Source organism: Lepisma saccharinum, chromosome 24, assembly GCF_977018435.1.
Source record: "Lepisma saccharinum chromosome 24, izLepSacc3.1, whole genome shotgun sequence".
Taxonomy (NCBI): Eukaryota; Metazoa; Arthropoda; class Insecta; order Zygentoma; family Lepismatidae; genus Lepisma; species Lepisma saccharinum.
Window position 1 is genome coordinate 42,477,857 of NC_139252.1, and position 234,995 is coordinate 42,712,851.

Consider the following 234,995-nt stretch of genomic DNA (forward strand, 5'->3'; position numbering starts at 1 on the left):
CATGTGTGAGTAGCGTGTGTGTTGGTTTTTCGTTCCTTGCTCGGAAGAAAACTTGCACTTAGATAGAAATTAATGTTTAATCTTTTTTTGGACATGGCAGTTATTTGCTGAAACATACAACCTGTAAATCACAAAAAATAATATTTGTAATAAAACATCGTTACAATTTCGCCATTCGAATTACATCGACTTATTCCAGATATCTCAGGAGGGCAAGTGCGCAAAATGCTACTCCCCCACCCCCTTGTGGGTGGGTACCCTTGGGTGTGTTCATTTCTGGCGAATACATATCATGCAATCAGCCAAAAGAAGAAACCACTATGGATTTGTTTTACTTGTGATCAAAAATTTCTGCCTATTTCCTTTGAGATAGAGAGCCTATAGTCCCGGCGCTCTTAGGGAGAATTCACACCGAAGAGACACGTGACATGAGAGTTTCACACCGAAGAGACAAGATGCAAGCGACACTGTTTTCTTTGCTCAGTTTGCATGATGGTACCGATATAATTGCATTAATCAGTTTATTTGTCACCCGAAAAAAAAAAGAAAAAAAGAAACGTAACAAGAGACATTGTTACATGTAAATTGCGTTGTAAAATTTGTTCAAGATATTGAAACTCGAGAGAGACATGTGCGTGAGAAAACTGAGAATAATATGCACTGACATGAAACTGTATACGCTAGACTTTTCAGCCTGAATAAAGCAAATACCTAAACACTAGAGAAATGGTTCTAAACTTTCGTGAAACCATGTCCCGGTATTTTTTTTAGCCCAAGAATTTTCCTCGTAAATAACTTACAGTATTTAAGATTTTATGCATGAATTAACATGCACCTATAAAATTAAATATTGATAAATAAATTCTAGCATAACCATAAAGAGTACCTAATAATAGTTTGATTACATGTGTAGGATTGTTGACAAATATAAAACTATGGAAGACAAAGTGGTAACGTCGTCTCCTTGTAATGAAAGTGATCCCGGGTTCGATAACCGGTGGAGGCACCGGGAAGATCCAGTTCTGATTAATCTATTTGTGCATAAAATGGACTTAAAAAACGAAAACTCACAACTCAAATAGCTATGATATTGGGATTATGATAGTGGTCAACCACTTTCAGCAGAACCTTTCGGTGCTCAGTATAGTTGATACGAAGGCACGGTATCGGGTCGCGGCCCGGCGTTGAGAAACAATGCACTAGAGTACTTTACCATGTTAACTAATATGTTTTGGACTTAAGTGCCTCCATATGCTGGCCTTTTCAAATAAAAGCAGTCAGGTAAATGGCCAACACACTGCCTCTTTACACGATGTTGAAAGCAAATTACAACCGATAACTGCATCAAAAAACTTGATAAAGCGAAAAGAACGTTGTGTTTAAATCTTAAAACATTGTGCATATCGATATATTATTATATCAGCAAATTAGAGGTTCAAATATGATCCCGGCTGGCCTATCTTCCCTACTTACGAAAGAACTCGCGGTCAAACAACCAATTAGTCCTAGTGCTTAGGCAAGATCCGACAACGTTAAACACAGATTAGAAATTGGTTAGGGGAAACAGGATTTGCATAACCGTTCTGTGCTGTGATTGCACACCAGTTCCTACGCCACTCGGACCTTTCCACTTACAGCACCTTGTAGTAGTACAGCCAGCGAGTTATAGAGGTCTCCATACCCTTTGAGTTCAGCCAACGGCGATCGCACTGCCATCTGTGATTTCATCATTCTCGGGAACTATCCCAAACTCCCACTGGGGAACTGAACGAACTGAACTGAAAACTTCACATGTAAGTGTTTTGGAGGCGCCATTGTTCCAGATGCATCCACTTACAGACTGGAAAATGTTATCGTAGAAGTCAAAATATAATAAATAATGCCAGTAACTAGGAGAGGAACCTACATATTTAGTTGTTATTTGTAAATAATGGTTTATGGTTTACATCAATTCCAAATATGCATCAGTTTAATCATTTCCATCACAAGATTAATCATTCATATCATGATCGGACCTGTGACACTTTCGTCTTCCTCTTCTTTAGAGCCAGAGGCTAATAAGCAGCGTTGCCAACCCCTCAGCAACGAAAAGTGCTCTTCGAACTGTGAAATTAGGTTGAATGCCACCCAATTGTGCTAGGGCAGTATTTTTATTATTATTATTAACAATATATTTTATTACCATTTTCATATGTTATATTTTATCCCACCCTAAGATCTATTTATTTTAAGTCGCTTTTTTGTGCCTTAGGGTCTCTGCGTGTAAGTACGACAATGAGGGTGAATGAAGAACTGATGAATTGGTCTGTGGACTATGGGATGGAAAAAAATATAATTACATGTCCATACCTTACCAAGGGTCGAACTAGGGCATGTGGTTCAGTAAATTTGTAAACATACTTCACATATTTTTCCTAGCAGGTGGGGAGAGGGAAGATGACATGACACCGTTAAGCGTCAATTACTACCGGGGCGAGGGGGGGGGGGGAGGTCGGTGTATAATCCACAAATATATCTCATATACTACTGCATATTTTTGCGTTATATGGAAGGATTTATTAACCCATTTCCACCTCCAACAACACCTTGCTAGAGACGCACACTTTTGTGCTAGTTCTTTACAACTTTCAAATGCTCATGCAATGCATTTCTATGTAAAATAACAATTTATCCAAATAAAAAAAAGGATAGGAAAAAAGGTACTCACCAAACGAAAAAATAAAAACTGCCTCTTTCCCACTCCTTTCTATATTTCTGAGCATACGACTCCCATTTCTGGTTTAAATCCCCACGAAGTATTTTTCTTTTCTTTTCTTTTCGGGAGTTTCACAGTTACTTCTTTTGCTATTAGTACTCATTTTTCGAAATTGTTCCAAATATATTTTTATATTGGCCGCGGTGGCTCAGTCGGTAACGCGTCTGACTACCATGCTCAAGGTCCCGGGTTCGATCCCCGGCCGGTTCAAATCCGGGAACTTTTCTAAGGTTGGAAGCGGCCCCGGCGCCCACCCAGCGTCGAATAACATTGGGAACCTGGGGGAAACCCTGGGGGGTAAAGGCGGTCAGGGGCGTGATGCTGATCACATCACCCCCACTCATGACCGGATCAAGAAAGTGTGGGGCGTTACCCCCACACCCCCTATACGCCTTCATGGCGTGGTGCTATGCACAGGGGAGCACTTTACCTTTTTTATATTTTTATATATAAAAAAATTAGAAAGCCGGAAAAACACTCACAGGTACACTGAAACACACGCTCAAAAATACACTGAAAGACGCACGCACGAAGAATTAAAATAATGCACAGGAACAACGCTTTTTTCGCCGCGAGAGACGGCTTCCGAAATGGTAAGATGTGGAGTCGACTGAACCGAACCGAACCGAACCGAACACAAGCTGAAGACAAAGATGGTCAAATTTGTCGACAAAGGAGGGAAGAGATGAAAGGCGTTGGTGGGGGACGGGATCCCTGGGCGGGTTTACTCTCTTTTGTTGGAAACATGTCCACTCCTGAAATAGAAACGTGCAGTTACTTTTATTTTTACTTCCTCAGAGCACACTATTCTTTGAGTTCAATATCTATCGACGGTTGCAGATTATGCTAGATTTGGCTGTTATGCCAAACATAGGGTGCTAGGTGCCAAAGACGGTTAAATTATGCTAGGTTTAGCACCATTATGCTAGGGTTGGCATCGCTGCTAATAAGCATCTTTCTTAACAGAAATCACCATGGACGTCCGCAGGATTTCTTCCAGGGAGGGGCAAGCAAGGTAATTTTTTTCCAGGTGGGGGCAAAGTCTGAAATTATCATGTTTCTTCAACGAATTTATAATAATTAACATAAATTACTGTGATTGAAATGAAAGTATGTGTGAATTATATATTTTTTTTAGGTACATTCATTTTCCATGTGTGGCGTGGCCCCCTTTGCCCCCCTTCCGGACGCCCATGGAAATCACTACTCCTGTGTTTTACATAGCATATGTAATACAATTATTTCGACTATCGTCAAAATCTTTTGTATTTCTGCAGGCACAAGCAATATATTTGGATAGAGAGAATGTTTTTTTGTCAACCAGGGAATCCCCATATAGGAATTGTCTATAGTCTGTGAATTGACAGCTGACTAATCAAATGATGAAGAGAAATGTTTTTGTAACAAATTTGTGTCGTTAGTACGTACGCAGGTAGTCCACGACAGTGAGTAGAAATATTAATACACTTTATATTATCAGTGTATTTATTACTTTCATTGGAAGTAGCTTGTAGCCTTATTTGCAATATTCTACGTCATCCAACTTTTGAAATAACTTTCTCAAGAATGAAAGAACTAACTACATCAGGTCGTATGTTATTAGCAAAAAGAAAAATTGTAAACTCTTGCAAACTAATCGCCGAATGCACCCAAGAACTGTGTGTACATGTTTCACATTCCGTGTTTCTAGATTATCATCCATATCGACAATATTCATAGCATATTAAAAATAATAAATGAGGTAAAATACACTAAGGCCTTTTTGTATATGAATGAGGAGCAGTTCGAAAGAAAATATGCAAGGGCGACGCAATGTTCATTTGGGTTAGGTGTGTGTTTGTGTGGGCTAGGGTATCTCATCTCTATTGCTAAAAGTGATGGGGGGAATTGGTAATTATGCGATATCGCCCGAACACCTCTCAATCGTTTGTTTCGTTAATTTTTGCATTGATACTTACCTATTTTGCATTGTGGAAGATTCTTTAAGGTGAAGTTATGCCTTTTTCCATAAAATAGTGTCAACTTTTCTATATAATTCTGTGGGCCTTCCCGATGGTGCGTAGCATCATCACCTTAAATCAAAGGGTCCCAGGTTCGATACCGGTGGAGGCACATATTGGTTCAGATCCCACTTCAAGCTGTAGGACCAGTCCTGATAAGCCTTTCTCTTCATAAAGGGGACTTTAAACAACAATTTAATTCAACTATATAATTCTGTACTTGCCAACAGCCATTTCTTTCCTATTGTCTTAGGTGTGCCCCTTATCGCACAATGTGAGGACAACCTTGCGTTCGGACATGAGACGAAGAATGCCTACGTTGTTAGTTTTGGTTCTTATAGCATAAATAGACTGTAAATGTATTACTTATGCTAAGAGAACGAAACCTAACAATCCTAACCTAACTATGAAAGTATTCATTCCCCAGTGAAGTCAGAACACAAGGTTGTCTTCACATTGTGCGATAAGGAAGACCCTCCAGGAATCAGGGAATAGGCATGCAAAACGGGGAGTTTTGTGCAAGGTACCTCGAACATCTTATTTTTGCCCATAAATTGAACTTTTTCAACATGAAAACTGTGCTGATTAGTTTCAGAAAGATTCCAATTTACTTCTACATTCATTCCCACTAGTTTACGATACTTACTGTCGCTTCTATCAAGGGATAGTGTGCATGTTTGCGGAAGGTACTTTTAAGCTGTTTTTTCCAACATAAATATATTTTTTTAAAATCCAAACAGTGTTCATTACTTTAAGGAAGGTTCGAATTTAGTGTGACAATGATTTCCAGAATTCTATGATAATTCGTCTTTTTGCTTGCAGAATTTGAAAAAAATCATAAAACAATCAGAACTGTTACCGCAATATTTATTGGAAGAAGAAATTTGGGGTGTGATTTTTATGATAGTGTTCTTCAGTAGGCTAGTATATATTATCAAGTATTCTAATAGTGTTCTTCAGTAGTAGGCTATATATCTTATCACAATGACTGGAATGGACTGGACTGAGTAATGTTTTGTAATGTTCCTACTATAATTGTGGTATAATGTGTGTTCTGGAGTAAATACAATATGGCATATTATTACTACAGGGGACTCTTTTTAATTCAAACTCCAAAGAGACACGAAGAAAGTTTGAATTATTCAAAATTCAAAGTAACAAAAACATTTATTATTAAAGATGATTTAAAGGGCAATATACTTCTGTTTGAATTATGGAGTAAGAGTCCACTGTATCATAATCTCTCTTGTATCTGAACTTATCTATAGAAAAGTCCAATTAATATTGCTATAAATATTGTGTATTAACAGGGATGGCGCTACAGGGGAACTACGGGGAGCTGAAGCCCCCCAAAACAGGTCTCAGCCCCCTGTAGTCCCCTAGGTTTTTTGTAGTACGGTATACGCATTTCGAGCGAAAAATTAAAAAGTAGAAGTTTACATTTTAAAAAGGTAAAAAAAAAAAAAGGTAAAATGTTCCCCTGTGCATAGCACCACGCCATGAAGGCAGTATAGGGGGTGTGGGGGTAACGCCCCACACTTTCTTGATCCGGTCGTGAGTGGGGGTGATGTGATCAGCATCACGCCCCTGACCGCCTTTACCCCCCAGGGTTTCCCCCAGGTACCCATGTTATTCGACGCTGGGTACCTGGGGGAAGTTTACATTTTACATTATAAAACTTCTATCGGGGAAAATGCAATGTTCAAGTATATTTTCTAGTTAGGTTAGATTGCAAGGTTACTTTATTAAGATGTGTTCTAAAATCAAGGGGGGAGGGGATTAGCTGCAGATATGCCTGGACAACAGTGGCCACTGATCATTTGATACTAAGTAATTGTCCAATCATGAGTCGCCATAGTTGCTACGAAATCTTCTGGTGTGGGTGTGCAGCTAAATGTGTACAGTTATGAGCCTCTATAAATCGTGTCACTATATTTTGGAATAGGTCTAACAGCTGTGACAAATTAATTTTTATAAGTAGGATGACATTAAAAATTTAAAGAAACTGTTAAGTTTCTTTTCTGTTTGTTAGTTTCTCATTCGAGTATCGACAATAGCATGAGTATGACCGATGGTCTTTCTTTGGTTTCATCGTTATATCTATCCTTATCGCTTCAAATATTTTAGAGGGAGAAATACAATGTTAAAGAAACAAAAGAGTAATAGCCCGACCCTGGGGCCGAGTGGTTAGCACATCGCGCTGCGACGCCAAGGGTCCCGGTCGGGCTTGGTTGTTTGTGAATGTCCATTCATCAATTTCATCATTTCATCACTCATCCCCATCTTCGCAAATTAGCCAAGAGGCACAAAACGCGAAGTAAAATAAACTAAATCAATCAATCAATCAACAAAAGAGTAATATTTTTTTCTTGGAAGTACACATTGTTTGCATTATATAATTATTTCTCTTGTAGTCTACGGTTATTAATTACAAGCACAACAACACAGTTTTTCGTTGTGAGTGTGTGTTCTCCTGAAACGTCACAACGAAAAACTGTGTTGTGCTTGTAATAACCGTAGACTACAAGAGAAATAACAAAAGAGTACACACTTACCTAATTCTTAAATGCCAAAAATTGTAAAGCCCTGTTAGTCTAGCAATAAAACTGCTACCTTGATATCAAGCGGTCCTGGGTTCGATCCCCGGTGGAGATAATATATTATTAAGTGGTTCAGATTCTACTAGAAGCTGTAGCCGGATTATCCTCTGTGCACTGAACCTTAATACAAATCCAATCCACTAATCATTGCAACACAGAGCGAAAATCAGGAATTGCTTGCACTCCTAGTCCTACATGTTAATTATCATTTGTGGGGTTCAAAAATAATTCTACAGTATCTTAATAGTGGCAAGTTTTAATTCCGTGCAGGAGAATTAATCTTTAATGCACATCTAAAGCTATTGATCCAATTCTGAGCAGCATTTATGCATACTATATTCTGAAATAAAATTATAATCTTCAGCAGTCATTTTCTCCAATCAAAATACCCAGTTCAAGAGTTGCAACTATATTCGTTGCTTTATGTCAATGTATTATTTGTCTCCTTGTGGAGGTGATTTTGCAGTGAAAATAGGTTTGTTCCCTGAGAGTGGCACCTCCTATGTGGACGGTATTTCTCGCATCCTCCCCATTTATAGTCCAAAGCTCTGAATTCCAGTCGTTGAACAACAAAACGTAATATATTTCATGCCAGAGAAATTGGTATGATTAACACACTTTCTATTCAAGGGTGGTATTGTTTATTTGATGTCTACTTTAATGTTATTGTCGCTTTTCTAAAGCATAAGAAACTACAATCTTTCGCCCCTCCCAACTGTTGTGATTTGGACAGTTTAGAGGTATGTCACACTATGAGACAGAAAGATCCTTCAGCAGCTGCTTGCAATGGTTGAAACGTTTAAATTTGGCTTTTACGAGCTTTATAGTATTGAAATTTGCATACCCAATCAACTGTTGCTTACAGCAAATCAAGTGTTGCCTTCGTAATCGAATTGGTAACAGGAGGTTGAGTGCTCTATCTATTCTGTCCTCTGAGCTTGCAAAACCTTTGGATTTAAATAAGGTTGTAGCTGCCCATAAATACAGACGTATCTTGTCTCAGTTTCTTGCCGTTGTTCATTTTCTCATTTTAGCAAAAAGGTACTCACACTCTTCACATAGAAATCGTGTTATGTGTATTATTTATACATAGAGCTATATCCATCGAGTTGATAATGAGTAGTTTTATGGGGTATTTTGTACTGTCCATATGAAAGTAAATCCACTCAATAATGGCTTAGGAAAGAAAGCAATATAATTAAGGCATTTTATTTGACATGAAAGATTCTTGCCTAAAAGTTCTTTTGTATATGATGGGACAAATGCAACATCTCAGTATTTTATCTTTGAATCTGATTGTAAAATATGTAACTGGTGCAGTAGCTAGATTGTGAAACATCTATGATGTTATTATATCTTTGACTATAGATGTTCAATTGTTTTGTTGATTTGGATTGTCAAGCATGGAGTTAGCCATGTTGTATGTATATTCTTAGTTATGGATTAAATTATAATTTTGTATAAAATCGAACCCACTTGATTTATTATATCATATTACCGTGGTTGGTAATACAACAATTTGGCAACTATGTATGGGATTCAAGGACAAATTCTGGAACCTTTCGATGTGGATAAAGGTAAATGTTGGATCGAGAAATAAAAGACTCGCTGCTAATATCCTTTGGCTATATTCTCAAGAACATGTACAGAACACAGTAAAAAACATGACAATCTTCATACTTTTTCTGCGCGGGATGACAGTAATATAACACAGCATAGAACAAGGAAAATACTACACAGGCTATTGCCCGGAAAACAGAGTAAACAATATTGCCAGGTGCCAACTCACATAATATCTAACATCCTCCCACCTGAGTTGGCATATCAAACAATAATAGTTTCTTAGGTAATTTTATCTCTCTCCCACTACGTGTGGTACAAGGTTTGGTTTCAGTGGGAGGGAGAATGTCTTTCTGATGTTTCTTTTTGGTTTGTGGTTTAGGTAATGAACTCTTCATTGCTTCACCCTCCACTGCAGTCACCTCCAATGGATACAATCTCTGGACAGGACGAAGTAGTTCACCATGGCAAGTTTTCAGACGTACCAATCTTGTCACTTGATCCTTACCTGGAAGAATCTCAGTTACACAACCCAATGGCCAATTATATCTTTTCATATTGTCAAAACCAATCAACACAATATCTCCTACCCTGACAGACCCACATGCTCTGTTTATGGCCTTTTGCGTTAACTGTCCAAGATACTCATTCCTGAAACGATGCCTGATATCTTGTCTCAACTTCTGACAGTAACGGAGACGATTGTTGAGCATTGAAGAATCCACATGGTCACAATCAGGTACACCCGTCTCCCTGATTTCTTGTAAAAACATAGCAGGTGTTAGAGGAACTAATTCTGTCTCACTTTCATACATGTAGGTAAGTGGACGTGAATTAATTATGGCTTCACAGTCACAGAGGATTGTTGTCATTTCTTCGTAGTACAAAACTGATTTTCCGAGTGTTCTTTTCAACAGACCCTTCAGGACACGAACCAATCTCTCCCAAAAACCACCCCACCAGGCTGCACTGGGTGGAATGAACTTCCACTGGATTCGCTGAGCTGTGGAATATTCTTCAACTTTCTTCCAATCGAGTGTCATAAATGCATTCTCAGTTCCTCTGAAATTGGTACCATTATCACTGTAGATTACAGAGGGTCTGCCTCTCCTTGACACGAATCGTCTAAAAGCCTGGATAAAAATCCCAGTTGATAGAGAAGTAACTAACTCTAAGTGAATGGCTCTATATACTGCACATGTAAAAAGGCATATCCATGCCTTTTTGCCATCTTTAAGATAAACAGGTCCTGCAAAGTCCACACCTGTTACTTCAAATACATTAGCATCTCTAACTCGATCAGCTGGCAATGGTGCTGGAAGAGCTTGGATTGGTTTGGCTGCGTGTCTCCTGCAAGTAACACATTTCGAGAGCACTGAACGTACAGCTCTTCTACCACGAAGGATCCAGAAGTTCTCTCTTAAAATACTTAGTAATATGTTTACACCTGCATGACATGCTTTCTTGTGCCAATACATTATCAGCAATTTAACAACTGGATGTTGTGCTGGAAGAACTATGGGAAGCCTGAAATTTTCAGTATCTTCTCTGGCAATAATTTTGGTTTTCAAGCGAATAATCTTGTCCTTGCCCTCATATGTGCACAAAGAGGAAAGGGATTTGTCATCTTTTGCTCGGAATGCTTCTTGTTGTATTAGTCTTAATACTGCATTTTCTGCTTCCTGAAGTTCGCGAACACCAAGATCTCCAGATCTATGAGTCTGCGAATTTCTACTATTATACAAAAATCTTTTGATCCATCCAATGAGTCTAATCACTTGGTTATAGTTAGAGAAATATCTGTAATACCATCTAGACTCAGCATCTTGAGCTTTCATACTAAGCATCGTTGATGAAGGTAGCACGTTCCTTCTTTCTCTGTCAACTTCCTCCTTGTTGATAAGAAACTCCATCGGTGGCCACTCACACGGATCCCCTTTCAACCAATGAGGTCCCTCCCACCATAAGGATCTCAACAACTGCCTTGCATCACAACCTCTTGAAGGAAAATCAGCTGGATTCATTTCACTGGGTACATATTTCCATGCACTGGGATCAGACAGTTTTCTAATTTCTTTAACTCTGTTCCCAACAAATACTCCCCAAACTCCTTCTCGTCGAATCCAAGTCAGCACCGTAGAAGAATCAGTCCAAAAGATAATGGAGTTATCTTTTAAATTCAAATGTTCTCGAATCCTGGTTGCTAGCCTTGCCCCCACCATTGCGGCAAGCAATTCTAGCCGAGGAATTGTACTATTCTTTGGAGCCACTCGTGCCTTTGCCTCAATCAATTGTACGCTAACACCTCTCCTTGTGTCTACCCTCATGAAAACTGCTGATGCATATGCCACTTTGCTAGCATCACAGAACACGTGAATGCTCATAGAGTTAAGTTCATTGGATTCATAATCCCAGCCCATGAAACTTCTGGGTATCCTTACCTCTTTCAACATCGGCAATTCTCGTACCCAGTTTAAGAACTGTGTTCTTATTTCTTCACTAACTTGCTCATCCCATTCGAGCCCCTCTGCCCAAGTCTGCTGAAGTAACAATTTTGGTAGAAGAGTCACGGGACAAGTAAAACCTATAGGATCAAATATACGGTGTGCTACAGATAATATCACACGTTTCGAAACTGTCTTGAGCTCAACATCTTCAATGTCAAAATTAACTGTAAATGTATCGGCTTGAGGATTCCAACTGAGTCCTAACACTGAAGTAGGGCTAATGTCCTCATTAACCCTTTGAGGGACTGAATACTCCCACCCTCTAAGGTCAAAACCTGCTTCAGCCATAACTGCACGTGATTCTCTTATAAATTTATGGAGATTTTTGTGATTGTCTACACTGGTGGCACAATTGTCCACATAAAAGGAACCTCGTAATTTTAAAATAGTATCTTCTGTATAAGCTAAGTCTTCCTTCCCAAAATGACAACTCTGCAATGCTTGATCCAAATGATGTTCAATAACAGCACCCAACAGAAATGGACTGCTCGTAACACCAAACACTAGACGAGTATGTCTGAATTCTTGAACCGTTCCAGTATTAATATCATGCCACCAGAGAAATCTCAGGTAGTCTCTATCTTTAGGGTGTACAGCAATTTGTAAAAAAGCTCGTTTAATATCTGCTATAACTCCAATTTTTCCTTTCCGAAAATGTAGTAAAATATCAGCAATAAGAGCAATCAAGTTGGGTCCAGGTTCTAAACATTGGTTCAAAGACTGTTGTCCTTTTACTTTAGCAGAAGCGTCAAACACTGGTCTAATTTTTGTCGTGTTACTGCTCTCTTTCACTACATGTCGATGGGGTAAGTAATGGCCAAAATTCTCTGTTTCATCCTCTGGAACCACCTCAATAACTCCCTCGGACAACCATTCTTGTAGCACTCCATCGTAACTCTGCAACAGATGTTCTTGTTTCAACTTCTGTGTAGTTGACCAAAGTCGTTTTTCTGCTAGATCTTTATTGGTGGGGAGAGGCGAACAATCTTCCTTCCATGGTAACTGTACTTCATATCTTCCTTCAGCATTGAATGTCAATGTCTGCAAAAATTGTTCTTTGACAGCCAGTGTGTGTTCTTCCGCAGACTTCTTGGCAATGGGATCCTTGATTCCTATGGTATCCAGTTCCCACAGATCAGCTACGGCTTCACCAACATATAAATTCGATACCAACAAAGCTGTATCTGATTTTCTGTTTTCACCTGGAACTTTACCCATAAGTGTCCATCCCAGCTGAGTTTCCACAGCCACTAAACCACACTTTAATTTCACAACATGGCCAGTCAGTAATTTACCACAAACATCCGCACCAATAAGAATTTCAACTGGACCTTTCATCTTACCAGTATCTGTTAACCTTATTTGACTTTTGTTCAGCTCATTTAACCAAACACCTGGTGTTACATAAGGAATCTCACCACATATTGTATCTTCATCAAGAACATCAAATGTGCACGAATATTCTCTCTCAATGCTACATACCTTAACATTATAAACATTATGATTACAAGGACTAGACATGGTACCACCAAATAGTGAATGTATCAAACTTTGTTTGCCAATGGAGCTATAACCCATACCTGTTACAAGAGATTTGCATATATACGATTTTTGTGAACCTGTGTCAATAAGAACTCTCACATTCCTGCTCCTATTGTAGTTACCTTTCAAATCTACTACCAATGTCTGCATGAATACATGCGGATTTTCAAGTTGGTTTATCAGTGTATTGTTTACCTCAGCATTTGATTCTTTGCCTTCAGAATAATGGTCAGAATCATTATCTTTGTCTGAAATATTAGGACACATCAATACAACATGCTTTTTCTTGCAAACAATACATTTCAAATTGGCCTTGCACTTCTTCGAAAAATGACCAAATTTTAAACATGCAAAACAATGCTTTTTATCTTTTAGAACCTTCTGTCTTTCAGAGAGAGACATTTTCTGGGCTTTAAAGCAATCATATGAACTGTGCTTACCACCACAGAACACACAACTTTTCTCCCTACCACCACTGACACTCAACAAATCTGTCGCACTGGGGATAATAGGCTGACGCGGTGGAGAACACCTTTTCTTCCGAACTTTCACTGCTGCACCATCCAATTCAAACCCAGCTGCTGCAAGGTTGATTCGTTCTTCTCCTTCCACTTCAGATCGCAGGAATGACATCAAGGACTGCAGTCTTCCGGTCGGTGTTGTCTCATTATTTTCCTCAGCAGCAGACAATGTTCTTCTCTGCCACACACGCATCAAATCCTCTGGGAGACTGGACTCCACCAATGGAAACAGCATTGCTGCATATTTGTCGCTGGTAACACCCATCGATTCTAATGCTCGAAGTTGGGACTCCAGTGTGTCATACAAAGTGCTCAAACAATTTTTTTCTTGACGGTTCAACACCTTTTGTAACACCAATTTTAGCAGTTCACGCACGTACACTTCCACGAGCATATCATCGCGACCAAAACGTGATTTCATGGACTGCACAACTTTCGGGTAATTTTCTTTTGTTGGTGGAAAACTGTTCACAAGCTGGCGTGCACGAGAACCTTCAATTGTCTCTTGTATCAAATACTGAAACTTGTCCTCTGCAGGAATTGTATCATCTTCATCGATCTTCTTGAACTGTCCCCAAAAATGTAACCACTCTTTCAAGTCCCCTCCAAACTTCTTCAGTTCGATTTTAGGTAACTTGAATCTTCGATTCTTTACTTCCGAAAACGACTCGCCTTGACAGCAGTTTCCTTCCGACAACTTCAAAAAGTTCGACACTTCAATACGTCGCTTGTTGAACGAACACTGATAATCATCCGACACTGACTGTTCTTTCCCTAACTCATTTTCACTAGCACCAGATTCCAACATCAAATCAAAAACAGTTATGTCAGCAGCATGCAGATCACTTGCCTTATTTTCAAGCAACTGGATATTTGCTTGAATAACATTCCTGTCCGGAGTTTGCATCGCTAACTCATTTGCAATCTTCTCCGAAACACGTGTAAAAGCTGACCTAGCCACTGCACGGCTTTTCTTGAGACGATCAATGTCCGTTGACATTTTTCCGATATTTGCACTTACTTCTTCTCCGGTCCAACACAGAAAGAAAAGACAGGTCCTGTCACGGTCGCCAATAAATGTTGGATCGAGAAATAAAAGACTCGCTGCTAATATCCTTTGGCTATATTCTCAAGAACATGTACAGAACACAGTAAAAAACATGACAATCTTCATACTTTTTCTGCGCGGGATGACAGTAATATAACACAGCATAGAACAAGGAAAATACTACACAGGCTATTGCCCGGAAAACAGAGTAAACAATATTGCCAGGTGCCAACTCACATAATATCTAACAGTAACATTGATTCGTATTTGGAGCGGTTTGAACAGATTTGTGTTGCTAATGGCATTCCAAAGGAAAAGCAAATTAGTCATTTTATTGCATTCTGTGGAGGAAATTTATATGATGTTTTAAGGGATTTAGTTACTCCAGATTCTGTTGCTAGTAAAACATATGAAGTAATAAAAGATGTATTGTTGAATCATTTTCAACCGAAGCATAATGTTGTTGCAGAAATATACCGTTTTCATCTTCTGAAGCAAGAGTTAGGTCAACCTGTGTCTGAATATATAGTTTCTCTTAAACATGCAGCTACTAAGTGTAACTTTGGAGCATTCTTAAATGACATGCTAAGAGATCAGATGGTGTTTGGAGTTAACAGTCAAGTTACAAGAAAGAAATTGTTATCAGAAGGCGACGTTTCCTTTCTTAAAGCTTGCGACATTGCCGTGAATATGGAAATGGTTGAGAAAGATGTACAGCTATTCCATCAAAAAGAAGGTTTTGCTACTGATTATAATGTAACATAAGCTTCATGAAAGCAAGTCTAAACGTTTCCAAGCTTTCTCCAATAGGAAAACTATCTTTAATAATCAGACTGAAAAGAGCATAGTTAATGAGAAACCTGGAACTTCAAGACAATGGATTTGTTATAAGTGTGGAAAGACGCATAAAAAATGTAAATGTTATTTAAAGCAAATTAGATGTAATTATTGTGGATTCTTTGGACATATTCAGAAATTTTGTAAATTTCGTAATAAACCGACAGATAAAAACTTATCAAGTTTACAATTTAAATCCACTGAATCTAACAGTTGCTTAAGTAATGTGTCTCTTGATGTAATTTCGAAAGAATGTAAAGATGCTATTGAGTCTAATACAGAAAAGGAACATCAAGAATTGTTAATATCACGCGAGCCCTTGCACACTTTTCAGTTACCGTTGTACAAGTATGGTTCTACTAAAGAACGGCAATTTGAATTCAACTCTGTAGTTGGAACTTTGCATAATGCTGACAAATGTACAATTGATTTGAATTGTGATGGTAAATTAGTTAATTTTGAGATCGATACTGGAGCTTCTGTAAGTGTGTTTGATAAAAGATTTCTCGATCAATCTTTTCCGTATTTAAAGATTCAACCTGCAAATATCAATCTGAAAAATGCTGATGGAAGACCATTAGCATTAGAAGGTCAGGTTATGTTGGATGTATTGTGGAAAGATAAGAAATATAATATGAATGTTTTTGTTTGTAAGCAAAATCTGCCACAACCGATTGTAGGAAGAACTTGGCTGGACATTTTATGCCCTAACTGGAGGCAAAATTTTATGTTACAGCAGATAGAAGTTCAGAGTTGTTATAATAAGGAAGTACTGATGAATAAGTTGTTGTCTGAGTACAAGGCAGTATTTTCAGATTATCTTAGGGAGCCTATTAAATGTTTTAAAGCTGTGATTCCGGTTAACCTAACAGTACACCAATCTTTAGGAAAGCTTATGAAGTACCTTATAGTTTAAGTGAACAGGTTAAAAAGGATATAAGTAAATTGGTTTCCGATGGTATACTGTCAGAAGTAACTTATTCTAACTGGGCATCACCACTGGTAGTAGTTGTCAAGAAGTCAAATGATCTTAGGTTATGTGCTGATTTTAAGACAGGACTGAATACTTTACTTGAGAAAGTAACTTATCCATTACGAAAAATAGATGATATTTTGAACACATTAGGTGATTCTGATACATATGTGGTTCTTGACATGAAGAATGCATTTCTACAGTTGGAAGTAGATGAAGATTCGAAGAAATATTTGGTAATAAATACTAATTTTGGTTTATTTGGTTACAACAGATTACCTTTTGGTTTGCAGTGTAGTCCTTTGATATTTCAACATGTAATGGATCAGATATTAACAGGAATTCCATTCGCTAAATGTTACTTAGATGACATAATTATCTGTGGTAAAGGACTGGAACAGTGTTATAATAACGTGAGGAATGTACTAGATCATCTTCAGAAATATAATGTGAAGGTAAATGCTAAGAAGTGTCAATTTTTTGCTACGGAAGTTGAGTATTTAGGATTTTGCATTTCTGGTGAAGGAATTAGACCATCTGTGAAGAACTTAGAAGCAATATTAAAATGTGCTGTACCTAGTAATGTCAGTCAACTAAAGTCATTTTTGGGAGGTATTTCATTTTACCATAGGCATATACCCAACTTGTCAATGCATATACCTCATTTGCATGAATTGCTGAAGAAAGGACATAAATGGGAATGGACTGATATTCATCAACAGGAATATGAATTAGTAAAGGAAATGGTGAAGAAAGCAGATGTCATTTTTCCTTTCGATCAGAATTTGGAAGTTTTGCTAATTACAGATGCAAGTCCTGTAGGAATAGGTTGCCAATTATGTAATGTGTACAAAAGTAATTTACGCACAGTATCTTGTTCATCAGCAACGTTAACTGACGCTCAGAAGAATTATTGTCAGTTTGAACGGGAAGCTTTAGCTCTTATACATGGCGTGAAGAAATTTCACAAATACTTGTATGGTAGAACCTTTACTGTAAATAGCGATTCTCTTCCTGTGAAATATATTTTTGGAGAAAAAGCTAAAATTCCTTCTACGGGTAACAGTAGACTTCAAAGATGGGCTTTGCTTTTATCAACCTATGATTTTAAAATTGAGTACACTAAGCATGTGGAAGTGGCAGATCTGTTATCAAGATTACCCTTAATGGAAGTACCTGAAGATGATGTTTCTAGCGATGAGTACGTATTTCACTTAGAATGTGAACCAGTCTTGTTACAATGTATTAAGGAAGAAACAGCCAAAGACTTGTTATTGCAGCAGATAAAGTTGTATGTTACTGAAGGATGACCAGCAAAGCTAAATAAAGATCAACAAGCTTCACCATTTGCACATTTTTTTCGGAGAAGACATGAAATAGTGATTGTAAAAGAATGTTTTATATGGGGCAACAGGTTAATTATTCCAAGATCGTTGCATAATGCAGTCTTGAAAAAACTGCACTATAATCATCTAGGCTTGTGGAAGTTACAACAATTAGCGAGATCTATGTATTGGTGGCCGCAAATTGATATTGACTTAGAAAGAGAAGTTGTTAACTGTCCACAGTGTCTAGCACTTCAAAACAATGCTCCGCAAAATAAATATGTACCTTGGGAGCAAACAGATAAGCCATTTCAAAGAGTTCATTTGGATTTCTTTCATTTCGCTGGTCGCACATGTTTATTGTTAGTTGATTCATGCACACGATGGATAGAGGTTTGGAAAGTTAAGTCCACATCTAGTGAAGAAACAATTAATTGTCTCAAAGAATGTTTTGAAAGATATGGATATCCTAGTGTAATCGCATGTGATAATGGACCTCCATTTTCGGGAAGGAATCTTAAAGAATTTTGCACTAAGTTATGAATACGAATTATTCATTCACCACCATATTCACCCAGTAATGGTTTAGCCGAAAAGTGGGTCCAAAACGTAAAAAGTACTCTGAAGAAGAGGTGGTTAGAAGATTGCCATCTAGGAAAAAGTTTCGATTTCAGAGAAGCTGTGGAAGGTGCGTTAAGAGTAGCCAGGTTTACACCTTGCCATGCTACGGGAAAGACTCCTGCAGAGTTGTTGTTGGCATATCAACCTCGTAATATCTATAATTGGTCCTGGTCGCAAATAATGGAGAAGGAGGTGGTGAGAAGTGAGACCAATAAGAACGAAGAATTACCATCAATCGGAAGTACAGTGTGGACAAGAAATTATACATCCAGATTTCCAAAATACGTACGAGCTACAGTTATGGGTCATTTAGGAAGACGCTTGTTATTGGTCAATGCCGGTGGAACAACGAGAAGGGTACACCTGCATCAAGTGAAGTTTAAATCTAACAGGTCGGATACAGACAGTGGAGAAGATAACTTTTGGATCTTTTTTGGTTCCGTGTCAGCGCAGGACAGGGCGTGTGAGGAGAGACCACAGACTGGGCGAGAGGAAGCTGTTACTGCCTCCGCAGTGAACAGTCCACGACGATCTTTTAGAAGGAGGAAACCACCTGTCAGGTTGCAACTGTCATTTGGAAGAAGGGGAAAGTTGCAGTAGCTAGATTGTGAAACATTATGATGTTATTATATCTTTGAATATAGATGTTTTGTTGATTTGGATTGTCAAGCATGGAGTTAGCCATGTTGTATGTATATTCTTAGTTATGGATTAAATTATAATTTTGTATAAAATCGAACCCACCTGATTTATTATATCATATTACCGTGGTAATATGGTAAAATTATTCCGTGGTAAAGTATTAAGTAAATACCTTTTAGCCGGTATTACTTAGCCCCTGAGAATTTGACTCAGAAATCTGTAGCCCCCCACTTATTTCAGGCTAGCGTCGTCACTGTGTATTAGTCCAACTGCAGTCTGTAGTGTAACTATTCTAAAAGCTATTTATGTGTTTTGTTTAATAAATCCAAAAAAAACATGATATGAAGAAAGTAATATGAAAATGTCATTAATATAAAGTAATATGAAAAAGGCATGAGTTGGTCTGCTAAAGGGTAAGGTGGACATCAATTAGAAAATAATGATAATCAAATTTAGCATCTCTTGGAGCACTCCAAGTCAATAAAAACCTTATTGACTAAATGAGTTTTTTTAAAAAATCAATGCAATTATGTGATCATGGCACATTAATTGAATAACTAAAAAATTTGGTAACGATCAGATATACCGGAAACACATTTCTTGAAATTTACAGGAGAAAAGATGCGAAAGTACTTACGGAATTTAGTTCTTGTGGACTTTCTGAAGCTGGGAAAAGTGTTTTTTTCGAATTGTGCAAGTTATTCGGCCTGTAAATAAGGTATTTTTCGACATTCATGTATCTCCGTGGCACGAGATCGTGCCACCATTACCGTCGATTACATGAATCAAATGTTCCGTGTGTTCGATTTCGTAACCCCCTGTCAGTGTAGCAACCACGCGGTAGTTTTACAAGATGACGTGTGAGCGGGATTTTTTTTCCAATTTAATTTTCTATGTTTGCCTAACCTAACCTTCCGTGAATGGTTTGTGGATTAAAAACAACATTTTTCGGTTAATAAGTGTTAGTGTAACAACCACGCGGTAGATTTACAAGATGACGTGTGAGCATTTTTTTTTTTTCAATTCAATTTTCTGTTTGCCTAACCTAACTGAACCTAACCTAACCTTCCGTGAATGGTTTGTGGATCAATTTTCACTTAAAAACCTTTTGTGAATAGTTTGTGCGGCATTTATCGGTTCATAAGTTTGGAAAACTGCATATCAGCTGACGATATACAACGTGAGTCAAAATTTGGCCGCCAATTAGCAACGACCAATAAATACTTATAATGTTAAAAATAAAGCTTGTTTCATTGAAAAAAAAGTAATCCCTAGTTGAAAAATGTTCCGCTATGCATATGAGGTAAGTAGAAATGAATTTTATTTCAAAATAAACAAGTTAAATCTGTTTCCGGTATATCTAACTGGTACCAAAAATTTAAACTAGTCTGTATGTTCCATCCTTTATTTTTTGTGGTTGAACTATTATTCATTCGTAAAACCCAAGAACACGTAATATTTAACCTCTTTCTTTTGGAATGAATTTTTGTGCATGTTTTATTACTTATGAACAACTTACAAACATACCTCAAACTTTAATTCACACTCACTCATTTCAAAACTTTCAAACTCATCTGTACTTCAGGAAATCCTATCACTACTGCTTTTCATGTTACCTATAATGTAAAATATTAGTGTTAAATAACCAGGAATATCTATCTATATGAGAAGAAATCTCACCAGATACAAGAATAGTTCAACTTCTGCAAGCCATACCCTTAGTTGTTGATAAAAGATGACAAAAACAGATATATGTATGTGTGTGTATCAGTAAGTGTCTTTTAATTTTGAAGTCATGAATTTGATTTATTTTCTGTTTGTGTGCCCCCACAATAAACTGATTTTATACTTTCAGTTTATTGTTGCATCACAATGGATGATGAAAGGAGAGGTTCTCTGCAAACAATGCAAGCAACAAAGCAGCCCAGAGACATTGAAGAGGCGATTGGTGCACATTATGCATTGCAAGTGGCTTTGCAGACGATGAAGGAACGATGTCAGCGTCTACAGCAGCAACTGCAGATTGTAGAAGAAGAGAATCACAGATTAAGATTGATGAAAGGTGGAGATGCGTGTGATGGAAGTAGTAGTGATATTCTAAATGGTGATTCAAACGAGCAGAGTGAAGTGCAGAAACTGAGAGACAAAGTCGTTTTATTGACTCGGCAAAAGGTATACCTTTCGGAGCAGATCAACATGGTGGCATTGGAGAACAAACAGTTGTGGCATCGTCTCTCATCCCTCACGCAAGTGAACCAGTCACTCGGTAGCCACTTGACTAAAATTTCAGACACTCTTCGCAAGCATCGTTCTGAACAGGACGAATCCGTGTTACAGTGCAGCACAAATTTTGGTTCACCAAAAAAAATGGTGGAGAAGGATGTGTCGTTATTACACAAATCCGTCAGAAGTTCTTCAGTATTAAAAGATATCAGGGATAGCTCATCACCCAAAGGTATGTATGTAGTTATTTTGAAATTTTATATTTTACCTAAGTTGTACCCTAGGCAACATAGCTCAATATGTCACATTATCTTTCTGTAGTTGTAAATTTATGTCCATATTTATCCAACCTTTGTAAATTTAGGTCCATATTTATCCAACCTTCACACACACACACACACACTTACACAACCTTCTCACACTCTCTCTCTCCTCACCTCTTTGTCTCTCATATACTAGGCCTATTTATTTACCTTTGCTAGCAGAATGAGTGTTTGCAAATTTTTGAGCACAGCTTCTGATGACTATTCTGTTTCCAGCTTTAAAACGAAGTAGGTGTGGCCAATAAGTTACCGAAATTTGTATTAATGCGCGCGGTGCCCACTTTCTATTCGCCAGCACTTGCCCCTCCCTCCCAGCGCACGTGTTAGCTTCAGTGTCAGTATTTTCCACAACGTTTCGAAACTAGAGTGACTTTTAAAAATGTGCAAATATTAGTTTTTAAAATGAACACTGTCGTAAATGTGAGAGATGAAGAAAATATATTAAAATAGAGGTAAACACTTACCAACGATGTCAGTTCTCGTCAGTGGTAATATACCATGTAAGAAGAATTCACACAGCTGGACGTTGTAGCGGAGTGGTTATCACTGTGCGCTACGACGCCAGGAGTCCCGAGTTTGAATCTTGGCCTGGGCATAGATGTTCTTTGTGAGTGTTATTTCATCAATTTCACCATATCATCACTTATCCTCATCCTCGCGATTAGCCAAGTGTGGCAGAAATGCGAAGTAAAATAAATCAAATGAATCATTCAATAATTTAACCAGCGTAGACAAACTCATATCCATGAAAAAAAAACATCCACTTTCCTGCTGACGGCAGCAAGTACAAAATTGGCTAAAATGTGCCATCCGCATTTTTGTTCGGCTGAATTTCCTTGCGGCCCGCATAAATGCTTCTTTTTAAGACACCTGTTCAGAAGTTAACGATTCAACACAATACTTGGGATTCACCGCAATTTTGGTATCGCCACTTGTTCAAGGTTTCAAATGTAGATGTTTTGTAACACTTGCTGTTGAAGCCACATCAACATTCAATGATACTCACAACCTATAAACACTACGCAAAATCTCGAGAACCATCACACAGCAAGGGAGAGGAGGGCAGGTTTTCCAGGGTCGAGGGGAGGAAAGCTATAAATAGCCGTGTGCTTGAGGGTTTCGGAAGATTCTTGACCACGAGAAGTAGTGTCTGCAACTATGTTATTTTTTCCCTTATGAATTAGATACAAGAAATGTAAAGGTCTTATTACGTACACGCGTCTTGGAACATTAATAAAACTTTGTAGTTGCGAAGTTGGCTATATAGCAATTAGATATGATAACAGCTTTGGAATATTACCGAATTGTAACGATGTTTCTATAAAGGTCGGGTAGCAACACTGAATGGAACAGTTTGCCCATCTGTAACTCCAAAAGCTTGTGTCCCCGCCCTCTACAAATTCCTTCTTGCAAGCAGTTGCCAGTGTATGCATCTGGCATTTTTCTTTGACAAACTGGGGGAATTCGGGTTTTTGAAATCTGAGCATGTTTTATGTGGGAAGTAAAGGAAAGGAAGCGTAGGTGGATCATTTAATAAATGCTAAACTAACATTCCGTATGATTTTAAGCATCACTGGTTGTATTTGGACCAAGCACTTTGGCTCTTCTCAAAGGTTTCCCTACAATCTTTTGCAGTGCGTTGATTTTACCATTCTAGATAAAACGCATGAAGTTGAAATCTCATGTCAGTCACTGTCAGTCTAAATCATGTTTTCTGATTCTGTCTAGTCCGGTGTTTCAAGATTATAGACTTTACTTAATATTGCGAATTTGCAACACTGCACAACATGGAGTGACGGACAAGTAGCGGGAATTTCGATAATTTGAATGAGTGAATGTCACCGTAGGTGCTTTACTAAAGAATGGTTATGAATTCATGAGCAAGGATAAGGCTAGTAAATGCTTTGAACAGCATACAATGCTGTATTACTCTAGTTTCAAGACGGCATTGAATGGTCTATCTATCAGGGTGCAAAAGGTCTGCGGAGGGAGTACTGCCAGAATCCACCAATAGGGCTGCACTGGCTTTCTCTAGAACATGTGCTTTTGTTTACATCCACTTCGTAGTGAAAAAAAATGGACTTTAGATGCTTGTGTGAAAAAGTTAGGCAAGTTAGGTTCAAGAAAAGTTCAGCTTTTAATGCAATTTTTGACATACTTCATGCATAAAATTGTATTCCAACCAAAACTGGTGAATCTCTAGTTACAAAAGCATAAATATTTCTTTTTTGGGGGAGAGAAATGAGAGGAATGACAGGAAAATTGCATATCAAGTACCCTATATAAAAAAGCATGGCTCTGAAGGCAAGTGTTAACCCCCCATCCACTCTTTTCTGTGTACAAATATTTCAAATTTTCTCTGAGAAATGAACCTGCTGTGTTTTTCACTACAGTATAAAGATAATTCAAATTAGGGTAACGGTTCCGATTGTTTTATGATTTGCTATTTCAGATTCTCCTAGCAGAAAGACTAATCATCATTGAATTTTCGCAATCATTGCCACACAAAATTTGAACCTTCCTTAAAGTAATGAGGACTGTTTGGATTTTTTTAAAAAAGTTACTTATGTTGGAAAAGAATTACCTTACGCAAGCTTGCATCTCCCCATTCTCCATTGATAGAAGCAACAGTAAGTATCACAGACTAGTGGGAATGAATGTAGAAGTAATTTGGACATGCCCTGAAACTAATCAACACAGTTTTCTTTTCAAAAAAGTCCAATTTATGAGTAAAATGAGATGTTAGAGGTACCTTTCACAAAACTTCCCATTTCGCACACTTGATGCATTACACAGACTACTACCGCTTTTCCCCTCTTACTGAATGTTCGCAGGAGGCTTCATATTTGAGATCACCAGTAGTGCGATCAGTTGTAAAAAGCATTTAGGGATCTTATTTTAATGCTAACAGAACTAAACCTGACCTGCCTAACCTTACCAAAAAATAACGAGTTATTATTAAAATGCTAAGCGAACTGAACCTGACCTGCCTAACTTAACCACGAAAGCATTTAGGGATATTATTTTAATGATTAGAGAAGTAAACGTGACCCACCTAACCTAACAACAATATCATTTAGGGTTTATGGAACTAAACCTATCCTGCTTAACATAACTATGAAAGCATTTATTGAACAAAATTGTCAAACCTTTTGGCCACGTTCAGTAGTACAAAGCATTTAGTGATTTTATTTTAATGCTAAGAGAACGAAATCTGACCTGCCTAACCTAACCACGAAAGCATTTAGGGTTATTTTTAAAATGCTAAAGGAATTAAACCTACCCACCTTACCTAACCAACAAAGTATGTATTGAAAAAATCTTCAAACAGTTTGGCAGCACGAAGAAAGTACACATCTGGAGACTGCACAGTAAACAAACAGATTTTGTGAACTGATATCGGAAACCCGTACCTCACACATGGAACCTAGGTAGGAGGGGCCGTTCGTAATCAAGACGATAGTAAACAAATAGCTGTTGGCAAGTACAGAATTATGTAGAAAACCATCGTCAAGGAAACATGCAATAAGTTATCGCTAAAACTCCGCAGTTTGTGTTAACAGATGTAAATTGAAATTGAACCATGTAAAAAATGCATATGTACAGTGTTGAGATCGCAATAAAACAAAAGGAATTTGGGCCCAAATGAGCATTCCCTTGATGATTATAAACACTTTGTTTTTAGTTGTAAATAATACACATGTCCAACAGTAAAATTTATTCACCATATCACCAGTGCTCAAAGTGGAAGTTCCTAGTTTGAAGGGGATAAGTGTGGAGATGCTTGTACGGATCAACATGGAGACAGTGCAGTAGTTAGGGGATGCCTATGCAAAATGTCCCAGCTGGGATAATGCTTCATGAAAATTTTCCTAATTGGGGGAATAGCATCCCCCTCTCCCCACTTACAGCCCTACACATCACAGTACAGTATGAAATTTCATAGAGTTCTTTTTGAAAATGTGTCTCAAAACATTTTCCAGCACCATTTTTTGCTTTAACGCAACATTTTGAGGTTAGGACATTGTTGACCATCGTCCATCACCAGTTTCATCTCTATACATGAAAGCAAGAAAAACCAGCTATCTACATATTTTTGTACTACACTTTCAGTAACCATCTTAAAATTATTGTGATATAACCCTTTGTGGGTTGCTTGAGAAAAATTACGTTGATGGTCGCACATGGTGTCAGAGACAGTGTTCTTAAAATATGTTCAATTAAAGGTCTAAAATGCCAAACCCTCAATCATTATTACACCAACTGTTCAATTATTGCACAAATATCACTGTTCTATAAATGCAAATAATAATAATAATAAAAAGAAACATTTCTTCGTGGGTCACACATGGAACAACAGACCGGGTTTTCAGAAAAATTAGATACGCTGTTAGTCATGCACGACTCAAAACCAACAAATCCCCACTAGTGGCTCAAAGATCTGACTGACACTGAAAACAAACTCATGGTGTAAAAGAGGAAGGTCAGAAACTCAGAGGGAGGGTGTTGACAAAAGAATCATTGATGAGTAGATTCTCTCGCACTATCACCTGGTGGATAGCCCGAGAACATCTATTCATCATTCGCCACCAAGAAAGCTTCAAGTCTTACTACTAAAACAATCATTGATAAATGGCGATGTTAAAACCACACACCCAGAACTAGAGACCTTGGGTGGATGCCCGTAGCACTTTGGTGTGAAGACATGCGGTACATGTACAGACATTGTGTGATATACAGGGTGGCTCAATAAGTCACTTAACACCCCCAGTACAAGGCCACTGCGGCGCGCAACATGGAAATGGTGATGACCAATCGTTATCAGGCCAAGGGGGAACCACATTGACGCCACCCACACGGTCGGTGGCCATCTTGAATTCAACTTCAGAATTTAAAATGGGAAGGGGGTCGTGCGACATATCAAAATGGGCTAGAATTTCACGAGAAATACAATGGTGAAGGTTTTTTCAACGTATCTTTAACCAGTAAAGAGTTATGACTGAATTCTTGTACCAATTTGCTCCTTTTCGAGGTGTTAGAAAAATGCCTTAAAATTTGTTTAGCGCTTCGGTAATGCATCAAGATCAAAGTGACGTCTATGGAGAGACGTTCGCATGCCATTGCACATTATTTTAATCGGATACATCCATGAAGAGCTGTGCATTATGAATGGTTGTCGCGAACAATTTACAGTGTGACGCTTCCATTGAATTAAAAGTCCTTCACAGTGACAAGGCTAATGTTTATGTTCATAAGGAAGAATATTCAATGATTTTTATCTGATAACCCATTTTCGACAGATCAAAGCTGAATGGTTAATGTTGGTAAGTTAATGGTGTGGCGTGCTGTGTGGAACACGATTGGTTAGTCAATTTTCCATCAATGGAACCTTAAATGCTTAGGGCTACTTGGATTTGTTAAATAAACAGTTTTTTTCATCCTTGCTTATGGAAGAAGGTACTTTTTACAGAGTTTTTTCAATAGGGAAGAACACCAGAACACTTATGGGAACGTTATGAACCAGTTTTCGTCCAAAGTTAGTTATCAGATGACAAGGGTCACATATTCTGTTTATGAACTTCCTTATGAACATAAACATTAGCCTTGTCACTGTGAAGGACTTTCAATTCAATGGAAGCGTCACACTGTAAATTGTTCGCGACAACCATTCATAATGCACAGCTCTTCATGGATGTATCCGATTAAAATAATGTGCAATGGCATGCGAACGTCTCCCCATAGACGTCACTTTGATCTCGACGCATTACCGAATCACTAAACAAATTTTAAGGCATTTTTCTAACACCTCGAAAAGGAGCAAATTGGTACAAGAATTCAGTCATAACGTTTTACTGGTTAAAGATACATCGAAAAATCCTTCACCATTGCATTTCTCGTGAAATTCTAGCCCATTTTGATATGTCGCACGACCCCCTTCCCATTTAAAATTCTGAAGTTGAATTCAAGATGGCCGCCGACCATGTGGGTGGCGTCAATGTGGTTCCCCCTTGGCCAGATAACGATTGGTCATCGCCAATTTCAAATTCCATGCTGCAGTGGCCTTGTACTGAGGGTGTTAAGTGACTTATTGAGCCACCCTGTATAATGCTGGATACTCAAAGCACTGAGAATTAGATAAATACATTCATAATACCAATGTGATAAGTCTATTTATGAAAAATTACATTTTTCTTTATTTGTTTTCTTTGAGCATTGACATGTGACTTACACACCCAGTGAAAACACCACTGCCAAGTTCATATCCTATAATCATGTTACTGCATGTTTTGAGTACAATAATTTTTCTGTCCCACCTTAATGCGTACATGAGTAGGTTAGGTGGGCCTGGTGTGCTCTTACATCACAATTCTAGGCTGTTCGGGGAAAAAGAACTAAAGTCAAAATGTGAAACTTTACAGCAGACAGTTATTTATATTTAAGGCCTTCTCGATGGTGCAGTGGTAGCATCGTTGCCTTGTAATCAAGGAGTCCCGGGTTCGATACCCGGTGGAGGCACATAGTGGTTCGGATCCCACTTTAAACTGTAGGTCCAGTCCCAATTAGCCTTACTGCGCATAAAGTGGACTTAAAACACCAAATCATTCCAAGTTATTTATGTTCATTGTTTTAATAAGAAAAAATGTTGGATCATCACTGTTTAGAATCTTTACACATGCCAATTATTATTAATTATATTTTTATGTGTTTACAGTGTCACTGTTTATACTTTTTAAGGTTTGATTGCCTTAGTAGTTTCACTTGTTTTTTCCCGTCACCCGCACATGGGTCATTCCACGCAAAATCACCCAGAGCAGGTTGCTTCATAGTCATGGATTTGTTTCAATTTTTTTTATATTATACATACTTGGTCCAATATGACAGCTATATGAAATATTACACTTGTCCAACAAATATTTTGAAAGTTACGAATTTTTGAAAATTTGAAGATTTTCAGAAATTGGGTGGACCAACGAACGCACCATGTGACACAAAACATGTCTATTTCGGAAACCATGTGGAGTATTTTGATGATTTAGGTATTGTTGGAGAGAAGAAGGACAGTCCTAACAGAAAAAGACTATATTACCACTCTTACCTACTCAGAAAGTAGAAAATCTTTAAATAAAGTAAAATGTTGTGATGAAAAAAACAGTCCACTTTGGGTAATTGTTTGATAGGGAGTCCTAGGTTTTACAACAATGAAAATTGTTACACAGCATAATCAATACATGTCAAACATAATTTTAAAAAATATAGGTAATATAGGTAATATTTTTATAGTAACAATATAACATGTTTCAGTTGTCACGGTATTCAGTGACATGTAAATCACAGTTCAATATTTTTCATTATGTATCCTTAGACATAATATGACTTATGTAAGGCGTGAGATTTGGTTTTGTTATTTGAATAGTTCGTAAGTATCTGTTGTGAAAATGACATTCGAGCAAGACAACGAGAGTTGGGGGACAGATTTTCTGAGTCACGACAATGATCGTCAACAAGGTTCATTCCTTACATTGCACCTGTACGAATATCGACCTTATGAAATATCTCCGTTTCCCGATGGCGGATCTACATGGAATTTGGACAACCGAAGCGGCACGTTATAAATGATATCTGGATTTAATTTCAAGGAGATCAACTGAGCATCCACAACGTAAGGGCGAATGGGATTTTTATAGGCGATTCATGGGCCAACTACGGATTCATATATGGGAGGACTTCATCCGCTGCACCTATCTGAAGACACACCCTTGACCACATTGAAACACAATAGAACCAAGATTCATGTACCCCGCTGGAACACAAGCGATCCTTTTAGCATCTTCCCAACTGACATTTTTGAATCTGGTATAAAACTGCGAGGCTTCGAGTTTTCAATGCAGTTTGTCAGAATTTTTGTAGCGAGAGCACCCGTGCGCTAGACCTCCGTATACTTATTGTTTTCGTGGACTTAATTATTTTTTTTGCAAACCAGCAGCGAGTAATTCCAGCGAGCTGATTCGCATTTGCTTGATTCTGTGAGATCATACGCAGTGTATTGTTTTGCAAAACAAGGACAATCAAGAACTATGGCAGGATAAGATGGGAGAGGGATGTCGGGTTCCTGAGTTCTGCAATGACGCTGCCACTACCATCTGGCGCAAAGCTACAGCCGAGCCAGCCGACACCAACATCATCGACGTACCATGCCGTGGAAATCTTTGTTAAAAATGTTTGGAACAGCTACACACCCCGGAAAGCAAGCAGCAACTCCATTAGTCGATGAGCGGTATGACAGGATGAATCACTGGCCAGTGAAAATACCTAAAGTCAGGAGATGTTCAAATGAAAAGTGTTCAAGGAGAGCTAAATACGTATGTAACAAATGTAACGTGGGACTCCATCATGAGTGTTTCCTACAATACCACGTGAAAACTGATAACCAGTTATAATATATGATTATAATTATTGTTATTATTCAAAAAATGTTAAAGTGTGCAAATGTAGTATTAAGTAAAGTCATAGGTTTCAGTAAAAAAATGTTCTGAGTTGAAACCAAGTTCTTAATTGTGATGTGAATAAACAATACACATGTTAACTATGCATAGCATGCAATATATTGCACACCCCGTAGTTCCATTGTTACCAACAATAAAACTGAAATTATGGTATTTGTTTCATATTTGCACCCCATGAGTACCAAAATTATGAAAAAAAATACAAAAAACATTATTAGTAAACTTTATGCACTAATGGGTTAATATTATGTTTGATATGTATTGATTATGCTGTGTAACAATTTTCATTGTTGTAAAACCTAGGACTCCCTATCAAACAATTACCCGAAGTGGACTGTTTTTTTTCATCACAACATTTTACTTTATATAAAGATTTTTTACTTTCTGAGTAGGTAAGAGTGGTAATATAGTCTTTTTCTGTTAGGACTGTCCTTCTTCTCTCCAACAATACCTAAATCATCAAAATACTCCACATGGTTTCCGAGATAGACATGTTTTGTGTCACATGGTGCGTTCGTTGGTCCACCCAATTTCTGAAAATCTTCTAATTTTCAAAAATTCGTAACTTTCAAAATATTTGTTGGACGAGTGTAATATTACATATTTGTCATATTAGACCAAGTAACTATCAGTAAAAAAGATTTGAAACAAATCCATGACTATGAAGCAACGTTTTGTCTTTCAATTGGGTGATTTCATATGGAATGACCTACATGTATTTACTTTCCATGTACCTTGACATTGATGATCACTTTCTGACATTAGAAATTGGTATATTATGAGCTGGTCATGCTCATCCATCTGTGTCAACTACTGACAACCCTTTAACTGCGAGAGCTATAAGATAAACTTTGGTGGAGTAATAGACTTAACACATAAGTAGCTCAATGTAACAAAAATTAACTGGATCAACTGGATCTCTGACTTAGATCGTTAAATAACAAAAGTAAAGACGGATTAATAAAGTTATAGTGGCTTCACTACATTGTAAAAAATCAATGATGTAATTGTTGTGATGTGTATATTACAAGTTTTTTGTTGTTCTTATATGTTCATTTTTCATTTTACACAGCAGGTGTTGGAATTGAAGAAGAAACGCTGGAAGAAATCTCCTTAAAATTAATTAACAATATCCTGTTAGAGAAATCGGAACTGGAACAGCAATATGCACAGGTAAGGAATTTGATGTATAGTATATAAGCAATGTATAATTTGCATACTTACTGCATTGATCTTATTCACAGTGTTGAGAGTTTTGATAAAGACACTCATTAAATGAATCTCTTTTTACATTATTTAATGCATTAGTGTGTGCTGTGAGTTTGTAAATTTCAGAGCTGCTTTTTATACTAACGCACACTTTGTGACATTAAAAATTTGGATAATATCAATTTTTATTCTATTATAATTTGTACAATAATATTACTATTTTTCTGTTACAGATGGTTGAAATACAAAATGCTTCTTCACTGAGCTTTCATAATGCAGGCTTTGGGTACCTAGAGGATGACGACAGTTCCTCCATTGAAGATATGAAGCAGCATTGCGAGAAACTGCAAGAGATGAAGGAGACACTACTGAAGCAGCAGGCAGCCATGAGGAGTGCCATCACCAATCTGTCGCAATCAAAAAATTGTAAGAATTAAATTTTGAAGAGTTGTATTGAGGATATGCTGTAAGAGCCTGCACCTCCCTGTTTTTGTGTGAAACAGCATGCTTAATAATGTTGTAGGGAGAATTCAGACATACAACAGCGGGTGCTCACATTGAAGTGACAAGCTACTCTGGCCCAGTGGCGACTTGTGGCTTTTTTGAAGTGTAGGAAGAAGTTATGGTAAACTGAGGAAGGTTTGAAAAATGCGTTCAATTCCAGTCGCACAAATCGCTCGTACTATCCATTGCATTTAGAATGTTACCTGCAGGCCCACGCACAAGGTAGGGCAAGGGGCCCCTGCCCCCTTGAACTATGATTTTTTTTAATGTGAACCTATAAAAAAAACAACGAAAATACATGACGATATTTCAGATTTTGCAAAAATTTCGATTTTGTCCCCTCTCCCTGTCGTGTGGATTGAGGATAATAAAAAGTTCTGCTTAAACTGAAATTATGATAAATGCTTCTAAATTGTGCTAGGATTTATTATTAATTACTTTTTTCGGATAACTATAGTTTTAAGTTCAATTATGCATATATTTTTCGAGTTGTGAACTTGCGTTACTTATTATTCACTACACAAAATTGTGTAGAATGGCTCAATAAACAAGATGGGTTGAGCATAGAACTTGAAACGGTTTGAGAAAATGGTTTGTTTACCACCAACCTTCTATAGATTTATTGCCGTAAAATTTCCTCAGGAACAAAATCGACAGGATAAAGAAAAAATAGAGGATGATGGATCGTTGCATGGTTGTAAGAAAAGCGTGTCGCTGTGTGTGGATACTCCCTTTTATTTGAAACCAGTCCGCTGGTGAAGTATAAATAAGATTTTAACGTAATTTTATTTCAATTTTTTGAAAACTATTCCTTCGATTTCCCTCTCCCAGGGACTCGCGTTTGCAGATTATACTAGATTTGATCATTATGCCAAAAGCAGGATGCTAGGGCCAACGAAGATCAAACTGTGCTACGTTAGTACCATTTTGATGGGGTTGGCACCACTGATGTAGGAACCCCTCGATGATTCCTCGCTGGATGCTTTAAAACCGCAACCTTCCCCCTGCCCCTTTTCCACTCCTCACCCATCTGTTTGTAGTGATACCAGCGTGATTCCTCAGGCGGGCAGCAAAGTGTGTGTGCCCATTGTTTTTTGGCTCCATCTGGGAGGAGCGCCACCAGTCAACTCTTGACATTAGCTAACCTAGTCAATTGCACTTACATTGAGCTCATAATTTTATAACGTGCATTATTATTAAACTCCTAAAAAGTAGAGTAATTTTTTTTTTTGATATTTGAATTTAAAATTTTGGGTGCGTCAGCACTAAGGCTATTTTGCACCCGTCACATTATACGTTGTCCAGCCCCTTACCATTACACATAACAACTCTAACGTTGTATAACTAAAATCATAAAATATTCTGACTTTCGTTAAAAGCTGAGGCTGTAAAGGGGCACTCAGCACACATAAGGACAAAAGAACAGGACAACGCAAACAAAATTATACTGGCCATCGGGCCAGTCGCCAGAGCCTCGTTAGTCTGCAGTCCAGGGTGTACTAACGTGGAAGTGAGGTTGACGTTTGGGTGTACTATGTGGAAGGTCACCCCTTACACCCCGTAGAGTAATGGAAGCAAGTATAAATGAACTGTAGGAAGTTCCTCAACACGATGCACACCATTGAGAAAATGGTCCAGTACGATTGACGTAGTATCACCTCTCGATCTTCATATGCATGGGAGATACATGCCAAAACCTAATATGGAAATGATCATCATTACTTATTAGGGGAGGCAGGGCAGGCTGTATAATACATCAACATCTTACATATGCACAATATATTTTTCCACATTATTGGAGGGAGGCGCTTCTCCCTTTCCTCCCCCTCATGTTATCGATGCCTGTGGTAGGAAACCCTGTAGATATGTCATATTTCATATATGTGCATCCCTATGTTACAAACGATAACATTTTTAAATGCTTTACAATTATTTCTTAAAAAGTCTCACAACTCTTGCATTTTGTTGCTATCGTTAAACAAATTTGAGGGTTGTTTTTGCAACACTGCATCAATGAATTTGAACAGCTAGAATATCAGAAAACAAGTCCAATAGAATAGTACTAGACCACACTGATTTATCATATCACTAAAAACTTAATAATCTGACAGTTTTATAAATAGCTTAGAACTGAGTATAAATTTATATGATTACGTTTTAATTTTATAACTTTTTTTTTTTTTTAAGTAAACTCATACCTATGCAACATCATTCTTCAAGACATGGTCACTTGATTATATTTTAATTAATGAAGTTCTGAGACCTTGCGGAACCATTCAGGATCCTCCATGTAAAATAGAATATGTAGTGATGTGACGAAGCTGAAAATTTACCGATGCTGCTGTACTCACCTATAATTTTTGGAACCGATACCGATGTCGATATTTAACCGGTTCCGATACATAAGATAATCATCAGAAATAGAACGTTATTTTCAGCATGACAAAACTAAATGTGCTATGTACATTTCCATTGCATATTATAAATACATATATATACATTCTCAAAGTGGCCGGGGTGGCTCAGTCGGTAACGCATCTGACTACCATTCTAAAGGTCCCGGGTTCGATCCCTGGCCGGTTCAAATCCGGGAACTTTTCTAACGGAAGCAGCCCTGTCGCCCACCCAGCATCGAATAACATGGGTACCTGGGGGAAACCCTGGGGGGTAAAGGTGGTCAGGCGCATGATGCTGATCACATCACCCCCACTCACGACCGGATCAAGAAAGTGTGGGGCATTACCCCCACACCCCCTATACGGCTTCATGGCATGGTGCTATGCACAGGGGAGCACTTTACATTTACTTTACATTACATTCTCAAAGATTTAACATTAGTACACAAGCAGTTCTTTGAAATGCAAAATGAATTCTTGTTCTTAATATTGTAAATTTTCTGGAAGTAACCTACTTCTCTTATCGCAAATATGTCCAGCAACACTGAACACTCATTCACTAATATTGATGCAGCAGGTATGCCCAAGTATTTTCTCATCACTTGCTTCAGGTTTGGATACTCATTTTTTAATTTCCAATACAACAGCAGATTCTGGTCACGTGGAATACTCGGTTCAGCAATGTACTGTTCTGTTTCTGATTTTGAGGTAGGTTGATCCTCTGAATGAGAGTTTGCAATAATTTTATCACAAGAACTCCACAGTGATGATGATCCATAACCTAATTTTCAATAAAATATAATCTTCTTCCTCTTTCCCCTTTTGCCTCATAGTGTCGGGGTTGCCTTTATTCACTCCTTCCATCTCTCCCATTCCTTTGCCATCCTCTTCAATTCTCTTATTCCTTTTCCTTTCTTTTGTCCTATTTCTTCTATTCCTTTTTTGAATGTCTTCCGGGTCTACCTCTTGTTCTCCTTCCCTCTGTTCTTGCTTTTCTATCTTCGTCCATTCTTACCACATGTCCGAACCATTTTTAATTGTCTTTGTGTCAGTTTTTCTTCTATTGGCTTCTGATTCAAAATTAAAATGTACATCGGTAATCTGCTTCGGCACATCCCTAAGAATATGGTTATTAGTGTTAATTAATTTATGCTGATATTTTATTGACATCTGTTAATGGTCCTTTGCTAAAAATATTTTTAGAAAACCCTGCTGTTGTTGTATTCTGACATTTTACACTTGTACAGGGGTCGTTATTCGTGTGAGTAAATGAGAAGATCGAAAAAAGGTTATGAGATTTGATAGCAATAGAAAAATGCAGTATTTCAAATCCATACAAGAGAATGGTGCAAGACTGTACAGCAATGGTTCTCAAACTGTGGTACATGTACCCCCAGGGGTACTACTTGAAGGGGGTTCGTGATCAGGTGGGGGAGGAAGGGAGAGAGAGAAGGAGATGGGACAGACAGACAGACAGACAGGCACGCACACACACACACTCCCCCCCCCTCTCTCTCTAAAAAATTGGACCCAAATCTCCACTTGAAAGTTTCAAGTGCACAACCAGACATGAAGAAACTGTGTCAGGCTTTCTCACTCGAAACTCTGAGGATTTACAATAAAAAACATCAAAATTGTGCTTCAGAGTTTGTGTACAAACTTATTTTTGTTCTTTCTTTCCTTTTTTCAAATAACTATGCAAAAATATATGAACATTGTTTTTTATATACTTCTTAGCATACATGTGTTCCTCATTTTTATTTTTGTAATTAATCATAAAACATTATAAACATAGGAACACCTAATAATTTTTATTTGTTTACCATCATTTCACATACAGCCCGAATGACATTTTGCTCAACTACAGATACAAGCCTTCAACATATCAAACAGCCAAAAAAATTCCCCAAAACCCACTATTCGAGCTAAAGGGTACAATGAGAAAAAAAAGTTTCAGAACCACTGCTGTACAGTGTTAAGCATGCCAATATTAAAACTGCACGCCGCCATGATCAAACTTTTAAAGGTACGAAGTTGAATGGTAGAATCGGTTTACATATGGATTTCTATCAATTTTAGCATTGGCTATATGTCCTTTTCAGTCGACAACTATACATTGCAAATTGTCATGACCACTTCTCTATGGCCATGTGGGAAACCTAGATCTGGGATTTTTCAGTTAATGTCCTGCATAAGCACTCGCTCAATCTTTCAGTGGTGGGGACCTGGGAAGTAAAGGGTGCTGTTCACACCACCTGTACTATGATCGAGAACAAGACTCTCTGTACTCTTACCTTCACATCCACTGTGTGCCTTTAAGGAATGTCACTGCAATTGGAGCGCTTTATTTGTATGTCTCTAATGAATGAATTAATAACTATGTTAGCATTTGTGATGTACAATTTTACAAGTACTAAATTAGCCAGCAGCTGGCCCAGAGGCTGAGCATGTTAAATTGTAAATTTTCGATGTTGCCACTGAAGTTCCCGGATTTTAGTCCCAGCTTGGGCATGGGTATACTTCGTGAGTGCCCCTTTCATCAGTGTCATCTAATTATCACTTATCGTCATTTCCACAATTTTCCTAAAGTAGCAGAAAAGCGACGCTAGGTAACAAATACAAACAAAGGCTAAATTTGCAGTATGGGATGTTAATTTTCATTGTAGCACAATAAAAACACATGCTGTAAATGATCACCTATCGGGAATGATGTGAAAAGACACCAAGCTTGGACATTTTTCATGTGATGCCTGAAGAATTAAAAAAACAAATTAATAAATATGGAAATTGTAGGTATGAACTGGAATATAGGTGTAACTTGGTGTGGGTTGCCCCCAATTTTTAGGTTTGTAAAAATTTACAATTTAATGGTACTTTGGTTAACCTCCTGGAACTTGAGAAGCAAAGTATTGAGTAATATTTGCTATGTTGCAAATGTAACAGTTATTTATCAAAACAGTCCTGTGTGATATTTTTATGGGCTTCAATTTTTTTTTATTCTGCTCCACCAAAGTTAATCTCCAAGTTCAATTCTACCCAACCCTCACCCTCAAAGTAAGGATCCAAGTTACACCTATGGAACTGGTAGTTGTGGTTGTATATATTTTTTGACAGCTCAAATTAACCAAGTTGTATGTCGATTGCATAAATTTGATTTCTTGTTACATTCAAAACTACCTGTTGTATTCTGTTCAATAAATTGAAATTCAATTTTTTCTCCGACCCTGCTTTTCAGTCCAAGGAACCGAGTGCTTGAAATGTATGCACAGGGAAGCCCGAGTGTCGGATGGAGAACTGAAGGAGCTGGAGACATTGAAACACTGGGGATCATCCGGCCATTCGTATTCCAGCACTGGTGACAATGATGTGATGGAGAAGTTGAAAGATGTGGCCGAACCACCTGCATCATCATACGAGGTAAGCGAGCAAGATCATGCCAACGATTCGTCGTTTCCCAGACTTGATTTGTTAGGCTCGGACGAGAAGGTGTGCCCTCTCTGCTCCAAAGTATATGCAGAAGGTGTGGAATACAAAATTTTCGAGAGACACGTCATTGGTCATTTCGAAGATGAAGAAGTAGGTGAACAGTTTGAGATGATACCGTAGTGTTGCTAATATTGTATGCTTTTTGGTACCGATTCAGTGACTGTTCCTGGTGGACATTGTTCGGTTTTATACTGCTGGTATGTGTGTGTACAGTCATTTAACATCACAACAAACAACAAGAATGGTTCAAGCTATTTTATGAAGTGTGTGTGTGTAAATATTTGTTAGGTTTCATTTCTTATTGTCAGTGGCATGTTACTTTTCATGAGGTTATTCTCATGTAAGAGAAAAGTTTGTGATAAATAGACGAAGATGTCTTTTAATACTCACCAGTTTTTATATGCTGGCATTTTCTCTGCTGAGTGTATTTTATGAAGAATATTTGCATTGGTTTATTATGAGTGCAAGTGAAGAAGTAACAATTTGGCATTGGTTTACTATGAGTGCGAGTGAAGAAGTAACAGTTTCCATCTATGATAGAATGAATGATTAGAAGTATTAACAATAATGATGTTATTATACTGTCAGTAGCCAATTGTGCACATAAAATTGTGAAGAAAATCTTAATCAAATCATACAAGGGAAATGATGGTTTTGTGAATAAAATGGTGGGAATGTGCTCACGTAGGGAGTGCTCCCTCCCTCAGTGAGTGCCCTTGTTTTCAGTGCTGAGCATGGTATGACTTAGAAAATATCACGTTCTCAGAAATTGAACAGGTGCTTAGACATACATATATATATGAAGCTGTTGAATTGGAAACTGTGCCCACTTCTTCAGTACCTATTTCTCAACATTTTGTGGGTGTATAACCTGTTTTTCAGCTTGCAGATAAAAGGTAGAAGGTAGAAGGCAGATTGCAGAGTACCCTGATGAGAAACAGCTCTGTAGTTTATCTGGCTGACCAGCAGCCTCATGCTAAAGTTTTTTTTTTTTTTTGTCTTATGAGTACTCTGTCCTTTATATTTTTTTATGTCTTTTTAGCCCTTTCACCTCCTTCTCCCATCCTTATTTACATTTTCCTCGACATTTCAACTTATTTCCAATGTTGGATCAACTGGGGGTTTGTGGTAGAATGCTGCATGCAGAACACAAGGACAACGTGCACACACCGCCTCATTGAGAAAGTAACGAAATGATTAGAGTAGTGGTATTTCACCAGCAGACATCATGTCCCCTCACAGCGCTATATGGTGGAGACACGTAGTGGTTCAGATCACACTTTAAACTGTAAGTCCAGTCTCAATTAGCCTATCTGTGCATAAAGTGTACTTAAAATAAAAACTGAAGCTCTTTCCCCACTAATCCCTGCAAGCCTTTTTTCCCTAGCCTGTGGCTTCCTTAGTCAGTAGATAGGGACAGTATAAATCTTGTTAATCCATTTAATGTGTGTGTGATCAGTAGACCCTGGATTTTTATGTAATATCAAAGTTCAAAATATGTACATAAATATGTAACAATATTGATAAAATATGTACCTAAATATGTATTATCAAAGCATATGTAGTATCAAAGAATATGTAATATTAATAATAATAGAGTGTCAAGCAATTTCAAGAATTTTGCTAGATATTTATTTTATTTGAACATATTCAACATAATTTTAAGGACATACGTTGTTCAAATTAAAATTGTATCAAATTTGTAAACTCAAAAAAGCACAGCAACATGTACCAATTTTGTCAACTATTAATTACTTTTCACATCACAAATTATTGTAGAATATGTAAATGTGTAAGAGAGCTCTTTGTAACTTTCGAAATGAAACAAAAAAGAAAAAACAGTGAGAGAACAATCGAATGAAAATACATAGCTACTTTTGTACTTTTTTGTACAAGGGAACATATTGTGTAACTCACTACGTACAGGAAAGTAGCTTTCTTGACCGCTGATGCCAAGTTTCTAGGTGCTTTGCCTAAACCTAAAAAGCAGGCCTTCCCGATGGCGCAGTGGTAGCGTCGTCACCTTGTAATCAATGGGTCCCGGCTTCGATACTCTGTGGAGGAACATAGTGGTTCGGATCCCACTTTAATCTGTAGGTTCAGTCCCGATTAGACATAAAGTGGACTTAAAACAAACTGTAAGCCTAAACCTACAGCAAAATGAAAATATGTAACCAGCATCTTTCGATAAATAACAGTTTCCGTATTTTTTTGTCTTCAGCCTATCTTTTGACTTGGCACTATGAATCTCATTGATTAGAAAATATGACATCACATGAGCTACAAATTTTCTTCATATTCAGAGATCGAAAATAAAGGAAAAAAGTACCAAAATATGTTGTTTCATGTAAAGTAAATTAGCAAATATGTAAAAATATGCAACATAAAACTTTTGCAAAGTTATGTCTGTTATATAAATTGTCGACATTTTCCTGTTCAAGGTATGTATCTAGGGAGGAATATAATATGTAATTACATACAAATCCAGGCTCTACTGAAGATCAAGGATGGTTGAGGCTGATGAAGATTGTGATCGTGTATCGCAATTGGTAACTGTAGGCGAGACAAGGGTTCACCACTTTCAGCCCTAATACAAATAACAATGGAAACATCACGGCTCTTGCATGCCAATAAAGGCAAGGAAAGTTGAAAAGATGATGGCATCCATATTCTGAGATTCAAAAGATGTGTGATTGATTTTCTGCGCAGGGTGAAACTGTAACGGGGACATACTGTGTCTCACTTTTGAATGTAATCAAGGAGAAAGGCTAGGAATGTTGATGAAAGTAGAGTTGCTCTGTACTGATAATGCACCAGCTGATGTCTCCGCTATTGACATAGCCAAAGTACATGTGTGAGTCTTTCAATTTGGTCTACACCCACCTTTCTCTTTTGATATCACTCCCTATGACTATTATATTTTTCCTATACTAAAGGAAAAAAAAACTAGCTGAAACCAAATTTGCCACAGATAATGATGTCATGGAAGCTGTGGAGCTCTGTTTACACATACAGGAGAAAACATTCTATTCAGAACAAAGAAGAGGTGACTGATGGACATGTAGTTTGTGGTACTGTTTGACCAGCGATCGGAGAGCTCCAGTTGGCAAAGTGCCAACAAAAAGGGGAAGGCAGGTGGGAAAACACTATTTGCGGTTGCACATTGAAGAGTGTTACCAATCTGCAAGGATGCTTATCCACCAGAATGTAACTAACGAAAACTGAAGGACATGCACAGGAGTAAAGGATTGTGACAAGGACTTGTTTTTTTATCACAACCATGCAGTTTGTCCTTTGTCCAATTTAAAATAGAAGGATAGTAGGGTAAAGAATTGTAGTCTAACTTATAGGGCATCGTTAGAATGGAGGGTGGCATTCTAATGCTTCTTTGTCGCAGAATGCAAGCACATTGTGCAACATCTGTTTGCACGTGCTGGGCATTGGTTTAACACCAGAACGTTTTGACGGTCCTGCCTCCAATCATTACAAAAGCATGTACAGAACTCCGCACAAACACACTACACACACACACACGAACAAACTTCACGTCTTTTGCGTTTTGTTACAAATGCGTCCCCCCCCCCTTGGCCAGAGCACTTCCAACATCTTAGTGTCAATATTATCCGGTTGGCAACATTGCTATCTTTCCCCACGTGACTCGCACTTCAGAGAAGCTGCTCCGTGAATTCCCCCAATTTACGAATGGACTTGGCTACTTCAGTCAAGGCCAGAAAACTTGAGAGCGCTCTGATCGCTGGTCAAACAGTATATTGATATGAAGGATTAGTATCAAATTTCATCCCTCATGTCATCCCTCATGCCACCCCTACTTCATGGTCAAGTTCAAAATTTTTCAGTCAGCCCCTTGTAATGGAATGGGGTAAAGCTGAACTTACTGCTACTTGGGGTCATTCACTCTTGTTGAAATATTTAAGTGAGGTATTACTGGGCTATGAGGTTACTCCAGTTTCTATACTTGGAGAAATACACAAAGATAATTTAACTTAGAACCAAATTTCCCCCATATAGTTCAACAATGAGTTATAGTGAATGCCAAAAATTGAAGACTGCTTGATAGCACCAGGGATGAACATTATGAAAAATTATACTTAAATGTAGAGGACTTGTTATTCATAAATATGTCTTTGCAAATTTTGTTCCTTAGATTAAAAATTTGAATTTACAGAGTAAACTTTGACGACAATGCACACACACAGTGTTCTTTTAACATGCCTGTGATGTCCAGGTTCCTGCACATGTATGAAACAAATTAAGCATGATAACTCCAGTCTTTCAGATATTCTTTATTTTCAGTTCCTTAATGCATTTTAGTGCATGAAGAGAAGTATAGTTTGTATTTGTCTGTAGATTGAAGTGACAACCATTCTGCATTGCACTTATGTAACTTTTAAATGTGTGTTCTTTGTGTCAGTAAGTACCTGGTTTAGTAATCATTACGGATGGCTTTGGTATGTATTTGTTTTTTTATATTATGACAACACGATGCACCCTTGCAATTTATAGTAGTATTGTTTTCAATGGTGTTTTATAGATGGTTTATTTATGTAATTTTAGAAAAAATAATTGGTACGAAATTATTAATATATGCAATTTTTTTCATGAAACTTATGAAAGTCAGTCTCTCAGGAAAAAGTTCGTAATTCGCTTAGTCAGAAAAATATGATAGGGTTTTATTTTGCCAATGTACTTTTTTTAATATTTTGATAAAAAGTTTGACATATTGTATGCATGCAAGTCATCTTTGTGGAATGCATGTACACTGTGATCTGCTTATGGTAGAATTCATGTTTTCAGCTTGCTGACACTATTGTTTATGAGAGCCAGTTCTGATCAAGCCTGTTAACTGGTCAACTTTCGATCTTGCCAGGTACAAGTCCTGGCCTGGTTATGGTTGTGTATGAAGAAGGAAAAAGCTGCCCTGAAAAAAAGGGGGCTGGGGTCTGAATTATTTTTAGTTTTGTCTACCTTTGTTCATGTGTATGTAATGAACAAAGAAGACTGAACTGAAATGTGTTAATTGGTACCACATGGTGCTAGTTTCATTTGAAACAAGTCATCTTGAAAATGTTAAAGGGTCTGATGGAGGAAAAAAATGTAGCTATGGATATAACATTATCCTTAAATTTCCATGAGAGCTTTAACCTGCCTGCAATAATATTTTCAAAAATATCAACTCTTTAATTTTTATTCACCAGTCGCATTTCTTCATTATGCCGTTATGTAAATTGTCGATTTATTTCACTTTGCTTTTCTGCCACTTTCGGCTAATCGCGAAAATGAGGATGAGCGATGAAATTGATGAAGGGACACTTATAAACACCCATGCCTGGGCCAGGATTCGAACCTGGGACCCTTGGAGTCGTAGGATACTGTACTAACCACTCCCACCTTGGGGGCCGGCATTATTTAAATTGTGTTGTAGTGAAATATTTAGTACTTTTCAGTAAGACAAACAATTTTTGGCTACCAACACTTGCATTTTTTGTGATAACGCCTAAATTCTGATTCGTAGGCTAACTAAATTATTGGAAATATATTCAACAGAAAACAAACTTTGCGGAAGTTGTACATACAACATTAATAAGTTAAATTAGAACAGAAACGAAAGTTACGGAAAAATACCAAGCTGAGAGTGTAAATCTTAAGTAATTGCAATTCAGATGTCAAAAATATTAAGGTGTCCTGTTTTTTTTTTGTCCAGCAGTATACTATACAGTTTCCAAAATGTAATAACAGTTGAAAGAATTTTGATCACATAAGCTCCTAAATAGTAGCACATTTGCAGTACTACATTTATCTTCCAATCCTGCCCACCAAATTTTCAACACCATCTGCCTCAAAAATTGTGCATAAAGACGTATTTTGTGTTGGTGCTATATTTACCAATTTTTTCTGTAATATCTTGCTATAGTGTTATTTTTAATGTTCTTATTTGAAAGCCCCTGAAGGAACCTGTTAACTGTTGAGGTAATATTGTATCTAAAGATATCTGTTTGGCGGTTACTCATAATGTATATATTTTTGAACGAGAAGTTACAATTTTATAAAAATAGCATGTATGTTATAATATGAACATGAAACCAGTTCTTTTGTCATTTTGGGATTTACTCCAGTCAGCAGTTTCATTTGTAGAAAGTTTCCACACAATGGGCAACAAGAGAGGTGTTTTTGATTGCTAGTAGTAAAATTACATCACACTTTCTGAAATTTTTTGAAATCATTGTATTACACATGGTCAATTATAGTAGCAAGCTATTTTCATGGAACAAATCATCTTCCCAGTCAATGTGTTTCTTGCAGAAATGTTCATAGACTGTGGTTTTTGATCCACCTTACTGAATCTACAATCTTCGAAAGATGATTTTTTGCTGTCAGGTTGAGCAATAAAAACTATAGTCATTACAAAGAAAAAGTAGTTTTAATTAGTGTTACTATGAATGTGACTACATAGATAATTTAAGGTTACTCCTGTGTTGCCTTTATCACATCTGAATTATATATGTATGCTTAGTTCCTTAAGAATCAATCAAGCTTCGTGTGTGTGTGTGTTTTCGAGTAAACTTGTTATGATATTGCAGGAAACCACTTTCATTGTTACTAAATGCAACTTAAGAGTTCTCGTTAATTTAATGGCACGAGGTTTTAAATGTATTTTCAGTGCACTTTGATAGATTTCTGAGGACGCAAAGAACCAACCCCAGTGTCATATATAACTTGTATTCATATGCAGTAAGAATAATAAGAATTAGGAAATCAATCCTATGATTATCTACCTGTTATGAAAGCACAATAATTATTTTCGAATGCAAACATAAATCATGTATACTTCAGTGAAGACTGTTGGCATGAGAAATGTGTACAGTGTTAAATTATGTGAAAACAACAGTTTATTGTTATGTAAATTATTAGTAAATATGAATATTTTTAAATAAAGAAATTTTTATTATAATGCATGTACTTCAATCATCAGCATTCTTGAGACCATAAAAATTAGCTTTAAAAAAAAAAAAATTATAATAGTCAAAAACCATAATGCCAAATACTATTTTGAAAGTAAGGAAAAAGAAAGATAGAAAACAAATTTTTATTTTCCAATAACTTTCATACTATCTTACAAAAAACTTATCACTAGCATACACTCATGGAAATATTGGAGAAAGTGCCGTTTTATCCTAGTTCTGAACGTTTGACCTCGCTACTTGAAGGCAAACTGACTGTTGACTTTTCAAGAAGATTCTTGCTGAACCACTGTGGCCTCTCTCTCTTGACTTCCACTACACGTTTACCCTGCAGGCACAAACAAATTACACTATTAAAATTGTATACATACATGCAGTGAAAGGAAGGAAGGAAGAGCCAAGTAACAAATGAGGTACGTAAAGTTCCCCGTGCATATAGCACCCTGCCATGAAGACACATTTAGGGGATGTGATTGGCACTACGGCCACTTTTACCCCCCAGGTCTCCATTGATTCGAGGCTGGGTGAGCCCCAGAGTCACTTTATTCGGGGACAAGACAGGAAAAATTCCAATAAATCACCCACCCCAGTCTGCTGCGTGGCAGTCGAGATGCCCCACCGACTATAGTGTAAATCACTAACCCTGAGACCTTCTGTAAACAAACAGTCTTACCGATTCGATGCATCACTCCGCGGGCCTTCTGTAAACAAACAGTCTTACCGATTCGATGCATCACTCCGCGTCAGCTGATTCATAACCGCCTACTACCGCAATCATCTGCTGTTACATGCATAGAACTCGCCATGTTGAAAATGGCACTACTTCCTTGCTGTTCACATGATTATTTTTAGAAAATAACCAATGTTATAAAATATCAGTATGTACACAAATCTCTTAAGCTCATTGAAAGTTACAATACATATTCCTACAAAATGTTCAAACTTATCTTGCCTTTCCATGTCACAAAGTTAATTTACGAAGTGCACTGTATTTGGCGGAACAAAAATCGTTATTAGGATGCTCAAAGTTTCCAACTGCAATAAATTTACGAACTTTCTTTGTCTTGTTTTGATCATCATCATCATCAATATATTTATTGGACTTACAGCATTGCATATGGCTGTTTATGCCCATTATATATTTTATATACATAAAATCTACAAACAAATTTCAAATACACTCCTATCTATATCAAACCTTAGAAATATACATTACCATGTTATATCATTTTGTCTAAAAAAAAATACAAGTAAAATATATTAAATTTGCATGCAAGAAAGAAGCCAAATTTATGGGGAATGATTACTGGTGCAAAGAGTTAACCATAAAGGTGAAGCAATAAGTACAAAAGAAAGAGCATTGGGTTTAAAGTGAGACGTCATTTGCGGCAGCGTATCCCATACTACAAATTGGCCATTGTTTTACCTTACGTAATGAATCCTGTAACAATGCTGGATTTTCGTGTGGATTATTTTACAATGAGTTTGCAATGCTTTCTGCATGCACGTGGTTTTGTTTGCAGAAGGTCTCAGGGTTGGTGTTTTGAACTTTATATGAATGCAACCACATCCCCTGGCCTGAATAAGTCCACTCAGTAACTTTCCCAAATAACCCATCTCCACATGTCACCACACCCCAGAAGACATGTGGGGCGTTGCAGATATTATGGGCAAACTTGACAAAAGTTGATTTTTCTTTTATTGTTGTATCATATACATTGAAGCCTGTAGGAACTTGTGCAACATCTGACAAGTCTACTTCACCTCTAATCTCTGAAATTTGCTTTAGAATAGGACTGCACGAACTTTAGAATAGCTCAGATGTTTTGGAAAAATGCTGATTCCTGCAACTTGTATTTTGCGAGTTCGCCCTTAACATCCACAATGCCTTATATGTCCTTCACTCAAACTATAGCCTGACAAGTTAAGTCCCGATATGCGCAGTTCGCTGCGGAGCACTTCCTATTATGTCATCCTCCCCACCACTCTTCTATGTACTGGTCTGGCCTTGAGACTACGAGTGGTGCCAACTCAGCAAAATTAAGCTAAAACAAATATGACAAACAATTTTTACTGTGTAGATTGTCGGTGCCGGCTCATATCAGTTTATCAGTGGTTCATTTGATTTAATCCGGTCTTTGAAAATGCATGAGGTGCGCGGATCGTAAACTGTAGTATTACGCATGCATGTTAACGTCTATAACGAAGAGAAACTACTGGGCGAATGACTTCATTTTCTGAATGTGACATCGAGCAGTGGCCTGTTTTTTATAAAAAAAAAAGCCGAGTGAGGTGGGGGTTATTTTGTTTATCGTACAACAATCACTACGTGAAGGCAATCTGATAAAGTGCACTGAAATGTTCTTGCTCTTTACTCTTGGCTGCATATTTTTGAAATGCAAAAATCAAGTCATGCCGGTTCCAACGAAATCCACAATCTGCTCTGGAAAGCCCCTTAGAGGACAGGCCAGATAAATTGTTTACAATGTTGCAACATATTTGCGAAATCAGAAGGAGTTACATAAACTTAAGTATAATGTTGTCGAGTCCACAAGCACCACCACGGGAGTATCTAAATGGATGGTTCTCAAGTTTTACAAGGATTGGATTGATTTGTTGTTTTAAGTCCACTTTATGCACAGTAAGGCTAATCAGGACTGGACCTACACTTAAAAGTGGGATCCGAACCACCATGTGCCTCCACCAGGAAACGAACCCGGGATCCCTTGATTACAAGGCGACGACGCTACCACTGTGCCATCGGGGAGTTCAAGTTGGCAAAAGGTGAGGTGAAGTTCTGTACTCCGACAGGTAGAAAACAGCCCAGGAAAAAGGGAATACAAATTTCGTTGAAAATCTTCAGACCATTCTTTTCCCTCCAGGTTGCAACACTGCGAACCAACGTCGCTGCGGAGAATAGAGTGGAGAAATGTGGTGTGAGCTGCGCAACAGCTATTTGCAGCATCTTGTTTTTAAACTCGTCAAATTATAACAACATCTCTCAGTATGCCACAGGGACAGGACAGATTTACGTGGTTGATCTGTCTGAGGGAGCTACCTAGGGTTTTACATCAAGGTGCACAAAACAAGAAAATTTATGTGGGTTTATCAATTCATTCCCTTATTTTTCAACATAGGTCATAAACTTTATTTCAGAAAGTATTCTTATCAGATTAACTTACTGAACTTAGAAAAAGTAAATAGCAATCATAATATTTAAATATCCATCAGCCAGATATTGTGGCCATCCCTGCTTCTAATGGTGTAACAGAAACTATATTCTGCTCCCAGGCATGTGCCAGGGAGCTGAACCCCCCCCCCCTCAAATACAAAAAAAAAGTGCATAGTGGAAATTAATTTTAGTTCCTTAGCATGATTAATCATATTTTTGTAATATAATAATAATATACTGAGAAATTCATCTTCAGGGCTTCTACCCCTCACTTTTTCATCTTTAGATGGTGCCTGCTGATAAGGTATGAGCTCCCTTGAAATAAAATTCTGGCTACAGTCCTGGTAAGGCCGTTTTTTTTGTCTATATCATCATTGCCGTCCGTTAACTTAGCTAGGTAGACCTGCAACATAAAATATCAAACAATGGTATAACTTGGATATGTATAATGTTTAAATGCAATTCTACATTTCAAAAGTTTTTGGCTCACATTTGCGAAACATAGTTAACATGTGTATTAATGAAATACTGTAGGCTGAGGTACTGCTGTTGGAGCAAACTTATGATCTTTCCACTCAAGGGTGGGTTTAAATCCAGGCTAGAGGATCAGAATTAGCCTAAAAATATATAAAACAACTTAAAATAAGAAAAAAAATCCACAAATGCTCCTGTAATGAACTGAACTCGCCTCCCAAAATTCCTCTGGTTTCTCCTTTCGTTCCCCTTCATACAGCACGACCACCTCCTTGTCGACAGGCGAGAGCCCCAGCTCCTGTTGGACTGCTTCCTTAAGTGCTTCAGTCTCTTGCGTCACTTTTTGATAGCAGTTGCCTGCAATACAAGGAAATAAAACTTATTTTACCATATATGATTTCACGATTTGTAACAAAATATTGTAGTACTCTTCTTTGTAAATATGACTTTAGAACACAACAGAAAATAATGTTTTGTTGTATTTCATGAGACCTCATGCACTTTTATCTTTTCAAAGCCAGAAATATACTGGAAAATAAGAAAGAACATTTACATAATTCATTACTTAATAGTTTCTTTTAGTAGGATTGTCATATCTTACATTGTTACAACTTAAATTTTTAAAATATATAACTGCAGTAGTTATTAGAGATAAAATACAACTTTTACTTATGCGTGGCTTATAAGATTCTGGGCCATTCCACAAAAAGTGAGCCTACATTGTCTTGACTGTAATGGTGCATAAAACACAATTATCTCTTCATAAATACAGCATGATAGAAAGTAATCAAGCATATCATGTAGTACTAACGGTTAGTAGTCTGGAATGTGCTCTTACCAATTTCTATTTGAAATGGTAACCAACAGAGAAAGCTTGAAAGCACCATTACGATCGGGACATCTAGGCTAACTTTCGTGAAATGTGTCTTCTTTCTAAAACCAATGTTTTGGGTCTGTTGCCAGATCCTTCTTCCTAGTGCTTCAATGAAATCACTTTAAAAAGGTTAAAGTAAGAAGCAGAAAGAAAAAAATATTAAAGGGATAAAAGTCACTTGATCAAAAACAAACTGCTTCATAGTCATCAGCTGTCAAGCATGAACAACGTGCATCACTGCTCACCTGCGAGCAACGACTATGAAGCAGTTATTTTCCTATTAATGTGATTTTATTGGAGCAATCTGAAGAAGAATCTCATAATGGAAACATTAGTTTTAGAAAACTTATAAGCCATGCATAAGTAAAAACTTTACTTTACCTCTAATAATAATCATCAACTGTGATTAGGTGAAGATTTAAAAAATTACTATAACTAAATAGAAGCTTAACTTAGCATAACTTCTGTATTTCCCTGTCAATCTCCCTACTAAAAATAATATTTTCGTTATATCTTAAAAGCTTTTAGAATCAAGAAATTATCATAAAAAATTCAATCCACCCATCGATTCAAATTGAAAAGTAGTTCCATATACTTGCAGTTGGCAATGTCTGCACAGAGAACAGAATATGATAGTTCATCATGACCAAGTATGTGTGGGTGTGTGTAAACTGAAAGAGTAAGGACTCAAACTGATATGTCAAACCAAAGTAAATACAGTGGAACCTCGATTTTACGTTTTTCAAGGGACCAAGCTGAAAAAAAAAAAAAAATTAGATTGCAGGAAAATGTAAAATCTAGGATTTTTTTTTTTAACATTTTGCTATGTTCGACCTTCAAGATTGAATGTATAATGCCTGAACGTAATCAGAGTTCTACTGTAAATATACCTGCCGAAAACAAATATACCATCAAAATATTGGCACATTAACAATGTTTTTAAGTGACCTTTTCTTATTTCATAGGCAAAGATGGGCACAAAACAAAAATCCTGTTACGTCTTGCAGCTTGATAAAGAGTTAATTTTTAACCCTAGCATAAATGTGTTTTTCCAGTCATTAACTGACCCATTCTAGTTTTTTCCGTGACAAAGTTAGCTTTGTACAACTCACATGATTACTAAACGCAAGTTAAAAAATCATTACTAGGTTCACTGTAACATGACCACAAGTTGACCTTGGGCAGCTGTAACTATTGTGACATTAACAAAGAAAACTAACAACATAGATCAGTACATGTGACATTATAATATTCAATATTTTACATACCACACAAAACTCCTGCTTCATGATAATGCCCGCAAGCATTGCAAACTAATAGATTTTGCTTTGGAAGCAGCATCTTGTACACTTTATCTTTTAAACCCATTTTTCGAACCCATCTCTTCTCCACTGATCGACGATTCCGAGGTACGGCCCACAAAAATCCATCGTTGAGCAAATCCTGGAGGGTGGAAAGTGGCGAGTTTCTAGCTTGCTGCGTAGATAAAATAGGTAGGCCATCAGCAAGTGCAAAACTGTACAAATCTGCAAGTAATAACAAAAATCAATAATATGGGCTCTTTCAATTAATTTTCAGATGTGACAACAGCCATTCCAATTGCACTCCTCCTTTTTTGCAACAGCTTCAAAGCGTGGAATTTTTTGTAACAGGGGGGCTAGTCCATTGATAAAACTTAAATAGTAGAAATCATAATCATGGTTGTGATTATTAAAGTAAAGTTTTACAGTACTATTATAGTATAAGGGAAACAACTATAAATCATATATTTCGCACTTTTTTACATTGCTAACGTACTATTTTGGAATGCGGAACATTTCCTAAGTTGAAATAATGCATTTCTAACTAAGATAATGTCTATTTCTTACATTTCCGAGTACTTACTGTTACTTGTTATTTCGATTCTGTAACACATTATGGCAGGCGATAGCGTACTGGTTCAGGGCACGTTGTGCGAGTGTTTGTCGATTTATGCAGTGTTGCAACCTCGTTCACCGGAAAATACCTACTTTCGTGCCCGGATTTAAAATTAGGTAAAAATTTACTATCCTTCGGACACCTCTAATTTTTTCGTTTCGTCAATTTTTGACATTCGTACTTATGTATCGGAACATTCCTGAAGGTGTATCAACGTAGTTTTGATGAAATTTTAACTATGTTTCCTAACCTAACAGAACTAACCTAACCACGCGCCAATGGTTTGTGGGGCTAACGCCAATGTTTCGTGGGGCTAGCGCCAATGGTTCGCAATCATTTCCAATTTCTAGATCCTGATACTAACACGACACCAAATTTTAACTGTTTCCTAACCTAACAGAACTAACCTATCCACGCGCCAATGGTTCGTGGGGCTAGCTATTCTCCGTCGGAGAATTAATTTTCAACGAACAACATGAATTTCAGCTATGAAACATTCCCATATCACACAAAACACTTTCCCGATGTTCAACAATGCTACAGGAACTTATTACGGTAAGTAGTTTCTTCTGTAAAAATAAATAAATGTGTCTGAAGGATAGTAAACTAGTACCTAAAATGATGCTAATACATCGCAAACTATTGACGTTAGCCTCACAAACCATTGATGTTAGCCCCAAAAACCATTTTCCATAAGGTTAGGTTAGGCAAGCATAGTTAAAAAAAAAAAAAATACTCGACAAGTCATGTTCAAGTGAAAACAGGGTGATGATGAAACACTGACTATGGGGTTGCATCATCTTAACACACGGAACATTGTACTCTCGCGCAGAAAGCAAATGGCGGCAGCAGAAACAGCATGTCGGACAGAGATTTTCGCAAAAAACGATATGTTTTCGCATTACAATGGATCAAAACTACATTCATGAACGTCCACAACACTACAGAAAATGATTTCCATAAGTACTTTCTCCTGTAAATTTGAAGAAATCCTTTTCCCTTATATTATGTTACCATTATTACTGTGTAATAACAAACAAATAAAAATTAAATTTCCAATTATCACTATTATTATATTCTTGGAGAGGCTTTTCTACTCTATCCACCAGCTGAGTGAATATACAGCACAACTGTTTTCATTATATTTTTACATTTCCTACAGTTAATCTCCTGAAATGCATAGTTATTCTATCTGTTATTAACTTTTACATACTTCATTCACTAACAACCCTTGAAAGTCAAGGGGAAATTTAGTCCTTCAGTTTAGGCTATGTTGTTTGACTTCTAACATCTTTGGAATTTTGGAAACTTTAATCTTTTGGTAACACTTTACTATACCTGAGACGGATTCCTTCAAATTTATAGGAGAAAGTACTTACGGAATTCATTTTCTGGAGTGTTGTTGATGTTCCGGAATGTAGTTTTGGTCCATTTTAATGCGAATCCATGTGGTTTTATACGAAAATCTCTCTCCAACGTGCTATTTCTGCTCCCACCATTTGCTTTTTACGAGAGCGCGATATTGCTGCTGCTACAAGCCGATGTTGTCCGTATATGCTAAATTGAACGAAAGGAGTGCTAATGGAACCTAACCTAACAGGCCTAACCTAACCTAGTAGGCATACCTTGTAAGTAAAAAAGTCAATTTAAAATTCCTAAAGTGTTTTTAATGTTAAAAAAATTATTTCCGACGCGCTATTGCGATCAACGGTAAGCTACCGCCATGTTGTGTGTGGAAATAAACAAGAACAGTAAGTACTCGTAAATGTAAGAAATATACATTATTTTCGTTACGAATTCCATTATTTCACCTAAATAAGTGTTCCGGAATGCAGAATAGTACGTTAGCAATGTAAAAAAGTGCGAAAGGAATCATTTCCAGGTGTCTCAGGTATAGTAAAGTAGTACCAATCTTTTTTTTAAATGGCATAAATGTGAAAGCTTGACCTGGTTCCTGTATTTTACACTCAATTTTTCAATCTAGCGGAGTTTGATAATCTATTCGAATGCTAACTAAATGAACTTGTTACTAATTAAAGTAACCAGCTTTTTTGTAATTCGCAATGAACGATGCCAATTATCGGAGGGGGGCGCTGATGCGTATCATATAATTACAGGCAAAACAAAATCATGCAAATAAATATGGTCAAGCGTAACTGTCACGACTCAGAATATAGTTTATTACGATTAAATAGGGATTCCTTTAGCTCCTACGTAAACTATGTCCGTCCATTGATGTGTACGCATACAAGTATAATAATTTTCCGTAATTAGTTTGATTTCTGTACTGTAAAAGAAGAAACAAAGATACGAAATATGTGTTCACCTGGTGGATTTCTTCCATGCAAAATTACTGAAAGAATCTGATCCAACTTCTGAAGAGTTGATCTTGTAAACTTTACGACGGCAGCCATTACGTCGAGTGATGTTCATTTGTTTAAAATATAACTCAATACAATAGAGCAACAGAACATTTTCAATTATTAATTACACATGTGAGGGAAATCCACCGCCGACGTCGTCAACTAAAGACACTACCGAACACGAAGGCTGGGAGGTAATGAAGAAATGAGGGAAGAATAATTTGTCAGACATTTACATAACTAAAAATAAATTTTATAGGTGACTGACTTACAGAAACAACATTTTGCAAGCTTCTTGTGAATCTGATGAGCAGAGGATTATCCAGAATTTTCTATGGGAATGTATGTGTGAGAAGGGTATATTTAGAGCCAAAATGACTATAAATGTGTCCGTTGTGAACAATTTTAGGAGGTGTTGAGAACATTTTGGAAAAGTGTTAGGACTCGCCGTGTCACGAATATTTGATTAATTAAGAACTAAGTTATCGCGCCATAATTACATCTACATTCAAGTAAAGCATACGGGAACTATCATCACGGTTTCCAATAATTTACCCAACGGGAGATGCAACAAAAACATGGCACGCCGTTACTTATGTGCAATTGCTCATTACTGACATCTGGTTGCTACATCGTACTGAAATTTAGATCTCCCCTCTTTCTCGCCGGTTTCACTCTCGGTGGGCCGCGCTATGTTAGGCTTTGGAGATCAAAGCCTTTCAACAGTCTTAACTATGGCGTGTCTAGGGTCGGGTCGGCTCTGTTTACGGCTGGAGAAGTTGTGCCAGCTTGGTCACACTATCCAAGCGAAGAGAAAGGCATCAACATCTGTGAAAACTTTACAATGGAGACTACAACCAGCCACTCGGACTACACCACTTCACTGCATTCAGGTAGGTTCTAAAATTATGTTACCGATTCTTTCAATGCAATAAAATGAGATTTCCTAAAGGAAATAAATGTACTTACACCAGGTAATTATTAAGTGCTTATGTACGATGCCTTGTTGTGTTCGTTTCATACACCATATTATGCTGCTATTGACGAAATGTTCTCTTTACACAGGCTACTGCTTCGTATCTAAATAAATCATGCATTGATAAAGTGCGTGTACATAAAATAATAAAGAAAGAGGATAGATCGAAAGTATGTGACCAATTTCTAATCAATATGATACAAACAGTACTACACGGAATGTGGTCTGGATATGGCATCTAAGAAAATTATTTTATACGTTTCTCCTCAAAAGCAGACGCTTCGAACTATTATGCTTCTTGTGTGGCCTCGAAGTGTACAAGAGATGTTTTGTGCAAATATGTGCAAAATTAATATATATCACTATCTGCATGTATTAAAGTATATTTTAAATGAACTTCACAAGCGTCCTGTACAATCGGTTTTCATGTTTCGTGCTTGCTTATGTAACAGCGGAACAAAATTATCTAATTTTCGTCTGCAAAGTGTTCTGCTAGTTGTCTCATGACTGAGCCCCGAAGCAGAACAGCAATATGACTATCGGTTTGCGCAGCACGTGGTTTGCGAAAAAAAAAGTTCGTATAAAGATGAGCCGAATTGGACTTAATGTCATTCGAGTTTTCAGGTTTCCAAAAAAGTATCTGATGCAAAGAAAATAAGACAGCTATTTTACATGTTTTTTTTTTTCTCAAAGTCGCCAAGGGTGATCGTTTTGCAAGTACTAATATTTTGGTGCAGCGTCTTAAGCACAATACCCTGCGATAATTTTTTTGTGTTGGATACAGTGCTCGATATGTGGACTATGGGTGGAGGGGTGGTGGTATCCACCCCACTAGCAAAATTTTCGCAATGTTTCTATTTCAAGTACTGGTTAGATATATCATAGTTATTGGGAGCAGGTTTTCCTTAGATTCGAATCTCTCTTTTGGTATGAGTGTTTGTTCCTTCATTCAAAAATCCATTCTCGTCATCACAATTAACTGGACCTGCAGTTTGGAGTGGAATCCGAGCCACTGTGTGTGTCCACTGGTATCGAACCCGGGATCCTTAGATTACAAGACGTTGCCGATACGCACACACAGGAGGCAGTGGCGGCGATTGGGTTCCTAATACTGGAGGGGGGGCCGGCAAGGACAGTTCACTTCTCCTTGTTAGATAAGGTTTGGCATAATGCGGGAGCATAAGTTGCAAAAACCGGGGGGGATGCAACTGTCCCCCTCGCCGACACTTGCAGGCCATGGTCACTATAAATGAAACTCGAAAGGTGAATTGTGAATAGTTCAAGAATTATTCAAACCTTGGTCCTCGCTTGTGCTTTCATTTGTTTAAAAATAAATATTCTGAAAGTAATAGCGATGCACATATACTTCAAAGCATATTACGAATTCTTTAAGAATTATGGCCCAAAGTTAATAGACGGGTTTCGGGGAAAACAGGAATACCCGTCAGTGTCAATATTTGTCTTGTGCGCTTGTTTCTGGCTCGAGTGATTTCATAGCATTAACTTCAAAAGCACGTTCGAGTAGAAAGTGAAATTGTTCCCCGTTTCGAACGCCGTGCTATGAAAACAGATGTGTTGGAAATGCGATATTTTAATGTTTCCCAGCATCATCTTACGGTTCAGTAGATTCATCCATGAAACCTTATTGATGTTAAATAAATAACAAACAATGTCCTGTTACAAAACACATTCTGGACTCGCGGGATAAGGTAAACTTCAACTTTTTTTCAACCCTGAAGCACCTTGTTTCGTTCATTTTCTTCTCTAATGTGTTTTCCAATCACTCTCTCGTGTCCTTTTAACAGATTCACAAACTTTATGATGCATGATGTGTATAATGTCGCTAAGAATGACCAAGCAAAATTGAAATTTAGACAAACTTGTAAGTTACAACTCTGGATCTGTAATGATCTCAGCTGTCCGAACAGTGAACTACATTGCACAATTTGTTTTTTTTTTAACAAAGTCATTTTGTAGCTTTGAACACAAACGTTATTTAGGAGTTGAGCCTTTACATTTGATCTTCAGGACAAGGCTAGGAGAAAATTTTACTGCGTTTGGGTGACATGCAGTACGTAGTCACTTTCTCCAAAAGAATTTTCTCCCTACGTGCTTGGTAAGAAGCAATGACCGTTGGTATGTTCGTTGTTTACGTTAACATAATTTCTCGGTAGCAATGACGAGGAATTGAATAACGGTTATTTCATGTGCTGATTGATACATCCGTGGTAATTGTGGTATATAGCACCCACCAGTGGTCTTTGCAGATTGATTGATTTACTTTATTTTACTTCGCTTTTTGTGCCACTTGTGGCTAATTTGCGAAGATGGGGATGAGTGATATGATGAAATTGATGAATGGATTCTCACAAACATCCAGGCTCAGGGGTGTCCGTCCATTCCCCCCAAGGCCAATGGCGCATCCCCCCAAAAATCATGTCATGCGTCCCCACAAAATTCATGTATTGCCCCAAAATCATCATTCGCGCCCTCAAACCATATCGTAATCCGCACAAAATATTTAATTACGACAGCGTGTCTATAGAAAGTAACTTTTTCTTAGCTGTTCTGAACACTATACTTGATCTGCCCCTCCTCCCTAAACAGGAAGCCCATTACTCAAGACAAACCCCTAAAATCGTCCATCATAATCCAGAATATCGCTTGTCTTGTAATGCAGCTATAGTATAAAAGCTTCTCATTCACCTCATTAAAGCGCCAAACTCGCATCCTAGCAATACATTGCGAGCAAAGCGAGCAAAAAAAATTTGCATCAATTTCTTTGCGGGTTTTCAAGAATATTAATTTAATAGGATGTCAATACTTTCTTAGTCTTTTTCAGCTTCTCCTTTGGCACATTCGGGGTCGAAAACGTGTGGATACCATATCGCTAAATACAGTCTCCATAATTTAATGTTCAAACTCTCTCTCCCCTACAGAAATCCCTAAGATTTAACACTTTACCAAAAGTCTTTCTATCTCCCCCTTTAAATTTAATACTCAATTAATTTTAGACTTACTGTTGATATTGAAGAGTGGTTATTTCCGCCGCAACAATCTCTAAGACAATAGCAATACAAAAGAATTGGATATCCCCTCAATTTAATGCTCAATCCCCCTCTAACTAAAATACACGCCATAATCTAAGACCTAGAGTTGGATACTGTCCCCCAAAATTTAATATGTAAAAGTTGAATGTTTTCCCCCTTCACCTTCGATAATACCCTTAAACACTTTCTTTTCTTCATCTAATGGATTAAATATGGTGCATTTAAGGTGTACAATGTTTACATATATTTTGGAAAAGATATAAATGTTGAATTTTGTAAGAATGGAACCCCCCCCCCCAAATCTCAATAGCGCAACCTACATCATAATCCCCCCTGTGGGCACCCCTGCCCAGGCCAGGATTCGAACCCGGGACCCATGGCGTCGTAGCGCGATGTGCTAACCACTCCGAATGCAAATGAAGGGCTCGTGTGTAAACCATGGTAAGTGACATTTTGGTCATTTTTGAGTTACAAAGTAAAATGTGACATCCTTCAATTTTTGAGTGAAATTGCTATGTCATACAATTTGGATTGGACTCAATGAAGCCTTTTGAAATTTGTAAACACAACAGGACAACAAGTTATCTACAGTGTAGCTTCTAGTAACCTTTTTTTCTTAATGAACTATGACCAAAATATCACCCGAGCCCTTCAAATAATAATAAGTGGGGTGTAAGGGATGCCCTTCCACGTAGTACACCCTGGACTGCATTTTGCGGACTAACGAGGTTCTGGCGTCTTGGGCCAGTATAATCCTCTGTAGAGTTTTGTGTGTGTGGTCCTGTGTTTTGTCCTTGTGTGCTGAGTGCCCCTATAGCCTCAGCTTTTAACACAAGTAAGAATATTTTAACTCTCCAACATTACAGTTATGTTATATTAGGTATATTTTAGTTATGCTAAGGGGTGCAAAATTGCCTAATTGCCGACGCGCACAACATTTCAAATTCAATCAATAATAGGTAAATGTAGTTTAGCTACAGCTACTTTTAGAGGAAAGTATCTCGCATCAACTTCTCAGTATCGAGCGTTAAGTCGACTTAAATCTCACCACCCGGGTTTGAGTCCCGACACGGACGTTCTTTGTCAGTATACATTTATCAATTCCTCTTATCACTCATGTTCGCGATTAGCCAAAAGTGGCAGAAATGCGACGCTAAATAAAGAATACAGCAGCTCTTCCAGCTGTTGTGAAAAACATCGAATACCATTTCCCCCTTTATATGTTCGATAATGAACTTATATGGGAGTAGTTCGTATAGTTATCATCATCAATGTGGAATTTAAAAAAAATCCAACTAATCTTGAAACACTAGAATATTATATAACTTATACGTATAGTTTCTCCTCCAAGAGTAGGAAATCTCCCTCATCCCCCTTTTAAATACTACCCTATTTATTATTATTGTTGTTGTTAGTGTGAAGATGCACCATGTGACCTTCCTTTGATGTATCTCAAAATTACACTTGCTCCTATAAAAAAATGTAGCTGTAAGTATTTTCCCGCTTCGAGCGACAATTCTAGAGAATCTACAGCTACAAATTTTAAAATGCAACTTCACTTGTCAACCTTGGGACCAAAGTGAAAAGGGTTAATATTTGTGATTTCGCAAATGTAACAGTTATCTAGCAAATAATCCTGGATGGAAAACTTTTCGTTCGAGTCTGCCCCCACCACCCTCAAAGTTAATTCTCCCCCTGAAAACTATGACTACGGCTACAAATTATGTAACTAGTTACAGTAGCGCGCCACTTCCGAACACTGGTTATTGGCAACTGCAACATTCTAATTTATCAGGTTGATCTGTTTGTGGGTGGGGCAAATGTAAGATTTTTCCATCAAAGAAAAACCAACCCTATCGTATGTTGGCGGTGGTCGCGTTTGACTGCCACGCAGGAGACCCGCGCTCGATTCCCAGAGTGGTTGATTTCAATTGAGAATTTTTCCAGCAGTGTCCCTCCATGATGGAGCGGCTGTGGGGATCACCCATCCTCTAATCAATGCTATTCGGTGAAGGCGGTCGGAGCGCGATACTGATTGCATCACCTCCACAAACGGCCGAGATTGTGAATGTGTGGGACTATACCTCCACACCCCCTCATATTGCCTTCACGTCATGTTGGTATGCGTATCGGTTAGCTTCGCATCTGTTAGTGTATTAATTGAAAGCGGCATAAAATGTCTCCTTTAGTCCCTCAAGCGGTCTATGGGGAAAATATAGCAATTTGGTGAACCGATAGATCTCTGAAATGGCGAACGTATTCGACACGTACATTCCCAATTGACCCATCAATTTATATGTTTGAGTCAACAATGGACCTATCTGATACCTGCCGATTGCTCAGAAACGGTTTCAGATATAAAATAAACTATACTTCCATGTCTGATTCGGGATTTATCAGTCGACAGTAACAATGAAGATAAAAATACGAATTTTTATGGACACAATCAATACAGAGCCATGCACAGGAAAGCAGGGTCAGGACCGCAGTTAGGGGTGTGCGATGTGTCACCACCAGTGACGTTTCCAGGATTTTCAAAAGGGGGGGGGGTGGTATATTTCTTGTGGAAGCACAATCGCATTAGAACAAATGGAACTATTGTTGTGAAAAGATAATGTCCATCATAAGAAAGTTGAATTTCTTGTTATGGACAACTTGTCAAGTATACACTTCACGCCACCAGTCAAAATTTGCCGACAATGAACAGCAGCAGATTTGTCCCATTTGTAACGCAGATTTTCTGTCATAAACTATTTCTCGAGAGAGACGAGCATGCTTCTTTGTGATAAAGCCGAGAGTCGCCTGCCTTTTCGTTGTAGCCAAATCCAGAGAAGATAAAAAAGAGGACAGACCGCGGCATAAGGCCCTGAAGCTCCTCTGGGCTCTCTTCCAGTTCCCTTGTTTACAACTGCGGCAGGATATCTCTGACGTCGAGATGAAACTGCATTCCAAGTGTCTTGATACTCCAGTAGCGCAAGTACGTGTTATGTAATCATGTTTCGAGACACCCTGTATTGCAAGCTGATCTTGTCAGCCATTGCGCTTCTGGGAGTCTCTTTTAGTATCTGTCTGCACTTGAAGAATGATAGTTCTGGAGAAGTAATTTTATACACATTTATGGTATAATTTCTTTACAATGATCTTATTTGTGTCAGCAGAACCAAATGGCTCTGGATGTAACAGAACTTCCGCGCGGTTAGTATTAATAGTTAGCGCTCCCAGGTTCGATCTCTGGTGCAACCTCCAAAATTTCGGTTGTTGGCCCAGCAAGTACAACTGGGGATCTACTGGAGAGCAACATAGTAGCGGTCCTCGATCTCGAAAGCGAGTTGGGACTCGATTCGCTGGCCACGCGTCACCCAGTGAAAAACCACCTCTCAGGTCCTGGCCCTCAAGAGCTGTTACCCCACGGAATGTAATTTTAATTTTACTGACTAATTTTAGTTCCTTAGAGAACCGAACGCGGCTATTTTTATTTTGCCCCTTATCATACCACTCAGTTTAGTTTGAGTTTTTTTTTTTTTACTTTTTGCAAAGAATTCCGCTCCCGACGTTTGAAAGAAAAGTGCTACTATAGCTCTCGCCACGAAAACAGTCCAATCAAGGTCGGAGCTTCCCCTTACCTCCTCCACACCCCTGGTCCTCCAGGGATGCCACACTTCTTCTAAGCTGCTCAGTCGGCACTTCGCGCGTTGTACTTATGCGGTTGATTTCGTCGGTTGAAACTCATTGGCAACACTGTAGGTGGGTGGCGTGACCTTGACTGGGCTGTTTTCGTGGCGAGAGCTCTAAACCAAACACCCTCTAGATTCGGACTCTGGTCAGGCATGGCAAGGGTTCCCGCAGGATTTTCTCTCAGGGGTTAGAGTAAGATTTCACATCTTGTCCTTCGTTATAGAAACTTATATTTTATTGTTGTCGTTATTATTATTATTATTTTACAGATAATACAATTGAAATTGAACTGAAAATTCTTCGGCATTGTTAACAAGTTCAGACTTGAGTCCATTATTTAAGAAGGAACTGGATTCGCCTTCTTTTCGATAAACATCTGTCACTTTACTTTGCATTTTTGTACTTCTTCACGATGCACCGATATCTGTTCTCCTTCATAATAAGCCGGCCCCTGTGGTGAAGTGGTTAGCACATCGGGCTACGACGCTAGAGGTCCCGGGTTCGAATCCTGGGCTGGGCATGGATATTTGTCAGTGTCCATTCATCAATTTCATCATATGATCACTCATCCCCATCTTGAAGAAATTAGCCAAAAGTGGCACAAAAAGCGAGGTAAAATAAATCAAATCAAATCCTTCATAATACGTCTGATCCATGTTTTTATGAGACGAAGGGTACTGTAAAAAGAAAGTAACGGAGCGTGAATTGTCAAGATCAGATTTCGACTTCGGAAAATGAGTTGTTGACTTTTATGGATCGTGAACAATCTAGAAATTCCAAAGAACTGTATTTGAAAATTATTAATTCTTGGTATTTTCTGCACTATAAGTGTCTGAAACTTCTTGAAATTGACAGTTTTTAATTCCAAAAGTGCAAAGCAACCACTTGAGGTGGAAGTAGTGTCTAGAATTCTATATTTTCATCGCGTCATCATATTTCGAAAATTTGACAAATTATTCAGTACCGAACGTCGGGATTATAAAAAATTTTCTTCCCGATCCTATCCTGACTACACATATTCCGTCCCGGACACCTACGGCAGCCAACATTATTCTAATCTCTCGTGAAACGTTCTATCGTCATTTTGTTGGATATGACTGTTAATTGCTGTAACTGGCAGCCAGTAAATCACAGGAAAGAATATTATTTGTAATAAAATACCACTACAGTTTCACCATTCCAATGACATGATCTTTTTCCAGATATCTCAGGGGGGGGCCTGGTCCCCCTGCCCCTTCTTGCAGGTTCCCTTGGGCATGAATGTATCATGCTTGTCCCATGGCCTTTCCTTCAGTTCGTCGTTCATCCTCATCGTTGCGATTAATCCATGAGGTAAGCAACGTAAAATAAACACATGGAAATTAGAAAATATCCTCTTGACGTTGCATCTCATGGCGCAGTGGTAGCGTTGTCGCCTTGTAATCAAGGGGTCCCGGGTTCGATTCCCGGTAGAAGCACATAGTGGTTCGGATCCTACTTTAAACTGTAGGTCCAGTCCCGATTAGCCTTACTGTTCATAAAGTGAACTTAAAACAACAAATCAATCCAATCCAATCCAAATCTAAATGATAGATGTGCAACTGTCTCTCCTAAGGAGCATTCCCTGCTGGAAATGAAAAACATTAGAAAAACTCAGAGCATATGCAGAATTTTGAAAACTAATATTCCTAAAAGCTAGAACATGTAGATTGTTGTGAGAACGTTTTCTTCCTTAAATGAGGACTGAACCTTTCTTTATTATAGCAAATGTGTTAGCGGCAGTCCTCCACACTTACAATCCGTAATCCGCATAAACTGAGACAGGAATCGAAGGTTCCCGGTCCCTATCCGGGCCTGAACATTGGTGCTCTCTTTGTGAGTGTCCACTCACCCAATTTCATCACTCGTCCTCATCGTCGCGATTGCCAAAAGAAAAGCGACGGTAAGTAATAAAACAAGAAGATTCAGCGAAGCTTTTTTTTAATAATAATGACTTACCGATAGGAAAACAAGGGTTGCAAGTAACGTCATAATCAGGCGCGGATCCACGGGGAGGGTAATCCCCCCCCCCAACTGCCACGTTTCTGGACGTATGCCTAATATTTTGATGAAACATTAAAATGCTGACAAAGGCAAACTTGTATAGTATAAAAAATTTACATAAAAACGTAACGTTTCCACCCTCTAACAGGGTCTTCTTCAAACGAAGCTTCACAATAAAAAGTTTGCCTTGATCAGTATTTTAATGTTTTATTAACATGGAAACAAGGCTTAACAGTGTTACTAATACGTTGAAGGCTCAAATGTTCAATCTTTTATCACCAAGCACAGACAAGAAATGAAATTAACGGGTTCGAGAACATTTTTAAAGTTTTAATTAAGTCCACTTTATACTCGCGATAAGCTATTCGGAACTGGACTTAAGAGTTTAAATTTGATCTGAACTGCTGTGCAATAAGCCTCAAAAAGGGATCGAACCCGAGACCCCTTGAGTTCTTCATCTTTGTTTATTCACTTTACTCCTTATATCTTATCGTGCAAAGGTGAGAATAATGATACGATTCCATCCCAGGATCTCTATTTTTGCAATATGTACTCTAATCTGTAGAACATGAAAGTCAGCTTGGTTCCTATTTGCAGCACGGTATATTGTTCATATAAAATATTACAGCTGTAGGTTGTAATTGAGATTAGGTACCCGCCTCTCCCAACGGTAAATTTTGGATCCGCCACTGGTCATAATGTAAATGTGTTTATGTTGTGGAGTGAAATAGCAATAGAACAAGAATTTGATGGAACGATATTAATCTCGATTGGGCTAGTTAGGAAACAGCGATAAATACGAAGATGAGCATGCATTCTGCTGTACTCCCCCGGTAACTTTCCATTGTTGTACTGCTTGCCATAAAAACAGAAAGATTTTTTTATTGTTAACATCAGAAATAAAGTTCAATTACTATAAGTATTGGAACACAATGCCCAAAGTGAAAACTACGTTGGATCGAAAAAAAAGTAAAATACATGAATCAGTTTATATTTTTCACATTGTATCATTTAATCCAAACAATAAATATTCCAGTTTTAAAAATTCGAGTTTTTTGTCAAAGTACAAAATTTAAAAGCAAAATTGCAAAATTCCCCCACACTTTTTTAAAGCCTTTTCACAAACGAGGTGTGTAAAGTTAATAACTATGCTTTTGAGTAGGTCTACACGAGCTGTATGAAGTGTAAAGAGACAATGAAAGACAGTTGTGCTGGATATTCGCTCATTTGGTGTATATACTAATAATAATAATTATAATAATAAATTTGGAATGAAATTAGATTATTTTTATTAGTTTATAATACTCATTAATGTATTAAAAGAATGAAACCAATGAAATTAATAATAATTATAATCAGGCAGCTGGCGCCTGCATTTTGAAATTCAGTCCTAAAACAAATATATTTTAAATATTTTGAGTTCCCTTATGGAGATTTCCATTGCCGTATTTTTAAATAACTAGTAGAGTTTGTGTTTATTAATGTTTGTATTTTCTGTATCATATGTATTATTAAATGAGAATTAAAAAAAATATGTTGATTTTTGCACCGTTGCTAGTCGCATTTTAAAATGTCTAGCGATATGGTAGAGTTGGTAATATATTAGAATATATTACAGAGTTATTAATGATGTTCTTTAGGTAGGCCACTCTAGCGCAAGAATTAATTGGTTTTAATCCAATCTTGTATTAATTAATAAACTGAATGTTTTAAGATCACATTTCATAACTTATCTTAGTTAGGTTCATGTCTTTCTTTCCGGTATTTGAAAAAAAACTGAGAAAATTGGTCTTGTGCCCGAATTATTTTTAGTTTTGTCTACCCTTGATAAGAATATTTTTTCTAATATTCGAGTTTAATAAATTGTCTGAACCCCCCTACAAGTATTTCTGTCGACGCCCATGACTGATGCAGATATGGCTCAACCAAGCCCGCCCTCTTTGCAGCAGGAGTGTTCTTCAGGCTCTCTTCCTTCTGTCTACGTGTTCCAAATTTTCTGAAGGCATAGAAGGTAGGCGGTCGTGAAGATCCATTATCTATTGACGGTCACTCTTTGCCTTGGTTCTGCTAAACACTTGCACCAGGACACCTAGGGGTGGTCAATGACCTGTGTATTCCAGAAACTCTCCAAGTCTGAATGCTCATCCCTTGAGAAAGTACAGCAGTATAAGCAAAAATAGCGACGTGAATAACCACAACGCCCGTTTTAAAAAAAAAAACCTCCACTTTGGTTGTCGATGGCTCGTCTGGAATCCGTCTTTGGTTTTTACTAATACTAGTCGGAAACGAAAAAGTGAAAGGCTATAAGAAAAATATAATTTACGGTTGTTACAAGTAAGTAAACCGGGTTTACGCAACGGTGTAATGTAATGATCCAGTTATAACTGTAACATTGATCAAATTACAAAATATCTGATGAAAGGAGCATGCTTTCTCTCCGAAAGCATTATGCAGGGTGTGCAAGAATTAATGGTCGATTTTGTTCCGAATCAAGTGTCTCAAATAATAATAATAACAGTGTTTAAATTAATACTTTACTATAATTTATAGGTCTATTTACAATAATAAGTAAATTAATTAATATTGTATTGCTATTATTATACAAGTAGGTAAAATACTGTAGGTATAAGAATAGACAAACGTATGACACAACGTAATAATTATCTGGCTTACGGTATAGTTAAGATGGCTAAACTTTTGGGAAAAAAAACGGATTTTCCTTTCCTTCGAGTAAGATCGGCGGGAATAAATAGCACTTGATTCTTTGGTAAGTTTTTCGGGGGGCGGTTAGGGCTTCCTGGATCACCCCTAAATTCGTCCTTGTTCACAACAGTAAAAAAAATATATATATCATATCTAGCGAGCGGAAGTTGATGACCTAAAAATATAGGTATATGACCTATAGAATGTCCTAAAAAATGGGAAAAATGCAAAAAATGACCATTAAATTTGTGACTTTCAGGTTAAAAATTGAAATGAAAAGGAAATTAAACAAAATGCAGTCTTGCTTTAAAAAGAAAAGGCACCAAATGATACCATATGCACATTCAATTAAATATGCAACGAGGATTTCCAATGGAGACAACCGAATAATTTTAAAACAATTTAATGAAAAGGTCGTATACACTGAATAAATTGGTGTAAAATGCATTAATTTCCCAGTTTGCCCCAGACGGACACCTGCTGGTTTCCCTCGACACAACAAAGACTGTCACCAGTTCAGCATTTCTTTTGCTTGTAAATTGCAATCCTGCGAGATATATATAGGCCTATGTTCACCTTGGTGAAAAGACTCAAGAATATTACCAAAATGAAAGAAGTGACAAAATATGACGAAACAATACACCGAATATTGCGAAAAATGACGGGAAAATGCCGAAAATCGGAGGAAATGACCTAAAACCTGAAAATTGGCAACAAAAAAAAATGCAATTTAAAATTACCTTTTTTGGGTTCTAGACGAAGTGTAATATTGTCTATATTTAATGGGCATCGTGTCCGAGATGTCAGGAAAAAGATGACATTTCATCAACTTCCGCTCCCTAATCATATCACTAGGTATTTGAAACGAGGTAAATATTCGAAAAACCAGTTGCTGTCGAAACATGCCCAAGGTCCAACCATGATGCTAGGGGAAGTTTTTTTTTTGTTATTGTTATTAAATATTGCTCCATGGCATTCTTTCGTCTCATTTGATAAGATGGGAAGCCTAATCCCTTCTGATTTTAAGGTTTTCGGATGGTGGAGGGTTGAGCCCCGAGGCTGATGATCACTTTTCTACCTGTCTGTTCCAGAATCCCTTGGGACGGAAGAAAGTGAGGGAAGGAATTTTTTGGAAAACCCCGCGTGGAATGTTGATGCCACGAACACCGTCTATTTTAAGTAGGTCATTGTCTCGAAAACAGAGAAAGCGATGGAGATCCGGCTTGGGCGAGGGGGGAAAAGTTATTCCGCAATTGATTACAGGGTGTCGCGAAAGGAATTTGCCTTTTGGGAGAAAGAGTGAAGCTGGTTCAAGAAGTTACAGGACTAATTGTTGTAGCGCGACAGTGTTGCCTTGAATCGTCCTAACGTGGCGATATTTACCTAGACGATATTTCTCACAGGTTCATCTCGTCCTCTGTTTTGTTTGACGTCGCTTTTTTTCTGACGATTTTGGCTAATCACGACGCTGATTGATCGATCGAAAAGATACTCCACCTGAAATCGAACCCGGGTCTTGCACGAGACGGTCAGACGCTATACTGACTGTGTCACAGCAGCTCCCATGAGTCATGATATCACAATTATACAGCTATAACTAATTGAAACGTTAGTTTCTCCCATTAAACATCTTTTGTAAGTAAATTGAACAATGACCCATTGATATCATTAACAAAGACGCATACTAAAGCCTAAAGCTGCCATATCTGTACATAAGGTGAACTTTACACTATAATTCAAACAAGTATAGTAAACGGTCCCCGTGTACCCACATGGTTAGTACTCTCGCCTTTGAAGCGAACGGTCCTGGGGTCGATTCCCGGTGGGAGCCCCCAAAATTTCGGCGTTCACCCAGTGTCGTGAGGACAATTGGGAAGGTACTTGAAAAAGGAAGTAGCGGGCTCCGGTCTCGAAAGCCAGAAAACAGCGGCGATGGGACTCGATGCCCTTACCATGCGTTACTCGAAAAGTCGATCTAGCAGGTCCTGGCCCTTAGATGGCTGTTGCGCCAGGAGCGTATATTCCAGGCTAGTTAGGCTATCTGCGAAGCCTGAAGCCTAGGAAGTAAAATACTGAAGAAAAATCTCTTAGAAACTGTGTGAATTAAGCTGATTTCAAAAAGAAGATTATGGCGATTCTGAAGTTTGCAACCTGAATTCTTGGGGGTTTGCAACCTGAATTCTTGGGGGTTTGCAACCTGAATTCTTGGGGGTTTGCAACCTGAATTCTTGGGGGTTTGCAACCTGAATTCTTGGGGGTTTGCAACCTGAATTCTTGGGGGTTTGCAACCTGAATTCTTGGGGGTTTGCAACCTGAATTCTTGGGGGTTTGCAACCTGAATTGTTGGGAGTTGGCAACCTGAATTGTTGGGAGTTGGCAACCTGAATTGTTGGGGGTTGGCAACCTGAATTGTTGGGGGTTGGCAACCTGAATTGTTGGGGGTTTGCAACCTGAATTGTTGGGGGTTTGCAACCTGAATTGTTGGGGGTTTGCAACCTGAATTGTTGGGGGTTTGCAACCTGAATTGTTAGGAGTTGGCAACCTGAATTGTTAGGAGCTGGCAACCTGAATTTTTATAAGTTGGCAACCTGAATTTTTATAAGTTTGCAACCCGACTACCGTTGGGATGGCAACGTGGTATCCTTGATGAGTCTAGTCTTCTCCCTTCCTCCATAGCCTAGGACCAGGTGTCATAGTGAGATAGCCCAGGTCTTACACTCAGCATACGCCACTGTGTTGCGCCATGGAGTTTAGTTCAGTAAAGCAAACAATTTGGGAGAAATTTTCATGTACCTAATCAAATTGACTAAGTTCGGAAGTAGTTGAGATTCGAAAGGTCAAGATTCGTTTCGGTTAACATCTTGTCAAGTGTTGAAGGGTCTTGTCTTGGCCGTCATCCTTAACAGTTTTTGCTCACGGGTGATTCGAAGCGTCTGAAACTGTCAGCAGGCGACAGCACGACACTTCAATGGAGGAGAAAAAGAGCTACTAAATAGCAGTGAAAGTCTCCATTGTTGAAAGCAAATTGTTACATCACAGCTGTAACTCCAGGAGGACGCGCGAATAAGGGTTTCCTGTATTTGCAGGTGAGGCACTTAGCGTGTTTTATGCGAACTAAAGAAGAAGAAAAACTGCAAGTTCATCTCCATATGCGTCGGGCACCTTCTGTGTATCTTGATCCCTGCGAGGTGTTTGAATGAAGCACGCTGTGGGTGTTATGTAACTGTATTTTTAGGAGATTCCTGCAGTGGACACTGCGGTGTCAAGTTCTGTCAATATTAGCCGGTCCCGTGAGAGTGGGAAGACGGATAGTTAGAAGCAAGAATATTACATTCCTAAATACATGAAAGGTTGCGTGCGGAAATATGTTTATTATTATTATTAATGTAATACACTCCTGCAGTGAAGTGCTGGGAGCGACATATGTAAGCAAATCCTGAAAACGTTGACATTCAGTTACTGTAAATTAAGGTGCAGAGATCAAAGTATTGAAATGGTTTCATACCTCGACCAAGACTACAAGTATACAAAATTTCACGAAATCAGTTTCGGTGAATGGCATTTCAATACATAATTTGGTGTACGTTTCTTTCCGTGTTTTCGACATTGTCCTTACTAGAGTACATCTCAAGTGAAAACTAATTATATCGATTATCGACCTCGGAGTCGTTATCGATGCGAGGGGTATGTTCCCATGTAGCACACAAAGGTTGGGCCAACGTTGGTAAATGGTTACAAATTTTTTGTGCCAACGGTTGGCGAACTGTTGGTGATGTCCGTCTTGCCATCAATCTCCCAACCAACTATTTCCCAACGTTGGCCCAACTACAATGGAAAAACTTTGCCAACCATCTCCCAACCAAATCAATTTCCCAACGTTGGCCCAACTACAATGGAAAAACTTTGCCAACCATCTCCCAACCAAACCTATTTCCCAACGTTGGCCCAACTACAATGGAAAAACTTTGCCAACAATCTTCCAACCAAATCTATTTCCCAGCATTGGGCTAATACAGGAAAAAACTTCCCAACCATTAATACTCAAACCAAAAACCAACATGCCAATGTTAATACTTTTGGCAAGTTTCTTCATAATATTAATAAATATTTTACAAACAATTGCATTATTTCTTGTATGTATAAAAATTTATTAAGATTATATTATCAAGACATTTTCAAACACTGGAGAAGAATACAAGGATTGATAAAAAAACTTATGTATTTATCATTATAAAAGTAAAACATTTCTTAGCGGAGGCAATAAGCAAAACTAATTTTACATATACTATAATTACCGTCATACATTACAAAAAAAGTAGCAAGATGCTATTGTATTTATTGAAGGAAAAAAGGTGCAAGAGTTTGACAATTTAGGTGTCAAAGAACACAATGTCATTTCAATAGAATAGCTTATTATTACAAAATGGAATACATCCAAATGCTGATGTGTCAGCGAAATCTGCTGTAAGAATATACGAATATACTTTTTATGTAAATAACTTGAGGATACAATAACTCTGTTCTTACATTCTTTTAACTTAAACATAAACAATCTACTGCTTGGAAGAGGTGAAGTGAAAATGTCTAATTTGTTTATGAAAATGTTCAATTTAAATTATATGTACAAACCATCATTACTACGATCCTTTTCAATGGAGTTTACAACAACAACATCACCCACCATCTTTCATTAAGAAGCAATCATCAGGTGAGGTTGTTCCCACAATGCAATTCTCATTTTCATTCAAAAGTATAGATTTGATACAGTCAAATGAACTTGTAGTCTGAACAACAGAACCACTTTGAATTATGTCTGTAGATCCTAAAACAGAAGGGACTTCATGAAATTCACTCATTATAATTTCTGCAGCTTTAGAAATGACTCGTCTCTCATATCTTGCTGAAAAAGTATCACCAGTCTTTACTTGTTTACTTATTTCTTGATGTTCCTGCAGTTGCCTTTTCCTTTCTACGTTGCTCCCGGCTGCCATTTCTATCATTGACAAAGTGGAACCAGCTTTGTATCACTGAGTGTATTTCATAATCTGATGCATTTGTTGTACATGCATTCCTTCGAACTGAAACTAGAAACAATTCAAACTGTTAGATCCATGGATGAACTCAAATGTAACATACCATATGATATGTGTACTTGGGCCTATCTTTAGTATGAGGATTAAACTTCCCATGAAAGGAAACTAATATTCACATATTATCCATGTGGGGTGACATTAATCCTTCACATCTAGACAGTTACTTATACTATATGCATGGACGTCCGCAGGTTTTTTTCCAGGGAGGGGCAAGCAAGCTTTGTTTCCCAGGGTAGGGGGCAAACAAGGCACATTTTCCCCCCAAAATAGTGTTGTTTCCTAAAAACAAATTGCTCAAATTTGAATTTATGGTGTTCATGCAACAATTAACAGATATTATTGTGGCTAAAATGAAATTACATGTGTGAAATACATAATTTTTGGTTGACTTTCATTTTCCGGGGGGGGGATGCACCCCATCCGGAAGCCCATGACTATATGGTAGGGAAAGGATGAGAAAGGAATTACAGAGATTTGCCACAATATTCATTTCGTGTGAGTCATGTAAAACTGCAGGGAAGAAACTGCATGGCTAGCCTGGCCTCATCTGAGATCTAACTCACTACCTTCTGAATATAAAGTGAAAGCTCAGCTAACTGAGCCAGGCTTGCTGAAATGTGACAAATGAGTTTGCACTTATGAACACTGTTCTAGTAAAAGCAGAATACTTCAGTGTTACATGAAATAATATTAGTTTTTCCTATTAAGTAAATAAGACAGCTGAAGTAAAAAAATATATATACCAAAAACAATGGTAAAATTAAACAACAAATAAGTTTTTTTTTTAAATAAAAATGTTTTTTCTTAGAATACATTTTTGAAATGTCCTTATTAGAGGATTTTTAATGACTTATGTAAAAGAATGCTTACTGTTAATACTAAATGTTCCAAAACTTTCCATCATGTACATTATTTGGATTTTACATCAACAAGTAATGGCCCTACAGCCAAATTTAGTTACAAATTGAAAAAAGAAAAAAAGAACAGCCTTCTATCTTACTTGGTACAAGTTCCAATAATTTCAAATGTCGGAGAGGTATTTTGTTGTGTTCTCCAGTCCAGTTATGACTTGCTGCCAATGCATTAGAAAATATTTTATCCAGAATTCTTCACTCAATTTGCTGTAGGTTTTTGCCTCCAATGAAACTCATGTATGATTCCTACAACGAAACATTAATTCAATCAAGAAGCACTGACTGCACTGTGGCGATACAAGGTACACATTTTATCATAAAATTTCAATCTCCGGGAAACGTATTTCTTCAATTTTACAGAACGGAACTGAGTTTCTGTACACTTTTGAAAGGTCATGGAAGTGTTTTCTTCCATCGTTCAATTTATTTGGCTGGTAAATCATGTATTTTTCTAGATTAATGTTTGTCTCTCTGATGCACAAAAGCTGTTGCCTCTATTTCCTTCCACTACATAAAACCGATGTTGTGAGCATTTCATGACGTAACCCCCGGTCAGTGTTTCCAACCACACATGTTTGTAACTATGTTAACGTTACATAACCTATGTAAATCTGCATCTTAATGTGCATGATTTTTGAGTATGTTAACCTAACAAAGTTAATGTAACGTAACTAATGTAACCCTTTTTTTAACTATGTTAACCTAACCTACCGTAACTAAGATAACCCTTCTTTTAACTAGGGAAGTAGTTATTTTTTGGTTAGGAAGGTTGGAAACACTGCATACCCACTGACGATAGACAACGTTAGTCAAGATTTGCCCACCAGATTGTGTGTAACGCAAGCGAAAAAGGAACGAACAATAATTACTCGATATGTGCAAAATTGAAATTATTTTAGCCAAAAAAGCGAAATCCCACCTTAAAGAATCTTTAGCAATGCATAATAGGTAAGTACAAATGTGAAAAATAACAAAATAAACGAATTTGAGACGTCTCCCGGAGATCAAAATTTTTATGAAAACTGAAATACTTCAATTTGCATGATTTGTTCAGTGAAACTTATATTGAAGTAAAAGAAGCACATGGAGTTTAGAATGTAATTGATCTCTCTTAAATTACATACCACTTTGAGCTACAGTCAATTATGCTGAAAATGTTAACTGCTCGATTAACACAAAAAAAAAGTTTGACATTAATGATTTCACTCACAGAAATATGTCAACTTACCATCTGCTTCATGTGCTCAGGAGAAGAAAGTAACCACTCTTCCACCCTCTGAATGTCATCCTCTGTTTGACAAGGAAGCTTTAGATTTTCAGGCAAGGGCTGATTTGAGGATATCAATGTTGGATTCAAATTTTCCAAAATAAGCTTCTGATTTTCATGTATTCCTAACAGTCTATTCTCAATTTTTGCCCGATGACGTGAAATAACAGATAAACTACTCCCATGAAACTGTCAATTTGCAATTCTCTTGTCTGACCCAGATGTAGATTGTAGAGCCGAAGTTGCTTTGCCTTCACCTAGAATGAAGATGCCAGTAAAAGTAAAAGATCAATCTCTTGCAATCAGTACAATATACATATTACAAATTGAAACAGGAAAATAGCTACAGTGTGTCGTTGTACAGTTACAAACATGTTAGTGTACCTTCCGGTACTAGTTTACTATCCTTCGGACAGATTTCTTCATTTCTACAGAAGAAACTACTTACCGTAATAAGTTCCTGTAGTATTGTCTAACATCTGGAAGGTGTTTTGTGTGATGTGGGAATGTTTCATAGCGGAAATTCAACCATTGATGCAAAGCCCCACAAACCATTTCCGGTAAGGTTAGGTTAGGTAGGGTCACAATAGTTAAAAATTGGTTTCGAAAAAATATGCGTAGCCCCACACAACATTCTCGCATAGCCCCACACACCATTCCCGCATAGCCCCACAAACCATTTGCGGAAACGTACGTTCTTCAGTTACAAAAACACTTTTTTAAAAAAAAAAATGATCAAAAAAACGTGAATACACGTTAAGAAATGATCCGCGAAGCAGATAGGTAAGTAGAAATGTCAATAATTGACGAAACTCAGAAGTTATAGGTGTCCGAAGGATAGTAAACATTTACCACAAAGGCACATATTGAACAATATCTCAAGCAATCGCTACAACTCTGCAATAGGTGTTAGCAGAAGTAAATCGAAATCAAACCATGTAAAAATTGCATTCATAACATGATGAAATCACAATAAAACAAAAGGAACTTGAGCAACTGGCAACTGGAAAGAAACGTTCTTCGTTGAGGTTGAGGTTGTGTGATTCAGAGTCTCTCTCGAAAAAATCGTCGATGTTTCTCATAATGCATAACAAGGAAATAATTTATAATTTCAATTGCAATTAAAGAGACCCACAAAATTGAATTTTTGGTCCCCAAGAAAAGGAAACTGGCACATGTTCGATCTATTACATCCCGATTTCATGGTGATACTCTCACCAATTTTTGGTCGTAGGTTCCTAGACATGCTTAATAATGAAAATGTTGATACATACAATGTTATTTTGTAAATTCTTAAAAATCTAACCGTTACCAAAAACTGCCTTGGAATGCATAACTTTTATAACTATGTAAATATGAATAACTCTGCAAGTAAATTATAACATTATTTTTCATTCTCTGTACTATTATCGAACTAAATCAGTGTGTCACTTACCTTTCTCAACGTCGTCTTCAGTAAAAAAAAACATTTAACTCGTCAGTCGTCACATATCCGTATCCACTTTGCCCGCCATCACAAAGTCACAATCGACTTTCAAACACACATCGATTATATGTATTTCGATATAAATCGTTATGTGAAATTATTATTTTAAAAAAATTCTCCGGAGGATGAACAAATCAAAGAGTACACCATCGTTTTTACGTCTATATTTAACTAAATTCATTGAGAATGTTCTTTGCTATACTTTCCGGCAACAGCCCGAGGTTCGTTTTGTCCTGAAAGAATTTCGTTCTTCATTTGGTTGCCCTAAGCTTTACATTGTAGCGCAATAGAAATTGAATTCGCACTATTCGTTCACATTAGGTAAGTGCGGGACAGAAAATTTCTGGTCGGGACGGGTAAAATTCACCATTTTCCTAGTAAATCGGAAAATTTTCGGGACGAGAAATATTTTATTTTTCCCGACACTTCATAAAACTCGAATTTTACACGCTATTTCCAGTGATTGTTTTTAGAGGTGTGTGCGGGACAGCATTTTTTGGGTCGGAAATTTTTTAAATTCCGACATTCTCGACGGGAAGTCGGGAAATTTTCGGGACGGAAAATGTTCAAGCTCTGGAAATATCTAATTCTACACGTCATTTTCACTTTAAGTGATTGCTTTTGCACATTTTTTAACGTTAAACAGAATTTATTTCCCACTGTAGGGTCTTGCTGATCGACAGGGGGAATTTTACTCCCTCTTTCTCGTTTGGCATAACGTCACTGGCCACTGTACCAAACCTTGAATGCAATGTTGGGCCAACCTACAATATGGGCGTAATTGACAACCATGTCTGCCAACAATGTGAATCATTGGCCCAACGTAAGATATTCGTTGGCTAGAACTACCAACCACTTCCCAACCATGCCGACAATCACCCAACGTTGGCCCAACAATGTGTGCTACATGGGTTCTTTGTGTTACTTCATCAATTTCATCACATCATCACTCATCCTCACCAATCAATCATCATCATCAACGACTACAGTAAAACCAATATTATTAACTCAGCTGCTGTTGCACGCAGTTTGGAAATTTGTTTGGAGAGATGGAAGCTTGGAAGACCATTTAATGGATTGTAAAGGAATTGTAGTTCACAAGGAAGTGACCTTTGTTAACCTTGGCGGTTTTGTGTAAAATAAGATGTGGCATTTGCTTGGTACGTGGGAATCGAATAATGATTGTTGATTGGTTTTCTTTATTTTACTTCGCTTTTGTTGCAACGTTTGGCTAATTTGCGAAAATGGGAATGAATGATGATATGAAATTGGTCAATGGACACACAAGTTGTTCATTCATGATTCTGAAAAGAGATCTGAAACCTGGAATTCGACTGTGAAAAGAAAGGCCAAGTGTTTGACAAGATATGTGGAGGGAACCGCCCCATGATTTCGCAACCAGGGAGTAAAGGCATTTTATTTGAGATTCTCATGGGAATAGAATGACGAGTGAAAGTGTTTAGCGTTCTTTGTTTTCCACGTCTCATTAATAACGGGAGGGAGGAAACTGCACATTTCCCGCGCAAAACTGGCGAAAAGGAAAGCCGGCATGGGAGGTATTTACACCAAAAGAAACATCCATGTGTTGATGGGTCTTTTTCCTCTGTTGGACATCAGTGACGTTCAATCTACGTCATTTCCGCCATGTCACATCAGAGGATGTGTAGTCAAGGGCGTACCGGGAAGGTTGTTATCGATTCATTTGAGACATTCCGACAGGATGTGAGCGTCATAATGATTGCGTGAAAGCTGTGAGCTACCTTACCCAACTGTCAAGTTGCATGTAATACTTGCAAAGTTAATGCTGTGTCTTTATATTCAGCGATGGACAAGTTACTCAATTACAGAAGCAGCTGTTACCGCAGGATACTAATTAACGTGGGGGGCGGGGGGTGACAGTTATTTTCTCTGCATTATATTCATGATTCCATGGTAGCATTTGAACCCCTTCCAGGAATGATGGTCGCACCACACACAAAAGCAGAATTTAATGTAGGTCAAAGCATGAATACCTTGTATCTGAGAATATTATTTGGCATAAGGCTAATTCTGGTACAGTTCCCGCCACCGAGTGATCAGTCTTCTGCAGACTGCTGTTGCCAGGGGTCTCACTTATCACACAAGCGTCAACCAACCTCTCCGCTTTTCGCCTTCTCCGCAGATTTTAGGGGTTTAAGCAATAATGTATTATTTATGCTAAGAGAACTAAACCTAAGGATTTCTAGGTTCGTGAATTGAGCATGTATTTGCAAATTATTATTACAGGCAGAACAAGACAACCACATGTTTAACAAAGAACACGTTTGTATAAAAAACAAACCAGAATGGATTGATTTGGTGTTTTAAGTCCACTTTATGCACAGTATGGCTAATCGGGACTGGACCTACAGTTTAAAGTAGGATCCGAACCACTATGTAACTCCACCGGGACGAACCCGGGACCCCTTGATTACAAGGCGACAACGCTACCACTGCGCGATCGGGGAGGCCACAAAACAAACCAGAAACATTGACCGACATATATTTTCTAACTCCACACTTAGTAGAGGAAGAATACGATTTCACCCGGAAATAATTGCAACGCAAATGTTTTTGTGCCAGATTGTGCGGAATGGTATAGTGAATAATATACTAAAAATTCACCATCCGAATGTTTGGAGAAAATCCGCCATTTTGGAAAATGTCGGCAAAAATTAACCTTAAAAATTTAAAAAAAAAAAAAAAGTAATATCTCGAACACGGTGCATTGTACACAAAAAAGTGAAGATAACCAAAATGAGAGAGCAGAAAATTTGCTAAATTGTAGTTTTTGTTTGATAGAGATACCATAAATCTTCACTAAACTAGTTGGTTTCCGACACACAAACACAGAAAATACGTAACTATGTAATTTACGACCTAAAGTCACTAGACCAAATTCATAGATCATGATTTCCTCTAGGTTGTTTTTTGTTTCGTGTCTTTATCGAGTTTGGGGTTGAGGAGATATGTAGTTTAATGCAGAGCCATGTGTTTTCCTAAATTTACGTGTTCCATTTCTTATGATATTGGTGAGAACGTAACAAATTGTTTTCTGCAGTGTTTCGTTCACTTGCGTTTGTTACATGTTGTTACTGAAATGTAAGAACAGAATATGTCTATCTGTCGCTTCTCTTCTTTCCCAGAGGTTAACCCAGCAGCAATGTACGCTCCTGTTCACATAAAGTGGTACCCTTTATAGGGCTGAACAGTTTGAGTGTGTGCGAATCGTACTCTACATCACAATTAACCTAAGGAGGCAGAAAAGTGGCGCGAATTTGCTACAAGTACAAATGGAAATTCGACACCAAGTAATGTGCATAATTTATAAAACAGAATTTAATTTACGTTGTCTTATAAACAGATCTAATATTTAGGCTTTAGAATGTCAGGCTGTTCCTTCTCACAACGATGTGTCAAACAATATATTATGAACTTTGCAGAGATGTTTATCTCAAACAGTTAGAGTCAAAAAGGAGATAGAACACTGCTTCTCTCTCATCTCTCTAAGAATTTCGTATCCTGGTGTAAGAATAGGGATTATTCACCTCGTTAATTTTTGTAGCACACCCCTAAAGTTTTCGCAATATGACGATTTGCAGTAATTTTGCTTAAAATTTGCTCTAAGAAATACCATAACCATCCTCAAGACTGAAAATCCTGAATAAGCCTCAATGTAAGGCTATTTTTTCATGTACCGACACCATTGTCATTCACCTTTATTCCTGAAGGAAAAACATGTTAAGAAACCTGAAAGTGAGATTTCACTAATACAGATATCTCTCGCACTGTAGGAATAGATAGCTTCTCTCACCTACTTTAATTCTGCATTGTTCTGGAGATACCTTGCAGAGAAAGTTTGGGAATGCTCTCCTTTGGATATTTTTGGACAGTTCAGTGTGTCACAATGGCTATTGTTAAGTTACTGGATCTCCTGACCGCTCTCCATTGAAGGCGCTGTGCATTCTCTGTTTTAAGTTTTCTAAACTATACTGTACTTCAGAATCGTTACTAATTCGTACTTGCTCTCACATCTGTTCCAACTCACTCATTGCCTCTTGAAATTTTCACTTCTTCCAAAATTTTATTGAAAGAAAGAGGTATTGAAGCTTAATTATAAATAAACTACGTGACACTAAGTTGTAAGACACTAACGTTTGTATTCTATGGTGGGGATGCATAATATTACGAGAAATAATTGTTTCCATTCCTTTTCTCTTGCATCGTACGTGCAATTAAGGAATGAAATTGTTCTGATTTTGGCCAGATCATCAGCTTCGTTGGCTTTTTTGAACCTCGCATTGCGTAAAACAACGTGAATATACAAGACTATGAAAATTGGACTGGTATCACAGTCACAAGTAAAGTAGGATTGAATTTGTGGAGTAAATCATTATAGAAAAGTAACTTTGAGTTACTCCGAAGGGGATTCCTGACGGCGTAAGCTACTCCGAAGGGAATTCCTGACGGCGTAAGCTACTCCGAAGGGAATTCCTGACGGCGTAAGCTACTCCGAAGGGAATTCCTGACGGCGTAAGCTACTCCGAAGGGAATTCCTGACGGCGTAAGCTACTCCGAAGGGAATTCCTGACGGCGTAAGCTACTCCGAAGGGAATTCCTGACGGCGTAAGCTACTCCGAAGGGAATTCCTGACGGCGTAAGCTACTCCGAAGGGAATTCCTGACGGCGTAAGCTACTCCGAAGGGAATTCCTGACGGCGTAAGCTACTCCGAAGGGAATTCCTGACGGCGTAGGCTACTCCGAAGGGAATTCCTGACGGCGTAGGCTACTCCGAAGGGAATTCCTGACGGCGTAGGCTACTCCGAATGGAATTCCTGACGGCGTAGGCTACTCCGAAGGGAATTCCTGACGGCGTAGGCTACTCCGAAGGGAATTCCTGACGGCGTAGGCTACTCCGAAGGGAATTCCCGACGGCGTAGGCTACTGCGAAGGGAATTCCCGACGGCGTAGGCTACTGCGAAGGGAATTTCTGACGGCGTAAGATACTCCTAAAGGAATTCTTGACCGCACAAACAATTGGGATGTTAAATAAGCGGAAATACAATAGAAGCAAGCAAGGCGAGAAGTTCGTCTGCTCTCTTTACCCTGTTAACCATTTTATGTCCCGACTCACATTGGCTCCTTGTTGAAGTTTAAGTCCACGGGATCCTTTGAATACAAGTCATCGTTATCCACGACCCTATCGGAGAGGAAAAGTGAAAGGTATCATTCGACGTAGCCGCGGTAGGATGCTCGCCAAGCACTGAACCATGGTCTTCGTCTGGAACCCTGGGAAGCGCTCATCCTCAATGAAGACCAGCTTTTTCTCACCCCAGTCTCTCCTGACATTTACTTTCATTTTTTAATAGGAACGAGCTCAACTCGAATCCGCGGTCTCGGTGTTACCATGCTGATTTGTATCCTTTCCCGCGAAAAACATTTAATCACTGTTGAAGTAATAACGGGTCGCATAAATCATCCCACTTCAAGGTAAATGCAGTACTTACACTCTGAAAAAGGGAAGGAAAAGGAAGACATGTGAGTTGTGATGTGGAGGTGAAGCTTAACTTACTCTTGGCCTCAAATGTGGTAATCGCCATGTTGCATAAGCGTCGTTACTTTTGAGTTATCGGGGAGACATGTTGTAAAACAACCAATATATTGCATATGCAACATATTTTCCAGATTATTGGCAGGAAAACGGAACGTTGCGGACGTCTTGACCTTAGATTGTCCATAGGGTGCAGTCTCGCCTCATTGCAAATTCATAATCTCGTACTCTTCCCGGACTGATTTGATAGAAACGTGCAAAAATAACTGAATACATAATCTTTTGAGAACTGTATAAGTTGCTAAAAAGAAAGTAAACCGTTACCGTTGACACACAATAGGGATAATGTGTTCAGCTGTTATTTCTTACTTTCATGTTTCAAATCGAACACATGAGTATATTTTATGGAATGGAACCAAACATATGACAGTCGGAGACTCCACATGTTGCACAGTTTCGTCCCTCGCGCGATTGTAGACACCATGGTTGCTAAAGAAACGTTAGTATACTATTCGCAAAATTTATCTATACTAAATTTACTATGCGACCTATTCAGACATACAATTTACAGCAAAGTCATACATTTTTGTTTATAATAATTGAAAAGTCTAACCGTTCTGACAGTGGGTCAGAATTTAGACAAAAATCAAAATGCCTTTTTGCATTTCGCAACCTATGGGGCGCGACCCACAGCTGGGCCCCATAGGTGGGAGGGGTCGCGAATTCTGGCTCGAAAATGTATTTACCGTGTCTTATAAGAATAGACGTATTCATTATCTAGCTTACATATAGTTTAGATCACCAAAATTAAGTAAATTAATGTAAAATACAAAAAGAATTTAATATTTATTCAATAACAAAAACTAATGTTAGATCCAGTTGACGAAAAGTAAAGTTCATGATTAATATTTTTGGCATATTATTATAAGTAGTAATGTGCATAAATCTTCTTTGGTACTGTGATTTCAAAGCCTATAAGTTCGGCGCAAATAACCATCGACTAAACAACGAGTGTATTTTCACTATTTAATTTTAGTATTTCTTAAATCTTTCGGGGTTCCGGACCCGCTGGACTCCTCCCTAAATACGTCCTTGAGTTTCCCGTACACCGTATCATGAAGGCATAGAGGAGATGTGGAGGCTCCATACGTTCAGGATCTCGGCCATTTGTGGAGGTAATGTGGTCAACACCATGCTCCACCTCAACTTCTTTCACCTTAGTAACCAGAGAAGATGCACAGGTGAAACAGAGTTGCCAAATTTATTGTTTACTCCACGCTATACATTTTGAAGGTAACGAAACTTAAGTATCGTTGATAATGTTACTCCCATTTGTTACAGCTACTTACTTTCAGTTTGAATTTACCATAAAAAAATAACTACTTCCAAACACTAGTCTCAACAACCAATTAAACACAGAAGACATCCGCTGTCGTGGGTGCAGCTCCAACACGTTTCTTTTATTTCTTCGGCGTCGAAAGTGAAAGGTTTTTCAATGTGAACGATAAAGTAATCCTTTTCACGTAACGTGGAAATTATGAGACCGTTATGCACTGCCTATGGAGACTCCGACCTTTGTTGTGTGGGTAACGACTGGAATCGTGGAAGAACTCTGATGTCTCCCTGGGAGCGTGTGGGGACAACTGGAGCATGAAGTAAGAGCGGGAAAGAGAGGCAAGGTTAGAACGTGGCAGGAGAAAGTCCGAGGTTGTTGACTGCTCATGTTTCGGATTCATAACATTGCCATTTTCTCTGGGTGGCTTTGGTTTCTGGAGGCAGGCAGCATTTTTACTACTCTCTGTCCGCCGTGGGAATGAAGTCGGTGTAAACAAATGCACGTGGTTTCTCAGATCCTATTGGCTATTCGAGTGACACCTGTACAGCAATCTTGCGCGCAGGAATACATATGGTAAACCCACACCACTCAGTTTAGCTGCTATTGGATGTATTTGGTTCGAAGGGTGCAGAAATTTTGCTACTCTGTTCGCTGTGAGAACAAAGTTAAACAAAAACACGTGACTTCAGATAATTCCTATTCGTTGTTGGAATAACAGCTGTGCATGAATCTTGCGCTTGGTAAGCCATACCATTCAACGTAGCTGCTATGTTAAAAGTTGTCTAAGGATGTTTCATTTGCAGGAAGTTGCAGGAATCTTATTACTCTCTGTCCACTGTGAGAACGAAATAACGTGGCTTCTGGGAAATCCTATTGGGACAGCTATGCAAGAATCCGACCGCCTCTTCCACGTAGTACACCCTGAACTGCACTCTTGCAGACTAAAGAGTCTCTGGCGTCTAGACTCACAGCCAGTATGATCCTCTGTGGGCTTGTGCTGTGTCCATGTGTGTTTGTGAATGTCTCTTTAGCCATCTCATCGTATCACCATTCATCCTCATGATCGCGGAAGACGGGACTGGCTCGAGAGGACGAATCTATTCTACACGTGAAAGGGGAGATGGCCACTTTTTTTCGAAAAATCATTTTCTCGAAAACGAAAAAAAGGAAGTACGAATTTTTTTTGAGAAACGAAAAAAAGTTTTTTTCGAAAATTGCCATCGCAGCTCGCTTTGTTTTCTTTGTGATTTTCGATGACTGTTGCAACTCATAACACACCTTCCTAACGTACCTTGCCGGGGACGTTGCCATGTGTGAAACGTCAATGTTATTTCAGCAGCAAACAATTTTAAGGTAATTCGTTTCACCCCTATTTTGCCATTAGACTCGTCCAGTTAGCGCATGCGCACTAGCGTCGATGATCGCGATTAACGTAGACGGACCTTAAGTAGTAAGGCGGGCCATATTAAGAAAATTGAATTATGCTGCTCAATATTCTGAAAAAAATATATCTTTACGATCAAGTAGAGCAGATAGAATATGCTTCATTTAACGTGCTTTTGCATAATTATTTATAATTAAGGTGCAGATTTATAGACACTAAAATCTTTGAAAATAGACGTTTAAAACAAACAAACAACTACAACAACAACAAAAGGTATGAAAGTAGGCAGTAAATGTGAACTTCTTTCTATTTTTCCTCAATTGCACACGTATTGACTTGAATTTTGTACGCTATGATAATTTTTATCATAGCTTTTCTGTTACTTCCCGTTAAAAAATACCCTGGAAAAATTATAGGAATATGATATAGATGTATACCAAATACGAGATATATTGACTTTGAGCAGGCATACAACAGTGTAAACCGACAAGTCTACAGTCTGCAATAATCTATAGAACGGTACAAACTTTAGGGTATGCAGATGACATTAGTATAATAGGAAAAACAGAACAAGCAGTAAGAAGAACATATAACAACATTAATTAAGCTGCAAAACAAATAGGATTATACGTAGATACAAATAAATCAAAAGTGATGCTACAATCTAGGAAAGGAACGGAAAGAGAATTCCAATTAAATTTGGAGGAAGTGGACCACTTTATATACCTGGGCACATTAATAACAAATAAAAACTAAGAAGATAAAGAAATACAAAAAAGAATGGAATCTGCAAACAAAGCATATTATAGCATACTGGACGTAATGAAAAACAAAGATGTGCACAGGAATATAAAGTTGAGATTGTACAAAACAATGGTGAAGCCAGTATTGATGTATGGATGCGAAACGTGGACACTGAGACAAAATAATGGAAACAAATTAAATGCGTTTGAGAGAAGAATACTGAAAAAAATGTTTGGATCAGTAAGAGAAGGAAATAAATGGAGAATAAGATACAACACGGAACTCTATGAAAAGTACAAAGTCGCAGATGTAGAATCAGACATTACAATTAGGAAACTACAATGGGCAGGACATGTAATCCGAATGGATTAATCAAGGATTCCAAGGAAAGTCTTAGAGGGGAAGATGTTTAACAACAAACCCGTCGGAAGGACACTGAACAGATGGGAAGACAGCATAGTAGATGCTGCAAGAGAGATTCTAAGAGTGGACAAGTGGAAAAAAGAATGGAGAGGAAGACTGAGAGAGGCCAAGGCCCATGGATGATGATGATTATGATTTTCTGTTACTTTTGGCTTTTGGTGAATAATAAAGGGACACTCACAAAACTCAAAATATTATTTTCTACTTCGCTTTCTGACACTTTTGGCGAAGATGGCGATCAGTGATGACTGACGAAATTGATGGCACATTCAAGAAAGAACACCCATCCCCAGGACGGGATTTGAACCCTCGTAGCGCGCTGTGCTAACCACTACGCCACGGAGGTCGGCTAAAGCAGCGAAAGAAAAGCAGGAGTAAGCAGACAACACACACAAAAGCAGTTCACGCATTCTTTTGCACAATAGGCATCCATCGGCAGTATAATAATGCGTTATCAGGCTCGAAGCAAGATACAGTCAATCCTCAAACGCCGACATAGCGACATGTGGGAAGTGGTGAACTTGTTTCCTCCAGGCAGGCCACGTGCGGCTAACCAACTCTTTCGCTCCTGAGGTAGGTCTAATTGATGTTGCCAACTCCGACGGTGGGGGGATAAACGTAACAGTGATCTGGATTCTGTTGCACACGGTCGCGTTTAGCAAGAACTTGTTGAGGTACGAAGGACGACCACTTTTCCTTTCTAGATGCTTTTGTTGTTCCACGTCTCAGTTCGAAGACTTCCGTAGCTCTGGAAGTGGAACATTTTACCACTTCCTTTCCACGACACGTTTTCCGTATCAACACCGTCGTGTAGAGTACAGCAGTTTGTATACTTCGTTGTGGGTAGTGGCGTGCCGAAGGGACCATTCGTGGGGTCTAACCCCTCTCTTTGGCCCAGTATTTCTTGACAAGATGAACGTCAAAGGCAGGAAAATATGGCAAAATGAAAACTGACTACTGAAAAGTATACGGAACTACGTTACTTCAATAGCTACTTTTTGCTGGAATTATCAGCCTGGTTGTCAGTAACCTGAGAACACTTGTTCGAATCACGTCGCCAGAAAAGCTACAATTCCTATTTTTGCTGGAAATTTTCTTGTAAACTGCACACAATCAAATTATTAATAATATATATATATATATGTAGTATATATATATATATGAGGACTTACATGTGTTTATTATTAATACTCCTGGTACAGTGTGATCCACGAGTATTACCGTGCAAATTGTCCATGACTATTTTCATTAATTTTTCTCTTACATTCTAATGGTTTGTAAGCGATGGATTTTTATGTATGCTGGTGCAGAAGTTGTCAACAGCTTGTTTTGAGTTTGCTTTTAATTCTTGAATCTCGTATTGGGTCAAATATACTTCACGAACATAGTGATGGACAATTTGCACGTTAATACTCATGGATCCCATTGTACGTAAGTCTTCATACATTTATATTATTACAGCATACTATGATTGAACAAGGAGTCACCTTACGATTTGGCACATACACTATGTAGAACAAATCAAGGAGTCCCGGTTTCGATACCCGGTGGAGGCACATTGATTGCACAGTGGTAACGCGTTGTTCTAACCACTCCGCCGGCTTGAACTGTATTCGAAAGTCCAAATATAGGCTACATACGAACACACTTGAAAAATGTTTTGTGATAATAATGTGTATTGTGTAGTTATTAATTGTTATGTTTCCTATTTAATAACAATAATTTGCATTTATTAGCTGTAAACGTTTAACGTGTAATAGCAATAATACTTCATGATATGTTGCGTGAAGTAAGTAGAATTTGTTTCCTCCCTTTATTTTTCAAAGCTACTCAGTAATGATTAGGTTACGTCATTACTCTCCAGCCAATGAGATATCACTACCCGTCATTGACTTGCATGTTACGATTACTTGATGGCGAAATCTATCGTGTCTTTTTGATTTATTAGAACTAAGATCGTGGTTTTTATCTACTTCTAATTTCCGAAGCATTTAATTACAAGCGTATTTAATGAGAAAGTATAATGACAATCCTTGTAATTTTCATTGCCGTGATATGTCAATAATAATGGCACGATTTAGATTTGCTTTCTCTTTACGTAAGACTTATTGCAATAATAAAACAACCACTGCATCAAGACAATGTAATAACATGTTTTAAAAAAAACAGCTACATGTAACACACTAGAAGATATTAATTTTTTTAAAAAATCCAATTTCTCCCCAAAAAATCCAAAAATAAGATTTTCATGAAAGACGTAACTAAACTCTCCTTCCTACTACAAAATAAACGTTAGTAACATTATAAAATAACTATGCATTTAGGTATTAAAAGTAAGAAATATAAGAATGAATGAAAACGGCAGTGTCTGATTCGTGTAGTGGCTTGAGTAGAAGTCTGTCCCAAGGGTATTATTATTTTTATAAATTAGCACTAAAACTATAGCTTATATTCAATTTTAAAGTTTGACCACCCCTACAATGGCGACACCAATGTTCCATCCGTCATTACCTGGCAGCACTCTATACTGCCTCTGGTATAGTTTAGCGGTTGTTTCGAGAAATGATAGTCTGGTCCGTTTCTCCCGCAATTACCACATTAGATGCCGCTTCGGTGGTCGACTCACGTTCTCGCTACCTTAGGTTTCGGGTTCGAGTCCTGCTCTGGGCAGTGTCCCTTCATCAGTTTAATCTAATCAATCATCCTCGCCGTCATACTTGGCCAAAAAGTGGCAGAAAGACTAAGAAACTTAATTTTTGTGCAAGAAAATTCTACCTTTTTTACATTTGCTCTTTACGTGCGGTCCATATGCTGAGTACGCCTTTTGTAACCTCGTACATGTACCCGTTAAAATGCTTGTCAGGCATGGTTCATTTTTGCTTCTGGCACTAAGAGGTGGCCACTGTTTTTGTTTTTTCTCTTACAGCACACCCTGCCTCTTGTGTTAAATTTATTGCCAGTTGTAGAGTGCGGGTACTTTAATAACATCCCTGATTATTCTGCATTTGGAGCTTAAGAGGGAGTTACACCTATCATCAGCGTGAATTCCGACGAGTCGCTGACGTCATCCGAACTCAGCACCAAACCCTTTCTCTTTTGCTCATCCTCTCCACCGTCAGTAGTCTCGATGGTCAGGCTAGTCAGGTGGAGACGTTGCGAAAATAATCTGACAACATTACGTGCCCTGCACATGTGACTAATGGACATTTGATCACTCGCACATAAAATTGTTAAGAACGCCACTGGACACCTGCCGCTTCCATAGTGGCCAGGAAGGAAAGGAAAAATCCAGTCCGAAGCGAACCAAGGATTTCCGGAATGAACCGAGGATTGCCCCCCGGGAACACTTTCCCTGCTTATCCCCGCCCCGGTGAAAGCTCGGCTAATTTCTCCTCGTCGCTGCCTTCAAAAGGATGCCCGGCGTGTGATCACGTCATCATTCGGTCTCCCTGTCCTATGATTCAATGTTTCGCTACCGTCTTTGCCCAGGGATCCCGGTTGGGAATGAATGGGAATTCGGTGTGGAGCTTCTTGTCCATCGTTCCTGCTCTGCCTTTCATATATTCCCACCTTTTTTATGGAAGGGGGGGGGTGTTGGGGAAATCGCTTCCTCGTTGATTGCTGGCAAGGAACACCTGCAGCAGACGTCCGGTTACCTGATTTGCAAAAGAGATTTCCTGCCTAGAAGCAGTTTTCACAGACTACTGCCCACTTGTTGGACACCTCATGTGGATACCATCTTCTGACATCGTAGTTCATTTAGTTCTATCTGGCAGAGACGCATCGTGGTTCGGATCGAACTTTAAACTGAATGTCCAGTCTCAATTAGCCTATCTGTGCATAAAAGTGAACTTAAAGCAAGACTCAAATATAACTAACTCCATTCACCATCATCATATTTTCTCTGTCCTTCTGTCATGTTTTCCTCCCACTTGGTTTTCTTCATTCTTACCTCTCCTCATTTCAGTTAAGTCATTATCTTGCTAGGCTTTTCCTATTTTTCGCGTTTCATTATTCTTCATCGGTCCTCCTCTCTCTGTCCTTTGATACTTAAACCTCTAAATTCTTCGACATCTTCCTGTCATGCTCAACTTACTCCGTTCATCTACTATCCTTCATGAATGTCCCTGACCGCTCATTCTTCCACCCTTCTCTCAATTAATTTGAGTCGTGATCCACATTGTCAGCCATCTCTTCCTCACCACATCTTTTTTTCTACCATGAATTCTCATATTTGGGTTCATTCCACTAGCTTTCCTCTCGTTTTATTGCTTAACAATCCTTCCTCCTTGCTCTTAAGCGTAGCTCTTTCAAATTCTTGTTCTGCACCCTTGTTTATATCTTGCTTTCCTTACACTTCGTTTTCGTTGAGGAATTCTCGTATTTACTGTATGATTCATTTTCTTATTTCTAATTCAAATCCTCCTCAGCATTATGATGTCGTCGTTTCTTTCCAGAGGCTTGCTTTACAGTCCCCTGTCCTTCATCTGATTCCTAGTTTCCTCATATTTTCATGATGTCTCGTTTTCCTTTCATTCTCGCCGGCCCCCGTGGCGGAGTGGTAGCACATCGCGCTACGACGCCAGAGGTCCCGGGTTCGAATCCTGGCCTGGGCATGGATATTTCTGAGTGTCCATTCATCAATTTCATCATGTCATCACTCATCCCCATCTTCGCAAATTAGCCAAAAGTGGCACAAAAAGCGAAGTAAAATAAATCAATCCTTTCATTCTCTTGCAACCTGCTTTTCCATTTGATTTCTACTTCCAAGGGCACTTTCGCTGTCCTTGCTGCAAATATTACTTGCTATGTATTTGTTATTATGCTCATCTCTCTGTAATATGCATTATACAGTCTTTTATCTTTACTTTCAGGTGAGTCTGCTTGTAACCATGGTCCACTGCTGTGGTATGTACCCATTTAGAAAATATATGTATCTCTGTTAAATGCTTTGTTTCGGGACTGGAAATTATACGGGTGATTGTGTATAATGTAACAGTTGTGCGGTTTGCGTCGAGTCATGAAATAGTGTAATTGAAGCTTCAGGTATGAAATCGTGATGATTAGGATTGAAGAGAAGCTAAAGCTCCTTCTGTCAATTGAAACTGAGAGGTTTGGAGAGGAGTGATGAGCAAGACTCGGATGTGGAGGTGAATGGAGAATTGAAAGGCAGAGGAGAGTGTGATGGGAAAATATCCTGATGCTTGTTTTTACGGTGGACCAAGTGTCGAACTAAATCTATTTTGATGTGCCTTCAGCATTGTTCTTTTTAATTATTATTTTAGAAGTGATGTATATTCAAGTTAACACTTTCATGGTTGGCTTTAATAAATAAGTGCAACGACTTCCCCATGGGAAAGTTGATCAAATACACATCAACTTCCCCATCATTTACTCAATCTTCTCCAAAATATCAAACCGGTTGGATGTCTGTGTGGGAATTGAGATGAAGATAGTCGTTACGTAATAGCCCTTAAACTTCCGCACCCTGGCAGTTACCAACCTCCGTGATAGGTTAACGTAACGGGATACGAACCCAGGGGTCCTAGGTTTGAATCCTAAATAGGGCATGGACTTGTCATTGTGTAGGATTTCTCGGCTATTTCATCCTCGTCGTCGCTGTTAATTTCTAGATCTGTAGAAAAGAGACGTAACCTAAACTAAAACTCCGCGAGCCTGCTCCTGCCACATCGGCTTTCTAATTGGGTGACGCGTGGTCAGCACATCGGGTCCCATCGCCGCTGTTTTCTAGCCTTGGAAACCGGAGCCCGCTACTTCAAATAGTTCCCAAATTGTCCTCATGACCCTGGATCAACGCTGAGGAGCCCACACCGAGAATCGAACCAAGGGACGGCTCGCACCAAAGGCGAGAGCGACACAGGCAACCTGTTTGTACGGGCCAAGGAAACTGGGATAGGTAACAGAGAAGCGGTAAAACCTCGTAAGTGGAGAAACCTTTATTTCTGGGCTTCCGCTTCGCTCAAGTTTGGTCTGAGTTTGATCGATCTATTTTGTTTTTACTTTGCTTTCCTGCCACTTTTGTCTAATCGCGATGAGATGAGTGATGATATGATGAAGGAACTCTCACAAAGAACAACCATGCCCAGGCCGGGATTCGAACCCGGAACCCTGGCGCCTAGCGTTCCATGGAGGCCGAACTGAATGAGTTTGAGAGTAGATGAAGGACTCAACAGAAACGAACGGAACAGGATCCACAATAGTTTTGACCCATCGAATCTGTACATGGTGATCAGCACACACCCTTTCCCTCTCATCCAGACTCTAAAGCTTGTCGTCTGCCTCGGGGGAAATTCTAGCCCCCAAGAAGATCAATATTTATGAAGATTTTTTTTGGTAACCCCTCCCCCTAAAGATCATGCGAATTTATTTTCCATCTCTGCTTTTCCCGCACGCAAGTAGCTCTCCTCTGCATCGGGAGAAAGTATTCATTCGCGAGAGAAATTTGTAAGTCTCTCGCTTGCATGCTTTCGTGTTGGCTCGCAATAAAATGCAAACGGTACTTTGGCTAACGGGTCAGCTACTGCACAAGGTGCACTCCTCTCTCTCTCTTTAATGTTCCAAAATTGCCGTGGCACTTATTTCTTCATATTACTAACACCATCGAGTTTTCTGTAGCGATAACGTTAGTCATAGAAAAGGATGGAGCCGTAAGTCAAACAGGGAAGCTGCCTCTACGAGAGAAGGTTATTAGTCCACCACTGGATGATAAATGAGTCAATGTGATGCAGATGGATAACCAGGACAGAGGAAGGTAGATAAATCAGCAAGGAAAATTACTCTAATGCATATTGTTATTTATTGTAATAGACCAATAATATATATGGATATCAGTGTTATAAAACATATATTCGTATATGCTGTAGCAAGGCCGATCTTATTTCTAGTCTCCAGTGTGCAGCGAGAGGATTTCGCTCGGGCACCAAATAGTTCGCACCGACCACGCTAGATAGCGTGCGGAATCGAGAGCTTGTTCGCTCGAGTGAATAACGCTCGAACAGGCAAAACCAGCTTTGTTCACTCGAAGCCCAGTAGTACACGTATAACCGTAATTTGTCTGTGGTAGTGGGCCCTCAAATATGGTATGGATCGTGAAACCTAAGTAAACATAGGCATTATCTTCGTGTTAATATGTAGTACAGCTGGATCCATGAGTATTACCGTGCAAATTGTCCATCACGATGTTCGTGCACTTTATTTGACCCAATGAGAGCTTCAAGAATTAAAAGAAAACTCAAAACAAGCTGTTGACAACTTCTGCACCAACGTACATAAAAATCAATCGCTTAACATACATAGGATGTACGAAAAAAAATATTGAATATAGTCAAGGACAATTTGCACGGTAATACTCATGGATTCCACTGTACAGCCTATCTTAGTAATACAGTGATATATGAAAATTAAATAGAGGATTGTGGGCTGAATTTGCCAGCACGGATATTTTACGTGTGTGTGTCTAGGATTTTTATCACATTAAAATTATATTCCATTGTATACGCTCGAGAGTCAGAGGCAACAATACCCAGACTCTCTATATAAAAACTTACAACATGCACAGGTACCATTTCCGATATCCTTATCTACACTAATATCTTAACGTCGCACTGTAGTTATTTGGATTCTTTATAGTTTCGCTAGAAAACAGGTTTACTATTTAATCAACCACGATGATTCACACTACAATTTAAATTAATAACCTCACAAAACTGTTATACCATAAGAACAGGAAGACATTAGTGTTTTGAAGGAAGTGAATGATATTCAACAACAGTTTGGAACATATATATTAACAACCTGAACTCAGCAACTTTGGCTAGAAACTGCAAACGCGGTGTGAGCCATAAAGTAAAGAAGAAGAAAAAGATTCGAACGAGCGAAAGTGGTTCCGCTTGAGTTCCGCTTGAGTTCGAACCCTGTCCCGCTTAGGGACGGCGCGAGGGGTGGGCAAGCGCCCACCCAAAAGTTCCTCTGTCCACTCGAACAAAATCAAGACATAAGTGTTTAGGAAAATGTTAATGCTTCAATAAAAAAAGGATATTCTTGTATTGACTCCGTACACTAGAAAGGCTCACCAATTCTTCTCCAAGAAGATTCGCTGTTTTTGGATTTACATTAGTTTACTAAGATATAGAAATTAGGTAGAAAATACGTTCATGAATAATACCTGTCAATTATTATCTTATCTAAAACTTTATGATCCGGTTAACATTTCTGTGGCTTTCACGTTTTCCGAGGCGAGGAGTTCAAAATCGTACAGGATAAAATAAATATCTAAAAACAACCAAACACGTAAATAAAAATACTATTTTCGCGTTATTTCCATGCGGTATGAAAATCACTTCGATTCATGACAAGGCTTCCTTATCCGACCGATTTCGATAGTGCGATAATCCGTGGGTGCCAACTTCACATCAGTGGCGCAACCACAAGGGGGTAGGGGGAGCATTGTCCCCCTAACCTTGGACGGAAATCAATTCTAGGGGACAAGGGAGGGGGGCAAACATTTAAGTAAAAAGAGCAAGACTAGCAGAACCTAAGAGTAGCAGGACTAAAGGATACTCAAGATGGAATTAGTTTTCACCTATTTCTTGCATTTTTCTTCCAGATGGCCAAGGGCACGTGCTGGGGGGGGGGGGCACAGAGGGCCAATGCCTCCACCTTAATAATTCCTCACATTGTTATGGGATTGCAATGAAACTTCATACACATATAATGCGATATGTTACTGATGCACACATTTTTGCACATGCGGGTAACTTAATAAACATGAATAGCAGAGAAAAAGAGCTGTAATCGAGTTCTTGCAAATAGAGAGTTGTCGGGCACCGGAGATCCATAGCAGGCTGCAGGCGGCATATGGAGAGGACGCAATTGACATTAGCAATGTTAGAAGATGGATGAAGAAGTTCCGAGAGGGGGGAATCTCGGTGGCGGATAAAGATCGATGTGGCAGACCTGCAACCTCAATGATGGATGATTGGTTGGTTGATTTATGGTTTAAGTCCACTTTATGCACAGTAAGGCTAATCGGGACTGGATCTACAGTTTAAAGTGGGATCCGAACCACTATGAGCCTCCACCGGGTATCGAACCCGGGACCCCTTGATTACAGTGACGGATGAAAACCGAGAAAGAGTAACGATGTTCTGAGAGGGTGTCATCGGCACGGACTTCTCGGAACGTTGTGCAACAATGAACAGTGCTCGCTATGTGCAGGCTTTAAAAAAAGTTAAGGACCCAAAAAGAAAGCACGTTCCACTGGACAGTGTTGTTTTGCACCACGATAACGCCCGTCCCCACGTGTCAATGGAAATGTCACACGCCATTGCCAAAATTAGGTGGTCAGTAATGCCCCTACCCCCTTACAGTCCTGATTTAGCCCCACCGGACTTCCATTTGTTTGCACCTCTCAAAACAACCATCGCGTTAACAGCATTTCCATGACGTGGAAGACATTAAAATCGCTGTTAATAATTGGGTCAAAGAAAGAACCTCGGACCTTTTTCTAGAGCGGATTTCTGCATTGGGTTGAATGGTGGCAGAAATGTATCGAAAGCAAAGGACAGTATTTTGAATAGCCTTAACAGGTACTTTCACACAAACTTTCCAATTGTTCCTGCTTCACTCAAAATTTTTACAACAGAGGAAGCATTAATTTCGGTATGACCTTTGTAAATTGTAAAAGAGAATGCCATGGCGCCCCGTGGAGTTATGAATTAAACAGTTCAGCCCTCCTGTTATTTGCTGGGTTCAACTAACAAAGTATATACTTGCATAAAGTGGACTTAAAACACAAACTTAATCAAACCTAGTAGAGTAGTATGTGGGAAATGCCTTCTTAACTTGAAGGATTAAGACAATATAGCCACTAAACTTACTAAGGTAAGTAGAGAGTGAGCAGTTGAAAGCATTGACAAGGAGATACAATGAGAGGAAGGGCGACTTAAATGAGAGAGAAATAGGGAGATTATATCAAGACTGACACAGGAAAGACAAGAAATGATAGAGGGAAGAAAATCCTGAGCATCAAGAGATCTTTGAAGGGTCAAGGCCGGCCAAATGTTGTTTCAATATAGTCTCTTCGCCACCTTTTTTCTAGAATTGAGTGGATAGAGAGAATACAGATGAGTAATTTGATTCGAAGAATTGGCAAAGGATTACGCATGTGCGTGTGTGTGAGAGACACAAAGGGGCAAAGGGGGGACACAGAGGAAGAGATGAAATGAGTATGCAAAGGACAAATATGAAAACGTACACCAGCAAAAAGAAATGGGTAAAGAAATACAAACGAAATTTGGAGAGAGAGAGAAAGAGAGAATGCATGACTGTGAAACTATATCCTATATACACGTATTTGTATATTAATGTGTAGTGTGTGTACTTTATATATCTGCCCACCCTAATTTAACAATATGTGGATCTTGCCCACCCGGTCAAAGTTTTCTGGCGCCGCCGGCTTCATCTATTCATCATTCGTCCCGATTACCTTGGAGAGGCACAAGAGTGACGTGAACTAAATACAGTAGAGTGCATGACGATGTAAGAGGATTTCACTTTTGTTGGTAACGTGAGGTCAATTGCACTGCCAAGACTATTCCGATTGACCATCAACTTGCAACCTTCGAAAATTGTTTGAAGAAAGTACAAGTGTGTGGAGAGTGTTACGTGTAATAGACGTATCTAGGGATATTCAACTAGTGAAAACCCATTTGGAATCTAGTTATGAATAGGATGGAGCAAATTAAAGAGTCCCCTATGCATTACTAGACAATGGGGAGTATAACAATGGAACGAACGTCTTGCATATATATTGCCTTTAGCATACCCAAGTTTTTAAAAATGAAGAAGGAATTCTTTTTTGTATGGTGCATGGCAATAAATGCAAATTCTTCCTATCCATTAAAGAGATGAAGCTCTCCTGTACATATTACACCGCGAAAGCACATGGAAGTGCTCCAGACATTCTCTATCTAGGTTATAGTGGAGGTGATGTGATCAGCACCACGATTCAGCCACGTTTACCCCCGGGTACCCACTGGAAATCTCGCAGATCCCTAGTTCCCAGTATACGTGAGAAGCAAAATAATTTCAAAATATATCTTAAGTTCCTCTCTGATTTTCTTAAATAAAAACATTTTCTTAATGGAAATTATATATCTAAAATATAGGACAAGTCGAGGGTGCTAAATCAAGAGGAACAGAATTTGTTATTCGCTGTAATATAATTATTATTATTATTTCTCATATTGTAACTCGTAAGCATTTACATTTTTTTCAGTTTGAAGAGATCCACCGCAAGCACAGACTATTTGTCACGATTCGGTTCCAGTCTATAAACACGACTTCAGTTTCTCTTTTGATCCAATAAAAAGTGCATTTATATACTATCGCTCTTTGTAATTGCATTTCCATCTGGCTGTAACAAATTCTCTTCATATGCTAATAATTGAGTAACAGTTGCATATTAACGTTCTATCTGCATAAGAATTTAAAGTGCTCATAACGCGGAAATGTTAAGACGACGATACCGTTTTGTCTGGAGTCGCGTCTGTAATGGTATCTGGCATTAATGAAAGTACTTGTGGAATTACACACATACAGGGTGAATCAAAAGTCTCTTGACATTTTAATCAAAGGGCATTTTATTGACACAATTGACAAACTGCTGAAAAGTACTCTAGAATAGAAGACAAAATCAGTACATTTCAATGTGATTGCCCTGTAAGTCTAGGCATAGCACCCACCTCACATGCTCCAACATAGCTGGTGTGATCCCCCTTGTTGCTGCAGCTGTTCGCTGTGTCAGCTGCTCTATGGTATTGATCTTTACTTGGTAATCCCTAGATTTAATGGAACCCCATACAAAAAAGTATGGGGAGTCAGGTCTGACAGCGAGCTGCCCAAAGTCTTGGTGAGCCACGGCCTATCCGCCTATCTGGAAAGGTGTTAGCGAGGTAGTTCCGAACGATTCTGGCGAAATGGAGTGGTGCACCATCTTGCTGTGTATCTTATCCCATCCTGAAAACCATTCATTAGTTATATAAGAAAAATGTCAATAGTCTTTTGAATCACCCTGTATGTCCATACTCATGTGATACTCAATGAATACAAAAGACCCCTCTATGCCCGAGCGCATTGAATGCTGGACTCGCATTCTCAACACAGACGGTTCCAGGTTCGAATTATGAACCGACCTCCGTAGCGTTAGCACAGAACGTAGAACACCAGAGGTCCCGGATTCAAATCCAGGCCTGGGAATGTGTGTTCTGTGTGTGTCCCTTCATCATATCAACGCCCATCCTCGTCGTTGCCGTTGGCCAAAAGTGGCAGTAAAGCAGCGTTACATATCAAATATCAGAATATAGTCACTCGGGGGAATACGCCCAACTTTTTTTTTTTTTTTGGCGGTTTATAGCTTCGCTAAATGAAGGAGTGTCGCAATGAAAAGGACGTCAAATGAAAGGTACATGTTTTGTTATTGTTACCTATAAGTTTTATTACTGTAAGACTTATAGCAAAAGAGCCATAGATAAATAATCAGATGAACGTCAAATTGGGCAAATCACCCCGTGTTCAGGGTAAAATACCCACCCATTAGGGGTAAAATGCCCAATACAAGAAACAATTGTTGTAATATTTGACATGACATATTTAAAGGAAAATAATACACAGCATTAACTGGAAGATCATTAACGTTTGTTTCGTAAACAGAACATCATTTGTACAGACAAGCATAGCGTTTCTAACAACATTTATTTTAAATTTACCATAGCCTCTTTTACTGTTTACATTTGTGAGAAATTGCTTTGCACTTTGGACACAAGGACATGAATTTGATACATATTACATTCATCCACACACTACAACGAATACACTGGATCCAGTTACATTATGGTCCTTTCTTATCATAGTAATGCCCATGGGCATATTGTACTTAATTTCTGTGGGCATATCACCCCACAGCTACAAGCAGAAAATTGAATCACTTGGTTGGCAACTATGAGCACCGTGCGGCAGTTTCACTCTGCAGATATGTTTCCCTGACTCTTGATCTTTACACCAAATATAATTCAGTTTCTTTCTCTCTTGGGAATATTATTACACACTGTTAATACAGCAACGTCCAAAAAATTATAACCTCAAAAATTGTCATCTTACCACATGAAATTAACCCTGGATGGCTTCAGATTCTTCTCAGAAGCTCCAAACCTGCTGCCTTGTCTCATCACGGAGGGCGCTTTCAAACAAGAGTCGCAGAGTTGCCATAACATTAACGTTGCGCGAGATACGAGGAGGTGGGCATTTAACCCCGATGGGCATATTCCCCCGAGTGAGTCTATTTATGGCGTGGTTATGATTGATTTATTGATTGAATTGTTGTTTTAAGTTCACTTTATGCACAGATAGGCTAATCGGAACTGAACCTACGGTTTAAAGTGGGATACGAACCACTGTGTGTCTACCGGATATCGAAACCGGGATCCCTTGATTACAAGGCGAGGGCGTTACCACTTCGTCATCGGGGAGGCCCTGCTTTTCAGTCTAATCATTCATTCTTGTTGTCTTAATCAGACCAAAAGGGCAGTAAAGCAACGTAGAGAAGAAATCCAAAACATGGCCCTACCAGGCAAAAAATTAAAAAATTCTCGCGACGTATCCGTTTACTGAGTGAGTTATGGCTGTGTGGCAAGGATCAACTTTTACTATACTGTTTGCCCGCTGGGCATTCTCATGGAGTACATTTCTTCATGCTCCCGAGAGTAACCGCATTGTTCCTCCCGTCGTGTCTCCAGGGACCTTGGGCGGATGCAGTGAATGCATCCCTCTGCTCGAGTTACCGAAAGAGCAGTTTTGCAACGGCCCTTCAACCTGAAGAAGGGCTTCAGAGGCGGATCCGCACCTCGACACACATTCGTGCCACTCTAACTTGTATTAATAGCGAAATCGAAATGAGAACAAAAGTGAAACTCTCTCACTTGTAGCTACTTTTTCTGTCCCCCTGTTGAAATCACCGCGAGTGTACTCGGAATCTTATTTGTGGAGTATTTGGATACGGACGAATTCGTAGATTTGCTTTCACGGCTTATTAAGAGAACGGCCAGGTTTTTAATAGCCTTTCCCTTCCCCTTCTTGTGTGTTGACATTGTTTCGAGTGCCCCCTGGTCAACCGAATTGGGATGGCCGTTACACGAGGCGTTGCGTAAGGCCCTATCACGTGCACCCATACAGGTCAACGCAATCTCTTGCTGGCTGGACGTAATGTTAAAGGTCGTGTCTCTTTATTATTATGCAACCGTTCGCAGATGACAAGGAGTTGTTGTCTTCATGGAATTGGACGGACAAAATGGCTTGTATTCAGTTCTTTAGTCCCAAACTTTCACAGGGTTTCGTGAAACCTTAAGTGGAGACCATGTTTTCATTAAATATTTGGATGAAGACAATTCATTTCTAAAAGAAATCCATTCATAGTAGATACTAACTGATGACAATGATATACCCAAAATTGGCATAAAAGAGTCATATTGCAATAGAAAAGACGGTTTTAATAAAAAAACAATCATGAACGCCTTATTTTAATGATTACATTCAAACATAAAGGCTACATACAGTAGTATTTTACAGTACAGCGTGTTATTGTATTATATTGCCGGTCGTTGCGGAGTGGTTCGCATATCGCTTTACGACACCTGGGGTCCCGGGTTCGATTCCCGGGCTGGGCATGGATGTTTGTGAGTGTCCATTCATCAATTTCATCATGTCATCACTCATCCCCATCTTCACAAGTTAGCCAAAAGTGGTAAAAAAAAAAAGAAGAGCGAAGTAAAATAAAGCAAATCAATCAATTTGAATGTAATTTCTTGTTGATATTATTTTTATGCATTATCAGTTTGTATACGTCTGATTACACTAAAACTGAAAATCTTGGGAAAATGCTTATGTATAGAGAAAAAGCAACAGTTCTCTTTTCTTTCGTTCTCTTCGTGTTTAAAACTGAAATACAAGAGACCTCAGTTGTCGTCTTAAACGGTAAGTGCCGTTATAGTGCGCCAACCATTGTTTCGGGATAAAGAAATAACATTCATTATTTAGGGAGATTTCACACCGAAGCGACACACAACACATGTCGCTTGAGTATTATAACCTCACTGGAGTAAATGGCCAAACTACATACATAAATTTAAACAAATGAAAGTAGAAGGTTGTTGAATGCGGGGATACGGACGAAGTGACGTGACAAGTAATATTGTGTAAGAGCACCATTAACGTGATTGAGTATTAAAATTATATTTGCACCCGTTCCTTGAAAGGCTTTGGATAACAGAATTTGTCGGGATAGTATCGTGACTCGAGAATTCCTCGTCTTATGTCTCGAAATACTAAACGCAGAATGACGCCAAGCAAACCTTATATAGTTATGGACGTCAGTCAGGTAAACAACTTGTTAATGTTTTTTAGAACTACTTTCGACGCTATACAGAGCTTTGAAAACTGCACTTTATGCTGAATCGCTTGGGACAGGTACACGGTAAATATCAGTGAATTAATTTTGCGACTACGATAAACAAAATACATATTTTTAATATCTAGTTAACCAACCGGGCGTGTAAGAGGTGACTTGGTATGGCACCAGGGTTGCCAAGTGCCACCGGAGAAACTCGCTAGATTCAAGCTTAAAAATCACCAGAAAAGCGCTAGGCAAAGCGAAATAAACACCAGAAATAGTGCTACATCATAAAAAGGAGGTTAATTTTAGCATAAAATAGTATATTTTCGTTTATAAAGGATCATCAACATCTGACAAAGAAAAAGTATTCTTTATGAGAATATTGGGCCGTGGATAGTTCGTTCATTAATTCTGAAACTTGTGCATTCCGATAGTATTCACAACTTCCCGTAGTAAAGTGGAATTTAGGAAAAGTGAGGAAGGCGGGAATTTGAAATACGTAGCTCCAAATTAATTACATTGCATTAATGTATATTTTTAATTCCCCAGTGAAGCTATTATAACTAATTACAAATTGAATATATAACTGTGAGATTCCTCGCACCAGAATTTACACGAGAAATTCTAAACAATTAAAAAAATATAAACACCAGAACTGCGCCTTTGCACAAATATTAAAAAGTTGGCATCAGTCCCACGTCTCAAAACACCAGGTCTGGTGTAAAATGCTCCAAATTGGCAACCCTGTATGGCACCCAAAAGTCAACCTCGCTTCCACATAGTACACCCCGTTCATTGCAGTGTTGAAGGCCAACGAGGCCCTGGCGTCTAGACCTACAAAGTAAAAAGTAAAGTGTTCCCCTGTGCATAGCACCACGCCATGAAGGTGTATAGGGGGTGTGGGGGTAACGCCCCACACTTTCTTGATCCGGTCGTGAGTGGGAGTGATGTGATCAGCATCACGCCCCTGACCGCCTTTACCCCCCAGGGTTTCCCCCACCGTTAGAAAAGTTCCCGGATTTGAACCGGCCGGAGATCGAACCCGGGACCTTGAGCATGGTAGTCAGACGCGTTACCGACTGAGCCACCACGTCTAGACCTACGGCTAGTATAATCCTCCATAGGGCTGTGTTTGTCCTTGTGTGTGCTGAGTGCCCTTTTACAGCCTCAGCTTTTAATACTTTTAATAGGTAAGGGTATTTTAGTCCTCGGAGTCAGCTTGAATGAATGAATTAGTTTTAAAACTTGACGAAGGAAGTTTTCAAGATATAGATATAGTATATATACACTATCTACCAAAAAGTAATTGGGCACGTGTACAAAATGGTTGTCTGGTGGTGCGAACCCTGTTAGAACCTCGTGGAGACACACCTTGCTGCTATAACAGCAGCCACTCTGCCAGGCATGCTCTCGACTAGTTTGTGGAGGACGTCCATTGGAATGTGTCGCCATTCCTCTTGCAAGATCTCACTCAGTTGGACTATGGAATTTGGCCGTATCTCCCGAGACCTCATTCGCCAGTCCAATGCCTCCCAAAGGTGTTCTATATGATTGAGATGAGGACTCCGTGCAAGCCAGACCAATCGGTGAACATTGTTGTCGGCATACCACTGCATAGTAGCCTCCGAAACATGCCACCTAACATTGTCATCCTGGAAGTAACAGGGGTCCATTCCGTAAAAACGCCACAAGGTTGGGAGCATTTCTTTGTCTAGTATTGTACAGTATGCCTGTGAGTTCATTGTGCCACCAGTGGTCCCACTTACTAAATGATTCAAATTAGATACTAAATTAACCACCATCATAGGTGCCCAATTACTTTTTTGGTAGATAGTGTGTATATATATATATATATATATATATTGTTGTAGGTGTGTTCTCAATGATGCTTTACTTAAGGGGCATATCCCCGTACTGAGTGACGGGCAAATATAGCCTATGTGCTGCAGCGCTCGTATTATCAAAATTAATCAATCGACCAGTTAGCCACCAAACTTGTGCATCTGATTAACACAATTCTGGTTTATGGGAAAATTTCATTTTTTTTTTTTTTTTTTTTTTTTTTACCAAAGTTGCAAATGAGACAATAGTCTCGGACACTAAGTGTTGTCTCCTTTCACATTTCGAAAGAGTCTAGTGTCTATTTACAGCCCATACGATTTCCATTTTAAATGGCCTAGGCCAGTCTAAACTTTTAGAAATAGATACAGCGTTGTGTACGAAGAAACTGAGCAATGTGAGGGAAGGTGAAATACCTCTGCTGTATTAGCCTACGTATAGAGGAAACATGAAGTGGGCTGCCACTTCCCATATTGTCAGTGGTAGTATTGTCGATGCTTCTTCAGAAAGGTCTGGCACTGCAGTTAGAAGTATTGCAATGACAGTTTCATGTATACAATATTACATTTTCTTTACAATAATGCCATTGACACAATGTAAACAGCCTGCCCGTAGCTTCTTATCAGTTCTAAGCTCAACAACTCGAGTAAGTGTTTAACTTCTTCTGCTCTCCATCTTGTATTAACTTACTTTGTCGCCGTTTCAAGCGTTTCTCAGCCTCACTTGATGAGCAAGGACTTTCAGATAATTGCTTTATTTTACTTTGCTTTTCTGCCACTTTTGGCTAATCGCGAAGATGAAGATGAGAGGTGATACGATAAAATCGGTGAAAGGGCAATCACATACATACACGGACAGGACAACACAATTCCACAGAGAATTATACTGACTGTGACGCGCCAGTCTCTCGTTAGTCTGCAAAATGCATTTCATGGTATACTATGTGGAAGAGTGGTTGGATTTGATTGTCTTCATCCTTACACCAAACAACAGTACGAGTGTGTTTTAATATTCTTCCGTTGACACTTGTAACAATTAAACAACATTCATTGCTAGTAATATTACTACTGCTTTGATTTGATTTATTTTACTTCGCTTCTTGTGCCACTTTTGGCTAATTTGCGAAGACGGGGATGAGTGATGATATGTTGAAATTGATGAATAGACATCACAAACGTCCATCCCCACGCCAGGTATCGAACCCGAGACCCCTGGCGTCGCAGCGCGATGTTATTACTACTGCTATTTATTATTATCGTTGATAGTAATTACAGGTATCTAACAATAATATAGTGTTAAATGGTCATCAGGCAACAAACTTTCGCTGTACACTCCCCATGATTGATTCGTTTCTTGTAAATTTAAGGCCAAAACAAACACATGCAATTGTCAAATTAAGGATGAGCGCTTACCTTAAAATATTTGTTTGAAACACTTTCTTCTCAGGTTTTGATAAATTCATGATAAACATAAAATTATTAGTAACATTTACGTTTTTTTTTCTAATCCATGATTTACTAAAATCTAATATAACCTTAAATATAGGTCACATTTTAAGATTTTATTAATAAAGAACATTGCTTTTAGAAATATTGTGTTTATTTCAAATATCAACATCTTCCATCTCGGATGACCGACATTTGTGTTAGCTACCACTTTCACATGGTAGTCATGGTTTTATGCTATCTTCATACCCCTATAACTGTGGCATAAAGGAAAGTTAGTACCTCCAAATTATGCCGATGTCTTGTTTTTGGCTAATTGGTCCATAGACTATTGTGGACTAAAGATGAACAGTACTGACTATCTAATGTAGACAAATCCATCAACAATTAACTATAGTTGAAGATCGAAAGAAGATGGCGCGTACCCCTCGGCATTTGCCAGCAAAGAGCTGCGGAACAATCAGGTCGTTTTCACTTGCAGACGTCGCAGATCCGTATCACCACTGTTCAGGTATTGTTCGCATTCTTCTGCTGGTTATCGGACAGGAACTTTGCCAACGGGTTTTCCACGCTCTCTGTACACACTCCTGTAAACAGTCCCGTTCTTCGCACGCCGATCATGCTTCGCCTTTCACATTCCTTCATCATCATCTCCTGGATGATTAACGTGATGATTCGGAGCCCAGGGTGCGATGATTGTTCGCCGAGACGGCTGAATGGGATGTAGGTTAGCGGGACCAACACACCCGGCAACGGTGAAAGCTATTTTTGTTCTTTCCTTTGGAATTCTTCTTGGGGACAACCTGTTCCTTGGCTGCCTGCAGGGAGTGGTGTTTCATGGGACATTTTCCCTCGCTCTCGACAGCCATTTATCTCCAGTGCTACTGAGGCAAATCCCACAACTAACAGATTCATCTGGAAATTAGCAGCCCAGAGTTCCAATGCCAAACAGTGCAGGGATGTCATTGTTTTTCTCAGCAGTCTTGAGGATGTTACTATTGTTGTACATTGTAAACATCTGAGATATTTCAATTGAACTATAAGGGTATAGACGTGCTCCAACACACACTTGTGAATGTGTTCAGTTCATTGTCAGCTACAAAGCTAATGGAGTCTCATGTGTTAAACATGAGTAGGACTTCGGTTCTGTGATGAACAAATAAATGAATGAATGAAAAATACACACCCTATCTTCATTTATGAGATATCAGATCAGCAACATGTAAGTAAACCACATTCTCCCAACACATATCTTCACCCCCCACTTAAGGGCTGTGCCTCCTTAGGTAGGCTTTGAACACAAAGTTTTTGTGAAACTCTCTCTCTCTCTCTCTCTCTCTCTCTCTCTCTCTCTCTCTTCTAAAATAAGCGTACTTTTACAACACTTTTAACCTCACAATATGGGATAAACCCATTCGTTGGATCAACCATGAGTTGAGGTGTAATGCCGATTAGCTGTGTAATCGAAGAGAGGTTTATTAGGACAAGGGGCTGGGAATGTTGACTTCGGTGACTAGTCTTTGCTTAAACGATGAACCATATCCGTATTGATAAAGACACAGCAGATGCAGTCTCCAGTGCCGGATCTACAAATCTTGGGCCCCCCGCAAAATATTACCTACCCATTTCAGAGCAGAATCCTGTTTAATTTCCCACCTGTTGTGTGCGAAGTTTCTGTGTGCAAAGGTTATGTAATATGTTGAAAGTTATACATTTGGCCCCCTATGGGGGGGGGGGCAAACGAGAACTGGAGGGGCCCGGGCCCACCTGGACCCCTGATTTTGACGCCCGTGATGATGTGATATATACAGAGCATTCCCTGACATTCGCTACGAGACTCGGCGGCAAGCGGCCCGGCATCAGCGCTTGTCTTTCCCGGTGAACGGGGCCGCGACAGTCGGTAGAGTCGGCTATTAAAATTACTGTTTTCATTTTGTGTACTAACCTTGACTACAAAAGGTGTTGAAAATGATGTCCCCCGGCTGCAACACATTCCTGGCATCTCCCAAGGAAATTGGCATTTACACGTGCAAGTTCGTCTACTGTAATTCTCCCGATTTCTCGTACAATACTCTCTTTTAACTCACGGATGGTGTGCGGATTGTCTTTGTATACTTTCTTTTTTGGATTTCCCCATTTTTCTTTCCACTTTTATTCAGAACTGACCCTGTTACTCTAAACTTTTTTACGAGGTTTAATATGGTGGTCCTATGTGGAATGGGAACACTGGAAAATTTCGTTGAAAAACGTCGTCGCACTTCTCCACAATTCCTCTTTCCGAAGTAACACTCGACAAGATAAATCCTTTGTTGTAATGTAAACTTTTGTGGTGCCATATTAAGTCACAATCTTCAACACAACTTGCGAGGGAAGATTATACTGGCGTCAGTCTGTAACGTCAACAGAAAGGGAAAGAGAGCGAAGGCAGGGAGAGCGAGAAAAACAGACTATAGCGTGCGACTGTCGCGGACCCGTTCACCGGGAAAGACAAGCGCTGATTCTGGGCCGCTTGCTGCCGAGTCTCGTAGCGAATGTCAGGGAATGCTCTGTATATGACACTGTTTTCTCATACCTGGAAAATGATACACATGTAACAATCATGCAGTCATTACATTTTCCCGATTAAAGATAGATTGAAGAAACCTTCACCACTGCATTTCTCGTGAAATTCTAGCCTGATTTGATTCTAGTCTCACTGCCACGCGGGAGACCCGGGTGGGTGATATAAGGTCGGAATTTTTCCTGCTTTGTCCCCGTATAAGGCTGCTCCAGGGCCCATCCAGCCATGGTACGGTGCTATATGCATAGGGAACTTTAACTTTACCTGTATATATTAGATTCGTTTCTGTACCCCTGAGTAACTACGTTTATTTTTTACGTACGCATATACGAACCCTCTACTATATCAATGGCTGAGGGCCCCCATAAGGCTTACTTGTCCCCGCCCCCCCCCCCCCCCCGCACTGCGGGGTTTTGCGGCTTGTAGATCCGGCACTGAGTCTAACGTTTAACATTGTCGAAGGCTTTAGAAAAGTCGTATGTCGCCAAACCTCATAAGCCAAGGACCTTCATGGTACAGCGACTGCAAGTGTAAAGGCAGTGTACAATTTGCAAGTTTCAGTTTTTCTTATTGTGTCTAGGACAACAACGGAATATAGCTGACATGTTGGTCGGTCACCAAGTAATTCGCGCCACTTTCTACATCCACTTACAGCATTAGTATTCCGTTCCAGTGGAACATTTGCGACACGTTGACATGTTTTCTCGCGACAATGGTGCGTGAAATAACCCACAAACTGGTAGCCTTGTTGTCGGTTTTTTTCTCATTGTTCTCCTACTCGGGCCTTACAAAAAGAGCCGAGGAGAAGAGCCGCAGGCGAGAGGATCGTTGAGGAGATTGAACCTACGACATATTATATCTGGAGCTTGTGTCTCGTACCTTCAAAGGGTTTCTGCACTTCTACATGTCCACCAATCTGGAAGCCGTTCCTAGGCAGACTTTTTTTCTTTCTTTCTGTTTCTTTTCTTGGTCTCTCCTCGAATCATTAATGGTTTATTGTTACCTTTAAAGTCGTCTCCTGGGGTTATCGTCCACTCCTGTCAATGTATCTGGATTGAATAGTTACTCTGTTGTTACCGGTAGGACCCTGATTTTTATGTAAATAAATACTTTTTCTTGCATGTAAATACGAGTTTGCAACCGACTTACAAATTATGATATAGATAACTATAGCCTAAATACCGACTTTGAAAACAGATATTTTCCATTTTTTACATACACACTTGCGTGCAAAGAAATAGACCCACATCACACTTTTGATATAATATTGTTTTCGAGTCATGGAGTGGCCAGCATGCAGTCCCGACCTAAACCACATCGAACATTTGTAAGACGAGCTAAAAAAAAAAAAGAGTTCGCGCCAGAGTTCCTGCCCCTACTTCGATCCCAGAACTTCGTGTTGCGGTAGAAGACGAGTGGCGTAATATCCCACAGGAAATAATATTAAATTTGATTTAGTCTGTGCCTAATCGTATGCAGGTTTTTATTAGAGCAAGGGGAGGCCATACACGTGATTAGAAATTAAGAATTGTTACCATATGTTATTGTTTAAGTTCTTGAAAACTCAGTTTTCTATCATTCCGAAATGGTGTTTCTTTTCTTCAAAGCAGTACATTTTGAAAATTTTCACTTATCAGAATAAAGCAATATTAATAAATTTAGGTTCACTTTAAACGTTATTAAATGATATTTCAAAGAACATACTTCATACTTCTTCTTTTGTCTTATTTTCTTAATATTTCTTTTCTGAAAAACATTTTGTCAAAAGTGTGAGGTGGGTCTATTTCTTTGCACGCAAGTATTTCCTTCTAAGTGCATAAAACTGCATAAAACATAGATTTTGTCTAGAAACTTCCAAGCATATTTGAATATTTTGCAAAATTGTCTTAGATTGTCTCAAGATTTACCAGAAGGGAAAGGAATTATTACAATTTTAATCGTTGTAACCTTGTAATCAAAGTATTCCGTGTTCGCTACCCTGTGGAGGCACATAGTGGTTCTGACACCATTTTAAGCCGCAACCCCAAACCCGGTTAGCTTGTCTGAGCGGGTTCACACTGATCTGGATGTCATAGAATTTTTTATAAATATTTAAAAACCTGGAAACAGTTTTTCTTAATTGGATATATTTTGTTCTCCCATTTTATTTTTGAATCTATTGTCAGCATTGTTGACTAAACTTAATTTGTTTGATGGATATGCATAGTTACAGCAATGTAGTAGAATGACAGGAAATTTTTTTCAAATAAGCTGGTGCATTTGGTTTGGCAAAATGTTGTGGACTCTGGTGTGTGTTTCGGAAGTTCCGAAGCGATTGCAGCAGACAAGGCTCGAAGAGGCCGTCGTTTTGGAAGTCTACACGCGTAAGCACTTTCTCTCTTACGCCTCCGTCACGTGGTGGAGGCCTGTTTTTGGAGGTGAAAAATCTGGTCGTGTACTCACGCGGCCCTAAAGGGATACCGATATATCGCGACATACGCAGCAATGCATGGCCACGTTTTCTGCGAACCGTTGCCGACACTCCTGGGGGCTGTGTAATATGTGATGCAATCTCTTGCATCCTATTCGGCCCACTTCCACAGCGTGAAAGAAAGAGTCGTATGTTGGATTACGGAGGTCACAAGTCAGTAATATACAGGGGTTGGACAAAATTATATTAACACCGCTTAATGGTAACGGGTTAAATTGACTCACGTATGCCTCCTGAAATTGGACATGGAGCAACATGTGTTGTTTTTCCCTGTGAGATATAAACCCTGTTGAATCAGTAGGGTCTGCTCTACAGACAACGTTCTGGGCAGTTGATGGTGAATCATATCCAAGCTGACAGTCTCGAAAGAAGGTAAATGTTTGTACCCGCCTAGTTGATGCATCTGTAACCAAAGTAGCCGGCTAAGTTGTATCAAGAGGTACTGTATACAAGGTCGATGTTTCTTGAAAAACATTACAGAAGAAACACAATTGGGGAAGAAAGTGTAAACCGAGTGACAGAGCTCGACGAACATTGAAAAGGAGTTTTGACTACTGTGAAAGTGACGTTGGAGCTGGATGTCTGTCGAACCCTGTGTTTGCAAACACATTGAGGAGGGAATTCCATAAGCACAATATTCATGACCAAGCCGTAATTGCCAAACCACTGATAAACCAGATGAATACCAAGAGGAGACAGCGGTGCAACACACACACAAATTGTGGACTTTCAAGCAATGTAAGACTTCATCTGGTCCGATGAATCATCCTTTACGCTGTTCCCAACCACAGGACGAGTTTACGTTTGGAGAAGTACAAATCAAGTGCACGACCAAGACTGTCTCATGCCATCGGTGAAGCATGGTGGAGGGTTGGTCATGGTGATGGTCACCATATCATGATATTCTGCAGACCCCATTCTCACCTTGAAAGGTAGAATCACTGCCAAGGACTAGGTCTATCCCATGGTCCACACATTGTTCCTGCAGGAGACGACTTTTACTTGCATGACAATGGCCCGTTTCAAACCGCTGGAACTGACCAATCGTGGTTTGAAGAGCACGGAGACTAGGTTTCGTGCCTTCCCTGACCACCACAGTCGCCGGACCTCAATATCATAGAGGTCCTGAAACAAGTTCTGCATGAAAAAGGGTATAGGGCCCGGGTTTGATTCCCGGAGGTGGGTGATCTCAGGTGGGAAATCTCCGTATCAAGCGGCTTTGGGGGTCACCTAGCCTCTTATAAATGGCTACTTGGGGGGTGACCTCCAGTATGGCCGAGATCGAGAATGAGTGGGGCTATACTTCTGCACACCTCCCCATGCACCTTCATTGCACGGTGCAATGTTTACATCTTGAATTTTTGTATTTATTTCAAATTATTTTCCTTCGCAGAGTAACCATTGTTGGACAAATTTTAATGATCTTAACTAAATAAGCTAAGTAATAGTCAGCTGTTACAATTATATTTGTAAGACTTTTTTTTACCCCTTTCTGGAATAATGACTGATCTATTATTATTATTATTATTATTATTATTATTGATAATGGATTTATAGTATTGCTGTTATATTAGTGAACAGAGAATTTTAACGTGTGAAAGGGAAATTTTTGGCATATTTGGCATATGTAAATAATTTCATTCCGAACCACGAACATTCCTACTCGTCTTTGCAAAATTTGCCGGCGGGGACTGCGGAGGCGTCGTCCACGTTACTGGAAATCCCCTCCGTGTGAAGAGACGAGCATTCCATAAGGTCTGGGCGGCGCGTCAGATATTGTACGCAACTGCGTGTGATCCCTCACGTCTCGGATACGCGAGATGGTTGCGATGGAGGGAAGAGGATCCGATAACCTTGGCAGTCTCGAGACTTCCGGAGTAGCAGGGCCATTCATTCCGCGAAGTGCGAAAAGGAGCGGCCTTGGATTCGGATTTGAATGGAATTTCTGTTCGTTCGGCATCGCTGGTCGTAGAGCAGGTTGCCAGTTAACCAGGAGAAAGGGAGTCTGAGATTTCCACCTCTACGCAAGTATCCTCTGTAGGTATGGGCAGAAAATCAGGATAACTGATATCAGGATTTCAAATTATCCGATATCCGTTTCGTATGCAACGGATAATCCGGATAATTCTGATGGATATCCGGATAATCCGGATAGAACAGATTTAATGAAGGATTTGTACGAAATCCATACAGTGAAATACGAAAGTAACCAATCAAGGAATATGTGAACAGCCCGTAAAACGGATAAACGGCAAAACTGTCTGGATAATGCACACATTCAAATATCCGGACATTTCGGATAATTAGGATAATCCGAATATCGGATATATCCGATAATTGGAATATCCGGATAATTTGGATATCAGAATATCCGGATAATTTGGATATCAGAATATCCGAGATACGGATATATGAAATCCGTAAGACTTTTCTATTCTATTGGCTAACACAGAATTTATCGGGATAGTATCATGACTCATATCCGGATAAAATTTTATCAGGATGTGGCCATCCCTAATTCCCGGCAATAAAACCGCGATGGTCCATTCGGTTGGGTGTCTGACTGTCACGGGGGAGATCCGGATTCAATTCCCAGGGTCGGTTATCGAAGAACGGGATCTTCACCCAGCCTCTAATAAATGCCTACCTCGGGGCAACCCTGGGGAGTAAAAGTGGCCGGAGTGTGGTGCTGATCACAGCACTTAAAAATATAGGCGATATCGTGAATGTGTGGAGCCCTAACTCCATCATCCCTTCATATGCAGGTGCAGTGAGGACTGAGAACTAAAAATACAGGATATAATAATAATAAAATATAATAATTCTTGTTTATTTTAGTATATTGAAAATTATAGTGAGTGCGTCGGCACTGAGGCGATTTTCACCCTTCTTTTAACCTCTTCAGCAATAAAGGGGTTATTTAAAACAAGTGAATTACAAGAACTAATGTTTCGAACAAGAACAATTTCAAACGCTGCGACAAACAATCAGTAGCCCATTGATGAAAACTGAAATCAAGAACAATGATCACTACGCCACTGATAGAAACGGGTTGTGAAATAGCAGCCGGCACACAAGTGGAAAAAACAAAGAATAGCACTCAAACCCACGGAGAATTATACAGTACTGGTTGTCTGTGGGTTCAGGCGCAAGTCTCTGGAGCATGGAGTTTTGGTTCCCTTCGGAGGTCACTTCTTATGCTCCACAATGAAACGGAGAAACTCAAACGTTAAAACTACCGCTAATCGCGACAATGATGATGCTAGATGATGAGATGAAATTGATGAAGAGACATAAAGATGAGATCCACCAGTTAACGCGCTCGGTCACTGAACTGTTTCTAAAAATTTGGCCTTGGACAAGAAAACTACCCATACACGTGTTGAGAAATGCAATAACAGTTTGTGATAAATAATAAGAGGACATTTAGTAAAGACCAGCAATGGCACAATGTAGTGTGGATAAACATAATAAGTCATATATCTTCTCGATATAGAGAGTGAATTTCCATGTATATATATATTTGTTGTGTACATGGAATTTATCAATGTACAAAAAGAAAAGTTTAATTCACCCACTGTAAGGATACATAGGCCTGGTATTAGGGTGAACTTCGGGCTCATAAGGGGAAATTATTTTGAAAAGGGGGACAAAATGGAAGAGGGAATATATGAATTGCTATGATAATTGTAACAATTATAGTACTTGACGTGCCACGTGCAGGAGATGTATAGACAGACGCTTTCATCTCCGCTGTACCAATCGTGATTCGGACGACGGGCCTGTCCTTAACCAGCCTTGAAATGTATGGCTCAACCTTACACTGGAAAGTCATGGAAATTTTTAAAATATTCAAAACAATGTCAGTGAACCTGCCAATGCCAGAAAAGTAAAAAAAGTATTTTGAAAATTGGCTGTGTCAGGGGATTTCTTTGAAGAAACTAGATAGTGTCGTCGGAGTAGTATTACATGAGCGTTGCACACATTACATGTTCTGAATATGGATTTTTACAACTTGGGAAACACCAATTTGCCACAATAAATGTTCCTATGCAAAGGGAAAGTAAAAAAAAACAATGTGTTTCCTTGCAGAAGCGGATAGTGGTGGCTTATCGCTTTCGCCTTGTTTAATCAAAGGTTCCCGGATTAGTTTTCCGATGGAGGTAGACAGTTTGGGGATTCCACTTTATATTGTGAGTCTTCCGATTTAGCCTATCTGAACATCAGGGGCGTGCCGTGACCTTTCGTGATAGGCAAGCGATGGGTGAATTTTTCGTTTCGGTTAATTATAACAATTTCAAATATAATATAGGCCTACACACATCCCTACTTACAATAATGTGCATAATGGTGACGTATCGGGCTTGAGTGTGTGAAGTGCATACATACCGTAAAATCAAATCTTCGCTGCACGATTTTTAAAGAAGGAAAACAGCCTTTCGATATAACTTTTAAATTCCAACTATGAAGAAAATTATGATTTACCTGATATTTGAGGGCAACTGTAAATTAAATTACGTTCTTCTTTAACCCTGAAAATAAGAAACATCCTATTAGCATAAAGTTTCGATCTTAAATAAAAGGACGGGTTTCGGTTTCTTACTTGGCTAGAATTGTGAATCACGACTTGTGTTCAGTTGGATGCAAGCGCAGATGTGATTCTGCGAACGTTCATGTCTTTGCACTGCATTATAAAAATTGCTCAAGTCACTCACCGTAGCCTGTATAGTTCCATCAGTGGCGTGCTCAGGATTTTTGAAAGGGAGGGGTTATGTATACTTTTTCTTGGTAGCCAGCCCTCATTTTGTCATATTTTCCTACCTTTGACATTCTTTTTTAGTTGGCGAAAGGGGGGTTATAACCCACATCAACCCCCCCCTTGGGCACGCCACTGAGTTCCATGGTCCTAAATTTGTATTGAATAAAACGCATGGCCAACAAAATAATTTATTAAGATCATTGCTGCCACATAACCACATAATATTGTTGTACCGAGATGTTTTAAACTACCTAATGAAAACTTTCCCATCTTTCTTAGCTGGTTTGGTTTAGGGATGGCCAGGTCCGGATACTGGCGGATCCGAAATCCGGATCCGAAAATTTTTCGGATCCGGATCCAGAACTTTCGGATCCGGATCCAGAACTTGCGGATCCGGATCCGGAATTTTTGGATCCGGATCCGTTTTGCCATCCCACATGCGCTTCTTTGGAAAGTAAGAATGTGTTTATAACATATTGTTACCTGCTAATATACATATATATATATATAATATACATACATACACACACACATATATATAGTGTGTGTGCACGCGTGCGCGATTTGTAATTAATTAATACACTTACAAGGGAGCTCTAAGTCTCCCCCTCCAATTTCCATGAAACTTGGCAGGTGTATGACGGGGCCCAAAGGAAGAAATACGTGTTTTTGTGTTTCATCTAAAAAAAATTGTTTTAGGGGGCAAAACCCCCTCAAAGGTCAAGATGAAGACAAATTGACGTGGGGATCTGACCCCTGTGTGCCACTCCGATATCCATGAAATTTGGCAGGTGTATGGAGGGGCCCAAAGGAAGAAGTACATGTTTTTGTGTTTCAGCTAAAAAACGCTTTTAGGGGGAAACCCCGCTCCTCAAATGTCAAGATGACAAGGTTTCATCCTGGGATGGAATGTCTCACATTTATGTGTGTTTCCATTTCCAATACATTCGAATGAATACATATTCGTTTCAATGGCATTTACAAAATCACCTCTGACATTTTATGTTAAACAAGTAAGATTATTTTTGTGCACGAGTGTGTTAGCCGATGCGTAGCAAAGTATTTTAGGAACAACACTTGAAAAAAATTATTGTAGGACTAACTAATGAAAATTTCTTTGTAATCGAATATCATAATACCTTTTAAGGTGTGGTAATATTATAATGGGATTGAGATACGAAACTCTGGGATCCGGATCCTGAACGTACGGATCCGGATCCGGAATTTTCGGTCGCTCATGGTTCACAAGCTCCAACCTTTCACGTTATGTTCTCGAACTGAATGGATTTGAAAGAAGGCCCCTAATAATCAAGTCCTTGCCTGCAACACTGCAAATCGATGGCTCGTCTGGTATGTCAACCATGGCGAAATTTGCAATGTAAAGTCATACCTTTACATCAGGTACAAAAAAATTACACAAAGAAAAGAAAAACACAGCACAATATCACAGTAAAAAACAACACGCATCCGCAGCACCCACGCTTCTTCCGTTTCTCCCTACCTGCAGTGTTACATACCCTCCATATTTCCGAGTAACTGACTACGTGACGTTTATGTTCAAGTACCGGCTGTGATTTCATTTCTTATAAATAGCATACGACTGGTGATCACTGGCTAACTTCATAATGTAATTTGTTAATTACTATAGAGTTTCAAACATGAAAATCGTACCGCGTGAGGTGGTGCTACGGACGCACAGAAAATTCTGGAAGTTAGCAACCTTGTGGCCAGTGTGGACGAAATCTTTCCAACACCCTTGCCAAAGACAGATGCGGTCTTGGGGTTGCTTGCCCTCGGTCTTTTTTCTTCGTGAACGGGGATCGACAGTGACCATGCAAGAACTGCATAAGTCACTCGAAAAGCGTGGAGAAAGGCGAGCAGTCGTCTTCCTCTAACGCGTTCAATCGTGCCGCCTCGCCCAGCGTCGTCAAGGATGCAGCCGGTTTATGTTTCAAGCCAATAGAACAGGAAATAGGGGAAATGAAAATTCTGTAATGTAAATATCTTATAGTAAATAAATTCCATTCTAAGGTGTATAAAGGCATTGAAAAACACGTACTTAAGATATCAAAAGTGTTTTAAAAAACAACGCAAGCGGCGCTTGCGCCGCCTTTCCCTACCGCACGCTTCTGCTGAACATAAAACTGACATTCATGCAACGAACCCGCGGTTCTTGCATTTCTTGCTGTGTTTCTCAGTTCCTATTGTTGTTTTATAACTTAGCCAAAATGATTTTCGTTTTCCAGCATGTACATTTGGTTAATTTTTTGGTTTGGTGTTTTCTACAGCACTAAAAAGGGTAATTTACATATGCTTAGTAGGAAACGTGTAAATGTTGGAGGTTTGCTACGCGTACCCGATAGTTCCAATTTCGGCCACCATGTTACAGCGACACTTTCATATAAGTAGCGTACCAGGGTCGCGGAGCTCAGTTGATGCGGGATGCCAACTGCAAAGCACGTGGTTCCTGGGGTGCAAGCACCAGATGAACTTCCTCAACCAGGTTCTTAATATGGATGTGTCCTCCCTCAAGGCCTGGTTCCCGGGTTCAAATCCTGGATGAATTCCTCCAGCCAGATCTTCCCGTACGTTCCCAACTATGGGCGCTACAACGGACCTCCCCCCTTTTCTTTCTCCGTCCGTTCCTGAATACAGGCGCACCAACGGGCCAAACCCATTCCCCCGTCCGTTCCTGAAAACAGGCGAACCCATGCTCACCTTTTCTCTTTGTAGATAAAGCAGTACCTTTGTTTGAGGTTTTTCCTTTATTTATAGTGGCCTCTTGGTTCGAGTCCCTTGGCATGTGTTTGGGTAGTTATATTAGAAAAATGATTATAATAATTATTTAACTCATTTGAAGAGTAGAAATAATTATTAAATGCAGAGCATAGTTTCTTTGAGATTAAACAAATGTACAATGGGAAGTGCTGACATTGGAAATGTTCATACACTGTTCAGTGTTCTGTAATAGTCCTGTACTTATTTTGTAAAAGTAGTTATTTTTTATTAAGCATTGTAAAGAATTTACACCTAAATACTTCGCACTATTTCTTGTAAACAGTTATTAGTTCGCTATTGTAATAAACATGTTAAATCGAGCTGCAGTTTCTTTGAATCTCACTGTTTTACTGTTTTCGTAGCTTTACACTGTTTCCACCCAGCAAACCCTGAGGTATATATCAGAGATCTCATGTCTAAGACTGTACAACGCTAGCATTAATGGGTAAACTATGCTACGTCGCCCCCCGCCCCTTGTTAAAGTTTTCACATTTCTCTTAAAAAATGTTGTAAACGGCTCTGCGCAGCCAATATATATACTTAAAGGTCTTTGTAACTTTACTTATACACTTTTAAAAAAAGTTAAATACCCTAAAGTCAAATTAAGTCAGGTGGAATGTTGCATTCACAAAATGAAGACCGAAAGCGACTGTAGCCACTGTTTTCATATTCCCTGTAAACCATGGAAAAGTCACGTAAGTGTTTTTATAATGACAGTAATAATAATAAACACTTTATTTGGCGGAAGAGCTTCAACCGTAGGCTGCCTTTCCATCTGGTGTCGTGTCGTTTGCGCCGAGTCATTTGGGCTGATGCTTCTTATCGGTTCATTTCCGCCGTGACATATGTCAAGACCTTCCTCGGCTGGTTTTCCCACAATCCAGAGTGTCATCAGCGCCGCGCGCACGTGTCTTTATGGCCACATGGTGCATAGTGCATAAAGTGGACTTAAAACATAAAATCAAACGTGTGTTTATGACGTTGCACAGCTATGTTTACACTGAAATGTTAAACCTATCCACAGAGTCAAATATGGCTTTTCTTTACTTATTTCAAAAGACGGTACACAGGATTACTTGTATCAATTTTATTCCACAACACAAAATACATAAATCAGCGTAAGCCTATTAACTATTAATCATTTATCGTTAATCGTCAAAAAAACATTGTAAATACAGTGTTATTTTTTGCAAACATTATATAAGTAATAGCTACGTATATATAAACACAATATTTTGATACACTTGCACAAGAACAGTACAAACGTTATTTGAATTCTTGTAGGTATGCAAATGCTCGAAGGCATCCTCGAAGATCGCCTGAGCTTCTGTACTTCGAAAGAACACAATCAACACATTTGTCCATTTCGATGTATTGATATTTTCATACTCTCAGCCATCTTGTCGTCTCTTACAAGTCTCAGTTTTACATAAATAAACACAGATCCAGCTGGGCAACGTCATAGACACACGTGCGCGCGGCGGTAATGACACTCCGGATTGTGGGGAAACCCACCAAGGAAGGTCTTGACATTATGTCGCGGCGGAAATGAACCGATAAGAACCCTCGGCGCAAATGACTCGGCGCTAGCGACACGGACTCTTCCATCTACCCTTTGTGATTAGCTACATGGTTGAGAGCATAATATAAGGGTATATAAGTACAGAAAAAGACGAGGAATTTCACTTAAAATCACATTTAAGTACAGGTGAGTTTCATGTGATGTCAGGATTCGCACAGCCGCCATGTTCGCGGCCAATTTTGTTTATCGTGTGCAAGAAAATATCATGAAATAACGTGAGCTTCAGCTTGAACAACCGAATGCTGAACAATGTAGCATCGTAAACAAGGATCAAATCTCCCGCCCGCCCGCTTGAAATTCGTATGTTTACAAGAACTGGTCTCCATCATGGCTGCTCGAAGGCACAATGCAAGTATGTGACGTAGATGCAACACATCTATAGTGTAAAAGTAGAATGGAGAAATACTGTTTAAGATCAATTCCGGCTGTCATCCAATTACTGTAAAAATAACTATTGCCGTTTTTAAAGTATTAAAAGGCCATTGCACAGTTGTCCTTATTAATGTAATTTTAGTGATTTATTTATTTATGGTGTATGCAATTGTAATTTATAATCATTATCTTTATTCATGATAACATATTCAAATTTGTTCTCACAGACGCAAATATTTCGTTTCAATTTTTCAAACTATTGTTACTTATTGTTAATTTGACATCGCGGAGTATAACGATAAAGATGCACTATATAATGCAGTTTAATGGTGGAGAACCTTGCAGTTGGTCAAATTGGACAAAAACCATTGTCGAAAAAAGCCGAGGCAAAGAAGGTCAAATACTTTAGCGTACGATTGGATAATGGCTTTACGTAACTCTCGTCGATGCCGTGAAAGTTGGCAGAAAGTATATTTCTGTGTCAAACTGCTCTGGCCAATATTCATCAGGATAGTCTCAAAGTTTCTGTAAATTTGCACAAGACCCTGTGAATAATTGTGACAGGGCAACTGCCGCCCAGAAAGTGACCTTTGAGTGTAATGTTTATTTATATTGCGTGTCTCGTTTCCTTCAGGTAGCCAACATACTTGCACTTTTTTAGTGCATTTGTTGCAAGTTTTCTCAGGTGCAGGGCCGTCGACACTGGCTCTAGTCCACCCCTGACCACCTAAATAGCCTGAAGAAATTTCAGATTAATTTTTAATACGAGGGTGTATCAAAAAATAATGGGCTAATCGTATTACTTTGAGACTGTTTGCTCTTTTTATTGAATCTGAAGTGATCCACTGATTCAAACGTTAAATGCACTTTTGACAGCATTTGTTGAAGCCGTTCAATTCAGAATCTGTATAGCACACCAGAAAGAGAGTTGCTAAGTTTGTCTGATTGAAAATGGTGTCCACGAAGTTCTTCTTTTGTCACATGCCTCTTTCAGTGGTATTAGAGAAGTGTTGTGGAGTGAGAATAGATTGTATAGGAACTACATAATCATAATCATAAACAATTACAATGTTGCCATCCACTGTTGAGCTTCAAATCCAAGCTGAGTACTAGAGCCAACGACTCTGAAATACTGAGCAGTGGCGCTTATCTCACAACGTCATTCAAGGTCAAGCCTCTCTGTGACAACTGACGATCGCTAGCTCGTGCACATTTAAACAATAAAATCAGTCCCGTTGTTATTGATGTATCCTCGTAGAGAAATATTCACACATGCACAAAGTGGAATAGAAATGTGAAGGAGACTTTAGCGTAACTAACACTGTCTGCGCCCCCCGCAACTTACAGTTGTACACCCCTACTATTTAAAAAAAAAATCCTAATATATCAATTCACTCATGAATTTCTATTAGGTAAATATGAAAATACATGCATGTAATTTGAATATATTTAAAATCTGGTACAAAAAGTTTCAAAAGACAAACTGTAAACAATTATATGTAACAATTATAAATGAAAATGCACTGTTACTACAAATAATACGATATTGTTAAATGCCCATTACCAGTCCTCTGCGTTTTTTGATGGAAGCAAATTCTTGTGTTGGTCTGGTCAAGTCCAGTTTTCAAGCACGATAGTTTTCAATGCTTGACAGCGTTCGTCTTGTGATTTCTGTTGACACTGCATTCCGAAATGAAACAATTCTGCAGCTATAGTGCAAAATCTTGTTTATATTTCTCACAGAAATTTGTAGCGGATTCCACTACAACAAATACAAAAGAAACTTAACAGCACAGTTTCACCAAACTTTGCTGAAAGGCAGGCTGTAAGTAGGGGTGTTGCAGGGGTTATTTACGCCACTGGAAGGAAAGTTGATAGAAATTGCTGGAAAGAGAAAGGGAGGCAATGGAAGAGTGAGAAACAGGCAGAAAGACAGTGAAAACAGGAAAATTGTAAGAAAGGGTGGACGAAAACCGTGAGATGCAACAGAACAGGAACGAAGTTTGATAGAAGCTTACAGGGAAATAGAGGAAGAAAAAGAGGGATGGAATGAAAGTAAGAATAAAAGAGGACAGATTAACTGATTTCGTTCATGTTATATCTCTTTACTGCCATTTTTGGATAATCACAAACATGTGTGGACGACACAACACGGAGGATTATACTGACTGAGTCCAGACGCTTCGTTATCTGCAACAGTGCATGCAGTCCAGGTATCTCAGCAGACCCAACCCGAATTCTCTTGTGACACCACTGCTGAAGTGTGACCTATTTTTTGCATTTTTGTAGCTAAGGCAGAGAACTTGTGCTATACATATCCTGCAAGATAGTTATTACTGTTGAATTACAGTAGCCTTTTCCTACTAATCACTACATTCCTTACTGACTAATTGGTCGATGGTGTTCGTAAATGATGTACTGCTTATTACCCGCAACCTACTAATCGTATGTTCTATTATAGTTTGCATAATCTACGTATGCAACGTAAATGGGCATGCCTGGTGCCTTAGTGGTAACGTCTTCTCCTTGTAATGAAGGGGTCTCAGGTTGGATATCCGGTGGAGACACAGTGGTTCTGATCGCACTTTAAACTCTAGGTAGAGCCACGATTATCTTATTTGTGCCTAAAGTGGACTTTTGCACAACATGTTCTAATACATTGACTCACATCATACTAAAAGGATTTTCATTTATTCCAATACTTTCCCTGTCAGGCCGGAAACTTATCGAAACACACTCGTATATTCGAATGAAAGAAATACGTCTCCTATCACCAGAAGTGTACTTGTCTATAGAATAATGAGCATTTGCCTCCTGTTCCTCCCCTTTGGGGCCCCCGTTGAACTTGGTACCATTCAAGAAAGAGAAACATTTTAATAACATATTGTATAACTGTTGTTATGAAACTGACACATCTATTAATCAAAAATGTATACTAACGCAAAAAAAAAGTTTGTCATTGGTTTCAGTAGCACACCATAGTTTAATTGGAAATTGTATCTAATGGTATTCTGAAGACAACAGTATCTTAACTGTAAAATGTATAAAAAATTACTAAAATGTAACTGGTCTGTCTGATAGGGTAGTGGCTAACACTGTCTCCTAGTAATCAATTCGATTCCCAACGACCTTCGTGGCAGTGCGATTAGCACAGCGCGCTACGACGGCAGGGGTTCCGGTTTCAGATCCTGGCCTCGGCATGGGTGTTCTTTGTGAGTGCCCTTCATCAATTTAATCATACAATCACTCATCCTCGCGATTAGCCAAAACTGACAGAAAAGCGTCGCTAAATATGAAGAATTAAAATTTAACAAAATGAAATCAATTCGATTTCCGGTGCTAATTTAGGATAAATTACTACAGCTACACAACACGCCTTCGAGATGTCTTGTAATTTTTTTATGGTCGATGTCTAATTTAGCATAAATTAGGCTTGGACAAAAACTTTATGGCCAAAAGTCTTCAAGACGTGCTGTGTAGCTGTGGTATAAATTTATAAAGAAGAGCTTTAAATTCGGGAGACTTGTGTGAGTTGAAAAGTAACGCTGGAAAGCTTAAGTAAATCGACAAATGTTCATAATACCAGGTGTTTAGTATTCGTCCGTTCATCACAAATTTATTCGGCGAGTAACTTTCTTTTTCCCATGGGTGAAACCTGTGTTTCCAGCAAGTATTGGCCAGCGAGGATCAGGTGGAATGGAATCCCACGCTTCGGCCCAAAACAACCGAGCGATTCCGCCGGTGCACGTCTTCGCAGCACGAGAACAGTGTTGCCTCGGGGGATTCACGTACTTGGAAATTTTACTTTCTTCTGTTAACAGTTATCGTGAAAGTGGTTTCGCTTTGATGCCATTCCATCGGATCTTCTCTCGCAATGATTTTTTCCTCCTATCGGCTGCAAAATATAGGTGTTACGTTAGTAATTACTGCTATTAGCTCATCAAATTTTGGATTGGTTTGCTGCAGCTCTGCAACTATTCTCTATTTCTTCCCTAATTTGTCTTTCTACGTCTACCTTCAACTCGTTTAACAAGTCGTAGTGTTTGGCCAGTCATCTTGTCTTCTCTTCTGCAAAGCATGCCGCTCTTTGCAACATCCACTTCTTCCGAATTTGTAACTTGAGCAATTCGTGATGTTCTTAGCTACCACATCTAGAATTTTTCATTTTCTTGGCTGCCAATGTAATGGCTCATGTCTCTCAACTATATGAAATATTTAATAAACCTTTTCGTGGTACGTTTTTGTCTATTGGACCACTATGAAAAATTCACGACACTTGTGGAATACATTTGAGTGTCGCTCTTTGGAAATGCCACTGCTTTTGTATTCACTTTCAACCAGTATCATTTTTAATTGTAATGTGTGTGAAGAAAGGTCTTCTTAGGCTTTCTGCTACATTAACGTCCGTAAGAATTTCGCCATTATTACCTTGTCTTCATTTTCGAAAGATCAAAAAGAAATTGTGAGATGTAGACAATGTTGAGCTAGTTTTAAGTCCACTTTATACACAAGAAAGGCTAATCGGTACTTGGCCTACAGTTTAAAGTGGGACCATAATCACTATGTGCCTCCACCGGGTATCGAATCCAGAGGCTTTTGATTATAAGGCGACGACGTTACCACTGCTCCCTCGGGGAGGCAAATATTTAGGCAAACTGTGATGTTCTGTAGATTCTAATATGTATTGAAAAACTATTTATGTCTATCAGTGACGGCACCAGAAGAATATGAGGGGTGAAAAAGAGGCAGGAGCCGACAGTCGCATTTAACATGCCGCAAGAGACATATTTGGGCTGAAACAGTCACCGGTGCCTATGATCTCATAGCTCTTCGTTTTTATTTGTTGGCTGTTAGAAAATGCTTTCTGTTTCTCTTCATTGTTGTTTCAGATATTTTATATGATGACCTTCGCTCTTCATTGTTGAATAAGACATTTTCTTCTTTGTTGCTTGTAAGAAGAATATACGTTCCGTTGCTCTTCATTGTTGATTAAGTTATTTTCTTCTTCATTGCTTGTTGGAATATGTTTCGTTGCTCTGATTGTTGATTAAGTTATTTTCTTCTTTGTTGCTTGTTAGAATATGCTTTCCGTTGTTCTTCATATTTGATTAACTTCTTTTCTTTGTTGCTTGTTTTCATCGGACGTCTTGAAGAACAGCGCATGTCACAATACATAACTGGGAGTTTCAGCGAAAAATCTGGACTTCCTTTGAGGAAGAAGGTGGAAGTGGGATAACCTACATCCCCCGTATGAAATCAGACACTTATTGGTAAGGAACCAGACGACTTTCACTACCACTCCGGTTCAAGATTCAGGTTTTGTTGTGCGTCCGTTGCTGAAGGTGACGTCCATTATTGGTTCTGGTCTCCCTCCTTCTGTTTTTTTCTTTCTTTTGCTCTCCTTCGGACTCCTCGCCGGAAAGCGAGAGTAGTTTCCGTGTTAGAGAGCCAGGATGTTACGTTGTTACCAGATCGTGTGTTGTGTACTCATGGCAACAGGGATTTATTTTCAGTCAACTGCACGGGTGATTCTGAAAGTGTGCGCTGCGGGAGTTTTATAAAAATAGCTCCATAAGGAAATTTATATACAGAGTGACCGTAAGACACTAGTAATTTTTGTTGTTGACATCATCAATGATGTTTGTAATGATTTGTATTCTGTTGCTCATCATTGTTGATTAGGACGCCGCGTTCCCCAGACCTGTCCCGTACGGGCTTGTTCTTGTGAATGTTCATAAAACGGATGGTGAAGATGCGTGACGAAAATTATCATCTCCAACGCATCCAGCCACTAGCTTGCGCAGGATTTTTTCGGAGGGGACTGGAATTGTAAATGTGGATATATTACATATCTGCCTTCTAGGAAACACAATACTTATTTCGTAATTATAACCTTTGTTTTAAAAGTTGCTCAAGGATAAAAAATTATAATCGGGGGTCATTTTAAAACGGTTTTACAACAACTTCGGTTTTTCCCAAGTACTTTGTTGCTTTCATTTGAAATTTTTGCTTTGTTCCCAAATTTCGGGAGGCCTCTAGCCCATCAGCTCCCCACTGCAAACGTCTGTGCATCCAGGAGAATGCGCCAAAATGGATGTTGTTATTCCATGGGAAGAAGTCTTCTACCCTGAAGATGAGAGTGGCGTTAGCTCTCGAAAGCTTGTAATCTTTTCCACAACTCATCTGATAGATAGCTCGAGAGAATCTTCTCATCATTCGTCGCCAGGAAAGCTTGAAGACTTACTTTGCATCAATTTCATTGTATCACCATTCATCCACATCTTCGCGATTAGTCAAAAGTGGCATAAAAAACAAAGTAAAATAAAGCAATTCAAGTAAACCTTCCACCAGATGAGTTCAACTGTTGTCCATCACAACTGAACTGATTTTTCCTATTGTTTATATTTGATACCTCAAATGCATAGTTATTCTGTCATGTTAAACTTTTTGCACACCTCGTTCAAGAAAAGGGGTGTAAGGGGGCGACCTTCCACGTAGTACACCCAATTGTCAACCTCACACCCTGGACTGCATTTTGCAGACGAACGAGGCTCTGGCGACTGGCACTATGGCCAGTATAATTTTGTGTGTGTTGTCCTGTTTTTTTGTCCTTGTGTGTGCTGAGCAGGGACTGCGAACCGAATTTGAACTCGAACTGAATCATGCTCCAGTTCGACTTATAGTTCGCACCCGAACCTGAACTGAAAGGTTTCGCTACATTCTGGTGCACCATAACCCTCCGTGTACTTTCAGTTTTAGTTCAGTTCCGGAATGAAACCTCATTGTGAACACATTTGGTTCGCACCCGAACCTGAACTGAAATGTTTCGCTACATTCTGGTGCACCATAACCCTCCGTGCACTTTCAGTTTAAGTTTTGTTTCGGAAAAAAGTTCGTAGTGAACAATTTTGGTATTTTGTGGGCTGCCAGGTCCGAATATTTGGAAATAGATAAGATCCGAAATGCCATTAAGGCAGTGTTTCTCAAACATGTTGCCTGAGAGTCCCCCTCGACATAACTGAATATTTCTGTGTACCCCTTGAATTCTCAATATTTTATATACCTAAAAATTGTATGAAATAAGTGTAAAAAGTGACACCAAACACGAACTCATTGCTTCCAATACGCTACATAATAATATGGATACGTAGTTATTACTTCTGACTGGCAATATGTTTGTAATTCGTATATTTTGGTCGTGTTTGGTGACTCACTAGTCACTACGTCCGCCCGGTCCAGTTTCTATTGCGTCACTACTTGTAGGAAGGGAACAGGAAGTATGTAAGATTTTCCAACAGTGCCTTACATCGCATTGCATTCCCGTTCCCAACCAATCACCTGGCCTCCTACCCGACTACCATGCCATCAAACTGTTTAAATCCAGGTACTGTAAATAACCCTTTTCATACAAGATATTAATCAAATCCACATTGTAAGTCAAGAAACAATTCTCATATCGACATTGTCCAAGAGTGGTGGTCATTGGTTGTGCGGTCACGAAAGAAGTTTGGTCGACACACTGTCGACTTAAACCACAATACATTTTCTTTTATTGCAGATATGACCGAACAGCTAAGGACGCTCACCGTTAAGGACATACTTGTATCTCACACAGGTGAGAATATTAGGCGACTCATAAATGGTGTGTCACATGATTATCACATTGATGTGTCACAGATATACTCCCTCACCTGTGATAATGGCAGTAATATGGTGAAAGCAGCCACTCTGCTCCATGATGATCAGTTGCAAGGAGGGGAAATAGTAATGGAATTTGAAGAAGGAAAACTCAAAGGGCCAAGACCTAGATGAGGAAAACATCAACAATGAGTCAGTCCTTGACGAAAATGAAACTCAGGAGGAAATCATTATGTCGGGATTGGAGGAATATGCCACAAGTGGCTTCACCCTGAATATGCATTCGTTGTGCTGCTCATAGTACGTTACATCTTGCTGTGGCTGACACCTTGAAATCAACCGACGTGTCAGGACTAATACAAAAGTGAGGGTCCTCTGCAAACGACTGCGCACATCAAAAAAAATATCAAATTGATTCACGCGTACAAACTCAATATTTCTGCACTTGACTGCCCCACAAGATGGAACTCATACATCTCAATGCGGTCCCGGGTTCGAATCCCGGTCGGGTTTGGTTGTTTGTGAATGTCCATTCATCAATTTCATCATTTTATCACTCATCCACATCTTCGCAAATTAGCCAAGAGGCACAAAACGCGAAGTAAAATAAACTAAATCAAATCAAATCAAATACATCTCAATGCTCGAGTTTTTGCTGCCACATGCAGAATTTTTGTCTGGACAACTGGAATCCACATGAGATAGACATATCCAAGGATGATTTCTGTGCCACAAAAACACTCGTTGACTCTTTACAACCAGTCCAGGTGGCTATGGCTTCCTTACAGCGTGAACAGCTCCTCATAGGAGACCGTTTGGGAACTTGGGTACAATGCAAACTCCGTACAAAGCACGTTGGTTCCCAAATCGCCAAACAGCTTGTGCTGCACATGGAAGAAAGGGAAGTAAAGCTGTTCCAGAATCCTGCTTTTGTGGCGTCTGTTTATATGGACCCAAGATATCTCTGTCTTCGTTCCGAATCAGCCTGTCTTACTGCAGAAAAACAAATAATGAAATTGTGGCTGCAATTAGAGAAATGCAATACTAAAGGTAATACTCTAGAAGCTGATACTAGAGACACTAAAGATGTGACGGCAGATCTGGACGAGGAGGATGAACTGGAGTTTCTTTTAAAGAAAAAGATTAGAGTCGAATTACTGCAGACGGAGGTCAGTCGAAGAAGAATATTCTTCCCTTGTTGAAGGTTTTTCGAGCTACGACGCCACGATTGCCAAGAAACAACAACGTATTAGAATTCTGGAATAGGAGAAAGCATTCCATGCCAGAACTTTATTCTGTTGCCATGGTGGTTTTGACTGCACCAGCCACCCAGGTAAGCGAGGAGAGGTTGTTCTCAGGTGTGAAATTTGTAATGTCAGATTTGAGGTACAACCTTTCCTCTCCAACACTTGATGATCTCATGGTCTTGCGGACGAATGCTTTATTCCAAAAGCGTTCTGATCATCACTTGCCAGCCTTAAACCAAGATGAAAATTCCTTCAGTTCCTCTATTAGCTCCAGTAGTGTTTACGAGTTTGTCGAGGAGGTAGGTGAATAGTCGTTGTCTTTCATACTCACATGTTTGCTGTCGTTTATCATAATTCTCGTTTGGAAAGACATTTAAAAGATTAACATTATAAGATTTATGTATGACCTAATTTCCTTTTTTATTCAAAATTTAAATAATAGCTGTTAAAGTGCAAATACTACGTTACATACGAGGAGGAGCTCGTACTACAAAATTATGACATGTATCATTTACAATCAACCAAAGTTTGTAAAGCATATTTCTAAGTGCTTTTTCTTTAATCCATGGTTATTTGTAGGTGTGAAAATATCCATCGAGGATAGATCCTTATTGCGTTTTTCATAAATTAATAGTTCATTCACTATTTCATTTTAATTTTCTATTTTCAGGAATTCAGAAAACCAAACAAAATTATGTAATTTCATACAAAAGAGTAAATGCCAGTTTCCATGAATTGGAAAATTTGCTGCCGTTGGAAAATCTAATGTGTATTAATCTTATTGATGGTGTAGTTTTGCGGGAAAATGGGACGTAAAACATCAGATCATTCCAGTTCCGGTTCGGATAGATATATTCTGGGTTCATTCCAGTTTCAGTTTTATGAACTGAAAGTGAACCGAAAGGTTTTATTCCGGGCCGAACTGAAACTACAACCCCAGACCATTCATTTATTCTGGACCGAACTGAAACTATAACCTCAGATCATTCCAGTTACGGTTCGGATAGATACATTCTGGGTTCATTCCAGTTTCAGTTCGAGAACTGACAGTGAACCGCAATGTTTCATTCCGGGTCGAACTGAAACTGAAAGTAGGTTTCAACTGCAGTCCCTGGTGCTGAGTGCCCCTTTACAGCCTCAGCTTTTAACGAAAGGCAGAAAATTTTAATGTTTTAGTAACACCACACTGCGTTTATTCTATTTTAGTTAAGGTAAGGGGCTGGACCCCGTATAATGTGGCGGGTGCAAAAACCCAAAATTTTAAATTCAAAATTCGTTCAAGAAAATATTTAAAAATTGGAGTAAAGTTGTGTGACCTCTCTCATAATGATCTCATTATGGGGGATTTTGAGAATTCATGGAACCATTTATTCTTTGGGTTAAGTAGAAGGATGGGCTCCTGCGCACCCAAATGGTGTCGACCTCCGTGGCGGAGTGATGTGCGCATGGTGCTACGACGTCAAGGGTTCCGTGTTCGAATCCCGATTAAGACATGGATATATGCGTTTGTCTGTCCTGAATTAAAAATTTGTAGAGTATTGAGTTTAACTGATATGAAGTTGATGTGTGGTAAAACGCCCCTTGGGGTTTTCCTTTTGTAAAAAGTGGTTAGTGGTCTCGCCTTTGGTGCGATCGGTCCTGGGTTCGTTTCGCGATGGGAGCCCCCAGAATTACGGTGTTGACCCAGCGTTGTGAGGACAATCGGGGAGCTACTTGAAGAAGAAGTAACGGGCTCCGGTCTCGAAAGCCAGAAAACAGCGGCGATGGGACTCGATTCGCTGACCACGTGTCAACCAATGAAATAGACTGCTGTTCCACCACGGAGTTGAGTTTAAATGGAAATATGAAAACATGTTTTGACCTGATTCCTATCTTTTACACTCAATTTTTACACCCTAACGCATATTTTCTTTTTGTTATTCCACTGGATGAATTAAATGATCCGAAAATACTCACGATCGTGTTTTATTTTAAAATATTGTGTGAACGATCTAATTTATAGCGGGGAGGGGGAGGAGCGACGCACATGAATATTGTTTCTCACCCTGCTGGGTGAGAAATTTCAACTACCTGGGAATAATAGAGAGTCTTTTGTCAATTGAACATTGAGACTTCTCAGGAATGATGGGAAGGCAGCGAGAGCAATCGCTCCAGGAGAAAGTCAGTAGAAGTCAAAAGTAAAAAAAAACAAGTAACAAAGCTATGCATTCCAGCAGGCCTTGAAAATATTATTGTTTATTGTTGGGCGGGAATTCACTGTACCGACCCGTAAAACCAGTGGCTACGCTCCTATAGAAAATTTGCACCGCAGCTGGTTAGTTTTTTTCCGAATCGCAACTTGCAAATACACACGCTTCAACTGGATTTCGCCTTGTTATTTTGCTGTTCCAGTCACGCATTTGCTGTCGGGGAAATTTTTTTCGCAGTGAAAGTGCCGCGTGCAAATTGATTTCAAACTAGGCTCGTGAACGCACATGTGATTAAAGTTATGAATGGAAGTGATGTGTCGTTGCAGTGACGTCATCGAATCTGTGACGTTTATACTACGCTTACCATGTATATATCCTAGCATTCCGCTGAACCTAGACTCAGCAGGAACTCGGGCACGTTAATATTGAAATTCGAGAAGTTAATCGGCTTAGGATTTCTCTTGGAACATTCAAGAGTCATTAGAGCGCTGAGTACCTCTACTTAGATTTCGTGTACAGTACATCCACCTTCAACTGACTTCATCACTAATTAGCCAATGCCTGTTCTCCGTCCTTCCACGACTCACCTATATTACACTAATCTCGATTAAGTTCATATACTGCCAAGAATTAACTTACCATCCCAAACTACCCATTTAGTACATTTTCATAAACTCATTTTCCAGTATTGTGCGTTAATTTAAGTTGAATGGATGTTTATTAGGAGAAGAGCTCTCCATAATTGTCGTGTTGTACAAGTTTGTAAGGATTGGACAACCTACATCACACAAGGATTCTCAAACATACAAAAAATGTGTCGAGATTTAACTAACGAACTCTCGAACCTTGTTGCGTAGGTTTCTTATTGCAACTTGTCATAAAATCATATCTAACCTCAATATTTTCTTTCTAGTCATGTTATTTATTTCAATCTTGTATATTTCACTCAAAAATATCATTACTGGATTACAACAAATCCATTATATTACGATAAGTTTAATCGATCTGCCCTGCCACCTAGCGGAGCGTTCGAAAGAGACTTTTAGTATGCCCGATGGCTTCTAGTTTTTCCACCCGTCCACCCATGGCGCTGTCTGATTCACACTCGGCTTCGCCAGACATTGAGTCTTTGGCCACCGACGTAGGCCTAGGGCCAGTTACTGTAGCAGCGCCACGTTATGCAACGCTTTTGTGGAAGTGGGCCAAAGGCTTCAAGTGCCCGACAAATGATGTGCTCGCCTCTTATTCAAACATGTACACCAGTGACGTCATCCTATCATCGTTCTCGGCCATTCCAAACAAACTTGTCTCATCCCCTCTCCCGTTTTTCTGTGTGTCTCATCTTCAAGCTGCTTTCTCTTTCAGCGTCTTCCTACGATTGGTCACTGTTTGGAACCAAAAATACCGGGTGTCCGAGAAGTCTTTGTATGAAAACAAAAATTAACTGTATCCGTTATATGCAACATAGACATGAAAAAATGGTACCAAAATGTTCGGAAACTATTCAAGTTTTATTGGCAATAGGAAAGAAATCAATAAATCTCCACGTGAGCTCCCTTGGTAGAACGGAGTACATCTAGTCGAAATTCAACTTCTCGCCATGCATTAGCCAACATCACAGGAGGGATTGATGTGATGACTTGGGTTATCCGTTGTCGCAGAGTTGCAAGATCGGATACAGGAGTTCTGTAGACATTGTCTTTCACATAACCCCATAGAAAAAAATCTAAAGGGGTTATGTCTGGAGATCGTGCAGGCCACGCTGTCGGTCCATCTCGACCAATCCATTTTCCAGGAAATGTCTGATCAAGGTAGGAACGAACGTCCAGACTCCAATGTGGCGGTGCACCGTCTTGTTGAAAGATAACATCTGGGTGATATTCTAGCAATTGAGGAACAGCAAACAATTGCAACATATCGAGATACACTCCAGATGTTACGGTGTCCTCACAGAAAAAAGAATGGTCCGATTATTCTGTCATGCAGCAGCGCGCACCAAACATTCACCTTCGGGCTGCCCATGGTCGACTCCCTCACCTCATGAGGGGGCTCTTTACCCCAGATACGCACGTTGTGTCTATTCACTAAACCACTGACATGAAAGACCGCCTCGTCTGAAAAAGCAACATGTTCCAGATAGCCATTATCAGCGTCAATGCGTGATAACATTTTCACCGCAAAGTTATACCGACGTTTGCCGTCATTGGGCAACAAAGCCTGCAGGATTTGCACTTTGTACGCACGAAACAGTAAACGTTTGTGTAACACATCATGAACAGAACTTTTTGGCATCTGTAATTCATGTGGGGCCGTACGCACGGATTTCTTCGGACTGCGCACAAAAGCCACTCTGACATCTTCCACCCTTTCGTCTGAGGTTGATGGTCGGCCACTTCTCGGTCCGTCAGCAACAGATCCTGTGGTCTTGAATTTGTCATACCACGACTTAATGCTCCTACCATCGGGCGGCACCTTTCCGTACGATGTTTGAAACTGTCTCTGCACTGTTTTTTGTGACCTGCTCTCGTGAAACCACAGGACACACTCAGCTTTTTCCTGATTTGTGTACATTTCCGGTTTGCTGGACACTGGCACTGCTACACTACCGCAACGTTACAGAAACCTGAAACAAAATAAACTTAAATAGTTTCCGAACATTTTGGTACCTTTTTTTCATGTCTATGTTGCATATAGCGGATACAGTTAATTTTTGTTTTCATACAAAGACTTCTCGGACACCCGGTACAATGGAAGCCGCGTGTGTAATTTGTATCCATAAACACTAGCAAAATAAGCCATAAAGAGTTTTTCCAGTCTACATAAAAGTCCAGTAATGAAATTATAATTGGAACAATAAAACTTAATGGTGAAATACGATTTGAAACTGTCTTGCAGATGTATGATGAATAACTCTTGGTTAATCAGTTAGATATCCCTTGGATTCTGTAACGTCAGCTCTAGAAAGTTTGGAGTTTGTTCCAGAAATAATTTGGATAGCATAAGGGAACTTTATATGTATAAAGTTACAATCCTTTTTTTTTCAACACTCGACGTAATTTTGTGAATACTTTTCATCACTTGCTGAAACTTTGTGAACATTTTTTAACTCGATTGAACTTTGCCGCTTACTGTTTAACACTCGACGAAAGTTTGGTATATACTTTTCAACATTCGACGAATCGTTGCTGCTTTACTTGTCAATACTCGACGAAACTTTGCGACTTACTTTTCATCATTCGGCGAAACTTTGCGACTTACTTTTCATCACTCGGCGGAACTTTGCGACTTACTTTTCATCACTCGGCGGAACTTTGCGACTTACTTTTCATCACTCGGCGAAACTTTGCGACTTACTTTTCATCACTCGGCGAAACTTTGCGACTTACTTTTCATCACTCGGCGAAACGTTGCGACTTACTTTTCATCACTCGGCGAAACTTCGCGACTTACTTTTCATCACTCGGCGAAACTTCGCGACTTACTCTTCAAGTCTCGGCGAAACGTTGCGACTTACTCTTCAAGTCTCGACGAAACTTTGCGACTTACTCTTCAAGTCTCGACGAAACTTTGCGACTTACTCTTCAAGTCTCGACGAAACTTTGCGACTTACTCTTCAAGTCTCGACGAAACTTTGCGACTTACTCTTCAAGTCTCGACGAAACTTTGCGACTTACTCTTCAAGTCTCGACGAAACTTTGCGACTTACTCTTCAAGTCTCGACGAAACTTTGCGACTTACTCTTCAAGTCTCGACGAAACTTTGCGACTTACTCTTCAAGTCTCGACGAAACTTTGCGACTTACTCTTCAAGACTCGACGAAACTTTGCGACTTACTCTTCAAGACTCGACGAAACTTTGCGACTTACTCTTCAAGACTCGACGAAACTTTGCGACTTACTCTTCAAGACTCGACGAAACTTTGCGACTTACTCTTCAAGACTCGACGAAACTTTGCGACTTACTCTTCAAGACTCGACGAAACTTTGCGACTTACTCTTCAACACTCGACGAAACTTTGCGACTTACTCTTCAAGACTCGACGAAACTTTGCGACTTACTCTTCAAGACTCGACGAAACTTTGCGACTTACTCTTCAACACTCGACGAAACTTTGCGACTTACTCTTCAACACTCGACGAAACTTTCCGACTTACTCTTCAACACTCGACGAAACTTTCCGACTTACTCTTCAACACTCGACGAAACTTTCCGACTTACTCTTCAACACTCGACGAAACTTTCCGACTTACTCTTCAACACTCGACGAAACTTTCCGACTTACTTTTGAATACTCTATGACTTTCTGCGACTTCTTCACTCGCTTCCTCCATGTTCTATCTTCATCAGCCGTTGAATAGTATAATGGACACGAGTCTCCAATCTTCAAGGTAGAAATACTAGTAAAAAAATAGTATCAAGAGAATTATATAATTACTAGCTGATTACCCGGCGTTGCCCGGGTGTTTATTTATCCCAATCTTGTATTAGACATGAAAATATTGAATTCTAACTATAGTGTAATATGTAACTAATTTTAAATGCGATCGTGAGTGTCACCAATTAGCTTAGCGACTCCGAAAACTATGGATTCGACACTAAACTAGGTCATTTGTGGCATTTTATTTTTCACCCCCTCTCACCCCCATGCCGATAGGTGATGAACTTGGAGTTGAACCGCATTCGGAGTGTCACGAAAACAATGGATTCCATTCGAAACACAGCCTGAATGTTAGACAACATGAGAAACACTATCGTTGTGCGGATTGCATAGAGTCACGGATGTCTGTCTGTCCGGAATTTAGAATCGATGGTTCTCGATTATTTTCACATTTCACCCCTTCCCACCCCCACCTCTAGGGGTGTCTTACCCCAAAATATTATTTCCAGATTGCAAGTGATACGTGTACCAAGTTTGGTTGAAATTGCTCCAGGCGTTCGAGAGTTATGCCGGAACAAACAAACACACACACACACACACACACACACACACACAACCATTTTTATATAGGTAGATAGATGAAGAACAAGAGGATCTCCTAGTTTGAGGAACACGGTTAATTTTTAAAACTGGTTATATTGTATGCAAACCATTCGTTTCCATGAGCATTCTGTGCTAGATATAACCAACAATGGTTTAGAACTCCTTTTTCGTCAAGAAAATGTGGAAAAACCTAACTACAGGCATTATTGTGGTGATAATCAGCTTACGTGTGTCTTATTTGCAACAGTTCTACTTTGAAACTCGAGCTTCTACTTTCTCAGCAACAGGTCGTGCTTTGGTCGTTTCGGTTGTCAGCTTGTCGCCCACTTAGCACCTTCACTTAGTGACTTAGCTTACGGCATCTCATTGTGTAATGTGATGCGCACCGTTCACTAATAGGTAAAAGTTGCGGACTTCACAATTCCCTGGAGAAGATTTGATGCGTGTCATGACGTGAGGAAATTAGCTATCATTTAATATTAACTAAATTCCTAACAGTAATGTGCAATGTTAGCAGTCTCCAAGGAATTTCCTGCCAAAAACTTCACTTTAACACTGTAGGGTGTACTATGTCGTTATAAGCCTTTTGAAATTTCCAACTACTTGTGTTTTAATGTTTTAATATGTTTTCTGTTTTGTTTTTTTTATTCATCAATTGACACAGTTCCCTTTTCTTCCACGAACCCTGGACTGCATTTTGCAGACTTCCGAGGCTCTGGCGTCTCGACTCACAACCAGTATAATCCTCTGGGGGTCTTGCTGTGTCGTCCCTATATGTTTGTTATTGTTCTTTCATCCATGTTTTATCACACTCATTCCAATGTTCGCAAATTAGCCAAAAGTGGCACAAGAAGCGAAGTAAAATAAAGCATCACTCAATCAATCTTGAAATTTTGGTTTCTTTGAGATTTCCATGTCTGATCTTCTCAGTTGATGCATTTTTAGTGCGGCACATCAAAGTTCAGAGAACTGTAAATACATCAGATCGAGATTGATTGGTTGAACAGAACAGAACAATTTCTTTTTGAGATGCATTTGTCTCTGTATTTTAATGCGCAATTAGCATTATAGCCTGTGTACGTCAACATGTTACTGGAGTCAACACATTCGTGTCAATTAACACATTTTTTCTATTTCGTCGACTGTGGAGGAAATGTCCGCTTGGTTAACGATAATGAATACATCTCGTTTGGACTTGCGGGGGAGGGGGATCACCTGCCAAACCTCCCTCTTTTCTTGGCAGAGCCCATGGTCACAGAAAATGATCAATTATCTTATCTACTAATTAAGACTTTCCTTCAGGAGTAATGCAAAGCGTGAAGTTGTTCTCTAAAGTGTGGAGAACCAAAATAAATTTACGCATATAGGGACCAATTTGAAGACAAGTATAGTCACCGGCAGTATAAATGGGACATGTAGATCCTAAAATTCTCGCTTCCCTGCATAGCAAGGCGTTATGTGTGTTGCCTAACTCTACGGCGGTGGCAGAAGTTGCCATTTAAATTTTGCTATTAAAATCCACTTATCGCCGTATAGTTAGGCGACACACATGACGCCATTGAGGAAATCGAGTATTTCACGGTAATGGTGTCCCTAGCGCGGGTGATTATTTATACACTCACACACACACACACACGCACGAAATGTAATTGTAATACGAGGGATGATCGAAAAAAAAGGTTACAAAGCCTATTATGGCGTATGTGTTAGACATAGATGGAAGATCAATACACCTCATGATGGAGGGCACTTAACACTAGTCCTCGATGTAATCACCTTTTTTGTTCAAGCACTTGTCACAACGGTAGATGAGGTTTTCCATACACAGAAATCCGCGTCAAGTTCTCGTAGCCACCGTGAGGCAGCTCTTTTGACATCATCACATGCCAGATAATGGTAGCCAGCCAACCAAATGGTAGTCCCAGCTCAGCTGATATTGAGCGTAATGTTCTTCTTCTGTCCTCACGAATACACTCATCCACAAGAGCACAGTCACGTCAGTGGTTTAGGTACTGGGCCTACCGCTGTGTCCAGGGTTGTCATTAACAATACTGGTCCGTCCTTCTTTGAAGGCACGACACCACTTCGCTACATGTTGCCTTGAAATTGTCATTTCCACATACACCTCCACAATCTGCCTATGAATGTCAGCAGGTGTAGTGTTTTTGGCCCGCAGGAACCGCACCACTGCCCTCACTTCTACTCTTGACCAATTTTCTAGACGAGTCACCATTTTAAATGTCCGCTTCTCGGGTATACCTGGTCAGAATCTGAAGTCCTCAAACTCGCAACAAGACAAACATGTTATTAATTTACACATAAATTTTCGTTACGTTACAGTGAATAAAACAAAAGTTATATGCTTTGTAACCTTTTTTTCCGATCATCTCTCGTACCATCGCAATATTTCGCTAACACTCTTAATACTGGACTATTGGTATTGCAACTACATGGAAATACATGAAGCAACATCACCAGTCCTCGTCGCCTTGTAACCAAAGGGTCCCAGGTTCGATACCTGGTGGAGGCGCATGGCATAGTGGTTCGGATTCCACTTTAAACTGTAGGTCAAGTCCCGATTAGCCTTTCTGTGCATAAAGTGGACTTAAGACAACAATTCAACAACATCACCAGTCGGAGTTGGGCGGACATGAAGCCACACACGTTTGTATAATGGCGGACAACGGATGGTTTTACTTCGGAAGGATTTTTGGCGGGAAGAAACACTGTAGCAGGGATCGAGGAAGTTTCCATGGTTACTTTGGAACATGCTACTAGGCTCACTGCGCATAGGCGTAACGGGTGCAAGGAGGGCACTTGCCCGCCAAATCTTCCGAGTTTATTACTTTTTTTTTTTTTTTTTACCTTCTGAGAAGGGTATTCCAAAGACATGAAAGGAATGTTCTAAGCTGAGCAGTAGCGGCGATTGGGTGCCAAAACTGCTCAAGAGGTGTAAAGGACAGTTTACTTCCTCTTGGTAGACAAGGCTTAGCATTAAGAGCCCGTAGTGCAGGGGCAAATGCGCCAAAACTGGGGCGCAAATGCCTCTAATCGCCACCACTCACGCCGAGGAAAACGCGAGCACACGTCACTAGCCTTTTTTACATGAGAACTATTAAGATTGACGAGCATCAGACTTGAATTCCGCCCAAAATGAAATTCAAGCTAAGCTTACGCTACTGCTACCGGCTCTATTGCTGATGTGCAACTCGCTTATGCTCCTGACTGTACCTGGGCCAAAAATCTCGCCTGGGGACAAATTCGAAGACAATAACAGGTTACTCTCGAATCTGTTGTGAATTGAGACGATATGAAAGGCCGGATCTACAGGTCTGGATTGGAAGGATTGGGGGGGGGGGGGGGTTGCCGAAAGAAGGTCGGAAACAGGAGAAAGAAATGCCTGGGGTCAGTGGTGAAAGGCTGCCACCGAGTGAAAGAAAATGTGGAATGTGTCGTAACATTGCACAACGGTTTCCGGCACTTTATGCCGTATTCCATCACGTCCATGTGGAAGTTGTTTTTCCCAGTTTTTGTCACTTTCCAGCGCGTTGAGGGGTTTTCGTAAGCCCGTTCGCTTCGTATGCACTTTTTTTTCCTTAACTTGCGAATGAATCGTTCGTTTTTTAAACCGTCTGGACGCTATAGCCTAAATGCACCTTCATTTAACACTCGGACATATCCTCACGCACCGCCCTCTGGAGTAGTACTTCTAGTTCTGGACATCAAGAGTGTCCTTCGTTATCTCCCTCCAAATCTTCACGCGTCCAGCGATCGATTGATTTATTTTGCTTCCCTTTTCTGCTAGTTTTTGCTAATCGCGAAGATGGACGTGATTGGTGATAAGTAGGGACATGATTTTGATGACTTGTATATTCTTTCTGGTAATCCAGAAACGTACAGTGGGATCCATGAGTATTACCGTGCAAATTGTCCATCACCATATTCGTGCACTTTATTTGACCCAATAAGAGCTTGAAGAATTAAAAGAAAACTTGAAACGAGATGTTGACAACTTCTGCGCCAGCATACATAAAAATGCAGTGCTTAAAAACACACAGGATGTAAGAGAGAAATTAATGAAAATAGTCATGGACAATTTGCACGGTAATACTCATGGATCCCACTGTACCTGCCTTAGTATTTACTTGTTTTGTTACAAATTAAGGCTTTTGTGATAGATTTAATGCAGCATTTTTATACATTTTTTAAGCAGTTTTGGTCCAATGAGGCATTTTTTGGTAACGTTCCTACTTATCGAGCTTAAATGTTATATATTTAATGGTTTATTAAATATTATTTATTCCATTGTATTTAGCCTAATGGACCGACCTTTCTAGAAATTATAATCCACCATTATTTTTTCCTCACTATCCCGTAGAAGTTTTGTAACATTCTACATCTCAAATTTAATCAGTGAAGTCAGATAAGCCTAGTTGCAACTTATTGTATCTGGAGTGATAAAAGAAGACAATAATTTTGATTTTTTAGCTCATAAATTAATGAGTTTCTTGGTTCAAGTTCTTTATTTCTAGCATATTTAATATAAGGGGATTTTCTGTAATTTTTTAGAGATCATAAATGCATTATTTTTTGGCAATTTATTGGTCAACAACAAAGTCATAGCGCTAGTGATAAGAGGAAACGAATCAAAGGACAATCACAAATCCACATGAACAGGACAACACAAGCCCCACAATACCTGCTTCGGGTCTACAAAATGCAGTTCAGGGTGCGCTACGTGGAAGAGAGGTTGACATTTTGGCACCCTCCGAAAAGACCACCACTCCATCATTCGAGACACCAATGCTCCGGATTCCTGTAAGGTGAGCGTCTCACGCAGTGTTCTCTTCGTGTGTGTTTGTAATTGTCCCTTCAGGCATTTCATCGCATCACAATTCATCCCCATCTTCGATAGTGGCAGAAAAGCGAAGCTAAATAAAACAGATCAATCAAATCAATCAATTCGTTACATATCCCTCATTTTCATATTCGAGTTACGTTTAGCTAGGTAGCCTGGCAGGAAATATAAGGAATGTGTTAACTTCAGCGCCAGCTAAGCGAAAAGCATTCGCCAGTATTTGCAGAGGAAAATGGGATGAGAGGGAAAAAGGGGGGGGGGGGCAGTTGATCAGGGTGGATGCAAGTTGCATCTTGCTCGAGACAGTTGGTCTTGGAGTTAGGAAAGGAAGAGAACAGGAGAGTGGTTCGGGAGTAAGAAAAGGGTTTTTTGAGTTTTGGAGAGAGGAGAGTGAGTTTGATTTTGAAGGAGATTCCGTCTGGCTTATGAACAGTGAACGTGAGTTTTAGAAACTTATTTAAGAGTGAAGTGCTGCGAAGCTGAGAGACAATTTAAGAGACGAACTTCAGCAAGCGAGTGAGAGTTAATTTAGAAACTCTTAAATCCACGCTTCAAGAGCGAGACAGGTAATATGCTTTTCTAATGCCATCCTTGCCTTTAGGTCATTATAGCCCAAATACAAGAAAGTTGCCATGCTTTAAAGGGTTCTGTAAATTTAAGCTTATTTAGGTACCTCCCGCAGTTAGCAGATGCAGCCAAGCTAGAGCTTACGGGCTACCGCTATCCCCAAATGGTAAGAATTGCATTCATCTAAAGGGCTCCAGGTTCGATCCCCGAACCTTTCGAGGTTCACACGCTTAGTAAAAGTGTGTCTCAATACGAATTAAAGGTTTTGTTTTCATGTACACTTATGCTCACTGAACCCTCATTTTAAAGTGGAACCCAAGCCGTTGTACAATGTACCTGAACCGAGGATCGAACACGGGACACCATGATTTTATTCTGACAGACTTGCCACTATGTCATCATGAAGTGGACTTCGGCATATGACACGAATGAAATTAGCTTTTTGTCCCCGGTGAAGTGGAAGTGGAAATTCATAGCTGGGGGCGGATTGCCTGATCGAGTTTGGGCCTAGACGAGGGGATTCTTGTATGGATCAACATGGAGACAACGCAGTAAGTGGGAGGATTTTTCCAAGGCAAATTATCCTAACTGGGGAGATGCTTTATGAAAATGTTCTTATCAAGAGAGATGACACTTCCGCTTCCCCTGTCCTCCCTGTTTTCGAGCACTGCAAGGGCCTCCCCGATGGCGCAGTGGTAGCGTAATCTATGGTCCCGGGTTCGATACCCGGCGGAGGCACACAGTGGATCGGATCCCACTTTAAACTGTAGGTCCAGTCCCGATTATCCTTTCTGTGCATAAAGTGGACTTAAAACACCAAATCAAATCAATCAAATCTTCGAACACTGCGCCAGTATGAAAAATTAATCTAATGGCAAATAATTATTAATACTCACAACTGAACCAAAATGTATCATCCCTAACACTTTCAAATCAAAAGTACTTGCAGTGCTGGTTTGTACATTTTGACATTGACGAGGATTTCCACCAGTTGGGCCTCTCTGTCTGAATGTCGTTTGTGGGAATTTTCCAGCGCTCGTGTGAAAAATGTCTCCCTGCGCGTGTACGAAAGCTTCTTCTGGAAAGTTTGTCGTAAAAGACTAAGACTGTTCTCTCCAAAACTCTGTGAGTCCGCGACTGGATATCAGGCCCTGGCGACGAAGTAAGAGTTCACTCTCTCCTGGTGACGCGAGGAGATAATTACATGGTGTAAACCTTAAAATGTCACCACTTCTACAAGTCAAGGAAATATACCTGTTCTATGGGTTTTAGCCCATATTTGAGGGGAAAAATGAGAATAACGGGCTGGCGCCTGAATTATTATTAGTTTTGTCTACTCCTGGATATGTCTTCTCCTAATGACGAGGAATTAGGGATGAACACGTGAAATCCATGATGGGACAAACACCACGATACATTCAAGTCTTGATCAGGGTTTGATGCTGACAACTCTTACACGGTGGCCGTTTGTCTCGTCTCTAATCTCGAAATATATTGTACATATAACAACATATTCATCGTGACACTGCTCCCGGGTTCGATCCCGGTGGAAGCACATAGTCGTTCGGATCCCACTTTAAACTGTATGTCCAGTCTCGATTAGCCTTACTGTGCATAAAGTGGACTTAAAACACAAACTTACTCATCGTGACACTGCAATGTTTATCAAGGTAAGCACGCTTCTTTCGGCGCCCTCAACAACCGAAACTTTATCCTGAATAGATTTGCAATACCAGGCTCACAATTGACACTAATGAATTGACTTCGTGCTTATCCATCAATAACGAGGTAGAAACCCGCTTGGTATGTCTGAAATAGTCCCATAGCAATGTAAATTTGGTTTAGGCAAACTTTTCAAATAACCTATCAAAGGCTCGGTCTAGGTCTCTGTGGAATCTCTACATGCATAGAAGTTAGCTTATTGTGATTTAGTCAGTTTAGCATTGTAAAAAGCATTGTTATAATTTGCAATAGTTAAATTTCAGCTTACACGTTCGCTTTTGCACCTTGTATGATGATGCATAGCCTCTTTTTGGCAACGTAAATGAATTGCAGTGTCAATACTTATCTAACATTATATCCTAATATAACAAAAAATATATACGAGGGTTGGGGAGTAAGTCATGGCAACCCAGTAATAATTGGACAATCGAAGGATGTATTAAAAATGTGTTATATACAACTGACAGAGTATCCATTATGGATATTTTGTCTGTAGGAATCATGAAAGAAAACCCAAGGAACCCTGTGACATACACATGTGGACATGTTACAAAAACTTGTCTGATTATGACAAACTTTCGAAATAATCTTGCACATTGTCCACAGCACGCTGCCATCGATGTGGAAGACGATATGCGACCCGCATGGACATTGCAAATGCTGTGCGACGACAGATCACCTGCTTCAGGCATGGTGAAGAGGGTGGTGCTGCCGATGATATTCGACGTCTTCCACATCGATGTCAGCGTGCTGTGGACAATGCGGGAGATTATTTCGAAGGTTTGTCATAATCAGACAAGTTTTTGTAACATTTGCACATTCGTATGTCACAGGGTCAGACAGGTTTTTGTAACTTGTACATTTGTATGTCACAGGGTTGCTTGGGTTTTCTTTCATGATTCCTACCGACAAAATATCCATAATTGATACTCTTTCAGTTGTATATAACACATTTTTAATACATCCTTCGATTGTCGAATTATTACTGGGTTGCCAAGACTTACTCCCCAACCCTCGTAGAATTTGAAATGAGACAATAAGAAATAAACCTTCGGGCTGCGGAAGCAAAGTAGACACTAAATAATGCCAGATGTTCATTTTGTACGGTTTTGCCAGTGAATATTTGTTTTAGGTTCACCTTATGTGCATATAGGCTAACCGAGACTAGACCTACAGTTTAATGTGTGATCCGAACCATGTTCTCCACCTGGTATTAAACCCCGGGACCCCTTTATTACCAGAACCTTTTGTCATGCTTGTCTTTTTATCCATTTCATGCAACCTTCTTTCATTTTTATCGTTGCAATTAACCTTAAGCAGGTAGAAAAATGTTAAAAGTAAACACAAGAGACGACCTTGGCTCTATTGTAAGTGCAGCAACACGACTTTCTCTGTTGTAGTGCAACTCAAATTAAGGTAAAGTGTCGTGCGTTATGCTCTCGTTTAATCCTTTGATCCTTTTTTTTTCTGATGCAACAATTACCGCAGACCTTGCGCAATGTTGTAAGAGCTAATTTACCGGACAATTAAGTCGAGAGTGAAAACAAACAGTTCTTTCCTTTAGAACAGTGTGCTTGTTTCTTTGGATTTAACTAAACCAGCAATGCAAATAATACACTTGTGGAAACCTCCGGAGCTCCAGGTCGCGCTTTATGCATAAATCATGAGATATAAAACATGAATATATGCCGTTTAGTATCGTAGTAACAGTTTCCACCTTTCCTCATTTCTCAAGTTTTGTACACTACATTGTCGCAAAACTCATAAGACCGTTAGGGCATGCAACATTTCTGCTTAGGAGGACGAGACAGACTTGATCCTCTCTTCTATATTTAAGTCCACTTTATGCTCAGAAAGGCTAATCGCGACTAGATTTACAGTGTAAAGTGCAGGCACATATCTAGAACTATATTTCAGGAGAGATCCGAACCATGACAATAAATAATATAATAGGTTAGTCCCGGGGTCGAATCCCAGCCTGCACATGTGAATTCTTCGTGACTGTACCTTCATCAGTTACATATCATGACTCATCCTCATCGTCGCGATTAGCAGGAAAGTGAAGTTAAATAAACTACATTAAAAACCATAGTCGATCCTATACGTAACAGTATTATGTACGCACAACAAAGTCCCGTAGAGAATTATACTGGGTCATGGGTCCAGATGTCAAGCCTCGCTATTTTGCAAAATGCAGTCCAGGGTGTACTACATGGAAGTGTGGTTGACATTTGCGTTGGAAAGGTCACCAACGTTTTCAAGATAAATACAATTTACAAACAACTCGGTTTGATTCTAAAACAAAGAAGGTAATGAAATCTACATGATATTAAATTCCTTTTTTTATTATTATTTGAAAGTCATTTTACACCATACAAGCATGTGTTTTATGGGACCGAGTATATGTAAAATCTATACAGGGTGTCTCATAAGTAATAGCGCAAACTGACACAGATGAAAGTACACGATAATAGAAGCAAAAAAGCCTCAGTAAACATGGGTCCGCAAACGAGCCGTTTTCGAGATAATTGCGAATGTGTGGTTACAAGCCGCCACTGACCTCATTGTTTGTAAACGTCGTCCTAGTTTGGTAAAAGGCTGATAATGTGTGCGAATGTGTGGTTAGAAGCCGTCACTGATTGCATTTTGTAAACACCGAGTGCTATACTCCTTGCACGTTTCTGGGTTTGCTCTTTGTTTACAAAACAGAACATTTCCGAGAGGTGGCGTTGTAATCAAACAGGATGGATACAATCAGTACACATAATTGTACATGCTTGTGACAAATTCCGAAATGAACCGGGGATGTTCGAAAGCATTTTACCAACTAGGACATCGTTTACAAACAATGAAGTCAGAGGTGGCTTGTAATCGCACATTCGCGATTATATTTGCAGACCCATGTTTACTGAGACTTTTTTGCTTCTATTATCGTGTACTTTCACCTGTGTCAGTTTGCGCTATTACTTTTGAGACACCCTGTATACTACGCCGACCAGTATAGGGGAGCGTATCACGCTACGAAGCCAAATGTCCTGGGTTTGAACTCTGTCAAGGGGGTATTAAAACACCTTATCATACAACACAAGGAATTGAAAGATGGGAAAGGAAATTTTAGGTCAACTCCTGTAATGGATTGGGATAAAGAAGGTTCGAATATCGGCTATAATCGCGCTAGATTAGACTTCAAATGAATTCGAATGTATGTAAAGAAGAAGCATTGCATGCAACTGTACGTGAATCCTTGTGATGAAATTCGGTCAGTAGCATTATATTGCACAATGGAGCATAATTGGAAGAGGTGCAGTAGACGGTTTGGGCACTTTTTTTTTGTCCATCGCTGTTTCCAACACCTCTCTCTCTCTTTCCACTGCAAACCACTATAACAACTGGCGGCGATTTTTGGTATCTTACAACACAGTGAAAGTCGTGTTCCAGTTACGGCGCTTAAATTTAGTTGAAGTCTGGCAAATTATATATTAATTTTTCAGAACGGAACTTCTAGTTTGGTTTGACTGAATGGTTCTCTCTCTCTCTCTCTCTCTCTCTCTCTTATATATATATATATATATATATATATATATATATATATATATATATATATATATCGCTCTCTTCTCTCTCTCTCTCTCTCACACACACACACACACACACACACACACACACACACGCATGTGTTATATGAGAGAGGAAAAGAGACTGTTTGCATATGTGTCTTACCACTATTGGACTCTTTCCTTACACGCACACAGAGTCCAAAATGTGGCAGTCGACACATATATTTATGCCGAGGGCTGTAAGGGGTGACCCTTTCTAAAGACCACTGTCCTGTCATCCTCTCTTCCACGTAGTACATCCTGGACTGCATTTTGCAGACTAACAATGCTCTGGCGTGTGGACTCACATTGTTGTGGGACTTGTGTTGTTTCCTGTCCATGTGTTTGTGAATATCTTTTCATGTATTTCATTTTATCACTATTTATTTTCATCTTCCTGAATAACGAAAAGTGGTAGAAATGTGAAGCAATATAAAGCAAATCAATCATACATTTATGTTGACTTCAGTAACATATTAAAGTGCATAAACTGCTAAGGATGCGTTTTTGGTGCTTCCATTGCTCGAAAATGGGGACGCAGGGTGATGCTATCCCCAACTTAGATAATTTGCGTTAAGCATCCTCCACCTGTTTCATATATTCCATGTTGAGCCATACAAGCATCCACCAAGCATCCCTCAGCTAGGAATTTCCACTTCCAGCGTTAGGTGCATAAAAGTAATGCATCAAAGCTACTTTTATCAGCTGCTATCCTTGTGATGCACTAAAATTCTTCAGTTTAGATCAGCCACCATGATTTCAGAGAAACCAAATTCTATCTTTATCTTGTCACATGATGCATAAATCTTGATTTGATACATTTAGAGCTCTCTCTCTCTCTCTCTCTCTCTCTCTCTCTCTCTCTCTCTCTCTCTCTCTCTCTCTGTGTGTGTGTGTGTGTGTGTGTGTGTGTGTGTGTGTGTGTGTGTGCGCGCGCGCGCGCGCAGAGAGACAGAAAAAGATATGAGCACTATCCCCATGACAAACCTCATCCTTAGTGTTTGGAACACATGAGGGTGAGATACATTTATCGCTCAAGGCCCTGTTTCAACCCACCACCACACCGTCCCCCGCGCCTTTCAAGGGACATTCACCAGATGGAACATTTTCAGGGAGGACAAGATAAACACCGTCTGAAACTAGAGTTTAGTGGGATCCGAACCAGTATACCTATGCCTCGGCGGCTATCGAACCCGGCCTTGATTACAAGGCAATGATTGATTGATTCGATTTATTTTACTTCGCTTTTCTGCCACTTTTGGGTAATCGCTGAAATGGATGAAAGCACAGAAAGACAGCATATAACACGAGCTCCATAGAGGATTATACTGACCGTGAATCCAGACGCCAGAGCCTCATTAGCATGCAGTTCAAGGTGTACTACGTGGAAGGGAGGTTGACATTTGGGTTTCTTCGCAAAGGGTCATCCTCAGCCAGGGGCTGAAGCCCCCCGAAATACTCCAAATGTCTAATTTAAATATTATTTTTATTGTTAACAACAGAAATAAAGATAATAACCACAGTAAAAACTGCATTACATCCAGGCCCGGATTTCCCAATAGGCCTCATAGGCCCGGGCCTAGAGCGGCATTTTGGTTGGTTTAAATTTATAAGGAATACGTAATTCTCGGATTACCTCTTTTTCTCTCCGGACACGAATGGAATGACTTAATGTAGTAGTTGTATTGTAAATATAAGTTAACGAAGAATATTTCTTAACAGAGGTAGGCTAACAGGGCTCAGAACTATTTACTAATTTGTTGTTTTAATTACCGACGTTGTTGTTTCGAATGTGCTGAGCCGGGCAAGAATAAAAGTATTTTCTGGAAAACAAGGTAAATGTTAAAATGTAATTTATATAATTTATGTCATATCGCTTTGTTACATTTTTTGTATGTAAGTATCATGTAATTAATACTGCATTCAGTTAATAGTAAAAATAGTAATACAGAAAATAATGATTTTTTTTAATTCTTGATAAACGTTATGGGGGGCGGCAGAGCTTGTTTGATCTAGGGGCGGCAAAGAGGTAAATCCGCCCCTGATTACATCGACAACAGTTTAGTGTATAATAGAGAAACCGGGTTACATTTTAAAATTCTACCATTTAATCCAAAGAATAATAAACTTATAATTTTCTTTCTGAGAGATCACAGAATATAATCCTTAGAAGTAAAATTTACCACTAACTGTTAAAAGCCTTTTTTGAACGATTGTGTAAAAGTTAATAACGACATGCAATAACTATGGTTTTCAGCACACTAACTGTACAAAATATAAGAAAAATAATGGACAACAATTGTGTTAGATATTCACTGATACGGTGAATCGAGTAGCAAGGACTGTCCATTTATGTAATAACAACAATAAATTTGGATTGAAATTGGTATATTTTTAATAACGTATAGGCTACTAGTTATTATTGTAAAATAACAAGAATTATTATTGTCATTATTATTTGTACTAATCAAGTTTTATCTATGGCCTTGACCCCTCTCTACAAGTATTTCTGGCGACGTCCGTTCTGATAAGGGATGACCCCCCCCCCCTCCGAAATAATATTCTGGCTACGGGCCTGGTCACCCTCTTACACCCCTAGTTGACAACAACGTTATCATTACACCATAGGGAGGTAAATAGTGTTAACCATCAATGTAGAATAACTGAACTGTGACATCATACATCAACGTGACAGACTGCAAAGTCTCGTCTCGATATCGCATGTCACTACTCCTCAAAGAGGAAAGAGACTTCGTTTACAACCAAGGCATAATTGTAAGCGTAAATACATATCTTGGATACAACTTTCTTTATATAACTCATCTCCGGTGACTCCAACACGTACAAATGTTGGTTTACCTGTCGTTGTCCAGAGCAGGAAATATGTATGCAAGGACCACCCACGATGCTCGTGAGCACTTCCCCATACGAACTCCCTTCCTCGCATCGACCTAATCGCACACTGCACGCAAATGCAATTAATGCACTCATCAATCACCAATGACGCTGCTAACACACATGGTTTCGCGCCTTAACCCCAACGGTCGGCGGTGTTGTTTGCGGTTCAAGAGAAGTCATCAAGGGCTGTAACCTCTCTCTGGTAGTCGGTGCTTGCTTTGTTTATTGGGCTCTTCGGGGCCTTTCAAAGCCGCAAACACGCCTCTGGGTTCATTGGATATTGCTTTCTAATGGTCGTTTTTACCGTGTTATTTTGATTACTTCTTTTGCACCTCTGCATCCCACAATGCCACTTTTACTTCCTGGCTACAGCGAGTCTACAAAGATCCGCCACTATACGGTTCTAATTTGACCTCGTTCTCGAATATCTTGTAAAATATAACCGGGGTAACATAGTTCAAATATTCAGTTAAGATTCGTCCTTTCTAATCAATTATCATAAAGATTAAATTACGTCGAGTGGTTTTTTCTTGAAATCGTGTTCCGATGGCGGAGCTGCTCAAATTATGGCCCGCTATATTTTTTAGGTACCCTGGCTTAGTGTAGTCATAGCATAAATATTACCAGGAAAATTGTGTCTAATTGCATTCACCCGGATTTTTCCGCCTGTTCAAGCAGCTCCGGCGCCTAACCAGCGTCGTATAAAGTGGGTACCTGGAGGAAACTCTGGTAAAGGCGGCCAGGGCAGTGTTTCCACAATATGAGGGCACAATTTCCCTTTTTGGACCAATTTTTCCCTTCACCTAAGCAAATCATACAATAATAATAATAAGTATTAGTAGTAGTAGTAGTAGCATTAGCTGTAATTATTATTAGTAGTAGTGGTGGTGGTGGAAGCAGTAATCGTATTTCCGTTAGTCCATGTCCGTGTGAATAAAAGATGTTAAATTTTTCACATACATGTCAGTTTCATCGCTTCCTGACCAGATGTCGCAGGTTTGAATCCTGGTCAGGAATATATTTAACCGTTAATCCTCATCGTTACTATTATCGGAAGGTGCAGAAAAGCGATATACTTAACAGAAATATAAATAGATACAGGCTATATTCAAGGGAGCAGAAAAAAGAACAGAAAAAATGAAAATGTGAATATGAAACTTAACATAAACTGTAATAATGTAGTCAGATGTCTTAAAATTTCTCTGGAATTGTGGTATTTTTCATCGAAATTCCCTTTTGGCTAAAATTTCGGTCCGAATTTCCCTGCAAGAGGGAAATTTCCCTACATGTTGCAACACTGGGCCAGGGTCGTGGTGCTGATCACAACCCCACCTTCGGCCGTGATCAAGAAAGTGTGGAGCCCTAACTCCACACCCCTTCATGGCATGGTGCAAAGCACAGGGGAGCACTTTACTGTCCCTTTTTTTTACTTCCATTCATCTTTTGCATCCAAAATGCTTTACCCCTGATGTTCATCTCCTCAAGCTGTATATTCGCTATTCGAAAACTTTACTCCCCTCCCCCATTATTTACCTACTCAATTTATATTTCCTTTGTTTACAGTGCCTTCGTATATTTACCGTAGGGCCTGTGTTGTTTATGTTATGTTGTTCTTAATTTGTTTCATTTTTCCATTTGTTCCTCTCTTCCACTAATTTCTTCATTTCTCAGTTCACATCTTGAGCGATTTGTTTGACATACTCTACCCTGGGCCTCCCAATGTGTTTTTACCTTACTATTCTATCTTAAAGTACAGTTTTCAGTATTTCTTTATGTCTCAGGATATGGCCTACAGGCTTCTCTTGTTATGTGCGCATCTCAAACCATCCATTTGATCTTCAACATTCTCTTGTAGCACCACAGTTCGAAGTCTCCCAGTCTTTTTCTTCCAGTTTCAGCCACTGACCATGTCTCGCATCTATATGGCGCTGTGTTCCACAAAAAAGTCATTAGGAATCCCTTCCTTGTAGCAACATCTATGTTCCTAGAGGTTAATATTGGTTTCCTCTGGTAAAAGCTCGTCTTTGCCTGTGCTATCCTACTTATGATCTCGATAACTTAAGAATTACTGGGCTGTACTTTCTACGTACACCAACTGCAGGTGGCCACTCTGGGATCAGCTAAAGCCCTGCTTTAAGCGGTAAGACTTATACAATCTGTGTCGTGTCAACTTCCACATATTATTCTACTTTTCTCCCTTAATGAAGTTTCAGCACATGTGTTACCATTATGCGAGCGCTATAAACAATATTTTAATTACCTTATTGTTTGTTTTCATTGTTATATTCTACATATTGTTATATTCCAAAAGCTTATAATCCTAATGATATTCGGTCAACCATCTTCATGTTAATCCCCCCTTCACACTCGAGTGACTAGACGAGAAGTCGAATTGTCTGTTCATCCAGCATACACTGCTGTCTGGTCATCTATAACATGTTTAAGATCTTTCGTTTCGATTGATTGATTTTCATTTATTTTACTTCGCTTCTGTGCCACTTTGGGTTAATCGTGATGATGAATTTGAGTTTTAAATTCTGGGTGCGTCAGCACTTGGGCTATTTTCCACCCGTCACATTATACGGGGTCCATCCCCTTACCATATCTAAAATAGCATAATTGCAAGGTCTTGTTACTAAAATATTAAAATTGTGTGACTTTCGTTAAAAGCTGAGGCTGTAAAAGACCACTCAGCACACATAAGGACAAAAAACAGGACACACACAGAATTATACTGGCCATAAGCCCAGACGCCAGAGCCTCGTTAGTCTGCAAAATGCAGTCCAGGGTGTACTACGTGGATGTGAGGTTGTTAATTGGGTGTACTACGTGGAAGGTCACCCCTTACACCCCTCGTCATTATGAGAATAAATAGTGATAAATGGATGAAAGTGACGAAAGCACAAATGAACAGTACACAACACAAGCACCGGAGAGCTTTATACTGGTTTTGGGTCAAGAGGCCAGAGCCTCGTTAGCCTAAAAGTGTAATACAGGTTGGAAATGAGGTTGACTCTTCAGGTCAGCCCTTGCATAAGATCTTTGGGTATTCACAAACTCTCATTTGTGATAACCTTAGTTGTATGTTAGCCGGTTCGGTGGTCGATATACGAACGCGCCACCGAAATTCCCGGGTTCGATCCCGGCATGGGAGTGTCCCTTAATCAATGTTATCAAATCATCACTCATCCTCATTGTGTCAAAGGTTGCAGAATTTCGACGTAAAGTAACAAGTATAGAATACAATAAGAATTCCAAAGCTATATACGCAGCTTCACCCCAATTGTCCATAATAATAACACGGCACAACCCTTTCACAAGCCACTTATATCTGCGACGGTCTCCTTGGTCCTCCAAAGTGCCTCGCTCAGAATGAAATGCGCATTCATCGTTGAATGGGTGATTAGGATGATCCAGCGTGTAATTATCACCCGCGTCCAACTACCTGGGTTTCTTCAGGGTCAGGTTTCAACGACCCTGACCCACTGCGACTCTTCTCCCTTCCGAGGAAATTCATTTCCTCCCCTTCCTCTACCCCGAGCTAGAATGGAATGCAAATAATTGCCCCTGTTATAAGTAATGCGATTCAGAATTGATTGCTGTCAGGTCCTGACTGATATGCATTTACACGAAATGTAATTGAAAATGTTGCATTTAATATCGTCCCGACTTCACACAGAAAATTAAAGTTTATTACTGATTTATTATCGAAACTCATTACTACCAATACACATTTTTGAGTGTGTATTTTTAAGTCCACTTTATGAACAAATAGGTTAATCGGGACTGGGCCTATAGTTTAAAGTGGAATCTGCCGGGTATCGAATCCGCGTCCCCTTGATTGTAATTCGATGACGTTGCCACTACACCATCGGGGAGACACGCCAGTTTCTGGTCAAATGTTTCCACTTAAGGAGTGTATCGCAAGGTTTGACTTTTAGAATTGGAAATTCTGTATTGATCGGTAAAGTTCACCCTGTGTCAACCACAAAACTTGTACAAAGAAAAATCTACTGTGATAGATACAGGTTTTCAATTGCATATAGGCGGATTAAAAAAATATATATAAAATGCAAATGGGCGTGTCCCTAGTCAGCCATGTGCTGAGACTCAAGTCCACTGTACCGGCTTGATTTTGCAAAATATTGTGAACAATCGTTTTTCTCCTCCTCTTTAAATTTTTGGCAGTGCATTGAATTGAAATGAATATGTTTGAATTGTTAAGTCCACTTTATGCACAGAGAGGTTAATCGGGACTACATTTTTGGCAACGAACCTAGCTGTTTTTTTCGTAACCTTTCTCCTGAGAGCAATTGCATGATCGTGGGTGCGCATTTGCATACCTCCGATTGTTATCCTTGCAGAAGGTATTTTTCCCTCGGGTTGTCGAAGGTGCTTCCCCTCTGTCCCCGAAGGCCGCCTGGTGGTATCTGTCGCATTGAGAAATTGGCAGAGTGCAGCTCTCGCATTGTTGATGGGCGTTTGGAGGTTGCAGAGGCGATGGGAAAATCCCGTAAACAAAAGAACTTCCTCTACTCTAAATCTAGTTCAGCTCTTGTTGCGCAACATTTTGATGGGTGTGCACGGCAGTGGACATTTTCACCCCGTAAACGTTTCTCACAACGTGTGGGTTGCCCCCACGCCCCCCAAAAATGTAGAAAGGGTACTGCAAGGTTGTCTATCCGTCCTTGGAATTTGAATAACTTTTGAAATTCAACGGATAGTGCTGCAAAGCTCTATAAGGCTTGTGAATTTCTATGACTTATACCCTATCCCAGCTAACTGTAGAGCAGGGCCGCGCAGAGAAGGAGGAGGAAAATCGAGTGGTGAAAGCGCAGCGTTACCAACCGTAGGGTCCAGACCTTAATCCGTACGCTAAATACACAGGTTGTCAAAATTTGTTCTTGCAGTTTTATCCCTAATATTTCCCTAAGAAGTTCTAAAACCAATCGTACGGACCTGGAGATAAAAATACGGTCCGTTTGGCATGTGCGTTCGGTATTATCGTTTTCAAAAGTTTGCAACGCTTACAGTAAGAATTAGGAAATCGGCTAACTCCCGTCGCCCATTACACAATCCCGTTTCTCTCACTGTTCATCGGTGGAGCCGTCTCGCGTCACTACTTGCACAGGGACTTGTTCTCGTTCGCCTAGTCTACAGTTAGCTGGTACGGAGTTTAGTTTTGGATTTTGGAACCGAATCCGCCACTGGTAGGTACTGCTGCTACAATTACCTGCAAAGAAAGAGAAAAATAGATCGTGAAACACTAAACTGTGTTTGGTCTAACCTGTTACCGTTCCCGCGCTAGCGATTTCGCGACTGTTTCTGTGCCAATCGGAAACGAGGAAAATGTCCGCTGGACATAGAGGAGCGAATGAGAAGCAGCACTTACGCTTGCTCAGTTGCCACTTCCAGTTTAATTCCCACATTTTAATGCCTTATGAAAACTTGTTTTGCTCAGTTTTCGCGGTAGTATGCTGTGTGTATATTTGTGCATTATGGTCTGGCTTGTCCGTAGCGTGACTTGCCCACAACCTGGAGTTTGCAGTACATAGCGACAACGCTGCGTGGTTGCAACGTAAAAGGTCAACGTTCGGCGAGCGCGGGAACAGCAACAGCTTAGGCCAAAAGCTGTTTAACTGCGCCAAAATCGCCGTAGAGTTAGGCAACACACACAACAGCATTCAGGGAAACTAACATTTCAGGATATGGTAATTTCGTTTTTCGCTAAAATGTCTTTCCACTTAACCAGAAAATCACTCTTTTATGTACGGTCACCGGCAATAAAAATGGGACCACCTAGATCCTGAAATATTCGCTTCCTTGCAAGGCGTTATGTGTATTGCAATTGAAATCTACTCATCGCCGTAAATATCGGAAACACACATAAAGCCTTGCAAGGAAGCGAATATTTCAGGGTCTAGGTGATCCCACTTTTATTGCCGGTGTTTGTACATAAAGAAAACTATTTTCTTGTTAAGTGGAAAGACAGTTTATCCAATTTTGTCCTCCCTTAGTTATTCAAGAAGTGATTCATATATTATTGGAAGCCTCAGGGATGGAGTGGTCAGCATAACGCGCTTCGAAGCCAGACATCTCAGATTCGAACCTGCGTGACGCATTGTGTTTATAATTTCAGCATTCGCTCTCATTGTTGCGATTAACTCAAAGCGATAGAAAAGCGACGTAAAACAACCAAAATAGAAACAAGGACAGAAACGAACCAAGTGTCAAACGCAATATTTGAATATATTCTCGTGATTCATGGGAAAATATGCTACGTTTGTCTCACGATTGTCACGTGTTAATTGCCTACTTTTTACAACAGTTTATTCTTAAAAGAGGATACGTGATTTTTGTTCTAAATAGAATTGTTTCAGCTCGAAACGAATCCTTATTATTGAAAATGTCACTTTCCCTTCAAAACAGCTTGCAGATTAATGAAGAGTGTAGTTTATATTTGCATTGTCTACGTGAATCATATAAACTACAAACTGTAATAGTGTGAACTCGGCGTAGACAACGAATGTGGACGTAGAATTACCCCTCCCCCATCCCCGTTTGGGTGTGTCCTGTCGTATCCCACCGTGTTATTACTCTTGATTCTCACGGTTGCATCCATCTCTTTCTCGTCCTGTGCCTTGAATTCGCACATATAACACTTTTTTTCAATCATGCGTTTTACATACCTAGTCAGGACAATCGTCGTGACTTCACAAACCTTGCAACGTCTTCTCCTTCATTTTCAGTTGTAGTTGATTATATCTTACATTTATACTATTTATATTTTCGTTAGTTTGTTTCTAACTCTTGGTTTAATCGCTACCATAAAGATGAATTTGACGAAATTACGAAACGAAACCAGGATTCGAACATACAACCTCTAACCATTCCGCCACTGAAGCTGATACATCGATCCTTCTCATCAGTTTTGTCTTGAGAAAGTACCTTATGGGTTCTCGGTCCAAATTAATCTAAGCCTAGGTTATATTATAGAACTAATTATTTCATCAGAAGAAGTAGTTGTTAAATTACTATTTATTGGTTTAAGAGACCATTACTACATTTCAGTCATCTGATGAATCTTGTACACTTTTTGCTTTAATGAAGGATTTGTATGTGACAGCTTTAGTTACGATTGGTATAAATCTATGAGATTAGCTTCCAAAGAATATGCCTGTTGAGTTAATATTTACTCCTGCTTGATTTAGTCGTCTGGGAACAGTCTGGACTGGACCTAAGTTTAAAGTGAAGCCCGAACCCATGACCTATTGAATATGGTTGTAGTTATTAGTGGGATTCTATGTATTATCGTGTATGTATAAGGATGCCTATATTACATTAAATATTTTCATCTGGATCGATTGCTGGTATACTGTCGGCGGCGAACATGATACTAGGTAAATTGTTCTAGTGGATTTTCGTCTTTTTTCTTCCACGTTCTAAGAAACGGAATTATGTTGATGCTGTATGTTTCAATTCTTCAACCTCAATTTGCGGAAAACGCGGTAAATTGGCATGGTAGCGTACAGTTTACGTGTCATTTCTCTTCTGTCGGCGGTACAATACAACTTGTGGCCGTGCCCGAATCGAAAGGCTTCAGAGTAGTGCAGTTGCCACTTTTCCCGCCAGGTGTCATTTCGAACGTCACTCACCGCGCTCTTGGACGGAGGCGCACAATTCGGAAAGCAGGCGCCAACTAAACATCATAATGTTTTGTACCTATTTACGAATTAAATTAAAAATGTAACGTGTGATTTCTTCTGTACATTTTTTTCTAAATGCAGTGTCACCAATAAAAATGTCCAAGTAGCACTGAGTATTAGACTATTTATTCAATAAACGCCTCTAGAAAGTGAAAGTTGCAGTGTGGCTTCCAAAGATAACGCTACAGCATGCACTTGTCGCTACTTCCACCTCTACCCTCCAGCTCCACCTATGCTGTTCATTCGGGCTACAGGAGTACGGTGTTTTCGTGGATGGAACGGTTCTCTAGGCAGGTGGCAGCGGCTGCTGATTCGGATATGGCCTGTGATTGGTTCATTTTGACTGAAAATCTTAACTATGGTGCAGGGGCGACGCCAGAAATTTTCGACCGGATGGGCAGAAGCTCCACATTGATAGATTAGGGTGGGCAGTATAAATGTAAGACCATATATAGTATATATGTGTATGTAAGATGTATGTATCCCCCTTTCTCTTACACTCCCGATTTTTCTCTTACTTCTTTTCGCTTTCCTTTTCTTGTTTTCCTCTTTATCTTTTCTAATCTATTGTCGCATTTTTTTCCATTTCCTTTCGCTCTGTCTCTGATGGACACAATTATTTCAAAGACATGTTTACCCTTGTGCAGCCATACATTCTAGTCACATTCATTCATGCATGTTAATAGAGTAAAATAAATGTGAATTAGGTTTATTTAAGCTTGTGTTGCAAATACAAGACACATACTTGATTTTATGTATTCGGCGACAGTGATAGAAAGTGCGATGGTAGACAATCGTGAAGTTTCTCGTAATTTAAATGCATGTTCCTGAACATAGTATTTTCATGGTATGAGTTTTTGACTGAAAGAGTTTTCTTACTCTTTAGGGGTCACAATTTTAGCTTATAAGGTTTTTACAACTGAGAAATCTATATGAATGTTTGTAGTAGCGGCGAATGGGTGCCAACGTTTGAGGGGCAAGGACAATATACTTTTTGTTGGTAGAAAAGGCTTAGCATAATGAGGTCATAGTGCGGGGGCAAAAAAGTGGCAAAATGTGGCGGGGGAACTGCATCCCCCACTTCCCGACCCTCCTAATCGCCGCCACTGAATGTTTGGATTATAATGAACGTCTTATTAGGAATGATTTAAAACACACACGGGTAACCAATTGTTTGTTCATTGTCCATGAAGTATTCCTAGGCTAATGAAAGGCTATTTTGACAAAATATCACTCATAAGTAATAAACAAGTAAGATTGAAAAATCTGTTCAGAATTGAAGAGATTATTAGCTAAGTTGCTATTCGTTTTCTTAAGTTTCATGTTACTAATGCGGGAGAAGCAATACACGTATGGTTACATGAATATATTTTATGAGATAACAAAATGATTTAGGACACAAGGAATTCATCAAAGTTGATTACCGTACCAGTAATAATTCATCTATTTTCATAGATGACTTGGGTTGTATGGTGTAACCATTTCGAACACATTAGAATGTCAACCTTTATCCTGTGCAGCATACCCTGGAAACTTTATTCTTTCAGGGCAACGAGTCCCTAGCACCTGGAACCACTGTCAAAGTAATAATTTGTGAGGGTTTGTATTTTGAGCGTCAGCATGTGTTTGTTTTCGCCCCTTCGTTACTTTCATCTAATTACCATTGAACCTTATCGTCGTCATTATAAAAATTAGCAGAAAAATGACTTAAAATAAAACAAATCAACCCCAACTTACTCTTGCAAAAATGGAGTTTCATTAGTTCATACCTCTTAGAAAGTTGAGGTGGTAGTTTCAATCGCACAGCGTTTCATTAGTGGATCAAGGCAGCTAAGTCCATGAACAATGATGTTGTTTTTCGAAAGTCTCAAATATTTGTCTCAGTCAATCACCCTCTAAAAGTAGACGCATCTTCTGTGGTGATAAAATGATACGTTTGGTGCGAGATCTTTCTATATATTTTTTTCCCAATGGCATAACGCTGCCGCATTATAATGAAGAGGTCATGTGTTCGACTTCCCCCTCCTCTGGTGGAAGCATAATGCACACTGGTTCGGACTACTCGTTAAACTGTATGTTTAGTCCCGATTAGCCTATATGCGCCTAAAAGTGGGCTTAAAATCAAACTAACAAAATCGTCTTCTGGATATTTCTGACAAAACTTTTCCTTCTTTACTTCAGTTGCATCTAGAGATTCTGTTGACATTTTCGGCTGATTCAGGTGACAAAATATATGTGTGGAACGAGGATTTCTAAATAGAATAAGCCACTCATTAAGAAATGAATAATTCTGTAGCTTTTTCCATACTTAAAATTTATTCAGTTCGGTATTGTAGTGATTATTGTGATTCCTTCTTATTATTAGAACGAATATAAAGCTGATATTCCACATACCATATTGATATTTGAAGATGAAAGGTAGCTATATAAAAATTGTAATGAAATAAAAAGGGACACTTCTGGAATTTCAAGGCAGAGTTAATCAAAATTATACTATACTATCTAGCATACTTAAACCCGAAGGTTTATGGCTGCATCAACACAAGCTTTCCATTGTCCCTATCCTGGGCAAGATCAATCCAATCTTTTCCATTCTTACCGATTTCCTTTAGGTCCATCTCAAAATCATCCCTCCATCTTCGTCTTGGCCTTCCTACAGGTCTCTCACGATCAAGTTTCACAACGAGAATCCTGTAAACTATTCTTTCCTCTGCCATTCGTGTCGCATGGTCTTCCCATCTAAGTCTTCTTGATTAAATTATTGTAATAAAAATTAAAAAGTCGAATTAATGTTTGGTTTTGCCGGAGGAAGTAACGCTAAGATGATGTTTTATTTGTTTATTTGGAGATTATTTTAACCATACTCAGGCCGCGATTTATATACCAAAACCTCATTCCAATCCAGAGGCACAATCACGAATTTTTGCCTGGGGGGCGGAAGTACCAGGATAAACGTACCACTAATAATAATAATAATAATAATAATAGTCGTAGTAGTAGTAATAATGATAATAAAAATTTAATAATGATAATATTATTATAACATTATTATTATTGATTTGCTTTATTTTACTTCGCTTCTTGTGCCACTTTTGGTTAAGTTGCGAAGATGGGGATGAGTGATGATATGATGAAATTGATGAATGGACACTCACAAACATCCATGCATAAGCCGGGATTCGCACCCGGGACCAACATTATTATTAGTAGTAGTAATAGTAGTAGCAGCGGCAGTATCAAAGACGTTATTACCCTCGTAAACTATGCAAAAAGGGGGTAGACGTTGGTGCTAAAGCATTTGTGTTCGAACAAACAATTTGAATTATTTTTCCAACACTTTCAATTTCACATTAATAATGGAAAACAAGCACGCAAAATATTTTTGAAAGACAGAAAATGCTTGATAAATGAATTCCAAATATAATTGTTTTTTACATTAACATGTATAACTTTCATGCCCGATATATGTTTCACATATATGCAAGATGGAAATCTGGAATTCATTACAGAGAAGAATGATAAAATGCAAGCGAAGCGAGCAAGAAGATTTTTGGATACAATTTTTTTGCAGGCTATAATGAATATTGATTTAATAGGGTGGAAATAATTTCACGAGGCGCCAATGGATTCACTCTTTTACAACTTTTGTGCCTCGCCGATGGTGTAGTGGTAAGATCGTCGTCTTGTAATGAAGGGGTCCCGGGCTAGATAACCGGTGGAGGCACATGGTACAGTGGTTCGGATCCCACTTTAAACTGTAGGTCCAGTCCCGATTAGCCTTTCAGTTCTTAAAGTGGACTTAAAACAGAAAATCAATCTTACAACTTATTTTTATTTAGATCGTTCGGTGCCCAGGACCGACTCCATCCACCCCCTGGCTGTGGTTCTGAACTTGATAAGACTAAGAAAAGCAGGCATTGCGAGCGAAGCGATCAAGAAAATTTTACGAAAAGTATTTTTTATTTGCATAAAATTTGAAGTTGCGGGTGGTAATTGCCACTAATTTCTCGCTAAGTTACATGGTGTGGTTTGTTATTATATTTTTCCCAAAATCCGAAGTACCTAACTTTTTTTTTTCATTATGTGGTACTTTTCAAAGCAGTCTTTCCCAGTGAAGACCCGGAGCTGCTGTCCTCAAGTTCACCCTAAATTCTGATCTAATCTTGATCATACCCTGAATAATTTTGAGCCTCCTAAGCCTACTAGCTGCTTTTAATTATGGAAGTGTTCATTTTTGATCACAGTTTTTGTTTCAATAGCTCTAGTAATTACTTTCACTTTCTAATGACAAAATTGGCTTTTTATGGGTTGATAATATGTGAACATTTCTAGCATAGATACTATTCAGAAGTTAAAAATACATGTTATGTACACCAGAATACACTTATTTATTGAATCATTCATATATCCCCAAGTATATGTACATATTGAATTTGATTGGGTGGGCAATCGGGTGGGCACAGGAATTTTTGGGTGGGCGCTTGCCCACCCGTGCCCACCCCTGTCGCCGTCCCTGCTATGGTGAGTGGCATTTTGTTTTGCAGGCAGAGTTTCCTATCAACTCTGAAGTGACTCTCGATCTGGGAAATTTTGTAGGAAATGTCTGATCGCAATCAAACATGGGACGAGTGTGTTTTCTCATTGCTGTTGTTTACTTTCCTGCTTCTTGACTTAATTTACTTTCATCTTTCACACTCGAGAACTGCGTAGGCATCAACCGTGTTAATCTAACAAATCTGTTTTTCTCTTGTATTTGATCATGTGCTCTGAGTCCATACTGAGGAATAGCTTACTTTCCTTATTCTGTGGAAACTTTTTAGGAGAAAGGTTTTTGCTCCACAAGACTACTCTTGTGGTGTTTGCAGTGACGGCTCCCTCGAAATACCCTCGACCTAAAAATACTTGCCACTAGGAGGCAGAATCATGTGAAACAAAATAGTGGAATTTATGATGTTCCTAGTGATCAAGACCCTACCACGTTCACATGTTGCAGTTGTGGAAGCGATATCACTTGAAGGCCTGCGACAAACATGGCTGTTGCCTGCATCTCTGTTATCACCTCAATAATTCTGGCACAAGTGACGTATCGATAGGTCTTTAAAATGTAGTTAATTTATTTTGAAAGACCGATTTCAAGAATGGTAAGAAGGGGCTCTTTACATCTTCTACTACATGCTGCACGTATTCTCTATTTAGAACTTCTAGTAAAGGCTTTCCAAGGAAACTACACACTAGACTTTCAAGACATACTGTCGACCAATAAGCAGGGGGTCCTTCGGAACACTTTTTTTCGAAAACCATTTTAGGTATTTGAATCAGTTTTGTGGTAAATTGATTAGGAAGGATGAATCTTAACAGTAAATCTTGTAAATTTGTCGTCACTTCTATATTTTAAAACATATTAGCTCTCAAATATATCAATATTTGAATCGTCGTATAGAGCCTGATTCTAAGTTAATGGAAAAATTTAACCTCACAAGCCTTTCTTGCATCCTTCCTGAGTAAATTGTTTTTTTTATTTTATTCAAATTGAGTCGAAGAAAAGTATCGAGGCTTAGAATGCTATTCTAGTTCGCTGCACTTTTTCACTCTCTGCACTCGCGCGTCTAAACCGGGTTTGTTACAACCTGTCCCGCTTCCCGCGCTAGCTGATCGCTGGCTTTTCTAGCATAAACCACACAGTGTTGCTGCTGCAGACCGCGTGAACTCTGTGCTGGGGAAAGCCAAAGCCAGGCAGCAAATTAAAATACGCAACGTGGCAACAACGTCTACGTAAGCGCCTTTCTTCTGGCTTCCATTGGCTCCTCGCTGCCCAGCAGACGACTTTTTTCTCGTTTCTCATTGGCACCGAAACTGTCGAGCGATTGCTAGCGCGGGAAACGGGACAGGTTCTAACACACGTGGTATAGTTGGTTACACGGTGCAACACCGACTCGTCTACCTCGTTGATTTGGTATCTGCACCGTTTGCACTGTGTTCTAGAGCGGTGTGGTGTATGGTTACGTGCTGCGTGCTAACTAATCAAATGAACGTTTAAAGCAGCAGACAGGCATTTGTAGAATCTTCTGAACTTGAACAAAGCTATTCGTCTTATTGGTTGAACTAAGGCTAGGATTTTCATGACTTAGCATATATTTTTTTGCCAAGAATGGTGTGTTCCCCAAACATATAGAAATTCATATTATGAAGAAACAAATTAAGTTAAGGCGCTTTTTAAGGGAATATTTTGGCGCATTTGGCCATTTTTGCGTGATATAGCATATTTTGATGGATTTTCGGTCATATTCAGCATATTTTTGCATTTTCAATAAATATACAGTCATTTTCCAAGTGGATTCGTTTTTACTCCCATGTTTACTCGAGAGTTTTTTTTTTTTACTGTACCAAAATCTTTTTCATATTTTGGTGATTTTTACTTCATAGAAGTCCTAGCCCTAGTAATTTCCTTGCACCAGTCTGACACCGGGATACACCTGTACAGCAACTGGTGTCAAAAGTGCATTCAACTAGACGGAGATTCTGTCTATGGAACCTCTGGAGCAAGCGAACGAAAACAAGTCCTCTGCGCAATAGGACTCTAGAAGGCTCGATTAATGAACGCGTTAGAGGGGGAAGTGAATGCATGGAGGTGAAAACGCGGCTGAAGCTATCAGCCGTTTCTACCGACCGATCCCGAATGGACGCACATAGTGCTTCGGATCCCACTTTAAACTGTAGGTCCAAGCCCGATTACCCTTCCTGTGCATAATATACAAGATCTCAAACAAACCAGCTACAGGTCGTTAGCAGCAGCGCGCAATCTAGTGTTTAATTACAAGATATTTTGTGTTGCTTTATTTATTGCATTGTCTCTGTGCATACGTGTATACTAACGCTATTGTTTTGTTTTTCGCAGGTCGGGCCCAGCTTGAGCAGCAGTGCCCGATGCCTGAGCAGTATGCACACGCAACAGCCCGGATCGCTACCCGAGTATGTTGTGGATCCTTATCGATTGCTGGACGACGACCTCAAGGACATTTATCTAGATATTCGACAGGTAGGTGGCGTCGCCAGAAATTTTTATAGGGGGTCAGGCCATGATAAAACTTAAACAACAATAATTATTATTATCTTATTAGGATTGCTATTATACAATAATAACTATTATAAACTAAAAAATAAACCAATTTATTCCAAATTTGTTATTATTAATAGTAGTAGTCATTGCATGTTTACATTTCATTCAGTTAGTGTACTGAAATGCATAGTCACTTTATTTTGTTATTAACTTTTATACATCTCGTTCAAGAATATACTTTAAAAGTTAAGGGGACTTTTAGTTATATAGTTTATATCGTACGACATCTCGCATAAAACTTAATTTTTAGAATTTTGAAAACTGTGCAATCATTTTTTCTTTGCATTAAATGGTAGAATATGAAAATATAACCTAGTTTCTATATTTTACACTCAATTTTTCCATCTGACACAATTTTTACTTGTCCTCTATACATCCTAGCCATCGTATTTTTTGCGCCTTTTGTATGTTACCCAATTATAATCTTTAATGATTTCAGTGTATCTTCTTTAGTATATTCAAATTATTTGTCAAGAGTCGTTAAGTACTAATTATTCTGTCTCTCTGCATATACATATTTTAAGCTTAGGGTTGTGTTTTGTGGGATGAAAGTCAGCATAAACTTTGTTAATTGTTTAATCAATTGTTACTGATCATTAGGTGTAACTAACTTTACTGTTCATTCTTTAAACTACTCTTGAGAAAAGCACATGTAATGTGATGGAACGCTGAGCACCTAAAAGGTTAGCTACTTTAAGCAAGAATTCGTTTTTCTAGTTATCCAGAACTTAGACAACCTCTTTTCCTGCTTTCTTGCAGGAGATTTGCAGAAACACGACCCAACCCGAACTCGAGACAATCGCCAACTACTACTTCGACGGCCAGGGCAAGGCGTTGAGGCCGATGATCACCGTCCTCATGGCGAGGGCCATCAACCACCATCTGTACAAGGAGCAGGGGTGAGTGCTTTCCTCACGGCCAGGGTGAGGTTTCTGGTTTGTGTTGGTGGGAAAATATATAATTTTAGTATAATGGATGTATTACACGTGACAACTTACCCATGTGCTTCTTAACATTGGAAGCTGAAGGAGTCCTGTAGCATCCATCAACTTCTATATAATTTCATCCATCATTGTGCTAAGTCTTGTGTACACATTTGATTTCCATTTCGCATGTGCATAGTCTGGGATGTGGGTTTAGCCCTCGTACATACGCTGCTTCCATTTTTCTCCAGGGCCTCCCCAATGGCGCACTGGTATCGCTGTCGCCTTGTAATCAAGAGGTCCCTGGTTCGATCCCCAGTTGTCGCAATTTAAACATAATGTCGAACAAGGTTCTTAGTTCCAAGTACTGAAGCTGGATTTTAATGGTTTTATATATTTAAAGAAAACTAATTTTTATACATTATCAATTTTGTATTACACTTTACTCCGCAGGAATTATACATGTAAAGTTTATGTACGTATTTTTTCCAAATTTCCAAATGTAGTAAAATGTCGAGAACTAGAGACTCCTTGTAATCCATGTAATCCCTGGATCCCGCCACCTTTCCACCGAAATCCCGGAATTACAAGATTCATTTTCCCGGATATTAGAGACTATTTGCATTCCAAATATGTTTCCCGTCTATATTCAACCATGCTTAGAGTAAGCGACATATCTTTTCCTGATGTTATATTCTTTAGCATTATGCATCTTATCTTACTCTGTTCTCTCGGCAAAATTCGACTTGTTACTACCACTGTGGCCAATACAAGAAATATAGGAATAAAATCATCTCAGAAGAAAATTATGATAAACTATGAGCTCATCCTTTTTCCCGGTATCACGAGAGAAATGTAATACGATTATTTTCATTTGCCAATTTCTGTTTACTACAATTTGTTTTGTAAGGCATAATGATGTGTTTGTAATAACATTGGTTCATTAACCTGGTTTATTTTACTTCACTTTTCTGCCACTTTTGGCTTTGGTTGAGTGATGATGTGATGGAATTGATGAATGGACATTCACAAAGCACACCCATACGCGGATTGGGATTCGAACCCATTCAGTTCAGCGCATGTTGAATAGTGTGAAGACTGTTGACCCTCTACGGAACTTGCTTTCTTTTCTTTCTTTACATTATGTTTTATGGACGCCTATATATCCGTAATTAATTGGTTCTGTCGTTACATATCAACTCTTTTGCAGATACGTGGAATGATCGAAACGGAAGGAGGAGATAGGTGATATACGATTTGTCAACATGAAAGATGGTTTCAGTTTTGGCCCACTTTATGCACAGAAAGGCTAATTGGGCTGGATCTGCATTTTAAAGTGGAATCCGAACCACTTGTGCCTCAATCGGGTATCGAACCCGGGACCCCTTGATTAGAAGGCAACGACGTTACCACTACGCCATCGGGGATACCAACATGAAAAATAGGGATTCCTGAATTAGTCCAGAAATCCCGAGAATATTGAATCCATTCTGGATTTCATTCCTTATCAAGAAGATATACACGGAATAAGAAATCAGAATGTTACAACTCCGGCATGTAATTCTGCAGATATGTACCATTTGTAACCGCGTATAAACCAGTGCCGTGGTCATGACACTTGTTATGCATTGATGGAACGCAAATGGTGGGAAATAACGGCACGCGCTCCTCTTTTTCGCACGGCTTCGCGGAGGAGTGGGAACGCGGGGAGGCCTTGACCCAGACCGTGTTGCCCCCTGACCGAGATCCACATCGCAAGGGCCACGCCCCGCCTATATGCCGATGACACTGCGTTCTTCAGTTCCGTATATCAAACACTTCAAATATTTGTTGGGCGTGAGCGTCTCCGGCTTCGTTCTCCACTACATCTCTACTTTCTTTTCGGATGCGGGATTTCATATCTCCCCCCCCCCCCTCCCCGTTCTAACTCAAAGTCCAATCTAGCTCCAAGGTCTTTGCATTAGTAAGAAGACAGCCTTTTCGGGGCATCAGTATTCACGCTCTGTAGCGTTGGCAAGATTTCCTTCTCTAAAGTCTTTATTGGTCTCGTAGATAATCTGAGATAGATTACCAACAGGGTTCCGAGTGTTCTTTGTGAGTGTCCCTTAATCAATTTCATCTTGTCGTCGTGATTAGCCAAAAGTGGCAGAAAAGCGACGCTAAATAACTCGGATCATATTGGCCCTATCGTTCCAGTCATCTGCTCTCCTCCGACAAGCCGTGGAGATTTATATGCATGGTGTCACCCGATAGACCAGGAGGTATTTATAGATTTCACGCCGATCACAACACCATTGTATCACCTGATGGTATCTCTTGTATGGGAAGGATGGGTTCGGCCGCTGAGATTTATGGGGGAGTAGTCCCATAGCCACGGCGCAAGTGTCTCCCTCGGAAGAAGGCGAGAGATAGCATCTGGCGGCTTCCTTTGGAAGGGACTTTCGCCCGGTCGCCGAGTGCCATCCTCCTCCTTCAGGGATGCAGAGGAATTCTGTGGTCAGAGAACGTTCTCTTGTTTTCTCCTCAGGCATTGTTCCCCGCTTCGTTCCTCAAGAACAAAACCTTTTGTTTTTGTTTACCTACTTAGCTTGTTTATATTTTGAGCTTACTTAATCCAGACTTATTCGACTTGTTTCGGCAGATTTTTAGGAAGTATGTAAATGTTAGGATTGCAATAGCCAAGGAGAAATGAAGACATTATCAGAAGAACGGGACAAATAGAGTAACGGAACAAAAACATTTCCTCTCCTTTGGAAAAACCACTATGATATTCCAATTTCTGAAAAATATCATCTGCTTAGAATTCCTTCTACGTAGATCTAGAACGTTCACGTTAATCTTCGTGTGGCTTGCCTTCGGTGTTACCTATATATCTGTTCTTTAAAATAGGTTTACGTTCACAGCAAAAAACTGATTTCTTTGAATTATAGAAACACGTTTGGATATGCTTTTTAGTAACCGTGAACCAAAAATGTGACACCCTCTACTAAATATGGTTATTTTGATAAGCAGATATACACGATTACTGAAAGTTTGGTTCTGTTTCATCTTTCGCCTATGTAAGAAATATATAAATTAGGAACAAACTTTTTTTCTCTGCGTAGCCACGAAATTATTGCGAATATCTAGACAACAGCGAAAGCAAACCACACAAAGATGAAAGATGTAAGTGACTGCTCTGGAATTAATTCTAAGCCAATTTTTTTTTTTAGAATTTGAAATATCATAGCTGTTTTTCGAGAGGGAAGATATTTTCGAAAGCTGCTTTGCTCGCGTAGTCCAAAGGTCCAACCTGGCCTTAAATAATAAAAAAAGAAAATTTAAAAATAATAAAAATTCAAAATGGAAAGAAAAAATGAACTACTCTCACAAGTAATCAAATACCCCAAACTACAAATAAATTTTACCCCACCTCTTAAATATTTTTTACTGTTCATCCACTTTATTTCACCCATACATGCAACCATTTACAGTAATTTATATTACAGGATACTCTAAATTCCAATTATGAAGTTTTATCCGTTAAACGGAACACCAATTTCCAATTTTTCATTTTCTAATAACCATAAATAAACCTAAATAAACAATTTCTAGAACTGAAACAAAACTAACCAACATACTTTTTTCATAATATTTAATTCCAATTTGCAATTAGAGTTAAGATCAAAATAAGTTCAAAACTGAGTGTGTAACCGACCTGTTCTGGATCCCAGAATACGCCAGGGATAAAATTACGCTTTGTAACATTGTATTCACTTACATGTAAACACAAATAAAGTTTGTGAATAGATAAACGGGCGAACCGCAACTCAGAGAAAACTGACGCCCTGTTTTTTATTTAAAGGCAAAAAGTTCATATCCCTGAATGTATGCTGGCGGAGGAGGGACCGTCAGGGGGTCCCCCCCTTTTTTTAAAATCACATCATAATTTCCTTGTTCACGAGTTTAATGTTCAAAAATTCTAAGTTGGGGACTTTTCTAAACAAAGCCTTTCAAGACACATGAATTCAACGTGTTGTTCAAGATACATTTGATCGTGTACTGAGGGCTTTATACTAAGTCTCGTTCCGATTTTGCAGACGTCTGTCTTGATTCGGTATCATCCTAAAAAAAATTATTGACAGAGAGAAATTGCATTTGCCTATTGGACTGTTTGCCACGCACAAGCGTGTTCAACAACCTAAGACTGCATGCAATTAACCACATGTCACGATACAAGGTCCCGTATTCACAGGTGAAGGAATGCTGTATCTAAATTCCTTTGACGAACTGTGTTGGAAATTTGTATACTGTCAGTCCACACTTGCTCGGTGCCAAGGGTCAATGCATAGAACGGTGTATGAATCGTAAATCGTGGTAATATTCCCTGAGATCGGGGAAGAAATTCTCATCTCGTTTCGTGGAGCCTTGGATGGTTCTGACATTATTTGAGGAGCGGTCATCAGACAGAAATTGAATTCAGGCCCGCTCAATGCTAACCGTCACGTGCTTTGCAGTCTGGACATGATACTCTTGTGGATTTCAAGAGGGGATGTCATCTCAAGGCCAATCTTCAGGGCGAACTGAAATCTATCAGAAGCAGAATTGAACCCAGTAGGTGCGCGTATAGGTTTTTAAGGTACATCTGTTCGGAATTTCTTCTTAGAGCTTGCATGGGCTGGGTCGTGTTGAAACAATGGATGCAACTGCATTGCTCAAAAGTGTACTGAAAGCAAGAATACATTTATCTAGAACAGTGATTCCCAACCGGGGTGCGCGAGATATTTTAGGGATAAACGAAAAAAAAATATTATTAGGAAGTAGGCAAAAGAAATATTAAGTCGAATAAATTACTCTCATGCCCAAAAGATGGTGACCCTGATCGACGCACTCGTTCTGAACTGAACTGGTGCTGTATAATACCTTTGAAGATATTATAATACCTTTGTTCTGAACTGTATTTTATTCTATTGTTCCTTATATTATCTTTCAATAAATCAATAACATTAGTACTAAAGTAGGTATTCATTTGACAATAAATTGAACTTGTTCCTGATAACATATTCCACTTCCATTTAAGATTATTTTTTTTTAAAAAAAAATCTAACAAGGGTGCCCCAAGATTTTAATCTCATTCCCAAGGATGCCACAAACGTAAAAGTGTTAGGAATCCATGATCTAGAAGAGGAAGATCCAGATTCAGATGGCCGGTTGACAGAGTAGAAAAATCTGAAGATCAAGAATGAAGTTGAAAGTATGGAGTGAGACAGCAAAGTCGTTTTTGAATTTTTTTACTTTTAAAAAACCTCCATATTATTCCAAAATCAGAAAATTGGCATCTGCTTAGAATTCCTTCTAGAGCATTTTGTGATTCTTCGTGTGGTTTGCTTTCGTTGTTGTCTATATATTCACAATAATTGAATAGGCTTACGTAGCCTATTGAATAACTATTGAACTTTATCATAAACTAATAGTCTCATAATACTCTAAAGTTATTATTATTATATCATCTACTCGAACCACCAGATGAATGAATATTCAGCGCAACTGTATCATTATGTTATTTATATTTCGTACAGTTAGTGTACTGAGATGCATAGTTATTAAATTTTGTATTGACAAGCTTTCTGCTTTTTTCTAACTTGAAATGAACTATGTCAATTTCCATGCACGACGGTTTGACCCCCTCTCCCGACGCACATGCACTAGTACATCTTTTACACTATTAAAACACAATTCATAACATGCATTGAATTCAATACATACCCCAAAGCCAATGGCGCACCCCCCCAAATCATATCATGCGCTCTCCCTCCCAAAATCATATAATTCGCTCCCTCAAACCATATCGTAACCCCAACAAAGTATTTAATTACGACAGCGTGTCTACCGAAATTAACGTTTTTCTTAGCTTTACTGAGCATTGTACTTAATCTGACCCTCCTCCCTAAACAGGGGTGCCCATCACTCATGACCGCCCCTATAATCGTTTATCCCTCCAAAATAGTTTGGATGTATACATAATAATATATGTCTATTTGAATGAGAGATCCATATTTTTTAATTGTTCGATTTTCGAAAAAAATTAAAGCTAGCACACTGAAGAGTGGATATTGCCTCCGTCAAAAATATAATTCTCAATCTGCACACCAGAATTTCCACAACAGTCTAACACAATAGTAATACACAACAATTGGATGCCCTCCTCAATTTAATGCTCAATCTCCCTCTAACTAAAATATCCGCCATAATGTAAGACCTAGAGTTGGATACTGCCCCCCCAAGGTATAATTCAGAATCCCCCCACTCTTCGATAATACCCTTAAACACTGTCTTTTCTTCATCTAATGGATTAAATATGGTGCATTTAAGGTGTAAAATGTTTACATATATTCTGTAAAATATATATAAATGTTGAAATTTATATTATTTGAAGGTAAAAATCCCCCCAAAAAAATTTCGATGGCGCACCCTGCGCCATAATACCTCCTTGTGGGCACCCGTGCATTCAATTCAATTGAAGGGCGAGTTCACCCTGTGGCTGTTCTCCCATCTGCCCTGTTGCTTTCATTTCTTCAGAAATACCACTGGATTTCTGTCGTCAACGAGTACAGCAGTGGTGATGCTGATGGAGTGCTGAGATGAGTTACGACCCCCAGAGGAGTGACTGCTCCCCCGTCTGTCTCTAGTTCAGATTCCCTTTCTAAAAAATTTCTGACGTTTCTACTGAATAACAGTGAGCCGCCATATCAAAAACGTTTCTGCGTCACAGGTGACCTTTCACTATCTCTGACTTACAGGACAACATGTCGCTTGTCTTTCCAGTCAGGATCCTTTTATGAACCCAGAGAGCGGGAAGAAATGAAAGTCAAAATCTGAATCTTGTCCACAGAAGCGTCTGAGACAGAGTGTGGCCTTGCCGTAACACTACAACCTTTCCCCCTTTGAATCTCCGCCATGCATACAAATGCTTGGGCTTATTTCCCAGTAACCCAGCGTCTCATCAATAATTCGTTTAATTCGTCACTCACTCATTAAGTCTGGTGGATTGGGAAGAGGGTGGCAGCAGCGTCGTTATTGAAATAGGCAAAAGTAACAGGTCTTGTCATCGTGAATGATTTGTGTTTCATTAACCCATCGCCCCTTCCTCTCCCAAAAGGTGGTCCAAAGATCAAGCATCCTCTCGCTTTCGTCTGGAGAAAACCTGGCGAGAGCTAACGAGCCCAAAGGTCAGATGGCAACAATGCCAGTGCTAAAAGGATTGTCGTTGTTTTACAGAGAAAGTGTAGGAAAATCTTAGAAAGGTCAATAATTTTAGGGATCCTCACGATACCGTCATCTGTATAATCGGAACTTGATTGATTTATTGATTTTACTTAGCTTCTCTGCAACTTTTGGCTAATCGCCAAGATATGGGTAGGTGATGAATGATGATATTGATGAAGGGACACTCACAAAGAACACCCTGGCGTCGTAGCGCGTTGTGGTAACCACTAGCGTATAATTGAGACGATACCGTCGCTTACTGTTCAACGGTCTCGTCTCTTTCGGGACTTGAGTAAATTATTTGAAAATTTCGGTCAAATCAAGATTGCTTTGTTGTGCCACTGATTTAAGAATGCAGAATGCACGAGTGTGGCCAGCCATCGAGCCTACCAACCTTGTGGAGCGTGAGCGGGAAGGTTAGCGATAGGTGCTGGGTTGAGATGACGTCATCGGCTCGCTTGCTGGTTGGTTGCTACTGGAGTTATGACTCGCTCTCAAGCTGCAAATGCATAACAGCCAGAGATGCTGTGGAATCAATCTCACCCTTCCAAAGGATGATTCCCTATGTTAGCTTGTTTTGTATATTCTTATATGGATTTCGAGATTTGAGATGAGAAAGAAAGTGGCATTTGAAACTCGTGACGAAACTAAGAACGAGCTGTGCCGAGTCTTGTCTCGTCTCGGTACGTGCCGACCTCCGGGGCGAAATGGTTAGTATACACCACGCTACGACGCCTGGAGTCCCAGGTTCGAATTCAGGCTTGGGCATTGCTGTTCTTTGCGAGTGCTCCTTCATCAAATAATCTCTCTTCATCATCGTCGCGATTAGCCAAAAGTAGCAAAACTGGAAATAAAAATCAGATGACATTGTCTTGGTACGAGTGCTGATAAATATTTCAATGTCAAATTACGTCAATTGCTTAATGATATTCTTAAAGTCAACAGACGATGCCAGTGGTATATGACATCCTACCAGCGGTCATCTAACTCAATACTGATGGTCGCTGTTACCTTGCAATCAAGGGATCTAGGTTCGATCCCCGAGGCAGCCACATTGCACAGGCGTTAAGATCCCACGTTAAGGTATAGCTCCAATCCAGAATAGCCTATTTGGACATGAAGTGGATTTATAAAAATACCTTTCATTATCTTAATTCGTGTTTCTGTATCTGCAGGGCAGAAGTTGCGTATGTAAGTATGCATTTATGTGGTGTTGACAATAAATGTGTCATTTCTCATCCGCAGGGGTCTTCTGACGTCACAGAGGCAGGTCGCCATGATCTCCGAAATGCTCCACTCCGCGTCCCTAATCCACGATGACGTCATAGATCAGTCGGATTTCAGACGAGGAAAGCCCAGCGTCAACGTCTTGTTTGAACAGAAAAGGGTAAGTTCCCTCTCAGTTCCCCATTCATCTGAATTGATCCATTGAAAATATCATTGTCGATGCCTGTACTTGCAGAAAAAAATACTTCGATTCGTTATTATTGGAGTTAAATAAATTTATCTCCTAGTAAGATCAACGCACTACATTTTTGGAAGAAATAAATCTGTACAAAAGGGGGCGTGAGGGGCTTCAGCCTCCACCTACAAAGGTGTGTGCACTGGAGAGATCTGTGATATGGGAAAAGAAGATATCTCGATGTGACTACTGAAACGTCCGACGTTAAGCACAGGGTTGTTAAATGTCCAGGAATTTTAAATAAATTCAATTCCGGTCCAGTAGAGAGAATCACCAAGCGTAAATGGGTTCTGGACCATAAGTAACTTTTTAATCTGTAAAGTATTTCAATTTGGTCCAGGAACCTTTTTTTCGGAATAAATTTAAATACGGTCCAGAAATATTTTTCCGGATCAATTTAAATCCGGTCCAAGTTCCGTATTAAATTGAAACAATACGCAACTTTGACCGAATTTAAATTGTGCGAGAAAAAGGTTTCAATCCTGTTGCGGAACCCATTATAACTTATGGGTTGCTGGACCTTTAACAATCCTGGTTAAACATGGTGTTGCGATGTAGTTGACATGCAGGGCTTGAAATCAACAGTTTGTACCTTCTAAACAGGGTGAATAAAAATCATGATTTTTATTTTAAAAAAATATTTTTGATGATTCTTTTTATTTAAATCTGATTTTTTTTTATTTAAATCCATTTTTTTTAAAAAAACACTCTTTAAATTGCTTGTATGGTTTTTGGCACCATACATATAGATGTACGTATGTTTCATTACAGAAAGACTTTAATGATAATGACACTATTAGCGGTTTAACATGATTAGTATTTTGTATATTTTTCTACACAAAAGGTTTGCTATTTTTAAACATAAAAATTATTTAATTTTAAATCGAGAGAAATTTAAATGTGTTTCCTTTCGTATGAGTTTCACCCCATCAGTACATATATTTTGTTTCCTTTCTTAGAGCCTAGTAAACACCAATAAAGGATTACAAGATTAATGAACTTTCACCAAAAGTGATTTTAATGTCTACAAAATCCTAATGTACATTATTCTATAAATTATTTCTTTAAAGTGATTTAAATCAGTGATTTTTTTTTTAAATCACCTGATTTAAATCTTGATTTGAACGGCGATTTAAATCACCACCTTGGTTCTAAAAGTGCCATTGTCAAATGGTACGTCTAGTTGAAGAACGCTTTCTGCATTGAATCCTTACTCTTGAGTTCTGTTTCCGTATTCTCGCAGAATCGTGTTAGGCACAGTCTGTAGAGAGCGTGCGTGAGTTTTGGTCATTCCCACGCTAGATGTTTACCAGCATGTTCAAGGTAGAACGAGCGCCTGAACGCGATATTTTGGTTTTTGGAAAGGATGTTTAGCACGTTGATGTCATGCGGCAGATATCAGTAAAGTTTTCCACTAAGGACCGTGCAAATTAGGGGAGTTGTTAAGTGGCACACCTGCATTGAGACTGTACGAACATGACATCTCATTCCTAGAACAAAGACAGGACCGTTTTCATTTATTTATTTTCTGATATAGTGTTACTCTTGTACACTTATGTACATTTTTCAAGTTTAATCTCATAATCGAAATAAAGAAATAGATTCTTGAATCTATATTGGAGAATATGTTCTGAGTTTTGTTCGACTGCAAGTCATTATACATTCCCGTGCTCTGAGAGGTGTCATACTCTCTCACGGTATGTATTGATGCTATTATTGTATTATTATTGCTACTAATACATATATTGCACCTCGTCCCGCATAACATAATAGATATATTTGTTGTTGCTTCCGTTTGCAAACGATAACTCTAAATATCAACCTTCAGTTTCGTAGATTCGAATTCTAGGAGTGACAGAGCTGTGCCTGATTCCTACGCAGTGCGTAATCGTGTTTAAAATTTCCTCATGATTCATGATCTTCATAAACGTGGAAATAAGCTCCCTCTGTCCCTTCTGGGTAAACGGATTTCTCAAAGAATACAGAAACTGAAATGTCCTTTAGAAAGCATGCGGAAATGCTCCTGTAGAAAGTGCAGGAGCGACGACGGCACGTGGTCTCAAATTGCAACTCATCTTTGAAGCAAGATGGTCCTCAATCCGTGGCCCTCCGCTTCCAGTTTTGCAGCCCTGTTGAAGAAGGTGTGTTTCCTTCCCTTTTGTTGTATTGGATTTCTTCCATGCTCATTTTTTGTATTCATTGATTTCGTAACTCCCCCTCCCCCTCCACTTTCAAAAGTAGACAAATTTATATTCGTTAAATTTTACGTCGCCTATTACCTCTCTGGGGTAATCGCGACGGTGTGGATGAATGGTGACCTGATGATGGAACTAGCACAATGATACGCCTTACCCACGGTTCGAATATGGTACCCAGGATAGAGGACAGAGGTACTTCCTTCCAATAATCTAAAGGTATAAATATATGTATGATAATGGTACCCTCCAAATGTTCAACATGCGTGCAATTGATGTGCGAGGTAGAATCATGTTTTTTTTTAGCTTGTAAATAATGAAATTTCTAATTCAGTCGCTTTTCCGTTGTTTCTAGAATTCTAGAAATAATTGCAATTTGTAGCGCTCTACGAATAAATGAAAAATCCTCTGACAGTGTGGTCGAAATTTCAATCGCGCTACCGCCTCTTCTTTCATTAAAGGAAAAAGTTGAAGCTTTTTTTCCCGTCATTCTTTCCTTTCTTGCATGAATTTTTACTCAATTCTCTCCTTCAGAGCAAACACAAACATCCATGTCTTACCCGGAATTAAAACTCCCAACCCTGGCGTCGTAGCGCGCTGTGCTAAGCTAACCACTCTGCCACGGTTCGATACCCGGTGGACTGTAGGTCTAGTCACAATTAGTCACATAAAAGTGGACTTAAAAAACAGAACTCAACCAAACCAAAACAAGCGACACGTGCAACTTGTCGTGTCCCTTGATTTCGAAAAGTTGCATTGATTACTGATGGTTCGCTTCCAAGCATGTTAGCGAAACTCTTCAAGATTATCAATGGTACTGGTACTTCACCTCTTCGCGTTATCGCTTTATCCTGTAAGTACGGGCGTAACCGCATTCAAGATTTCATAGTTAATGCAACCGCTGAGAGGAAGATTGCAGTAGAAATCTGTCGCAGCGTCACGACTGTCACCTTGATGCCCCAGATCTTTCATCAGGATCCTTGCAGATTTGGCGATTGATGTCGTTCCTGACGCACCAACCACAGGGTGTGATCCTCGCTGCTACTTCCTGGTGCAGGAGATTATGGTGAAACAATGCACCCATGGGAGATCTCTGCCCCCAATACAACCTCTTCTCTGTATCTGATCAGGGAAAGTTTCCTGCAGATTTTTTTTTCTATACGCTAGAATGCTGTTGAGGGGTGTAGTCGGAATACGTAGAAACCAGATACGCATCTACATTGTAGAAAATTGACTCAAGAAATGAAGGTCTATAGACTGTTAATTTCTGATGCAGTAAAGAATTACCGTAGTCGTTTTAAAAGTATTACCGGCTACTACATATTAACGACAATTATGTAATTTCAATGGCACAGTTTTTATAAATACGTTTAATGTGCACTCGTGGGTGTCCCTTCATTATATCGACACTAATCCTCATCGTCGCGATTAGCCAAAAGTGGGAGACAAGCTACGCTAAATAACTACAAATACAGAAATAAATAACAATAGGACTTGCTCCATGTGAATACTTTTTTTTTTGCTGATGATGGGGATCGAACCTGTCATAAGCAACTACTCCACGGTTAGTCGTATCAAATTGTAAGAAGTAGAAACACTAGACAAAGGATAATGTCTAATTAACATCGCATGCTAATAACGAACGAGAGCCATTAACATTCAGAGAAGTAAGAGAAAAAATTCTGACCTGGATCAGAGTGAGGTCAGTTATGTTATTCCTATTTGAGACATTTGTAATAATTGTTTTCTTCAAGCCATTTTCACTACCTTAATTCATTAGAAAATTTTACAAGACAGAAACTACAAAACATTTTGGCTGGATATTTCTTAACTACTGTTACCTGAGGTTATATATACATGACCCCACCATGGTCTCAAGTGCCTCGTATTGAGTCTAAGGCGCGGTTTAGACGGAAGCATTTCCTTTAACATTTTCGTTAGCACACGCAGCACACACATGTCCAAAATATATCCACTGGATACCTTTTGGATAATATTTGTGTCGGAAGTTGTGGATATCCAATAGATATCCAGGAATGTCCAATTGACATCCACTGGACATCCATTTGCCCGCATACGTGATATCCAGAAAGGATATGTTTTGGATATTTTCGGATCACTTTTGGACATCAAGTGGGACGTAATCTGGACATTATGCTTTGATTTAGACTTTTTGTACGTACTTTGGATATTGTATGAACACGAAAAGTCCAGTTTTTGATCTCGTCTGGATATTATTTCGATATGAAAGGATGCATGCAACACGAACATTGGATGCACGCGAACTGAAAATGATGTGTATAGCTACTGTCCATGCTAAATATATATAAGGAACGGGTTTTCCCGGTTGAGCTAAGTAGGATGTACTCGATTTTTATCTCGAGTGTATTGTAGCCTTTAGTAAGACTAAATCGAAATTTTCTGATTCTAAGAAAAAAATATTAAATCACTAAATATAACAAGTAAATAAGTTTAGAAACGCTAATGCTTCAATGCAATTATTGTTTCAATTGCAAGATCAAGTATAAAAAAGTATACACAACGGGAATAATATGACAATTTTCTAGGGGTGTGCGGGACAGAATTTCTTGGGTCGGGACGGGAAATTTTTTAAATTCCGACATTCGGGACGGGAAAAATTAGCTTTGTCGGGAAATTTTCGGGATGGGAAATGTTGACTTCCTTGTTTCATCACTGAAATTTCCAGCTTACTTTCTCGTCCATACGTTGTAGTCTCCAAGCCACAGTTTCATCCTTGCGTTGAAGTCTCCGAATTTCGCCTCCTTAATTCCCATTTTCCGGTATCTCGGGGGAGAATCTTTCACGGTAACAATGAGATCTTTGCAGCGAGACATTGTTATGCTGCGGGTTACATTGTTCACCAGTGTAAGGCAAGCGTGATAGTTACGGCAGGGGAAAGTTGACATTAAATTCATATTGTTACAAAAGGGGGAAGAAGAGCCTCATATTCTCAAACAATCGCCTTCGTCACTGTGGAAACCTTTCCAAATTTACGGTTCGTGGCTCGGATCGTGAATAAAAGAGTTACGAAATGTTAATTTCCCATTTCAACTGTGGGTTTTAAGAAGCCAGGCACTTAGAACTAATTTCGAGAGAAGGGTAGGAACCAAGTGTCTCACATGTAATAATGATAATATAGTATATAATTAATAGGTTAATAAGATTAATATGCCCATTGTTAATAATATTAAAATAAGTATTAATAATAATAATTATTATTGTTACTACATTTAGAGGTAAAAATATAAGAATTGAGGTATTCATTATCCAGTTTTTGCCTAGTTTACGTCACTCAAATTTGTATAAACACAGCTGTACTACAAAAGAAATTGTCAGCATTTGCAGCGGGGCCGAAACCTTTTTTCTAGCACAATTTAAATTTGGTCATTTAAATTTATCCGGAAAAAAGTTTCCTGGACCGAATTGAAATACTTTACAGATAAAAACGCTCTTTACGGTCCAAAACCAATTTACGCTTGCTGATTTTATTGTAATGCGCATTATTATTGTTAATGGTACACATAAATTTTCCCAGGCACTGTCAACACAAAGCTGTATAATCACACACTAATCCTTATATTTATGTAAGTTCGGTGGAAATAAATCAACTTTATTGTTTCCTCCTTCCCTTATTTGTTATTTTATTACCGGGATCTAAGTATAGGGTGAAGAAAAGGGGCTAGCGAGAGGTTGTGTAAATAGGCTCAGACCTTGTTCGGAGTGACGCCTCCGTCCTCCAGGTACATAACATACCTGCGCTCTTTCTTCCACGATGTTTACTCACTCAAACCAAATCCAAAACTGATCTCGAAATTTCCTTCCGATCTTCTCAGATCGGTTCGGTTGCTTTGCTTCCAATATCTGTCGATTCAGGTCCGTCTGTCAGGCTGGTACCTTTCCATGGATGAGGCAAGTAATGGAATTTGTAAGGTCTGCATTCCAAACCGACGAGAACATCCTGTCTCCGTAATGTTTCGTTTTCAAGTACACCTAATTTTTACCTACAAGTCAACATTATATTACACAACGATAGACATACTTTGCTTATTTAATTTTGGACTTGGGACTTTGGGGTCTTTGGGGTCTTTTGGGACGGGTCCGTCCGTTCCCCCTGGGCTCCCGTCCAAATACGCCATTGTTAGAAGCCAAAGCTAGAATTTCGGGGTGGGGTGTGTTTCATGTGGCCAAATATTTGGAGAATGATCATGTATTATCTTTTTTGGTTCTTGAAAGACAACATGCAACTTTGTCTTAAAATAAAAAAACGTAATTGTCGTGAGACAGACACGTCATGAAGGAAAGAACGAGTTCTGAATATCAATTGCTTCACTTAAGGGGGCGCTCTTCATTTGCGTGTAGTGGTAACACTGCAAGTGGTTTAGTGCTCTTGCCCTTGGTACGAGCGGACCTGGGTTCGATTCTGGTGGGTGGCTCCAAAATTTCGGTGTTGACCCACCATCAGGAGGACAATTTGAGAGCTACTTGAAAAAACGTAGCGGGTTCCTGTATCGAAAGTCAGGAAACAGCGGCGATGGAACTCAGTGCGCTGATCACTCGTCACCCAGTGAAAAATCTGCGTGGTCGGAGGGTTGTGGGGAGGCCTGTCGGGGGATCAAAAGTTAGAACTAGTACATTCTTTAACAGACAGCATGTACCGAGCTTCCCTTCATTGATTTCATCATATCATTCATCCTCATCTTCCCTATGGCATAGAAACGAAGAAAACTAAGAATAATAATCATTATAAATATAATTAAACACATGAGGAAGAAATTTAGTACATTCAGTTATTCTTTTGTACGCCGCTTTTATGCCTGATTAAACGCGACGATGAGGTGCAACTGAAGACATGACGTAATACCCAGACCAGGACTCTAAGCCAGAACCTTTGGTGGAGACCTCAACTTGCTCGGCCACTTAGGCGGCAATTATTCGTCGATCTGTCTTAGAAATAATGCAAATATCCTCCAAAGATGAGGAAGTAATGCAGAACGGGGCAACCTTAGTCAAAAGTAGAAAATTAAGCGTGTGCTTCTGTTAAAGGCGTAAGATAGTGGCGAAGTTTGAACAAAATAATTCAGAACTCCACGAACTTTGTTTCTAATGCCTTTTTGACCAATGAGCGTACAGATTTTAATCCGCACGCAGGTCACAAGACGATTCACGTTTCACTTTTGTAAAAGTGGTCACGTACTTCTGTAGTAGACGAAACCGTGCGAGGTTCCATCTCTCTACGCAAGTCTACTCTTTAAGTTCGCTCTTGGACAACATGTGGACTGAGGGTTGCGCACGATTTTCGAGCCACTGGAAATTGAGAAAGGGAGCCCCCTCGCGGTGACATCTGAGAACTGACATTGCCTTTTTATGAGCTCTTCGTTCCTTTCTGTATTTGCCAGCGACGCCATGATAATTTACAGTGCCAGAAAATTCAGAGCTGTAACTTTTCTCGAATCCTTTGTGGACTTCCTCCACCCCTTTTTAGGAGAGATCGTTTTCTGAAGAGGATCTGACAAGGGTGAAGGTAACCGATTCAACCCTGGAATTTCCCAGTTGTCTGGTTTCCACACCTGACGCTCACGCAACCAACGCATCAGGAACTCTGGCACTTTCTCTGAATACCCTTGGCCTTAGAGGAACCTTGTCTTCCAGAGTTGAAGAAAACTTTCTCTTTATCTTATTTCGAGAAAATTTTAAGTGTTATGATTAGAAACCAGAGTTCCATGTACTAATGGGTGCAATGAGTATGCAATCGAGTATGGTGCCACAAGCATATGTGTGTGTGTATATGTAATAATTATTATATACAGGACACGACAGTGAATCGGGCGATTTTAAATACTCCAAACTTAAGACAAAATAATACATAAGAAAACATGCATAATTAAGACAAAATGAACTTATTTTTTCATTGAAGAAGAAATACCAAAATATTTTGATCTGTTTGAAAATAGCATTACTCCATTTCGTTCTACACATAGTCTGTTAGGTAGGTAGATTACACATAACATTGCGCAACATGACCAAAGGAATTTGAGCCACCTCTTCTCGGATCTGATCTTTAAGTTCATTGAGGGTGCGTGGGGGGGGGGGGGGGTTGGAAGACTTTTGCTTTCAGATATCCCTGTTTCCGAAATGCACGCTGCACGTACACGTAACTATCATTGTTTTGTAATACGCCTGTACACTAAGCTAATGCGCGCTGTGTCCCGTTCCACGAGTACATCATAAATGAATGGTAAAACAGGGCTCAAGATGGCGGTAGTCACGTGTTACCTCTGACGCAACAACTAGCCGTATCAAATGTTGCAAAATTGCCCGATTCATTGCCGCATCTTGTATTACGTAAACAAGCATTTTATTCCATATATTGACAAGGATCCAAGTTTCATTTCTTCAACAGTAATGTTATCAGGCCATGTACTTGATATTGCTTATCTTTTACACAAGTTAACAATGCCCAGTAACAATAGCCATTGATAACAAAGAACGGCTGTGTTTCAGAATTCGAAACAATGAAAGACAATATAACGTTAATTAAAGTCTATTACATAAAGTCCAGTGTCCTTCATACAATTAGACCATATCGACGAATTTTTTAAAAGTTCAAGACCGAAAAATGTGTAATGTGTATTAATAAATTTATTCAGACACAGACATTTTCTAGGGAATTGTATCACGAATCACGATAGGAGGCAATCCTACTTTGTGCCACAAGAGTTGGTCTGAAATCGCGATACGTCTGCAGAAACGGTCATGGAGCAAATAAAATTGTCTGTTCACTTATTCTTCCCTTTTCCCCTTTATTTGTGCCTTTTTCTTTTATTGTATTTTTTTCGGTCTTTTATTCTCAGTTTTAACAGTATCCTTGTTCCTTTTTACTTTTTCTTTCATGTTGTTTTTGTTTTCTGTCCTGTTTTCTTTTTTTTTTTGTTCCTTGTCTCTTCCTCTGTCTCGTTTATTTCTCCCCTTCTCTCTTTCTTTCTCTCCTCCTCTCTTTCTACATTTTTCTTGTTTCTCGCTTCTACATTCCTTTCTCTCTCTCTGGGTATTTTTCAATTTCTATATTTCGCTCTTCGTTTCTATCCTCTCCTTTTCTTTCTATATTTTCTATTTGTTCCTATATTTTATTTCATTGTATCTATATTTTTCTTCTTTGTTTCTATGTTTTCTATGTTCCTTACTATTATTTTCTTTTTGTTCCTTACTAACGTTTTCTTTGTTTTCATCCTTTTCTCTGTTTTATCCTTAACACTTCGTTTTATTCTATCCTGTATTCATTTTGTTTATCTATCCTTTTCTCTTTGTTTCTGTCTACCCTTTACTCTTTTATCCTTTCCTCTTTGTTTTCTATCCTTTCCTCTTTGTTTTCTATCCTTTCCTCTTTGTTTTTCTGTCCTTTCCTCTTTGTTTTTCTGTCCTTTCCTCTTTGTTTTTCTGTCCTTTCCTCTTTGTTTTTCTATCCTTTCCTCTGTTTCTTTGTATCCTTTCCTGTTTCTTCGTATCGTTTCCTTTGTTTCTTCGTATCGTTTCCTCTGTTTCTTTGTATCGTTTCCTCTGTTTATCCTTTCCTCTGTTTCTTTTTATCATTTCCTCTGTTTCTTTTTATCATTTCCTCTGTTTCTTTTTATCATTTCCTCTGTTTCTTTTAATCATTTCCTCTGTTTCTTTTTATCATTTCCTCTGTTTCTTTTTATCATTTCCTCTGTTTTTCATTATCCTTTTCTCTGTTTGTTTTTATCCTTTTTTCTGTTTCGTTTTGTCTTTTTATCCTTTCCTCTGTTTGTTTCTTTTTATCCTTTTTCTGTTTGTTTCTTTTTATCTTCTTTTTATCCTTACCTCTGCTTCTTTTTATCCTTACCTCTGCTTCTTTTTATCCTTTTCTCTGTTTCTTTTTAATTTTTATCCTTTTCTCTGTTTCTTTCTATCCTTTTCTCTGTTTTTTATCCTTTTCTCTGTTTCTTTTTATCCTTTCCTCTGTTTCTTTTTTATCCTTTCCTACGTTTCCTTTTATCCTTTCCTATTTTTGTTTCTTTCTATCCTTTTCTTTGTCTCCTCTATATCGCTTCTTATCCCTCCAATGATATTTTAAAATCTCTCTAGTCGTGTGTCTCTTTGGGTAGGGCGAGGGTGAGATAGAGCCCATCCTTTGGCAGAACCTCTGCTGAGTACTTCCCAATAGTGCCTTAATTCCGTTTTCTCTGCCAAAGCTCTTCTCTTTTTTTCCTATCTCCCGGCGGACTTTCCCTCTGCCGTGGGTTTGCGAATATTATTATTTGAGGTGTCCGGGCGGGGCTCGGTGGGAAGGGACGAGGAAGTAGGTGTGATCGCTCATTGTTCCCTCGGGTGCCGCCTCGCCAATAACAGGGTCACGGATGGAACTTGCTTCTCGCATGCCGCGGCAGGAACTCCCTCGGCGTTTGATGGCATTCGGGGCACTGGAGGCGAAAACTTTGTCGCCAAAATTTGTTCTCAGTTTTCAATCTCTTTTGCGATGAATTGCTAGGTGAAGAAACGAAGGTGCAGACTGTGCCTTATCCAGGATTCGAACCTGTGACCACTGCGCAACGGAGCGGGCAATTCAAGTTCGAAAAGAAGTAGCTTAATGCAACTGCGTCAAAAGTAATGGGACTGGTTCGGCAAAGCTAATTGTAGATGGCAGCACGATAGTTGTCGTTGAGCTTTGGACAGGCTTTCTCCTATTTAAATATATGGGGAATTCGATTTTGGACGTGCTAATATTACATTACTATGCAAGTTTAAACCTGATAATTTTTTTCGGAACAGATAGATAAACAATAAGTGCTGTGAAACTAGATTTTTTTAGAAAATATGATCGTCGACAATAGAAAAGATATGGAAACTAAAAAAACTTAAAATTTGCATAGTATTTTTTACCTCACAATTTACGTATTTTATTATTGTGAATTGGTCCGTTTAGAGAATAAAACATAATAAATCCCTACGACTGTGCTTTTGTTTTAATAGTTGTTTTAATAACTGGCTTTTCTTTGCGTGATATCACTTACTAAAAGTGGTCCTCTACTTTATGTATACATGTATCGAGAAGAAATAAGGCGAAAGTGCAAGAGGCCTGCTTAATCCAAAGAAAACATACGTGAACATTAAATTATTTGAGGAGAGGGCATAGTGTATAGTAATAAATATGTGCATACAACACTTAATATATATTTTTTTGGAGTATTTAGATAGTTTGTCAGATTCCAACACTCGCCGTTGAATTACGCATACTCCCAACCAGAAAACCTAAAGCGTGGTTGTAATTTACCTTTTGTATTGTGAACCCACGGCAAATTACACAAAATTAGTGCCCTTTGTGCATAAACACACACTACTTGGTCCGTTTGAGCTACCCATTGCGCATTAATATTAATTCTTAGTTTCACATGAATGCAATTTTTGGAAACTTATGACTTGATACATTATCTAAAAGATTTATGGTGTTTTTTTAATATGTACGAGAAACGTTTCAGTAGTTTAGGGGTCTCCCAGATGGCGCAGTGGTAGCGTCGTCGCCTTGTAATCAAGGGGTCCCGGGTTCGATACCCGGTGGAGGCACAAGTGGTTCGGATCCCACTTTAAACTGTAGGTCCAGTCCCGATTAGCCTTACTGTGCATAAAGTGGACTTAAAAAAACACCAACACCAGTAGTTTAGGGCAACCAAATGACGAACGAAATTCTGTACGATGCTGGCGCCACCGGAAAAGTTTGGCGATGAGCAGCAGGGTGCGAAATTACTGCAGAATGGTGGGGAGGAGCAGACACAGACACACACACTATATATACAAGAATTAAGACATTAGGAAGATAATAGTTTCCTACATAAAAATCACATCTAAATGCTATTACGTGTTTTATTAATATATTTAAATACATTGCGGTAGCTGACGAAAGGCGATGGGAAATGGAGAAGAAATAACAAGTCGGACTTATTCCTGTATTCTGGGGATTGCGGAGTTCAGTGTCCTTAGATATGAGGCTCTTTGTTGTCCGTTCTTTGTGTATGTTTTCGATATTATTCCAGTAAAGTACTATATTAGACTCCTAAACTAATTGTTTATGTTTGTTGTTAGAAGAAAAAGTCTCCCCCTCGGAAAAGTTTGGTGGGGAGGAAATGTCAGGACAAGATCGTTGGTGGGGGAATTTCCCCCGTCCCCCCTCCACACGGGATTTCGCACCCTGAAGCAGTCCCATTCTCTACTTCCAAACTCGAAAGGTCCAAGGTTCGATTCCTGACCTGACTGAAGTCACAGTCTCGTCTACCCTGCGTGGACTTTGGTGCAACTCGGACGTTCGTTGTTTGCGGCACCTGATCGCAAGGCCACGTGCCAGTCACGTCCGAGCGCCTTGTTGACGTCAGCGACAACAATCGGAGACGTCGCTTTGAATGGCGATCGGAAGGGGACGTACGGATCTGATGGAATCGCGCGAGGTCAAGACGTGTGTGGTTATCTTGTCATCCCTCACGTTTGGCTTCTGAGAGAAGAAAGAGTCTCGTCGATTGTCTGCCAAGCGGAACTGCAGTCATTGTCGTCTTTTTCTTCTTGTGCTCTTCGACGTGAAATTATCTCGCGCTGAGGTCATTGTTCATCCTGCACTTGTTTGCAAAGTACAGGCCAATCCAGTACCAGACTGTCAATTTGTAAATACATGGACGGATGCGCCAGAGCGAGAATTTCTTCGGGAACGAATCAAGGGATGAAGAAACGTTTTCAAGCTAGTTCTGCTTCAGCGGTCGCAACTACTTTGGTTCTTTCTTATGTGTTAATCTTTCTTCATTCTTCTCTCTTTTATTCCTCTTCTGTACTTTATTTTCCTTTCGTTCTCCCTGTTGCCATTTACTTGGCTCTTCCTCTTTCCTCTGTTTATGTTATCTTGATCAATTTCTCTGTCACTTTCTATATTTCCTTATCGTTTCTCTATTACCTTTTTTATTTCTCTTACTACTTTGATTTACCATTTAACTCCTTTCTTCTTCGGGTTTCCTTTCTTTTTCTCTTTTCCTTTATCTGCTTTTCTACATTTGTTCCTCTGCTTTTCCGCATTTGTCCCTTGGCTTTTTCATATTTCTTCGTCGTCTGCTTTTTCACATTTCTCAGTCTGTTTCACTGCCTCCTTTTCTTTGTCAATTTTCCTCCCTTCCCCTCCTCTCTGTCTGTCTGTGTTTGCAATTCTTGCTCTACCATAGCTTATTCTAGAAATCTCTGACGTAAGCTATTTGAGTGGGTATTTCACGGTGGGATCCACTTGGACTGGTTGGAGACACTGAACGAATACGAGGGATTGGTGAAATCATGGGAATAAACTGTGGAAAATATGAATATTCTTCGGTTAGGTCATAACACTTAAAAAAATATATATTCTCACGTAGAAAACCATTTCTGAATTTACTTCTCTCCACTTTCTAAGGAACGCTTGGGATTTTTCGAGGTAAGGGAAGATCTCTGGCATTTTCCCTTCCCCTCCATATAGATTTCCACCACTGCATCCAGTCATATTTCTAGGTGGTTTAGGAGGACAATAGGCGAAACAGTAAAAACAACGTCAACTAAATGTTATGATGTTGCTGACGGTGCACTTGTGTCCCAACATATAAGCAGCCAGCCTACATTCCTCGTCATGTTTGTTAACGTTTGTCGTTTGTTGACTAACGTCATAAAGAAACCAATACGCTGCCGCCTTGAATGCTGAGCAGGAGGTGATGTTATTGTGCGTGTAACAGTGGTGGTTGACATTGTGGTGATGCTTGCGTCGTTCTCCGTGGATAGAAAGTCGGTCGTGCAAACGCCACACCTCGCAGAGAAAGCTTCGATTCTCCACAGATTTTGGGGCCTCTTCCCCCCCCCCCCCCGACCTCTCGTCCCACCAAACAGGATCCGGTGTAGTTATGTGTAATGCCTGATCCGAGAGGCCCCTACGCACGTTTTTTTCTTCTCTTGTATGACCATTTATATACACAATCAGGAAACGGATTTGTATGTAAATACATATTTATGTATGAAACTGAAATCAGTTATATTTTATATTATCTTTGCGCATCATGGCCCGTAGACTAAAAAAAATTCCGTTTTTATTTTCCATATTTGTACATATATTCGTTTTTTGCTCATATTTTACATATTTGTTATTTTTACACATTATTTCCATATTTCACATCATTTCTGAACATATACTCCATATTCGCGCAATAACTACATGTCTCCGTGTGACCGAATGAGTTGGGTGAATTTCTTGCGAATAACGTGATAAAGTACGAAGTGACGTTAAACAAACTTAAGTTTACAACCTCTTTTTTATTCTCTCCAATTGCGTTAACTACCAGTTCTCTGTCATCCGAACAATAATATTTTTTATTTTTCAATTTTACGCCTCCTAGCTGTTTGTTTTTGCTATTGTAAAACACTTGAAATTCCTCTTTATTTACAATTGTTGTCACAATAGAGAATGACGGCTCAAGTATCTGCTCCTGATTGTTACAAACGTTATTTTGACACCACCTCGCATTTTTACTACATGTAAATCCTTTCCCTGCACATAACAAGCTGAGGTTTGTGAAACGTGGACATTGTCCCCAAAATATATTATTCAGGAGATCGTGGGTTCGAGTAAGTTTTTTTCGTGAGCTTCAGGTGAATGATGGGATGGTAACTTTAACGAAACCCACCTCTGTGTTACGTTTTATTTCACATGATACGAATAAGTGGCATTCGTTGGATCGAATAACCAATAACAAACAACAAGGAAAATGATCGTCGTTAGCAGGCTTTGGAAATTGGCATCTTTCATTTCAAGTTACAAGAAAGCAGAAAGGTTGTTATTTTATTGTTAACAGCAGAACTAAGTTTCAATTAGTATTCGGACAAAATAACTAAAGTAAAAACTGCGTTAGATCGAAACCTTGAGTGCAAAATAGAAGGACCACGTTTTGTTTTCATGTTTTGCCACTCAATTCAAAGAATAAGATTGCACCATTTTCAAAATTCCAAGGCAACAGGATATAAACTTTATATTGAACGAACTTTTTCTTTAATGAGGTGTGTAAAAGTTAATCACAAAATAAAATAACTATATATTTCAATAGGTAAATGTATGAAACGCAAAGAAGAAAAATCGAAACATGCATATGCTGCACTTGCACTCATCTTGTGGATGGACCCAAGGATATAGTACTAATAATAATACATTTGGAATATTTTTATATATATGTAATAGTTATTGTATAATCATCATAAACATAATAATTATTATTACTTATACTATTTAAGTTTTATCAATGTTCTACTCCTCCCCTTATACATAAATTTCTGGTGACACCATGCACACATCGCACACGCTTGCATGAATTTTTACAAGTCCCGGAAATTATTTTAATGTTTTGGAAAAACATACTTTTCTGGGGGATTCGCCCTATCGCCCAGTCAGAGAACAGAGAATGTTACAATTTGTCTCCTGTGACGAGGAAATTAAAACAATATAATGTGGAAAGAGATTGGAAAGATGCTGGGTTTCGATCCCGACCAGTCGGTATGGGGCTTTAAGTGACAAAACTTCGAGTATCTGCCGTTTTTGTTTTCACATTACACGTGTAATGATAGGTAATACCGTGTGTTCGTTGTAAAAGGGTGTCCATATGGAAAATTGGAAACGAGTTATCTCCCCTTCAAAAGATGAGGATAAGTAATGTAATGTGACCAACTTTATAGTGATGAGTAGACCTCGGATAGGATTTTAGGTTTTTAACCTATTTTTTTCTTTACAGGTATGTAGAAATAGAGTTATGTCAGCGTTTCGTTAAAAAAACGCAACAGCTGATGAAGTTTTATAGTGCCTAAAAAAACTATTTTGCTTGTTAGAACCTATTTTATGCTCCTAAATCAAGCCTTTTTGAACGTTTTTATATATTTTTTAAGGTTTTAAAGGATTTTTATGTCACACAGAGGCATTTGCTTTCTTTGATCACGAAAAAATTCAATGACGAACGTGTTTGAAACGTACTCTCCGTCGATTTCCCTTGGCTCGAAGTCCATGGTGATTTTTCAAAGCTCTAAACCAGTGGTTTCCAACTTCAAAAGGTCCGAGGGCCAAAATTATATCCAGCAGTTGATTGGCGGGCCGCATTTTTTTTTTTGGGGGGGGGGGTGTTAAAAATTACAAAAATTGTAAGTACTGAACTGAAAATGTAGTACTTTCGAATGACCTAAATTTCTAAAATGAGGCAATAAAAACAATGGAATCACAAAATCAAAATGGTATAATTACAATTTATTTCACAAAAACCCGATACCTATGGATGAATTGAAAGAAATGAAAAACACACCTGACAAATAAGAGTCCTTCATAGTAAGTGTTCAATGTGAGAATTGAGGCCGATCTGCTTCTTTTATTAAAGTTGGAATGTCCACTTCAATTTCTGTATTTGAAAGTCTCAGAAGGTGAAGCAGTGAAGAATCTGCCAGTCGGCTTCTGTAACGGTTCTTGATGAACTTCATTGAAGAAAAAACACTTTCACACGTGTAAGTGCTGCCGAACATCGATGTCATTCTTTGCCCAAAACTACGAAGGTTTGGAAAGCGTTCCTTTGAAAGGTATTTGAAAAACTCTGGCCCCTTTTCTTGCCTAGTTTGAAGGAACACATCGCCTTGCAAATCACACAATTCAAGTTGGAGAGAAGCTTCTTGTTCTTCGATGTTAACGCCAAGAGGATTGCTAAATAGCTGGATGCTGCTTTTAAGTTCTTCAAAATCTTTAAATCTGGTGTCAAACTCATCCATTATTTCTTTAATATTTGCACTGAATTCAGAAAAGTCCAGTGTTTCTTCATCTTCTGCTAGCCGCCGACAGCTTGGAAAATGGACCAGGTTATTCCTCTCCAAAGTAACGTTGAAAATCTTCAGTTTATTACGAAACCCATTTATGTTTCCCATTAAATCTGACACCAGCTGGTTTCTTCCCTGCATTTTCAAGTTCAGTTCGTTCAGATGGCCTGTGATATCTGTTAGAAACGCCAGTTGTTTAAGGAAGTCCATACTCTGAAACTGTTCCAGTTGTCTTGCGTCCGATGAGGCAAACTGTTCAAGGAACGCAAGGATTTCATTTCTTATTGCAAAAAATCTCTGAAGGCACTTTCCTGCACTCAACCACCTCACATGGTTAAAAAGAAGTAAGTCGTCATATTCTGCCTCCTTATCCTCCAAAAACTCTCGTAACTTTCTATGTAGAAGGGCTCTGTTCCCCCCTCGAATCTTGTTTATTATTTGTATAACTGTTTTAAATACTTCATTTAGTTTCACTGATTTCCCACACAGAGCCATTTGGTGAAGGATGCAATGAAACGCTGGACAATTTACTCCACTTTCCTTAAGCATTCCTACAAATCCAGATTTATCTCCTGTCATCGATTTTGCTCCATCTGTTACAATGCATGAACACTTATCAAAACCTCCGATCTTATCTACCGACATTTTTACCGCATCATATATGTCCTTCCCTTTAGTGGTTCCGTGAAGAGAGCAGAGGTCAAATAATTCTTCGTTTGTTGAAAAATCGTCTTGCGTTATACGTATAAATATCAAGAGCTGACTCACATCTGTCTGATCTGTACTTTCATCCAGACACAACGAAAAATAGGAACTACTTTTAACCATGTTATACATTTTTTCTGTTACTTGTTCTCCCATATCCATAACCCGTCTTTGTACAGTCTGGTTAGAAAGTGAAACTGATTCAAATTTGCTAGCAACGCTAGAGTCCCCGAAAGCCTTTGCCATTTCAATTGCGCACCTTTTCACTATGTTTCCATCAGAAAAAGGTTTCTTTGCCTTAGCAAGTTCAAGTGAAACTGCATAAGAAGCATGCAGAGCTGACGTCTGCCCCTTTGTAAAACTGCTAAACATACCTGTCTGCTGTTTGACTTTCTTCTTCAGGTCCACAATTAACAAATCCCTAGACTCTTCTTCATATTTTCCGTATCTTTCTTCATGCTTAGTTGTATAATGTCTCTTCACGTTATATTCCTTGAGCACTGATATAATTTGCAAACACACCAAACACTGCAGCTTTCCATTTTTGTTCGTAACGAGGTAGTCCTTTTCCCAACGTTCTTGGTAGGTTCTATTTTCATTTTCAATCTTACGTTTTTTGGAGATATTGCTCATTTCGATATTTGCACAAACTTTAACAATTAGTTACAGTACAATCGGAATTGGAACACTCGAACTCACTTCGTACTTCGTGCGTAGTAAAACAGATCTCTTTAGCGCCGCTCTGCAGTTTGTTTCTAAACACACAGAGTGAAGCCTTCGCGGAAGCGGACGAGTTCATTCCGCATAGCGAAGGGGTGAACTGCATGATGTGAAGAGAAAGTTACGTCACTTTAGATTCTTCTGATGATCATTATTGACTGCAAAATAAATTCTATCTGTGATATTGTCTTTCTTCACAGAGCTTCCGTTCCTTCAGTAAAAATACAACGTATTTTAATAAAAATACATAAAATTAATGTATTTTGCAAACTGACTTCGCGGGCCGCAAAAAAGGGCACCGCGGGCCGCATGCGGCCCGCGGGCCGCCAGTTGGAAACCCCTGCTCTAAACAAAGCAAAACGTCTGGTGTCACGGTTACCTGTACGATCCAAAGTCGTCTGATCTGTGTGGTCTCGCTCACTTTCGCGTCACTTCGGTGCTTTGTGGTCTTCACGCCTTGCAAACTAACATTTCAGCATTGAAGTTTACACCAATGACTAGGTTTTTGTTGAAATATTATTTTTAGCATATAAGATGATCTTCACAGACAAAATTGCTGAGTTTGACGGTTTGTCTGTGGATAACATAAAAAATGTTGCCTAACTATACGGCGAAGAGTGGATTTTAATAGCAAATTTCCAATGGTAAGTTATGTCATCGCCGTAGGGTTAGGCAACACACATAACGTTATGCAAGATAGTGTGTATTTCAGGATATAGGTGGCCCATTTTCATTGCCGGTGACTATACCTAATCAGCATTTTTCAGGAATTTTGAAGTATTTTAAGTTTTTTTTAACCTACTTCAGAATTTTTCGAGCCTAACTTAAGATTTTTAGGACCTATTTTAGGATTTTTAGAACCTATTTTAAGGTTTTTAGAAGCGATTTTAGGAAGCTAAAAGCACACTTTTTAGAACCTAAAAATCCGAGGTTTAGTGATGAGGAACCAAAGCTATTATCAGAATGAGCGGACGTTTAAATGCATTTTACGTGTACCGTAACGAATGCAGATTACCCACTGATGGTTCTAAGGTTGAGTTCACATGTCCAGGAAAACGTTTCATTCGCGATAAACATGTGGAGCGTTTCTGGAGTAATCTAGCCAACTATGTTCAGCGGACATTGAGTTTTAATGCTTTTTAGTGTGGCGTTCGCACCTTAAAACTTTCCTACCTTGTCACTCGCTGAAGAACACGACCATTGCCCTCTTTTCTTGACATTATTCGGTTCAAGTGATTGTCATTTTCCTTTGTTAAATCGGAAGCTTCATTTGTATACGAGGAAGTATCATTTTTTGTGCGAGGTTTGCAGATTGCATGGTGACACTAGCTAACATAGGAGTGTCGCAAACCCCAAAAAAGTAATTAATGGGAGAAATGATGAATCTAGCATTTTTGTTAAATGTTTAGGAAGTCATCAAAAGTAAAGTTAGAGTTTATCATAAAGAGGGTTTTTTTGTCGTGAAATGGCTTATGGGAGTTCTTCGGATAGCAACAGACTGGAGCGATTGAGATATGGACATGGCAGAAAATGGAAAGAGTTGAATGGATCGATAGGATATGAATTGAACAAGTAGAACCTGAAAGAATTTATGAAGATGTTAGGTTATAAGGAAAAGGACATGTTTCGAGCAGAGCTTGAGATGAAACATGTTAGCTAGGGGCTGCTCCTATTCTTTAACATGGTGACAGTGAGACAGCTGGGGGGGCTGCTTTGCAAACATTTTGCTGATCGGTGGATGGCATCCCCCTCACTTCGAGCACTGCTTTTGAGAGAGAAGGATAGCCAAACTGGAGCTGTGTGAAAGGAAGAAGTGCAGCAGAGGGCAATGTGGAAGGAAAATGAGCAATATTTTTTACGATTTGGTGGGAAGAAATGGAGACGGAGTGATGAAGATATTAGGCATAAATAAGGCTGGAGACTGTATAGTCTTGCTTGCGATTAGAATACCAGATGATTATGGTTACAACCGCAGGACTTGGAAGAAATAGGATAGATATGTCACTGGTGAAGCTACCGAAAGGAATAAAGATTGATAATGGTGCTAGACCAACAGGGAAAAGTGTACGAGCAGGATTTGTTAGATTGTTGCACGAAAGAAGAAAGCGTTATGGATAGGGAGATAAATTTATGGTAAATGAAAACTGAGGAGAGCGGTAAATAAAATGTTAGATCAGCGGTATATACCAGCGGTGGAAAAAAAAAATTGGCACACACTTTTTCATTATGAGAGGCAACAACATACAAAAGGGCTATAAATTTATAAACAACTTCATTTTTATATACTGTACACCTATACAAGTACTTAGCTGTCCAACCAAAAAGAAAACATCAACACAAAATCACTTCATATCTCAAGTGCATTGTATGTATTTAAAGGATATCCTTGCTGTCCAACAAATAAAATAATCACAACTGCACATACACAAACACATGTTGAAAATCACATGATGATAAACAAAATTGATTCATGACTGAACACAAATTACACCATTGTTTACCTTGATGTGCGGGAACAGACTAATCTTATCGCTGCTACAGCTAGCAAGTTCAATGAAACTGGAAGTTGAGTAGACATTCGGGGGAAGAAAGGAATGCAGCTTGACAGGGAGCAAAGTTTTCGAACTGAGATTATGTGCATGGGAAATCCCAGTGTGCAGCGTCTTCCTGATGTGATCGAAAATAAAACGTTCTTCAGTTGCAAGTGGTAGGAAACTTTAGGCAAACGTTTCGTTACAAATCGACAGTTTGCGCGCACAACCTCGATTGCTTGTTTTTGCGTGTTTTCTACTTAATTTGATGATATTTCACGGTGATTTCGCGAAAAAGTGTTCATTTCGTGGAAAAGCACACATGTCGCATTACTTCGCGAATAAAACTCATGCATATTTCATCATGGGGGGTGTAGTTACGTGCAGAATGTTCATAATTGCATCTTTTTTTCACGTTTCGCGATTTCGCGCATCGCGAAAATTCAATGTCCCTAGTTATGGATATGAAACCAAGGTTAGTACTGGAGACAGAAGCAGAAAGGAAGTGGAGAAGCCATAATTGATCAAGTCAGGGCAAGATGGAGAAAAATAATAATAATAGTACGTTACAAACCAATTCTCGAGATACTTGATGTGGAGAGATCTGGACGAGAAGGATCATAGGAAAGGATATTACACAAGAATAAAAGCACTGAACAAAAGTCTTGGAAATGATTGAATGGCCTCGACATTTAATAGGGGAAGAATACTAATTGGATAGTTGAACTATGATCCAGAGAAGTTGTAGGCGTTCATATAAAACTGATAAGTGGAGACGTAAGAACAGAAGGCGTGTTTTAAGATACACTCCAAGCTATAAGGAACAAAATTAGCCTTTGTTGTCCCCATGTTATGTCCAAAGCACTAAATCATTACAGATTCTATATGTTTATTTCTTCCGCGGTGACCCCTTGCCCAACTGACAACCATAGCAGGTGAAGGTTCAGATGCTTACGTGGTTCTCGTAACGTCTTTATTGCTCATCGGGATCTGCAACCTTGATGGAGCAGCCTTAGCCGCTTCTGGTTTCTTTCAAGATCGCGGCGATGTGGTTTCGTAGTTTGGATGGGTGAGGAGGCGAAGCAGTACGGTTGCTAAACCACAGAAACGTAAATCAGAACAGATGCAATTTCCTGCTTGTCAAACATGTGTCCACGACCGACACCAACAGATTCCTTTACAAGGTTACAACTGACTTAGAAATCTTTGAAAAAAATTCTGGCAATATTAAAAATACAGTGCGTTTCAGAAAGTTACGCAACCCTAACTTTGATCGCTTAGAACTTGTGCAACCCCAAGATTAAATGCCACTAAAATGTTACTTTTTCATTTCGTCCATAAAATCGCTATTCCTACAATCATTAGGTGTTGCACATAACCTTTACTGGCAAAGCGGCCTTGCTTCTCATTGTTTACATAAATATACACCATACCTGATTATTTATTCATACGTAGGAACTGGGCCAGATTAAGGTGGGTGCTATTGATGCTGCAGCATTAGGCCCATTCCTGAAATAGGCCCAGATGAAAACAGACGAGAATTTTCCGAAAGCTGAACAGTTTTCTTTTGCTATATTAATCTGAAAATAAATCTTAGAATGAAATTTGGAGCCCCAATTTCGGACGCCTAGAGACAGGCAGTAAAATTTTCACCTTGAAAGTTAGTTGTATACAAAGAAATCGATGATGTGCAGCATCAGGCCCAATTTCGTCTTAATCCGGCCCTACTGAACCTTGATTTCTCTTCGCAAATAATATAACCCCGAAAAAAGTTGTGTTGGAAAAAAAAGTGTTTATATATGTGCAGTGCCATGTTGACGTGTTCTGAACATATTTTTCATGCATTCGAAATCTAGAAATAACGCAAATTGATGCGGCATTTTTTGCGAATTTCAACACACTTTGTGATTTAAATATGAAAAATACTGCAAAAATCCATAATTCTTGTGTTTTTAGTCTTATAAAATTGTGTTCCATATTAAGATTAAGCATACTCTATATAACGCGCACGTTTTCCAAAATTTTTTATGGTGCGTGTTATACACGAAATAATTCCATCAGCTACATGAAACCACATGTAAGTTCTCACGATTTTTCACCACCTTCTGTGGAAGAATTTTGCGTTCCCGAGCGAAGTGGCGCGGTACTGGCGGAGATTGGGTTCACACCTAGTGCCGCACGGGAGCCGTAACATCGTGCGAGAAACATTTTGCATTACCAATGAAAGTGGCGCGATTTTGACCAAGATCGAGTGGTCACCCAATGTCACACTGGAACATAGCAACAGTATTTGTTGCACGGGAAGTAGTGGAAAGTAATATCCTCAAAAATCGTATGAAATTGTTACAAGCAGACGCAGGTCATGTGGCCTGCAACTTAAAATAATTTAAAAACACAGTGAAGGTATAATTTTAGCTATATTTGGCAGAAAAGTGTGCTAAAATGCGAATTTGGGGGAAATAAGATCGAAAAATGAAACAAATTAATTTGAGCGTCCCTCTACCAGTTTCATGATATCACTGGTCCTCATCTTCACAATTAGCCAAATGTACCTAAAATAAACCAAATCAATCAAGCGAACAGAAAAACCGTAGAAGTTTGCCTTAGTGACCTCTATATGCTGTAAAAATTTGTACGACGAGACGGTGTAAATATTTATAGCTAGGGACCTGAAGTTTTCGTTTTATTTTTCCCTAAATTTCGATGTTATTTTTTACTGCAATTCGATGATATTTTTCGTGGTTTAGGGCAAAATTCTTGTTATTAATTTAGTCAGTGTTATTTTTACATGCGTTTTTTTCTGTTCCTTCTATGCTTAAAATTTTCACTTGCTTTAGTTCTGGAAAAATGAGACAAATTTTAGTTTTAATGACCAAAAAAAATATATGGCTTACCATTGTGAGAAATGAACAAATTTCTTCCATTTTAAAAACTATTTCATCTCCCTGCCACTAAATAAGAAATGTTTATTGAATGATAACACCCAAATCTTAGAACACAATCTTACACATCACATTCCCCTAACAATGGCAAAAAATCCCTCTGCGACCTCAAAATGCCCTTTTGTGTACACACACATGTCCCTCCGAAACACAACAGCTGCTTCTCCCTGAAAATTTTCCCATTCCCACGGAATTTCCCTTCTGGAAGATCCCCCCGAGCAAATTCTATTTCAGGATCAGGAGGAGGTTAAACACTGTTAGTCATGTCTGCGCCAAACTGTAATAACAATCTCTTTTGAATCGAACTATCACGAGCTAGACTACACGCTTCAGATAGTTGTTGTTGTTTTAGAACAGAAGAAGTGTTATTTCCAGTTTATATTGCATATTTCGTTGCGTTTTTCGCGTTGAAGTGCAACATTCGGCGTTATTCTGAAAAATGGCATAATTCGCTTTATTTCGCGATTCCGAAACACCGAAAACTTGTCTCCTTTACCTACCCAAATACATTTTAAATACTTTATTTTGCTTTCCTCAACTTTTTGGTGTTATCGTTAAAACGAAAACTTCACGTCCCTATTTATAGCATATATGTATACCCAGGTATATACATATATCGAAACCCTGTACAAAGCTAAGACGAGACCGAGAACGAGGCATGCATTTACAACTTTAGGCGAGATCGAGAAACTGCCATGTGTCGTTTTGTATCTATACCATCTGTAACAAGTTCGTTGCAGATTATCGGCCAATCAAAAATTCTGATCAGAAAGTAATTTCGCCCCGCTGATGCCTGCATCTTGTCCTTGCAGGAAAGAAAGGAATATTATAAGAGTTAGTCAAATGCAAGACAGAACTTGTGCACCTCAGTGCAAGCATCTTAATTGGTAATGTCTTTGGTGTACGATCTGTAAAATGTTCTTCCTGGTTTGAGTCATGTTATTGGGTGATTTTTTTTTTTAATCAGAATTAAGGAAGGTGCATTGTCGCGACTGCACGCTGACCAGATTTCAGGGGGGAAAGCTAACAAACAGGGAAACATTGTCTCTGTGTTATGTTTACTTGTCTTCTTAGCAATTCTCGAGAGTTTGGTTTGTTTCCGAGATTTTGTTATATAACAGCCATTACTCCCTGCATACATGATGCAGATTTTGTCTTAGTTTCTCCCATATTCGTGCGTGACTATGTAACTGTAGCCAGTGATTGTAATCTGAGCTCCAGGCCCGGAATTACAAGGAGGCCCCTGGTCTTCCATCTACAAACGGCCACGAAATGGGGAAATGAATTTGAAATGTGGTAAAAAAAATAGAACTAACCATTTAACATAATTTGGACTAAAGGTTAAAACTGAAATTGTATGTAGGAGGAACCTCACGACAATGTCAGCTCCGGGCTTCCACATGCACTAGGCCTGCTGAGCATGTGTGTTCTTTGTGAGTGACTCTTACCAGTATCATCGAATCATTCACCTTCATCGTCGCGATTATCCGAAATGCAAATAAGAAAAATAAATGCTAAATAAGAAAAATCCAAATGCAGTGGAAATGTTAAAATTCGCCTCTGGGCTTTATAACAATCAAGAGTGAAAAATTGTCAGTGATGTCAGAAAGTCAGTATATTTTTTGTTTGTTACTGCAATTTGTTTCTCTTTCGTTAGTTTTTTTGGGGGGGGATATACATGACATCTTCCCGGTGAGAGAACACATTGTTTTTCAATTAACACATTTTTCTTTTTCCCTAACTTAGTAGTAATACGATAAAGTACAGATGAATCAGTCCGATTATAAGAACATTTCGTGCGCATTGGCTTTCTGCAAATACTGAAGAAATTGAATATTTCGGTTTGAGGGTTATGCATTTTCCCTGCTTCGTGTTAAGCTTACTTTACCACTTTTTTTTAGTACAAAATGAGGGGCAACATATCTGAAAACACCAAAGTGCCACCTCTCTTCCACGTAGTACACCCCTCCCCGGGACTGCAGTTTGCAGACTAACGAGGTTCTGGCGTCTTCACTCACACCAGCATAATCTTCTGCGGGGCTCTTGTTGTGTCCAGTTCATGTATGTTTGCGATTGTCCTTATCATCATTCATCCTAATCTTCACGATTAGCGAAAAGTGGCAGAAAAGCTAATCAAAATCAAGCAAATCAATCTAAGTATAAAATGATTTCATTTGATTTTTTGTTACTTAGCGTCACTTGCATGCCACAGTTGGCTAATCGCAACGATGAGGGATGATGGAATTGATGAAGGGACATTGACAAAGAATGTTCATGCCAGCGAAAGAATAAAGTTAAAATCTGTGAAATGCAAGTAATAAAATTTAATAATGAAAACCTTGTCCTATCTTCATAAAAATATAAGTTTTGTTTAAAAATGCCATGACTATAAATAATTTATTATTGTTATTGTTAAAGATGAAATTCACCAGTTTCAAAGGATGAAAATTGAAACTGGCCAATTTCATTAGAGCCTTTACTTCAATTTGTGCTTTGGAGGATACATAATAATTGATCTACCAATGAGATTACACATTTTTTTCAGTCTAGTTAAAGTTAAAACATACTTTAGCATTTTTCCTAGTATAATAAGTGTTTAAAATGCCATCACTATGGAGGATGTATTATTCTCATAATTAAAATGAAATCCTCAGTTTAATTTTAAAACCGCGATTAGTTTTTTTCGTGTACTTATAAAGGACTTATAAAGGAATCAACGGCAGTAAGGTTCTGCAGAGAGTGTGGAGTCTGACGTCCTGGCGAGGATATCTACCATACTGAGCCATTGTCCATCGATGGCTTCACTTTCTCTGGCAGCGACGATGGTGCTTCAACAACCGTGAAAGCGATAGCGACTCACGCCGAGGCCCGTGCTGGTCGGGCTGGAAAGCTGCTGTGTTATTGAGGCCACTAAAGTTTCTCCAAGCGCATTTCTACGTCGGCCACGAGAGTCCGTTTACCTCAAGGGCAAATCCACCAAAACTACGCACTGAGCGATCCAGCAGTCGAGGCAAGGTAGACAGACATGTCTCCCATCGAAAGGGTTGAGTGAAGTCCAGCAGTGCTGGAGGTATGAAGACAGAGACTTGTCCTTTCATCCACTGAAACAATAAAGTTAATGTAAACAAAACCATGTGATTGCTGATAAGTCATTCCTTTCCTACGTGTCAGTTCTGGTGTTCATAGCTCATCATTAGGGCTCTAAAGTTGATGAAAAGTAATATTTTTTTCTGGGCCTTCAAGACTATGCTAAAAATGATAGTAGACAATTTCCCTTTAGTTAGAACCAGAAAACATTGTTTTTATGTTGCATTTTTAAAATCACTTTTAAGGTTTTCTCTTTGCTCCTTCCCAGTTTCGTGAATTTTAAAAGCATTTGCTAGCATGACGTACATATTGAAATTTCATAAGTACGCCATTAAAAATATGATCAATGCAAAAACCCAATATTATTTTTAACTGGAATCTTTGGCAATTGATAAAATAATTAAGAGTGATAAATTTATTTTTCCTCCAGCAAACTTAAAATATTTTGGGTGAAATCGACTTTGAGGTTCCCTTGCTGGCCACAATTATTGCTTGAATCTGTGGTTTTACAGTAAAATTAGTCACAACATTAAATAAAATTATAATCTGATTCACGCGAAACACAATTGTATTCTCATATGCTGCCCGACGTACTGTATCGTGTAAGATCCACTCTGAAAGGAGGCAAATGACTTATTCAGAAAATCCGTGCGGTATATTTTATGTAACCTTGAAGTAAAAAAATAACATGAAAACTATATTATAAAATATTGTCCCCCCCCCTCCCCTTTGCTTCGGTATTTTAAACCACCAAACTGGGTTTTATCGCATTAATTAACTACTCTCTCATAATTTATGAAAAGATCAAGCGTTCATTTTTGGAGCAATAAATATTTGTCATCTTTTAATAATTTTAAGGGTAGACTATATACTCATAATATAGGGTCCTACAACTTCAATGTAGCAGCTACGCTGAGTGGCGTGGCATTCTCTCGTGCACTATGTTCGTACGCTCATGCTTCGTGCGCAGCTGTCCAACAACCAATAGGATTTCTTAGAAGCCACGTGTATTTGTTGACTTAGTTCTTACAGCTGACAGAGAATAAATAACATGTATTAGAATCTAAAGTACATGGAAATTTATATATTACTTGGATACTCTCTCTCGCAAAACAGCCGGAATGAGCAGTTTTGTGCGTTACCCCCACACCCCTATACGCCTTCATGGCGTGGTGCTAAGCACAGGGGAGCACTTTACTTTTTTTTTACCTTTATGAGCAGTTTTGTTGTAATAACAATATGCTTTCTCCATACTAAAAATATTCCCTATACCAGCAAAAAATTTCTATTCGTATGATTTGTTTAACACTATATTAGGATTATTCAAGTTATCGTTCGTAAGCGATTGTGGTGAGATATTTGGGTCCATCTGGGTCTATCAGGGTCAGAAGTGTCATTACCACTTTTCAATTTTTCAATTTGTCAGTTTTTTTTTAAAAAAAATTGTCAGTATTTGCATTATTTACTTCAATTTGTTTTCGGTATTGTATTTTGAAGGATACCTATTGATCTACCGTGAGGTCAGTTCTGTTAAAGATGAAGCATTCGTTTTAGCATTTTTTCCTTGTGTAATAAATTTTATTTTACGCCAGCCCAATAATGAGCGTTTCGTGAGTGCAGAAAAAATTAAACACTACAGTTCTAAAGCCAATTCTGTTTTATTCTCTACTTCGTACTATGTTATTCATGTTATGTTACTAAAGTCCCTTTGTTTTGCAGAACATCAATATTGATTGCTTTTAGTCCAACAATGAAAATATCATGTTCATAAAGTGGTAGTTTTGGTCAAGAAAAATGTCATTACTGGCTATGGTTATGTAAGTTTTCTTTTAAAATGAATTCTCATTTTCACGTTTAGAATGCTAATTTATTAGTAAAGCGTAATTGAATTAATCAGTAATTAGTGTTTTGATACTTTTGGTCAGTTAAATAGGTTAATTTTTAACTTTTTTAACCGTTTTCCACCCCTGCCCCAACATTTGAGTCCCGCTTCACCATTGTGTTCAAGCCTTGCTCTATTTTCTTCATACAGTACAATCTTTAAGGAAACATTCCGTCCTGTTTATGTTTTCGGAGTCGCAAACAGCTCTTGGGAAAGTTTCTGTGAGAATGTAACTGGACAACCCACATTTCAGCGTATCAATAGTCAACGAGCAATGTCAAAAACAATTCCACGCTCTTGATATTCCCTTCAACGAAATTCACAGAGGAAAGCCTGAGTGAGAATTGATCACGCGATAAGATACAGGAAAGCACATTTTTAGGCATTTATTTTCCAAGTTTTAATGATAAGTAATTGTTAAATATTGCATTGTTGATGCGGTAACAACCTGAAGCTAGGTCAGCCTGCCAAATGTTCGAAAAATAAGAAATTTCAGTAACTTTGAAATAAACTTTTGACATTGCTAGTAACATTTCATCACAAACGGTTTTATTTTTTCAAATGTTTACTGCTGACAAATCTAGAATTTTTGTCATTTTGACAGCCAAAAGTTCGAAAATTAGATATAATCTGTGTTTTGCATTACTATAGTCGGTGAAACAATTGTAAGTTAAATAAGTTGTGTAGGGGCTAATAACTATGAAGCAGACACACTGTTTAAGAGAATTTAATTTGTTTATGTTAAAATTTCCGTTTACAAATTCATTCTAGTTACCAGCACTTCAGTGTAATTAAGCACGAGTGATAACAAAAGACTTGCTTGTGAATTAATTGGTGGTAATTTTGCTTCGCTTAAGCTGTGTTGAACATAACTCGTTAAATTTCCTTCTATACAGAACTCACTATGACGAATTGGGACCTTTCAGAAATTTTGAAACGACATGCCTTTTAATATTAAATATTTTTAAAAAAAATAGCATATGGGCAGACAGGATCACAATCTTCACAAATGGTGTGTTTTTCTGTATTTGATGCCATTTTCAAAAAAAACTTAGAAATGCTTGCACATAGAAATGAACAGAATTGTTTTTATCTTTCAAGTATATGTTCCTAGAAACATAGATATGTCAAGAGGAGGGAGAATAAATATGCAAATTAAATATGGCTAATTTCTCATAATAGAAATTATATTATCAGACTCTAATTCTGGTTTCTCGAATTTGTCATAAGGCTTTCTATTTATTTGTATTTACTTATAATTATATACGATATACAGCTTTAAATATATTTTGGTGGCAAATTGCCCTGCCCGTTCCTGGTAAAATCTTTGCGTTGTGGCACTACGCGCTAAGTCAGGTTCGAATCCCTGGCAAGACAGAAATGTGTTGTCGTCTCATCATCTACTTCATCATCGTCGCAGCTAACCCAAGTGTAGAATTACTAAAATAGGAACAGAATATAACTTTCAGCGTTTCTATTGTTGAGTACATCTCATTCATGAAGACGAGTGAAGTCGCATCGTCTGAGAGGGATCTGGGTCAAACCGGTTTTTATCGTGAGATGCGTGTTGTCCATTGAGCGTGGATTTTCATTCAATCCTCCACGCACCTGCGTTGATCGTCTGGAAGTAGTGGGGGAGTTTTTTGTTCGTCTGACCAAAGTAACCCCTTGTTTTTGTTCCTTTTTCCCATGCTTCCTGGTGCGTAGGGCGGGCCCTTTGAAGTGGCACCCTCAGAAGAATTACGTCAAGAATGAAGATGGCTGAGCCTCAGCGGTTACAGGTGCCTCTCCGACAGGGTTGCAAGGTAGAGCGAATAAAAATTCTCTGCACGAACTTCTCAACTTTCACTTTTTCCTTCGGAATTCACCCCCCCCCCCTCCTTCGCGACGAAACTTGTTTAAATTCATGATTAATTGGAATAGAGGTTGTTTTCACGCAGATATTTTTATATAATACTTGCGTTATTGAATGAACTAAAATCTCATCAAATGAGAAATTCCAAATCTATTTCTGTTGTCCAAAGCGAACTGTCCGTTGAATTTATCATAAAATAAGTTTTCAACTAAACGCTGTCCCGGGAATCCGTAGAGCGAGCGAACGAAATCAAGTCTCTGCGCAAGTAGTGACTCGAGATGGCTCGGCCAATAAACACGTGCGAGAGAATGGGATTGCGCAGAAGGGGGAAAGCGACTGTAGTTGCTAGCCTTTGCAGCGGCGTTTACTGCTTCGCTCAGCGCACTTGCTTTCTCCCCTTCTCTACCTTTATGCGCGGTCTTGCTCCAGAGATTACGGGGATAGAGTATACACACGCACAAAGTGACGTGGAGTTATGAGAGGGGACAAGAATATTTTCTGATAGCGGCAATCATGTTTAATATACTCCTAAATATCATACGAAAATGCTCATTGGGTCCAAAAGCATTTGCTAATCTAGTTTTTATCTTCTGCGTCGTATGCATTGGCGGGAGGGTGGGGGGATAGGCATCCCTGGATTGACACGCGCTACAACTGCGGCGGCAGACTTCACTTGCGTAAGGATATTTCATATCTACGGATGAGTCAAAAGTCAGGTTACATTACGAGTTAATTGTACGTGAATGGTTGAATGAAGTTTCCAGGTGCATGGATCAGTCCCGTCGAGTGGCCAGCGTGGTCTCCAGACCTAACACCAATGGACCCCCCCCCCCTTTGTGTAATTTAAAATTAAGATTCAGAACATCCATCATCTGAAGGAACACATTGTGACATGTGCAGACATGATTATGCCGGACGGTCTGCAAAGGGTTGTAGAGGACTGGAAACGTCGCGTGCACAAATGCATTAATGTTCAAGCTGCACACATTGAGGCCTCCCCCATGGCGCAGTGGTAGCGTCATTGCCTTGTAATCAAGGGGTCCCGGGTTCGATACCCGGTGGAGGCACAAGTGGTTCGGATCCCACTTTAAACTGTAGGTCCAGTCCCGATTAGCCATACTGTGCATAAAGTGGACTTAAAACACCACCTCAATGCACACATTGAAGACATATACTATAAATCTCTATGTAACCTGACTTTTTACTCACCCTGTATATCTGCGATTCATACCAAGAAGCTATATTCAATGGTCTTTATTTTTGGGCGAGGTTCAGCAAATGCTGATATACCACCTAAACATGAATATTTGTAGCAACCAATTTACAGTTTCTCTTACATGTAAACCGAAGAGAGAATTCCACGCTTGAAGATTTTGTCGAAGTTATCGCAGCCATTTACCGAAACAAATTTCCAACGTTACAAGTTAATATTTTGTCAGCTAGCAACCCTGACTCGGCATGTCTAGTTAGACAACACCCCAATCATTCTGTTGATGGCGATAACTACCACAGGCTCATAAAACCAACCCTCGGGAGACAACCGCACAGCACAAGTTAATATTTCTTCATGTGCAACTCAATAATTGCAGGATACTATCAACAGGCCGTCAAAAACCGAGAGCCCTGGCCATAAACAAATCTCAACCCCGAAGAATAACACAGATGAGACAAAACTCTTAACATCCTCGCACGGTAAGGAATGTCCACTGCTTAGCATTTTACGAGTCGCTCGAAGAATGCACCAACGCCATCTGGACCTGGCCTGAAACTCCAGAAAACTTTCTTCGGCAAATAAAATGAAGGTGCTCATCTAGTAGACAAGACCTGTATTAGGTTTCTGTATAAAGAGACATAGTGGTGTTTGTAAGAGAGGCTGATGGGGGAATTTCTTCCCTCTGGTTGCAGAATTTTAGCTGTTGGTTGAAAGAATATTTTATAATTTATATAATAATCCGATTCTGGAAATATATTATCGGAATTTCACCCTATCGTAAATTTTTCAAATACCACACTGTTGCATATAAGTGATGTCAATTGTGATGAACGTAAACCTAGATAAATATAGTACTTAAAACTTTAACTAATAACCAAATTTTACTATAAAAACTCATTTGAATCATACTTAAGAGTACAGTTGATAATACCAAGAAATAAAAATATTAAAGTAATTCAAAACTGGCTTAATTCAGTTAATGTACATGTCTTTTCTTTCCATAAAATGTGATCCTCTCGTCTAATACAAGATTAAAATTACAATAAAGTAAATTTGTCTTTCTTATATGCCTGTGAATCATGGCCCTTTACACTAAAAGAGAAAAATGAATTGTGAGTTTTGGAAAATAAAGTCCAGAGAAAAATACTTGGACCTAGGAGAGGGCGAGAAACAGATTGAGATACTATGAACTCCATAGTCTGATAATTCTAATATTATTAGAAATTAAGAATAATTGAATCAAGCAGGCTTCGGTGAACAATTATTTTCAATGTGCTATGCATGCGAAAGAGAAAATATTTGTTTAGACTACTTATTGGGAAACCTGATGGTAAGAGACCACGGTATGACTGAGATGAAAGTACAATTTTAAGATGGACCTGAAGGAAATTGGTAAGGACGGCCAGTATTGGATCGATCTTGTCAGGGGGAAGGACATGTGGATAGATTGTCTTGCTGCAGCAATTAACCTTCGGGTTTAGGAGTACAATACCAGGACGTTCGAAATCAATGGATGATATTCAACTTGACGTCATCATGCAGTACATTTTGGGAAGAAACAGCCTGAAGTCGGGCAAACGGATCGCGAGTGTTAAGGAAAGCATATGGGAAGCCTTCCTAGAGCGAGAAATTTGCTATATTTTTATACGTACACATGAACATGATAATCATACCTTGAATCACTTCGGCAAGGATCATACGCATAATGCTTACCCGGCATGTTTTCAATGCAGGATCTGATCTGTTTGCCCGAAATATGGCGGAGGAGCGTGATTTCGCGCAATGAATTGTGGGGGACGTTGTTCGCTGAAAACCTGGATTGATTGCAATCATTTGTGATTAAGAACACATGTTGGTGATGTCAAGTGTATGTGGCACTCTTCTTAAAAACACAGAGGTGAGAAGTGTTGAGGTGTGTAGTTAGTCACAAATTAGAAGAACATTGGTTGTGTAAAAGACAACAAACAAGAACAGCTTTTTGAAGAAGATGGATCCGTCGATAACACTGAAAGATAAATATTTCAAAGTGTACAATGTGAGACACTTTTATTACCCTGGGGAAATTCCAAAATGTTGCCCTCGACTAGGGTGCAGTAGGGTAAAGAAGAAGAACAGGGTTTTCCAACATGGTTATTCAATTGGTAGGAATCTGTATTCGACGGGTGAATAACCAGAGAATGTATTAAGGGTCCATTCCCCCTCAGAACACCACGAAAAAAAAAAGCCACACACGTGTTGAAAGTCACCCTGGCCCATGTGTTTCCCATGAGACATGGACGGAACGTTTTTCCCGCCAGGTCCAGTCGAGCAAGAAGAAGAATTTAGGACAACCAAGGCTCACCCTGGGGCCACGAGGAATAAAGGGTTGGTTCGCTGTAACCTTGAAACGCATCTGATTTATCTTCATGATGGAATTTCTACAGTCTGGAAACATAAACGATAACACGCTATAGGAGGGCACAATGCAACAAGGTCAGTAGGAAAAGGTCGGTTTGATGGCGCAACAGTGGTGTCACCTTTTCGACTTTCTTCGTATAGTTTTGTGTGCCTTTTTTTCTTGTGTCCATCACAAAACGTTTGTACTTGTTGCGTTTTGATAGGACGGGATTTTGCTTTCAAAGGCTCTGGAAATTGCATCATAGTAGACTGACGAGGCCGCGGCGACTGGAATAAACTTCGGCTTCAGTATATTAATCATATGATGAAGTTGTAGCGTTGTTTTGTTGTAAATTTCCAGCGTCATAGTGGTACAGTGGGATCCATGAGTATTACCGTGCAAATTGTCCATCACCATGTTCGTGCACTTTATTTGACCCAATAAGAGCTTCAAGAATTAAATGAAAACTTAAAACAAACTGTTTACAACTTCTGCACCAACGTACATAAAAATCCATCGCTTAAAAAACAAAGGATGTAAGAGAAAAAATAATGAAAATAGTCATGGACAATTTGCACAGTATTACTCATGGATCCCACTGTACAATTTGATACCAAAAATCTAAGTTAAAGTTGTGTTGAAATTGGTAGTAGCAAGTAGCGAACACTTCCTTCAAAAGAGGGGTACCTACAAAACACCCACTTTTTCATATTTCCGTGCATATGTATGCTACTTTATCATTCTTTTCACACTCACAATGTTGACAAAAATGTTCAATGCAAACTGATCAGCCATCCCCCGAGACAAGGGTAGCGCGCGCTACCCCTGGCTTTATTGACCACTGGAAATGGACACAGATAGTCAGCAGGCTGACACATCCTGCAGAATTATGAGCAACAAGGAATTTGAAACTACAGTGTACTCATAATGTTAAAAAAAAATAATAATAATTTAGTTGTATGTACGCATTGCTTGCATTGCACAACGAAAAACTGTTTTCTTATGCTTGTAATAAAACGTAAACTACAGCAAAATAATAATAATTTAGATGAAAGCATTATCAGATCATGAATTTCAAGAATTATGTTTTTTGTACTTCTGTACTGTCGTTGAATACTAATACCTGTGTAAGCATCTTCATTCCTCGCTTTGTATTTGTTACCGTGAAACAAATATGGTGGTTTACGTTTTTCTTGAAGTATTATATTAAATATTCAAATGGTCTTGAAGCCCAATTGAGCATAGGTTTTCCCAAGATTTCGAACTAATATATTTACATGAACATTTTCATGTAATTTTTCACATACTAGCATATAAGGTTTCCTTATTCAGAATGTTTATTTATAAGGCTGTGGTCGAAAGTTTTTTAGGACGAAGTTGCATTTATATAGTATTAAAAGCAACACCATATCACACAAGTTAACAAGAAAATGTGCAAGAAAAGTTAAAATTGATTGTAACCAGTTGATATAAATCTCATCTTTTTTTCACGGGAAATATAAGTTCATTTCTCGGATTCTCTTTAAGGCAAGTACGTACAGACTAACCTGCCCTTGCACTCGTAACATCATCATAATAATGCACCCAAATTGCTGAGACTTGTGGTCTACGTGGCGGAAGTCATGTGGTCTACAGTCCGTGTGCATTCTTCTTTTTGTCCTATTTTAAATTTGTTTCGTCATACATAATATCTATCATAATACCTTTATCTCGTACCTCTGTAAAGCTTTTTTTTAAACTTACTTCTAAATAAAAGATAAAGTTCCGAAAACATATTTTATATGTATTATAAAGAGTTAAATTTCTAAAATGTGAGTGAAATGTTATAGAAGTTCAGAGGCCTTATAAGCTAGTTGCAATATACATGCTAACATGTACATAATTTTGCTTTTTCTGTCTTTTTTTGACCAATGTCAAAACTGCCCACTGTATCTACATCCATCAAAAATACTCTTCGTCTGCTTCTTCCTGTCCTTCAGTTTCACCTCCACCTATTCCTATTTCTTGGTATTGCACATACTCTTCAATTATTTCCGTTACGTTTAGTTCTGATTCTATAAACTCGTCCTCACACATGCCTTCACCTATGTACCAATGCAAGAACGCTTTCCTCTTCAGCATGGTAGAAAATTGCTCGGTGACACGTTTCAAGGACTCGACAACAGCAGTAGAGTTCCCTATGAAAGTTGCAGACATCTTGAGGCCTCTTGGTGGAATGTCACATACCGCAGTTTTCACATTATTTGGAATCCATTCCGCGAAATAACTGTTATTCTTGTTGTGAACGTTAAGCATTTGCTCTTCTACTTCCTTCATGGACACCCTTCCGCGGAAAATAACGCCAACTGTTAAGTATCGACCATGTCGAGGATCGCAGGCAGCCATCATGTTCTTGGCATCAAACATTTGTTGCGTTAGTTCAGAAACTGACAAGGAACGATACTGCTGACTACCACGAGAAGTCAGAGGAGCAAAACCAGGTATGAAGAAGTGCAGCCGTGTAAATGGTACTAAATTCACAGCAAGTTTACGAAGATCTGAATTTAGCTGTCCAGGAAACCTCAAGCATGTGGTTATACCTGTCATGGTAGCAGAAACCAAATGATTCAAGTCACCATAGGTCGGAGATTCTAGTTTCAGTGTTCTAAAACAGATATCGTAGAGTGCCTCGTTATCCATGCAGTAAGTCATGTCTGTATTGTTCACAAGCTGGTCGAATGCTAGTGTGGCATTGTACGGCTCGACTACCACATCTGATACTTTCGGAGATGGTAGGACACTAAAAGAACTAATGATTCGGTCGGGGTATTCTTCTTTGATCTTTGATAGAAGAAGAGTTCCCAGTCCGGAACCCGATCCCCCACCAAGGGAATGTGTTAACTGGAATCCTTGCATGCAGTCGCAACTTTCTGCTTCTCTCCTAACCACGTCCATCACAGCAGAAACTAAATCTGCACCTTCAGTGTAGTAGCCCTTTGCCCAGTTGTTGCCGGCACCAGAACTGCCATTTATGAAGTTGTCAGGGCGAAAAAGTTGTCCAAAAGGTCCTGATCTAACTGAATCCATCGTTCCAGGTTCCAAATCCACTAGAACAGCTCGAGGCACATACTTACTTTCTGCTGCTTCATTGTAATATACGTTGATCCGCTCCAATTGCAAATCTGAATCCCCGTGGTATGATCCAGTAGGGTCGATGCCATGTTCATCGGATATAACTTCCCAGAATTTAGCACCAATTTGATTTCCACACTGCCCAACTTGAAGGTGAACTATTTCCCTCATTTTGTCACTATTCACGGTCAAATCATTTCAAGAACTTTACGTTAACACAGAAGGAAGTTTTGTAGTCTGTTGTCTCCTTAGTACCACACTCTTCTTCTATAACAAGATTTTTAGACGTTTTGTTAAGAATTACATTTTCTCACATTTAACCGTGTGAAGATGTTACTTACGTCTGATAATAAATAAACTCTACGGACTACAAAAAAGTGAACAGCATGATATAAATATATTTATATTTCTGTATGTAACATGAAAGGTAGATGTTTTGTTTTGTTTAATTATAAAGATGCATCCACAGTGTAGAAAACGCGTTAGGTGATTAAACTTGAGCCAATCATTTATTTATAATGGTAGATGTCGCTAGAGTCAAACAGGCTACATTCAGTTGTTTAAGTACTTATATATGCGATTTTCCACGTAAAGTAACCGCACATAAACTATTCAGAGAAGCACGTTTAGAAATTTGCTTAACGAAACATTTTTGCAAGAAACAATGAAAGCGAACAAATAATACATATCTAATAAAATCTCAACCTGACGTTTTAGTGAAATATATACAGTAGACATGGAATTATCTTTAACATACTATTTTATTCATATTTTCGCAATAATAAACTCTCTTTATATTTTAAATATTCTATAACACCTTACCATTCAGGTTCGTTTGTCTTGTCTACTAGTGAGAGTGAATTCTCTCAAATCCGTTTGTATATATTGCGGTAGTCTAGTTTGAAGCGAGGGCGAGGGGAAGGGGGAGGGGTCTGACTACCCACAGGAAGACTCATAAGATTCTGTAGGTGGATTATCTATACTCAGTTCAGGGAATATGTGGAGCAAGGTCGCGCATAACGGAAGACAAGGGGAGAAAGCGGGTTGGTGGACCAAAGCAGTGCACGCTGCACTCACTTCCCCCTCACGAGTTTATTGGCCGAGTCCTCCGGAATCGCCACTTTCGTAGAGACTTGTTTTCGTTCGCTAGCTCCAGAGATTCCCGGTATAGAGTATAGTGTAGAGATTTTCCCGTCGATATCCTTGCATATGCGACTCTGAGGCTTACCCAGCCTCCTTACTGGTACTTACTGATAAAAGCGGTCGGATCGTGATGCTGGTCATATCGCTTATACTCAATCGCCAGGAACATTCCAGAAATTACGTAACAAAACCAGGTACTTCGTTTAAGCCAAGAAAAATGCGAGCTTAGGAAAAACTTGTATCCAAAAGAAGGGCGCAGTAGAAAGGAGAAGTCGACATCTGCGTCTCGAATATCCCCTTGCACACTATTAAGACATTCGATTTGACCTGGCACCATTGGTTTTACTTTCACTGTCCACAGCAGAAAGACACATTTAATCTAGAAGTACTGTTTGGACTCGCACGTTTTATGTAGCCTCAAGCTATCGTTCAAATCTCTATATTTCTTGCACTTCAGTTATTTCACAACCAGATTGCCTTTTGTTCGAGTTAAAAGAATCGGGACTTGGTCTTATGTAAACTCTTATCCTTCGTTATTTATGGAGTCGCTACCTTGAAGAAAAGGTATCACCTGCGGTTGAACGCATGTTTTTAATCTGTATTCTGTTCGAATATTAACTGGGTCTCGGGTTCGAATCCCGCTCGGGCTTGATTGTTTGTGAATGTCCATTCATCAATTTCATCACTCATCCCAATCTTCGCAAATTAGCCAAGAGGCACAAAACGCGAAGTAAAATAAATAAAATCAATCAATCGAATATTAACTCTCTGAACATTATTTATATTATTAACAATAAAAATAACTAGCTTTCTGACTCGATCAAGGATGACAATTTTGACGGGGTGGGGTGGGGCGTCAACTGACTAGTTCGACCCCCCCCCCTTCCCGAGGCTCAAGCATGGGGTGTAGAGAGGGAGTGAAAGATGTAGGACAGCTTATTAGGCCAATTAAAAAAATGGACTTCATTGGAATACTACTGTAACTAACTATCAGCCATCACTGATGTATTAAAAATGTGCGCACTCTATTAAGAATTTCTGACTTACTGCCCTGAATGAGGGAGAGGTGACTGTAATTAGAAGATCCCAGGCAGTGTCGCACCAGAAAGTCACATTGTGTCCCACTCATGATCTTGGCTCGACAGGAGGTTAGGTTCGAGTGAATAGGACATTAATGTTTCATCAATTTCATAATTTATTCACATTGTCGCGATTAACCTAATTAACGATATTAGATATCCAAAAATATTTTTGGGTTGAGCAGATACCGATACCTGTTTGAATCGAATCGCCATACTTTTGGATATCTCGCAGGGTGTGCAAAATGTCGCAAGAGACACTTAAAGTTTCGACTCAGTTTCTTGTAGATTATACCGTGTAATTTTACAGTAATTTTATACCAAATAGTGAGTAGGATATGCGGATTTCATGATTAAAGGAGAATAATATGGTATCGGCATTTGCATCTGTATCGGTTTAAAGGTTATCAGCACAAAACTAAAATATGTACATTTTACCTTTCTTATGTACATTCACCGGCCATAAAAATGGGATACCTAGATCCTGAAATACTCGCTTCCCTGCAACGTGTGTTGCCTAACTCTACGGCGGTGGTAGAAGTTGCCATTGAAAATTTGCTATTAAGATCTACTTATCGCCATAGAGTTGGGAAACACACACAATACCTTGCAGGGAAGCGAGTTTTACAGGATCTAGTTGCCCCATTTTTATTGCCGGTGAGTGTACATATTTCTTTGCGTTAATTGCGATGACGAGGATGAGTGATGATTATATGAAATTAATGAGAGGACAACCATTACCCTCGTTACCATATCAGGACTCAAATCCAAAACCTTCACTGGCAAAATCATGACTTGGCACTCCACATGCTCGACCAATGATCTTATATCACCGATAAATTAAAGAAGTTGAAAATAGGCAGGAATAATACAACTCTTAATTTTTTTTTTAAAAAAAATACAATTTCTGTAAATATCGACTAACTTCACGAAAATTATGTAGTGCATTTAAGATTTGATAAGGAGTAGATATGTAGAATAAGCAATTTGACAAAGTTGAATTCCTGTTTGCATGCAAGAATTACTATTGAAAAAAGTGAATGTACTCATAATTTGATATCGAGAGTAAAGCTGTTTTGCTTGTAGTTGTCAAAGATTAATATAAAATATTGTTCAGTCTTCCATTGCGTTTAGTGTATATATGGTGCCATTAATATTGTTGCCTATATTATATGGAGTAAACATTATCATTATTTGTATGTTTTAATGAGCTGTCAATAAATATTTAATCTGGGAGAAGGGATCAGTGAACACCATAATCCATTTATTTATGATACTGAAACACTATTTATCTTTACAATGATATAATATAACAAATATGAATTAATCTGTATGTTTTTCAATGATAAATTTAAATTTCAGGTGGCCATGGCTGGAGATTTCATATTGTCTGTGGCTTCCATGATGATTGCTCGCCTTAGAAATAATGACGTTACACAAACTTTAACACAGGTGAGATATATCAACTTGCTTAATATAAGTTTTTCACAATTTCACACCCTTTAACCAAGGACGTATTTAGGGGGGTTCAGGGGGTCCGGACCCCCCCCCCCAAAGATTTATCAAGTTCTAAAATTAAATAATGAAAAATATATTCATTTAGCCTTTGTTGTATAATTTCCTGTGGACTTATTGGAAGACAAGGATTATATTGGGATCATGGGGCTTTGAAGGACAGGAAGGACGTATTTAGGGGGGTCCAGGCGTGCAGACCCCCCTTCCCCAAGACTTACGAAGTACTAAAATTAAGTAATGAAAATATTAGCATTTGTTGCATAATCGATGGTTATTAATTTCATTTGAACTTTTTAGAAGGCAAGGATTATATTGGGATCACACGGCTTTGAATGACATTACAAGATTTATGTACACTACTACTCAATATATGCATAAAATATTAATCAGAAACTTAATTTTCTCCAACTACATGTAACATCATTTTTGTTATAAAAAAAAGGTAAAGTGCTCCCCTGTGCATAGCACCACGCCATGAAGGCGTATAGGGGGTGTGGGGGTAACGCCTCACACTTTCTTGATCCGATCGTGAGTGGGGGTGATGTGATCAGCAACACGCCCCTCACCGCCTTTACCCCCCAGGGTTTCCCCCAGGTACCCATGTTATTCGACGCTGGGTGGGCGCCAGGGCCGCTTCCATCGTTAGAAAAGTTCCCGGATTTGAACCGGCCGGGGATCGAACCCGGGACCTTTAGCATGGTAGTCAGATGCGTTACCGACTGAGCCACCGCGGCCACGGTTGTTATTCGATAAATATTCAATTCTTAATCTATTTGACATTAATTTCATTGCCAGGGCACTTGTTTTTATATAAATTATTCTGATCTTAACTACAGGTAAGCTACATAATGAATTAGCGCTGTTATATCTCTATTCTTATACAGTCATTTTAGCTATTTGTGTAATAATATAATATTAATTTATGTATTGTAATTAGTATTAATTTTATTTAATATAATTATTTTAATTTAAACATTATTATTATTCCTGAGACACTTCGTTTGCCCCCCCCCTTTTCCTCAAAACATATTTCTAGATACATGCCTGCTTTCAACATTAATAGTGGATAGTATATTGTTCAAACAAATAAATCAAGGCACCAGAAACAATCTTGATAAGTGACTGTGAAAGAAAAATACAAAAAATTCATAAGAGGTCAGATTATTTATTCTTTTGTAAATTGAAGATTTGTTATTTTTACACATTTCCAGTAGGCGATCACTTAATTCTAGAAGTCAGTGTTTAGTCCAACCCAGCACTATTTACTCCATTAATTGACAATTCATTATCAAGAAATATCTTGAGGGAAATGGGGGAGGGGGGCACCCTTAAAGTTACCCATGGATAAGATGCATGTTAAGTTTTGGTCAATCACAAGCATGTGGCTCGGGGGTGCTAAAGCTCCTGGAAATCCTACACCTATCTAATTTAAATAGTGTATAGTGGTAATTAATTGTACTTCATTAGCAGGCTTAAACATCTTTATAATAAGTTGTAATATACTGAAAAATTCATCTTCAAGGCTTCTACCCCCTACTTTTTCATCTTTAGATGGTGGCTGCTGATAAGGGTTGAGCCCCTTCCCCAAATAAAATTATGAATATGGGCCTGGCCATCCATCATTATACACAGCGCTTGAATTGGAAAATGTTAGCTTGTTGATGATTGGTCGAGCCTCAGGGTTTCCTGTAGATGATGCTCCTAAGGTTTAACATGGTGACAATAGGACAGCTGGGGGATACCATCCCCCCTTCCACTTTGAGCACTGATTATACATCATGTTTTACAAGTCACGCAACCCTAACTTGGACCACGTATAGCATGAAAACTAGAGAGATATTACACCAAGTCCATTAAACTATTTTTAAATGTCGAGTGATATTTTTTTCTTAAATATATTTTTTGGGAGGAGCACAATAAGAGATAATAAATTATTCCAGGATAATGATTTTCAGTTTTGTAAATGATGGCATGCTAATATGTGGTTTTGCAAACAATATGCACCATGGGCAGCTCTTACTGGATTTAGGAATAGCGATTTTATGGGGGAATTGAAATGGTAACAATAGCAGTCCAACTTTTGTCACCGGATGCATGCAGATGTAGTTCCATAGTGTGCGTCATTTGGATTTTCTGCGTTAGATTGTTGTTGTAGTGGTTAATTGATGTTATTTTTTCAGGTTGTAACTGACTTGATTCAAGGGGAATTCATGCAGTTGGGATCCAAAGAGACTGAGAATGAGAGATTCACTCATTACCTCACAAAAACATACAGGAAGACAGCTAGCCTTATTGCCAATGCTGTTAAAGCGGTAAGTAAATTTGGTGAATTGGCTACAATTGTTCTCTCTCATCCATATTAGCCACATTCCTCATAGTTAAAATATAAAGTGTATGTGGAATGTCTTTGACTCCTAACTCAAGTTCTTCCCAATAGCATAGTGTTTAACAGTGACGTGCACTGAGGAGTAGCTAGTCTAGCAGAGATAGATCAACCAATCTCACGTCTCTAATTATTTTCAAATAACAATATTTATTATCTTGAAGCCTCAGTTCATATGCAACATTTCTTTCCACGCGCTTCTCGTCCCTCGATGTGATCAGCTGGAAAGGCTGGATACCCTAGCTGGCTCTTCTTCTGCCTTACCAGATCCAGGTATAGACAACTGCCCGAAGCGAAAGGGAAGATTTTTTTGCCTGTACCTCCCTTGCCGCCTCGCACCCCGCTCCCATGGTTGAAAGCCCGTGGTTTCAGGTCCTCCAGTCTATCTCCTATAGGACAGATAGGGGATAGGTTTCCTTTCGATTCCTTTGTAAATCCTCTAAAGAACTCAGGGGGAAATTTTCTGCAGTACTTATGTTCTCTGTATTTACACAACCTTTTAAACGTTGTACAATATGTATGTATAATATGGGATGTAGTTTTATTTGTATATGAATGGGAACGTACTTGTATTATGTGCAGACAAAAATGTTATGGTTTCTTTTCTTTTTCAAATATGGAATATATAATGATTAAATAACAAATATTTGCTCACGCTCTCTCTCTCGCTCTCGTTTTAGTAGTGTTTTATTTAAATATACTAATAATTTGGCCTCCAATAAAAAATGGGTAAGCTAAACAGTCATAAATACGGATGTATTAATTTGGGCAAGAAAACTAATTGTTGTTGTTGGTTTGGTTTATTTTACTTCACCTTTCTGCCACATTTGGTTATCACGAAAATGAGGATGAGTGATGATATAATGAAATTGATGAAGGGACCTCACAAAGAACAATTCAGGCCGGGATTCGAACCCGTGACGAGCGCACATTCTTGTTTCTATGTGTTGTACTCTGCAGTGAATAACGAAATAATTTGGAATGAAAAATGTATCCCAGAACTAAAAAAGCCAAATGAATATTTTTGAAGAAACTACAAGAAAGTGAATTTTGTTACCTGTTCATCCCCTCTAATATATTTAATTTTTGCCACCTTCCATCACTTTTTCTAGCTGTATAGATTTAATCGCGATAAGTAGCTAATGAGCTTATGGAAGTCACAAGGGACAATCATAAACAGAGAACTCTGGACTCCTGATTTCACAGTACCCTGCAGATGCACTGGGAGGAAATTATTTGTATTTTCCTTCCTTTCTTTAGCGATGCTATTCCATCACTTTACCTAAATTCTGCCATGACGGTGAACGTTGATTAAATTAAACGGATGAAAAGTTGTTACAAAGGAACACTCATGCACAGGCCAGGGCTCGAACCCGGATCCTTCAGTAACGAGATCGTGAGATGAAGAAATTAGGGAAATCAAGCAATGCAATTTTTTTTTGGAAAAACGTTAATCATATGCAAATATGGTGTTTCAAAAATCCAATTGAAATTTACGTTCCACTGAGTAAATACGCAGTTTGCTTTACCTATACCCAAGTATCCGAATAATTACAGATTTCCACTCATCTTTGTTGTCGGCTGACCTCCGTGGGGGAGTGCAAGTGGCCCCGGATCGGTACCAGGTGGACGCACATAGTGGTTTGGATCCCACTTTAAACTGTGGGCCCAGTCCCAATTAGCTTTTATGTACAGTCACGGACACTTCTGGGTTGTATTAATACCACTGATTCTCAATGGAATCGTTACAACCCAGAAGTGTCCGTGACTGTACATAAAGTGGACTTAAACACCAAATCAACCAACCGTGGGGGAGTGGTTATCACTGCATGCTATGACACCAGGAGTTCCGGGTTCGAACCCCGACCTCGGCATGGGTGGTTTTTTTTGTGTTTGTATCTTCATTAATTGTATTGTACCATCTTCGCGATTAACCAAATGTGACAGCGATGCTAAGTAGCATAAATCAAATCATTGATTGATTGTTTCATTTGGTTTGTTTTACTTCGGTTTTCTTACACTTTTGGCTAATCGTCAAGATGGTACGATAAAATTGATGAAGGGACAAACACAAATAACACCCATGCCCAGGTCGGGGTTCGAACCCGGGATCTCTGGCTTAATAGTCAAATCAACATGTTTTGGATTTTCGAAAGTGGGTGGAATTAACATGTGCTTCTTTTCAGTAGTTCTTCCTCATTTTGCAATCCTTTCCTTTCTTTGATGTTCTATTTTTAGAAATACTGGGCCCTAAAAGGGGGAGGGAGATTATGACCCACACCAACCTCCCTTGGGCACGCCACTGATTGCTACCCCAACTGTCGACATCACCACACGTCACTGGTGTTTAATGAAACTGCCTTGTAAACATTTAGGCCATGGATTCCATTTCCATGAGAACATATTTAGTTATAATCCAGCTCCAGATTCCACTTAAACTTTAGCCATAGTTCTAATTACCCCCTGTAAACTTCATGTGCACTATTTCACCCAAAACACTTATTTCCCTCAGTCTCCTACCAAAGATTTGCAAAGCTTAAGATGACATACTGTTCAATGCCATATGTTCTTCAATAGATGGTATTCAACTTGACATCATCATGCAGTGCACTTTGTGGAGAAACATCATGTGCTGAGGAAAGTGTACGAGAAGCCTTCTTACAGTGAGAAATTTGCGATATTTTATACGTACACATTCATCATATTATCATGATAATCATACATTGAATAGGGTTACCAGATTCCCTGTTTTTCCTGGCCATATCCTACATTTTCGCCTTATGTCGGGCATCCAGGAGGAGTTTGGAAAAATTTCAATAATGTCCTACATTTTGAGCATCACATAATATTAATTAGGAAAATACATGTTTCAGTTGAACAAAGAGAAATCATGCCAGTGACAAGTCTATGGCGTTCGCTCCCAAACTCAATAGTGAAATTTATTTTGATTCAATCATTGCCCAAATATATAAAAAGTTTGTCCTACTACATGAAAAACGGGAGCAATTAATGAACAAAGTTTTGGGGCCACATTCTGATGTCACTGTTCAATGCCTGAGCGGAATTTCTTGCCTTGGGGTTTTTACTGATGGAACAAAGTGTTTCCCATTCTTATTCAATATGTTGATTGTAAAACACTGGGTATAGAGAACAAAGTTATTCAGGTTGTCTACCAGTAAAGAATAGGAAGTAGGTCAATATGTCAAAAAATGTCAAGAAATTATACTTTTGGTCAATAATTTTTGCTATCACAATGACTGATTCATTGATTTCGTTTATTTTACTCCACTTTTCTGCCCCTTTGAGTAAACTCAAAGATGAGGATGAATGTTGGTAAGATAGGATGAATGAAGGGACAATCACAAACACATAGGGACGGCAACATGAGCCCCACATAAGATTATACTGGCTGAGAGTCCACACTCCAGAGCCTTGCGAGTCTGCCAAATGCAGTTCAGGATAAATAGAGAAAGCAGATCTAATTCTCTTGTTAAATACAGCTTCAGTTTTCATCTTAACTGGCCTTTTGGTAGGGTTTTTTCATTAAATACATATTTTTCTTAATTGCTAATTTCCAACTTTACTTAAGAAGGAGTTGAATAAATATAGGTTAAGAAAATCGAAAAATAAGTCAAGAAAAAGTCAAGAATTTTGGATTTGTTATTTTGGTAGGCATCCTGTTATTGAACTAGAAATTACACAATAAACTTCTGGAACCATTTCAAATTAAGGTAAATGCTGAATATTTGTTTGCCATTAGAAGTCATAATGCAAACATTGAGAGATTATTTTCACCGCGAGAAATATTTATTTCATAAAATCTGTAAACAGTTTGGTACTGGTCCCTATAATTTCTTCAAAGAGTTTGACTGTCCAGTCTTTCATAAATATATTTTGACTAAACCTGAAATTTTGAGAAAAAGTGCTGATAAGTACCAATTGAAACATGTTGTTTAGTACGATTACAAGTTTGGAAATTTTGCATTTAAGAATTCATAACACAAACTGAAAAATGTCAATTTTAAATTACTTTCTAACGTGTTCTAGAAATATGTATTATTTATTGCAAATGTTTTGTGTCCTACATTTTGGGCCATTATGTCATACTTTTCCCTTATAGCGATGTGGTAACCCTAACATTGAATCACTTTAGCAAAACTAAGATCATTCACAAATGCTTACCCTGCACATTTTCAATGCAGGATCTGATTTGTTTGCCTGAAATAGGGCGCAATGAATTGTGGTGGAAGCTGTTTGCTAAATATCATCCATTCCACAACATGGTAAAAATTTAAGAAATGTCATGTATTTCAATTCACAAATTAAAATCATGCTGTTATTTCTTTTATAAAGTCACTAAAATTGTTATTTCTTCAATGCTTGATTCAAAATTTTACTTAATTTTGTATAGAGTGAAATTGTCTTTAAACTATTCTCCATAAAATCTATTTCTCAAGGGACCAGGCCCATAGCCAGAAATATTTGTAGAGGGGGCAGACCATTGATAAAACTTGATTAGTAGAAATAATAATGACAATAATTATTATTATTTTACAATAATAACTATTATAACATAACGGAGAGACTTTTCTACTCAATCCTTCCGTATCAATGAATATCTAACACAATTGTTGTCCATTATTTTTCTTATATTTTGTACAGTTAGTGTACTGAAAATCAGTTACTGTATTTTGTTATTCACTTTTACACAATTGTTAAAAAAAAGGCTATAACAGTTAGTGGTAAATTTTACTCATAAAGTTTATATTTGTGACTCTCGCAAAGAAAACTGTCAGTTTTGGATGAAATAGTAGAATAAAAAAAAGTGCATTCAATTTAAAATTGTACCCACCATAAAAGCATCATGAGAGTAAGTATTAATGTGTATATATGTAGGAAAATAAGTGTTGGAAATTATGTATATTGTAACTTGTCATACCTCCAAAAAATTCCATCAGCATTGTTAGGTATTCGTCAATATGCAGAGTGTGGTACAATTTTAAATTGAACGCACTGTATTACCTGGTTCCTCTATTATACACTAAACTTTTTTCGATGTAATGCAGTTTTTACTGTTGTTATAACTTTATTTGTTATTAACAATAAAAAAACATTTAAATTAGATATTTGTAGGATTTTGGGGGTGGTGGCTACATGCCTGCAAAGGACCAACAAAAAAATTAGAGTAAAGAGTAATTTGAACAACCTTGGTGGTTATGCATATTGAGGGCCAAACTCTTGCTACCAGAGGTTCCAGGTTTGAATTTTGGCCAGAGCATGGGTGTTCTTTTGGGAGGGTAAAAGTTCAAAGATAAAATGTGAGGTAGCACAGGTTTGGTTACCATGACCACTACATGGTGAGGGGTTTTGTAGCTTAAGAGCGTGGAGGATAAGATTATGATTAAGTTTCTACAGAAATAACAGTGGTGCTAGTCATATTTCAGAAACTTGGCCAGGGTTCCCAATGACCTGGAAAAGTTAGGTAATAAATATAATCATTGCATTTGCCATGCAGATGCATTTTCACATGTGTGCAAACACCAATTTGATACAAGTGTTCAGGTGTAAGGTCCTCCTCCGTGGCTGTGCGGTCTAAGGTGCTGTGCTTTGGACTCCGACTGCAGGACGGCATAGGTTCAAGTCCTCCTGGGTTCTCGGCCTGTGTATAGGACCGGTGGCAACCCACCATCGTGAGGAAATTGGGGAACTGCGAGTGAGTAGCGTAATCCGGTCTCGGAAATATCCTATAACGGTTGGGGGTTTGACGTGCTGACCCCACGTCCCTCCAATACCGGTTGAAGAACTCCGCAGCTCTAGGTAGGATTGTGCGAGGGAGACTGGCAGTCAGGAAATCGACCTAGGCCCTTCAAGGGCTGTCGAGCCACGGGTTATGTTATTTATTATGTTCATGAATAGTTGAAAATTTGGTTTCGCTTGCAAATAGACAAAGCTTTCATATTCCTATTCCAATAATATAGAGCTGCCAGATGGTTAGTTCTCTTTCGATTGGTGTGAGTAGCCTGGGCTTGATCCATGGCAGGAGCTACTTGTGGTCAATATCAAGGAACTCTGGTCTAGAAACAGTCAGGAACGGGACTCAATGCGCTTGACCATTCATCACCCATAAAAGACCACTTGACAGACCTTGGCCCTCGATAGGGCTGTTGAGCCATGGAGTTTGTTTCTTAGTGTATTCCAAAAATGTACTGTAGAGTTAAAGTAAATTAAACCCAGCAGAATATAACATACACTAACTCGTGATGCAACAGCCTTTGAGGGCCAGGGTCAACCTACTGGCTACCGGCCAATTACGGGGTGACTTGTGATCAGTACGACAATTCCCCAGTCGTTGTTGCAGGTTTTCATGACCAGGTTATACTACTCATTCATAGCTCCCCAATTTCCAATCGTGAGTGGCCACCGGTCCCATACACTGAAATCTCAGAAGAAAAATTCTTATGCTAGCCCCAAGAAGACTCGAACCAGCATGCATCTCTTAGCATGAACCCAAAGCCTGATACCTTAGAGTGCACAACCACTGTGCAGACATAGCAGAATGGTCTGGAAATTCATTTGGAAAAATCAGGGAATTCGTTTCGGTCAAATGAGTAGAAATCTAGTCTTTATTTGCTCTACGCATTTCATTGATAAAATATGCATTTAAATTCTTTGAAATTACATATGCAAGTAATTTGGATTGTCAGGAGAGTGAGCCCATCTGTCTTTAAACCACGTCACCATTCTTAGAAGACGTAAGTGAATACTAAAAAGGTTTCCGGAAATCTTTTTAGTACTCGCTTACGTCTTCTAATTATCAACCGCGTTTTTTATTCCCTCCAACATGAACACCATTCTTATTATTTATATAGCCATAAGGTTTAGAATACTTGTTTTTTTCTGTGTACATATTGTCATGTAATTTTTCACCTCTTGGCAGGTGAGTATGCTGGCTGGATCAGATGAGTCCCTCACAGAAGTGGCCTTCCAGTATGGAAGAAACGTTGGCATCGCATTCCAGCTGGTGGACGACCTCCTGGATTTTGTTTCTTCAACAGACACGATGGGGAAACCTGCAGCAGCCGATCTGAAACTCGGCCTGGCTACGGCACCCGTGCTTTTTGCTTGTGAGAAGGTAAATTGTTTACTCTTGCTAAAGTTAGGCAGAATGAGGTTTATGTACCATGCAACTTCGACCTTGATCACTAACACTGTTATCGTAGTATTGTTGTCCTTTTTTTTTTTATTTTTACTTTCCTTCAACTTCAGGAATTCTTTTGTGTGCTTTATTATGAATTTTAAACATTAATCTGATTTCATTTATTTTGTACAGAAGAGCATTCTTATTCCATGTAGATCACATGGTGTTGGTAAATTATAAATTCGACATTTTGATTATATAATAGTAAAACACAGGATGTTCTGTAAATATTGTCTCCCTTGTCTTTTAACACTCATATTTACATGATTTGCAAGTCTGAATTGACAAGCAATCTGAACAGTTGAAAAAGTAATATTTAGAATCTTTTCTCATTTTATTGTTTTTACCAAATAATAGAGAATTTTATAATAGTTAAATGATACCTGTATTTATTTATTTATTATTATTGTTACATAACATTTGTCTATTGGTGTTACACACTAACTCGCCACCAGAGTTCCTGGGTTCAAGTCCCAACCTGTGGATGGATATTAATGAAAGTACCTTAACTGAAATTTCTATATACTACATCACCTGTGTACAGCCTCCGAGCCCAAGGTTGGCCTTTGGCCTCACACAGCCTCAGCCTCGCAAGGACCTCATGAGTTCGAGCTGTGTGTGTGTGCCAAATTATAAGATAACATACAACAGATCCCATTGCAGCAGCACTGACAGAGCCAAATCAACACAGGTAAAAATAGTGGAATTGAAAAATCAGGCAAAGCCAGGACTGGCTTGGTAGCTCTGTTGGTAGAGCAATGGGTTGGATTTCTGGTTGAGCCTGCCTTTTTCACTGAAAGTTCTATGCATGCTTTACTTGCAGAATATGTACAGCAGTGACGTGCGGTGCTAAACCAGGCAGGGGAGCAGGTGACCTGCACTTGCCCCCTCCCCACCCATACCTGTCGTAATATAATACAGTAGTCCAAGTAAAATTCAACCCTTGTTGAAATGAACCAAATAAACATACAATACATGTTGCAAATTGCCAGAAGCATGTAAAAATTATGACAATACCAATATTAAAGCAAATATGATATGATGTAAAGAAAACATTAAAAACAAAATTGTTGATGCGCAACAAAGATAAAATTTATGAAAGAAATTTATGAGTGATCAGAGAAAAAAAATGTTTTTTGAAACCTGTTTCATCTCTCTATTTGTAGATGAAGTTGACATTTTTTTAATTTTTTTTTTTGTAGAGTTGAGCATTCTTGTAATTCAAACGTCCTCAATGCAATAATGGCAATCAGATGGCAGAGTTTTTTCATGACGTCCTCTAGATTTGTAGAAATTTCATCAAAACCCAAACTGTCGAAACTCCTTCTCGAGAACAAACAAGGACAACAATAATTTGCCACTTAACTCCAGTTAATCATTTTACAGAGTTGTAACTTGTTTGAAAATGCCTTTTGTAGGATTTCATTTTAGTTTTTAATTCGGTTAGGATAGGTGTTGGTTTGCTGTCTTTTCTGTAAAGTTCAATAAACTAAAAGCTTTCGTCTTCAGCCGGTTGATCATACAACGCTCGCCCTGCTGCTGCGTACGTATTGGGGCTGGTGGAACAGGTGGACACGAGCTGTTCCCTCGGAAGCTATTTCGCAGCATTTAGATAAGGCAATTAGCAGACGCTTAGACTATAGAAGATTTTTCCAGTTTGTTATGACTGGCAGAGGCAATTTTGCAATGAGATTAGGAAACTCTAGACTTACTACACTCAAAACTATCACTACAATGCAATTAAACTTTAGCACATAGCAAAAACCCGAAGGAAAACGAATTTGCTATGTCTCTCGTAGGGAACAGCTAGAGTTCAGCTTCCATGGTAGGAGGTGGCACCATGAGGATCGTTTACCTTTATGCGTGGTCGGAAATACTCAGCGTCAGGCAGCAGAGGGTGGAACGACGAGGGTAGGTGAAGTAAACAAATGTCCAGTCACGGTGAAAGTTTTTCTTCGGAGTGTTGATTTCGGAAGAAAGAAGTCTTCTTATTATGTTATTATAGATAATTTAAATAGCTAAAAAGGGCAATAAATAGAAGGGAACAGCCTGTTCTCTCTGTTCCATGGAGGGACCGCCACTGATGTAGTCACGGACACTTCTGGATTGTAACAATCCCATTGTAAGTCGGTGAGATCATTACATCCCATCTTCCATGCTACTCGTTGTAGCTCCCAAATTTCCTCATCATAGTGGTTAGCCACTGGTCTCATATACATGCCGAAATCTCAGGAGAAAAGTTGTTACGCTTACCCTCAGGAGACTCAAAACCTGCAAGCCAGAGCCCAAAGCATGATGTCCGAGGCTGCATGGCCACAGTGCAAGACTTTTATATAACATACAGATCTCAATACAAAATAAAAATTTACAAATTTCTTAGTCTTGACCTGTATATATTTGTCCCCTGATACTGCAGATGAAGTTGTTTTTTTTTTATTTCAAATTTCAAAAACTCTTTGCTCTTTACAACTATACTCACAATTAATTGCTTTGTATGGTTCACCAAACTTCTATTGTATCGGAATGAATTTAAATTTCACGATCTTCATTGTTAATGAAGTATACGGGAGAACCAGGAGGATCCAAAAAAAAAAAAAAAATTAGCCCTAATACAGGAGAGTTGGTCACCTTAACACTGGTACCCCACGTGCCTAATGGAGGGTTAAAAATTCTGCAGTAACACAGCCTTAATTCCTTGCATTCTGTTGAACAACAATTTATGTAATTTCCTGTATAAAATTTTAATGCTCTTAATTTTGATACTTTGGGGGGGGGGAATGGGGAGGCTACACATACTCTTGAGTATGCACTCAATTCATTCATATGTCCCACTGGTATTACAGCAGAATCCATCGATCCTCTCCCACTATTAATTGGTGATTATCATTGTCACATTCTCTTTCACAGTTCCCAGAACTCAATCCAATGATCATGCGTCGCTTCCAAGAACCAGGAGATGTGGAGAAGGCTTTTGAGTTTGTGCACAAATCACAGGGACTGGAGCAGACACGGTTCTTGGCACGGAAGCATTGCCTCGAGGCCAACCGGTTAGCCAATTCACTGTCTGAGTCGCCGTATCAGAAAGGTTTGCTCGTCGTGAACGATTTAGTCCTCAACCGTATGAAGTAGTGACAGATTTCATTCCAACAGACAACGAGGGAGATTGCAGTCTCCTGGAACACACTAGCAGGATTTAAGGCACAAGTATCGTCAGAAGAAAAATATATGAGGACTAGTAGAATTGCTTGTACATTTCTCAGTGTGGTTTTGTGTGTGTGTGTGCATGAGAGGAAAGATATTTTAGTTTTTTTACGATCATGCATAGTTTTGTAGTGATGTTGGTTACTGAACGTTGTAAAAGATTTTATTTTTGTCCAATTCTCAATGCAATTGCATGTTTCAATGCAGTATTGTTGGTTCATGCACTATGTTCCTCAAGAAGAGCTCAATTGTATTACCTTGTTTAATTACTTTTTGTAATTGAGGAGCACAATGCAAGACACAAGAGTTTGTCTATCACAAACTCGGGGTATATATGTATGTATATGTCGTCATCGTAAGTGCCTTTTTTTGCCATAAACATGACACTACATCATTGTTAGTTGCATTTCAAGCACATTCATCATTCATAAATGTCAGGAAAAAAGTAACAATTGTGAAGTTCTAAAGTCGCATGTAACGATTTGTGTATCACGACAAGTTTGTCGCATTCTATATTGTTACTGCCATCTGTTCCTTGTCAGATTGGCCTATCCATGGAACTTAACCAAGGTGTGCATCCACGTGGAATGACCTACTAATAAACTCAGAGGAATGTTGATCAAAGATATGTAAATAAATTGCATTATTATAAAATATAAATATATATGGAACTTATATAGTGATATGCTTCCCTTGTACATAATTGTTAACATATATATATATATATATATAATTGTTTTAAATGTAATTATAGATGTGTGTATATACGTTGCTGTACATTTTTATATTTGCAGAAAGAACTATGTAATGTACTTAGTCCAAACTTCTTTTCCTCTCCATTTTATTAAAAGCAAATTTTGGGCCAGTATAACAAAAGATGATTTGAAACTTATTTGTATTGTGTATAATACAGTTAATAGTTTTGTTCATGTAAAAGCAGCAAAAGACCAACAATAGGCCTTGTGTGTATGAATGAAATTGCCTTATTTTGCTTCATTATTTAAAATTTTAGAAATACTACTTTAAAGAAATGACCACGGGACATTATTGTTATTTGAAGTGTTGAAAAATAATTGGCCTTGAATGTTTTTGTTAAGAAACAAGGTTCGGTAAATGAAAATGAGTGGATTTATTTGCAAATTTCTATAAAAAATATCTATGGGTGTGGAAAAGGGATAATTTTTAAATTGCAATTTGTTGTCTAGGTCTGCTATGAAGGTGTCGGTATGTTAATACTCTTCCAAGTACAAGGAAAATATACACAGTGAGATGGAAATGCAACTGATGTAATCCACAATGTGCAATTTGTATTACATTTCTTTTGCTTGCATAACTTATCAGATTTTGTGCTTGCTTTGTAAAATGTTATGAATTTGCCTCATCATTACATTGCACTTTTCTAATTAAGTATATTAAAAGATCTTGTTATTACTAATAATTTCTTTCCTGTTATGTCTTTCATTGTGTTCTTTCTATACTACAAAAATGTTTACAATGAATTTATTATTTTAGTAATGTTATTGATAGAAGCTTGTTTTTACTCCCTAGTGATCTGTGTAAAAATTATCACATTAGCATAATAATTCTACATGTTGCTTCCATTGCCACTAAACTAGTTTAAAAATGCATTTAACCGAAGTTTTTAGACTAGTTTAGCTAGAAACTTGTTTGAAATTAAATTGTGTGTGGCAGTGTACAAAACTGTTGTATTGTTTTGATAGTATTGTTGCACATTTGAAGTGCTTGTAGTAAGATAAAAAAAAATCCTGCCATAATGTGTTTTTAAATGAAGGCAGCTGCCGTAATGTTCCATGGTCAGATACTGATGAGGTTCAATGTTTTTACTTCATCGCATAGGAATTGTCTCTGGTTGTGGACATATTTTTAGCAACAGCTACTTGTTAGAGGAACATGGTTTCTAATAAATTCTTTATACATAAAATATATGTTTCTGTTAACTGTATTGAAAATGGTCGAGTCCAGGTTTTGTTTTCCTACGCAAATACATTAAAAAACCCTATCCTGCAATGCAAAAACAAGTTAGTCTGTTGATTATACTTTATTCATTTTTTCCTTTTTTCTAGCAAAAAAATAGTGCATCCAGACTGCAAGTTATCTATTAATAGCTAAGTAAAAGTAATATTTAGAAAATATTATAGTCTGCTGAAATTTCTTTATAAAATGATTAAAACTACAATTTTCAGAAGGTACCTCATTTGGATTTTGCAGTCCTGAATTTGCAATGCACTGTGGTAACTGACTCAAGCCTTTCAAAACTCCATAACATACAAGGCCTTCTCCGTCAGGGTATAATAGCCATTTTGGGAAAAGTGGTCATGTGGCATGACTGGCATATGCTAAGGTTCCAGGCAATCACTCAGGGTGTCTACAATTTTGTCAAAATGAAATTCCCCAACTTTTCTAGATTTTTCACACTAAGAACCAAAATTTCTCAGACCAAACCATGGCAATTATTGTACGTGACTGGAAGAAGGTCGCTATAGTTCAGCTAAATGCATGCTTCGAATCTCGCTAAACCTTATACTGGGACATCAATCCCTGAAGATGAAAATGACGTTAGCTCTGGAAGCCTATCCGGAAATCACCTGGCTGATATTCCATAAAACTTCTTCACTAATACTGGAATATCTTCTTGACATGTAAAGGTAATAACGAGAAAGGAAACTCAAAAGTAATTGACTGTTGGATATGGGGAGGGAAGCAAGTATCAGGGGTGAGTTTTTATGCGATACTTGACTTGATCATTGACTAATGATTAACAAAGAATTATTTAAAAAAAAAATAATCATAAATTACTGCATAAATATAATTATAGTACAATTTAATAACACACATATTGATCCCAATAACTATCAAACGGACATTAAAAAGCAACAAGAAATGGTAAATTCCCATAGCCACCTATTGTAGTACATTTCTACATGAAAGTAGTCAAACTTTACTGTAAGAACTGGCAATGGTCAGTATATTAACCCTTAAACAGAAACATAGATCTTTACTTCATAATTAGAAACATCCGGTCTGAGAAACCTTATTTTTTTTAATATTTTGTTATTACATTTTTTAGTTTTTTTAGACAATAAAAGGGCAAAATTATGATTAATATATCAAATTTATTGAAAACTAAAATTACATGGGAACAAAACTAAGAAAATGTATTATGTAAATCACTTCCAACCTTGGCATTGAATACGTAATGCGAAACACCCGGTCTGCAAGTTTTCAAACAATAAGTATCTCGTAACAAACAGTTACGAACTGAGCAGTAACATGTGCAGAGTGTAGGCAAGTGGTTGATAATAAGGTACTGTGGAGGGGAGGAGACACAGCTCAATCAGTGTTGCCACACTGTAGAACTACAAAACACTAAAGGTCTCACAGACCGATGTTTCTGTTTAAGGGTTAAACTGAAGTATAGTTGTCAACATGTTTTAAATTTCTTGCTTGTCCTTTCTATGTTCTAGAACCTACTTTTAGTGCACTATTACAAAAATGATTGATTTTTTCCAAACAGTAAATTTCCATGTACTTTCCTAGTTTTCCAGACTGCACCAATATTTTGAAAACCTGATTGATACATTTTCAAGTACGGTGTCAGTGAATTTTGAAGTGTGTTGGCATTAGTTCAAGGGGGTATCAGATCAGCCCCAAAATTTCCAAAGATCCTCTCAATGACTAAAATATTCTTATCATTTACACAACTACTTTCAAAGAAAATTAGAAAAATTACAAAATATTTCTAAAGTTTCCATGCTTTAAAAATAACATTGTCCACTGTGTTTTCAGGCAAACTTTTGTTTCACAAGATCCCACGAGGATACAGTATATAACATTCTTATTTGTACACACGGATTTTCAAATAAAATGCTGAAAGGAAATACACTCTTTTGAAATTGTTTCTTTACAATTCAATAACTAATATCATTAGGAATATAAAATCTTACCCAAATTCTGTATAACCAATGGCAATAATAAATTAAATGAAACTGAAAGAGAAACATGCCATTTTTTGTACAACTTTTCTATTCGTACACTTAATAATATAAAAGAAAAAGTATATTCAGAGCAAATTGTTGACAGTTCTAATACTTTGATGCGTATCCTTTCGCTTTAATTACTGCTTGACACCTGTTCTTCACAGAATTAACCAGTTTCCGACATGTTTCAGGGTTTGTTTTATTCCACTCGGCTTGCACAACAGTTTTCAACTCTTGTTTGGACTTGATACCTGCTTTATGGACTCACCTCTTCAAAAGTGCCCATAAATGCTCAATGGGATTTAAGTCTCGATTTTGAGCTGGTGTTTGTAGTAGTTTGGGCACATTCCATATTAGCCAATTCATGTTAACTCGCACCTTATGCTTACTGTCATTATCTTGTTGGAATCTGTAGAAAGGCTGCATGTCCATTTTTTGGGCACTTTGCTTTACATTGTTCTTCAATATGTCCAAATAGACATATGCATCCATGATATCATCAATAAACTGAATGGTACCAACACCTTTGGATGACATACAGCCCCCAAATCATTAATGACCCACCACCGTGTTTAACTGTTGAAACTGTGTTAATGTGATCACTGTCTTTCTTTGATTTTCTCCAGACCCTATTTATCCCATGTGACCCGTATATATTAATCTTGGACACGTCTGACCATATGACACTATCCCAAAATTCCTGGTCCTTGTGGATGTGCTCTTTCGTGAAAGAAAGTCTATTCCTGCGATTCACCTTATTTACATAAGGCCTCTTTCGTGGGATTCTGCCATGATATCCATGCTTCCACAAGGCACGTCGGACAGTTTGATCGGACATCATCTTGCCAGCAACATTTTCTACTAATGGTCGTAACGGAGGAACACTTAGTTGGGGGTTTTCTCGCACTCTTTTTAAAATAAAGCGTTCATCCATTTATTCAACAGTCTCTCTTTTGGTTTTCTCGGCACATTCTGTGTTGAACCTTCCTCTCTAAATTTGTTTACTATGTATTGAACTGTGGAGTGTGATTTATTGACCGTTTGTCCAATTTTTCTTAACAAATAACCTCTAAGGGCCAAATTTATAATAACATCTTTCAGATCGGAACTAAATTCCTTCACCTTGCCCATTTCAAACACGCTGATAGATAGACAATAGGCCTACAACAATACCTACGCCAGCATTCCGCTTGACTGGGAGCGTGCCTGCATGTTCAAACTTGTTACGAAGTTGCAAACTGCACGAAATCGCCCAAATAGAGGTGGCGCTGTATGCAAGGAAGATTGAAACTCTTGCCTGTACGAATAACAATGTTGCATGAAACGGCGTGTTTTTCTCTTTTCACACAAATTATATGCTCTGTTTATACACTTTGAACAAATTTCCAAATTTAAAAAGACCCTATTGAATATGTACTCCCAATGTTGCCTCTTCAAGGGATTAATATGAAAATTCCGTAAATATTGTTAATGTTTCCAGTGTTGAATGCATAACTTTTCTGTGCACATGTAACAGAAGAAACTCGGTGAAGATGTTTTCCAAATTATGTAATCGATCTGTTAATTTTCCATTAAAATCTTTTCTCCATGTGGTTAATATCCCTATTGCATATCTCAGAATTATAATTTTGTGTTATTACTTAGCCTACCATTCTGTTACATGTATGTAATTGTATTATGTGCTATTTACGTGCACTTGATAACACACTACTTACAATTTTCAATTTAATTTTGACTATATCCAGAACAATAAAATCTCTTAATAGTTATTACAAAAAGTTCCTAAAAGCAGTTACATTGCTGCTGGGTCATTCCACGTCAGATCGACCAGGGCCTCCAGATATGTTTTTATTATTATTTGGATGAAATTTGGCATGATGGTTCAATCATGTCTGGGAGGCTTCCAAATATTAGATTCCTCCGAGGATTAGTTTTAGAGTTATGGCCTGTGGAAGAAGGTGGTGCGCAACAGAAAATGTGACCCAAATCTTTGAAATGAGCCTCAGAGCCAACTTCAGGACTCAATAACTGGAACTATAGATCACACCCTAGTGATCTTTACACACCAAACAAACCAAGGAACACACATATTGTATCAAAATGCTCTAAGCTTGTTTAAATTAGCAAATAATATACTCCAAAATATGCCTTAAAAACCTGTCAAAAAATGCATATTTTGTGTGCTTGCTGTTACAACTGTAATCCACCCAGGAAGGTGGCATAATTTTTTTTAGTAACCCTGATGTGGTCTCAGTATGCACACATTATGTTGCCACCATATAGATCACCCAGTCCATATTATATGAGGCTGAATATGCAAGAAATTGAAAAATCACAGGAAAATGGTGGATTTTTGAAATGGTGTAGCACAAAAGCGACAAATGATATCCAAGCCAAGTTTTCTACATAATCAGACCTTCCTGTAATGAGTCAAAATTATTTTGTGATTGCAAGGCGCTAATGCACAGTAAAGGTAGACCCTTAATAGACTGGTAAAGTTATGACGATTTTTAGGGTAACGTAGAAGTAATTGTAATAAAACATATTGCAACTGTTTCTGAAAGGGGAAAATGTGAGGAAAACGATGGTAAAAAGTCTACTGCGCTACGAAGCAGACTAGTCCCAAAATGGCTGCCATGCAAGAGAATGGAAAACCTTTGTTTTTTGGCCATTTATTTTTAGTGAAACAATAAGTTAATAATTAAATTTTTATCACATTATAAAGCTACACAGTCATGGCACCTTTCACGGGATGGACATAGTAGTGGCTGTAACGCCTGCTGGGTGATTTGTAACAATTATCAAGAAACGACGGGTGTCGTTTGAGGAACTGAAAGTTGCTGGCAACATTTCCATCACATATTACAGGCCAGTAGACTGCAGTTTATAAAATACAAGCCAATCAGAGATGTGGCATACCATGATCCAACTTAAAAAGTCTACATACTTAGGAGCATTTCAAGTCTTCTAAAGCCAAGTGTGCCTGACTGGCAGGGCGTGAGTCAGCTGATACACAAAGGTGAACATCCTCCTGTATCATCAGTGGTTTTCCTCTCTATGATTGACATGGGCCCAAGGAAGGAGTCTTGCATTGTCAACGCTGTTATTTATAGCAGAGCATGCAGGACGTTACGAGGGTCACTATTTATATTTTGAGCCTTGGCAACACTGATTGAAGTTAGGCGCGATTTGACGTTTGCACGGAATCGTCTGGCATTATTGACCATAACGTACTTCAAATGTTTTGTCAATAGCTTGATTTGTGTTGTTTATGTTGCCTTGGAGATTGCGTGACAACAATAAAATGGAATTAACTCGTGAACATTTTCGTGCGATGATTTACGATTTTCGACGTGGATTATCAAGACAAGAGTGCATCGATCAACTTACTTCCACATTTGGCGATGAAGCCCCATCCTTTGCCACTGTGAAACGCTGGTATAACGAATTTAATCGTGGCCGCCATTCGCTCACCAACGAGATTCGCAAAGGTCGTCCAAAATCAGTTGTTGTTCAAGAAAACATTGATGCTGTGCAAATCCTAATACTGCAAGATTGTCATGTGACATACTGTGAGATTGAGGCAACCATAGGCATTAGTTCCACCAGCATATATAAAATATTACATGATCATTTAGCTGTGAGAAAGGTATGTTCTCGTTGGATCCCACACAATTTGACAAAAACTCAAAAAGACGCTCGCGTCAATTGGTGCAAACAAATGCTCAATAAATACAATCGTGGTGCTTCAAAAGACGTATATAAGATTGTAACAGGTGACGAATCATGGATATATGCATATGAGCTGGAACGTAAACAGCAGTCGACTGTATGGGTGTTTCAAGATGAACCCAATCCAACAAAAGTTGTTCGCGCTCGAAGCACATCGAAACAAACGGTCGCCTGTTTTTTTGGGAAAACTGGTCATGTGGCAACTGTGCCTTTAGAGGAACGTAGAACGGTCAACTCTGAATGGTACACAACAATTTGTTTGCCAGAGGTCTTCGGTCAAATGCGGAAAACAAACAAACGCCGTCGGATCATTCTTCATCAAGACAATGCCAGCTGTCACACATCTCGTCTAACAACCGACTTTATGAACAGTCAAAAAATCGAATTGATGGGTCATCCGCCGTACAGTCCTGATTTGGCACCCAATGACTTCTTCTTGTTCCCAAATGTCAAGAATAAATTGCGTGGACAACGATTTTTGTCGGCGGAAGACGCCATTGATGCGTTCAAAAACCTTATTATGGAGGTGTCTCAAGAAGATTTGAAAAACTGCTTTGACAAATGGTTCGAACGAATGCAAAAGTGTATTGACCATAAAGGAGAATACTTCGAAAAACAATAAAGCAGTTTTCAATGCCAAATTCCTGTTTTTTCATTGTTAGGCTCAAAATATAAATAGTGACCCTCGTATAATCAAGTTCCCATTGTAACCTTTGATCAGCCGTTGTACTTAAAAGCAGTTGTAATCGCAAGAAACAAACCAGAAGCTAGTCCATTAAAGAAATGCATCCTCAGATTAAGTAGTCTGCACACGATTATGAGTTTCCTTGGGTGCATTGGTTTTGTCATGACAGGATCCGGTTTGGCTGAAATTTTGAAGATTGTGTATGCAGGAAACGCAATGAAGCATATGCTGTCGGGCAAAGCAATCGCCAGAGCTATTAGTGGCCACATACTTGTGTCATCAGTCCTTAACACCATTCTAGCCAAGGAAACAATAAGTACAAAACCTGAAAACGATGATATAACCATAGCATGATTAACATTTGAGCGACTTCTGAAAGAAGAAATGGTGGCCTCCGAAATTCCTGATGACGTAATCGGCAGACTTTACAACAAAATACAGGAAACAAAAGAGGAACTGAAAACCAGCAGAACTGCTGCACTTTGGATGGTGTACATTCAAATGATGGATATCCTGGAAGCATTTATCAAAGCTGAAAGAACAGGCAATGAGGAACGTAAAAGGCATTAGTAATGGGTTAACACATGGAAAATGGATGATGCAACAGCAGCAGCTATGGTAATGTCGCGCCACATTTGTGCACTCCTCAACCACGTGATGCAGGAGTTTGCTGGGATTCAACAGGTGCTGAATGAGCAACATGTAACTGACGTAATCCCGAATGAAGAGGGACAACGCTGACGCACAAAAAATTATGGAATTTGTGGACCAGCTCAGAGTTTTCCATCCTGACCCAAATCTGAGAAACGTAATTACAGGCATCACATATTCTGCAGAGACGAATCCTGAAATGGCTAGTGAAGTAGGAAGCAGAATTCTTGATGACATGAACGATAAAGCGGTTACACAGTTTTCATTCAAGAGAAAGAAAATGGTGAAACCAACGAGGGCAGTACATGTAGTTAAAGCGAAGGATGAGACATTTTACATAGACCCGCAACTGCTTTTCCAGCGTCTTCTCATTTGCACACAGAGCGGTGAATTCAATCTGAAAAATGTTTTCCGTTACGAGTTATGTACATACCGAGCTTCCATATTTGAACGGACATGGACTCACGAGAGATTCTGGAAAGGTCTAGCTTACAACGTACTTGCGCGGCCAATGCCAG

General features: G+C 38.9%; 4 protein-coding genes and 1 pseudogene across 6 annotated transcripts; 2 read left to right on the plus strand and 3 right to left on the minus strand.

The window, feature by feature from the left end:
• The first annotated feature begins 4,115 nt into the window (after positions 1-4,115).
• On the plus strand, positions 4,116-39,810 carry spn-F (C2H2-type zinc binding domain-containing protein spindle-F). Of its 2 annotated transcripts, none has more exons than XM_083111047.1 (5): positions 4,116-4,200; positions 20,787-21,386; positions 31,054-31,154; positions 31,424-31,616; positions 37,326-39,810. In XM_083111047.1, exons 2-5 carry the CDS (start codon positions 20,804-20,806, stop codon positions 37,694-37,696), a joined length of 1,248 nt encoding a protein of 415 aa, XP_082967173.1. In that variant the 5' UTR covers positions 4,116-4,200; positions 20,787-20,803; the 3' UTR covers positions 37,697-39,810. The 2 variants fall into 2 exon arrangements, with proteins under 2 accessions (XP_082967173.1, XP_082967174.1); XM_083111048.1 differs by having other exon boundaries at positions 31,057-31,154.
• Positions 9,152-14,485, minus strand: LOC145978166 (uncharacterized). Its single transcript, XM_083110605.1, has one exon. The coding sequence runs from the start codon at positions 14,483-14,485 to the stop codon at positions 9,152-9,154; it is 5,334 nt and encodes a 1,777-aa protein (XP_082966731.1).
• A 4,857-nt stretch (positions 39,811-44,667) lies between the features above and the next one.
• Positions 44,668-54,539, minus strand: mRpL32 (mitochondrial ribosomal protein L32). Of its 2 annotated transcripts, none has more exons than XM_083110934.1 (4): positions 54,326-54,539; positions 50,345-50,602; positions 48,417-48,559; positions 44,668-44,884 (listed from the first exon to the last, which is right to left on the minus strand). In XM_083110934.1, the coding sequence occupies exons 1-4, from the start codon at positions 54,375-54,377 to the stop codon at positions 44,765-44,767; spliced, it is 573 nt and encodes a 190-aa protein (XP_082967060.1). In that variant the 5' UTR covers positions 54,378-54,539; the 3' UTR covers positions 44,668-44,764. The 2 variants fall into 2 exon arrangements, with proteins under 2 accessions (XP_082967060.1, XP_082967059.1); XM_083110933.1 differs by lacking the exon at positions 54,326-54,539 and adding an exon at positions 53,320-53,537.
• On the plus strand, positions 54,014-227,364 carry qless (decaprenyl diphosphate synthase subunit 1 qless). Its single transcript, XM_083110932.1, has 8 exons — positions 54,014-54,249; positions 161,567-161,707; positions 162,548-162,687; positions 171,202-171,343; positions 212,477-212,566; positions 214,810-214,941; positions 221,950-222,144; positions 225,118-227,364. The coding sequence occupies exons 1-8, from the start codon at positions 54,049-54,051 to the stop codon at positions 225,337-225,339; spliced, it is 1,263 nt and encodes a 420-aa protein (XP_082967058.1). The 5' UTR covers positions 54,014-54,048; the 3' UTR covers positions 225,340-227,364.
• LOC145978279 (tubulin beta-4B chain pseudogene) lies at positions 207,544-209,157 on the minus strand (annotated as a pseudogene).
• Positions 227,365-234,995: the final 7,631 nt, after the last annotated feature.

Excerpts from the sequence above, each read along its gene's own strand:
- qless (XM_083110932.1), top strand. The coding sequence starts at position 54,049 with ATGTTAGGCTTTGGAGATCAAAGCCTTTCAACAGTCTTAACTATGGCG. Across the intron at positions 162,688-171,201 it reads CATCTGTACAAGGAGCAGGG|GGGTCTTCTGACGTCACAGA; the intron begins GTGAGTGCTTTC and ends TCTCATCCGCAG. Across the intron at positions 222,145-225,117 it reads TGCTTTTTGCTTGTGAGAAG|TTCCCAGAACTCAATCCAAT; the intron begins GTAAATTGTTTA and ends TCTCTTTCACAG.
- mRpL32 (XM_083110933.1), bottom strand. The coding sequence starts at position 53,407 with ATGGCTGCCGTCGTAAAGTTTACAAGATCAACTCTTCAGAAGTTGGAT. Across the intron at positions 48,560-50,344 it reads TGAAGCAGGAGTTTTGTGTG|GCAACTGCTATCAAAAAGTG; the intron begins GTATGTAAAATA and ends CTTGTATTGCAG. Across the intron at positions 44,885-48,416 it reads AACCAGAGGAATTTTGGGAG|GGTAAACGTGTAGTGGAAGT; the intron begins GCGAGTTCAGTT and ends TTGTGCCTGCAG.
- LOC145978166 (XM_083110605.1), bottom strand. The coding sequence starts at position 14,485 with ATGTCAACGGACATTGATCGTCTCAAGAAAAGCCGTGCAGTGGCTAGG.
- spn-F (XM_083111047.1), top strand. The coding sequence starts at position 20,804 with ATGGATGATGAAAGGAGAGGTTCTCTGCAAACAATGCAAGCAACAAAG. Across the intron at positions 21,387-31,053 it reads GGATAGCTCATCACCCAAAG|CAGGTGTTGGAATTGAAGAA; the intron begins GTATGTATGTAG and ends CATTTTACACAG. Across the intron at positions 31,155-31,423 it reads TGGAACAGCAATATGCACAG|ATGGTTGAAATACAAAATGC; the intron begins GTAAGGAATTTG and ends TTTCTGTTACAG.